Below are 280,683 nucleotides of genomic sequence, written 5' to 3'. Positions count from 1 at the left end.
ACGTTTCACCAGGCAACGCCTGTCAACTGCTGTTTGTGCATGAGAAATCGGTTGGAAACTTTTCTCATGTCAGCACGTTGTAAGTGACGCCACCGGTGCCAACCTTGTGTGAATGCTCTGAAAAGCTAATCATTTGCATATCACAGCATCTTGTTGCTGACGGTTAAATTTCGCGTCTGTAGCACGTCATCTTCGTGATGTAGCAATTTTAATGGCCAGTAGTGTATTAGGGTACTCCGAGTGATTGAAACTGGATAAACGAGCGAAATGTAGAAAGTACACGTACCGGTAATGCGGCAGTAAGCGTCGGTCGACTCGCTCCAGTTGCCGAACAGCATGCCGTTGTGCTCGTCGAGGTTGATGGCCCTGACGGCCACCTTGTAGCTGGCGTCGGGGTCGGCTTCGCAGAAGGGCACGTCCAGCACGTCGGTGAGGTTGTGCGGCGCGGCGGGCCGCAGCGGCAGCGTGCGGTTGCGGCCGGAGGCGGCGTGCAGCAGCAGCGCCTGGTAGAGGTGGCGGGGGCCGCCCGGCGGGACGGGCGCCGCCCACGCCAGCGCCAGCCGGCCCCCCGGCTGCGGGCGCGCCGCCACGCGGCCCACGGGCCCCGGCGCGCCGACGCGCGAGCGCAGCGCCAGCGGCCGCGGCGCCGGCGTGCAGCCCCTGTTGGTGCACGCCTCCACCAGCACGCTGTACTCGCGGTCGCCGTCCACGGGCAGCGCGGCGCGCGTGCCCTGCCCCGGCGCCACGTCGAGCGCGCGCCCGCCGTACCGCACCACGTAGCGCTGCAGCACGCCGTTCAGCGGCAGCGGCTCCAGCCAGCTCACCACCGCCCGCTCGCCCGTCACCTCCTCCAGCGTGACGTTGCGCGGCGGCGACGGCCGCGTCTCCATCGTCGTCACGTTCACCCACTTGCTGCGGTCGCCCACCGGCTTGCCGTCCTCGTCGGCGGGAATCACCGACAGCCGGTACGTCGTGTACGGCTGCAGGTCCGTCACGTTGACCAGCACTTCCGTGCTGTTCGTCGACACCGCCAGCGTCTCCACTGCACCCCTGCGCCAAACAGACGACTCACACATCTCCCCCACACATGCGTTTTACGTACTTTGTTAACAGTCAAAGCCGGCCGGAGTGCCCGAGCGGTTCTAGGCGCTTCAGTCTGCAACCGCGCGACCGCTACGGTCGCAGGTCCGAATCCTGCCTTGGGCATGGATGTGTGTGATGTCCTTAGGTTAGTTAGGTTTAACTAGTTCTAAGTTCTAGGGGACTGATGACCTCAGATGTTAAGTCCCTTAGTGCTCAGAGCCATTTGACAATGTTGACTGGCATACTCTCTTTCAAATTCTGAAGGTGGCAGCGGTAAAAAACAGGGAGCGAAAGGCTATTTACAATTTGTACAGAAACCAGATGGCAGTTATCAGACTCGACGGGCAAGAAAGGGAAGCAGCTGTTGGGAAGGGAGTGAGACAGGGTTGTAGCCTCTCCCAGATGTTATTCAATCTGTATATTGAGCGAGCAGTAAAGGAAACAAAAGAAAAATTCGGAGAATGTATCAAAATCCATGGAGGAGAAATAAAAACTTTGAGGTTCGCCGATGACATTATTATAGTTCTGTCAGAGACAGCAAAGGACTTGGAAGAGCAGTTGAACGGAATGGACAGTGTCTTGAAAGGAGGATATAAGATGAACATCAACAAAAGCAAAACGAGGATAATGGAATGTAGTGGAATTAAGTCGGGTGATGCTGAGAGAATTAGATTAGGAAATGTAGTAAAGGAATTTTGCTATTTGGGGAGCAAAATAGCTGATGATGGTCGAAGCAGAGAGGATATAAAATGTAGACTGGCAATGGCAAAAAAATGGTTCAAATGGCTCTGAGCACTATGGGACTTAACATCTATGGTCATCAGTCCCCTAGAACTTAGAACTACTTAAACCTAACTAAGCTAAGGACATCACACAACACCCAGCCATCACGACGCAGAGAAAATCCCTGACCCCACCGGGAATCGAACCCGGGAACCCGGGCGTGGGAAGCGAGAACGCTATCGCACGACCACGAGCTGCGGACTGGCAATGGCAAGGAAAGCGTTTCTGAAGAAGAGAAATTTGTTAACATCGAGTATAGATTTAAGTGTCAGGAAGTCGTTTCTGAAAGTATTTGTATGGGATGTAGCCATGTATGGAAGTGAAACGTGGACGATAAATAGTTTGGACTAGAAGAGAGTAAAAGCTTTCGAAATGTGGTGCTACAGAAGAATGCTGAAGATTAGATGGGTAGATCACATAACTAATGAGGAGGTATTGAATAGAATTGGAGAGAAGAGGAGTTTGTGGCACAACTTAACAAGAAGAAGGGACCAGTTGGTAGGTCATGTTCTGAGGCATCAAGGGATCACAAATTTAGCAACGTGGAGGGTAAAAATCGTAGAGGGAGACCGAGAGATGAATACACTAAGCAGATTCAGAAGGATGTAGGTTGCGGTAAGTACTGAGAGATGAAGAAGCTTGCGCAGGATAGAGTAGCATGGAGAGCTGCATCAACCCAGTCTCAGGGCTGAAGACAACAACAACAACCGTCAAAGCAATTTTGCCACCAGGGTCGTCGCCAGAAAGTTGATTCGTACATTTATGTTTCGACCCCTGTGGCGCCTCTTTTACAATCGTTAAATAATTTAAGAAGGATTCTCATTCTTCAATTCCTTTTACATTTACAGAGTCCCCCAGAAAAACGTACACACACTTTAAGGAACGGAATGTATTACTTATGTGTTTATTCTAAATTTAATAATTGATCTCACATGTTATACAACCTTCAGTTTAGCACATGGGTTACCTTAAATGTTCAAAACAGCAACTCTGAGGACGTCTGCACTGAGCCTCGTATACTCTGCGGCGGAGTACTGTGCACCAGTATGGCTAAACGGTAGTCATGTGAACAAAATCGATGTCCAACTTGACAACACCATGCGCATTATTTCAGGAACCGCTAGGTCTACCCCTAACATATGGCTACCTGTCCTGAGTCATATACTACCTCCAAAAATACGACGAGAAGCAGCCTTGGTCAGGGAATACAACAAGATCGAAGCAAACCCTGAACTACCGGTACACATCGATATACCTGATCTGAGTACCAAGAGGCTTCGTTCAAGACATCCTCCTCTTGAATGAGAGCACTTGCCCGCGAAAGGCAAAGGTCCCGAGTTCGAGTTTCGGTCCGGCACACAGTTTTAATCTGCCAGGAAAGTTTCGTATCAGCGCACACTCCGCTGCAGAGTGAAAATCTCATTCTGGAAACATCCCCTAGGCTGTGGCTAAGCCATGTCTCCGCAATATCCTTTCTTTCAGGAGTGCTAGTTCTGCAATGTTCGCAGGAGAGCTTCTGTAAAGTTTGGAAGGTAGGAGACGAGGTACTGGCAGAAGTAAGGCTGTGAGAACGGGGCGTGAGTCGTGCTTGGGTAGCTCAGTTGGTAGAGCACTTGCCCGCGGAAGGCAAAGGTCCCGAGTTCGAGTCCCGGTCCGGCACACAGTTTTAATCTGCCAGGAAGTTTCATCCTCCTCTTGCTCTCGACAGCCTCACTGGGTCTGACATCAACTCTTGGAGAAGAGAATGGCTCCAGAATACCCCAACAACTTGCCATCTAATGCCTTGTATTACCGAGGCAGTACCTGGTTTTGATCAACCCCGCAAGATCTGGTCAACTCTGAACCGATTAAGAACTGGGCATGTCTTCGCCAGCATGTGACTGTGGCGCGCCTAAGCAGACCATCCAACACATCAGAGAAGAATGGTGGTAGTGGTGGTGGTTAGTGTTTAACGTCCCGTCGACAACGAAGTCATTAGAGACGGAGCGCAAGCTTGGGTTCGTGCCCTTTCAAAGGAATCATCCCGGCATTTGCCTGAAACGATTTAGGGAAATCACGGAAAACCTAAATCAGGATGGCCGGAGACGGGATTGAACCGTCGTCCTCCCGAATGCGAGTCCAGTGTAGAGAAGAATGCAGTGCTAGAGCGATCAGTGGGGACTTTGAAGAATTCCCCGTGGATACAAGGACTAGATGTTTGTCTGTGAATATATGTAATCTTATGTAATGTAGAATAGCGTAATCCAATACTGACATGTACTTAAATGCCATACACTAAATAAAAAAATAAATGTCCAAAATGTTCACCGTTGGCGGATATGCACAACAGAACGACGAGCGGTCACCGCAACTACGTCAGTCAATGTTATAGTGGAGATCGCTGCACATGTTGCTGTAATCTCCAGGCGAAGTTCATGCAGCGTGCTGGCTTACGTCGATAGACGTTATCTTTCACAGTTCCCCATAAATAAAAGTCCATAGATGTTAGATCTCTTCGTCCAATGCAATGCCGCGGAAAATTGTTGTCCAGGAAAGCTCGTACGGCTAGGTGGTAGCATGGTCGCGCACCATCCTGTTGGCGCACGTATACCTGGCAAAACTGATATGCGTAACATTTCCAGGTACACTTCTCCAGCAACAGTAGCATCAAAGAAAAAGGGTCCTACTAATCCCCTAGATGATAGTCCACACCACACATGAACCTCTAGTAGATTGACCGCTTTACATAAACATGCGGATTTTCCGGTTCCCAGTACGCACTACTGCCGATTCACGTTTCCATTAAGTTCTCAAATTGCGCCTCGTCACTCCACACTACCTTCGTCAAAAATTGTCCGTCATCAGTTACCTTTTGCGATACCATTCGCAAAATTGTATCCGGTGATCAGGATCGTCATCACTAATCGCTTGTAGTAATCGTGGAATGTAAACTTTCCACTCTGCAGCTTTCAGAATTTTTCGTACGCTTGTACTGCTAACCCCCACTTCAAGCGCACATTGAGTAGCAGACTTCTGTGGAGAATTAACAAACGTATCCAACACGAGGGCCGACGAAGCAGGACTTGTAGCTGTACGCTATCTTCCTGATCTTCCTTTGTGAATATCACAAATCGTTCTATGCAAATCAAACTTGTCAATGATACGTTTATTTGTTAGGCGGGTTTGCGGGTTCTGTTTCAAACTCCCGGCTCCACTGACGTTGCTCTTCAACGGCATTATATAACTTGATAAACCACTTCACAATACATTTTCGTTGCTTGAATGTCAAGCGTGCTCCAGCCGTCTTGTTTTCTCAATACCCAGATGAAAGTACTAACATCTGTTGAGCCAAAGACCATACTACAGCACACCCGCAACACAAATCAAGCGACAGTATCGATATCTCGATAGAGCCTGACAAAGAGTGTATACATTTTTCTGGCGGCCTCTCTATACGTAAATACTTTAAATATTTTGAATATGGCTGCACTATAGCAACGGTTACAGAACAGAAGGTATAAAGACAGCCAAAATGTTGCATTAAATGGTGATTTTCAAATAACCTTTACCGTGGTTTCGACGGATTTAAACCCGTCTTCTTCAGAAGGACAAACAAATTTCACAATAGCAAGTCATTCAGTAAAAGTTGTCTGCACATGTATGTCAATGTGTAAAAATTAAGGCCCCTAGAATCAAGGGCTTGTCACATCAGTAAAAACAATCAATTAAAATAACAGACAATGTAAGTAGCTATACGCCGACTACAATATGTCCACATGCCGACTCCAATACGTCCACATATGGGCATACAGACCGTTACCGATACATGTCACGTGGAGACAATTTTTACTAAATGAATTGCTAATATGAAGTTTCTTTGTTCTTCTGAAGAAGATGGGTTTAAATCTGTCGTAACCACGGTAAAGGTTACTCGAAAACCACTGTTTATTGGTTGGCTGTCTTTTATACCTGCTGCTAAATAACTAAATAAATTATGTAAAGTGAAATGTATTCGCAGTCCCGTATAAGAAAAACCATCAGCTGTGTAACCGGATGACGACAACGAAGATTTGTGCCGGATCGAGAATCGAACCCGGATGGCCCGCCTATCGCGAGCGGTCGCTATACCATTAGGCCATCCCAGCACGTTTCACGGCCAGCCCTAAACTTCCATATGTCGTCAACCATGTGTCTACAACCTGTACTCGTAAATACATTGAGTACATTCTCGTACAAGGGAGACATTTTAATTGAACTTTGCATCGTACTTCTGAACATCTGGTTTATTTCGTGTTTTACTACATATGCTATTACGCGAAAATGAGTCGTTCATTATCATTGCATTATCTTTTATGGTCTGATCTTATACTGGTCAGTACGATTGCCGCCATTTTTCTGATAAGTTTAACTTATGACTGAAACAATAATTACTGTAAAGATTCAGCAAACGTTCTTTACGTCAGTTCCTATCCTTTACTATCCTGCAGTACTTAAAGTTAAATGTGGCCACTGTAATTGCACTAGCAGAAGCTGGTATGGTGTTGCTGAGCGATACTATAAATTATCTCTAGCCTTAATTGTCATTACTTGTATCTCCCGTTTAACAGAACGTGCACAGATCTTATTCGTTTACGAAGTCCGATATTTTATTAAGTTACGCGGTGTAGATCATTTATTCAGTAAAGATATTTTAAATGCAACCACAAAAACCGAAGGTACTCAGTAACTTTGGCTTGAGCAGAATTCCTTCTGACAGAAAGATAGTAAGACTTAGCTCTGTCGAATATGACACCTGTGGTCAATCAAGCCAGAAAACAACCTCAAGCTGACCTACAAAAGCAACCTAATTTACAGCGCATGCGCACCGCACGAGTTTTTTAATATCACGTCATCCACTTATACCACTGGCCTAGTCGTACACTTACAAATTGTAAAACTGGTGTATGCGTAAATTTTACCTCTCAACATTGTGAATTTTAACAGCGTAAAATTAACCATGAAAGCGTTCTGTTTATCTGACCTTCTTTCTATGCCTGTAAAGGTTAAGTTTAGATCGAATACGAAACGTAATTAGTTTTTGCATAAATTTTTCAAAATTATTTTCCTTTCACTACCCTCACAAAGTGTTGTAAGCCGGAAAAATGCCCAGTGGGCAGGACATTTATATTTGGGCATTTTCCCAAAGATGTTTTAAATGACCAAACTCTGCGCATTCATATAAAAAAGTACTTTATAAAGTTTTTAGTGCTATAACATGTAATTTACCAATTAAAATAAGGGATGGGACGATACTCCCGAATTAAAAGATAGTAAATGTTTCCACTTAAAACTACGTATTTCATTAACTAAGAATGGAAAGAAAGAAGAGAGAAGCATTGTTTTTGTCTTGCATTCCAACTTGCTGTATCAAGGAAGGGCATCTGTTGCTGACAGCTGCTTATCATTTATACTGTTCTTTTCCATTTTACCGGTTCTCCCTCCCTCCCTCTCTCTCTCTCTCTCTCTCTCTCTCTCTCACACACACACACACACACACACACACACACACACATTGTTCTTCGTAAATTACTTTGTAATATAACACACTTCATAGTCTGTATCAAATCTCTGTAGATTATTAAAGAATGGTTACTGATAACAAAATTATTACTGAATGTATTGAACAGCTGGCATGTGTTTCTTGATGACAAATGTTAAACTGTTTACAGTGAAAACAAAGTAGCTTTGTCAGATGTAATGATATTTGAACCAGACTATAGTTTTCTGTTCTGCCCCTTTTTTTATCTACTTTCGTACAACTGCAGTGCTTTGAAGATAAAATGAGAACACCAAAATAAAAATAAAAGATTTAATAACAAAAAATGGAAGCCCAAGACGCTGCATTGAAGCTAGTAAAGGATGAGTTCCCTCATATTGTTCCACATGGGTGCCTAGCGCAACTATTAAACTTGTTGTGCTCTGAAATATTTTCGGCTGTCAAACAATCAAAACTTTTAATGGAAAATGCAGAAAAAGTTGTCAATACCGTAAAAAACAACCACATTTTACAAGCAGTGTTCGATCAGATGAAAAAAAATTCCAAGATATGATTTCACTAAAGTTTTCAAGATGAACAAGATGGAGGAGCCATATCTTTTGTCTTGAAAGTTTGCAATCAAATACAGTTTTCTCGCGAACTTTAGCTGTAAACGAGAAGACGCAGTCATACCTGCAGCCAGAAATAAAGAAAAGGGGTCTGGATGATGTTTTCTGGACAAGAGTTGAGAAAATGATAGTACTCATGAACCGAATCGTTCATTTGATTACAGCTTTGGAGTTAAATGTGCCTCAAGTTCACAAAATAGCCACGAACTTCAATAAGTTGGTAGAAGTTCTCACTGAGAAACTACCATCCTCTCCACTGCAATCTGCAGAAGAAAAGTCAGTCTTATCTAAATTCCAAGCTACGAAGTAATTCGTTGCGTCTTCTATCCATCTTGCTACTAATCTTCTTGATCCAGCAGTACAAAGCTGTAATCTGAAGCCTACCGAGGTTCTTGATGCAACAGCATCAAGAACATTAATTTCCCCCTCCTCTGTTGTCTGTCACTTGTTTCCTTCTGTTACGTTGTCTAGGTCATACACTACCACTTTCACGAAACTGGATGAAGAGGTTGATAAATAACTGACGAGATGGTTGACGCCTATTGCGATATCTTGCCGCATACACCGTACAAGAAAGAATTGCATTCTTCCTACACTCTCCGTACAACACGAGCGTGTCGGCTTTTTCTATATGGTAAATCCTATCATCCACTCACGACTTACTGCTTGGATTGACACACATTAACTGACTAGACAGTCGCAATGCTTTCAAGGAAGACACAAGCAAAAAAATAACAATAATAAAAAAAATGTTCAAATGTGTGTGAAATCTTATGGGACTTAACTGCTAAGGTCATCAGTCCCTAAGCTTACACATTACTTAACCTAAATTATCCTAAGGACAAACACACACACCCATGCCCAAGGGAGGACTCGAACCTCCGTCGGGACCAGCCGCACAGCCCATGACTGCAGCGCGTAAGACCGCTCGGCTAACCCCTCGCGGCCACACAAAGACACTGTAAGGAAACCTAACAACATCGTACCTAGCAATTACGGAGGTCTAATGGCACAAATTTTCAAAACACGATATCTCGTAATGACTCTCACTAGAATCCTGAAAAAAAAACGCCACTGACGCTCTAATTATCTTAATTTACCCTCTTTTAGTTAATGCCAAGAGGCACTGTTCCATTTAAAAAGAGTATTTTTGCACAAAAAATAACTTTCTAATCATTATTACGATCTGTTTATTTGGCTAACAGTACGAGCCCCTCCCATCAACTGCACTTTCCATTTCTGCAATATCTTATCTGCAGTGCAAGTTTTAGGCGATTCACCCCGTACATGCTACTGATTACCTGCGTAAGATACAACGGCTTGCCCGTTATTGTAGCAGTTGCTACTGGTGGTCAGTACACAGATGTAATAACGAACTTCAGTCTGTCACTGCACGTCCGCTACACTTCTGATTATTGTTTACGTCTATTAAATTCGGATCTAGTCACGGGAAACGTGCAGATGTCCTCAGTGCGTCGCAGAGACGTAAATCTTTCATTTTTATCAGCTCAGGATTACTACTGTGATTCAGAAGCGTCTACAATCGCTACGCACTACTGCAGGCCGATGGTGGGCATCTAGTCGTCAGAAAGGGAAAGGAACTGAGCTGCGTCGTTCAGCTGGACAGGAATGCAGCTCAGTGTGCAGGAAGAATTGCGCCATTCTCCTGGAGGAACGTAGGGAAACCACCTAGAAGTCCGAGAAGAACTACTCCTGATAGCGGACATAGCAGTGACAGCACGCACAGCGCGGAAGGCCGCTTGTGGGCTGTTGCCTTGTCTACTTTATCGGCGGCCGCATTTACTTTTTGCTGTAACATTTCAGGAGATTTGTAAAAATGTCACTCTCGTCGAATCAAAAGGATTGTTGGGTTGGGTGTTTGGGGGAAGAGAACAAACAGCGAAGTCATCGGTCTCATCGGATTAGGGAAGGAAGTCGGCCCTGCCCTTTCAAAGGAACCATCCTGGCATTTACCTGGAGCGATTTAGGGAAATCACGGAAAACCTAAATCAGGATGGCTGGACGCGGGATTGAACCGTCATCCTCCCGAATGCGAGTCCATTGTGCTAACCACTGCGCCACCTCGATCGGTATGGAGTATGGATATTCGTAACAAAGAACTGTCAGCGCAGGTATCTAGATTGACATCAGCCGTGAAATGTGTTGAAATGGTACGAACAAGACCATCCCCTGGAGAACAACTTTGTCTTAAATCACAAATAATGAATGCTTTCAACATGCCTCTCCCTGCTACGCTATTTATTCATCGTGTTCTGAGTGCCTAAAACCACGACCTGACATACGGCGGTGGGTCAAAAACAACCGCGCGGTCTGGGGCATCTTGTCACGGTCCGCGCGGCTCTCCCGTCGGAGGTTCGAGTCCTCTCTTGGGCATGGGTGTACGTGATGTGCTTAGCGTAAGTTAGTTTAAGTTAGATTAAGTAGAGTGTAAACCTAGGGCAATTTAGTCCCATAAGATTTTACCACAAATTTCCAAAAATTTTTGGACAAAAACACGGAAACACGCGAAAAATGCTTGCTGGATCGTAAGTACTGATATTAGCCAAGCCTGCAGATTGATCACGAACGGTACCTGTGCAATGTCCTCAATACGCTGCAAGTGCCAGTCGTCGCCTAATAGCGTTTTATGCTTTACTTCTGGGCTAACTGGATTCGAAAGTGGACACATTGTTATTGCTTATATAGTGGGTGCTTCCCTAATCTAGGTAGCCGAGAAGTGTGTGGTGTTTCAAGAGGTACCGTGTCGCAGATTTATACCGCGTACAGGAAAAGCGTAAAAACTTCAACCGCTAGGTCACAATGCGGACGAAAGTGCATTTTGAGTGTTCGTGACAGGCGGTCATACAAGCAGATTGTGATGAAAAATAAGTGGACGAGTGGTGCGAAAGTCACTGCAGAACGAAATGTCACACTCGTAAGGCCGTTATCACCAAAACAACACGATCGAAGTTCAAAAAGCAAGGAATTGCAGGGAGAGCTGCTATTCCACAACAACTCATCAGTGATGCAAATGCCCATGAAGGTATACATTGTGCTGAAGCCATAAAATGGGGCAATGTATGAAAGTCATTTGGTCGGATGTGTCTTGTTTCACACTGTTTCCAACTTCTGGCCGAGTTTATTTCCAAATAGCGAAACATGGCGTGACTTCGGTGATGATTTGGAGAGCCATATCATGGTATAATTTCGGCCCAATAGTCACTTTGCAACGTGACATTACTGTCGGATTATGTGACCGTTTTGGCCGATCACGTCCGCCCCATGATACAATGTGCGTTCCCCAATGGTGTTGCTGTGTTGCAAGACGACAGGACCTTTGTTCACACAACCCTCATCGTCCAGTACTTGTTTGATGTGCACTGGGATGAATTGCTGTATCTCCGCTGGTCAACACAACCGCCAGATCTCAACATTGTTGAGCCTTTGTGATCTACTTTGGAACGAAGGGTGCAAGAACGCTATCCACCTCTATATTACCTGGACTTGCCACAATTTTGCAGGAACACTGATATAAGAATCCCTTCAAAACCATATTTATCCATTTGGAGACGATTGGAAACTGTTTTGAATGCCAACGGGTCTCCTACATCGTATTAGACGTTGTAATGTGTTTTGTTTTTGACGTTTCCGTGTCGAGCAAGCCATCGCTTCATGTAGACAAAAACTAATACGCTTTCGCATTTATTAGGCTTCAACACTTTTTTATCTGAGGTACATCCTCCCAGAATTAAACTAAAAATAGTTCTCATCCAAGGTTTCCGACAAACGTATTGGGGAGGTTTCCCTTGCTTGTAAGGCAAATGCCAGAAATGGAAATGCCCCCTCCCCCACCCCCCAAAAAAAGTCTCCAATTGGGAATCATCCTGTTGGCGGCCGACTGCTGGCAGTGAAAATTTTCCGCCACAGGATTCGAACCGGTGTACCTCCAATTCGGGCGCCGCGGCACAAGCTTGCGTTAGCGACCTCGGATAAAGAAGCGTGTACTACACGAAGACAACGGAAAGTAATAAAAGAAGTGGGCCTACATACTGTATTCTTGCCTTGTAATGAACAGGAGGTGAACAAACAAAACACACTGCCATGCTTAATACGATGTAGGAAACCCGTAAGCGTTCAAAACAGTTTTCGCTCGTCTCGTAGTGGATATATACGAGTCCTGTAAGGGTTTCAACGGAATCTTATATCATTCTTCCTGTACAGTAGTGGCAAGTCCAGGTGTATAGCGATCACGCAGCCTTCACTCCAAAGTAGACTACAAAGGCTCAATAACAATTAGATCTGACGACTGGGTGACTGTGGGGGACCCGACAATTCATCATCGTGTTCACGAAACCAATTCTGGACAATGCACGCTGTTTGAACGGGCACCCTGTCCTCTTGAAACACGTCATCATTGGGAAACAAACATTGTAACAGGTGGTGGACCCACCTGATCAGGCAAAATGTTCACATAACCCTTGGCAGTAATGCGACCTAGCAGAAGAACCGTGGGGCATATGGAATACAGCGATATGGCTGCCCAAATCGTCACCGAGCTCCTGCCACGTTTCGTTCTTGGGAAGTAAACTCGGCCAGAAGTCGGAAAAAATCGTGAAGCACGACTCATCTAACCAAATTACTTTCTTCTGTTGCTCCATAGTCCAGTATTTAGGCCATCGGCTCCACGTTTTCCCTGTTACGGACATTGGCGTCACTTATGAGTTATTTTGGAATTCCAACTAGCCCTGTAATTCCCTGCTTATGGAGCTCCCGGTAATTTCCAAGAATGATTGCCCATCGAAGTCGCGGGGTCCAAACGACACATATCGAAAGCGCGATTGTAAATCGATCATGCGAGTCTCGAGGCGCGCGCTATGATCAATTATTTGTGATCGACATTTTTTTCTGTTTTCCGTCGTTCATGTACTTGCTCTGTTCTCCGCGATTTATTTGTGACTTGCTTGGGAAACGTAGACGATTTCTGTGGATAGTGAATGTGATGTCTAGTGTTCCTGACGTTTCTTCGGCGGATTCTCTCACATGGAAAAATCTCATTCCACGCATATCCACCGTAGAAAATTGACTTTTTGCCGCAAAATGTGGAGTTCTACCGGATGACGAAAGGAGGGACTATGTTAACTGTGGTGCTGCGAAGTATGTAAAACTTCGTAAGTGTGTTTCGATGCTGACATACCGTTTCAATTCCATTGCGGACAGTGCGGAAAACGAACGAGTATCAGGAAGAATACGTGATTCGACCCTTCCAAGTTATCCATCCACACCAGCGTAATTGTTCTATCGTGCAGGATTCGAGACTACACGTTGCAAGCAACAGCATCGGAAACTGAGTTATCTGCAAATACCGTGTGAGACTATTTCGGGTTTTGCCGAGAAGTATTACGTGACAGTGACAGACGACAGTGTACCAATTGGTGGAGAAAACAAAGTTGTGGAAGTTGACGAATATCATATAGACAGACGTAAGAACCATAGAGGACGACCTTCAAAAAGTGAGATCGATCTCATTTGGGTATTCGGTGGAAAAGAAAGAGACTCGCGGAAGTATTTCGTTGTCAAGAGTATTGCCCAGAGACAAGGTCGACTTAGTGGGTCTGATAAAGCACTTCGTACTCACTGGTACTATAGTCATTACAGACGGACTTCAGTCGTACAAGACTCTGAAAGCTGAAAGATTCGATCACGAATTCGTGAACTATTCTGTGGGATTTGTATCTTCGGATGACCACAGTGTCCACACACATAATATTGAGCGGCTATGGAAATCTGTGAGGTCTTTCATTAAAAGAGAAGGGCGTCCAGGGCAAATTGCGTTTGCAGGGAAAAGTTAACGCATGTGACACACTGCCGATACTCTTGCGCGATATTGACAGAGTTTACCCAGGCTATGGGAAAAATGGAATTGTCCCTGTAGCGTACACATCACATGGATTTTCACATGACAACGCCGACGACGAATAAGGTAAGTCGTGTTTTTTTTGTAATTACAAGTATTTTTTTAACGCTTTTCTTTTGCCGTTGCTGTAGTGACCACCGTAAACATACTCCTAAAACCCACCACGAGACTCGCATGATCGATTTACAATTGCACGTTCGATATGTGTCGTTTGGACCCCACGACTTCGATAGGAAATTGGATTGGAAATTACCGAGTTGCCTTCCAGTTGCCTTGGTTTGACAGGGCTCGCAAGTGCAACATTAAGTTCTGCAGTGACTTTAGCAGCTGTCGTCCTCTTATTTTTCCATCATATTTATGTTCAATGACCAACCGTCACGATCACTTAACACACAGGTATTATGATAGCAGTTGAAGTTTGTCGTCTTTGCTCTGTCAATACGGTGCCTCATGAAATACCGAACACTTCGGCTTCTCGGTTACGGAAGCACCCACCATTAGAACAACAAAAATTTTTCCTCGCTCAAATTCACTTAGCTAAATGGTTCTGACAACTATGGGACTCAACATCTGTGGTCATCAGTCCCCTAGAACTTAGAACTACTCAAACCTAACTAACCTAAGGACATCACACACATCCATGCCCGAGGCAGGATTCGAACCTGCGACCGTAGCAGTCGCGCGATTCCGGACTGCGCGCCTAGAACCGCAAGACCACCGCGGCCGCCTTTACTTAGCTCCGACATAATGCACTCACAACTGCAGAGAACACTGTTCTGGCCACAACTGGCACTTGCGACGTACTGAGGTGGTGTTGATTGTCAAACCCGAAAGCGCTACCATCTGCGTTTATATTCAACCATACACTTCTAGCGGTGTTTCCATATATGCATAAAATTGTTGTTTGTCGGACGTGTAGTTACTGGATTTGGGTTTTAATCCTGAGTGTTATTTTACGCGCCTTCATTGCCATGCACCAGACCATCGTAGTCGTTGCAACTGGCCCGGGCTTCGGGCTTCAGCGTGCGGATTCCGGTCTACACGGGAGATGGATAACCTCTGTGGGCAGCCTTAGGGTGTTTGGGGGATATGCCCTAAATCCAGCTATCAACTTCTCATATTCTGATGGATTCCAGTGACGTCGTTATTTCGTTGCTATTAGCCGTACAAGGGGTTAAACAATGGGAATGTTGCTGACAAACGAGCCAAACCACATGTAATGTTATGTGTGCCTCTGCTTTTTTTCTTTAACTAATTTGTGCCTGATTTTATTCTGAGATGCTCAGTAATGTATGTAAATACCGTAAATGTAAATGTGATTCAAAAAGTACTTGAAGTGAAGTGAAGCGCAGCTGGACAGCAAGAAACTCTTTAGCGCGCAATACCCGCAACGATAGTATTAGAGAAATTTTGAGTATGGACTCTAAACAGAAATACAATTGATTTGATTTCAAAAAAGACGGCTAATCTGTATCTTGTGGAAAGAGGACGTGTTGCTATGCCGTCGCTCAGAACGTATTGTTACATTTAGTGATAAAACCGAGTAAAGTATGTGTAAGACTTGCCTAACATTTATGTATAGAAATTTTGTGGAGGTGAACAATACAAATATCTTGTTTTTGGAAAAGGAGGTGAACTTCATTTCCGTTGCCGTTTATCAATCGACAGAATTTATGGTGCTGAACTCCACTGACCAATTTTGATATAGCAGGACGTATAGTTTGAAGGGAGTTTGTGTGTCAAGCAATCTCGCAATCTCCTTTTCTCACGGAAAGCAGATTGCTGTTTGATCTTTCTTACCTACAACAGTGGTCCCTTAGGTATGAAAAGCTATGAAAACTTGGGCTCAAAGCTATCCGGAATACGGCCAAGTAACTAACAGAGTCGTATTTTAAACCATAAAGAACAATAACTTCCTCCAAATTGCAATACGTCAATAACTGGTGCAGAAGCTGATCATTCAAGGAGGCAGCAACCAAAATTAAGGTACCAGTTACGACTTAAAGTAAACATCTCAATCAAAAATCAATTAATCTCTCTCCAAACTCATATATAAATATTCATATTATAGAAAAAGTCATTTTACACACAGCGCTGCATACTATTATTATTTTTTTTAAATCTTCAGTCTTCTGACTGCTCTGATGCGGCCCGGCACGACTTCCTCTCCCGTGCCAACCTCGTCATCTCAGAGTAGCACTCGCAACCTACAGGGTGTTTCAAAAATGACCGGTATATTTGAAACGGCAATAAAACCTAAACGAGCAGCGATAGAAATACACCGTTTGTTGCAATATGCTTGGGACAACAGTACATTTTCAGGCAGACAAACTTTCGAAATTACAGTAGTTACAATTTTCAACAACAGATGGCGCTGCAAGTGATGTGAAAGATATAGAAGACAACGCAGTCTGTGGGTGCGCCATTCTGTACGTCGTCTTTCTGCTGTAAGGGTGTGCTGTTCACAACGTGCAAGTGTGCTGTAGACAACATGGTTTATTCCTTAGAACAGAGGATTTTTCTGGTGTTGGAATTCCACCGCCTAGAACACAGTGTTGTTGCAACAAGACGAAGTTTTCAACGGAGGTTTAATGTAACCAAAGGACCGAAAAGCGATACAATAAAGGATCTGTTTGAAAAATTTCAACGGACTGGGAACGTGACGGATGAATATGCTGGAAAGGTAGGGCGACCGCGTACGGCAACCACAGAGGGCAACGCGCAGCTAGTGCAGCAGGTGATCCAACAGCGGCCTCGGGTTTCCGTTCGCCGTGTTGCAGCTGCGGTCCAAATGACGCCAACGTCCACGTATCGTCTCATGCGCCAGAGTTTACACCTCTATTCATACAAAATTCAAACGCGGCAACCCCTCAGCGCCGCTACCATTGCTGCACGAGAGACATTCGCTAACGATATAGTGCACAGGATTGATGACGGCGATATGCATGTGGGCAGCATTTGGTTTACTGACGAAGCTTATTTTTACCTGGACGGCTTCGTCAATAAACAGAACTGGCGCATATGGGGAACCGAAAAGCCCCATGTTGCAGTCCCATCGTCCCTGCATTCTCAAAAAGTACTGGTCTGGGCCGCCATTTCTTCCAAAGGAATCATTGGTCCATTTTTCAGATCCGAAACGATTACTGCATCACGCTATCTGGACATTCTTCATGAATTTGTGGCGGTACAAACTGCCTTAGACGACACTGCGAACACCTCGTGGTTTATGCAAGATGGTGCCCGGCCACATCGCACGGCCGACGTCTTTAATTTCCTGAATGAATATTTCGATGATCGTGTGATTGCTTTGGGCTATCCGAAACATACAGGAGGCGGCGTGGATTGGCCTCCCTATTCGCCAGACATGAACCCCTGTGACTTCTTTCTGTGGGGACACTTGAAAGACCAGGTGTACCGCCAGAATCCAGAAACAATTGAACAGCTGAAGCAGTACATCTCATCTGCATGTGAAGCCATTCCGCCAGACACGTTGGCAAAGGTTTCGGGTAATTTCATTCAGAGACTACGCCATATTATTGCTACGCATTGTGGATATGTGGAAAATATCGTACTATAGAGTTTCCCAGACCGCAGCGCCATCTGTTGTTGAAAATTGTAACTACTGTAATTTCGAAAGTTTGTCTGCCTGAAAAGTACTGTTGTCCCAAGCATATTGCAACAAACGGTGTATTTCTATCGCCGCTCGTTTAGTTTTTATTGCCGTTTCAAATATACCGGTCATTTTTGAAACACCCTGTACATCTTCAATTATTTGCTGGATGTGTTCCAATCTCTGTCTTCTTCTACAGTTTTGACCTCTACAGCTCCCTCTAGTGCCATGGAAGTCATTCCCTGATGTCTTAACGTATGTCCTACTATCCTGTCCCTTCTACTTGTCAGTGTTTTGCACACATTCCTTTCCTCTCCGATTCTGCACTGAACCTCTTCATTCCTTACCTTATCAGCCCACCTATTTTTTTCAACATTCGTCTGCAGCACCACATCTCAAATGCTTCGATTCTCTTCTATTCCGGTTTTCCCACAGTCCCTGTTTCACTGTCTTACAATGCTGTGCACCAAACGTATATTCTCAGAAATTTCTTCTTCAAATTAAGGCCTATGTCTGATACTAGTAGAGTTCTCTTAGCCAGGAATGCCCTTTTTGCCAGTGCTAGTCTGCTTCTGATGTCCTCCTTATTCCGCCCATCATTGGTTATTTTGCTGCCAAGGTAGTAGAATTCCTTAGGTTCATCTGCTTCGCAACCATTCTGTGTTCACTAGACTATTCATTCCATCCAGCAGTTCACGTAATTCTACTTCACTTTCACTCAGAATAGCAACGTCATAAGCGAATTGTATCATTGATATCCTTTCACCTTGAATTTTAATCCCACTCCTGAAACTTTCTTTTATTTCCATCATTGCTTCTTCGATGTACAGATTGAACACTAGGGGCGAATGACTACATCCCTGTCTTACACCCTTTTTAATCAGAGAACTTCGTTCTTGGGCGTCTATTCTTATTATTCTCTCTTGGCTCCTGTACATATTGTATATTACCCGTCTATCCCTACAGTTTACTCCTTTTTTCTCAGATTTTCTTACGTCTTGCACCATTGTACTTTGTCTAGCGCTTTTTCCATGTCGTATATCCTAAGAACGTGTCTGCATTGGGCAAGGAACATAAAACATTTAACAACTTTCTGAATTTGTTGACTCACGTTACTATGAGCTCTTGACAACCAAAGTAACCACACACCGCAGCGAGACGAGCCGGAAGTAGGTGAGTCAGGTTGTGATAAGTCTCCTCGGTATCTGGAGCCGCGCTGTCTGCCTTGCTCCCCATAGGTGCGGCGAGTGCGTAGAGCAACACTTGGGACAGACAACCTGGCGATTTATTTTGTTTGCTTGCTGCTTCTCTTATATGTGAACTACAACCCAGAAGTAACTGAAGGCCGTGTTTCACAATTATTATATTTCTTTTTGCCCAGTTAAAGAGCCTGTTTCAACTTGTTAGCTATGTCTGATAGATTCCCTTCGGTCTTCTCTTTCTAAACTTTCTTCATGAATTTGCTACGTTGTTTCTTGCGTTCTTCTGTCCACTATTTTCCAGTGGTCTGTTTATCTTCCTCTGCGAACACATGATTTGCAACTAGGATTTCAAGGACTTTGCGTTCTCTGATGGTATCTTCTGTGACGGTCATTTCTCGTAATACCTGCTTAGTTTCTTGCATCATGTGATTGTTACCTTTTTGGAATTCAGTATATTGAGTACAGTAGCTTTTTCTTTGTCTAGTGTTGTCCATTCTGCAGATGGGATCATAGAACTTCAAGCGTCTTCTACTATTGCATTAGTGAATTTGTCTATTGCCCTGGCCTGTAATTTTTCTTTTAATCCATATGCGATTTATATTAATGGGACCATCAATTTTCCTGTGAATTTTTCGTCCCTCGTTTCCATTTACATCACTTTTTGACTGGCCTACTTGAGATGTAGCTTCTGAGACATATAACGCTTCACACAAAACAATTTTCTTTTAATGCAGAAGTTTCGCATAGTGGCATATCATCACTCGTTTATTGTAGTGATTCTGTGAGCTTTCTTGAGTTGGTTGGCTCTCTCCAAATTCACTTTACTGTCTAGTCCAGATGATACTATGATGTATTTGAGATATTTACAAGAAATATCACATATATCTCGTTCTCTGATTGGATCTTCGGATAATTTGATGTAAATTTTCCATAAAATTGGTATTGTATGACATATGGAGACGTGTCTTTGAAGCTATCTCGCGTAACTTCCTTGTGGCATAATAATAATAGTAATACGTAATACCAGAAGTTGAAAATACCGCTACAATTGTAAGGTTCTTTTTATTTAACACACGACCGGTTTCGAGCTCTTATACGCCCATCTTCAGGTGTCGTAACTTGGTGCTGTGATCCCGAGCGCCGTGGTGGACGTCTACAAGACGCGATGTGCTACCAATGAGCGCAGAGCAATGTCGGGGTCACAGTAGCACGTTACGACTCCCGAAGATGGGCGTATAAGAGCCCGAAACCGGTCGCGTGTTAAGTAAAAAGAACCTTACAATTGTAGCGGTATTTTCATCCTCTGGTACAATGCTTAATTGCGGATGTTCCTCCGACAGGATTGTTTGTAATACGAATTAAAATTCATGATGCTATAATAAAATAGTCCTCCTTTTTATAGTTATCAATACGGCATCCAAACTCAATATCACATTGCACTACTTAGCTACAGTATTTAAAAAGAAAGAAGAAAAAGAATTACTGAAAAGACTGCAAAGAAAGTGATGTAGAGAAGTAGATAAGAGAAGGGTAAGGAGAGAACGAGACTGAGAAACACAGAGTACTTTCTAATTACAAATGTTAATAATAATTAAAAGAAGTTATCAGCAATGGCAAAAAACTAAGGAAATTAGATAATGCTGTTTGTAAGTAGAAACTGATGACAGCGGTAGTCACACAGTTTTAGTCAATTTGGAGACAAGGCTTACTTTGCAGCCCTGATTACGATTTATCCAAGTAATAATTATTTCCTCTGTTTTTATGCTGCTCTCTGTGTCTTCTTATTCTTTTCAAATCTACATAACTGTGACGGCCAACACGCTCTACAAACTGTGGCGTATTGTAGCCTTTGTCTGCCCGTACAACTTTTTCCGCGGCTCATTCGACCATCAAGTTTGATTATTCCTGGAAGGAGCAGCAGATATCCCTCTAAACTGTCCTTTCTTCTCGTGCGTTTTGGGTTCTGCAATGACTTCTCGCCTATTCCTTTTAGCATGGCTTTCTATCACACCTAAATTGACTCCACTTAATTTGTATCATTCTAGGACAGCACTATATTTCAAAAATCTTCCTGCTTGTTTTTTCCTAGCTTTCCCACGGTCCGCGTTTCAGTCCCATACGATGCTGATATACAAATTTACACTTTCAGAAGTTTCCTCATTAATTTCATATTAATATCTAATACAGTATCAGTAGAGGCTCATGTACTGAAGAAAGCTCTTCTGCCCTGTTTTGGTTATACCTGTTCCATCCTTCGACAATCCTGCGTGTTATTACTCCCTCTAGAACAGAAAAGTTCTTCCAATTCTTCTACTTCTCTGCTGTTTCCCATTGCGTGCACGTTGCTATTCTACTTTTCATGACTAAATCTCAATTCGTCTTAGTTTTTCTTATCGTAAACTTACATACAATGACAAGTACTCTGGATTTTCCGTTGGTTGATTAGGCGTAGGGGACCAAACAGCAAGGATATGGGTCCCATCGGACGGAGAAGGAAGTCGGCCGTGCCCTTTCAAAGGAACCATCCCGATATTTGGATTTTCCGTACAACGGGGCACAATCCGATGACGTATGACTTCTCGCTCCGGCTGTAATCGCACGCCATATTGTAAATTAACAGAAAATATTATGTTAAAACGTAGATTATAACAGTATTTTCAAGGCCAGTGGTCGAATGGTCGTCCAATTTATAGAAGACATGTGAGAAAAACTTGTGTGTAAAAGATGAATACTATATGTCACAAACAGTTGATCTCAATTAGTATAAACAAAAATACCTTAGACTCCAAAGTATTTCTTCTACTTATTCGTAAGGGCAAGAAGCTACTATCGCGTGTGGTTGAAATGAAATCTAAATGTGAAATTGTTTTTGTGCACTGGCACACAAGAAGAGGCATTTATTTCTTCCTGTTTGCTAACGACTGACTCCGATTATCAGCTCAGAAAAAATCCTGTTCACTAGCATAAATATGTACGCCAAATACACGTACTATGACGGGGGATATTAATCGTATAGCCAGACTGAGAGTTTTACCCTTTCTGGTCTCTTGGCTGTCATACATCGTTCGACAGTCAAACTCTTACGAGTCTTCTGTTAAAGTTTACTGAAACGATAGTTTTCAGAGCTACGGGAATGAAATACGGTTAATCGGATAGCCAGACTGAGAGTTTTACCCTTTATGGTCTCTTGGCTGTTTAAATGGTTCAAATGGCTCTGGGCACTATGGGATTTAACCTCTGAGGTCATCAGTCCCCTAGAACTTAGAACTAATTTAAACCTAACTAACCTAGGGACATCACACATCCATGCCCGAGGCAGGATTCGAACCTGCGACCATAGCGGTCGCGCAGTTCCAGATTGTAGCGCCTGGAACCGCTCGGCCACCCCGGCCGGCTCTTGGCTGTCAAAATCTTACGAGGCTTCTGTCAAAGTTTACTGAAACTATAGTTTTCAGAGCTACGGGAATGAAATACGGCAGGCCTATGGACACAAACATCCGTCGGTTCTTCGACATCATTTATGTAGAAATGACCACGATGTTTAAGTAGCAACAATAATTAACAGAATCAGACTTCTGTCAGCGTGGAGAACGTGAAACTCAGTTAAAATGATTAACCCTTTAGGTGGCACTGGTAAATATATGTATACCACTGGGCTTAAATGCTGCTCATTACTTTATTTACTACGAAATGTCGACTTTATAGGTAGTAATTATACATATAGTCTCTCTGATAAGCATGAATACAATTTTTTTTATTTTTTTTAAGTCGATAGGATTGAGATATCTGCGAACAAAGGCACTGGTATGATTATTTACCGATGGTTTTAGAGCCAGTCGTCTTCAGAGCTGCCATTGTATTCAGCTACCATTTGTCACCTGTGGATTTAGTCATCTCAGTTCATTTCGCATTAGCAGTTCCTACATTATAGTTAGAGAGAAATGAAATACATGAACATTTCTTTTAGATCTACGAGAATGACCTGGTGGAGGTGGCATAGTTTCAAGGCAGATAAAGTTGAGGTTGATTGTGTAACGAACGACTGGGAAGAAATTGCAGAAGAGCACGCAGACGATTCAGAATTTGGAGGAGACTCTGAGGCAGATGATGTAACTGCTATTTTTGCAGTTTCAAACATTATTATAGTAGCTGATGGTTGTCTGGATAATACAGAGTCGAGTGGAGCAGTGGATGAAACGTGTGGCACAGATGCAGCAGAAAGGGTACACTGTTTGCCTATGCTTAAAGAACTATTTCATGAAATTCGTGAAACTCACTCTGTCACTGAAGTGGCTACAAATGTAGATTTATGCGCTTGGTCTAAAGTTGGTTGTCAACACCAGTCTTTTTGGAAACTTCATCCTCCTGAGGGAATATGTTTACTAACATAAGTTAACACTGCTAATTTTCTGCAGTTTTTTTTTTCTTCAAACTTTCTCGGCAGATTTTGTACTTCTAATTCACAGATATGGATATTTACCATCTCTTAACTGATGGGGACTTATAAATTCATAATAAATGGATGAGTTTTATTGATTGCTATTCCTGAAGAGTACATACTGACATGGGTTTCATTGTTATCCTGGATGAAACATTCTGTCACTTGAATGGTTAAACAAACAGGGTGATGGATAATATCAGTAAGTTGTTTACAAAAATGAGATTGTCGCGGAAGTCAAAAAAGGCGCAATGCATATAGTTTCTGACACAACGCATGCAAAGTTTATCTCAAGATGGTGGTATTGTGAAGCCAAATTGTTAAAAGCTACATCGAATGTTTTCTTGCAGATTCCACGTCCTAGATATTGCGTCGAAACCGAAAGCTGCAGGCTTCGTCATTGGATATATAAGCAATAATGTCCTATAGTACAAATTACAGTTAACTGACCCTCAGCCTGCTGCTGATGATGATGATAATACTAGCTTAGAAAAGGGCTGTGAGAGGCATCTGTGGTGTTAGAAGACTACGTGAAGGCCACTGCTCTAACTCTTCCGTCGCAGTACATTACCGCCCTCATGCGATTTATTCGAATGCAACGACATTACTTCCTTGTTGAAGACCACACACGAAAAAAAAATGGACTTGGATAACACATGCTTAGTCACTACACGGAAAAGGAATGCACTATTCTGCAGTTATCTCAGTTAAGAATCACCTGAAGAGCGTTATTTACCAGAATCATCAGACATAAAGAAATCCACACATACATGAAATTATTAAATTATCAGGGAAATAGAAGATCGACCACGAAAGATATACAGAAACACATGTCGTCATCGCCGTCGTCGTCATTGTTGCTGTTGTCTTCAGTCCGAAGAACCGTTTGACTCAGCTCCCCACGCTATTTTATCGTGTGCAAGTCGCATCTTATCTGAAAAACTGCTGTAACATATAAGCACTTTAACCTAATTACTGTAGTTCAGTCTTCGTCTGCCTCTTAAGTTTTACCTCACACTTCTCCATACAATATAAAACCACTATTCCATGATAGCTCAAGATTAAGTCTAATAACAGACTCCTTCTTTTTGTCAAGTTGTACCATAACTCCTTTTCTATCCAATTCGATTCAGTAACTTTTCGCTAGTTATCCGATCTGATTATCTAATCTTCAGTATTTTTTGTGTCGTCACATTTTAAAGGCCGTCATTCCCTACTTGTCTGTACTGTTTCCTACAACATCTACATCCATGCTCTCCGAATCACCGCAAAGTGCATGACAGAGGGTACATCCCATTGTACCAGTTATTAGGGTTTCTTCCCGTTCCATTCATATATGGAGCGCCGGAAGAAAAATTATGTGAATGCCTCTGTGCGAGCTATAATTATTCTCGACTTGTCCTCACGATCCCTATGGGACGATTTGTAGAGAGTTGTGGCATATTCCTAGAGTCATCATTTAAAGCCGGTTCGTGAAACTTTGTTAGTATTTCTCGGGATAGAGTATGTCTATCTTCAGGTGTCTCCTGTGACTCTCTCCCATAAGTCAAACAAACTTGTGACCATTCGTGCTGCCCTACTCTGTATACGTTCAATATACAGAGTTAGTCCTATCTGGTACATGTCCCATACACTTGAGCAGTATTCTGGAATGGGTCGTACGAGTGATTTGTAAGCAGTCTCCTTTGTAGATTGACTGCAACTCCCCAATATTCTGACTGATGACCATAGATGTTAAGTCCCATAGTGCTCAGAGCCATTTGAACCCAATGTTCTACCAACAAAACGAAGTCTACTACTTGCTTTACCCGCAACTGAGATATGTGATCATTCCAGTTCCTATCCCTACAAAGTGTTACCTCCAGGTATTTGTATGAGTTGGCCAATTCCGACTGCCGTTCGCTGATATTATGGTCATAGGATACTACGCTTTTTCTCATCCACATTTCGCAATTAAAAAAATAAATCTATTGTCCAGACAAATACTACACTGAAGAGCCAAAGAAACTGGTACACCTCCCTAACATCGTGTTGGGCCCCCGCGAGCACAGTACGGGAGGGCTGTCCATAAATTCGTAACAGTAAGAGGGGATTGGAGATCTCTTCTGAACAGCACGTTGCAAGGCATCCCAGATACGCTCAATAATGTTCATGTCTGGGGAGGTTGCTGGCCAGTGCAAGTGTTTAAATTCAGAAGAGAGTTCCTCGAACCACTCTGTAGCACTTGTGGATGTGTGGGGTGTCGCACTGTCCTGCTGGAATTGCCCACGTCCGTCGGAATGCACAATGGGCATGAATGGATGCAGGTGGTCAGACAGGATGCTTACGTACATCTCACCCGTCAGAGTCGTATCTAGACATATCAGGAGTCCCATATCACTCCAACTGCACACGCACCACACGATTACAGAGCCTCCAACACCTGGAACATTCCCCTGCTGACATGTATGGTCCATGGATGCATGAGATTGTCTCCATACCCGTACACGTCCATCCGGTCGATACAATTTGAACTGAGACTCGTCCGATCAGGCACCATGACGCATTGACGGGCCCAGGCGAGGCGTAAAGGTTAGACGAGTGGGCCTTCGTCTCCTAAACCCATATCGATGATGTTTCGTTCACGCGAAGACACTAGTTGACGGTCCAGCACTGAAATCCGCAGCAATTTGCGGAAGAGTTACACTTCTGTCACGTTTAACGATTCTTTTCAGTCGTCGTCGTTGGTCCCGTTCTTGTAGGATCTTTTTCCGGCCGCAGCGATGTCGGAGATTTGATGTTTTACCGGATTCTTGGCAGTCACGGTACAATCGTGAAATGGTCGTGCGAGAAAATACCCACTTCATCGCTACCTCAGAGATGCTGCGTCCCGTCGTTCGTACGCCGACCATAACACCACGTTCAAACTAACTTAAATCTTGGTAACTTGCCATTGTAGCAGCAGTAACCGATGTAATAGCAGCGCAAGACACTTGTCTTATATTGACGTGGCCGACCGCAGCGCCGTATTCTGCTTGTTTACATATCTCTGTATTTGAATACGAATACGCATGCCTAAACTACTTTCTCTGGCGCTTCAGTGTAGATTTACGTACGGAATGCAGTACTGACCGCTAGATGTCACAAGAGGAGGACCCACGAGTATAAAAGGAGGCTGGGAGTGTTGTCAGCAGAAAAGCACTAACAGCAGAAATGGGTCGGTGAGGATAGCTCAGTGACTTCGAATGTGGACAAGACACTGGATGACACCAGAGTCACAAATCCATCCGGCCAATTTCCAACCATCCTAAGACTGCCCGAGTAGACTTTTGGTGAGGTGACTGTCAAGTAGAAATGCGAAGGAACAGCCACAGCTAAAGCAAGACCAGGAAAACATCACGTACTGAAGGACAGAGGCCCGCCGCTGTGGCCGAGCGCTTCTAGGCGCTTCATTCCGGAACCGCGCTGCTGCTACGGTCGCAGGTTCGAATCCTGCCTCGGGCATGGATGTGTGTGATGTCCTTAGGTTAGTTACGTTTAAATAGTTCTAAGTTCTAGGGGACTGATGACCTCAGATGTTAAGTCCCATAGAGCTCAGAGCCATTTGAACCATTTTTGAACGGACAGAGGCCGTCGAGCATTGCGGTGGGTTGTTGTAAAAAAAATGGCATGAAGTAGGCGGAAGAAATCACTCGTGACATCCAGTGTGCTTCCAGCAGTCTATCTGGTTGTGGGTAGTGAGTTAAAAAGAATGGGGTACACAACGGCCGCGCAGCTTTTCATAGTCCACACATTTCTGCAGTCAGCGCCAACCGACGCTTGAGGTGGTGTTAAGAGGGCCGCCCCTGGACAGTGGATGACTGGAAACGAATGATTTAGGGCGACGAATAACGCCATACCTCTACGTGATTACTCTGATATTCACAATAAAGTGCCTGGCAGTGGGTTCAATGAACCACCTTCAAGCTCTCTACAGGTCCACTCCCGAACGGCGCGCGGGAAAAACGAGCACTTGCGGGGAGGTTTTCTATCTTTTGGTTCAAAAAATCGATTTTTTTTATTGCACTTTTGGATCCATAAAAGTGTTTAGAATGCAACCCTATAACGGTTTTTCCGAATACGGAACAGAAATGTTTGTTATTTGCGGTTGAACAAAAAAATGCACCTGCCTGAAATCGGCCTTTTTCACGCACCAGTTTTTTTTCTCTCGGAGGACGAGTTATTGTACCGGTGCTTGGGAGGAAACACAAAATTCAAATGAAAGTTTGAACGCGTGTGTTTGAAAGTTAGCTCCCAAGCATTTGCATTCTGGTGCGAATACTGTGGAGATTGCGAGTTTCCTGGCAGTGAGCAGCTCAAGGAAGGGTATTCAGCAATTCTGAAGACCATGACAAAGATAGACGTCACCCTGGGACTCTAATCGACGCAGTTCGCCAAGTATTCGGACGACCACCGGATTCGAGAGGCCGAAAACCGCTTGTCACCGGCCGTACGAGCGGCTGTGGGGCAGCGCAGAATGGGCCACATCGAGCAGAACGCCCTCTATGAGGAAGAGGAAGGACTGGTTTATGGACCCGTAATGGCAGACTGAACGTAAGTTGCGTAATATTGCACTTATATGTAGTCAAAACTTCAAACGCGTTTCTCTCGAAATGACTTTTTTTATGGCGCGGCATTGTAACTTCAAATCTACTGAACCGATTGGCATGATTCTTTGTTTCCGACGAAGCTAGCTAAATTGTCTAGGTTTTTTACTACTTTTATTCCGATAAAACTATACATATTTTTACTTGGCCTACGAAGTCAAATATCGATGAAAAAACCCTACCTTTTTCAAATGGCCGCCATTTTGTTTCCTATGGTCCAAATAACTTACGCGAGGTACAACTTCTAAAGAATCTTACGTACTTCGCTAACATCAACTCAATTTTGATTCCAGACGAGCCGGCTGATCTGTGATATACCGCGTGTGGAGGCCTACATCGAAATTTTGTTTCGTTCCGACGGCACTTCCGCCTTTGCTCTTCGACATTTCCGGTCGAAAAAATTCCAGTTTGTAGAGGAAATATCAGTAAACATTTGACCAAATTTGACATTCATATCTATAACACATTCCGAGAAAAAAATTCTCAAAGAACATGCTTTTTTCGGACCAAAGATAGTAAACCTCTCCTTAAATTTTTCTCTGCGAGCCCTGATTTCTCTTATTTTATCGTGATGATCATTTCTCCCTATGTAGGTCGGTGCCAACAGAATGTTTTCGCAATCGGAGGAGAAAACTGGTGATTGAAATTTCATGAAAAGATCCCGTCGCAACGAAAAACGCCTTTATTTTAATGATTGCCAGTCCAATTCACGTATCATGTGTGGCACTATCTCCTCTACTTCGCGATAATACAAAACTAGCTGCCCTTCTTTGTACTTTTTCGTATGTCTTTCGTCAATCCCATCTGATGCGGAACACACACCGCACAGCAATACTCCAGAACAGGGCGGACAACCGTGGTGTAAGCGGTCTGTGGCATACCTACATCTACATCCATACTCCGCAAGCCACCTGACGGTGTGTGGCGGAGGGTGCTTTGAGTACCTCTATCGGTTCTCCTTTCTATTCCAGTCTCGTATTGTTCGTGGAACGAAAGATTGTAGGTATGCCTCTGTGTGGGCTCTAATCTCCCTGATTTTATTCTCGTGGTCTCTTCGCGAGATATACATAGGAGGGAGCAATCCGATGGAAGGGTTTTGGTTTGTGAATACCTGCAGAACATTACCTGCCATCATATGTTGCACCAACAATGAAGTACAGGGGAGGTAGTTTGACGGTTTGGGATTGTTTTTCGTGAGTGGGGTGTCGCCCCCTTATTGCGCTTAATAAAACGCTGATTATGGAAGGATAGAACACATTTTCCAGATATGTCTACTGTGTATAGGAGAGAAATAGTTCGGAGACGATGCTTCTGTCAGCATAATAGTGCACCCTGTCATAAATCAATGGCTTGTGGAGAATAACATTGCTGAAATGAATTGCCCTGTCCGGACTCCCGATCTGAATCCTATGGAACACCTTGGGGATGAATTAGGATGTCGATTCTCTCAGACACCAGCGTACAACATCACAACCTTCTCTAGTTTCGGCTCTTGAGGAAGAATGGCAAGTCATTCCTCCACAGCATTCAGACGCTTCACTGAAAGTATTAGCAGTAGAGTTCAAGCCGTCATAAAGACGAAGGGTGGACACATCCCCTGTTAATGGCCACTAAAAGATACTTCTTCTCAGTTAGCGTACATGTATATTGCACGTTAACAAATACGTATTTTTCAGAAACGCTCGCGGAACCTACGTACTAACAGAGTATTTACGTTCGTAGACTGCTATTGTCAAATTAAAAGACGTATGTTGCCGCAGAGGCCGATGCAAAATAACAAATGAAATTGAAAGATGCCGCTTGTGCTACAGAGCAGTCCAAATTCAACACACATACTAATGATGTACTGTATCAGAATTATCAAAGATGCTATTCGCAAAATACCTGGCTATCGAGAACGAAATGTAATCGACCGACAAATTTCATCAGCAAACTGCACGGTGCCTGTTCAAATGGTTCAAATGGTCTGAGCACTATGGGACTTAACATCTTAGGTCATCAGTCTCCTAGAACTTAGAACTATTTAAACCTAACTAACCTAAGGACATCACACACATCCATGTCCGAGGCAGGATTCGAACCTGCGACCGTAGCAGTCCCGCGGTTCTGGACTGCAGCGCCTAGAACCGCACGGCCACCGCGGCCAGCAACGGTGCCTACAATTCCGATCGTGTGTTACGCGACTAAGATTTCGACTGCAACTTGAAGCTAATAATGGCGTTTGTAAACAACTGGCGTAAAATGGTGCCTGGTTTGTTCGGCGCACGGGTGTTCAAAAGCAAAACGGTGCACGTCGGACTACTGGAAGGGAAACGTTCCAAGCAACTTCTTCGTGAAAAGTTGATCACAATGTTTTACGCATGAGTTTTCTAAAGAAAACTAAACACACAATAAATGTAGATTATAAGGCCAAGAATACGTAGATCAAGCACGTGAAGAGACATATGAGTAGCTACTTCAATACGATACGCTTCACTATGTGTAAAGTACTTCACGTAAACAGCGCAATGATAAGTACTAACTCCTGATATCTTATAAACACAGATTTAGGTGCGAAGAAGGTAGGTAGAGTGCAAAGGCTTGCCTTTCATGGAACAAGTTTCTTGTTTTTGTCTTTTGCAAGAGATCTGCGAGGGTTCAATTGCACGTCTAACTTAACGTGAACAATGGTAATCAGTAATTCTAACTTGGGAGCTACACTAAAATCTACGTTTTCACCTAGTCTCGAGCCATTATTTCTTGCAATTCCCGCCGACAAACGTCTCATATTTACAATAAGATTTAAGAAACAGTGTGTTAGATAATCAGACCTATAACCAGATGATAAAGTTATTCACGTTCTAAATGCGGAGCCACCGTCAAAAAAGAAAGTTAGGTCCGCCATACCTCGAGGAAGGATGGCATGTTACGATTCACGCTATACGCAAACAAGATTAATCAGTCAGCGTTCGTAGTTCTCTATGGTAGTTCTGAGGCAACACAGTGTCACAAGTATTGACAGTTAACTGACATCTTCTCGGCCTGATAACTATTTATAAAATTCTGTTGTAATGTGTCTCTCCTGTTTGGACGCGGGACTTCGAATTGCTGGTCTCCGCGATGTTTCAGACCAGCATTCAGCTAAGGGGAGAAGATAGGGATCCCCATTGTCGAGAGCCTGGTTGTGCTTTGTTACGATAACAACAAAAAAAACTGAAATCAAAGCTTTGTTACTGAGCATGTAATTGATGCAACGAAAATTTTTCGTATGCTTCACGGGGAGGTTGGCGGCGTACATGGTCCGTATTACACGGATACTTGTGTTGCATCCAGCCAGAGAGTAATTTAACCATCTATTTTACAGACAATAAACTTTGATCTGAGAAGACTTATAATGAAAAATAAATGAGAGTTACGCTTCTTTTTTTTCGAGAATGTTAAATATTTCACATCCCTGTATCCGACATTAATAGAGCTACATCCTAAATAAACATAAAGGTGTTACTGAAAATAATAATCTCACATATCACCGAATTTAGTGCATATCATCACGGAATGATAACATCTCTGACCTAACAGCTAGAATATTGTTCTACAAGTGCAATTAATTAACACTATTATCTACTGAAAATTGTAAACAGAACTTGTATATTTATGAGAAGAGTGCGTCAAAGCTATGAGAAAGATAACATTTTTACGAATTTTAAAAAATGAAAAAGAAAGGTGTCACTGCCAATTAACACACCTAGATGAAACTTGGACCATACATAGAAAGAACTGCTACAGCACGTGAAAGAAGGTAACTGAAAAAAAATACGCAATGAGGCCAACAGAAATGACACTTTTATTCAAAGACAACAATTACTATGAATATATCACGAAGCGTTGTTAAAAATTCTGTCACAGGTGCAGTACATACGCTTGGCGACTAATTTCGAACCAACTGGTTCATTCTGAAGTCTGACCTACAGGGGCTGCACTGAAAGTGCCTGATCTTAATAACGAACATCACAATGGCAGTACATGCTTTACAAAGTAATCGTAGATGACAGTCACAGTCAACATGTGCCTACTTAGCAAGTCAGTTTGATTCTGACTTGCTGACTAGGCATATGTTGACTCTGAGAGTCATCTATGATACTTTTTGAAGCATGTATTGCCACAGTGATGTTCGTTACAAAGATCGTGCCCTTTCAATGCAGACTCTGTAGGTCAGGCTTGAGAATGAACCAGTTGGTTCGAAATTAGGCGCTAAACATGTGCACTGCACAGGTTTGTTAATAAACGCTTCATGAAATATTTAAAAGAAAGTTACTGGTCCTGAATAAACAAAATGTGGAAACAAAAATTATACTGAAGTCGACGCGTTAATGATGTACCCCTTGATATTACAAAGAGAGCGGCGTGGTTCTTAATAGGGTGTGTGATCACCACGGGTGTCTATCAGTTCAGGAGAAACACGGCGAACGGGTGTTAATCAGCAGAGGCCTGTAGCAAAGTACGCGTGCAAAGACTGGCAGCGACACATCACGTGGAAGTTACTTTCGCCCTTAAGTCCTTAAGATGTATAGTCTCTCACCGGGTTTTGTAGCACTCCGATATCTACACATGTATAAATGACGTAATCAGGCTTCAAGAGAATTTTTATCTGTTTCTGTTTCTTTAATAGATATATTGCGCATTTATTTTGGCGGATCTAGATGTTACGGTTGCTACTACGATCCATGGTCATTAATTCCTGTGGCCATCATTATCTTCCTATTTGCTGCGGATTACTCATATTTGTTGTTAATACATAAATCATGTTTTCGCAACCATTTACATTTCGAGTAGGCTCCTGAACTAATTGTTGCCGGCCGGTGTGGCCGTGCGGTTCTAGGCACTTGTCTGGAGCCGCGTGACCGCTACGGTCGCAGGTTCGAATCCTGCCTCGGGCATGATGGATGTGTGTGATGTCCTTAGGTTAGTTAGGTTTAAGTAGTTCTAAGTTCTAGGGGACTGATGACCACAGATGTTAAGTCCCATAGTGCTCAGAGGCATTTGAACCATTTTGAACTAATTGTCCAGAATAATTTGCTGAAAAAGCATTCAGTACGACTTCGGACGACCTTCTGAGCCTACCACCGACTTTAAACACGTATTTTCGCCAACATACCGAGGGGTCAACGTCAGTGTGGGCAGTAGCTGTAGTGGAATCGGTCTGGGAACACGTGGAACGTGCTGGACGTGCCTTGGACCCCTACTTCTGGAGCCTCCTTTCCCAACTTCCAGTGATGCCTATTGACAACAGCCTCAAGTAGCGTGATTGAAGTCAGCGCCGCCTGGAGCTGTGAATGAAGGGCTACCAACTCAACCCGCATCTGAACATAGCAATCACAGTCCTCACTAAACTCTGCGGAGCTACACACTAGACAGTTATTAACACGTGGAACTGTGCCTGATAACGACACAAACACACACAAAATTTAAGAATTTAAACTAGAAAGCGGACAGGTAAGTCACCGTAGCAGTCTCGCGGTTCCGGACTGAAGCAGCGTATAACACATTAAGCTTGTAATGTTTACATGATTTTGAAAAGCACTATTTGGCTACTGAAAGACTGCACCACAGATTATTTATAAAATCGTACACAAAAGCAGCACACATAATGTATTAAAATTATATGGTTCACCTGACACTGTTAGTGGAACACTGCGAAACGTACCGCGTGATTGTAAAATAACAATGATCGGTCTCAGATAACTGTGTACGTCAACTGATGTGCACCAGTGTCGCAACCACTGCTAGCGCAAGAAGTTCGTAAGTTAAATTTCTTAGGCTCGAGACAATACATTTGTATAACAAAAAATACCTTAAGGAGGAAAGCCTCCACAGCAACCAGCACTGTTTTCCTAAACATCTGCGCTTTTCAACACGCGTAGATCAAGAGGCACAAACGAAAGAAAGCAATTGGAATTGGTAATTATAGACTTTCGAAAAGTTTTAACTGAATGCCCCAACGACGAACACATGAGAAAATAAGTTCGAACGCGATCTGTAGAAATTTGCAAACAGATCGCGAACTCATTTACAGGCATAAAGCCTTGCTTTATCAGGACAGAAAAGAATTCTGAGTTTTTATACGCAAGTATGTTAGGTTAATATTAATTCGTGCTCTATGTTAATAACTTAATGGATTCCGTTAGTTGCAATCTCAGCATTTTCGCAGGTAACGCATTAGTATGCGATTATTTGATATCCTACACTGTCGCCTTTAATTGCGGAGCATAACGATCGGAAATAAACTACAGTCCGATGTGAAGACATAGCTCTACTTTTAAATAATGGAAACTTAATTTTGTGTATGACGTGAAAGAAAAAAATGCTGACATGAATGTGTATCGAACCCGCTTACATCAAATGCTATCTTTCACTTGCGACGTAGAGATGATGTGCCATTACACAGTGTGCAGAAAGAACAGAAAATTAACAGTGTTTATTCTGTTTCTGCTTGCGACACGCAGGTTTCGTTGAAAGACGAATCTTAAGCGTAGGCTGAGGTGTAAGTTACGCTGGAAGATGACAGCCCGCCTGTGAGTTGGCGAAGCCAACAAACGTGATGTAATGAGAATAGTTGTAGTTCTCGTAAAGGATCGCATTTTACGCATATTAGATTTTGATGAACAGTTTATATTTGCCGTTTTGATGTCGTCATGTATCAAAGCTGACAGTGTATATCGGTAGGTCCAGTCCACACCTACGGCCTATCCACGCAGATTTAATTCACTGTTAGGAAACTAGGAAGTTTTTGCATAAAACAGATTGCACAAAAATACTTGAGATGTCTAAATACTGTTCAGTGTGTGAGATCTAGCAACACCTGGATCTAGGGGGTTGCCAGAACAAGATAAGGATCATGTTCAAAGACACCCTCTCAAAAAACTAAGTATACAAACTCTAGTTTTACTATGGAAACTACAATATTCCAAAATGTCCTACACATGGCTTCTGTGAATCCGCTAGGTTAAAATTATACTAATAACAGCTCTTGCGGAGGCATATTAGCATTCTTCCACATAGCACCAGGAAACGGAACTGGAAGAAACCTACATGTATGAAACAATACAAAATGGGCGTAACCAATCATAAATAATACCTGTAAAAAAGATTTAAATTACTCCCATGACCCGTTTTTGGCCGTCATGTTCATCTTCAGGTGGCTACGTTTTTTTCATCACATCTGCAAGTATCGTCAGCAGCATGACTTCTGCTTCTGTAGCACATGAAAATATTTTTGTGGTTAGCGCCACTTACTGTGCGTTACGGACGGCTTTCATACTGGGTGAGTCAGGAGAAAAGGTACATGCTTCGAGATGTGAAAGTATTAGTGATTGTGAAAAAAAAAGTACACTTCATACAGATGCATGATCTATTCCGAATGGTTTCCGCGAGATAGAACACATTGAATATCACTTTTGTACGCTTTTCTTGGGTAACTGGAAAACCGCTCCTTCCAGTGAAAACCTGTCGCAGTACAAAATAAAACTACATTAAATTTCCTACAAAACGGGGCCTATTCATTTTCTCGCTAGGGACAATAATTTGCACGAAGAGAGAACGCATGGGCTATGGCTTAGGTAGTTTCTGTAGGCTAATTTGAGGTAGTTTCCCAACCTGATAAAACACAGATGTCCTGTATCAAATTGTCTCAACTTCCTGTACACTACTGTGGTTTTTGTAAACAATGGCAATGTTTGAATACAACAAAAAAATAAATATTAACGTATACTAAATGTTTTTACCTCGGAAACCCATTCGGAATAAGGCTTACGTCCAAATGAAATCTTTTTGTTCAGAAACACTCACATGCATATAACTTTCCTCCTGACTGACCCTGTATGCTAATGTGTGTGTCACTTAAACAAGGCACGTGACACAAATGTAAGTGTACAAAACTAATACACATTAGGTGATTTCAGTCGTATATACCATTAGCATATTTGTAGAAAACAATTCGATGCCGCGCCGATACACCGATGACGTCATTAACATGGAGGAATACTAACAAATACGGTGTCCCGAGAACCAAAGACGAAAATTTAAGCCAAACAAAAACCGACAAATCATCGGCACCTTCTCGGGAATAGGTGCCATTAATCATAAGTATAGAATGCGATATAAGTAACCTACAGTATATGCGAATGTCTTGACATATTCGTTGGCTTCGTAAACACATTATCAAACAGTTATCTTCCTACTTAAAATAGTTCTCGAAGTAGCTACTGTTCAGTCTGTCACTACAACCTCCATAAAAAGAAAGTGCCGACGGTGCCTTTAGTGGTCATAGCGGAAGAGCAGTGTCGCGATTTTAATACACTAATATCTAAGCCAGTATCCCTCCCTCAATGGCTTCCCTTCGCTACTCGCTCTGGCTTCATTCCATGAAAAGCAAGTGTGCCTAGCGACTGTATTTATTTAGAGTGGTAAATGGTATAGAGATCAGTCGCTCAGTCTGTGGTCATCTGTAATGTAAATTGCAGTCAATATAAGTTATGACATTAAAACCACTTATATTGCACAGAGTCCTAACCGGGCTACTGACGTCAAAGGCTTAATGTTTTAATTAACATGTATTGCACTGGAGATGGCCAGACAGTGACCGAAATCTGGATATGCAATATACATTATTTGCGACTGACTGTACCTTTTCCTACGTGGAATACAATCTAGGCCAATACCCTTAAGAAATGAAAGATTTATTGTAAGCAAAACGCACGTACACCTACAAATGATCATACAGCAAACGCAATCTACGTAACGTACGACATTACATTTGCAGTATTTACCCAAGGAGAGATTCACACAGCATACATCACCAAAAGTGGTGCAAATTACATAAATATCGTTACGCACTACAGATGCCATACTGCCATCAATACTGACCAGGCACTGAAATAAGTGTAGCCGTCTGAAGTTGGCCATAAGAACCCGAAGGTGATCAAAGCAATCAAATTTAGTTGCGGTCAATTACCTTAAATTGACAACGAAGGCGAAACAAAGATAATTGTAAGTCATTTTTTTTCTTCATGACACGATTCAATGGCTTCAAATAGAGGGACTAGTGTAGCAGGGGATACAACCCGTCGGCTTTGGACAATGACGTCACAAGTCGCCAAACGAGAAGCGATTCTTCTTAGTGTTGTAGCTCCCTTCAGTAGCTGATAAGTGTTTTTTGGCTTTTTTTAAAAAAAATCTCACGAGATAGAATAAACAGATCCACTTTATTAAGCAATCAGTTAAAAAACGAAACTGAAACATAACAGCAAAAGCGAAAATGATAAACTGCTCTCTGGCGACTTGTGACGTCATTGTCCAAAGCCGACGGGTTGTATCCCCTGCTACACTAGACCCCAAATAGATCAGTGGTCTACATGAGTATTTCGTTTACCGGATGTAGCCAGCTGCCTGCTTTATGCATCAGTTCGCTACTGTCACTAGCGTAACAAGACACTGAACTCATACGACATAAATGACAACATGGCTATTTACATGTCGTTCCAGTAAAAAGCACACTATAGGTCGTTGTAAAAACACGTTTAGCATACACAAACACAATTTTTTTTTGTTTTTTTCTGTGATATTCAATGACACAAAGGTGTACATGCAACACGCGGTGTGCTTTTTGCTGGAATATCTTCGAAATAGATAAGTCACTCAGCTACAGCAAAGAAAAGAAACACTCGCGTGTATCACTAATCCACCTGAATATAGACAGGCAACTTCCCTAACACGCATTGTGGAACAAATTAGAAGTACGACGTAAACAGTAGCGGTTTCGAAATAACAGACCGGCAGTGACGTAATATGGTTAATCTCTAATTGGTTAACAGCTACGGAGTTCAACAAGATTCGGAATGGATACAAAAAATACAATACAAAATAAGCTATGTCACGCGTTCAGCTGTGATTCATTATGCATACGTGTCGATAAAGATGAATGACAGCTCCTCACCTGCATTCTGGTTTCGTGGGCCCGTCTATGGCGCAGTACTGAACTTGATAGTGGGCGCTCTTCAGTCCATTGAGGCAGTCCACCTTGAAGCTGATCTCCAGAAAGGTGGCCGCCGTCTTGAGCACGATCGGCATGGAAACTCGACCGTACACGCTGTCCGGTCTCAAGGTGCAGGTGACCCACGTAATGCCGCTGCTGGCGTTGCCCGCGTTCACAGCCACGCCGAATTCGTACACCTTCCCGGGCCTCGTCTGGATGGTCGCTTCGGCCTTCTCGCTGCTCACCACCGCCGAGTTGAGCAATCCCGAGCAGTGCACACTGGTGAGCTGCTCATTCTGGCACCAAAACACTGTGAACGTCTCTGCCTTCTTCGTCCCCACTTCCGGAAAAGCCCTGTCCCAATTCAGTTGTACAACACCGTTCTCTTTGACGACCGTGACGATTCTCGAAGCCTGAGGCGGTGTCCGCACCTTCTCGGGTATCAGTATAACGGCCGGTTTTGAGCTGCCCTCTTTGTTCACCGCATACACGGAAACTTCATACGCGTTCAGCGAGAGGTTACTGAACCTGGCGTACGATGACTTGGGTTGGGGATCCTCGAGTTCTGGCTTCGCTGTGCCGACCTCTTTAGCCACAACCTTGTATCGGAAATCGTCTCCATTCTCCCGGCAGCGAGGCAGCCTCTTCCAGAAGATGAGAACGTCGCGCGTAGACTCCTTCCCGATGACCTGGAAGCTGCCCGGGGCGAGATCTGGTGGAGATGTGGGAGGCATCGGTTCCGTTCTGAAAGTAAACGTCGCCGGTTCGGACCACACGTCGTCCCCCTTCGCCTTGGCCGGAGCTATATACAGCCGCACGTCGTACAGAAAATTCGCGTACGGCAGGTCGGTGAGATTGAAAGACGACCTCTTCCAGTTGAAATCGGAGGTGTCCACTTGCTTCCACTCGTCTGTCGTGTCGCACTCTGACGTCTCCGACTTGTACAGGAGTTTGTACTTCAGCGGCAGCGGCTTCAGGTTCGGATCTATCTGCCAATGCAGGTACACGCTACTGGTCGTTTTCGATGAACCATTCAGAAACTCCGGCTTGTCCAACAGTGCGTGTGCCCACTGGTTAAATTCGATTTCCTCGAATGTGTGATTGCCGAGAACGTTTTCTGCAGATATTTTGAAATAGTAGGTCTCATCCTTCTCGCGGTACAACGGATCTGTTTTACCGTCCCAGTAGCAGTACCCAAAATTTGGACTGTTCTTATCTGGGCACTTGACGCCGTTGAGGTATCTCGTCTCTGGCAAACCGTACGTGTAGCTGATGCTGTAGGTGGTTTTTATCGGGTTCTCGGGAACCTGCCAAGTGCAGTTGAGATTTTTCAAGTGTCTAGAAACACACGTGAAATTCTCAATCTTCAGATCCCCCGGTGGGTACCCAACATCGACGCGGTTCATGCAGACGGTGGTTGGCTCTCGGCCGCTGGGTTTGAGCAAACAGTAATAGTAGGCGTTGCCTGCGGGTTCAGCATGTTCCATGTAAAGGCGTGCCGTGGTTGAATTCACCACCTGCACATTTTTCGAGGGGACGGGGGACCCGTTCCGCTCGAACGCGATGTCGCTGGCGTTGCTTCCTGCGGTGGCCTTGTGTTCGGCGTCCAACACACACAGTATCTCCAGGGGCTTGCCGTACTCCACTGAGATGTCTCCTGGTGGCACGGTATACCCTGGCTTGTCTTGCAGCTGCATACAATTGTCCGCACTCGCACATGCTGTCGCCACCAGTATCACTAGGACGGACGGCCACAGCATCGTAAGATGCCTCATATCCTCAGCAAACCAGACATAACAATACTTGAATGCAGTTGGCAGCACGTACGCGACGAGCTGCTCACTTCTATCGCTGTAAGGCTGCTCTTTCTAAATTGACCGAAGAGACACAGAATAAAAAATGAGTAGGGTACTGCTACAAGGCGGCAGGCACAAAACAGTCGGATTGCGCACGTCTACAGTAAACAATAAACACACACGCTGAAAACAAGAACGCGAACACGCGCGGAACGCAACTACGCGGCACACTTTCACGGTACACACGACCTCACCCGGAGGCGTCCACTCCGCAACTGTTGAGCTGCTCGACTGCGGAGCTGCTGCCGAATCCTGCCGAGCATTGACGAGGGAAGCCGAAAGCTCATCGGCGCATGCGTAGAGCGGACCGGAGCAACGCTTCTGCGATGCGCGTGGCCTTCCCCCTAGAGGCAAACAAAACCCGGGCCGTATTTTGACGCCAAAAACAACAAACGGTGCGCGCACTCCTTTCCTGGGAATTACAACGTCGCAGGCGGAGCTGCTTAGAAGTGATGTATGCCTGCGAATTCCATTCTTTTTCTCACCGTCACCGTACAAATACGGCACCTATTACATTTCTACCTGCAAACGAAGTCATAATCTTTCCTGTTGGAGTGACAATGCATCACTGCAAGGCTTTGCATGTCCGAAAAAAAAAATACGTTATGTATTTTATGGTATCCCTTTGTCTCCATGCCAACTTAAACAAAAACGCATTAATGGTTCACACATGCATCAAAACAAATAAAGGTATCAATAAATTTGTGACATTTTGGTATTTAATTGTTTAAAAAGAAAACAATGGGAAGTTCAGGGCCGGCCGGTGTGGCAGAGCGGTTCTAGGCACTTCAGTCTGGAACCGCGCGACCTCTACGGTCGCATGTTCGAATCCTGCCTCGGGCATGGATGTGTGTGATGTCCTTAGGTTAGGTTTACGTAGTTCTAAGTTCTAGGGGACTGGTGACCTCAGATATTAAGTCCCATAGTGCACAGAGCCATTTGAACCATTTGAAAATCCAGGATGGAACGTAAAAATATTGTGAAAAGGAACGTTGCTACTCACCATAGAGCGCAGATGCTGCGTCGCAGATAGGCACAACAAAAAGGTTGTCACTAATATAGCTTTCGGCTAGTAACGCCTTCGTCAGAATTAGATGACAAACACACACATTGTGGTATTCGCTATTTTTGGCTTCATTAAAACAGCAAGTAGTTAACACTTTCAGCCAGAAGGCAAATACTTGTTCATAAAGAATGATTATTGTATAATAAGACGTCGCATGGCGACGGTGGAATTTCCTAAATAATGTAATTCATCGTCTTTGGGCGGCAATATAAACAGAAGAATACGGATCGATATGCGATCCTTCACTATTTTGTTAGCTGGAGAACAAATGAAGCCCTGAGCGCTAAACACTTGTACCGTTTTTCTCAAGGAAGACAGACGCAGATTGTGGTGATCTGATCTAATTTTTACTACATGTATAAAAACGTGCTCCGTCTAAGTTTGAGAGGCGTGTAAAAAGAAGAACTGTTATAACTTATCGTGACGACGCACGGGCGACTCAAGAGGACAATGACTATATAAAAGAGCGCTAAATGGACATGAAACGGACATAAAAATCTACCGTCATTGTAGTACTAAGCATAAGGTACGATATATGTTTTAGTTATAATAAATATTTGTTCTGGAAATATTTAATCATTTAGCAGCGCTCATTCCTATCATCTCCTCAGTATTATTTTCGTTTTAATTATGCATCTTGCTAAGATTACAGAGAATTTCCCTTTTGTGTGAAGTTACAGTCGTTCTTGCGCCCTTAAGAACTTCCTGGTCCCTTAGGAAACTGTTTGTCATAACAATAACTTCACGACCGGGTATGATCGTATCTACGATCATGAAGTAATTAGACGATAATGCAATTTCTTCAAAAAATGGCTCTGAGCACTATGGGACTTAACAGCTATGGTCATCAGTCCCCTAGAACTTAGAACTACTTAAACCTAACTAACCTAAGGACAGCACACAACACCCAGCCATCACGAGGCAGAGAAAATCCCTGACCCCGCCGGGAATCGAACCCGGGAACCCGGGCGTGGGAAGCGAGAACGCTACCGCACGACCACGAGATGCGGGCAATGCAATTTCTTAATCAATAGCATGCTAGCTGTGACTACTTCAAGCCACGCGAAACTGCAAGTAAGGGCTATTCACATTTCATAATGCAATATTTTATGACAATGGTCAATCCATGATTCTTACGCCAATTGTGATTGATAAAACAGTAAGAAATCTCAAAATCCAACTTTTCCATTGAATAACAACATCACTTTTATTTTGTTACATCACAACATACACACTCACGCAAACGCAACTCACACACGCATGCCGCGCGGGATTAGCCGAGCGGTCTAGGGCGCTGCAGTCTTGGACTGTGCGGCTGGTCCCGGCGGAGATTCGAGTCTTCCCTCGGGCATGGGTGTGTATGTTTGTCCTTAGGATAATTTAGGTTAAGTAGTGTGTAAGCTTAGGGACTGATGACTTTAGCAGTTAAGTCCCATAAGATTTCACACACATTTGAACATTTGAACTCACACACGCATGATTGCTGTCTCAGGCAACTGAGGCCTCAGTTGCAGTCATGGGTGTGTGAGTTGCGTTTGCGTGAGTGTGTATGTGTGTGTTTGCCATCTAATCCTGACGAAGGCGTTACTGGCCGAAAGCTATATTTGTGACAACCTTTTTGTTGTGCCTATCTGCGACTCAGCATCTCCGCTCTATGGTGAATAGCAACTTTCCTTTTCACAATATTATTATTTAAAAATAGATACACTAAAAATTACATAGTACAATATTAAAAACAAAACGGAAGATGAAATAATGACAACAAAGCTGCTAGGTGCCAGAAACTATTCACAGTCACAGCAAGAAGATTACAATGTCGTCCGCAGAGTGACAGAAAACTATGGTAAAAGTAACAGCCGGAACTCCAGTGACGCAGAGTAACAAAACGGTTTTTCAGTTTCAGAATTTTGTTCAATGCGCCTAACGAATGGATGCAGTAACAACAAAAAACTTGCTCAGATAACTTTAGGGACAACCGTCGATATTTCGACAGGAGCACACGCTGCCATTTTCAACGCAAAACTGCAGCGTGTAAGCGCTGTGCAATTGGATTTTTTTTTTTTTTTTTTTTTTTTTACAGTTGAGAAAGCAGGATCGACGCAGAATTTAAACAAAAGCCGCTATCTCTATTTATAAGGTTACTTGCTAATTTAATTTCCACAACTTACTTAATAACACTATCTCAATAGCTGGAAGTGCATTCCCGGCGGGATCAGGGATTTTCACCTGCCTCGAGATGACTGGGTGTTTGTGTTGTCCTCATCATTTCATCACCGTTAATGATAGTGGCGAGATTGGACTGAGAAAAGGTTGGGAATTTGTACGGGCGTTGATAACCGCGCAGTTGAGCGCTCCACAGACCAAACATCGTCATCAACATCATCTGGAAGTGCATGCCAGAATCTCCGTGTTGTTATATTCCATAGGATGACCGGCGCCAAGACAAGGTTCTGCAGTGGCGAATTTGCTCGGCTGTTGTAAGCGTGTGTGACGCTTATGCTCAGTACAACGGTGTTCCACAGCTGTCCTCATAGTCCGGCCAATATGCGACATGCCACAACTGCAAGGAATACGGTAGACATCCGTCTTATCAAACCAAGCTCACCATTTACGGAACCTTATAGAACGCTGATCCTAGTTGTTGGTCGAGAAACACACTTCATATCATATTTCCGCAAAATACGACCATGCCTGTTCGAAATGCTCGCTGCGTAACGCAAAAAGGCCGTAGACGATGGTGCCATCTCGTAATTATCATCACTTCATTACTCACTCAGTGCACAGTTAGTCGATAGCGCAACGCACGTCTAATATGTCTTTCGCTATAAACATTTTGAAGAAGGATGACTTCGAGATGGCTCAGCTGACAAACTCTCAGGTCCGAGATGACATGGGCCCTGTGAACCAAGGTACGAACTACCCCTTCACGTTGAGCCGGATATTGACAACTACCAGCCAGCAGATACAAGTCAGTGTGAGTAGGCTTCCTGTAAATGGCATGTCCAAACTTGCCATCCACCTTCCTCCTAACCAACACATGAAGAAAGGGAAGACAGCCATTCTTTTCCATCTTCATCGTGAAACCACTATTCGGGTGAACTGAATTCAGGTGTTCTAAAAAGTCGTTCAAATTGTCACTGCCATGAGGCCAAATGGCTCAAATGGCTCTGAGCACTATGGGACTTAACATCTGAGGTCATCAGCCCCCTAGAACTTACAACTACTTAAACCTAACTAAACTAAGGATATCACAAACATCCATGCCCGAGGCTGGATTCGAACCTGCGACCGTAGCGGTCGCGCGGTTCCAGACTGTAGCGCCTAGAACCGCTCGGCCACTCCGGCCGGCCCTGAGCCCAAATAACAAAAGACGCTCTTAATGCAGAGGCTTACGATCTGTATCTTGAAATTACAAGATTGTGCCATGATTTGTTTAACGTCAATATCGATGTTGTATGGTCACAAATTAATGACTATTTAGAGAATTATAAACAAGGTGTTATGTACAGGCATGAAAAGAAAATCAGTAAGCTTTTCTGCCTTTTTCGAAAAATTAAAAAAAAGTGACCGTGTATTTTATCACAGAGTTTTAAATAAGACTAATATCAATTTTACAGAAGCAGAAACTAGTCGGTTAGAACAAGGGCTTAAGTATAATGTTAAACCAGATTTGACTAACAAGTAGGTCGTGCAGAATGTCCTTGTAGACCTGAAAACTGGTTTAGACTGCATAAAAATGGATAGTGCTGTGCAAACTAGGATTCCTTATGATGTAACAAATGTTTTTAGTAAATGTCAGGCTGCTTCCCATAATGCCTCATGTAATGACAAGGTCTTGATTAGAAATATTGATAAGAAACTTAAAGATAATGACGCTCTTATAACGAAAGCTGATAAGGGCTCTTCATTAGTAATTGCATGTAATGAAGAATATATTTCGAAAACCATATCTTTTTTAGAAGAAAATGGTATTTCTAGACTGCAAGTCGATCCTACTCCCTTCCTCCAGAAAGAAATCAGATCAGCTGTTAACAACGCCAATTTCTTGCTTAAGCCATTTCACAAAAAGTCACTTATTAATATGAATCCACAACCTCCCAAATTATGAGCGCAGTTTAAGATACATAAGCTTGACCATCCCATTCGTCCGATTTCGAACAGTCAGAACAGTGCTTATCATGAGCTTGCTAGATTTTTACATGATCGGCTGAAAAAGTCTTTTGTCTTCACTCACTGCTGTTCTGTCTTCAATAGTGCTGCTGTAGTTCGCAAAGTAGAGGATATAGACTGTGATCAGGCTACTTCATTGTTTCGTTAGACATAAAAAACCTTTACACCAATGTTCCCATGCAAGAAACTTAAGATTGTGGACGAAAATCTGCGTAGGTTTGAGAAAGATATCTGTGATGAAGAAATTACAGATTTTATGAATTTGATCACCGTTGTAGTTAAGTACAATTACTTTCAGTTTAATGGGCAACTGTTCCAACAAAATGACGGCCTAGCCATGGGGAACCCGCTAGCCGGAATTCTTGCCAATATTTTTATCAATTCGTTAGAGGTGAAATTCTTTACGTTGTTTTCAGCTACAGATCTGGGCATTTTGTGCTACTGTAGATACGTTGACGATCTATTTGTAGTCTACATAGGTCCTCCTGATGGGATCAACCACATTTTCAATCTGTTTAATGATCTTCATGATAATATTAAGTTCACTTGTGAACTAGAAAATGAAAATCGTCAATTAAATTTCCTCGATCTTACGTTGTCATTAATTGAAAACTGAATTTCCTTCAACATTTTCCGTAAAGAGACTCAAACTGATTAAATCGTTCCAGCTACTTCTACGCAGCCAGCCTCTCACAAAAATTCTTTCTTTTTCTCGGCTATTCACAAAGCACTTACATTCCCCTCTCGAAAGAAAACTTTAATAATGAGATTAATCTTACCAAAACCGTGGCGGGTAATAATGGTTACGAAGCTCGGTTGGTAGATGATATACTCAGAAAGAAGATTGGCAAGAATGGTACTACACTTGTTTCTCTCATCAGCGTCCCAGAAAAATCGGAGAAAAAAATTCTTCTCAATTCCATTTTTAGGTCCAGTGTCATACCTGATTCAAAGGTTGCTTCGGATTAAATACAAATGTAATATCGCCTTTTCTACAAATAACAACTTGAGAAAAAATGTCATCCATAATTTAAAGTCAACTACTAGCCCTCTACAGAATTTTGGTGTCTACAAGATTTCATGTGACACTTGCGGTGCCTATTATATTGGTCAAACAGGACGTGTCTTTTTCAATTCGCTGTAAAGAACATTTTCTGAGGAAAAACGGTTCGTGTGCCCCTAATTCATCTTTCGCAGATCACCTTTTTATCACAGGGCACTCTCCTAAAGGAGTTGAGAAGTTGAAAATTTTGCATATTGAAAAAAAGGCGTAAACTTGATATTTTGGAGGAGCTGGAAATTTTCGAGCATTTACTTTCGAATGACGGACTTTTTCTCAACGAGCGGGTGCAGTTGCGCGAAAGAAGTTATTTCAATGGTATAAAGCCGCTGCTTGACGAGATCTAACACTTTGATGTACCAACTACTTCTTGCAGATTCAGAGATACCTTTTCTTTCTACTTTTTACGGCTCATACACGTAAATTAAAAAAAACTTTTTTGGTTCTTATAACGTGTCTATTATAACAAGCAGTAATGTCATGTAATGGATTATTTCGTATATGTCTTCTTTATGCATTTATTCTGGAATTTTTGTACTACAGCCAGTCATTCATTAGTTGTATTTTATATTATGCAGCATCCCGCTACTGTAATTACTTCATGTACACCGTACAGGTGTTTGTTTATTTCCCTCTCTACAGGTACGAGAGATGTTTACAAAATACCTTGTTTTACCAATTAGCCACCAGATGGCGGTATTGTCTTGAAGTTGCCGTGGCGCACAAGTCATGTTTCAGTTTTGTGTTGACTGTAGCAGAGGACACATGACAGCCCCTAATGGCTTGCACCTCTGTTGCATTTTATTTTAATTCCGACTTTCTGACGCTGTCAGGTATGACCGCAGCTTTCGTATTTTTTTTGTACGTTATGCTGTAACATTTAGTTTTCATTTTGTCCAAAGAAGGTGTCCCTTGTGACACCGAAACCTCGGTTACAAATTGTGTTCGCGACTGAGGGCTGTGTTTTTCAAAGTTTTGTAATAGTATCGTCTACGTATCTGGGAAAAAAACACGCAGATTTCAAAACCGCCGATTTCAAGGCATGTTCCTCGAAATCTTCCACAAACAAATTGGCAATAATAGGTGACAACTGGCTTCCATTCGCTGTTCCATCTGTATGCTCGTAGAATAAAAAGTCACAGAATAAAAAATAAATCTAAGTCAACTTATGTCGAAATAGGTTTGTTAATTCAGCACCAAGCCTAACCTCAATCAACCGTACCGAGTCAGACAGGAGTGACGAGAGACATCACATCAAAAGCTTTCTTTTAGGATTGGCTGAACGGTACTTCATGGTCACAGTCGGACTGTGAATTTCATTCTGTAACTGCCCGACACTTGGCGAAGATTGAACGTTTCCGTGGCTCGGAGTCTAATACTACATCTCGACGTTCTGTGATAAATCTCACGGGGGGAGCATTTGACGACGCAGCTTTACCCATGCTAAGGGAAAGGCTTAATTTTGCACCGATCCCAAGCGTTTGCCAGTGGTTGATTTTATTAGTACTGTTGAACAGGGTGTTTCTAACCTACCTCCTGATGTTGCAGAGGCGGCTAGGAGGCAGGCGTGTCGTGTCTTGACTGGCACACGTCCACCCAATAGTAATATCACAAGAGCTGAAGGGCTACTTTATGTTAGAGTTGATCGGGATATTGTTATTTTACCTGCGGGCGAGGGCAATACTGCCGTTGCTTTGGACGAGCAGGGTTACGTTCAAAAGACGCAGTGTTTACTGTCTGATTCGGCGTATAATAGGAATGGCGCTGACCCGACAAAAAATGTTGAGTCTCCTGAAGGAAAGTTTCTTATCACAGGAGACTATCAGGGGTATTAATACTTATTGTGTTGCTCGGCCTTGGCTATACGCAACCATGCCCCCCCTCCCCTCCTAGATTCCACGAGACAGGAGTTCCTCTTTGTCAGATTGTGACTAACATTGGTGCTCCGACATGTCGTGTAGAAAAACTCCTCGGTACTCTGTTGAGCCCTACAGTAGGTCGGTTTGAGCACCACATTAAGAACTCGGCGGCTTTCTTACGTCCATTAGAGGGAATGCGTTTGAATGACTCCGATATGCTAGTAAGTTTTGATGTGCTCTCTCTCTTTACTCGTGTTCCTCCTCCTGATTCGTTACGTCTGACAGAGGTTAGGTTTGGTGCTGAATTAACGAACCTATTTCGACGCGTGTTGACTTCCACTCATTTTTTATTGAATGACTAGTCCTACGACCAGACAGAGTTACGAAAGGAAGCCGGTAGACACCTATTACTGCCAATTTGTTAATGGAACATTTCGAGAAACGTGCCTTGGAGTCGGCGGCTTTCAAACCTGTAGGTTGCACTCCCGTCGAAATATCGGCGGTTGCCGGTAACGTCATCCGGTTGCACTCCCGTATTTTTATCTGAACATTGTATACGCTGGAAGAAACTCGGGTCTCACAAATAAAAACTTGTTTTTAGCAAAGCTTTCCTGATCGAGTCCTCCCACTTTCCATCGTACAGAGTTGAAAATCTGTCGCCAACATTTTTCTTGCACGACAGTTAGTCTGTTAGTTAACTTATCGATCACGAGAACTATAAATTAGTCTTCAGCATCTTACGTAAAACAGCCAAAGAGTGATTAAATATAGTAAAACAAATTATTGCGTAATTGATGCTCACCGACACACGTAGAACGTGCGGTCACAGGCAACAGCAACCCCATAAGACAGCATCGATTTGCAGAATGCGCTACAGAGGACAGATGAATGGTGTAGGCTCTGGCAGTTGACCATGAACATATAGAAATGTAACATACTGCTCATAAATAGGAAAAGAAATGCAGTACTGTAAAACTACGCTGTTGGTGAGAAATTGTCGGAAACGGTATCTACCGTAGAGAGCGAGCCTAATCCTAGAACACTAAAGGGGGTAAAATGTCACATTGTTACTAAACCATCGAAAATTTTATTATTCCATGATTTATTCAAAGGAAGTCATAATTTATAGTGTATTCACTAGTTAATTAAAATTGTAAGGTCTCCAGTGGTATGCCACATGCAAAATAAGCACAAAATATCCGGTTTTAGACCCTACACTGACAACACCAGATTGGCGGAAACGGCGAAATTCGTACCAACAGCCACTGTAAATGCCGACCTTTTTCTTCTCCAGCGCCGGCCAGAGTAGCCGATCGGTTCTAGGCGCTACAGTCTGAAGCCGCGCGACCACTACGGTCGCAGGTTCGAATCCTGCCTCGGGCATGGATGTGTGTGATGTCCTTAGGTTAGTTAGGTTTAAGTAGTTCTAAGTTCTAGGGCACTGATGACCACAGTAGTTAAGTCCCATAGTACTCAGAGCCCTTTGAACCAACCACTGTAAATTTTACGAGGGTTTAGTAATCTAAGATTAGGCGGAGTAACCAAATAAAAGCAATAGTAGAAAAAGCAGAGGCCACGCTGAGATTCATAGAAAGAATAGTAAGCAAATGTAACTCGTCCACAAAGGAAGAGGCGTTCGAAGTGCTTATTCGGCCGATTCTTGAGTATTGTTCGTCAATCTGTGATTCTTGCGTGAAGAGACGGGTAACGTATCACCTCCCCCTATATACATCTTTCGAAATGACCAAGACTAGAAAATTTTGGGAAGTCAAAGCTAACACACAGGCTTACCGACAATCATTCTTCTCATGAGCCAATCGCGAGTGGGACGAGGACAGGGGAATCAGTTAGCAGTTATAGAAGTACCCTCCACCACACACTGTCACGTGGCTTGCGGAGTACTGATGTAGATAAAGAGGTAATTTTTTAATACTCATAAAATAGTGCCTAAATAGACAATGTGTCGAAATCGAAAGAACACATGTATATAGATAGCTAATCACTACGAAAACGGGCGAGACATAAACTCTACCGTTTTTTCGTCTTCAGCCCTAAGGTAAATTTGATATAAATTTCCTTTCCCGTCACTTGACAGTTATCCTCTTCGTTTCAGCGTAACTGCAGCACCCCACAGCGTCTACCGTCTGTAATCTATACTTTCGCTGAGATATTTTTCCAACCATCCATTTAACAAAACTTTTCAGCAACGTCTCGTGTCGTAATATGTGCTCAACAACTCTCTCTCTCTCTCTCTCTCTCTCTCTCTCTCTCTCTCTCTCCGATTCTTTGTTAGGTTTCTTTTCCCGACCTTGAGTTATTGTAAGATATATTTATTCCTTATTCGATTAATCCATCTCGTCTTCAACGATTTCAGGTAACACATGTTAAAAGTTGCTAACTTTTCTTTCCCACGCCCCAAGTTTCGCACATCAGCAGAGCTGTGCTCCATACGTAGCTTCTCATGAATCTTTTTCTAGTCTTATTGTTTATATTTTTGGAATTCAGTTGATTTTTTTTTTCAGAAGGATATTTTGTATCATACAATCCTCGCTACTACGTATTTTTTGCATGTTGTTTTACTATCCTGTCTGGCAGACTCTTCCATTCTTTTAAAAGTATGTTGCCCAAATTTAACATTTAATCGTCCAGAATTTATCTTCTCTTCTCTAACGCCCTTGTCTTCCTTGAATCTTCGAAATGCCTTACCCAGGCAGTTACGGTTGACCTACAGTTTAACGCGTAAGCCGTACCGCTGTGCAACTCAACATTTTTCACATACGCAAATCGCTGTCAAAAGTGAAAGGCGCGACTAGTCACAGAATGAAACCGTTGGGTCGACTGCGGCTAAACCTTAGTCTTTTGAGTTTGTAGCCGGATACTTGCCTATTGAACTAGCAACAGTAAACGCAGATACTAGCAGCGTAAATTTGTGTTCCAGAAGCAAGTGGTTCAAGTCGCCGGTGAAGCATTCTAGTTTATACACGGTCCAGTCACATCAATGTGGTCACTGCCTATGTTCGACGTCAACGTGCAGTAATAACTCAGAGACGCCAGGTGGCAGCAGTGGCGATGGAGGCTATACAAAGCGTGTCGGATGGTCACGGATAACTGTGGAGTCGTTGTTCTAATACGGAAATGGAGCGATTTATCTCATCCAAAAGGATATTATCATTTGTAAGTAGGCTGTTTATGTTTTCTTATTGGAAACGTTACGTAGCGCTCTGTATGAAAATCATTGGCTGTGCTGTGTGCAGTCTGTGGCTAGTTTGCATTGTTGTCTGCCATTGTAGTGTTGGGCAGCGGCAGCTGGATGTTAACAGCGCGTAGCGTTGCGCAGTTGGAGGTGAGCCGCCAGCAGTGATGGATGAGGTGAGAGAGATGGCGGAGTTTCGAAATTTGTAAGACTGTCATGAACTGCTATATATATTATGACTATTAAGGTAAATACAGTGTTTGTTCTGTATTAAATTCTTTCATTTGCTAACTATGCCTATCAGTAGTTAGTGCCTTCTGTAGTTTGAATCTTTTATTTAGCTGGCAGTAGTGGCGCTCGCTTTATTGCAGTAGCTCGAGTAACCAAGATTTTCGTGAGGTAAGTGATTTGTGAAACGTATAGGTTAATGTTAGTCAGGGCCCTTCTTTTGTAGGGATTTTTGAAAGTCAGATTGCGTTGCGCTAAAAATATTGTGTGTCAGTTTAAGCACAGTCTTGTATAATTGTTCAAAAGGGGACGTTTCACATTGGCTTTCGGGCCAAGGGTGCATGCATTTCCGAAACGGCTAACTCTGTGAACTATCTGCTTGCCTCCGTGGTTAAACTGAGGTGACAAAATAAAGGGATAGCGATATGAATATATGCATGTAGCGTTTTTATCGCGTACACTGGGCATAAAAGGGCAGTGGATTGGTGGAGCCGTCATTCGCACTCTGGTGATTGATATGAAAACGTTTCCGACGTGATTACCGCCGTACGAGGGGAATTAACAGACTTTGAACGCGGAATGGTAGTTGGAGCCAAACACAAGGGACATCCCATTTCGGAAATCGTTAGGGAATTCAGTATCCAGAGCGCCGAGGGCGTACCCGGAGTATCACATTTCAGGCTTTACGCCTCACCACGGGAAACGCAACAACGCACTGCCCGACGGCCTTCACTTGATGACGGAAAACAGCATCGTTTGCGTAGAGTTATTGCTAACACACAAGCAACACTGCATAAATCAATGTGCGGCGTACGACCAACGCATCCGTTCGGACAGTGCGGTGAAATTTACCGTTAATGGGCTATGGCGAAACAGACGACCGACGCGAGTACCTTTGCTAAGGGTTCAACATCGCCTGCAGCGCCTCTCCTGGGCTGGTGACCTTATCGGTTGGACTCTGTAAGACTGGAAAACCGTGGCCTGGTCATATGAGTCCCGATTTCAGTTGGTAAGAGCTGATGGTAGGGTTCGATGTGGCGCAGACTTCACGAAACCGTGGACGCAAGTTGCCGACAAGGCAACTGGAAAATATTTTGTCCGACTACGTGCAGACCATCTGCAGCCATTCACGGACCTCATGCCCCAAGCAACGATGGAGTTGTCACCGGGCGACAGCTGTTCGCTATTGGTTTGAAGAACATTGTGGACAATTTGAGTGAATCATTTGGCCAACGAGATCCCCAATACAAATGCCATCGAACATTTATGCGACATAATCGAGACGTCAGTTCGTCTACACACGAAGTAGATGTAGATCCCACAGACACAGAGGCAACTGTAGTGCATCACGGGTCGTAGGTGACAGGATTGGATTGGACTCGATTGTTTGGGGGAAGAGATCAAACAGCGATGTCTTCGGTCTCATCGGATTAGGGAAGGACGGGGAAGGAAGTCGGCTGTGCCCTTTCAAAGGAACCATCCCGGCATTGGCCTGAAGTGATTTAGGGAAATCATGGAAAATCTAAATCAGGATGGCCGGACGCGGAATTGAACTGTCGTCCTCCCGAATGCGAAGGTGACAGGAGTGAACGACAGATGCGGCGATGTGTACGATCAGATATGCAACTATCGCCCAGACGAACCAAGAGGTTACCAACAGTGTCTCCTCATCGACCGTTCAGCGAACGTCGCAACATATGTGCCTCAGCAACAGAAGCCTGATTCGTGCATCCATCCTGACTGATTTTCATCGGTGATTAAGGCTGTAATTTGCACACCAATACCGCAACTGGACACCCATGAGTGGCCGAAGATGGCCTTTTTAGATGAATCATGTTTTATGCTCCATCAGACAGGAAGCAAACACTCTGCAACAATCGTCAGGAGAGTCCAGGCCGGAGGAGGGAGGGTTACGGTCTGGGGATCTTTACGTGGGATTCCCTGGGTGATCTCGCCATCCTGGAAGGCACAGTGGAACAACACAAGAATAACAAGTATAACCCTACATGCAGTTTGTTTTCCCTCGGCAGTATGGCATCTACCAGCAGGACAATGCAACGTGTCACACAGCTCGTAACATACGTGCATAAGGATGAGTTTACAGTACTCACGGATTTGAACTGTCTGTGGGAGCACCTCGATCGGGTTGTTCATCTGGCCACGGCACTGGAGCCGTGGCTCCACATCCCTGTCGGTAGCTTCCAGAACCTCAATGACTCTCTCCTTGCACGTTTTCTAGCGGCCCGCGCTGCAAAAGCTGGTTATTCAGGCTTTTGACAGGTGGTCACGCTAATGTGACTGGACAGTGCTTTTGCCGTAGTTCATTTAAACGTTTAAGCTGGAACGGCTTCTTGACAAAGGGTATCTCGTGTCCATCATTGCCTAACTGAGTGAGTGTCACATCCATGACGAATTTTGTGTCTATGGTGAATGTCTGTAGATGGCAGCAAGATTTCTGACACGACTGGTGACTTTTTGTCTATGGTGGAACTGTTGTCACGCGCGTTTGCTTTTTACATCAGCAATCGAGTGTAAGCACTTTTTCCTAAGAGGAGGTTTACTATCTTTGGCCCGAAAAAAAACATGTTCTTTGAGAATTTTTTTCTCGGGGTGTGTTGTAGATATCAATGTCAAATTTGGTCAAAATGTTTATTGATATTTTCTCAACAAACTGCAACTTTTTCGACTGCAAATGTCGAAGAGCAAAGGCGGAAGTGCCGTCAGAACGAAACAAAATTTCGATGTAGACCTCCACGCGTGGTATGTCACAGGTCAGCCGGCTAGTCTGAAATCAAAACTGAATTGACGTTAGCGAAGTATACAGGGTGTTACAAAAAGGTACGGCCAAACTTTCAGGAAACATTCCTCACACACAAAGAAAGAAAATATGTTATGTGGACATGTGTCCGGAAACGCTTACTTTCCATGTTAGAGCTCATTTTATTACTTCTCTTCAAATCACATTAATCATGGAATGGAAACACACAGCAACAGAACGTACCAGCGTGACTTCAAACACTGTGTTACAGGAAATGTTCAAAATGCCCTCCGTTAGCGAGGATACATGCATCCACCCTCCGTCGCATGGAATCCCTGATGCGCTGATGCAGCCCTGGAGAATGGCGTATTGTATCACAGCCGTCCACAATACGAGCACGAAGAGTCTCTACATTTGGTACCGGGGTTACGTAGACAAGAGCTTTCAAATGCCCCCATAAATGAAAGTCAAGAGGGGTGAGGTTGGGAGAGCGTGGAGGACATGGAATTGGTCCGCCTCTACCAATCCATCGGTCACCGAATCTGTTGTTGAGAAGCGTACGAACAGTTCGACTGAAATGTGCAGGAGCTCCATCGTGCATGAACCACATGTTCAGTCGTACTTGTAAAGGCACATGTTCTAGCAGCACAGGTAGAGTATCCCGTATGAAATCATGATAACGTGCTCCATTGAGCGTAGGTGGAAGAAAAAAGGGGTCCCAATCAAGACACCACCAACAATGCCTGCACAAACGTTCACAGAAAATCTGTGTTGATGACGTGATTGCACAATTGCGTGCGTATTCTCGTCAGCCCACACATGTTGATTGTGAAAATTTACAGTTTGATCACGTTGGAATGACGAAACTAAAATGAGCTCTAACATGGAAATTAAGCGTTTCCGGACACACGTCCACATAACATCTTTGTTTATTTGTGTGTGAGGAATGTTTCCTGAAAGTTTGGCCGAACCTTTTTGTAGCACCCTGTATAAGATTCTTTAGGAGTTGTACCTCACTTAAGTTTTTTGGACCATAGGAAACCAAATGGCGGTCATTTGAAACAAATAGGGTTTTTTCATCGATTTTTCAACGTCGTCGGCCAAGTAAAAATATTTATAGTTGAAGGATCGGAATAAAAGTCGTACAACTCCTAGACAATTTAGTTAACTTCGTCGGAAACAAAGAATCATGCCAATCCGTTCAGTAGATTTGAAGTTACCATTCCGCGAGATAAAAAAAATCATTTCGAGAAAAACGCGTTTGAAGTTTTGACTACATGCAAATGCAATATTATGCAACTTATGTTCAATTTGCTATTCCGGGTCCATAAACTAGTCGTTCTTCTTCCTCATAGAGAGCGTTCTGCTCGATCTGGGCCATACTGCGCTGCTCCAGAGCCGTTCGTACGGCAGGTGACAAGCGGTTTTCGGCCGCTTGAACCCGGTGGTCATCCGAATGCTTCGCGAACTGCGTCGAATAGTGTCTCAGGGTGACGTCCATCATTGTCATGGTCTTCAGAATTGCTGAATACTCTTCGTTGTAACTGCTCACTGCCAGGAAAGCCGCAATCTCCGCAGTCTTCGCACCAGAATGCAAATGCTTGGGGGCTAACTTTCACACACACCCGATCAAACTTTCATTTGAATTTTGTGTATTTCCTCCCAAGTACCGGTACAATAACTCGTCCTCCGAAAGGGCCTCTTAGATCGGATGAATCACTTTTTTAACTTCTTTGGAGAGCGGCTAGTTGTGTTGATATTCGTCAAGACGTCCGATAGCCTCTGCAATGCGCCACTTGTACCAACTGGTTTTCCCAGCCGGACAATTTTGCTGTTGTGGGTGGTCATCCGCCGAACACTTGTGCAAATACGTTGCCCAAATTGCCTTCTTCATCTGATCCACCGAAGTGGAATGCCGTCGGGTTGCCAAGCCGTAGTACCTCGTAAGCTCTTTGATCACTTGATCCTTGGGCAAGCACAAAGAATAATTTTTCGTGGCTACAAAGACGAAATTCCCGAAAACAACTGGTGCTCGAAAAAGGCCGATTTCAGGCAGGTCCATTTTTTTGTTCAACCGCGAATAACAAACATTTCCGTTCCGTATTCGGAAAAACCGTCTCAGAGGTGGATTGTAAACACTTTTATGGATCCAAAAATGCAATTTAAAAAAAATCGATTTTTTAATCAAAAGATAGCAGACCTCCCCTTAAAAGAAGATAACGCTGCAGGAAAAGCATACTGTCCATCGCCACGACTTATAGTGGAAACTGTCGATTGTATCGAATGAGCATTCTACAGTATAAACAGTGTATATCATCGAGCAAATCAGAAACGGTCAAGCAAACATTTCGACATCATTTATTGATCCACAACTTACGTAATATTGTAATCGTCGTAACACTTTTGTTAACAGCCCTTTGGTTTTAACACAATAAAACGTGTAGCAGCACGTTTTAAAGTAACAGTAAACTGTATTTTTTAATACAACCTAAGTATTACTGGAGGTGAAAGTATGGCAGAATGATAATAGTGAACGGGGGTCCGGGCCCTTTAATTGCAGTGCCAAAACTCTCAGTTGCATGAACACTGTTGGTATCAGTTATGTGAATACACTTTCCTACAGTTACCGGAAAACTGCAGTGACTGCAACGCAGAAGGCATGTCCTGAAAGTAACTTTTCGGCAGCTACAGCTGCTGACGCCATAGTCACATTAACTTCAGAGACTAATTACAGACACACATCTGGAGCCGCCGCTCTCAAAGACAGGCACTATATATAAAGTTGCTGCTTCGTACCTCTTCATTAATCCTCAGGAATAAGATTGTATCTCAGTGTCGTCATAACAAGGCCTCCGCGTTGGAAGAGTTGGCACGCTGGACGGCTGACGTGCTGCCATCTGTTATAGTGGTAGCAGACTCATGATGCTGTGTTCCAGCACTGCATCTGAAAACAGCCCACAGAGCCGAAGTGGAGGTGGTTGATATACTAGTTAACTCCGTGTGCTCTTCCAGAGAAACCTTCAATTCTTCTCCTAAAAACAAAGTGTCGCACTTCTCTCTATCGTAGCACTGAACGACTAACCTGGGACTGGGTGAACCGGTTCCAGTTGCAAGTAAAACCCCGACATCGTGTTAAACTTAATGACCTATATGCACGTTCTTAGATTGTATTCATGATACATCGACATGTTGTGGAATGTGTCAGCTGACCTACAAAAATAGTTTTTTTTTTCGGCGAATCCTAGAGCACGTGCTCTTCATTTACACTCATTTTCAGAAAAAAAACAGGATGCTTTGAACGACTAGAGACAGAACGTTCATATTCACAGGAAATGTACATTACTATGTTTTGCAGAAATTATTAGCGTTTCAGTTGCCTCGGTTCAGCATGTGCCCTGTTGTCTAGTAGGTACAGGGTCCGCCATGGTCCCTCATAACTTGTTCCGTGCGTAATAGCATCAACGCGTATAAGGCGCGAATGGCATTCTACGAAATAGTCATTATGCTGCGTTCAGCTGCTTCCAAAGTTCATCTGTGGTGGTTGGCATTGGGTCACAGCGCTGCACCTGTCATTTCATCATATCCCACACATTTTCGATTAGCGACAAGTCTGGTGATCTGATCGGCCAGGGAAAAAGGCTGACATCCCATGATACCAAGAAGGCACGTGTTCGTACAGCACATGTGGTCGTGCATTGTCTTTTTGACAAATGGCTTCTGGGGTGTTGTGCAGAAAGGACGTGGCTACGTATCGCAAGATGTGATTCACGTACGTCACACTGTTCACAGCGTGCTGGACACGCACCAACTGCGATTTGTGGTAGTAAGCAATAGCACACCATACGGCCTTGAGCTGGCGCTGCGTGTCTCGTGAGAATGCAGTCACTGTGATGCCACTCCACCTGTCTGCGGCGAACCAAAATGCAGCTATCATTTTCAAACAAATAGAACGTGGATTCGTCCGAAAACATTATCTGACGCCATTCCTGTCTCCAGTGGCGTCGTTCCATACACAACTACCATCTAGCATGTTCCTGCACATTAGTCAAAGCCGGCCGCTGTGGAAGAGCGGTTCTAGGCGCTTCAGTGTCAGTTAGACCGTCAGCGAGAGCGCACCGCTAGTTCCTGCTACTAATAAGGCGAGTACACCGTTCGTTTGTTACATATTTTTACAAGCTTCGAACAGGAGCGACTGCAATAATGGATAGGAACTGTGATTGTTGTGTACAGATGCGAGCTGAGCTGGCGACCCTTCGCTCACAGCTTCAGGCTCCGTTAGCTTCCGTCACACACACACACACACACACACACACACACACACACACACAAAAGTGTGTGAAATCTTATGGGACTTAACTGCTAAGGTCATCAGTCCTTAAGCTTACACCCTACTTAACCTAAATTATCCTAAGGACGAACACACACACCCATGCCCGAGGGAGGACTCGAACCTCCGTCGGGACCAGCCTCACAGTCTACGACTGCAGCGCCTTAGACCTTTCCGTCACACAGCTTGAGGCTGCTGCCAGGGGGCGTCACTGTGGGGGATCGGACGCGGGGATGCGAGGGACGTCGAGCACGTCCCACGTGTCCTCCGATCGGTCCACTGCTGTGACCTCCCATTCTACTGCCTGCACTGAGGTTGACCCCTCACCCGTGGTCGAGTGGGAGATCATTCCAAAGTCTCGCAGGCAGAGAAAAACATTCCGAAGGGCCGATCGTAGGGCCTCCCCGGTTCGTTTGACGAACAGGTTTCGGGCGTTGTCTGTGGCTGACGATGTCTCTGAGGCGGATGCAGTCGTCCACCCTATTCCAGAGGAAGCTTCTCGGCCCGCAAGGTCTGGGCATTCACAGATGGTGGGTTTGCTGGTAGTTGGGAGTTCCAACGTTAGGCGCGTAATTGGGCCCCTTAGGAAAATGGCTGTCAAGGAGGGGAAGGAAGCCAGTGTGCATTCCGGGGGGAGTCATTCCGGATGTGGAGAGGGTGCTTCCGGATGCCACGAACAGTGCAGGGTGCAGCCAACTGCCGGTGGTTGTTCATGTCGGTACCAATGACGTGTGTCGCTTTGGATCGGAGCAGATTATGTCTGGTTTCGGGCGGCTAGAGGAAATGGTAAAACTGCCTGTCTTACTTCAGAGATTAAGGCGGAGCTCACCATCTGCAGCATCGTCCATAGAACTGACTGTGGTCCTCTGATGCAAAGCCGAGTGGAGGGTCTGAATCAGAGGCTCAGGCGGTTCTGTAACCGTGTAGGCTGCAGATTCCTTGACTTGCACCATCGGGTGGTGGGTTTCCGGGTTCCGCTTCATAGCTCGGGAGTCCTCTACACCCAGGAGGCTGCTACACGGGTAGCGGGGGCTGTGTGGAAGGGACTGGGAAGTTTTTTTGTGTTAGAGGGTCTCAGGGAACCACAGAAGGGGCGTCCGTCTAGTAGTGGGCAGGTAATACACAGTAAGGTAGTTGTAGAAACGAATGGTATTGTAAATTGTCGTAGCTGTGTTGGGAAAGAACCAGAGCTCCAAACCCTAATAGAAAGCACTGAAGCAAAAATAGTTGTAGGTACAGAGAGCTGGCTAAAGCCAGAAATAAGTTCAGCCGAATTGTTTTTCAAACAATATAACAGTGTTCAGAAAGGATAGATTAAATAAAGTTGGTGGTGGAGTATTTATTACTGTCAGAGGTAGTTTGCCTTGTAGCGAAATTGAAATAGATAGTTCATGTGAAATAGCATGGGTAGACTAAACTATTAATTGGATCGTTTTACCGACCCCCGACTCAGAAGACATAGTTGCTGAACAGTTCAACGAAAACTTCTCATTTCAAATAAGTACCCCTCTCATACAATTATAGTCGGTGGTGACTTCAATTTACCCTCGATATGCTGGAAAAGTTATATGTTTAAAGCCGGCGGCAGGCATAAAACATCATCCGAAATTGTACTGAATGTTTCTCAGAAAATAATTTTGAACAATTAGTTCATGAGCCCACTCGAAGCGTAAATGGTTGCGAAAGCATACTTGACCTTTTAGCAACAAATAATCCTGGACAAATAGTGAGTGTTGTGACGAATACAGGGATTAGCGACCACAAGGCGGTTGCTGCAGGCTGAATACCGTAACACCTACAACCATCAAAAAGTAACGCAAAGTATATCTATCTAAAAAATCTGATAAAAATACTCTTAACGCCTTTTTAAGAGACAGTCTTCACTCCTTCCGATCTTATCATGTAAGTGTAGAAAAGTTGTGGAATGTTTTCAAAGAGATAGTATCAACAGCAATTGAAAGATATATACCACATAAATTAATAAGTGATGGTACTGATCCCCCATGGTACACAAAATGAGTCAGATCGTTGTTGCAGAAGCAACGAAAAAAGCATGTCAAATTTAAAAGAACCAAAATCCCCAAGATTGGCAAAGTTTTACAGAAATTCGAAATATAGCGCGTACATCAATGCGAGATGCTTTTAATAATTTTCACAACGAAATTCTGTCTCGAAATCTGACAGGAAACCAAAAGAGATTCTGGCCATAAAGAAAGTACACCAGTGGCAAGACGCAATCAATACCTTCACTGCGCGATAACAACGGTGAAGTCACTGATGACAGTGCCACTAAAGCAGAGCTATTAAATGCGGTTTTCCGAAACTCCTTCACCAAAGAAGACGAAGTAAATATTCCTGAATTCCAATCAAGAACAACTGCCAAGATGAGAAACATAGAAGTAGATATCCTCGGTGTAACAAAGCAGATTAAATGACTTAACAAAGGCAAAGCCTCCGGTCGAGATTGTATACCAGTCAGGTTCCTCTCAGAGTATGCTGATAAAATACCTCTATATTTAGCAATTACATACAACCACTAGCTCACAGAAAGATCCTTACCTAAAGACCGGGAAATTGCTCAAGTCACACGAATATCCAAAAAGGGAAGTAGAAGTAATCCGCTGAATTACAGGCCTATATCAGTAACGTCGATTTGCAGTAGGGTTTTAGAACATATACTGTATTCGAACATTATGAAGTACCTCGAAGAAAACGATTTATTGACATATGGCCAGCACGGATTCAGAAAATATCGTTCTTGTGAAACAAGTACTATCGGCAGGGGATGTCAAATTGATTCTACATTTTTAGATTTCCAGAAGGCTTCAGACACCGTTACTCACAAGCGTCTTCTAACCAAACTGCGTGCCTACGGAGTATCGCCGCAGTTGTGCTACTGGATTCGTGATTTCCTGTCAGAAATGTCACAGTTCGCAGTAATATCCGGTGTTCTCCAGGGAAGTGTTATAGGCCCTCTATTGTTCCTGATCTACACTCCTGGAAATTGAAATAAGAACACCGTGAATTCATTGTCCCAGGAAGGGGAAACTTTATTGACACATTCCTGGGGTCAGATACATCACATGATCACACTGACAGAACCACAGGCACATAGACACAGGCAACAGAGCATGCACAATGTCGGCACTAGTACAGTGTATATCCACCTTTCGCAGCAATGTAGGCTGCTATTCTCCCATGGAGACGATTGTAGAGATGCTGGATGTAGTCCTGTGGAACGGCTTGCCATGCCATTTCCACCTGGCGCCTCAGTTGGACCAGCGTTCGTGCTGGACGTGCAGACCGCGTGAGACGACGCTTCATCAAGTCCCAAACATGCTCAATGGGGGACAGATCCGGAGATCTTGCTGGCCAGGGTAGTTGACTTACACCTTCTAGAGCACGTTGGGTGGCACGGGATACATGCGGACGTGCATTGTCCTGTTGGAACAGCAAGTTCCCTTGCCGGTCTAGGAATGGTAGAACGATGGGTTCGATGACGGTTTGGATGTACCGTGCACTATTCAGTGTCCCCTCGACGATCACCAGTGGTGTACGGCCATTGTAGGAGATCGCTCCCCACACCATGATGCCGAGTGTTGGCCCTGTGTGCCTCGGTCGTATGCAGTCCTGATTGTGGCGCTCACCTGCACGGCGCCAAACACGCATACGACCATCATTGGCACCAAGGCAGAAGCGACTCTCATCGCTGAAGACGACACGTCTCCATTCGTCCATCCATTCACGCCTGTCGCGACGCCAGTGGAGGCGGGCTGCACGATGTTGGGGCGTGAGCGGAAGACGGCCTAACGGTGTGCGGGACCGTAGCCCAGCTTCATGGAGACGGTTGCGAATGGTCCTCGCCGATACCCCAGGAGCAACAGTGTCCCTAATTTGCTGGGAAGTGGCGGTGCGGTCCCCCTACGGCACTGCGTAGGATCCTACGGTCTTGGCGTGCATCCGTGCGTCGCTGCGGTCCGGTCCCAGGTCGACGGGCACGTGCACCTTCCGCCGACCACTGGCGACAACATCGATGTACTGTGGAGACCTCACGCCCCACGTGTTGAGCAATTCGGCGGTACGTCCACCCGGCTTCCCGCATGCCCACTATACGCCCTCGCTCAAAGTCCGTCAACTGCACATACGGTTCACGTCCACGCTGTCGCGGCATGCTACCAGTGTTAAAGACTGCGATGGAGCTCCGTATGCCACGGCAAACTGGCTGACACTGACGGCGGCGGTGCACAAATGCTGCGCAGCTAGCGCCATTCGACGGCCAACACCGCGGTTCCTGGTGTGTCCGCTGTGCCGTGCGTGTGATCATTGCTTGTACAGCCCTCCCGCAGTGTCCGGAGCAAGTATGGTGAGTCTGACACCCCGGTGTCAATGTGTTCTTTTTTCCATTTCCAGGAGTGTATATTAACGACATTGGAGACAATCTGAATAGCCGTCTTAGATTGTTTGCAGATGATGCTTCCATTTACCGTCTTGTGAAGTCATCAGATGATCAAAACGACTTGCAAAATGATTTAGATAAGATATCTGTATGGTGCGAAAAGTGGCAACTGACCCTGAATAAAGAAGAGTGTGAAGTTATTCAGATGAGTACCAAAAGAAATCAGCTAATAGTCGCACAAATCTGAAGGCTGTAAATTCAGCTAAATACTTAGGGATTACAATTACAAATAACCTAAATTGGAACGATCACATACATAATATTTTGGGTAGAGCAAACCAAAGACTGCCATTCATTGGCAGAACACTTAGAAGGTGCAACAGGTCTACCAAAGAGACTGCTTACACTACGCTTCTCCACCCTGTTCTGGAGTGTTGCTGTACGGTGTAGGATCCGCATCAGGTGGGACTGACCCTGATGACATCGAGAAAGTACAAAGAAGGGCAGCTCGTTTTGTATTATCGCGAAATAGGGGAGATAGTGTCACAGAAATGATACGTGGAGTGGCAATCATTAAAACAAAGGCGTTTTTCGTAGCGACAGGATCTTCTCATGAAATTTCAATCACCAGTTTTCTCCTCCGAATGCGAAAACATTCTGTTGGCACCCACCTACATATGGAGAAATGATCATAACGATAAAATAAGAGAAATCAGGGCTCGCACAGAAAAATTTAAGTGCTCGTTTATCCCTCGCGCCGTTAGAGAGTGGAACGGTAGAGAGACAGCATGAAGGTGGTGCATTGAACCCTCTGCCAGGCACTTTATTGTTAATAGCAGAGTAATCACGTAGATGTAGATGTTCAGTCTGAAACCGCGCTGCCGCTACGGTCGCAGGTTCGAATCCTGCCTCGGGCATGGATGTGTGTGATGTCCTTAGGTTAGTTAGGTTTAAGTAGTTCTAAGCCTAGGGGACTGATGACTTCAGATGTTAAGTCCCATAGTGTTTAGAGCCATTTGAACATTCGTCAAAGGTAGATGCGCACGTAACCCATGCTACTAAATGGCAACTGACTGTCACCCCCCGATAGTGTACGATGTGTTCCACTGTTGAGTCACAGCCTAGGAGGATGCAGATCTGTGAACCTTTCTGCACATGCCCGTTGCACTGCCAAAACATTTCGTCCGAAACGAGCAGCAATTTCCCGGATGGATGCATCACATTCTTTCATGCCAATAATGGGTCCTCTTTTAAACTCACTGATTTGTCGGTACGTTTCGCGCATACTTCTGCGAGGCATCCTGCACATCTGCTCAAACCACACTGATCCGTTACCTTCGGTTTATAGCGACAACGAGAGCCGCACGCACATTTTGCCGGTAGGTTGCGCCGCGATATCGATGTTGATCTCGAACCCGCGGACCGACATGCTTCAAATGCTAATCAGTTCTGCAGAACAGAGTAATGTGCGTGTCCTGTGAGTATGAACGTCTTATCTCCAGCTGTTCACGGTGTCCTGTTTTTTCTGAACGTGAGTATACATGAATTTTACAGGGCAACATAAATTTGACTCTCACTATTTCATATAATTATTTACTGACTTCAAAATTTAAAATTTTGAGATAATCTGCTCATTAAAAGGTACAACCTTATCACATACAGTTGATCCTGAGACATATTGAGTCTCACCTTTATCTAATAATGATATAGGCTGAGGCAATGAATTAAAATTTTATGCAGAATGGAGGGGCAGGGAGGGGAGAGAGGAAGGGGGGGGGATGGAACTAATTATATCAGCTGCATTGGGACTTTGTGCGGAATCAGTGGCTGGACTGGGTCTCGAACGCGTGTGAGGTAACGGGCAAGTTGTGGCGCCCTGGAAATATTACCTGTTCGGAGTTGGGGGGGGGGGGGGGGGAGGGGGGAGCACTGGACGCTCAGCGGGTGCGGGCCGCCCGGCAGGCCGAACACGTGGTGCCGGACGTTTGGCTGGAGCAAGCGGGGTCCATCGACCGTGTGGCTGGGAATTCCGTGTTGACGCTGTGACGAGGACGGTGCTTTGTGTCGATGAAGGATATTTCTACGCCGGGAGTGCCAAAGATGGCGGACTTTGTGAAACCTTAATGGCAGACATTCCACAGTTCATATAGTAATTAATAGTAGCCATAGAAAGCATGATACCTCAAAAAGAAACATGTCCATTACCATTTCTGCACGACCATTCTGATGGTATATTCAGATTTTCGATATCTTTATTAAAGTTTAGTATCTGACTGTAAATTAGACAAGTAACACCCAGCAACGAATATCCAAAATGTAAACGCTTCATCCGATTTCGTCGATCGACGTGTATTTAGGAAGCTATTAGTGTAAACCTAAATTGGTATGAATTACAGGCATGTAACTTGAATAGTACATGGGTTATTGTATGTCAAAGGGGCTGATTTCTATCGATCGCGTCAGGCGGTAGCAGCATGCTTATAAATATACTTATTCATCCATGTCCTTGTTTATATCCGATATATACTATTCATGAAGAAATTGGTTAAATATTTACTGTGTTTTAGAAAGCACAGAGACATTAGGCTACTGGCCTACCTTTTGTTCTATTCCTTTGATACACGTTTATTTAATTTTTTTACATGTCTAATAATGTGTGTTATAGCGCGTTTATTGTCCAGCCGTAGAAATATTTATTTAATTAAAAGTTATTTAAATGCAACTCCAGTATTTCGTATGTTTCATTATGTTTACGAGTGGGCTTTGGCTTTGAAGACAGGGATGGAGCGCTCTAGCCAATCACAGCGATCGTCTCCTGGGAGGAGTTATGAGCAGTGCGGCAGTTCGGAGTACGACACAGGACACGGGAAGTGCTGGACGCGACAGTCGGCGGAAAGACTTGGACAGTTGAGCAGTTTGCGCGTGGTCGCGGAGGGTAGAAATATTTCGGCGTGCCGACCTGTGCTCTTGTGTAATTTCCGTGACTTCTGCAATGAAGACGTAGTGTGCGTTTAGAAGTGAATATCTCGCGAGCTATGTTGTTGTTCATAACTAATTGCGTGTAGGAGGAATCTATTGTTTCCCTCTTATTCAACTTATATTTTATTTAATTGCTGGATGATAGACACTAGGTTTTGGCTGTGTTCGTTGTCTAGGGGCTGGATACGTAGCTGCCGCATTACAGGCCAAATACTGCTGAGTCTACAGTATACGGTAAGAATCCACACATGAATCGAATGGTCAAAGGTTTCCATCACTCGTCAATTGCGAATTTTTTTGCAGAAATACACCGCATTCTCAAAAGTACTTCTACTATCGTACTCATCATTTAAAGTCGTTAAGATAGTACCTGCAGATTTTATTTAATTGCAATCTTTTATTTAAAAAATTTATATGTTACATTCATTGTTCGCAATTGCCGAGTAATAGAAACGTTCGACCATTCGATTCATGTGTGGATTCTTATCGTACACTAAAGACTCAGCAGTATTTGGCCTGTAATGCGGCAACTACGTATCCCAGCCCCTAGGCAGTGATACCAGACAAAACCTGTAATATTGCAACTCTGAGTCGGAGGGTACGTAGTTGAGGGCCAACACACCACCAGTTCACGTTTAGTGTGAAAGCCCGCACGCAGTATCTTCTACTTACTTTTTTTAAAATGTAAATGTGTGCCGCAACGGGCCCCGAACCCGGGACCTCATGCTTACTTTTTTCTTATTACTCCTTTTTTACAGTTGCCTTAACTACGTTTTTTTTTTTTTGCAGGCAAGTGCAGTACCGCGTTTTTCTATCTTTAACCAGGAACGATAGGAATAAAAAAAACTGCCTTTTTGTTGGAGTCTCGAAATGTACCAGGCAGTTGCGTTAAGACCTGTGCAACTCGCACACAGTGTTTATCGTCAATGCACTGACTATCTCTGGGCGCTCCCTGGCCGGCTGATTTGCCCACCCAGTGCCACCTATCCACTGCCCCTCTCCACAGGTCCGCACTCGAGATTATGGATTCGTTGCCCATCGAGGCGAACCTATCATGTGAATGTGTGGTGTCCGTCATTTCGGACATGTCCAAAAGAACAGAAACCATGCATTTCTATAATACAATTAAAATTTGTAACAACTAGTAAGCAGAAGACCCTGGTACGAATCCTGGCACTGGTACAAATTTTAATTCATTGCTTCAACCTTCTTCGTTATCGTCTATAACCTTATTTTTTAATGTTTAACACAGTAAGACATGTATTACAGTTAGAAACCGTGTACAAGTCTTAAGGCAATGAAAGTCAACAGCGCGCAAATTACACAGACTATATCGATCCAGTATTTGAAAACATAGCACTTACCGACATTCAAATCTTTACGTTTTTTCTCTCTGACAAATCTCTCCCCCTCCTCTCCCCCTGACAAAAAAAAAACAAAAAAAAAGACTGAAAGGAAGAAGTTTATCACTTACTAAGTTTCGCTACCCATGCAGTAAACTGCAGCATCAGGCACAACGTTTTGATTTATTATTCCTTTACTATTAACTCTGCTGGGAAAAATTTTACAGACAGTACCTATACGTACTACTGAATGTACCTGCAAAATTATATCATTGTGTGACACATAGTTCAGCAGATACGAGGTTAAATACACTGAGATTCATGAAAAACCAGCTTTTGCTTAAGATTTAGTGCAAATTACCCAACTATAGTTATGCAGCGCTTGGTAATGAGAGCATTTAGCGACTTCCAAAAAATTCATTTAAAAACCTTTTCTAAACTTTTTATCGCTTACATGCTTAGTGTGAAATGTTAATCACATTAACTCACTTGTACAGAAATCAGAAACTTGAGCTATTTCATACAAAGGACTCCAATTCTTTAAGGAATTTGGGGTTTACTAGTCTAGCGCCAATCCACAATCAGGGGTAGCATACCAACCTGGTGTGCTATAATCTCATTTATTTTACGTAAACCTTGTACCTGAGCGATGTTCATCGTACAGACGTTAAGATAATGCCTCATATTCATAGGGGTGCACTCCAAATTACGCGCAGTGCAAGATGTAAGCGTATTGTCATATCGCTGGCTTAGTTGTGGAGTATCTTTGCGGGCAGTCGCGTCTGTAGTGAGTCGAGTGCGGGACACGGTACTGTTAGGTTGTGTAGTGTGTGTAGCTCTGCATGTGAGAGGCTTTGTTAGTAGTCAGGTTGAAGTGTTGCTACAAGTGCTGTTACAGTAAAATGATGAAATATGGAAGTGATTCAGAGGAAAGTGCGTCAAGAAATAATTAAAAATGAGCAGTGCCGTCAATAAAGTGTTTGTTTCCTTTCGTTGCGTGTCGCACAGCATCGATCATCCGCGCCGTGTTCGGTCTCCCAGAATGAACCAATGTGAGTCAGTAAAAATTAGTTACCATAAACGCCGGCCGCGGTGGTCTAGCGGTTCTAGGCGCTCAGTCCGGAACCGCGCGACTGCTACCGCCGCAGGTTCGAATCCTGCCTCGGGCATGGATGTGTGTGATGTCCTTAGGTTAGTTAGGTTTAAGTAGTTCTAAGTTCTAGGGGACTGATGACCACAGATGTTAAGTCCCATAGTCCTCAGAGCCATTTGAACCATTTTTTAGTTACCATAAACGAGTGCAGTCAAGTGCCAGTGTCTTGTAGCGAGCGTGAGGATGTGCGTTGGATCATCGCGTTTCCGCATTATCAACAATCAGCCGCGCCGCGACGGTTACGCTCACGCTCGTACAACTGAGAACTGAAAAATTAACTTTACGAACAGTGTTATATCACTACTAGTGACAAGGACTATTACCAGATATCTGTATGTGTGACGAGCGTAAGAACTTTCGTTCGATCATTCGGCTTCCGCATCATCAAGAATCACCCGCGTCGTGTCGGTTACGCGTACGCTCGTCTAAATGATATTTTGTGGACTGTTAATCATAAAGATTGTTAATTCGGATAAACATTTACGATTTGGAGTGTAACAGTGCAACCCGTGGTTTCCATATCGTCTCAGAATATAGATGTTCATACCAGACATAGGAGAGTGTTGTGTTTTAAAGTTGAGTGGTTCCCCTAAACCCGCTTGCATATTTCGATAGATAATTTCAGGCAAGCCAACAGCAGTGTGGAGCAGAACAGTACGACCTCCGCGGGATTACCAGGTACGTGGTGTGGACAGGGCGCACGGTCAAGAAAAGAAACGGTCACGACAACCGAGAAGTCAGTTTATGGTACCCCACCCATTCGTACTCCCGGGCGTGTTACAAAGATTGTACCCTGGGTGGGGTGTGAATGACGAAATAGTTGTGAGATTTAACAACAGGTAAGTCTGGACACTCTTGCTACTAATCGGTATGTGTTACATGCTCTGACGTAACTCCAAACTCTTGCTGAACTGATGGGTCTGTCTGACGAGGTAGGGTGCGAGCTCAGCGCCCGAAAAAGCTTTACTAAGAGGTAGAGGTGAAGGGAGCTTCCTTCCCCTACCGCTCCTTGGGAAACCCCTCGCGCCCAGTGCTTCTATTTAGGTTATTTGGTACTTTCTTTCGGCAGCACACACTATCGCTGTGGAGCTGAGACGTTGTCCGCCTCTAAAGGCACTTCGCCAGCATCTTTGCTTGTTATTGTTCCATCATTTTTACTCTAGATAATTATATCGCCAAACGTTTTGCACAACGGACGCAAAGAGTTCCTACAAGGAGAGAACGGAAATTTTTGGAGGTGATTCTCCTGACGGTCCAGTTACATAAGTATTCCCCGATAAAATATTAGTTCCAAATATAGAGTTAGGAAAATATTAATTCCAAAGCATTGCTCCGAGGTAGGAGAAGGGTGACAAGTGGGGAAAATCCTTTTATTAACAATTTTGGGAAAAAAATTCTTTTTCACATGTAGGAATGTCCGAGCCGCCGGCTGTCCTCGCCTTCCTGGCCATTGCAATATACCGCGGAAAACATGTGCGGTGGAGGCGCCGAACAATGTTGGAAATGGCGCAGAATCACAACCCTCTGTTGTTTCTAGAAACAGCAACATCTGAGCACTGTATCAATCTGTTTTGCATTGTACTCCTTCCAAACTGATGTCTTCATAGCCGCGCGAGACTATGGCTGTCGCAGGCATTTACATAAATAAAAATGCCAATGTTCGTTTTTTCAAAGCCTTAAATCTCCCAAAATTCTTCACCGATTGCTTTGAAATTTTGACACAGTGTTGCATTCAAATATATGAGTATTTTTATGTACACTCTTTGACATAAAACTTGACCGGCGGCCGGCCGCTTCAGAGGCTAAGTCCGCGCCGATCGCGACATGGCACAATAAAACTGGCCACCTCGCTATTTCTCTAAGTCCGGTAAGCTGCACAATCTGGCAACACTGTAGACTGCGGCACTTCCTGGAGGAAAACTTGTCCTATGATGGAGAAACTATAGGCTGATTGCACCTGTGGTCTAGCGGTAGCGTGCGTTGTTTTTGTTCATAATGTCAGTGGATCGAGAGCAGCTGGCATAAAATATTTTTATAGCCTCTTCTGCCTGAATACTGAACACGTGAATGTAATAGTAGCGCAGATTCAATCTATTTCGCTTTCTGACACACCGACATCAAAATTTTGTCCAGTAACCATTTTGCGGCAGATTTCCTGCAGACTGTCCTCCTCTGGACGCCGTAATCGGCAAAGCTCCGGGATCCACTTGCTGGCTACCGGCAGTGGCCGTGGCGACAGCTGCGGCGTTGCACTCCCCCGTTCTTTATCGAAAGCGCCTGCTACCGCTCATCGCTTCTGATGATTTAAAACGCTTTATTATTAAATGTTGCTCCACAGATAATTTCTACGATTTCCATTCACACTCAAAAGAACGGAGACAGACGCCGTGATTAGTAAACGGGTATTATATTACATTAATCGGTGAGAGCGGAGTATGGCCCGAAATTAAGTTTATAGACTGGGACGAAATTAAACCACGTCATTACATTCGATCAATTAATAACTGCTTCATACCTCGTTTCTTTTCCTTTCAAAGTCAATTATTTGTGCAACTTTTGGCCAATATTCGGATGTTTTCGTCAAGCCAGAGTGAGCGTCTGTGGTGTAAAGTGTATTACAGTCTTGTTTCATTCCTTATGGTAAGTCTATGTGATAAATTGTGTGAATACCTTGCAACGCATGCTCTGTAGCAGTGCAGGAACACTGCACATTTGGTGTTCCATATATGGTTTCATGAACTATTTAACGTTGATCAGAAGTGATATATGACGAACAAAGCTCAAATTCGTATCGTTGACAGTCAATTTGAATCTTTTCAGGAACCATTTTACAGTGAAGCATCTTGGCATTCGGAAAGCAGACATCCATGATATTAACATAATTTACTAAGTTGAAATTGCACGAAGATTGATGTGTAAAGGCATTGTTCAGATTTCGTATAAGGAATTTTTACTAGCAGTTTGCAACTCCATTAATTAAAATTGAAAAGTTGTACTCAGCAGCTTTCATCGAGATTGGAACTGCAATCTCATATAGCCCAAGCATCGCAGCACACAAGGGAACCATTTTTTTTTTTTTTTTTTCCCACTGAGCTAACGACACACTGCCGGCAACAAGCCCACAATAGTCATTGCGATATTGCCTGAGCCTCAAAACGCAACCTTAAACCCACAAACAGGTGTTATGTATGTGAAGAACGCCGTTCTTGAAGTCCAGAAATTAAATACACTTTATAGGTGTCTCATCTTACAGTGAATTATATCGTATGAGTCTTCGATGTGGAAAACGAATGTCAAGTGAATTTAGCGAAGTAATGCCGGGCTACACCCGGAAGTAAATGCTCTATCACAGTGTTGACAAATACTTGCTACGACGGTGCCAATTCTCGCCTCTCTTACGAGGCAGCTCTTCAGCGAAATGCTTGCCGTGATTCTCCGATACGGTTCTTCAGAGGGGAGACGCGCGTGCACGTTCGGTTTTCCTGCGGCGTTCTCCCCTGACAGTTTCTGACGTCGCCTTGTGGGCTATGTATACATTTGAGGCTTTCAATCATCATTAATCCAGAATGATACACGTTTCACCCTCCGGCGTGGAAGAAGGCTGTTGACGCTGACATATCATTTCAACGTTGGGAAAGCAAAACGGATGGTTCAGTGTTCCTCATTCAGCGTAAAGCATGTGAGATAATTTTCCGTAACGTTCGTAATCACCTCAAAATTCAATCGAAGTAAAAATACATCGGAAGCGTATTTGAACGGAATATAATGTAAGATATTAAACGCTTTGCTCCTCGATGTCGAATGTATCCACGTGCAATCTTTTGCAGCAACGTATAGAATGTCATGATTACCACGACAATGAAGAAATATGTTGGTAGGGATGGAAGCAAGAAGAGACTCAGTCAACAAATATTCGATTCCTCATGGCATTCATTTCATTTGACACGTAAGAAGAGGTAAAACGGGATATTACTTTCGTTAACGCGAAAGATATACCAGACATATGGATAACGAGAAAGTATGCGTCTTCATACGTTTCCTCCTTGAAATCTGTATGCTCTATTATATACTAAGTAGCTTGATTATTGTTTCCGTAATGTTACGCTCTTGTTTGGCCCTTAAAGATGAACAGGTTCCAAATGCGTGTCTCTGCATGAAAGTAGTTGTTTGAACCCTTCCTGTATTGTTTGTGTTTTTTGCTTGGAATTCATGAAGCAGACCACTGTGCCTTCTCCCCTCGAGGGTTAGGTCTCAAAACTAAACCGTTTTTTATCCAATGGCATAATTTATTCAGACAACATCAGCACAAGACTATCAAACAAAGTCATCCATTTACAGTTGCAACACTCTAACCAGCAGCTGACCGAAGGGTAATCCACGGTCATGGTCCGAAATTAGCAGCTCTCTGCTACTGTGGCAAAGTCCGTACTACATTTTCGATTCCGCAGCACCTGTTTATCTGGTAACGCTGTGTTAAAACAACAGGAATAGTTGCAGAGTTGTGCCAGCATATCTGTCCTCCATTGTCAACTTTATGTATCTCTTTTCTCCTGTAGCGTTGATCACGAGAAGTAGAAGTAAATGAGTGTATTCTGCATAACGTAACATTCAGTATTCCCTTCTTTCATAGCCACTCTTCATGTGCATCGATAGCAAATAGGGATGTGAAAACTCTTGCGAGTGAGAGAATGACAATAATAATCGTAACAAGAACAAGCAAATGATGAATGAAGTTTATTGCAGTGCAGAACGAGAATGGCTGTGAAAATAAAAATCTATAAAAATAGGTTGATCATTGAGTTGGCACAATGCAAAATCTTCTTAGCATTTTGTTACTGCATTTAGTTCTGGATGTTTGCAGAAAAAAAAGGAAAAGTCGATACTTCTCGCTAGTGTAATATAATGTGAACCTTAGAACACGACTCAAGCAGGTCTCCAAGTAGCTACCAAGGCAGTGCTGCAGTCTGTTCCCTGACACTGCTCTGATGACGGTTAATGCAGATAGTTCCGATTATGAAATACAAAACGTATTGCAGGTTACTTGTTAGGATCGTAACATTAAATTTGCGATGTAGATGGCACATGAACGTGACGACTATCCAGATTACTTATCAATATAAAAAGACAATATTATTTGAATGGAGCAGGATTACTCAAGGTGCTAAACGTCGTCAAGAGTATACCAAGTCCCAATCGCACTAACAGTATGAAGCTCGCGGCTTTCACATTGCTATCTGCACCCTACTCCAGAGAGCCCTCGGAGGAGCTGCACTAAGTTGCCGATGTAATGGAAGACCTTCAAACCGATAACAGATCACATATTGAAAAATACAAGCGAATTCTCTTGCAGCTTAAGCTTATTGTAACTAATCTAAAATGATTGGAGAGCAACATTGTCCTATTCAAAAAAAGTAAAATGTTACACACTGTTGACGTCAAACGGACATTATATACGTCCCGTCTTGTGTCCTACTCATCTATAATATCCGGTGTACTATCAAAATGATTATATATAATGGATGCTAATGTAATGCATCGATACCAGATGGTGGGTTCACAACACTATTGATGCGAAAATAAAAAAGCAGTTCGCAAAAGCGCAGCTGTACTTTTTCGTACGTTTTCACCTCCAGATCTACCACAGATAATGTATACTGACAAACTTAGTCATTGTCCCTGTAGTTTTTTCCCTCTTGTTTCAGACCAAGTTGATTAAAAAAAGTACAAATTCGTGACTCTTACAGATGCTTCGAATCTGTTCAGTAATTTTGTCAGTAATTTTGATGTGACTTAAGATCAGTTAGGTCTACGATCATGGCAACCTCTGCGAACTTGTTAGGACACACTTACATGTGACAGGTATCACCTGATTTAAAATTTACTGAAAGGAATTGATACATCGTTTGCAGCAAACCTGGAACAGCTTTCGGAGGCAACTACCATTTTATAAAGTCACTACAACTACGCTGCCAAGGAATTCCAGCATAAACACTCTCATTGCCACAATCGCGGCTGCAGTATATAACTGATAAACTCGCAAAATGAAAGATGAGACAAGGGGTAGCTTCTGCATGAAATGACCTTGTATTCACAAAATATTCAGAATATTTCATAGAGAAGACAAGAAAACGTCAGGCGAATTTAGCAGAATAAATCTGTCCCACAGCTGCAAATCATTGTTATGCCTACAGGACTGCCAAGTGATGCCTACAACGTTGCAGTCAGGACCAAGCTGACAGCAAGAAGAACGTGTTTTCGTAGCCTGAATATTTCATGATAGGATCCAGACATCCAATCTGTCGCGAGAGATTCTGCTCTCCAAATTTTTGGCCATGTGCCTACAATTTAGTAATAACCCTCTGATGGCTATTCCCATTGATGTGATTCGGATGACGAGAAAGCCCTGCTATGGGTTATCTATATGTTTACTGAAAGCAAGCGACATTACATAATAGCAGGAAGCCTGTCATATACTTTCAGATAATGTTTCCTGAACCTCAGACATATATCATTTTAGCATCCTTACCCCATCAAAAAGGATTTCTTGTTATTGCATTTGACATACAAGTTACAACTGAAGGCCTCAGGTGTCTTGCTTCCCACATAGCAAACAATGGTTACCACTCTCACTGTCGCATGTCATACCCTAATTCCTTCAGCATCATCTGGTTTAGTTTCGACTACAGTTCGTTATCCTTAGAAATATGTCCATATTTCAAAAAGTATAAGTATCATCTCTATGTAATGTTCACTGCGGGGTTACTCAAGAAGCTTTTCGAATAGAAGCGAAAATCGTTTAGCGGATGAGAACTTTACTTCGTGGTACACCTCAGAACGAAAGAAACAAAATAACAGGAAGAGCAGCAGGCTCTTCATACTGAGCGTGGGCACTGTCAACGCAGCGCCCTTAATTTGGCCATATTCCTCCGAATTTACTTCCCGATAACCCAAAGGCGCTGTCACTACAAAAATATCAGCATATTCACACAGGAATTACTATCCACATGTAATTGCTAGAATACCTTGCTACGTCAGGTATCAGGTATGTGTTATCAGACGCTCGATCTGAGCTGTTAATTTTTATTGAATCAACCTGCTGTGTTAAGGAAATTGATCAGAGTAACTGAATGAGTTTATTATTTTGGTATAATGTATGAAAACCCACTTTTCCCACTTATCGTATCCTAAATATACGTCGACTGGGTTGAGAGGACGGCCGGCGAGGCCGTGCGGTTCTAGGCGCTTCAGTCTGGAACCGCGTGACCGCTACGGTCGCAGGTTCGAATCCTGCCTCGGGCATGGATGTGTGTGATGTCCTTAGGTTAGTTAGGTGTAAGTAGTTCTAGGTTCTAGGGGACTGGTGACCTGAGAAGTTACGTCCTATAGTGCTCAGAGCCATTTGAACCATTTGTGAGTGCTCGGAACCGTTAGTTTATAAGTAGGAATGTGTTGATTTACCATAATTTTTTAGTAATGGTCAATTTCAATTCATGATTTTGGTTAGTTTGTATCAAAATCTGATCTGGAAGTGCAGGAACATATTAACTCGTGGCTTCAACTAATCGAGCTGCTACGAGAAATTCATGGTAGAAAGTAATGTTCTTAATTTTGATCTGAAAAAATTAATTTTCAAAGAAGCCATTTGTAGCTTGCATGTGTTTCAATTTGTATTTTGACGGGTTTCTAAAATTCATGGATGAAGGAAAGGTTGCTAATTTAATATGAAAGAATAAGAAGTCACGTTTTGTGAAATGAGTCAGTAGAAATTTACGTGTGAGGCTGATTTTTAGAACAACAGGATTTGAAAGATACGTGGGAATCAGTGAGACCGGTTTCCTGAATTAAATAAAGGGGAACCAGCATAACAGTAATTCGTGTAGCCATGCTATGCAATCTATACACGAACTGTAAGTATTGTGAAAAGTTCTGTGTGTGTATTTATGTATCTTTTGGAAGGGAGGTTTTGGATGGTATATTATTTAATGGTCTCGAGATATTATTAGGAAATCAGTCTAAGTAACTTGTGGAGGTTTTTTTTCAGTTGGAATAACGTGCCGCGCACGAATATGAGCGGAACGTAAATTTCAGAATCGCGACCGCGCGAACTTTCCAACCACGCGAGACTTAGTTAACATCGAGGCACATCGATAAGTGAGAGGTGTTTTTGGGATGAGACAGTGATTGAAGAAGTTACAGAATTTTTCTAGAACTAGTCCGCGTTGAGATACGATCATTGCTTTGTCCAATGGTAATAAGAGTGATAGTGTGTGGCTGTGACATTATGAATCAAGCATTGTGGGCTATCCTTCGTTCCTTCCCGTAGGTGAGACAATGGTTATCTTCGTAAGAAACCATAGGAAGTAGAAATATCTTTATATGAGCTGTTACAAGATCATCTGTTAGGGAATTTAATCCTGTATGTTACTGGTAATACCGTTATTATGTTTTGAGAGATGAAAGTAAGACAGAATGAAACGAAATAGATTGTAGAACGGAGGAGGAGTTGTTATGCAGGTCCAGTTACGATTCCGGTTACTTACGCTTTTTCTTTAAACACTGTCAGGTGATTAACAGTGTACCAAATTTGGGGTTAATACTACAAAATCAAACATTTATCCGTTGTGCATACATTTGTTTATTTATTTCCTTGAGTAAAGAATTTAATTTGTAGTTGCTATGTGGAAGAATCACGCAGTGACACATTTAATGAGAATACACAGGGACCATTTAGCTTTAGTAGGTTTCCGGAACACTTTAGGACCACGCAACTGGTTTGACCTTTATTTTTCTTTCAGTACCCTACCCATCCTCCCTCGTTTTCTATAATTGCTCGAAGGCGTCTGGGAAGTGATAAGGCTAAATTCCTCGAGAGGTTGAGATGATCGTTGATCTCCCACCATGTATTCTCTATATTTTCCCACAGAGTTTCCGAATTCCTTGACCCAGGTGGTAACGACCTCGTAACCTCCGCCCACATATTTTCAATGGGGTTGAGGTCTGGTGATTTTGGCACGAAAGGAAGAAGTTTTATTCTCTGCTGATCTTGGAACCAGTTCTGGACTGCTAGGCTATTATGAATCGGGCTATGATCCTGTAAAGAAATGATCATCCATTAATTTCGAAATTCAGTACTTCTAATACTATGAATACTTAATTTCCATACTGTGAAAAAATTCGACAACTGCAATGGCTGTGTAGTCTAAGCTACAGGTCTATAAATCATTCGGAGGATTCCACAGTCCAAAATACTTTGCCGATAGCTGTTGACAAAAACCTATGCTGACAAGGGGAGGGTGCTGGGACGGAGATCAGGATACAGAGCGAATGGTAATACAGTTTAAGGCGCCAGTTATAACACACAGGTAGGCCTTCTTTCGGAATATGGTTCAAATGGCTCTGAGCACTATGGGACTTAATATCTGAGGTCATCAGTCCCCTAGAACTTAGAACTACTTAAACCTAACGAACCTAAGGACACCACACACATCCATGCCCGAGGCAGGATTCGAACCTGCGACCGTAGCAGTCGCGCGGTTCCAGACTGAAGCGCCTAGAACCGCGAGACCACTCCTATGCTTTGGTAATGATGAGGTCGAGTGTAGGTTGTTCAATACAGTGCAGCAGTCTGTTGAACTGTTAGACTCGTTGCATGGTTGTAAAGCTAATCTGCTTCGCTTATTCAAAACGATTGATTGCCTTCACTATAGAATTCTTTCTTCTGTACATCCACTGTCAAAGATATATAGAAGAAAAAAATCTGTTTTATAGTGAGATATTCTCTACGGACTTTACACGTGCTCGTTCGCTCAATGTGTTGCATTTACGGGAGGCGGCCGTGACCGCTGACGTCACCTGTTCACACCTCGTGCCAACGCGGCCCCGCGCTCGGAGTAAACGCCTGCAGTTGAGGTAAATGGCTGATTTCAGGAATGTTAATAAAATAATCTTCCCTTCATATTAGTGAGAACTAAATATCACTACGAGTACGTATCTTTATGTAATGCTCATTGCTCAAGAACAATTCGTGTATGCAACGTTGCTGTTATGACTAAGATCAAGAAATCTGCAAATCGTAACCCAATTCATATATTTGCATGCACCTACGGAATATTAAACATGAAAACAGTTTGTTTCTTTGTCATATAATTTTTAATCAAGGCAATGCGGGCAGTTGCCAGCTGATATCAAAACTGAATGCAAAGGATGAATAATGAAAAAAATATACAAGAAACAAATCTCGAACCCATGAACAACTGTGTACTATCCTGGAAACGTGCTGATCCGGCTATCACACAATTTCAAAGGATGAGAAAACCATCCTGTCCACTTTTCGGGGACGATATTTCCTGACAGAAAGCACACTAGGGTGAGCGGCTTTAGGTTGAGACACAAGGAACCTCAAACTACGTCACCAGTACGTTCACTCTCCGATTCCTAGCCCCGTCACCACGCACTTCCAATGTCAAAGTGGCTGGCAGAAACCAGCGCGAACGACCTGGGATTTGGTGATACAGGCCTCGTCTCTCCTGTTTGACAGATGTGTTATCATTCACCCATGCCAGGAGGTGAGGAAATGCACTTACGAAGACGTTGAACACATTTTAATGTTACATGTGGACTTTACTGCGCAGTTATATTCTAAGTTACGAGAAGTGACCTGGAGAAAAAGAGTGTATACCTTGGGGGAAATGTTATAGATCATGACTGTAATGTTAGTAAAGTACTGTAAAGTATATTTTATCTCATGCTTAACTTTAAGAGAAAAATCAGTCAAGGCAGTCAACAGTGAAAAGTACAGCATGCCTCCAAGAAACGTACGAATATCGTACTATTTTAATAAAAGGAAATATAGATCGGTTTATTGGGGCAGGCCAATTCGGGAACAAAGTAAGAACAACCAAATCAGTTACAGGTTCGTATGTGCTGCTAGTTAAAAGAGAAGAAACGAACCGATAAGGAAATAATGCCTTCGTTGATTTAGGAATGGTTCGAAATGGAAGGTATAATTTTACTATTATAAAAAACTGGCCTGGATTGAGTTGATTAGCTCAATAATCAATACAAATGGAATAAAATGGGAATATGACGTCTGGAAATGAGTAAGCGAGGACGTCCTTTGTCTACATATCTGCTTCGAATATAGGGTATTAAAAACAAGAAATCCATATTTCGAGAGCTGATAGGATGGACAGAAATAAGACAAACATATTCAGTAAACAAGAGCAATGAGTCTGAAATGATTATCTTAAGAGCAATGAGCACTTCCTCACCTTTACCACTGTGAAAAACATCTGTCTTTCTACTTAAAACACTTTTCTTGTACAGAAGAAGTGCGTGTAGCTCTTACGATATGCAGTTTGTCTTGTTTTAGTCCATACTACCGACTCGCAAAGTATGGAAAACCACTTTCCTTAACACCGTGTATATATATTACAGAAGCAATACAAACAACGGAACAGTTAACATTAAAAGTTAAATTCAATTGTGAAAAGATACGCTGCATCACATTTGTTAACAATTTCCTAATCATTCCAGATTTAGAAACAAAATGAACAACATTTTGCAGGTATTACCCGAAATTCGAGAAGATAATAACACTGGAATGTAAGAACAACCACCAATGGTAATGGCAATGAGAAAAAGTAATAAACATAGGAACACAGCAATAAAAACTGATGGCATTAAAAGTATAGCACTTCAGCCACGCCAGGACCAGAATGAGAGAGAAATAGATGCTTAACAAAAGTAAAGCGAATAAAAGTGCTAGCAAACCATTTATGTTTACGAATAATATTCTTTCAAGTAAACATACAAGTGATAGAAACATAGAAACACACTGCAAAATGGACGATGTGGAGTACTCTTTTCTTTGGAAGTGAAAGACTGAATCTGAAAAAATAAAGTATAATCCACCTACAGGTAACAGGATACTGAATGTTGTGGAAAATGACCAAAACAAGGTAGACGGAGATAGAAACGAATCGCAGAGTCGTGTAAGAAGTAACTGTGGAGAGAAGCCTAAGAAGAGAAAAGGTAAGTAGGAAAATTTATGTATATCAGTTTTTTATACACGGCGTCTTCCTTACACATACAGTTATCGAACGAGGCACTAAGAAAGAGACTAAGATGATGCCCGGGAAAGCTATATTTCACGGCCATCAATATCAAAGCAAGGTGGAGATATCAAAATTATACGTCGGACAAAGTAGATTAGTCGCTTCGATAAGAAGTAGAGCCTATCAAAGTAATGAATAAATCGTAGGAGAAACCGGAAATACTCCTAATTGTTCCACACGTCCACTGTTCACACCTGCAGAAGATATATTTCACCGTCTGGGTACAGCATTTCAGCACTCGGCTTCATAATGGCATTCAGTATGTTAATGTAGGCCTCTACGTTGAGAATTCCTTCTATTCTCCAGAGAGGACCTGCCCCATGAGCCGAAATATAGCCCCATACAGCTACAGAGAACCGTCCACTTCTTTGTCTTTCGTTAATATACATTGGCTGGAAGCGTTGTCCTCGTGGGCGGTATACCTAACGCAAAAAACATTTGCGTGTTAATGCAAATATTCACAAATTCAGGGGTTACAATTACTTATCAGATGAGGGATGAACTACTAAAATCATGATATAGGGAACTGTTTATATTTATTATTTTGTGCTTACTACAAATGTAATGTCACTAACAGCATAAACTAATAACTTTATAGAGAAAATTTCGTGTCTCACCTGAACAGGGGCGTCGCTACAGGAAGAAAATATTTTTTCATCCGAAAAGATGACTCTGCTCCAGTCAAAGTCGATATGTTGTGCGGCAAAAGCCATGCGGTCAATCCTCTGATAGTCGGTCAATGACTGCTTTACAGCAGCTCTCCGACAATATAATCCGGCGTCTTTCAGTCTCCTCGCAACAGTCTTTCCGCTGCCGGGAAACTGAGATAGCTCTTTCAGGCCACGGCAACAGAGGAATGGATTAGCACGTATATTCTCCAAAACACGATGATCATCTGCTGCAGTAGACACACGGCGCCGGCCACTTCCTCTTTTCCGCCCTATATAGCCCCTTTCCTGGTAGTCTTTCCACCAGCGTCTAGCTGTTCTTGCCGGTACTCCACACTTTTCTCCAGCTTCTGATGCCGAGTAGTTGCCATGCTCAATCAGTGCAACCACGCGCACCCTACTCTCTCGATTCCACTGCGACTGCATTGCGACTGTCGCCCTTGTGACGTTACCGTGCGTTTTATAGAGAGAACCATTTACAATTCAGTGGAGAAACAACGACTGACAAAATAAAAGAATATCTTTTTTCAGTTATCTGACACACAAAAATATAAACTTCGTTAAAATGCTTTGTCGTTTCTTTCTTAACAGTGATTCTTGACAATCATTAGGCAAAATATTAAACGATGCTGTTGTTCATTTAAGCCAGCCCACAAATAAGCAATGAAAGATAAATTAAGGTTTCTGTCCCACTTATAATATCCATGTAATCTATTTGATTTATTACTTGAGTAACATGTTGAAAAAACACTGCGCCCTCTTGACACTGCCACTCGCAGCATGTGACGTCATGAGCAGTGGGCCCAGACACGTGGTGTTTGTGTTGACGAAACAGGAACGCTGCTGCAGCCACCGTGGTGTGAAAATAGCAGTCGGTCTTGACCATGATCACATCACTCGACTACCCAGAAACTGACTCCCATTCTCAAATCCAACGAAACTAGTGAAATCTGCGTTACGCGACTTTTCATCATGACAAAAACACCCTTCCCATACGCTACCAGGCTCGAAAGCATTCAGTAAATGAATTTTTCGAAATGTATATAAATCACTTCTGTATCTTGTGACGTAAAACATGGGCATTGATACTGCCCACAGTGCTGCTGCCAGCAGGCCCTTCTTCAGAAGTGGTCTTTTGTATTTTCGAATCGCTGCTCAATTTGATGCTCTAAAGCAAGCCAGAGCTTTATGGGTGTCTAACTTACGGTGTGACTAACACACGATATAACGCTTTAGGAATTATCTGAGGCCGGAAACAATGAAAAAATGTGCGTCATCAAGGAATGGGCTGAAATTAAAATCAGTGATGGTCGCAAGCGAAACGTTACCTAACGTGACCAGGTATTCTATCAATTACACGTCGGAAGGAGCTCCCATATGAGTACACTGATGCTTTTGTATCAAGATCACATTTTGTTCTATCAGGAACTAAATTCGATTGAAACTGGTCCAACTTCACGGCACTACATCAAACCCTCCGGACGCTCGCTATGGTCAACTTGCTCCTCTTAATATTATTTTGTTTCACTCGGTCTGGAGTGTGCTGCAAATTGAAAGGCTCGTTCAGCGGTTCTGAGCACTTTTATAAGCACAATTTTTTGATTGCATCACGGTAAACATTGCATGTAGATGTTATTTCTCTTTCCTTGATGTATAGCCTTTAATAAAAGGGTAATGAGCAGCAGTAAAATTACGTAAGGCTATGCAGAATGTATTAGGTCAGGAAATGAGACGGTGGTAGTCGTAGGCGTGGTTTCCCATGTGGGCAGCAAAATAACTGCTGCGCAGAAGTAAGAAGGATATGAAATGTTGTCTGGAAATAGAAACAATAGCTTTATTGAAAAATAAAATCTGCTACATCCAAAAATGAATTCAAATATCAAGGCGTATACTCCGAAAGTATTTCTCTCCGTTTCTGCTGTTATTTGATGATGTAGGTAAGCACGAACAGTGGTAATACATGGGCTTTAACCATGATACGAGTCACAGACGTGGGAATATTACTCAAAGGGTTAACAATTAGGTTTTCTGCTCTTTTTAGACATGTAGGCATACCGCCATACCTGTCATTCGGACTGCAATGCATCCGCATCCGTTCGTGAAGAATTCCTGCTAAGGAAACGGAATCTTCTTGCCACTAACGTAGTCAAGGACTCACAACGTCGTACACCTTTGTTGGCAACTGTGTTAGTATGAGAATGATTTGCGGTTGTGGGGCTACATTGTGTCTGCTACATCCATTTAATATTTTCTTGTCATCTCGATCAAATATTGTCAATAATTATCACAGAAGGAGTGGTTTTGAGTTAGGAAACGTATTTCAGTTCAAAATGGTCGCTTCATGCGAAAGGTGGTCGTACTCTTCATGTTTCACGTTGGGAGCTGTATACGTCAGCTACGATTATGGTAAGGGCAGTATTTACTACTGTGCGAACTAGGCACTGCTGCAGTAAAGTGCTCAAATTGTGTAACCATAGCTGCTTTTTTTTTTTTTTTTTTTCATTAGTTCCAGTTGTTCTGCAGAAGCTTGATCTTATCAATTCCTTCCGCTAGTGCTCTTTTTCAAGTTCTAATGACTAAAGGACCAAACTGCTAGGGTCAACAGTCACTAGACGTAGAAACTACTTACACTAACTTTAACTTACTCGAAGGACAACACACACATTCATGCCCGGGGGAGGACCCGAACCTCCGGCAGAAGCGGCCGTGAAATCTGTGACACGTCGCACTCGACCGCGCGGCCACACCGCGCGGCAACTACTATTCTAAAGGTCCAAACTGAGAGACTATTCTTAGCCCTCCGTATCGTATGTGTTTCGAAAACCTCTCAGGATTTGCGACAGTAGTATTCTTCGCGAATGCCAATCTACAACAACAACCAAACAAGCCTAAGTCCCTGAAGAGACTAGAATTATCTGTCAGGGACCCGAATTTGTGTTGTTTACATCATCTCGGTGTCAAACAAGACGGTAACAGTCACTGAGTTATTATTGATGTGCCCGCAGCTCGTGGTCGTGCGGTAGCGTTCTCGCTACCTGCGCCCGGGTTCCCGGTTCGATTCCCGGCGGGGTCAGGGATTTTCTCTGCCTCGTGATGGCTGGGTGTTGTGTGATGTCCTTAGGTTAGTTAGGTTTAAGTAGTTCTAAGTTCTAGGGGACTGATGACCTTAGAAGTTAAGTCCCATAGTGCTCAGAGCCATTTGAACCATTTGAACTATTTAACACAAAATGACATTAAAAATTTAAGTTATTCACAAGCAGCTAGTTGAGAATATGTATTAACATTAAATGACACGACGAACCGTCTTGTATTAAAAATTTAAGTTATTCACAAGCAGCTAGTTGAGAATATGTATTAACATTAAATGACACGACGAACCGTCTTGTTCTGCATTTGGATTCAAGCCTAGCTCATGCAGACTAAGCAAAGATTTCGTGACTGACGGACACTAACAGTCATTCCTGATTAGGCATACAGAGAGTGATATACCTCGATTTTAGACAGTATCAGTTAGCAAATATCAACTTTAAATTGCATAACGCAAACATTTTTAACAGACGCGAATTCCTACCCAGCATCTATTGTCCCTGTTAACGAACGACGAGAGATGTTAAATATTGCTTCTTCACAAGTAACTTACTTGAAATGCCGTGAGGTAAAGCTGTGTGTTGGACACGGATTCGAACCCGGAACCTAATCGGATTGCTATCGAAGCACAGTCAAATGTGACATATCGGAATTTTGCGGCAGTAGCTAGATGTTTTAACTGAAATGACGAGACGAAACATTAATTTTTTCCTTCCCAGGACTCCAACCCGGCACCTATCGCTGTTATATTCTAGAGAAAACGAACGTTAAATATAGGTTTGTAGCACCAGCAGTGACATGTGAGCATGTTTGAATTGAAATAATATGACGAAGAGTTCAGCGCTCACTGGGAATAGAGCCCCACACATATCGTTGTTGACTACACACAAAGATAAGTCAGCTACCGAATTGTTCTCCACCAGCTGCTCAGAATAGCATCTTGAACGTACAGTCATCTCGCAAATAGTTCTGTGTCTCACTGGGAGTTAAAAACGTCAGATATCGTTAGTGTTGACAGCGAATGAAAATACATTAAAAATCAAAATTATTATCCACCAGCAGATAGGTGTTCTCATGATAGAGCTTGATAATACATAATTAAATCTTTAGTGCCGGCCAGGATTCGATCCCATTCACATGTAATATGTGAAGGTGTTGAGGAATCTGCAGTTTTGGACAAACAACAAATTGTAGCCGAGCTGTATTGCCACGAAGGGATCACATTCCGCGTTAAGGGCGGTCTGAGTTGCATTCCCAGTTCAGAACCAATTTTATCGACATACAGAAGCTCAAATAAAAGATGGAGTAAGTGTCCTGTGACCATACATAGCGTTTGTGTCGTCACTTGAAATAAATAACTAGTATAAGAAAGGTTACTGGTGATAGAGTTTCTACATGTCGCCACTCCAGACTTTATTGTGGTTCAACCTACCGTCTACTTGGTAAAGAAGGAATATCATCTTTAATGTGAATTTTCAGACCACGCAGCCATTATATCTCCTTCACTTGGTGTAGCCAGGAGAGAATGGAATCTGTCTCTCCCTATCTAAAATCATTGACAGAAGTGGGAATCGAACCCAGACCATAGGTATAACAACCTACCATCCGTCCAACAGACCACGAAATCCCCTTCTCTGCGAGTCATTTTTCTATCGTAACGCAGTTGCGCCACACTGGATGAGAATTCTGACACACAGGCTCCCTGTAGTAATTTGCAGCATGTTCAGTAAATTCATTTACCTGGTTGACCGAATCACCATGAACTAGCTGCCTCGGCTACCCAGTGCATACATTCGACTATTTTGTAATCACAGAAATAAAATCACGTAACTGGCACCTACACACAACTGCCAACAGTGTAGGATGCAGAAGTTTAAATAGGAAGCGTTCCTTTCCACTTGAGCTATTCTATTGCGCTATCTGTTACTAGAAAACGTGGCTCAGTCCAAAAGAAAAGCTGTAACTGTTTGTCTCTCAGAAGTCAAGACCTGGCCATATGCATAATCTCACAGTGCTGTGGAATCCAAAAGTTCTGGAGGAATAGTTGCCGAGCTCTGGAGCTGTTGTAGCTACGTGTCAGCTTGTAGCATAGATAAGATGTCGCGAGTTCGAATACATTCAGTGCCACATTTAATAAAACGCAATTCTGCTCTCTGCTGAAGTTATCAATCTAATGGAACGTTGAACTTAATTCCCTTCACTTCTCAACCCAAAGTAGTCGCATGTGGAAAAAGGACTAACTACTGTGACATTTTGTTCTGTTCAGGTTTAATAGACAGCAGGCAGCAGATGCATCTCGAAGATGTGTAGGGAGAGCGCATCGTGCCATAATATGTCAGAAAAGTATTTTCTACATTAGCTGTCGTGTGGTAGTGATATTTTATTCTTCTTCAAACTTTGACAGCTTTAACTCAGAACAAGTTTTCTACATGCATGTAATCAATAAACTGCATGTGCATTGTCAGACTGTCATAGGTAACATCAGAGAATTCGCATATATCGTTGATGATTAATTTCTCTCTCATGTTTACTATTGTTTCAACAACACTAAAGGAAACCTTACGAAAATTGTGCACTGTATTATAAGAAATGAAATAAAACTAACCATGATAACCTTACGACGAAAGTATCTGTACACAAGCATGCCTCTATCGACATGAATTAGTAAAATACTACTCACTTAGATTTTGATTGGGTCTGTGTTTAATTGGTATGCTGTGTCATACTCAAGAGGTATGCAAATGTGGCATTTCATAAATATAGTTACGTATTCCTAGAAACCCAAAATTCGCTTGTCAGCAGCGGAAAGAGGCGTTACCTGTTGTGCAGCATTGTAAGTTTTTCAACATTGCACTATGAGCTGAAAGCGTTTTCTTGCGATTTCCTTATTGATGTTTGATCTGACTGCTTGTAGCTCTTTCACAGAGGGGATAAAAACGTTACAGTCAGTGAGACTGGAACTGCGAACCGTAACAGACGCTGTTTCACAGGTCAGCACGTTACCACAGAGCTGGCGAGGAGGTACAGGTCTCAGCTTCCTATTTCGACGGCAATAGTAACTAGAACTCGTAAACCGCTATTTAAAGGTCGAGATCAGTTGCGATTTCCACCTTCAACGACTTTCCTGGGCTGAAAACCGCAAATTTTCAATCTTTTGTTACCCTTCAAGCGATAATAACTCAGATTATTCAATGGAAATGACAGGTAAAATCAAGTGAACTTTGAGGCTTAATTCCGTGCACACAAGGAAGTAACTCGTCGATCACAGAGTTGCCAAACATACGTTGCCTTGTTGCCAAATCTCAGTTACAGTACCAGCAGGAAGAAGACGAACCGATGTGATCCTACAGCGGTCTGGGAAGTGACCATAGCTGGTGTCTCCAAGTCGCGGCTGCTACGGCCTGGAATACGTAATGCGTCTGATTCGCTTTCTGTAACTAGGTTTAGGGCCTGGAGCGTAGTTACTAATAATACTCAGAACTGACTGCAAACTGAGCATCATAAATCAGTAACTCTCATTGTTGTTTTTATATTTCTTTCGTAAGTGTACTCAAAACTAAGAAAGTCATTCACAGGCGTTTTCGTGCCTCGCCGATAGTCGAGCACAACAAACAAATAAAAAAAAGAGAATGTGTGTGTGTGTGTGTGTGTGTGTGTGTGTGTGTGTGTGTGTGTGAGAGAGAGAGAGAGAGAGAGAGAGAGAGAGAGAGAGAGAGAGAGAGGGGGAAATAAAAAGCAATGAGAGAGAGTGTAAAAATTGTTGTAAAGAAATTGAATCATGGTATTTAAAGAAATTTTTCATTAAAATGACACATTCCACATCATTACGAAATGTCGTATTCATGATCTATTGAACAAGAGGTAATCTAATGTAATCTAATCTAATCACATCATATTGATGATTAGCCATGAAGAGTCATGAATTACCGAAAGTTTTGCCAATACCAGTAACCAAATCTAAACTTGAAAATAAAAGACGACAATTTTTGTAATAAACCGTGACTCCTATCAAGACCCTTTCGTCCCTGTTATCTAACCACGAAAGATGTCTGATATACCTCCATTCTGAAGTAACAAAGTGTGCATGCATTTAAAGATGAAGTGCATGATGTGAAGTTCTGTGACGGAGATACGAACCCAAAACGTAATCCGATTGTTAACTAAGAAAAATCAAATGTTACGTATCGGTTTTTCTTACGAGCCGCTAGGTGTCTGAATCTAAAATAAGGATACAAACTTTTGTGCCTAAGCGACAATCGAACTGCACACCTACCGTGCATCCACGAATATAGCATAAGTATCAGTTGCTTACTCATGAACAGTAAGATGTGTGCGTGTTTGACCAGAAATAACGACACCTGTTGCGATTGTTGGCAACACATGAACAGACATTGAAATTGCGCGTTAATTTTCACTAGCAGGTCGGTGTGCACTTGATAAAGCTAGAAATGAAATTATGAATATTTTTGTACTGGATCAGGTTTCAGACCCACATACTTACCTTTGGAGGAGACCTAGAGAAGATTGCAGTCTTGGGAAAAGGAACGAAATGACTGAACTATACTGTTCCGAGAGATTCAGATCCTCGAAAGAGGAGATACGAATTCGAATCACAGTCCAGCACCAAATTTTTAAACGTCTCTAGTTCAATCAAGTACAAGTAAAATAAGAGCCCTGTCCCTTTAAATGGCTATCGGTTCATCAAATAAAATAAAATTTGCTAATGTAAGTAAGCTTACTGGCGACTGTATTTCTGTTTACCATGATTTCCGCTGTGTCATTTCCCAACGTAAACCGGCTCTGCCCAGTCGGTAATGAAGGAACGTGATGTTTAAGGCGGATTCTGGATTATAACGTCTTTCTCTTGAGGTTACCAGAGGTAAAATAAATATGTTTGTGCCTCTTAAAAGTAAATGCCTGAACCCACGCATTGCACCTGTGATAGCTCGTTCCACCAGACCATTGTGGTCACATTACCCAGCCCCAGGAGTGTGCTGTAACGGATGATGTGCTTAGCTTACAAAATTAGTCACGGTGGAAAAAATTCGAGTCTATTAAATGGTCAAGTAGAAGCAAGCCTCTGACGCAGAGATTATGCTATTCTCATGTCAGCAAGATGTAAAGACTCTTCTAGGCATCATAGGCAGGATGTGAAGTCATTTTGATTTTTCACAAATTCAGCAAATTTCTTAGTTCGCGAAAATCCACTGTGAAGTGTGAAGTTGCCGGATAATTCGATTATTACTGTTATTATTAATATCATTTTAATTATACCGCTGCTGGAACTCAAGTGCTTGAACATCATTTAATGCCTTTTGGTCACTATAGAAGTAGTTTCCCATGAACAGTTTCTTTCCCTGTCTACGGAATCCTTTTCATGTTAATATCAAACACCAGCAATTAGTCGTAGATTACATTAAAACTAAAGTAATTGACGAAGACGTTACGTGGTAACAAAATCGCACTGCCTTTCTTCATTTACTTTCGCCTAGAAATGGCTATCGAGTACTGACAAACCAAAAGGCAAGTGATCTTACTGCCTTCCGATATACGTTGCTGTTAGTTCTTCCACATGATGTGGTCGACATGACCTGTTTCAAGTAGTGTATGACAGACAGTGTTTTAGAAAATCTATTGTTTCCTTTGCAATAAACAGAAGTATTTTCATTCTAAGCTGTCCAAGTACAAAATTTTCGCAATATTAGTTCAAATTTAATATTCGCTTCTATAATGTAGGAAAGTATTTCGCAGTCGCAAACTCGCATCCGAAACGTTGACCTTACACTTAGTCGCTGACCATAAAGTCTAGCTCAGAGTGACACCAGTTTAAATAACCTAATGTAGCGAAGACTGTTTGCCAGTGCTCTTTCTCACCGGAAAATACGCAATTCACTCATTTGGCTCCATAACTACACTGTAACAGTAATTTCTGTGTGAAATTTGTCAGTAAGCTTTCGCCTTCCAACCGGCAAAATACGGAAGAGTACGGCCGGTAAACAATTCACAAACCACGATTTAGTGCCAATAAGACGATTTCTTTAAACATTGTCGAAGCTGAGGGAATTTAGTTTCTGCTTAAATTGTCTTAAGCAGCAACGTTCACAGATATCTCAAATAGGAAAAAGCTGAATATCCAGGTACGAAAGTTGTAAAACAAACTTCCCACAGTTTGTGTCAGGTTGATCTTTTCGTCTGATAACACTGCTTAAGTATTCTGTCTAAGAGGTATCACAAGTAGTATCCCTGTAGCTGTGGGAATCATTGGTTGAAAACGAGTTTAACACCAATGGGTACAGGGCTGCTAAATTTTCAAAATTATTATCAACCTAAGTCTGAGTCCATCCACAAACTGAGGCGTATTTATAATATTGAAGCTAGACTGTGTATCCTTGTCTTTCTTGAGTGGTCATTGGAAGGCGTTTACACTGACGTATACAATACTATGAATACTTCGAACGGTATGGTTAACGTTGCTCTCTTAAAAAATACATTTTGTTTTAAATTCTTCTGGGTCTTAAGCGTACAATATGTGTTGTAGATACAGTCCCAGACCAAAAAATTGACCGCCGAGTCGTTCACGTAAGGTGGACAATACAGTCATGCTCCTCTCAGAATTCTATGTCTGGCAATATGCTCGATCTGGCAACATGTAGACTGCGGCACTTCCCAGAGGAAGTCTTGACTCCAGTCTTAGTACATTACTCTTGACTACGACCGTAGTCGTGAGGTAAAACGCGAGACCAGCTAATATGATATTGTAGATTCGCTTGTATTACACTCATAGCTTCAGCACCGAGAGGAAAGGGGCGATAAAAATTTTGTCGATATGTGCTTTCGGTCGCCAGACGTCATATTAGCTGGTCTCGCGTTTTACCTCAAGACTACGGTCGTGTTCCAGCAGCGGTATGAATAAAATGATATTAATAATAACAGTAATAATCGAATTATCCGGCAACTTCACACTTCACAGTGGATTTTCTAGAACCACGAAATTTGCTGAATTTGTGAAAAATCAAAATGGCTTCACATCCTGCCTATGATGCCTAGAAGAGTCTTTACATACTGCTGACATGAGAATAGAATAATCTCTGCGTCAGAAGCTTGCTTCTACTTGACCATTTAATAGACTCGCATTTTTTCCACCGTGACTAATTTTGTAAGCTAAGCACATCATCCGTTACAGCACACTCCTGGGGCTGGGTAATGTGACCACAATGGTCTGGTGGAACGAGCTATCACAGGTGCAATGCGTGGGTTCAGGCATTTACTTTTAAGAGGCACAAACATATTTATTTTACCTCTGGTAACCTCAAGAGAAAGACGTTATAATCCAGAATCCGCCTTAAACATCACGTTCCTTCATTACCGACTGGGCAGAGCCGGTTTACGTTGGGAAATGACACAGCGGAAATCATGGTAAACAGAAATACAGTCGCCAGTAAGCTTACTTACATTAGCAAATTTTATTTTATTTGATGAACCGATAGCCATTTAAAGGGACAGGGCTCTTATTTTACTTGTACTTGATTGAACTAGAGACGTTTAAAAATTTGGTGCTGGACTGTGATTCGAATTCGTATCTCCTCTTTCGAGGATCTGAATCTCTCGGAACAGTATAGTTCAGTCATTTCGTTCCTTTTCCCAAGACTGCAATCTTCTCTAGGTCTCCTCCAAAGGTAAGTATGTGGGTCTGAAACCTGATCCAGTACAAAAATATTCATAATTTCATTTCTAGCTTTATCAAGTGCACACCGACCTGCTAGTGAAAATTAACGCGCAATTTCAATGTCTGTTCATGTGTTGCCAACAATCGCAACAGGTGTCGTTATTTCTGGTCAAACACGCACACATCTTACTGTTCATGAGTAAGCAACTGATACTTATGCTATATTCGTGGATGCACGGTAGGTGTGCAGTTCGATTGTCGCTTAGGCACAAAAGTTTGTATCCTTATTTTAGATTCAGACACCTAGCGGCTCGTAAGAAAAACCGATACGTAACATTTGATTTTTCTTAGTTAACAATCGGATTACGTGTTGGGTTCGTATCTCCGTCACAGAACTTCACATCATGCACTTCATCTTTAAATGCATGCACACTTTGTTACTTCAGAATGGAGGTATATCAGACATCTTTCGTGGTTAGATAACAGGGACGAAAGGGTCTTGATAGGAGTCACGGTTTATTACAAAAATTGTCGTCTTTTATTTTCAAGTTTAGATTTGGTTACTGGTATTGGCAAAACTTTCGGTAATTCATGACTCTTCATGGCTAATCATCAATATGATGTGATTAGATTAGATTACATTAGATTACCTCTTGTTCAATAGATCATGAATACGACATTTCGTAATGATGTGGAATGTGTCATTTTAATGAAAAATTTCTTTAAATACCATGATTCAATTTCTTTACAACAATTTTTACACTCTCTCTCATTGCTTTTTATTTCCCCCCCCCCCCCCTCTCTCTCTCTCTCTCTCTCTCTCTCTCTCTCTCTCTCTCTCTCTCTCACACGCACACACACACACACACACACACACACACACACACACACACACACACATTCTCTTTTTTTTATTTGTTTGTTGTGCTCGACTATCGGCGAGGCACGAAAACGCCTGTGAATGACTTTCTTAGTTTTGAGTACACTTACGAAAGAAATATAAAAACAACAATGAGAGTTACTGATTTATGATGCTCAGTTTGCAGTCAGTTCTGAGTATTATTAGTAACTACGCTCCAGGCCCGAAACCTAGTTACAGAAAGCGAATCAGACGCATTACGTATTCCAGGCCGTAGCAGCCGCGACTTGGAGACACCAGCTATGGTCACTTCCCAGACCGCTGTAGGATCACATCGGTTCGTCTTCTTCCTGCTGGTACTGTAACTGAGATTTGGCAACAAGGCAACGTATGTTTGGCAACTCTGTGATCGACGAGTTACTTCCTTGTGTGCACGGAATTAAGCCTCAAAGTTCACTTGATTTTACCTGTCATTTCCATTGAATAATCTGAGTTATTATCGCTTGAAGGGTAACAAAAGATTGAAAATTTGCGGTTTTCAGCCCAGGAAAGTCGTTGAAGGTGGAAATCGCAACTGATCTCGACCTTTAAATAGCGGTTTACGAGTTCTAGTTACTATTGCCGTCGAAATAGGAAGCTGAGACCTGTACCTCCTCGCCAGCTCTGTGGTAACGTGCTGACCTGTGAAACAGCGTCTGTTACGGTTCGCAGTTCCAGTCTCACTGACTGTAACGTTTTTATCCCCTCTGTGAAAGAGCTACAAGCAGTCAGATCAAACATCAATAAGGAAATCGCAAGAAAACGCTTTCAGCTCATAGTGCAATGTTGAAAAACTTACAATGCTGCACAACAGGTAACGCCTCTTTCCGCTGCTGACAAGCGAATTTTGGGTTTCTAGGAATACGTAACTATATTTATGAAATGCCACATTTGCATACCTCTTGAGTATGACACAGCATACCAATTAAACACAGACCCAATCAAAATCTAAGTGAGTAGTATTTTACTAATTCGTGTCGATAGAGGCATGCTTGTGTACAGATACTTTCGTCGTAAGGTTATCATGGTTAGTTTTATTTCATTTCTTATAATACAGTGCACAATTTTCGTAAGGTTTCCTTTAGTGTTGTTGAAACAATAGTAAACATGAGAGAGAAATTAATCATCAACGATATATGCGAATTCTCTGATGTTACCTATGACAGTCTGACAATGCACATGCAGTTTATTGATTACATGCATGTAGAAAACTTGTTCTGAGTTAAAGCTGTCAAAGTTTGAAGAAGAATAAAATATCACTACCACACGACAGCTAATGTAGAAAATACTTTTCTGACATATTATGGCACGATGCGCTCTCCCTACACATCTTCGAGATGCATCTGCTGCCTGCTGTCTATTAAACCTGAACAGAACAAAATGTCACAGTAGTTAGTCCTTTTTCCACATGCGACTACTTTGGGTTGAGAAGTGAAGGGAATTAAGTTCAACGTTCCATTAGATTGATAACTTCAGCAGAGAGCAGAATTGCGTTTTATTAAATGTGGCACTGAATGTATTCGAACTCGCGACATCTTATCTATGCTACAAGCTGACACGTAGCTACAACAGCTCCAGAGCTCGGCAACTATTCCTCCAGAACTTTTGGATTCCACAGCACTGTGAGATTATGCATATGGCCAGGTCTTGACTTCTGAGAGACAAACAGTTACAGCTTTTCTTTTGGACTGAGCCACGTTTTCTAGTAACAGATAGCGCAATAGAATAGCTCAAGTGGAAAGGAACACTTCCTATTTAAACTTCTGCATCCTACACTGTTGGCAGTTGTGTGTAGGTGGCAGTTACGTGATTTTATTTCTGTGATTACAAAATAGTCGAATGTATGCACTGGGTTGCCAAGGCAGCTAGTTCATGGTGATTCGGTCAACCAGGTAAATGAATTTACTGAACATGCTGCAAATTACTACAGGGAGCCTGTGTGTCAGAATTCTCATCCAGTGTGGCGCAACTGCGTTACGATAGAAAAATGACTCGCAGAGAAGGGGATTTCGTGGTCTGTTGGACGGATGGTAGGTTGTTATACCTATGGTCTGGGTTCGATTCCCACTTCTGTCAATGATTTTAGATAGGGAGAGACAGATTCCATTCTCTCCTGGCTACACCAAGTGAAGGAGATATAATGGCTGCGTGGTCTGAAAATTCACATTAAAGATGATATTCCTTCTTTACCAAGTAGACGGTAGGTTGAACCACAATAAAGTCTGGAGTGGCGACATGTAGAAACTCTATCACCAGTAACCTTTCTTATACTAGTTATTTATTTCAAGTGACGACACAAACGCTATGTATGGTCACAGGACACTTACTCCATCTTTTATTTGAGCTTCTGTATGTCGATAAAATTGGTTCTGAACTGGGAATGCAACTCAGACCGCCCTTAACGCGGAATGTGATCCCTTCGTGGCAATACAGCTCGGCTACAATTTGTTGTTTGTCCAAAACTGCAGATTCCTCAACACCTTCACATATTACGCGTGAATGGGATCGAATCCTGGCCCGGCACTAAAGATTTAATTATGTATTATCAAGCTCTATCATGAGAACACCTGTCTGCTGGTGGATAATAATTTTGATTTTTAATGTATTTTCATTCGCTGTCAACACTAACGATATCTGACGTTTTTAACTCCCAGTGAGACACAGAACTATTTGCGAGATGACTGTAAGTTCAAGATGCTATTCTGAGCAGCTGGTGGAGAACAATTTGGTACCTGACTTCTCTTTGTGTGTAGTCAACAACGATATGTGTGGGGCTCTATTCCCAGTGAGCGCTGAACTCTTCGTCATATTATTTCAGTTCAAACATGCTCACATGTCACTACTGGTGCAACAAACCCATATTTAACGTTCGTTTTCTCTAGAATATAACAGCGATAGGTGCCGGGTTGGAGTCCTGGGAAGGAAAAAATTAATGTTTCGTCTCGTCATTTCAGTTAAAACATCTAGCTACTGCCGCAAAATTCCGATATGTCACAGTTGACTGTGCTTCGATAGCAATCCGATTAGGTTCCGGGTTCGAATCCGTGTCCAACACACAGCTTTACCTCACGGCATTTCAAGTAAGTTACTTGTGAAGAAGCAATATTTAACATCTCTCGTCGTTCGTTAACAGGGACAATAGATGCTGGGTAGGAATTCGTGTCTGTTAAAAATGTTTGCGTTATGCAATTTAAAGTTGATATTTGCTAAGGAAACGTATGAAGACGCAGACTTCCTCGTTATCAATATGTGCGGCATGTCTTTCTTGTTAACGAAAGTAAATTCCCGCTTTACCTCTTCTTACGTGTCAAATGAAATGTATGCCATGAGGAATAGAATATTTGTTGACTGCGTCCTTTCTTGCTTCCATCCTTACCAACATATTTCTTCATTCTCGTGGTAATCATGACATTCTATGTGTATGCTGCAAAAGATTGCAAGTGGACAAATTCGACATCGAGGTGCAAAGTGTTTGGTATCTTACATTATATTCAATTCGAATAAGCTTCCGGTGTATTTTTACTTCGTTTGTATTTTTAGATGATTATGAACGTTACGGAAATTTATCTCACATGCTTTATGTTGAATGAGAAACATTGAATGATCCTTTTTGCTTTCCCTACGTTGAAATGATATAATGTCGGCGTCAACAGCCTTCTTCCACGCCGGAAGCTGAAACTTGTATCATTCTGGATTAATGATAATTGAGTGTCTCATATGTATCCATAGCCCACAAGGCGACGTCAGAAACCATCAGGGGAGAACGCCGCATAAAAACCAAACGTGCGCGCGCGTCTCCACTCTGAAGAACCGTATCGGAGAATCACGGCAAGCATTTCGATGAAGAGCTGCCTCGTCAGAGAGCCGAGAAATGGCAGCATCGTAGCAAGTATTTGTCAACACTCTGATAGTGCATTTACTTCCGGGTGTAGGTCGGCGTTACCTCGCTAAATTCACTTGACATTCGTTTCCCACATCGAAGACTCGTACGATATAATCCACTGCAAGATGACACAATTAGAAAGTATATTTGATTTCTGGACTCCAAGAACGGCGTTCTTCACATAAGTAACACCTGTTTGTGTGTGCATTCGGGAGGACGACGGTGCAATCCCGCACCCGGCCATCCTGATTTAGGTTTTCAATGATTTCCCTAAATCGCTTCAGGCAAATGCCGGGATGGTTCCTTAGGAAGGGCACGGCCGATTTCCTTCCCCATCCTTCCCTAATCCGAGCTTGTGCTCCGTCTCTAATGACATCGTTGTCGACGGGACGTTAAAACAGTAATCTCCACCTCCTGTGTGTTTAAGGTTGCGTTTTGAGGCTCAGGCAACATCGCAGTGACTATAGTCCGCCTCTGGCCGCCAGTGTGTCGTTAGTTCCGAGGTTCCCTTGTGCTTTGCAGTGCTTGTACTATAAGACATAGCAGTTCGAATCACGGTAGAAGCCGCTGACTACAACCTTTTACTTTCCATTTTAATTAATGGAGTTGCAAACTGCTAGTAAAAATTTCTTATGCGAAATCTGAAGAATGCCTTTAAACATGAACCTTCGTCCGATTTCGACTTAGTAAATTAAGTTAATATCATGGACTTCTGCTTTGCAAATTCCAAGGTGCTTCACTGTAAAATAGGTCCTGAAAAGATTCAAACCGACTTTCAACGATATAAATTTGAGCTTTGTTCGTCATATAGGTCTAACATGTCAGAAGGTTGTTTATGAAGTGCACATGTTCATTAATATAGTTCCCTTCTTCTAAATTTTTGCAATAGCATTTAACTGTAGACGTTTTCTAACACCGGCGTTAGCAATTCCTTTCCGTTCTCTGAAACCTTCAAAACGACAAATTTTTCTGGTTTAAATCTGATGACCTTAACTATCACTTCCGATCAACAATAAATACTTCATGAACCCATACATGGAACTCCAAATGTGCAGTGTTCCTGCACTGCTACAGAGCATGCATTGCAAGGTATTCACACAGTTTATCGCATAGACTTACCATAAGAAATGAAACAAGAACTGTAATACACTTTACACCACAGACGCTCACTCTGGCTTGACGAAAACATCCAAACATTGACCAAAAGTTGCACAAATAATTGAGTTTGAAAGGAAAAGAAACGAGGTATGAAGCATTTATAAATTCATCGAATGTAGTGAGGTGGTTTAATTTCGTCCCAGTCTATAAAATTAATTTCGGGCCATACTCAGCTCTTGCCGATTAATGTAATATAATACCCGCCTACTAATCAGGGCGTCTGTCTCCGTTGCTTTTGAGCGTGAATGGAAATCGTAGAAATTTTCTGTGGAGCAACATTTAATAATAAAGCGTTTTAAATCATCAAAAGCGATGAGCGGTAGCAGGCGCTTTCGATAAAGAACGGGGGAGTGCAGCGCCGCTGCTGTCGCCACGGCCGCTGCCAGTAGCCAGCAAATGGATCCCGGAGCTTTGCCGATTACGGCGTCCAGAGGAGGACAGTCTGCAGGAAATCTGCCGCAAAATGGTTAGTGGACAAAATTTTGATATCGGTGTGTCAGAAAGCGAAATAGATTGAATCTGCGCTACTATTACATTCACGTGTTCAGTATTCAGGCAGAAGAGGCTATAAAAATATTTTATGCCAGCTGCTCTCGATCCACTGACATTATGAACAGAAACAACGCACGCTACCGCTAGACCACAGGTGCAATCAGCCTATAGTTTCTCCATCATGGGACAAGTTTTCCTCCAGGAAGTGAAGCAGTCTGCAGTATTGCCAGATTGTTCAGATGACCGGACTTAGAGAATTAGCGAGTTGGCCAGTTTTATTGTCCCATGTCGCGATCGGCGCGGACTTAGCCTCTGAAGCGGCCGGCCGCCGGTCAAGTTTTATGTCAAAGAGTGTACCTAATGGAGCGCAGTCTCATAGAACAGGGAAACGTTGTTACCAAAAATCTCGAATAGTATGTGGCCGATTTACTTCAGATTTTCAATCAACACTGTAATGAACATTCGGACGGATTTGGGCTAAATATTTTTGTAATATACAAAAACCAAAAGTTGTTAAGAATAATCTAAGTTCTTGCCTAATTTACTTCATATTATTACATAATACTCTAATTGACATTCGGACTGGCATAGCGTATGTGGTGTATAAATGTATGGGTAAACTTGGAAACGTTGAAAAAAAATCAGCGAACCAGTTGCAAATAACATTTTATTGAAACCTTTGACCTAGGCTTTGGTTATCATAAAATTAGCTTTTCAGAAGGTGTAATGGATCGTATTACATCGCATACTGATGAAGTAAAGTGAATAAAGCCGAATGGGTTTTCTTATGAGACATTGATCTCTTAAAAAATCGAAAGCTGTAACTTAGACTGTAGCACCATAGCACGTCAAGTGTGAGGATTAAATGACGCTTGTAGCAGCGCATTGGCCTACTTGTCATTGACCTACACTTCTCATTCAATCTTCACACCTGACATGCTACGTTGCTACAGTCTAAGTTTCAATTTTTTTTATTTTTAAGGAAAATGTCTCATATCACAATAGCCTTTTGGCTTCATTCAATATACTTTATGAGCATGTGATGTAACAATGTCCATTACAACTCCTGAAGAAGATAATTATTTTAACCTAGGTCAAGGATCTCAACAAGCTTTATTTGCAGCTGGCTGAGTGATGTTTTCAACCTCTCCGAATTCACTGCTAGTTAGTTATTGAATCACAGACATTGTCAACGTTATAAGTTATCTTTCAACATAAAAATGGGAAACAAATTCAGCATAAAATTCGATAAGTCTTGAACAATCTACAACCTTTAACTACACTTACATTAACATCGACAGACTCTGCTTTTTTTTAAACAGTAATATAGAACTTGTCTGTTGAAACCGACTGCGAGAAAAAAAAATGCATTGCTCTCCTCTTATGTGAATATGTGCGGTTTTGTTTTCTTTCTCGTTATCGGTTTTAGCTACAATAGTAAGGCATTTAAACTGTAAGAAAAATTGTTTCTCCCGTACACGGTTATCACAGAAAACAGAATAGTCATGTTTATGGTTTATCAGCTTGTGATTAGAATACTTCTACGGAAACTGGATTTGCAATAACAATAAACAATGCTCAAGATCAAAGAGAGAGAGAGAGAGAGAGAGAGAGAGAGAGAGAGAGAAAATAAAACTAACGTCCGCTACTCACGAAAAAATACGAGGGTCAGTCAAAAAGTAATGCCTCCTATTTTTTTTTCTACGTTTAATTGTCAGGAAATTTAAATGCAATTACATAGGTTGAAAACCACAACATTGAGGATCATTTTGTCATTTTTCAATGTAATCTCCGCCCATCTCTACAGTTTTGGTCCATCTTTGAACAAGGGCATGTATCCCAGCACGGTAAAAATCACAGCTCTGCTTCCTAAGCCATTGACGCACGGATGTTTTGACGGCCTCCTCATCTTCAAAATGAATCCCACGATGAGCTTCTTTTAGTGGCCCGAACAGATGGAAGTCTGATGGTGCCAGGTCAGGGCTGTATGGGGGATGAGGCAAAACTTCCCATCCAATTTTGACAATCTCGTCAGAGGTGTGACGACTGGTGTGTGGTCTTGCATTGTCATGCAAAAGAACAACATCTGCCATTGATTTTGTTGGGCGAACTCGCTGAAGACGTGCTTTAAGTTTGTTGAGGGTTGTGACGTATTGAACAGAATTTATTGTGCATCCCTGCTCCAAAAAATCAACCAGAATCACACCCTCTGTATCCCAGAAAACTGTTGCCATAACTTTCCCTGCCGATCGCACAGTTTTGAATTTTTTCTTCCTCGGCGAGCTTGTGTGACGCCACTCCATTGACTGCCTCTTTGATTCGGGTTCAAAAAAATGCACCCATGTTTCGTCCCCGGTCACAATTTTTTTCAGAAACTCATCTCCCTCCAAACGGAAGCGCTGCAAGTGTTGGGAGGCTATTGTTTTCCTTGCCTCTTTATTCTGATCGGTTAACATTCTTGGAACCCACCGTGCACAAACTTTTGAGTACCCCAATTGTTTAATAATCGTGATCACACTGCCTTTACTAAGAGAAATAATGCGACACACTTCATCTGCAGTCACCCGACGGTCACCACGAATGATGTCATCAACTTGCTGAATGTTGTGTGGAGTCACTGCACTCACCGGCCTGCCGCTCCGCTTTTCGTCAGTCAACGGTGTTTGCCCTTCAGCTTCCTTACAACGACGAACCCATCGTCTAACAGTGCTGACATCCACTGTCACAACACCATACACCTTCTTCAGTCTTTCATGAATGCGTATGGGCGTTTCACCTTCTGCATTCAAGAATTCAATCACACAACGCTGTCGGCCATCTTACAAACTTCTGCTGTGCTGCCACCTGTTGACACAGAAAGTTACTACTGCAGTGGATTGCAGAAGAAGGTTTGAGGAATGGCGCCAAATTCAAATTTTTCACTTAACTTAATTTCTTTAAGTAGAAAAAAAATGGGAGGCATTACTTTTTGACCGACCCTCGTATTAGTCCGTCATAAAAAATTACCGCACAATTTTTGGAGCCACAAAAATATTGGGCCCTAACATCAGTGAATTAAAATTGTTGGGCGCGCACGCGCTTGTGTGTGTGTGTGTGTGTGTGTGTGTGTGTGTGTGCGTGCGCGCGTTTGAAGTTGAAATATAGTGCGAATATATACCTAAAATTCATGTGAATGGACAGCACGCGACATTGGATTCAGTGAAAAAAAAAATTATTTTTGTAAGTCAGTTGACACATACCACATGATATTGACACATCACGAACGTGAACTACGAATATGTAAATAGCTCATTAATTTTACTTAGGTGCAACGGAAGTTCTCTTTTTATCATCCTTTTTTGCTGCAAAAGCTAGGCTATTCATTTGTTTATTGATTATTACTGTTGTTGTTTCTCCCAGCCGAAGAGGTAGGAGTAAATCTGCAACAGGTGCTTATCGAGTTTGAGCATCGGGAATAGCTGAGGAAGTCTCTGGCCGATATCGTTGCAAGGGCAGTGGAGCAACTTCACGGCAGCCTTCGGATAGTTTTATTCCGCGGCCGAACGGATCCGACATGCTAAGAGCTGTAATAAGGCCATTTCATGAGCTGTTAGAGCCACATTATGACCAGATCGCCCCGCTCCGGAACGAGCTTAATAATACAAGATTGGTAGCGGTTGTCTTACATGCTAGCCGACATTAGCATTTAGGTTTAAACGTTGTGTATGTGGAATTATGAACGACAGGAGGCCTAGACTACATTCATGGCGAGGTGATACAATGTAATATGACTTCTCTTCCGATCCCTCTGAATTATTCTAGCGGAACCGATTCCTGAGATTTTTACAAAAATAGGTGTTCATAATAGTATATTTTAGTATAAAGATGCAACTATCAACGGAACATGTACTTGTTGTTCATCTTAGAACGTAGATCATTTTATGTACTAGCAGACGCTCAAGAAATTACGTAATATATAATAGTTTTGCAGCAGCATCGACCATTACAAACACTTCTGTCCATTCAGTAACACAAATACACCACGCACAACATACATACGTGTTTCACCTACACCTACCTGGTTCGACCTCGGTTTTCCGGAGGTTCTCCTCGTTTGAGGCTAGTGCTGTAAATGATAGCTGCTCCGATTTATTCTGAAGTGTGATGCCCAGATGACCTTCTATTGGCTTGTAAAAGATACTGTAGAATGAGTTACCTTCAGTTTTCATCACATTACTCTCAACTGGTATGAACACCGACGTTTTCCTTCTGAAAAACTTCCTACCTACAAAATGAGAGTGCATAACAGCCAAACATCACTTCGTAATAAAAACTGGCACACTTTGTTGCTCTGGATGCTGGAAATAACGTAAAAGGCAATACTAGGAGAGCAGTGATATCAAGAAAAATAAAGAAAATAGAGGTTACAGGCTTCTGGTTAAGTAATGTATTTAGAGGGGCCTAACTTCGAAAGTAAAACCTACAAAGATTCATTACTACCTTATGATAGGATGCGTATACTATAGAACGAGTATTCTGTTGACGGGAACTTTGAATTCTAAACCTTCTTAGTTCCATACATGGAAAATATTGTTACACAGCTTCAAAAAGATTTGAAACTTTTGAAAATAGCTTTGCACGTCGGGAGCTTCCATCAAGTTGCTACTTCATCGATTTGCTACAAATGCAAACCAAAATCAAAGCTTAACGTGAAAAACAATTTAGCCTTCAGTATTTTAATGTGCTACTGTATTTTAGCCGATTATGATACCATAAGTGGGTACCACTGAAATTAACATTAATGATGTTGGAAAACAAAACAATAAACGCTTAAAACGAATAAAAGGAGCCAGCTTATCTAATTGCAAGCAATAACAAACTTCTCTTCTAAAAAGATCTGCATCGATTTGGGAAAACTTACTCATGTAGATTAATTTCTCTATTTCCCAACGGGATAAGAATTTCTAGACTGTAGTTTCAGACGAATAAATATTCTCCAACATTTCCGAGCGGCGTTTGACAATATTCCGTATGAAATAAAAATTTTAAAAATTCGAATGTACGTTAAACTATGATAAAAAAGATGGAAATTTAGGGTTTACTGTTCCATAGACGAATTGGCTGTTGGAGACAAAGCTCAAGGATAGGGGAAGAATCGTCCGTGTTCATTCCGAAAGAAGTACCCGGCCAGTTGCCTTTCTAATTTAGTAAATCAACAGACTACCTAGCATGGCCAGAGGGGTTTGAAGCCTGCATCTTCCACTTTATGGTGCCAAATCGCTTAGGAATCTACATGATATGGTGATGGATGACATAAAGAGTTAAGGTGTGTGAGATTGCTAGTGCTGTGGGTATTTCGAATCAACGGGTGCATAATATTTTGCATAAACATCCGCAAGATGGGTTCCGCGATACAGTCAAAATCACCTCTGCACCCTCCCCCCTGCCTCACACATCTCACCTTCGTTATATTAAACGTGAATAGTGGCGGGAAGACAGTTTTAAGTATACCTCCGTCTCCATTTGTCTTTATATAATTTTTTCTTCATTGGAATTAAATGGCGTAAAAAATGTATAACCATGAAGGCGGCTTGCAGCACAAATCAGATTTCAATCACTTGTCTTACGTGCTTGGATATTCAGCGCAAAATGCAGGTAGGAATAGATTACGTAGCGTCTTTCTCAGTCAGAAATTACATTCGAATTTATGTTGTAAGATGGAGATTCTTTTTTATTAGCAAATGTATGTCTAATGACAAATTACAGCATATCGTCTGGGCTGTAGTTAAAATATGATCAGAACATGTTATTTTGTATGTAAGATAATGCGATGGTCCATTTAGGGATATACACGGTGTCCCACTCAAACCTCCCTGATTTCAAGGACCCAGGAGAGAAAAACCACAGTAGATACGACAATTAAAAATGCATCACATTGTAGAGTATCTCAAAGAATTTATATTCCCACGTCGGAAGTGCCAACTATCGTCGCCAGAGTGCAGCATGGTCACATGAAGTGAAAATGGCCACTCCACAGCAGCTCGCACAAGCAGTAGTGTGGTTTGCAGAAACAATATCGCCGATTACTGTGCAAAGAAATTAGTCGTCTGTATTAAGGGATGGTATAGGAAGTTCCTGGCAATAGGAAGTGCTCTAAAACATTCTGGCAGTGCACGTTACGGAGTTTCAGAAGAGGCAGTGGAGGACATCAGACAAACATTTCTTAGTAGCCCACGTAAGTCAATTCGTCAAGCACCTGGGCAACTTGATGTACCTCGATCAACATTGCATCGTGTAGTTCACCATCGTCTTCGTATGTGTACTCACAAAGTGCAAATTCTGCAACATCTGACGCCGAACGACAAACCACGCCGACAACAATTTGCTTTGGTGCGGATATGCTGCAGCGTATTGATATGAATGCCAGTTTCCTGGAAAAATGTTTATTCTCAGATGAGGCAACCTTTGATCTATCAGGAAGGGTTAACAGGCATAGTGTTCGGGTTTGGGGTTCGCAAAATCCGCACGTTGTCAAGGAACATGTTCGTTATAGCTCTAAACTAAACGTCTGGTGCGGGGTAATGCACGACAAAATTGTTGGACTGCTTTTCTTTGCGGAACAAACAGTGAATGGATCAGCGTATTTGGACATGTTGGAGCAGTTTGTGTACCCTCATATACAAGACTTGCAACCCAACATCATTTTTCAACAAGATGGAGCTCCGTCGCATTGGTCAACGGCTGTTCGCAAGTTCCTGGATATGAAATTTCCCAGTCGTTGGATCGGACGCGGAGGACCCATTGCCTGGCCACCACGTGCACCCAAAATTACGCAGCTTGGTTTCTTCATGTGGGGACCGCGAGTATACGACCAAAGTGGACAATATTCCTACATTGCGATGTCGTGTCACTAATGTGATTGCAACAGTAATAGAGGAAATGTTACAAAGAATTTGGGAAGAAATTCTTCGTGCTGCAAATGGTTCACACGTAGAAGCGTACTGATGATAAATAAATAAATTTTTTGAAATTACAATGTGGTACATTTTTCATTGTCGTATGTAATGTGGTTTTTTCTTCCCGGGTCTTTGAAATCAGGGAGGTTTGGGTGGGACACCCTGTATTTTATCTACGTAAAAAGTTGTGAAGACTGAGGAGATTTTGTTGTTGAAACAAAACAATGTGGATTGTCGTGTCGAGAGGGGGCCACGTGAGTGTCTGCAGCTACGATATGTAGACGTTTTGATTGGATTATGAGAGATTTTGGTAACTAGTTTGAGCTTGGACTGTGAGCACTTTCGAAGTAGTTCCGCAGAGATCTTTTAGTTGTACTTGGCTACGTGAAACCAATGTGGAGACTGTGAAATAGTAATTTTGTACGCTACATTGTTATGCAGATGGTGGTTACTGCTGTATGAAACTATTAAGCTTCTTTTTGCTTGATATGAATATTATGGGAGGTGGAAGTTTAATAAATGAGAATTCGTGATACGGACTGTGAACTGTGTTGATACTGAAATGCATCGAATCGTGATTTTCTTCTTCTGTGCTATATCAAGGAGAGACTAATATTTTAAGAAATAGACATTTGTAAGCACAACAAAGTGAAGTTAAACAACCAGAAGCTGACCGACTGTATGGGCCTTTTATGTGGTGTGTATGTGAACTAAAATAAATGTGCACGCTCTGATGAAGTAAACTTGGAACGTGTGTGTGATGTTGACTGTATTAACTGCGTTTTGGCCTCAAATTCTTATCCTGGCTTCCTTCCGTGATTGTTGTGACTTTCAGTATGTCGTTAAATGTGGAATGGTGGGCTCCAAGCGCAGAACCTCAACGTACTGAATTTTAATTTGGTGTTAACTGACATTAAGCTTTGGAGGTTCACCATTAAAGAGTCGTCCATTCTGCCTTGTGGATGCTAACCATTACTGAGCTGTCCGTTTTGCCTTGGCGTAGAGGCAATCGCAGATTTTATTGCAGTATCAGCGAGACTACGTCATCCCAACGAATGTCTTCTTTCTTGTCTATGGCGAAAATCAGCGGTGACAAGAAAGATGGTGAACTTTATTGACAACACCGCGGCCGGTCGGAGTGGCCGTGCGGTTCTAGGCGCTACAGTCTGGAGCCGAGCGACCGCTACGGTCGCAGGTTCGAATCCTGCCTCGGGCATGGATGTGTGTGGTGTCCTTAGGTTATTTAGGTTCAATTAGTTCTAAGTTCTAGGCGACTGATGACCTCAGAAGTTAAGTCGCATAGTGCTCAGAGCCATTTTTTGACAACACCGCGTGTCTATGTTTATTTATGAGTATAAGCTTTACAACTACCAAAGCAGAGTCAGAACTGAAGCTAGTTAAAGGTAAAAGGGTGGTCCATTAATCGTGACCGGGCCAAAATCTCACGAAATAAGTGTCAAACGAAAACACTACAAAGAACGAAACTTTTCTAGCTTGAAGGGGAAACCAGATGGCACTATGGTTGGCCCGCTAGATGGCGCTGCCGTAGGTCAAACGGATATCAACTGCGTTTTTTTAAAATAGGAACCCCATTTTTTATTACATATTCGTGTAGTATGTAAAGAAATATGAATGTTTTAGTTGGATCACTTTTTTCGCTTTGTGATAGATGCCGCTGTAATAGTCACAAACTTATAGCTTACAATTTTAGACGAACAGTTGGTAACAGGTAGGTTTTTTAAATTAATACAGAACGTAGGTACGTTTGAACATTTTATTTCGATTGTTCCAATGTGATACATGTAGCTTTCTGAACTTATCATTTCTGAGAACGCATGCTGTTACAGCGTGATTACCTGTAAATACCACATTAATGCAATAAATGCTCAAAATGATGTCCGTCAACCTCAATGCATTTGGCAATACGTATAACGACATTTCTCTCAACAGCGAGTAGTTCGCCTCAGTAATGTTCGCACATGCATTGAAATGCGCTGAGGCATGTTGTCAGGGGTTGTCGGTGGATCACGATAGCAAATATCCTTCAACTTTCCCCACAGAAAGAAATCCGGGGAAATCAGATTCGGTGACGTGCGGGCCATGGTATGGTGCTTCGACGACCAATCCACCTGTCACGATATGTCCTATTCAATACCGCTTCAACCGCAAGCGATCTATGTGCCGGACATCGATCATGTTGGAAGTACATCGCCATTCTGTCATGCAGTGAAACATCTGGTACTAACATCGGTAGAACATTACGTAGGAAATCAGCATACATTGCACCATTTAGATTGCCATCGATAAAATGGGGTCAATTGCCCTTCCTCCCGTAAAGCCGCACCATACATTAATCCGCCAAGGTCGCTGATGTTCCACTTGTCGCAACCATCGTGGATTTTCCATTGTCCAATAGTGCATATTATGCCGGTTAATTTACACTGTTGGTGAATGACGCTTCGTCACTAAATAGAACGCGTGCAAGAAATCTGTCGTCGTCCCATAATTTCTCTTGTGCCCAGTGGCATAACGGTACACGACGTTCAAAGTCAAATATGGTATGGGTGCAAACGATGTTGATGTAGCATTCTCAACACCGTCGTTTTTGAGATTCCCGATTCTCGCGCAATTTGTCTGCTGCTAATGTGCGGATTAGCCGCGACAGCAGCTAAAACACCTACTTGGGCATCGTCATTTGTCGCAGGTCGTGGTTGATGTTTTACATGTGGCTGAACACTTCCTGTTTCCTTAAATAACGTAACTATCGGGTGAACGGTCCGCACACTTGGATGATGTCATCCAGGATACCGAGCAGCATACATAGCACGCGCCCGTTCGGCATTTTGATCAATATAGCCATACATCAATACGATATCGACCTTTTCCGCTATTGGTAAACGGTCCATTTAAACACTGATAATGTATCAAGAAGCAAATACCGTCAGCACTGGCGGAACGTTACGTGATACCACGTAATTATACGTTTGTGACTATTACAGCGCCATCTATCACAAAGCGAAAAAAGTGGTCCAACTAAAACATTCATATTTCTTTACGTACTACACGAATATGTAATAAAAATGGGGGTTCCTATTTTAAAAAAACTCAGTTGATATCCGTTGGACCTATGGCAGCGCCATCTAGCGGGCCAACCATAGCACCATCTGGTTTCCCCCTTCAAGTCAGACGAGTTTTGTTCTTCGTAGTTTTTTCGTTTGACGCTTATTTCGTGAGATATTTGGCCCGGTCACGATCAATGGACCACCCTGTACACACACACACACACACACACACACACACACACACACACACACATATTCCCAATATTTTAATGGAGCATGTTGCAAATAATTTTAAAAAAGAATGACCTTCCAAGTCAAGACTGAAGGAAAGCATAAAAGCTATGTTGGAAATTCTCTGAATGATTTGCAAAGTTCTCCAGGAAAGAAGTGTTCCGACAATAATTCGGTTAGACATACTCTACAACATTACTTCTAAGGTCCACTGAGTGCAAAATGCTTTCATCTTTGTTTCCGCTCGATGATTATGCTGTTAATATATTTGACAGAACAATCAAGAAACATTTCTGTCTCTCTATTGTGATACGTAATTTCCGTCCATATCGCTGTTACTTACGCATGCAGTGCATTCACCCAGTTGCTTCCTCCTTCGTATGTAATCTGTGTTCCTACTTAAGCTGTTAGTTACATATCCATTTGTAACGAAACTCTCTCATCTTCTAAGGACGCGATCAAATTACTTATTGCGGGTACTGTTGAACAGTAAGGAATACGGACGATAGTTTTGAGAAAAGTATGTTAAACGTATCTCTCAGATATAAAAATTAACTATGATGTTCGGTAGATTACTAGTCTCTATCAATTATTATTTCTTAGTCTGCTTTATTTTATTAGAGAAAAGTGGTTCCCCTCGTAGACTACTCTAGTATACGTGGTTTATTGAAATTGCCAGGTTAATCCGTTTCTCTGCAAATGACCAGATTTCTATAATTTAGTAGCTCATAGACATGAACTTCTGTCTCTGTAACAATCACTTTTATAACTGTGACATTGGGTATCGGTCAACTGGAGATGGTTGCTTAACGATTCATTTTATTGTCATCGGGTTTTAGCTAGGCGGTATTCTAAACAGCTGACAGAGTTTTTGCAGCGCGGCACATATAAACGGGAATATTTGAAGTTGTTGTTGGTCGCCCCGTAAATGTACAGTAAGTGGGAGAGGGGGGAGATGGGCGCCAGGCTGTCTGGTAGTAACGGGCATTTACACTGCTGGCCATTAAAATTGCTACACCAAGAAGAAATGCAGATGATAAACGGGTATTCATTGGACAAATATATTATACTAGAATTGACATGTGATTAAATTTTCACACAATTTGCGTGCATAGATCCTGAGGAATCAGTACCCAGAACAACCACCTCTGGCCGTAATAACGGCCTTGATACGCCTGGGCATTGAGTCAAACAGAGCTTGGATGGCGTGTACAGGTACAGCTGCCCATGCAGCTTCAACACGATACCACAGTTCATCCAGAGTAGTGACTGGCGTATTGTGACGAGCCAGTTGCTCGGCCACCATTGACCAGACGTTTTTAATTGGTGAGAGATCTGGAGAATGTGCTGGCCAGGGCAGCAATGCAACATTTTCTGTATCCAGAAAGGCCCGTACAGGACCTGGAACATGCGGTCGTGCATTATCCTGCTGAAATGTAGGGTTTCGTAGGGATCGAATGAAGGGCAGAGCCACGGGTCGTAACACATCTGAAATGTAACGTCCACTGTTCAAAGTGCCGTCAATGCGATTAAGAGGTGACCGAGACGTGTAACCAATGGCACCCCATACCATCACGCCAGGTGATAGGCCAGTATGACGACGACGAATACACGCTTCCAATGTGCGTTCACCGCGATGTCGCCAAACATGGATGCGACCATCATGATGCTGTAAACATACCCTGGATTCATCCGAAAAAATGACGTTTTGCCATTCGTGCACCCAGGTTCGTCGTTGAATACACCATCGCAGGCGCTCCTGTCTATGATGCAGCGTCAAGGGTAACCGCAGCTATGGTCTCCGAGCTGATAGTCCATGCTGCTGCAAACGTCGTCCAAATGTTCGTGCAGTTGGTTGTTGTCTTGCAAACGTCCCCATCTGTTGACTCAGGGATCGAGACGTGGCTGCACGATCCGTTACAGCCATGCGGATAAGATGCCTGTCATCTCGACTGCTAGTGATACGAGGCCGTTGGGATCCAGCACGACGTTTCGTATCAGCCTCCTGAAGCCACCGATTCCATATTCTGCTAAGTCATTGGATCTCGACCAGCGCGAGGAGCAATGTCGCGATACGATAAACTGCAATCGTGATAGGCTACAATCCGGCCTTTATCAAAGTCGGAAACGTGATGGTACGCATTTCTCCTCCTTATACGAGGCATCACAACAACGTTTCACCAGGCAACGCCGGTCAACTGCTGTTTGTGTATGAGAAATCGGTTGGAAACTTTCCTCATGTCAGCACGTTGTAGGTGTCGCCACCGGCGCCAACCTTGTGTGAATGCTCTGAAAAGCTAATCATTTGCATATCACAGCATCATCTGGCTGTCGGTGAAATTTCGCGTCTGTAGCACGTCATCGTCGTGGTGTAGCAATTTTAATGGCCTGTAGTGTAGTTGTAACGGGGCAGTGGAGCGTTGCTGATTGTGTGGTCGCCCTGAGTGCTAGACGTCCATTGAATGGCGACAAGCGGCCTTTTGTAGATGTAGTCACATCTTACGCTGCATCGGACAGATGGCCATAGGGGTGCATGGCGTGAAGCGTCTGAAAGCCAGCACCCTGCAACAATCGTCAGCGGGGTCGTGGCCGGTGGTCTGGAGAATGTTCTCGTGACTTTCGCTGGGTGATCTTGTCATACTGTGGATCATGTACACCCTCATGTTTAGTTTGTTTTTTGCTCGGCACGATGGCGTCTACTAGCAGGACAGTGAAAAGTGTCAGTCAGCTCACAATGTACGTCCGTGGTTCGAAGAGCGCCACGATGAGTTTACCGTACTCCTCGGATTTAAGCCCAATCGAGACTCTGTAGGACCACCTCGACTTGACTATACGCACCATGGGTCGTCAACCGAAATACCTAGGGCAGCTGTACTTGGCACTGGAGTCGGCATAGCTCCTCGTCCCTGTCGGTACTTTCCAGAACCTTACTGACTCTCTTCCTGCACGTCTCACAGTGATCCGCGCTGTAAAACGCGTTTATTCAAGTTTTTGGCAGGTAGTTACATGTGACTGGACTCTGTACGTACGTTAATACGTATATACAGTACACAGGCCTTTAGAACAGTCACAGCAGTAGCGATAGCAAATATTATTTGTTGTGCATATGCGAGGGGCGTTTGAAAAGACCGTGCAAAGTCCGAGAGATGGCACCATCGGAGCTTATCGAGGTCATGTTCAGTTAGTAACATCTTTGCAAAGAACGCACACCACGTTTCAGCCATATTCTTTGTGTTTGGCGTTCGTGTGAATCAAGGAAGTCGAGTGATTGTCAAAAAATGGACGAAAAAGGATTTCGTGTGGTTATTAAACATTACCTTATGACAGGCAAAACGCCCCAGGAGACTAAAGAGAAGCTTGACAAACATTACGGTGACTCTGCACCTTCGATTACAACAGTTTATAAGTGGTTTTAAAATTTTCGGGGTGGCCATATAGGCACAAGTGATGCTGAACGTTCTGGACGCCCTGTGGAAGTTATGACTCCAGAAATCGTTGATAAAAACCATGATGTAGTGATGGATGACAGAAGAGTTAAGGTGCGTGAGATTGCTAGTGCTGTGGGCATTTCGAATGAACAGGTACATAATATTTTGCATAAACATTTGGAAATGAGAAAGCTATCCGCAAGACGGGTTCCGCGATTGCTCACGCTTGACCAAAAACAGAATCGTGTGAAGTGTTGCAAGGATGGTTTTCAGCTGTTCAGAAAGAATCCGCAGGACTTTAACCGTCGTTTCGTTACTGTGGATGAGACATGGATACATTACTATACTCCTGAGACCAAACAACAATCTAAACAATTGGTTAGCAAGGGATAATCTGCACCAAGAAAGGCGAAGACCATTCCTTCGGCCGGAAATGTTGTGGCGACTGTCTTTTGGGATTCGCAAGGGATAATCGCCATCGACTATCTGGAAAATGGTAAAACTGTTACAGGTGCATATTATTCATCGTTTTTGGACCGTTTGAAAACCGAGCTGCAAGAAAAACGCTGGCGCGATTGGACCGCAAAAAAGTTCTCTTCCATCACGCCAATGCACCAGCACACACCTCAGCAGTTGTGGTGGCAAAATTAATGGAAATAGGATTCCAACTCGTTTCACATCCTCCCTATTCTCCAGACTTGGCTCCTTCGGACTACTATTTCTTCCCCAACTTGAAGAAATGGCTGGCGGGACAAAGATTTTAATCAAACGAGGAGATGATTGCAGCAACTAATAGCTAATTTGCAGACTTGGACAATTCTTATTATTCGGAAGGGATCAACAAATTAGAACAGCGTTGTACGAAGTGTATAAGTCTAAAAGGAGACTATGTCGAAAAATAATAAAAGGTTTCCACAAACACGTAAGTAGTTTTTAGTTTTGCACGGATTTTTCAAACGCACCTCGTACAGTGAACCAGGAGGAATGCCATTAAATTTATAGGTTACTTGGGAATGTACACTGAGGTGACGAAACCCATGGGAACGAGATATGCACACATGCAAAAAGTGGTAGTAACGCATACACAAGGTAAAAAGGGCAGTGCATTGACGGGGCTGCCATTTGTAATCAGGTGGTTCAGGTGAAAAGTTTTCCGACATGACTATGGCAGCAAGAAGGAAATTAATGCGGACTAATGGTTGTAGTTAGACGCATGAGACACTACACTTCGGAAATCGTTAGGAAATTCAATATTCCGAGATCCACAGTGTCAATAGTGTGGCAAGAATACCAAATTTCAGGCATTATCTTCACCACTGGCAACGCAATGGCCGACGGCTTTCACTTACCGACCGAAAGTAGTGGTGTTTGCGTGGAGTTGTCAGTGCTAGCAAACAAGTATTACTGCGATAAATAACAGCGGAAAAAAATCGGGCGAGACGTACGACGGACGTATCCGTTAGGACAGTGCACCAAAATTTAGTGTTAATAGGCTTTAGCAACAGACGACCTACGCGAGTGCCGTCGCTAAAAGCGCGACATCGTCTGCAGCGCCTCTCCTGCGCTATCGGTTGAAAACGACTGAAAGACTGTGGCTTGGTCAGATGCGTTCCGATTTCCGATCGTAAGGGCTGCTAATAGGGTTCGAGTGAAGCGCATACCGCGCGAAGTCATGGACCCAGGTTGTCAACAAGGCACTGTGCCAGCTGGTCGTGGCTCCATAATGGTGTGGGCTGTGTTTACGTGGAATGGACTGAATACTGTGATCCAATTGAACAGATCATTGACTGGAGATGGTTATGTTCGGCTACTCGGAGACCATTTGCAGCCATTCATGGACTTCATGTTCCCAGACAACAATGGAATTTTTACAGATGACAATGTGTCATGTCACCGGGCCACAATTGTTCGTGATTGGTTTGAAGATCATTCTGGATATTTTGAGCGAATTATTTGACCACAAAGATCGCCTGACATGAATTCTATAGAACATAATTGAGAGGTTAGTTCCTGCATTGGCACGTCTTTAATACACTATTGGCCATTTAAAATTGCTACACCAAGGAGAACTGCAGATGAAAAACGGGTAATCATTGGACAATTATATTATACTAGAACTGACATGTGATTGCATTTTCACGCAATTTGGGTGCATAGATCCTTAGAAATCAGTACCCAGAACAACCACCTCTGGCCGTAATAACGGCCTTGATACGCCTGGGCATTGAGTCAAACAGAGCTTGGATGGCGTGTACAGGTACAGCTGCCCATGCAGCTTCAATACGATACCACAGTTCATCCAGAGTAGTGACTGGCGTATTGTGACGAGCCAGTTGCTCGGCCGCCATTGACCAGACGTTTACAATTGGTGAGAGATCTGAAGAATGTGCTGGCCAGGGCAGCAGTCGAACATTTTCTGTATCCGGAAAGGCCCGTACAGGACCTGGAACATGCGGTCGTGCATTATCCTGCTGAAATGTAGGGTTTCGCAGGGATCGAATGAAGGTTAGAGCCACAGGTCGTAACACATCTGAAATATAACGTCCACTGTTCAAAGTGCCGTCAATGCGAACAAGAGGTGAACGAGACGTGTAACCAATAGCACCCCATGCCATCACGCCTGGTGATACGCCAGTATGACGATGACGAATACACGCTTCCAATGTGCGTTCACTGCGATGTCGCCAAACACGGATGCGACCATCATGATGCTGTAAACAGAACCTGGATTCATCCGCAAAAATGACGGTTTGGCATTCGTGCACCAGGTTCGTCGTTGAGTACACCATCGCAGGAGCTCCTGTCTGTGATGCAGCGTCAAGGGTAACTTCAGCCATGGTCTACGAGCTGATGGTCCATGCTGCTGCAAACGTCGTCGAACTGTTGGCGCAGATGGATGTTGTCTTGCAAACGTCCCCATCTGTTGACTGAGGGATCGAGACGTGGCTGCACGATCCGTTACAGCCATGCGGATAAGATGCCTGTCATCTCGACTGCTAGTGATACGAGGCCGTTGGGATCCAGCACGGCATTCCGTATTACACTCCTGAACCCACCGATTCCATATTCTGCTAACAGTCATTGGATCTCGACCAACGCGAGCAGCAATGTCGCGATACGATAAACCGCAATCGCGATAGGCTACAATCCGACCTTTATCAAAGTCGGAAACGTGATGGTACGCATTTCTCCTCCTCGCACGAGGCATCACAACAACGTTTCACCAGGCAACGCCGGTCAACTGCTGTTTGTGTATGAGAAATCGGTTGGAAACTTTCCTCATGTCAGCACGTTGTAGGTGTCGCCACCGGCGCCAGCCTTGTGTGAATGCTCTGAAAAGCTAATCATTTGCATATCACAGCATCTTCTTCCTGTCGGTTAAATTTCGCGTTTGTAGCACGTCATCTTCGTGGTGTAGCAATTTTAATGGCCAGTAGTGTACCTTAGTGTTGTAAGTTTAATGATTAGTAGTGCGTTTACCTGCCTATGACAACTATCCTATTAATTCGTAAATTAAAATTAGTTCATTTCGTAGCTGATATCTGAGAATCATGATGTATATGGAATGAACATTTAAGCTAAGTGTATCAGTTTTTGTGTAAAATATGTATTCGGGTATTGTGCCGTGTTGAATGTCTTAGTTGATTTCTCCGCTATCAAAGATCCCTTCGTGTCCAGTGTCGCGCTCGAGCCTGGACAAGGCAGACGACTGAGCGACGTGGCGCAGTGGTTATCACACTGGAATCGCATTCGAGAGGACGACGGTTCAATCCCGCGTCCGGCCATCCTGATTTAGGTTTTCCGTGATTTCCCTAAATCGCTTCAGGCACTTGCCGGGATGGTTCCTTTAAAAGGGCATGGCCGACTTCCTGCCCTATCCTACGCTAACCCGGTGAGACCGATGACCTCGCAGTTTGGTCTCCTCCCCCCCCCCATATCAACCCAACAAGGTAGACGGCGCAATAAGTGATGGACGCGAGCAGAGCTATGGCAGAACTGCGGACAGGCACCGGGGGGATTAGTCAGTCATCTGGAGTAATTGGAACTGGAAGCGTCTCCCGAGACCTTGTCGCCGTGATGGGAGCAGAGGAAGAGCCTGTAGCGCTTCGCATGAGGCAGGTGTGGGCGTGGCGGCTGAGGCGTCAGTGACGTGGGCTGAGCCTGAAGTTATAGAGGTTAGTCAGTTGATGTAGTGACGTTTAGGAGCAACTTCTGGGCAGAGGCAAGAACGAGGGCCTCAATAACCTGGTGTGTGCGGGAAAGTTGCCAAACAAGGCGACGTCAGCATGGGCGCGGCTGCTACGTGGACAACAACCGGTTTGAGAGGTCACTATCTTTTCCGGTCTGCAATGGAGGAGAAGGAACAGCATCTGCAACACTACAAAATATGCATGATATAAAGAGCACTACCTGAGAACTTTTACCGCTGATGGTGTCATCCTCGTGGCCTTGTGACTGAGACAGCGCACAGTGTTATGTGCAAACCGTACACTGACTGTAGCCACTTTCAAAACGCTTCCTTCACGGAAGTCTGTGGGTGCTGTGTAACTAGATGTTTGTTTTTTATGGACTTTGGTGTGTCCTGTGAGACAGAACAGGCGTAACTGAGACATCATATGCTTTGGGGTGATTAAGTGTATTAACCAGAATTTGATTTATTTATCGCTGTAAGTGTGCATCAGTTGTTTACGCCAGTGGTGTTAAGAGTTTAGTGTGCAGCAGATTTTATGTAACTGAGCCACTGGTTCTCTGTGTGGTGTCACCGCCAGACACCACACTTGCTAGGTGGTAGCTTAAATCGGCCGCGGCCCATTTAGTACATGTCGGACCCGCGTGTCGCCACTGTGTGATCGCAGACCTAGCGCCACCACAAGGCAGGTCTGGAGATACGGACGAGCACTCGCCCCAGTTGTACGGACGACATTGCTAGCGACAATACGGACGAAGCCTTCCTCTCATTTGCCGAGAGACAGTTAGAATAGCCTTCTGCTAAGTCCATGGCTACGACCTAGCAAGGCGCCAATTGTAACAGTGCATGTATCTTACGAGTCGCATTTGTATAGTCAAGAGAGATGTATCACAAGGAGTCATTAAAGTTAAGTATAAAGCAGCTACGTACTTTTCTTGCTACCATTCAATAGTTATCCTGCTCCAGACTTGACGCCAGTCGGCGTGTGTGTACGCGTGCCTTTCTTTCGGCTACTACCGTGTGGCGTAACAGTCTTGTTACGTCACTACACTCTGCTGTTGCATTTAGATCTCATTTTGTTATTTCTTTTATGTAATGAGCTGTCACATATGCTAGTGTATAACAATTTATTCAGACATGAGCGTAGGTAACTTGGTAGCACTGTGCGTAGTTGTTGTCTTGGTTGTCTGTTGATGATACTAATAGTAGATCAAGGTTTAGTTGAAGTTGTATTACTAGTGTCAGATAAATATAAGTATTCATTGGGTTCATAAGTGTTACAGCTACTGTTTCTGGCTATTGCCGAGTGTAAGACTCTGCAAATTGTTAATGTTGATAACGAATTATCAGTTGTAGGGCAGGAACTGTATTTGTTCTGTGTTTGGATTTGCTCTGTTATCACTATAAGGATAATTTTACTACTTACAGTTAGCTGCCGATATCTTGTCTCCATTTTATGTGCAAAAAAATGTAAACACCAGCTCAACTGAATACCTGAAATCTCGTTATTAATCAGTCACAATGAGAAAACTGGGAGATCAATTTTGTTATTGGTTATTTAGCCCCACTTAAAGTGGTTTTGGGCTACAGAAATATACGTATGTTGTTTGTGGATTACTATTCTATTCTTCAAAGTTATGAATAAAATATCTGTGAAATTGAGACCCACATTTGCAATACCCCCAGCCCGATATCCACTCCACCTAAATCCCACTCTACATTTTGTTAACAGAGTATGGTTGTATGTTGAGTTGGTGTAGACATGATCTCACAGCGTCCTCACAGCGTTTGGAAGGTAGGAGGCGAGGCACTGGCAGAAGTAAAGCTGTGAGGGCGGAGGGTGAGTCGTGCTTGTGTAGCTCTGTTGGTAGAGCACTTGCCCGCGAAAGACAAAGGTCCCCGAGTTCGAGTCTCGGTCCGGCACACAGTTTTAATCTGTCAGGAAGTTCAATGATTGGCTAGTTTACCTGTACTATTTACCGCTAGTGATCTTTCTCAGATAAGTTAGTGAGCGCAGGAGACGACTCTTTGGAGGGGTGTGAACGCCGGCCGCAGTGGCCGAGAGGTTCTACGCTCTTCAGTCCGGAACCGCGCTGCTGCTACGGTCGCAGGTTCGAATACCGCCTCGGGCGTGGATGTGTGTGATGTCCTTAGGTTTAAGTAGTTCTAAGTATAGGGGACTGATGATCTCAGATGTTAAGTCCCATAGTGCTTAGGGCCATTTGAGGGGTGTGAAGTACAGAGTCGTGCCTTGACTGTCAATGCGGTCATGCAATGAGTCTGGATTGGCTTGGCACGTGATAGCGTGTAGGTTGCACGGTGTGTGCTTTCAGCGGAAAGTAGTGGCCTGTATGAGGAAGTAAACACGCCCGACCTTGCTGGAGAGGAACGAGTACGCCGTACGCCGCTGCTTGTGGAGGTTTCAGTACGGGCTGTTGAGACGGTGCAATGTGCTAGTTGCATCCTGTAAGGAATTATGGAATGACGGCCTCGGTGTTTGTGTGAGACGCACAGGCGGGATTCGTTGGAGGCTATCCATTCCGGTTTTGCTAGATCAGCAATGAAATCAGCGACCTGCTGCTGCGGTGAGTATCATTCTTATTTGCTTCTCAAGAGTGTTACGAAAGTGTGTGCCACCTCCTCAAGATTCTTCCGCTATCGCTAGCCGTTCTAGTTAGTCGCTACGCAATTTGAATTGGATGACCGTACTTATTGCTCTGTTCTCTGTGTCGGTTCTCTCTGCCTCTCTCTATATTAAGATATTTTATGCTCTTTCTCTTTAACAACTTCACGGAGAGAGTGTTTGCGGTATTTCACGTGTGTTTGTTTAATTCGCGGATGGGCCCGCGAACTTGTATTTCAGTAACAAAATGTTTTCTTGCGCCGCCAACTTATTAGCGTTGGACCAGCATAATTCAGTTTAGGTTCTCACTTCCGTTATTGTTGTATTTAATTGTCTGTAACGGCTGGTAATTGAAGGTTTTAGTCTGTTATAGGCTTCCGGACAATACCACGCTACCGAGCGAGGTGGCGCAGTGGTTAGCACACTGGACTCGCATTCGGGAGGACGACGGTTCAATCCCGCGTCCGGCCTTCCTGATTTAGGTTTTCCGTGATTTCCCTAAATCACTCCAGGCAAATGCCGGGATGGTTCCTTTGAAAGGGCACGGCCGACTTCCTTCCCCGTCCTTCCCTAATTCGATGAGACCGATAACCTCGTTGTTTGGTCTCTTCCCCCCAAACAATCCAATCCAATCCAATCCAATACCACGCTAAACTGGTGGTTTGCGAGCCGGCTGTAGTGTACCGGCCAGGTCACGTATGACTGAAATGTGAAGCAGCTCGCACTAATTTAGAGTTGAGAACCAAATCCAGTTATTTTACCGCCGATTGTAATTATCATCTGTGGAAATTTTAAAGTCTACCTATTACTGTGATTCCTTTGTTAAGCCTTTTCCTTCTGTTTACGTGTCTTGTTAATTACTCAGTCAAATACCTTGTTGTCAAATGGCGTGTATTTAAGATAGCCCTTCTGGCCTGTTTCAAAATTAACTTATCAAGGACTAGTTAATTATTGAATTCTTAATTACGTTTCTTTAATTAACCTTCAGGCATCATTGGTTGTAGTTGCCATTTTTTTTTAAATCAGCCCTTCTGATAACTCATAAATTGTTAAAGATCACTAGCTTGTACTGTCAAGGCTAACGTAATGTGATATAAAGTCTGTGTTACCTACCCATCAACTTCGGTTATTTGGTCGCGTGGCACCGGATTGGATACCCATCCGCGTCTATCAGAATCATCACTGAAAGTTGTTCAAATAACTTGATTTTTTAAACGTGCGAAAATGAACATTTCTCGGTTCATAGTCGCACTCCACGGAAAAGCTTTTTTTCTGTTTACTTTCCTTCTTTCTTTCCGAGTATCGTTGTTTCTGTTCGTATCATGAATTTGGCCCTTCCATCGGCTACAATTCAGGGAGCTACCACGTTTTTCCCTCGAATAAGAGATCTAAGGCTATCTGTATTGCCAAAGCACGCAAGCCTCCCCACCAACGGCAAGGTTCAAATGGCTCTGAGCACTATGGGACTTAACATCTATGGTCATCAATCCCCTAGAACTTAGAACTACTTAAACCTAACTAACCTAAGGACATCACACACATCCATGCCCGAGGCAGGATTCGAACCTGCGACCGTAGCGGTCACGCGGTTCCAGACTGAAGCGCATAGAACCACACGGTCACAACGGCCGGCCCAATGGCAAGGACTATGGTTCGTGGGGTGAGGGTGGGGGTTAAACCACAACGGAGGAGTATCAGTTGAGAGGCCAGACAAACGGATGGTTCCTGAAGAAGGGCAACAGCCTTTTCAGTAGCTGCAGGGGAAGCCAGCGTCTGGATGATTGACTATTCTGGCCTTGTACCATTAACCAGACCGGCCTTGCTGCGCTGGTACTGCGAATGGCTGAAAGCAAGGGGAAACTACAGTCGTAATTTTTCCAGAATGCATGCAGCTCTATTGTATGCTTCAATGATGATGGCGTCTTCTTGGGTAAAATAATCCGGAGGTAAAATAGTCCCCCATTCGGATGTCCCCGAACTCTGGAGGACGCCGTTATCAAGAGAAACGAAATTGGTGTTCTACGGATCGGAGGGTGGAATGTCAGACCCCTTAACGGGTAAGGTAGGTTAGAAAATTTAAAAAGGGAAATAGATAGTCTGAAGTTAGGTGTAGGGGTAATTAGTGAAGTTCGGTGACAGGAAGAACACGGCCGGCTGTTTTGGCCGATCGGTTCTAGGCACTTCAGTCTGGAACCGCGCGACCACTACGGTCGCAGGTTCGATTCCTGCCTCGGGCATGGATGCGTGTGATGTCCTTAGGTTCGTTAGGTTTAAGTAGTTCTAAGTTCTAGGGGACTGATGACCTCAGATGTTAAGTCCCATAGTGCTCAGTGCCATTTGAACCAGTTTTTTGGAGAACACTACTTTTGATCAGCTAAAACAGGGTTATAAATACAAAATCTGATATGGGTAATGAAGGAGTAGGTTTAATGATGAATAAAATGCGGATTAGCTACTATGAACAGCATAGTGAATGCACTATTGTAGCCAAGATAGATACGAAGCCCACATCCTCCACAGCAGCGCAAGTTCATACGCCAAATAGCTCCGAAGTTGGTGAATAGATTGAAGAGATGCAATATGAGATAAAAGAAATTATTCAGGTAGTTAAGGGAGACGAAAATTTTATAGTCATGGGGGACTCAAATTTGATAGTCGTAAAAGGAAGAGAAGAAAAAACAGTAGGTGAATATGGATTGGGGGTAAGAAATGAAAGAGGAAGCCGCCTGATAGAATTTTGCACAGAGCATAACTTAATCATAGCTAACACTTGGTTCAAGAATCATGAATGAAGGTTGTATACATGGAAGAAGTCTGGAGATACTGGAAAGTTTCGGATAGATTATATAATGGTAAGACAGAGATTTAGGAACCAGGTTTTAAATAGTAAGACATTTCCAGGGGCTGATGTGGACTCTGACCACAATCTATTGGTTATGAAATGTATATTAAAACTGAAGAAACTGCAAAAAGGTGGGAATATAAGGAGATGGGACCTGGATAAACTGACAGAACCAGAGGTACTAGTGAGTTTCAGGGAAAGCGTCAGGGAGCGACTGACACAAACAGGGGAAAGGAATACAGTAGAGGAAGCATGGGTAACATTGAAAGATGAAATAGTGAAGGCAGCAGAGGATCAGGTAGATAAAATCCTTGGGAACCACAAGAGATACTGACTTTATCGACGAAAGCAGAAAATATAATAATGCAGCAAATGAAGCAGGCGAAAGGGAATACAAATGTCTACAAAATGAGACTGACAGGGAGAGCAAAATGACTAAGCAGGAATGGCTACAGGAAAAATGCAAGGATTTAGAAGCACATATCAATAGGGGAAATATAGATGCCACCTACAGGAAAATTAAAGAGATCTTTAGAGAAAAGAAACCCCAACTGTATGAATATCAAGAGCTCAGATGGAAAATCAGCCCTAAGCAAAGAAGGGAAACCAGGAAGGTGGAAGGAGTATATAAAGGGTCCATACGAGGGAGGTGTACTTGAAGGCAGTATTATGGAAATAGAAGAGGACGTAGATGAAGATGAGGTGGGAGATATGATACTGCGTGAAGAGTTTGACAGAGCAATGAAAGACCTAAGTCGAAACAAGGTCCCGGGAGGAGACAACATTCCATTAGAACTACTGAGGGCCTTGGGAGAGCCAGCCCTGACAAAACTCCAGCATGTGGTAAGCAAGATGTATGAGAGAGGCAAAATACCCTCAGACGTCAAGAAGAATATAATAATTCCTATCCCAAACAAAGCACATGTTGACAGATGTGAAAATTACCGAACTATCAGTTTAATAAGTCACAGCTGCAAAATACTGACACGAATTCTTTAGAGACGAATGGAAAAAGTGGTAGAAGCCGACCTCGGGGACGATCAGTTTGGATTCCATAGAAATGTTCGAATATGTGAGACAATACTAATCCTACGACTTATCTTAGAAGATAGATTAAGGAAAGACAGACCTACATTTCTAGCATTTGTAGACTTAGAGAAAGCTATTGACAACGTTGACCGGAATTTTTTCAAGCTCTAAAGGTACGAAAGAAATCAACGCAGAGTGCCCCAGACAGCATCACAGAATGCCCCAGAGAGCATCCCAGAGTGCCCCTGTGAGCTAAAACACCAAGAAGATCGCTTCTCGGCTTTTGGCAAGATCAATGTGTAGCAGAATGTAATAGATAAGAAAATAAACCCACCCACCTCCCCAGGAGTCGGAACTCCTGCAGAAATAATTAAAAATATGATCATAATGTTGCAATTTGCGCAGAAAACAGATGGTGGAGAGTCGAGCGGCATGAAAGGGAAGCAGTGGTTGGGAAGTGAGTGAGACAGGGTTGTAGCCTCTCCGCGATGTTATTCAATCTGGAAATTGAGCCTGCAGTAAAAGGAACAAAAGAAAAATTTGGAGTGACAATTAAAGTCCAAGGAGATAAAATAAAACTTTGAGGTTCGCCGATGCCATTGTAATTCTGAAAGCGGCACCAAAGAGCTCTGAAGAGCAGTTGAACGTAATGAACAGCATTCTTTAAGGAGGATATAAGATGAACATCAACAGAAGCAAAACAAGGATAATAGAATGTACTCGAATTAAATGAGGCCATGCTAAGGGAATTAAATTAGGAAATGAGACACTTAAAGTAGATGAGTTTTGCTATTTGGGCAGCAAAATAACTGATGTTGTTAGAGGTTGCGAAGATATAAAATGTAGACTGACAATGACAAGAAAAGCGTTCCTGAATAAAAAATTGCATCGAGCAAAGATTTAAATCACAGGAAGTATTTTCTGAAAGTATTTGTATGGAGTGTAGCCATGGCGGAAGGGAAACATGGTCGATAAACAGTTTAGACAAGAAGAGAATAGAAGCTATTGAAATGTGGTGCTGCAGAAGAATGCTGAAGGTTAGATGGGTAGAGCACGTAATTAATGAGGAGGTGCTGAACAGAATTGCGCAGAAAGAAATTCGTGGCGAAACTGACTAAAAGATGGGATCGGTTGGCAGGACACATTCTGAGACATCAAGAGATCACCAATTTAGTACTGGAGGGAAGTGTGGGGAATAAAAACTGTAGAGGGAGACCAATAGTTGAATATAGTAAACTGATTCAGAAGTATATATGTGTCAGTAGTTACTCGGAGATGAAGAGGCTTGCACAGGATAGAGTAACATGGAGAGCTGCATCAAACCAGTCTTCGGACTGAAGATCACAACAGCAACTACAATAACAACAACAAGAGATATACATTTTTTTAATACAAAGCTGGTGGTGTCAACGACTCGCTGTTTTCTAACAGCTAATGGCGGGAACATAATCATGTCAGTTTCAGTAATATGACCGATGACACGTGCGGAACAGAGGGAAGTGATAGCTATAGCGTGTCGAATTTCAGAAAGTCCTCAGAACAAAAGTAGTGGCGACAGAATGGAGGACGTTTACGTAAGGAAAGTCAGGGGAAGAACCGCTGATAACAGTGTGTTGATAATGACTTGACTGGTGTTACTGCCAAGTGTAAGACGCTGGGTACAATTCCACAGTGATAACGAAAACGAGCATGAGGATGGTTTGCATGTTAGGTGTGCAGGTAAATGGCTAGTGGTTGGCAAAAACCTCCGTGGAACTTACGTGAAAATGACAACTGACACTTACTAATTAGATTAAAATGTCTGAAATGGCTATTCAAAAATAATAGGGTGTTTTATTTTTTAATAAGTAGATATGTGATCTGTCAAAGAGGAAAGTACGACACGAGTAATGACGAATCTAAACTAGCACTCTTCAAAATTAGCTTCCTAATATTCATGTATGGATTCTACCTTGAAAATAGCTTATAAGATGAATATCAACAAAAAGCAAAATAAGAGTAATGGAATGTAGTTGAATTAATTCAGACAATGCTGAGGGGATTACATTAGGAAATGAGACAGTAAAAGCAGCAGATGAGTTTTGCTATATAGAAAATAAAGTAACTGATGATGGTCAAAATACGGAGGATATGAAATGCTTGCTAATTATGCCAAGGAAAGCATAGTGTTGCCACAAATTCTGGAAATCGGGGAATCTCAGCGAATTTCGAACATGTCAGAGAGATCAGGGAAGTGACATGAAAATTCGAAAAAAACACTGGAAAATCTCATTTTTGTATTATCTCACCTGGATAGTTCATAAATCGTTCAGTGTCAGAATTATCTCGTTAATAACAGCAGAAATCCTTAAACTAAAAATGTTTTTTGTTTACTTGACTTATCTATTCCCTTCATCAGGTCATAAATCCTATAAAGGAGACAATAACTTGCTATTCATTCAGAATTAGAGTTAAAAACATGTTTATAAATGCGGACGTCCTTACATTTTTTCAACTTACCTGTTTACTTACCCTTCAGATCTCAATATCTGTTAGGGAAAAATTCAAGATCTCTGTGTGGAAATCAGGTAATTTCAGTTTGGGAATCTTGCGGCACCTTGAAGCATTCCTGCAAAACAGGACTTTCTTAACCTCTAATATCAATTTAGGTGTTAGAAAGTCTTTGCTAAAGGTACAGGGTCCGGCATAAAAAACTCCCCGATTACAAAGTAACGTGCAGCGGACAGTAGAAGGAGCAGAGTGGTGGGGGGCGCGTCGTTAAGTAGCTGCCTACGTGCCGTTTTCAGTGTACGCAATGGCGTGGTCTGGTGAACATCGTGCCTTCGTAGTGGAAGATTTTATTCAAAATGGCGAATCGCCTATTGATGCTCAACGTGCTTTTCGCGTTCGCTTTGCGCTCGGACGACGGGACCCTGTTCTCGATAAGAAAACAATTTATTCTTGGGTTGCTAACTTTCGTGAGACAGGTTCCGCATTAAAAAGGAAACCACCTGGACGACCACGGACTGCAACAGGCCCCGGAAATGTTGATGCAGTTAGAGCTTCAGTTCAACAATCTCCTCGACGATCCGCTAAAAAGCATGCGGCAGCATTACGGATATCTGATCGAAGTGTGAGAAGAATCTTGCATCGAGATCTTAAAATGCATCCTTACAAAATTGTAACTACGCAGGAACTGAGTGAACGAGACTGTGGTGTCCGTGTAAGTTTGTGCCAAGACCTTCTTCGGAACATTCGTCCCAACGATATTGTGATTTTTTCTGATGAAGCACACTTTCACCTTGCCGGAACAGTGAACAGCCAAAATTGCAGGTACTGGTGTGAACACAATCCCCAAGAACTTCATCAACGACCACTTCATAGCCCTAAAGTAACAGTATGGTGTGCTGTTTACAATTCCGGAGTGATCGGTCCTTACTTTTTCGAAGAAAATGACAGGAATTTAACCGTCAACAGTGAACGCTATTGTGCCATGCTCCGCGACTTTCTCCAACCGCAACTAAGGGAGCTTTTTGGTGAAATAGAGAACGTGTGGTTCCAGCAAGATGGTGCTACTGCCCACACAGCGCGGCAGTCACTGGCATTGGTGAAGGAAATGTTTCCTGGACATGTGATCTCGTTGCGTGGAGACATTGGCTGGCCCCCACGATCGCCGGACTTAACGCCCTGTGATTTCTTTCTTTGGGGCTATTTAAAAGCAAAAGTTTATGAACAACGTCCACAATCTTTACGAGCCCTGAAAGAAGCAATTACACAAGAGGTTGAAGCTATTCCACCTGAAATGACTCAGAGTAATGAATAACTTCAGGGAAAGACTCAAACAGTGTGTCGACAGTGCAGGAAGCCATTTAAGGGATGTTTTATTTAAAAAGTAAGACCATAAGAGTATTTTCTAAAATGGCATAATATGTACTTTTATTTAGTATAAATAAAATTGTTCCACCTTATTTGGTTTTGTTTTTATTAGCTTTCCTTAAAGGGGAGGTTTTTCTGCCGGACCTTGTATTTGTCTGGAGTGTAGCCTTGTACGGAAGTGAACCATGGACGGTAAGTAGTTCATACAAGAAGAGAATAGAATCTTTTGAAATGTGGTGTTACGAGAGAACGCTGAAGATTAGATGGGTAGATGGTGCAATTAATGAGGAGTTATTGAATAGAATTGGGGAGAAATGAAATTTATGGCAGAACATGCCTTAAGGGAGGGATCGGTTGCTGGGACATATCCTGCTGCAACAAGGGATCTTCAGTTTGGTAATGGAATGAAATTTGCTTGGTAGGGCTGTTGATAAAATATCAGTATATCGATGCAGCGATGTTTTTCCAAAATTATATATATATATATATATATATATATATATATATATATATATATATGAATGATACTTCCACGATATATCGAAATGGTAATATCGAGCACCGATCTTTTATTTTAGTTTACATTTTTTTCGCAATTCGCGGTTGACAGGTTGGTCGATTTGTAGAAGGGGACCAAACAGCGAGGTCATCAGTGCCATCGGATTACAGTAGGATGGGGAAGGAACTTGGCCGTGCCCTGACAAAGGAATCATCCTGGCGTTTGCCTGAAGCGATTTAAGGAAATCACGGAAAACCTGAATCACGATGACAGGACGCGGGTTTGAACCGTCGTCCTCCCGAATGCGAGTCCAGCTTGCTAACCACCGCGCCACCTCGCTCAGTCAATTTTCGGTAAATATTTGAAACTGTAGTAGAACATAATTTTACTTTCACTGTGAGAAGGAGTTTGCTACTTTTTAACTTTCATCACGTCCGGTCTTTCTCTTTGACTGTGTGAAGTGTGAAGTACGTATAGGTGGCACAAAGAAGTAGTCCGATTGCACTTGGGGGGGGGGGGGGGGTGAATGGAATAAGATTCCCGAAGTGAATAAATAGCTCACCAGTTGCGTTAAAATAAATAAATAACGCATAATATAGTGCTATTTCTTCACAGCAGCGTTCTTCAAAAACAATTGCTGAAAATAATGAACAAAAATCAAGACAAGATTGGTCTTTACGGTGGGCGGGGACACGTGAGAGGAAATACTGATGTAATCGGCGCTCGCCGTTACCAACAGAAACTGCAGCGTTTAACTTCACCACGCAATTTTGACGCTACAGCTGCTAGTCGCTGGCGTTGGCAGAAATGAGAAAAACAGGGAAGTCGTCATGAAGTGTTCCGAACAAATGCGATATGTGACGAAACCGTACGACGAACACCTTTTATTGCGCCACGTACATGTAATGACTAATTTTACCGAAGTGGTTCTCGCAAGGTGTTACAAAAAGGTACGTCCAAACTTTCAGGAAACATTCCTCACACACAAAGAAAGAAAATATGTTATGTAGACATGTCTGGAAACGTTTACTTTCCATGTTAGAGCTCATTTTATCACTTCTCTTCAAATCACATTATTCATGGAATGGAAACACACAGCAACAGAACGTACCAGCGTGACTTCAAACACTTTGTTACAGGAAATGTTCAAAATGTCCTCCGTTAGCGACGATACATGCATCCACACTCCGTCTCATGGAATCCCTGATTCGCTGATGCAGCCCTGGAGAATGGCGTATTGTGTCACAGCCGTCCACAATACGAGCACGAAAAGTGTGTACCGCGGTTGCGTAGACAAGAACTTCCAAATGCCCCCATAAATGAAAGTCAAGAGGGTTGAGGTCAGGAGAGCGTGGAGGCCATGAAATTGGTCCGCCTCTACCAATCCATCGGTCACCGAATCTGTTGTTGAGAAGCGTACGAATACTTCGACCGAAATGTGCAGGAGCTCCATTGTGCATGAACCACATGTTGTATCGTACTTGTAAAGGCACATGTTCTAGCAGCACAGGTAGAGTATCCCGTATGAAATCATGATAACGTGCTCCATTGAGCGTAGGTGGAGGAACAAACTAAAATGAGCTTTAACATGGAAATTAAGCGTTTCCGGACACATGTCCACATAACATCTATTCTTTATTTGTGTGTGAGGAATGTCTCCTGAAAGTTTGGCCGTACCTGTGTGTGTGTGTGTGTGTGTACCTGTGTGTGTGTGTGTGTGTGTGTGTGTGTGTGTGTGTGTGTATGCAGTGGTTGTGTCTGTTACTCCGTTATATTGCATGTTTATCCAAATTACAAGCCAATTACATGTTGTTTTATGCAATTTGCTACCAAAAGGCGCGAGTTGTGTAGCGTCCGTAATCAGGCTAATTGGTTATGACCAAACAGGAATGAAACGGTACCATACTGTAGTGCCTGTGTTATTCTGAATTACGATGCAAAGTTGCTTTGGATATACATGCATGCATCGAATATGGAAACCACCTGATGTAGAACGGAATGACGAAAATGAAAATTTGTTGATAGAATGAAGGCTTTCACGACCGGATGACATTGCTGCTGGTAAATATTTCGGGGTATAAGGTCGTGGCCCATGAAACTCTTGTGTTTCTAATTTTTCGTCCAGAAATGGGCTGGACATCTTTAGGGGCGCTGCTCCTCCGCTGAGTCTTGCCGACAAGGAGTCGGATGTCTGAAAGTGAATTATATACTTTAGAAAGCAATGGGAACATGATCGGAGTTACATGTTAGGGACAAAGATAATCCTTGTCAAAGGTAAAACTTAACTATCGATTGCCGTCTTGTCAAAGATGAAAAACTCTTTGGCGGTTCTGTGGAGTCACTATTCATATGTCGCTAAGTTCATGGTCTCTTCTTTCCTGTTAAAATTGTCCCTGTTTTTATATATCTCAATGACTTCTCTACATAGCCATCGTAGAACTATTATCCACAGCTATGTAGAGAAGGCATTGAAATATATAAACATAGGGATAATTTTAATAGGAGAGAAGAGACCATGAAACTTAGCGAGATATGGACCATAACTCTACAGAATTGCTAAACAGTGTTTGATATTTGACAAGACGACATTCGATAAGTTTTATCTCTGATAAGGATTATTTATGCTTATTCCCCCCCCCCCTCTCCCCTGCCTTTTCTACAATACATATGTCGCTCTCAGACATCCGACTAAGGCTATGTTTGAACATGACTCGAACTGTAAGCGTAGGCTTCCGCGGCCGTTGTCTTCTTCAATAAAATTCTTCAGGGTATCAGACCGCATCGTCATAATTTAAAATGCGCCAACGTTTCGGCCAGCGTTGCAGCTAGCCTTCATCAGGGCCTTACGTTAACTGCTAAATGAACACACTTGGTTCCTTAAATAGCTGCACGAGAAAACCGTGTCGTTACTTGATTGGCTGTAAAAGGAGGAGGAGGAGGGGTGAAAGTTATGCTTTATTGGTGTTTCCTTTATTATCTGTAATTGGCTGAAATAGCTGTTTTCCATTGGTCTTTATATTAATCCACCCCATTGGAGGAGACGGACGAATAGCGAACAGGTGATGGCTGTGACGTCACACTGTTTCCATGCTGTCCAGAAGCCGGCTGCGGCGTGCCATTGCTTTGTGTGCTCGCGACCACTACTGCGGCTCTCCGCGTGTCTGCATGGGCCGCCACGGCTCTGCCGCCGCTCCGTAGCCCTGCTATTGCAGGCAGCCAAGACCTCGGAAGCTTGTACCCGTCCTCTCTATTCATGTTGGCGTGTCTTTTGGCTATTTCTATCGCCTCTCTAATCTTTCTTTTGAAAGTGAGAGGCTGTTTCGCCAGGACGCGGGCTTCTTGAAAAAATATTGGTTTCCCGCACTCGTCTCGGTGTTCCGCCACTGCTGACTTAGTGTGTTGTTTCAGGCAGATATATCTTTCATGTTCCGAGAGCCTTGTGCTAATCGGACGTCCCGTCTCACCTATGTAGACTAATCCACACGCACAACCAATTTCATACACGCCAGCTGTGTGTAGTTTGTCAACTGCATCCTTGGTAGAACCGAGCATGTCTGATATTTTGTTTCTGCTTCGGAAAATTGGTTTGATGTCGGCTTTTCGTAGAATTTTGCCAATACATTCGGTGACCCCTTGTACATATGGTAACACAGCAATGCTCTGTGCCTCCTTCTCCTCTTCCCTATTAGTCTTCTCCCTTGTCGACATGGTGCTGTCTATCATCTGCTTCCCATAGTCATTAGTTCCGAAGATGGACCTGAGGCGTTCAAGTTCTGTCTTCTGATGTTCTTCGTCGCTTATCCTGTACGCTCTCTTCGTTAGCGTGTGCAGGGCGGACTTCTTCTGCGTGGGGTGATGGTGGGAGGAGGCGTGAAGGTACCTGTCCGTATTGGTTGGTTTCCTGTACACTTTGTGGCCAAGTTTACCATCAGGTTTTCGATAAACTTCCACGTCTAGAAAAGGCAGCACCCCATTCTTCTCTGTTTCCATTGTAAACTGAATTTTCCTATGCTGTTGGTTAAGGTGCTTGTGGAGGTTCTGTAACTCCTCTTCTCCGTGGGGCCAGATGACGAAAGTATCATCGACATAGCGAAGCCAACAATTTGGACGTAATGGTGCGGACTGGAGGGCTGTTTCCTCAAATGCCTCCATGAAAATTTCTGCTGCGATAGGCGATAGGGGTGAGCCCATAGCTACACCGTCAGTTTGTTCATAAAATTGACCTCTCCACTTGAAATAGGTGGTCCTCAGACAGTGGCGCACAAGCTCACATATATCAGGTGTCACGCGTTCTTCTAGGATGTTCACAGTATCTGACACTGGGACATTCGTGAATAGGGATTTGACGTCGAAACTAACCATCAGATCTTGGTCCGTAATACGCATTTCCTTTAGGAGAGACACGAAGTGAGTGGCATCCTTAACGTAGGACTCGGTTTGATGCACTAGGTGTCGGAGCCTAGGTGCCAGTTCTTTCGCTAGGTAGTAGGTCGGCGAATTTATACTGTTTACTATGGGCCTTAAGGGGAAGTCGGTTTTGTGTACCTTCGGTACACCATATATCCTTGGTGCCTGTGTCACTTGCGGGATGAATCTTCTGGCCTTGTCGAACTTGATTCTAGAGTGCTTGAGCAGTGCCTGCGTCGTTTTGATTACCTTGGCCGTCGGATCTCCCTGAAGTTTCTTGTAGATAGGTTCTGCGAGAATATCTTCCATTCGTTTGTTGTAATCAACGCTGAGGAATACCATGCCATCAAGGGACTCAGGGACAACCCCCACTTAGTAGTGGTACGGGCAGATAAGGGCAACGCCATTGTAGTTATGGACACAACTGATTACAACAAACGAATGGAAGATATTCTCGCAGAACCTATCTACAAGAAACTTCAGGGAGATCCGACGGCCAAGGTAATCAAAACGACGCAGGCACTGCTCAAGCACTCTAGAATCAAGTTCGACAAGGCCAGAAGATTCATCCCGCAAGTGACACAGGCACCAAGGATATATGGTGTACCGAAGGTACACAAAACCGACTTCCCCTTAAGGCCCATAGTAAACAGTATAAATTCGCCGACCTACTACCTAGCGAAAGAACTGGCACCTAGGCTCCGACACCTAGTGCACCAAACCGAGTCCTACGTTAAGGATTCCACTCACTTCGTGTCTCTCCTAAAGGAAATGCGTGTTACGGACCAAGATCTGATGGTTAGTTTCGACGTCAAATCCCTATTCACGAATGTCCCAGTGTCAGATACTGTGAACATCCTAGAAGAACGCGTGACACCTGATATATGTGAGCTTGTGCGCCACTGTCTGACGACCACCTATTTCAAGTGGAGAGGTCAATTTTATGAACAAACTGACGGTGTAGCTATGGGCTCACCCCTATCGCCTATCGCAGCAGAAATTTTCATGGAGGCATTTGAGGAAACAGCCCTCCAGTCCGCACCATTACGTCCAAATTGTTGGCTTCGCTATGTCTATGATACTTTCGTCATCTGGCTCCACGGAGAAGAGGAGTTACAGAACTTCCACAAGCACCTTAACCAACAGCATAGGAAAATTCAGTTTACAATGGAAACAGAGAAGAATGGGGTGCTGCCTTTTCTCGACGTGGAAGTTTATCGAAAACCTGATGGTAAACTTGGCCACAAAGTGTACAGGAAACCAACCAATACGGACAGGTACCTTCACGCCTCCTTCCACCATCACCCCACGCAGAAGAAGTCCGCCCTGCACACGCTAACGAAGAGAGCGTACAGGATAAGCGACGATGAACATCAGAAGACAGAACTTGAACGCCTCAGGCCCATCTTCGCAACTAATGGCTATGGGAAGCAGATGATAGACAGCACCATGTCGACAAGGGAGAAGACTAATAGGGAAGAGGAGAGGGAGGCACAGAGCATTGCTGTGTTACCATATGTACAAGGGGTCACCGAACGTATTGGCAAAATTCTACGAAAAGCCGACATCAAACCAATTTTCCGAAGCAGAAACAAAATATCAGACATGCTCGGTTCTACCAAGGATGCAGTTGACAAACTACACACAGCTGGCGTGTATGAAATTGGTTGTGCGTGTGGATTAGCCTACATAGGTGAGACGGGACGTCCGATTAGCACAAGGCTCTCGGAACATGAAAGATATATCTGCCTGAAACAACACACTAAGTCAGCAGTGGCGGAACACCGAGACGAGTGCGGGAAACCAATATTTTTTCAAGAAGCCCGCGTCCTGGCGAAACAGCCTCTCACTTTCAAAAGAAAGATTAGAGAGGCGATAGAAATAGCCAAAAGACACGCCAACATGAATAGAGAGGACGGGTACAAGCTTCCGAGGTCTTGGCTGCCGGCAATAGCAGGGCTACGGAGCGGCGGCAGAGCCGTGGCGGCCCATGCAGACACGCGGAGAGCCGCAGTAGTGGTCGCGAGCACACAAAGCAATGGCACGCTGCAGCCGGCTTCTGGACAGCATGGAAACAGTGTGACGTCACAGCCATCACCTGTTCGCTATTCGTCCGTCTCCTCCAATGGGGTGGATTAATATAAAGTCCAATAGAAAACAGCTATTTCAGCCAATTACAGATAATAAAAGAAACACCAATAAAGCATACCTTTCCCCCCTCCTCCTCCTCCTTCTTTTACAGCCAATCAAGTAACGACACGGTTTTCTCGTGCAGCTATTTAAGGAACCAAGTGTGTTCATTTAGCAGTTAACGTAAGGCCCTGATGAAGGCTAGCTGCAACGCTGGCCGAAACGTTGGCGCATTTTAAATTATGACGATGCGGTCTGATACCCTGAAGAATTTTATTGAAGATGACTCGAACTGTTCGAACAATTTACTTCACAGTTCCGGAAATATCTGGTTCTAATCGATCATTTGATCGACCTGCGATCTAATGACGTTTGTTGGTACTATCGCTAAGACAGGTCGTTGTGATAGTATCGACAAAAGTCACTAGATCGACCTGTCTTAGCGTTTTTAATGCAATGTGGATTTTAACAATAAAAATAATTGTTAAACACGTACTGAAATATCTTCTAGGGTTCAGGTCACACATAACGGTAACTAATAAATAAATAAAAGATTGCAATCACAATTACGGGTAACTCTCCAGTTTTCCCTCGCGTCGCAATCTAGTGTGGCCGGACGGTACTATTTCCAAGACTGGTCATTTCGTTGTAATTTATTCTCACGGTAACGCCGGCCGCGGAGGCCGAGCGGTTCTAGGCGCTTTAGTCAGGAACCACGCAGCTGCTACGGTCGCATTTTCGAATCCTGCCTCGGGCATGGATGTTTGTGATGTCCTTAGGTTAGTTAGGTTTAAGTAGTTCTAAGTTCTAGGGCACTGATGACCTCAGATGTTAAGTCCCATAGTGCTTAGAGCCATTTGAACCATTCTCACGATAATTACAGTCATTTTATTGTGATACATTTTGTTTGTTCGGCATTTAATTTTTGATTATCTTGATTTTTTTCGATTGAATGTTGCCGTCTTGTTTTCAAACTGATTAAAATCTGGTAAAGCTACTGTTTATGTTCTAATATGTGAACAGGGGTCGATTTGTTCATTTGAAACCTACTTGGTTAATAATTACCACCTCTCATAATGAAATAAAACTTATGCTGGGTTCATTCAAGCAGTATTTTTTGTAGAGTTAAATTTTCGGCTTTGTTACCTTTACTTAAAAATCAGCATAAATGTTTACACATACATGCATACTGTATGAGTGCTTGTATTGTAAAGTTGTTTAAATACAATGGAAGTTTGTGCAATGGTAGTATCGCGCGAGTTAATTGTCACGTGGTAGTTTGAACAAGCTCGATACTATATCAGACGATCAGGAAATCTCGATCCCGTTACAACACTAATATCGTTTGCCCAGCCTTACGTCTGACCCGTAAGTCGGCAAGACTCAACGGAAGAGCAACGCCTATGAAGATGACCAGCGCAGTTCTGGACGAAACGTTAGGAACAGAAGAGTTTCGTGGACCACGACCTTATACCCTGAAAGGCTTATCAGCAGCAATGTCATCTGGCAGTGAAAGGCTTCATTCTATCATCAGAATACTCCACGGGCAGAATTTCTCAAAATCAGTCACACATCTGGAACTTTTAAGTATGAAGAGAGTACATTTAATTTGTACTTTAACCTTCTTGTTGCGCTGTAGAGACTCGTCTTGCGAACCTAATTACGTAAGGCTGAAGAGGTTTTCCCGGACAGCCCGGGTACATCCGATTTATAACTATACAGAAGCAGCACTATTTCGAGAAAGGATATATTATATAAGACGAGAGATGGATTTTGTTGACTGCAAATTACTGCAACCGTATTTATTTCTTGCTAGTAAGGTATAGATAGATCTATGGAACAAAATAGATTACCATACATTTAGATTATGGAAACTATGATAGGGACGACTACTAGTAGACATAAGAAGAAACTCGGAAAGTTAGAAACTTACATGTTGTTGTTGTGGTCTTCAATCCTGAGACTGGTTTGAAGCAACTCTCCATGCTACTCTATCCTGTGCAAGCTTCTTCATCTCCCAGTACCTACTGCAGCCTACACCCTTCTGAATCTGCTTAGTGTATTCATCTCTTGGTCTCCCTCTACGATTTTTACCCTCCACGCTGCCTCCAATACTAAATTGGTGATCCCTCGATGTCTCAGAACATGTGCTACCAACCGATCCCTTCCTCTAGTCAAGTTGTGCCACAAGCTCCTCTTCTCCCCAATTCTATTCAATACCTCCTCATTAGTTATGTGATCTACCCATCTAATCTTCAGCATTCTTCTGTAGCACCACATTTCGGAAGCTTCTATTCTCTTCTTGTCTAAACTATTTATCGTCCACGTTTCACTTCCATACATGGCTACACTCCATACAGATACTTGCAGAAACGACTTCCCGACATTTAAATCTATACTCGATGTTAAGAAATTTTTCTTCTTCAGAAACGCTTTCCTTGCCATTGCCATTCAACGTTTTATATCCTCTCTACTTCGACCATTATCACTTATTTTGCTCCCCAAATAGCAAAACTCCTTTACTACCTTAAGTGTCTCATTTCCTAATCTAATTCCCTCAGCAGCATCCGACTTAATTCGACTACATTCCATTATCCTCGTTTTGCTTTTGTTGAAGTTCATCTTGTACCCTCCTTTCAAGACACTGTCCATTCCATTCAACTGCTCTTCCAAGTCCTTTGCTGTCTCTGACAGAATTACAATGTCATCGGCGAACCTCCAAGTTTTTATTTCTTCTCCATGGATTTTAATACCTACTCCGAACTTTTCTTTTGTTTCCTTTATTGCTTGCTCAATATACAGATTGAATAACATCGGGGATAGGCTACAACCCTGTCTCACTCCTTTCCCAACCACTGCTTCCCTTTCATACCCCTCGACTCTTATAACTGCCATCTGGTTTCTGTACAAATTGTAAATAGCCTTTCGCTCCCTGTATTTTACCCCTGCCACCTTCAGAATTTGAAAGAGAGTATTCCACTCAACATTGTCAAAAGCTTTCTCTAAGTCTACAAATGCTAGATACGTAGGTTTGCCTTTCCTTAATCTTTCTTCAAAGATAAGTCGTAGGGTTAGTATTGCCTCACGTGTTCCAACATTTCTATGGAATCCAAACTGATCTTCCCCGAGGTCGGCTTCTATCAGTTTTTCCATTTGTCTGCAAAGAATTCGCGTTGGTATTTTGCAGCTGTGACTTATTAAACTGATGGTTCGGTAATTTTCACATCTGTCAACACCTGCTTTCTTTGGGATTGGAATTATTATATTCTTCTTGAAGTCTGATGGTATTTCGCCTGTCTCATACATCTTGCTCACCAGATGGTACAGTTTTGTCAGGACTGGCTCTTCCAAGGCTATCAGTAGTTCTAATGGAATGTTGTCTACTCCGGGGGCCTTGTTTCGACTCAGGTGTTTCAGTGCTCTGTCAAACTCTGCACGCAGTATCATATCTCCCATTTCATCATCATCATCATAATCATCGTTTAAGACTGATTATGCCTTTCAGCGTTCAGTCTGGAGCATAGTCCCCCTTATAAAATTCCTCCATGATCCCCTATTCAGTGCTAACATTGGTGCCTCTTCTGATGTTAAGCCTATTACTTCAAAATCGTTCTTAACCGAATCCAGGTACCTTCTCCTTGGTCTACCCCGACTCCTCCTACCCTCTACTGCTGAACCCATGAGTCTCTTGGGTAACCTTGCTTCTCCCATGCGTGTGACATGACCCCACCATCTAAACCTGTTCGCCCTGACTGCTACATCTTTTTTTTTTTTTGTTATGAATTTGGCCAGCTATGGACCGCATACAACTTAAGACTTATGGTGTTTCTTTTTCTTTCGTTCTTCCCAGTACCTCTTCATTTTCTCTTCCAACTGCTCGTCTCTGCTCATCTGTCCACACTCTCTTGGGTCGAGGTTTTGGCGCATCTTCTTCATAGTTTGCGTTTTCTATAAGTAGCCTAAAGTTATTCCTGTCACGTATTATTTCTTCTGTAACACCTATTTTGTTGGCGTCTTTCTTTACTGCTTCTATCCATCCTACAGTGTTTTTCAGCTTACTAACGTAATTAAAAATTTTCTTTGTAATCCGTGTTTCTACCATTCTTTCTAAATCTCCATAAAATTTTAGCCGTCTCTTCCTCATTGTATCTGTGATCTTTTCTGTATTTTTGTATAGGTCTTCATTTCTCCTTTTAATCCACCTATTTTCCTTGTTTTTCTCAGGACCTAGAATTTTTCTTAATATTTTTCTCTCTCTCTTTTCTAGGTCTCTTAATTCGCCTTTCTTATTCAATGTTAGGCACTCTGATCCATATGTTGCTTGTGTCCTAATAACTGAATTATAATGTTTAATCTTTGCTTATATGGATATTGATTTCTTATTGTAGTAGTTTTGTGTTAATTTATATGCAAATTCCAACTTTTTTATTCTTTCTTTATTTGTTGTGTTATCCAGTCCATTGGCTTGGATCCACTCCCCCAGGTATTTGAATCTATCAACTCTTTTAATTTTTCCATACTTTGTTTTCATAAACTTTTCTGTATTATGTTTGTGTTCTATATACTCGGTTTTTTCGTAGGATAATTTTAGCCCCATCTTTTCAGCAATCTCGTGTAACATATCAAGCATAAATGTTGCGTCTGTTCGGTTTTCAGTTATCAATGCCATATCATCCGCAAAGGCTAAACATTTTACTTCAAATTTGTTCTTTCCTTGGCCCATGCTTATACCCTTTGTGCCTCTGTTTTTTAATGTGTTTTCCCATGTTTTTACTACTTTATCTAAAACCAAGTTAAAGATAATTGGGGACAGTCCGTCACCTTGTCGAACTCCTGTTTTGATTTTGAAAGGTTCAGAAATTTCGCATTGAAACTTAATTCTTGATGTTGTATCTGTGAGCGTTTGTTCAACAAGTCTTCTGGTGTTTTCATCTATCCCTGATTCATAAAGTATGTGGAATAGTGTTTGTCTGTCAACAGAGTCGTAGGCCTTCTTGAAGTCTACGAAAGTGACTACTGTATTTTTATTTTGTATAGCTCTCACTCTCAAAATTGTTTTTAAATTAAGAATCTGTTCTGCACATGATCTACCTTTTCTAAATCCTGCTTGATAATCTCCTATATTAGGTCCTGCTTGTTCCTCTATTCTGTTTGAAAGTGCTTTAGAAAGTATTTTGTATGTCACTGGTGACAAGGATATGCCCCTGTAGTTGTTGGTGTCTGTTTTATCTCCTTTTTTATGGAGAGGGTGGTTCAGTGCTTGTTTCCAGTCACTGGGTATGATTCCTTTTGTCCAAATGTCTTTAATTACTTTGTGAATTTTCTGACATGCGGATAAGCCCCCTAGTTTCCACATTCCACATTTCTGCCACTATCCCATCCTCACCTGGTGCTTTGTTATTCTTCAATGCTTTGATAATCTTTTCTATTTCTTCTACTGTAGGTGGTTCCGACGGTGGATTTTCATGTTGTGGTTTTTGAAATTGTAACCTGTCATTAGGCTCCTCACAATTTAATAGATTTTCAAAGTATTCAGCTAAGATTTGGCAGTTCTCTTTATTGCTTAGAACCATTTTTCCATTTTTATCTTTAAAATGTAAACTTGGTGACTGGAATCCTGTTAAAACTTCTCTGAAAGTCTTATAGAAGTCTCTAGTGTTGTTCCTTTTGAAATCAGAATCCATTTCTTCTAATCTGTCTTTGTCATATTTTCTTTTCACTGATCTGATGATTTTTGCTGTCTTTTTCGTTTCTTCTTTAAACTCTTCCCAGTATTCGTGTTTCTTATTGCTGTTCCATTTTTTCCATGCCTTTAGTCGATTGTCAATTGCTTCATCACACAGCTCATTCCACCATCTGTGTTTTGGTATTCTTCATGGCTGTCCCATTTCTTTAACTGACTCTATCATTGTTTCCTTAATTTCTTCCCAATTATCCATTTTTCTTGTGTTTAGTATATGACAGAATTTGTCCTGCTTTTGCAGGAGAAATTTAGTGTTTACTCTTGGAAATCTTCTTGGTTTTGGTTTAGGTTTGTTTGGTTGGAACATGGTCTTTATTTCTGTCAGATAATGATCTGAGTCTATGTTTAGGCCCTTCCTCACTCTGACATCCAAGATTTCCTTGTAGTTGCGAGTCATTATTGCCACATGGTCCAACTGATATTCACCTTGATTTGGATTAGGTGATACCCCCTTTTTTTGTTTTTTTTTTCTTTCTTGCAAGTTTCCTGAAACATGTCGACATTAATTTTAGATTAAACTGTCTACAAAAATCTATGAGTCTTTCCCCATTTCTGTTGGTTCTTGCATGTGCTGGATAATCTCCAACTACTGATTTAAATTTTATTTCTTTGCCAACTTCTGCGTTAAAGTCTCCCACTAAAATTTTTATATGTTCTTTTGGTAATATGGATGTTTCGTGTTCAAGCATTTCCCAAAAATCTTCCACTTTGTCAACATTTGTTCTGTTATGTTGGTTAATAGGTGCATGTGCATTTATAATAGTGTAGCGTTTATTGCCTGACTTGAACGTCAGAAATGAAATTCGTTCTGATGGGGAGCTAAAATTAGTTATTGATTCCGTAAGTTGCTGTTTGACCATAAATGCGGTCCCTAATATAGTCGTATTATTGGAATTTTTAATGGCTGGTTTTCCTTTGTAGATCCTGTATCCACCTGATTCAAATGCATTTTCATCCAGATACCTTGTTTCTTGAAGAGCTAATATAAGTATGTTGCCTTGATTGAGAGTGTCCGTTAGGTGTTTTATTTTTCCAACTTTCATAAGTGTGTTGATATTCAGTCCCCAGTAGATGTTTTTTCTTGGGTCTTATCTTTGAAGAAGTACTAGGAAGCTCCGACTCTTCCTTACATGATGTTCTAGGCTCTCCAGAATCTAAAGGCCTAGTTGCACCGCCATGAATAGCGATGGAAGATTGGTTACTTCCTGGAGTAGTTTCCATTTTGAAATTTACCATCATGTCTTAGGTTAATGTTTGGTTTGGGGAAAGGTAGTTGAACCTTTCGATTATAGAAATTCAAGCATTTAGCTTAGAATTATAAGTGAGGCCACCACTAACATGTGGGACAGACGCCTTTTGCAGCCGCCCACTGTGGGAACAGACGCTACAGTCTGGTGCTTTTATATAAAAGCCTGCCTCTTCCGCCAGTTCCGCCGTTCTGATGATCTTCATCGCCGCCTTCACTGCCGTTGAGGTCTTCACCGTTTCCCTGGCTAGGGACCCTCAGGAGGTACTATCACCCAGGCCAGGTGAACCAAGGTTTTTTAACGAGGTGTTACTCCTCCCCCTCCTCCTTTTTCAACCGGGCTTGGGACCGGCTTGGCGGAGTTACTGCTACATCTATATAGTTCATTCCCAGTTTTTCTTTGATTTCCTCATTGTGCACACCCTCTTGCCATTGTTCCCATCTACTAGTACCTGCAATCATCCCAGCTACTTTCATATCCGTAACCTCAACCTTATTGATAAGGTATCCTGAATCCACCCAGCTTTCGCTCCCATACAACAAAGTTGGTCGAAAGATTGAACGGTGCACAGGTAACTTAGTCTTGGTACTGACTTCCTTCTTGCAGAAGAGAGTAGATCGTAGCTGAGCGCTCACTGCATTAGCTTTGCTACACCTCGCTTCCAGTTCTTTCACTATGTTGCCATCCTGTGAGAATATGCATCCTAAGTACTTGAAACCGTCCACCTGTTCTAACTTTGTTCCTCCTATTTGGCACTCAATCCGTTTATATCTCTTTCCCTTTGACATTACTTTGCAAACTTTCAATAGAATCTGCCATCACAACTAAGTCATCCGCATATGCGAGACTGCTTATTTTGTGTTCACCTATCTTAATCTCACCCAGCCAGTCTATTGTTTTCAACATATGATCCATAAATAATATGAACAACAGTGGAAACAGGTTGCAGCCTTGTCTTACCCCTGAAACTACTCTGAACCATGAACTCAATTTACCATCAACTCTAACTGCTGCCTGACTATCTATGTTAAGACCTTTAATTGCTTGCAAAAGGTTGCCTCCTATTCCATAATCACGTAGAACAGACAATAACTTCCTCCTAGGAACCCGGTCATATGCCTTTTCTAGGTCTATAAAACATAGATACAATTCCCTGTTCCACTCGTAACACTTCTCCATTATTTGCCGTAAGCTAAAGATCTGGTCCTGACAACCTCTAAGAGGCCTAAACCCACAGTGATTTTCATCCACTTTGTCCTCAACTAATACTCGCACTTTCCTTTCAACAATGCCTGAGAAGATTTTATCCACAACGCTGATCAAAGAGATACCTTTGTAGTTGTTACAATCTTTTCTGTTTCCATGTTCAAAGATTGGTGTGACTACTGCTTTCGTCCAGTCTGATGGAACCTGTCCCGACTCCCACGTCATTTCAATTATCCTGTGTAGCCATTTAAGACCTGACATTCCACTGTATTTGATGAGTTCCGACTTAATTTCATCCATCCCAGCTGCTTTATTGCACTGCAATCTGTTGATCATTTTCTCAACTTCCTCAAATGTGATCCCACTTCCATCATCATTCCTATCCCATTCTACCTCGAAATCTGAAACATTACTGATCGTATTTTCACCTACATTGAGCAACTCTTCAAAATATTCCCTCCATCTGCCCAAGGCATCAACAGGATTCACCAGCAGTTTTCCTGACCTGTTCAAAATACTTGTCATTTCGTTCTTACCTCCCTTTCGAAGACTGCTAATTACACCCCAGAATGGTTTTCCAGCAGCTTGTCCCAAGGTCTCCAACCTGTTCCCAAAGTATTCCCAAGATTTCTTCTTGGATGCTGTAATTATCTGTTTGGCTTTGTTTCTTTCTTCAGCATAACTTTCTCTGTCTACCTGAGTTCTAGTATGTAGCCATTTTTGATATGCCTTCTTTTTCCTTTTACAGGCTGCCTTGACGGTGTCATTCCACCAAGCTGTTTGCTTCATCCTACCTTTACACACTACTGTTCCACGACATTCTTTGGCCACTTCTAGTACTGTGTCCCTGTACCTTGTCCACTCCTTTTCCAGTGACTGCAATTGACTACATTCAACTAACTGGTACCTTTCTGAGATCACTGTTGTGTACTTGTCTGATTTCCTTATCCTGAAGTTTCTCCACTCTTATCCTCCTACACATGGACCTGACCTCCTGCACTTTCGGCCTCACAATACCAATTTCACTGCAGATTAAATAGTGGTCAGTGTCATCAAAGAATCCCCTGAATACACGTGTCTCCCTCACAGCCTTCCTGGATTCCTGATCTGTTATTATATAGTCAATGACAGATCTGGTTCCCCCGTCTTCCCAAGTATACCGGTGAATGTTCTTATGTTTAAAAAAGGAGTTTGTGATTACTAAGCCCATACTGGCACAGAAATCCAAGAGCTGTTTCCCGTTCCTGTTGGCCTCCATATCCTCTCCAAATTTACCCATAACCTTTTCATACCCTTCCGTTCGATTTCCAATCCTGGCATTAAAATCACCCATGAGCAGAACACTGTCCTTGTCCTTTACTCTAACAACTACAACACTGAGTGCGTCATAAATCATCTACATCCTCTTCCATTTCCATAAGTTTGTCCTCAAGTACATCGCCCTTGTATAGACCCTCTATATACTCCTTCCACCTTTCTGCTTTCCCTTCTTTGCTTAGAACTAGGTTTCCATCAAAGCTCTTGATATTCATGCAAGTGGTTCTCCTTTCTCCAAAGGTCTCTTTAATTTTCCTGTAGGCAGTATCTATCTTACCCCTAGTGACATAAGCCTCTACATCAGTACATTTGTCCTCTAGCCATCCCTGCTTAACCATTTTGCACTTCCTGTCGATCTCATTTTTGAGACGTTTGTATTCCTTTTTGCCTGCTTCATTTACTGCATTTTTATATTTTCTCCTTTCATCAATCAAATTCAATATTTCTTCTGTTACCCAAGGAGATCTACTAGCTGTTGTCTTTTTACCTACTTTATCCTCTGCTGCCTTCACTACTTCATCCCTCAAAGGTACCCATTCTTCTTCTACTGTATTTATTTCCCCCATTCTTGTCAATCGTTCCATTATGCTCTCCCTGAAACTCTGTACAACCTCTGTTTTAGTCAGATTATCCAGGTCCCATCTCCTTAAATTCCCACCTTTTTGCAGTTTCTTCAGTTTTAATCTACAGTTCATAACCAATAGATTGTGGTCAGAGTTCACATCTGCCCCTGGAAATATCTTACAATTTAAAACCTGGTTCCTAAATCTCTGTCTTACCATTGCATAATCTATCTGAAACCTGTCAGTATGTCCAGGCTTCTTCCATGTATACAGCCATCTTTTATGATTCTTGAACCAAGTGTTAGCTATGATTATGTTGTGCTCTGTGCAAAATTCTACCAGGCGGCTTTCTCTTTCATTTCTTCGCCCCAATCCATATTCAGCTACTACGTTTTCTTCTCTCCTTATTCCTACTACCGAATTCCAGTCACCCATCACTGTTAAATTTTCGTCTCCGTTCACTATCTGAATATTTTCTTTGATTTCATCATACATTTCTTCAATTTCTTCATCGTCTGCGGAGCTAGTTGGCATATAAACTTGTACTACTGTAGTAGGCGTGGGCTTCGTGTCTATCTTGGCCACAATAATGCGTTCACTATGCTGTTTGTAGTAGCTTACCCGCACTCCTATTTTTTTATTCATTATTAAATCTACTCCTGCATTACCCCTACTCGATTTTGCATTTATAACCCTGTATTCACCTGACCAAAAGTCTTGTTCCTCCTGCCATCGGACTTCACTAATTCCCATTATATCTAGCTTTAAGCTATCCATTTCCCTTTTTAAATTTTCTAACCTACCTGCCCGATTAAGGGATCTGACATTCCACGCTCCGATGCGTAGAACGCCAGTTTTCTTTCTCCTGATAACGACGTCCTCTTGAGTAGTCCCCGCCCGGAGATCCGAATGGGGGACTATTTTACCTCCGGAATATTTTACCCAAGAGGACGCCATCATCATTTAATCATACGGTAAAGCTGCATGCCCGCGGGAAAAATTACGGCTGTTGTTTCCCCTTGCTTTCAGCCGTTCGCAGTACCAGAACAGCAAGGCCATTTTGGTTAGTGTTACAAGGCCAGATCAGTCAATCATCCAGACTGTTGCCCCAGCAACTACTGAAAAGGCTGCTGCCCCTCTTCAGGAACTACACGTTTGTCTGGCCTCTCAACAGATACCCCGTCGTTGTGGTTGCACCTACGGTACTTACATAGAAAGTAGTAATAACACTGGTATTAACAAGTCAGGCAGAATATTGTCTCGAGACGAGATTTCCGTCCTTGCAAAAGGAGGAAACTATACTAGAACACTTACGATAGTACCAGTTGAGGGTGAGACTTCTGTCCTTTCAAAAGGAGGAAATTACGCTATAACACCTATGAAAGTACCAGGTGAGGATATTATCGTGACTGTAGAAGCCGGGATACATGATCTCCCCAAACAAACTGCAAAAGCAGTCCGGATTGAAACCACCAGCGTATTGTGTCGTAGTAAACCTTTGAAAAGTAATTTAACAAAAGGTGAAAGAAAGGCTCTCAGAGATTTAAATGCATATGAATAGATAGTGATTCTTCCCACTGGTAAGGGGAATGCTACTGTTCTTATTCATAAAGAGGATTATCGAAGCAAAATTTTGAATCTTTTACCGTCAGAACAGTACAAAAAACTTAAGAAAGTTCCTACAGCAGGCATGCTGAGAAAAACAATCTGATAAAGTCGTCTAACTCTATTCAAAAAGAAGAAAAAAAGCTTTACTGAAGGCTGAAGCTTTGTGTCCTAGACTTTATAGCCTACCCAAAATTCATAAAATTTATCTTCCTCTGAGACCCATTGTTAGCGCTATCGTGTTCCCATGTATGAGATAGGAAGATATCTGGCAATGTATTTACAGCTATATACTGGGAAAACTTACTCATATGTAAAAGTCTCGCATCAGATTATACAGAAAATTGAAGGACTAATTCTCGCTCCTGAAATAGCCTCGTAAGTTTCGACGGTGTATCTTTATTCACTATTATCCCAATCAACGAAGTTATGATTTTTGTGACGGTTAATATTCCAGAAGATTTGTCTGCTCTTTTCAGATAATGCCTTACTTCCAGACCCAAAGGGATGATGAATTTTACTAACAACTTGATGATGTAGCATCTCGTAACCCATTAGATCCTGCTATAGCTAATTTTCATATGGAGAAATTCCAGCAGTCAGCTTCAGAAAAAGCTAATAAGACACTAACTATCTCGTTGGTATCAGTGGATGACACGTTTGTTGTGTGCCCAGATGGGAAAGAGGCTTTGAACGAATTCTTTGGTTTTCTATATAATATGAATCCAGAAATACAGTTCACCATGGAAATAGAAAATGACAACAAAACACTTTCCTTGGACATTTTATTTATGAGACACACCGACGGGAGTTTTTAACGTAAGGTTTTTCGAAATGTAGCGCACATGCACAGATATTTACACAAGAAATCTAATCTCCATCCACAACAAAAGAGTGGCGTCATTAAAAGTCTTTTCCGGCAGAGTCAAAAAGATCTGCACGCCAAAATACTTGAACGCCGAATTAACACATCTAAAGAAGGCTTTAGAAGAAAATGGCTACTCAAGGAAAGAAGTACACACAATCTTACGACCAAATAACGGAAGGCCGAAGGACAAGCATGAAAAACAACAATGCAAGAATACAGTTAGTCTCCCCTTTATTAAAAAAGTAATAGATCGGATCGGAAATATTTTACAGAAACACGACTATAGACCGGTTTTTAGGAGCACAGAGAAAATAGGTAAAGCACTCTGATCTGTGAAGGATAAACACCCTCCTCTGTCAGCGAGTGGCGTGTATAAAATTCCGTGTACGTGTGTTAAAGTTTATATTGTAACAACCAAGAGAAGCGTGAACACACGGTAAAGGAACACGAAAGTCTTTGCCGACTAGGGAAAATAGACAATTTGGCAATAGCAGAGTATGCTCTTCAGCCAGAACGTCACGAAGTGAAGTTTTCTGAAACAAAAATTTCACCTACGACGACGAACTATTATCCACAGCTATGTACATAAGCCATTGAAATGTGTAAACATAAGGATAATTTTAATAGGACTGAAGAGACCATGAAACTTAGCGACATACGGACAGTAGATCTACAGGATCGCTATATAGATTTTCATCTTTGACAAGACAACAAGTTTTATCTTTGAGAAGGATCATCTCCACTTGTCACGTCTAACTCCGGCCACGTCCCCTTCTACAATATATACACCGAAGCGCCAAAGAAAATGGTATAGGCACGCGTATTCAAATACAGAGATGTGTAAACAGTCAGAACACGGCACTGCGGTCGGCAACGCCTATGTCAGACAAGTGTCTGGCGCAGTTGTTAGATCGGTTACTGCTGCTACAGTCGAAGGTTATAGAGATTTAAGTGAGTTTGAACGTGGTGTTGCAGTCGGCGCACAGACACAGGATCTCCGAGGTAGCGATGAACTGCGGATTTTCCCGTATGATACTTCACAAGTGTACCGTGAATATCAGGAATCCGGTAAAACATCAAATTTCCGACATCGCTGCGGCCGGAAAAAGATCCTGCAAGAACGAGACCAACGACGACTGAAGAGAATCGTTCACCGTGACAGAAGTGCAAGCCTTCCGCAAATTGCATCAACAAGTGTCAGCGTGCGAACCATTCAAATAAACATCATCGATATGGATTTTCGGAGCCGAAGGCCCACTCGTATGCGCTTGATGACTGGACGCCACAAAGTTTTATGCCTCACCTGGGCCCGTCAAAACCGACACTGGACTGTTGGTGACTGGAAACATGTTGCCGGTCGGGCGAGCCTCGTTTCAAATTGTATCGAGCGGATGGACGTGTACGGGTATGGAGCCAACCTCATGAGTCCATGGACCCTGCATGTCAGCAGGGGACTGTTCAAGCTGGTAGAGGCTCTGTAATGATGTGGGGCGTGTGTAGGTGGAGTGCTGTGGGACACCTCATACGTTTAGACACGACACTGTTAGGTGACACGAACATTAAGCATCCTGTCTGCTCACCTGCATCCGTTCATGTCCATTCTGCATTCCAACGGACTTCGGCGATTCCAGTAGGACAATGGACACCCCACACGTCCGGAGTTGCTACAGAGTGGCTTCAGGCACACTCTTCTGAGTTTTAACACTTCCGCTGTGACCACCAAACCCCCCACACATGAACATTATTGAGCATATCTGGGATGCTTTGCTATGTGCTGTTCAGAAGATATCTTCACCTCCACGTACTCTTACGGATTTACGGACAGCCGAGCCGTGCTGGATTCATTGTGTCAATTCCCGCAGCACTACCTCAGACATTAGTCGAGTCCATACTACGTCGTGTTGCGGCACTTCTGTATGCTCACAATAGCCCCTACACGATATTAGGCAGGTGTACCAGTTCCTTTGGCTCTGCAGTGTAATGTCAGAAATGTTTGGGATCGAACTTGGATCTACATGAAATGTATTCTTATTTGCGAATATGGACAACCATCACTCTTAGAATGGAATGACAATGAAAATTTGCGCCGCACCAGAACTCGAACCGGATTTCCCGTTTATTGCCAGCAGTCTCCTCACTTTTGGCTATCTGTGCAAGATTCATGGCTGGATGCAAATTTCCATATGTCGTCAACCATGTGTCTACAACCTGTACTCATACTGGGTGATCAAAAAGTCAGTATATATTTGAAAACTTAATAAACCACGGAGTAATGTAGATAGAAAGGTAAAAATTGACACACATGCTTGGGATGACATGGGGTTTTATAAGAACCAAAAAAAACAAAGTTGAGAAAATGCCCGCCAGATGGCGCTGGACAGGAAAACATCAGTGACTAAGCGTGACAATCGTGTATAAAAGGAGCTGTAATAAAAGAGAGAATCAGATGCGCCAGCAGTCGCAGCATGTTGACGTTACCTGAAAAGGCGCTTTTAGTGAAGCTGTATTATCAGAATGGGGAATGTGCTAGTTCAGCGTTACAATCCTATCGCTATAGGAAGGAGATTCGAACGGGTAAAGGTCCGTTGACAAATGCAGCTGTGGCGAGAATAATTTCGAAGTTCGAAGCCACGGGTTATTTAGACGATAGATCCCGTAGCGGCCGACCGAGCACAATGCGTAATGCTGCTGAGACAGTTCAGGAAGAAATGGAGACTGTAGCGGGTTCGTCTATGCACGTGCAAGTCAGCGCTCGTGCAGTCGCAAGTCGCACTGGCATTCCATACACTACTGTTTGGTTGGCACTGAGGCGTACCCTCCGATGCTATCCGTACAAAATACATCGGCATCATGAACTATTACCTGGCGATTTGGTGAAGCGGAGGGCATTTGCGGTGTGGGCGTTTCAAAACATAGCGGAAGATGACGATTGGTTGAGTAACGTGTTGTGGACCGACGAAGCTCATGTCACGCTCCGAGGGTCAGTCAACGCCCACAACTGCAGAATGTAGTCTACCGAAAAAAATAATCCTAGAACTGTCGTGAAAACTCCATTGCACGACGCGAAAGTCACGGTATGGGTTGGATTTACCACACCTACCATTATCGGGCCTTTTTTTTTTTTTTTTTTTTTTTAGGAAATGCGTGATTCTGGTTTTGTAACTGCTACCGTGACGGGTGAGAGGTACGCGGATGTGTTACAGAATCACATCATCCACAGCCTGGCTGATAAACACCTGCTGGAACGTACGATGTTTATGCAGGATGGCGCTCCACCCCATGTTGCTAGACGCGTGAAAGACCTCTTGCGCGCGTCGTTTGGTGATGATCGTGTGCTCAGCCGCCACTTTCGTCATGCTTGGCCTCCCAGGTCCCTAGACCTCAGTCCGTGCGATTATTGGCTTTGGGGTTACCTGAAGTCGCAAGTGTATCGTGATCGACCGACATCTCTAGGCATGCTGAAAGACAACATCCGACGCCAATGCCTCACCATAACTCCGGACATGCTTTACAGTGTTGTTCACAACACTATTCCTCGACTACAGCTATTGTTGAGGAATGATGGTGGACATATTGAGCATTTCCTGTAAAGATCATCATCTTTGCTTTGTCTTACTTTGTTATGCTAATTACTGCTATTCTGTCTGTCGGACATTTTTTGAACTTTTGTTACGTCATTCCAAGCATGTGTGTCAATTTGTACCTCTCTATCTACATTATTCCGTGATTTATTCAATTTTCACATGTACACAGACTTTTTGATCACCCGGTACATCCATTGAGGATAATCCCACACGGTGAGGCATTTTACTTGAAAGTCGCTTGCCCGGGGTCGCCGGATAAATACGGTATTCCAGTGCCTGTGTTCTTACGAATTATGATGCAATGTTCCCTCGTACGTGCATGCATGTGTCCCCTGAACGGGAATACACGTAATGCATGTACGAGTACAGTTGTAGACACATGGTTGTCGACTTATGGAAGTATGGATCTGGCGATGAGTCGTTCTAAGATAGGCAAATAGTAAGGCGACCGCTCGCGATAAGCAGGAAATCAGGTTCGAGTCCCGGTCCGGCACAAGTTTTCACTGTCGTCATTCCGTTACGCAGCTGATGGTTACGCATATTCGCAACTGCGAATACATTTCATGTATTTCACACCGGTTGTAGTAGCCGCATGCCCTAAGGAACATTGCATCGTAATTCGGAATGACACATGCACAACAATATCGTACTTAGAACCGGCCGAGGAAAACGCTGTGCTTGTCCTTGACACATATTCCCAGAAGAAATCGAATGTGAAATGAATTTGAGAAGGACTAAATGGAATTAAACGCAAAAACTGGCTATATTTTAACCTACAAGAAATAAATATTATGAGGGTGAGTCAAATGAAAACCTTAAATATTTTTTTAATATTATTTATTGTGCAGAAGTGGTACAAAGCTATATCACTGTTCAAGATAATCTCCCCCGCGCTCAATGCAAGTCCTCCAGCGCTTACAAAGAGCATAAATTCCTTTAGAAAAAACTTCTTTTGGTAGTCCACACAACCACTCATGCACCGTGTGGCGTACCTCTTCATCAGAACGGAACTTCTTTCCTCCCATTGCATCTTTGAGTGGTCCAAACATATGGAAATCACTTGGGGCAGGCTCTGGTGAGTATGGTGGGTGAGGAAGACACTCAAAATGCAGGTCTGTGATTGTTGCAACTGTTGTACGGGCAGTATGGGGCCTTGCATTGTCATGTTGCAAAAGGACAACTGCTGACAGCAATCCACGTTGCTTTGGTTGCAGGCCGCAGATGATTTTTTAGGAGGAGGAGGATATTAGTGTTTAACGTCCCGTCGACAACGAGGTCATTAGAGACGGAGCGCAAGCTCGGGTGAGGGAAGGATGGGGAAGGAAATCGGCCGTGCCCTTTCAAAGGAACCAACCCGGCATTTGCCTGAAGCGATTTAGGGAAATCACGGAAAACCTAAATCAGGATGGCCGGAGACGGGATTGAACCGTCGTCCTCCCGAATGCGAGTCCAGTGTGCTAACCACTGGATTTTTTAGGAGATCTGTGTATGATGCACTGGTGACAGTGGTTCCTCTAGGCATGTAATGCTCCAAAATGACGCCTTTTTCGTCCCAAAGGAGAGTCAGCATAACCTTCCCTGCTGATGGTTCTGTTCGAAACTTCTTTGGTTTTGTTGATGAGGAATGGCGCCATTCCTTGCTCGCTCTCTTCGTTTGCGGTTGGTGGAAGTGAACCCAGGTTTCGTCCCCAGTAACGATTCTTGCAAGGATGCCATCCCCTTCTCGTTCAAAGCACCGAAGAAGTTCTTCACAAGCATCAACACATCGTTCTCTCGTTTCAGGAGTCAGCTGCCGTGGCACCCATCTACAGTCACTTTGTGAAACTGGAGCACATCATGCACAATGTTGTGTGCTGACCCATGACTAATCTGTAAACATGCTGCAATGTCATTCAGTGTCACTTGGCGGTTACCTTCACTATGGCTTCAACTGCTGGAATGTTCTGTGGAGTCACAACTCGTTGTGCCTGACCTGGACGAGGAGCATCTTCACTGAAGTTACACCATTTGCAAACTTCCTACTCCATTCGTAGACTTGCTGCCGTGACAAACATGCATTACCGTGGCAAATCTTCATTTGTCGATGATTTTCAATAGGTTTCACACCTTCACTACGCAAAAACCGAATAATAGAACGCTGTTCTTCCCTGGTGCAAGTCGCAAGTGGGGCGGCCATCATTGTACTGATACTGCGACGGTATGTGTGCATCTGCACTATGCTGCCACCTACAGCCCATTCTGCACGCTGTTTGTAACACGCTTACCAACTTAGAGGATAACGGCGCGAAATTTCGATTTGTTATTACAAATTTAAGGTTTACATTTGACTCACCCTCGTACATGATATGCTGGTCGTCGACAATTTTAGAATTTAAGCGATCATAGAACTGTACCATGCAGAATAAAAATAGACTGAAAGATGGAATGAAACATATTCATCTTTCTACAAGTCATATATGTCATATATGTAGACTATGAGAATTAACTTAATCTTCTGTACTTCATTATTATTAAATTAAGTCACCTCAGGCATTAGTATTGCTGTGTACTGTAACACAGATCACAATTTTATTGGTTACGCGTGGTAATGAACCAGTGAATTTTTCTACAACAACGAAATGCCGTCCGACACTCGTTATTCTTCATTCAGGCAAGCAGTCCTACTGTTGTAAAGATGTTAAATCCCTTACCATACGCTTGTATCTTTGTTGGCTAGGCTACAGTTTCGGTGGCAGTTGCAGTTTTTATGGATTCCACTGCAATAGTTTCCACACTCTTTGCCTCACTGCCCGTGTCGAAGCCGGAACCGCTTTCGATGTCGGCAGGTTCAGAAGGAACATTCTTGCAATTTGTTGGCCTTTTTTTGTTGCCATGCGGACGACTCGAATTGAATTCCAGACAATTCCAGGGATTTTTGCCTTGGTAAGTGGGACGGAACTGGTTACGCTTATCCCCGTGAGGTCAGTTGAGATGTTTGAAGGACAAGTATTGGTTCGTAAGGTCGGAAAGCTGACGACGACGACTACGAAAGCGGCACGCTAACCGAATGGTTTCGTTACCCGCCGACGACACAGCTCCTCCTGGTCAACATCATTATGATGATGCTTTTCATCGACTGACTGCGGAGTTAACTGGAATTACATTTACGAAATTTATCTCAGTTTTTTTTAACTGTGACCAACAAAGAGCTCTATACAAGAAGTCAGAGTATGGACGCTACATATTTTGCTCACTACACGTTTCTAAACAGTACATGTTGTTCCCGCCGCCAGTCTTTTGCCTTTACGTTCCGTAATTCAAGAAAATATTATCTAGATTAGAGACGATCAATCTGCAGAATATCACCTAGAAAGTGAACGATTTTCTCTAAATGGCTTATTTTTGCCTCTCTGTAAGATCGAAACAGTGTTCGGGTGCACGCTGCATGCTGTGAGGATGTCTCTGAAAAGCTGGGCGCTCGCTCAACGAGAAACGCAGCGTGAGGTTTGCCCCACAACCGAACCCAGCGATGATGGAACGCGGTAGCAGATGAAATGTTACTGCACCGACATCTGGCCTTACTCCTCACCCACATGACTCTGAATAACTTTATTGTTCAGTCGAGCATACCAGCTGTTTTAACCTTTCAGTTGAAATATTCCAACAGCCAGCTTCGTTAGTTCTTAAACTTTTCAACGCAACACTTAACGGCCATGCAGAATTTTCAGCCGAACTCCAGCCTTCTTCCAGTTGGTTACGGAATGATAAAAAAGGCATCCAAAAATCGACTTTTTGCAGTTCGCTTAATATTTCTGTTGAGAGATGTATGTTTTGTTTTTAAGTAGTGTTATTAATTTTATCACATTTTTGTACCAGAATTTTTGAAGCTAATTCCTTTTTAGCCATCAGAAAGTGGCAGATCTTTCTTTAAAACAGAGACATTTCTCCTAATTTCAACGCGTATCATTTACGCTTAAGGGAATGATTTCCGTGAGTTTCACTACATAGAAATTATTTTCCTGGCCATTAAAATTGCTACACCACGAAGATGACGTGCTACAAACGCGAAATTCAACCGACAGGAAGAAGATGCTGTGATATGCAAATGATTAGTTTTTCAGAGCATTCACACAAGGTTGGCGCCGGTGGCGACACCTACAACATGCTGACATGAGGAAAGTTTCCAACCGATTTCTCATACACAAACAGCAGCTGACCGGCATTGCCTGGTGAAACGTTGTTGTGATGCCTCGTGTAAGGAGGAGAAATGCGTACCATCACCTTCCCAACATTGATAAAGGTCGGATTGTAGCCTATAGCGATTGCGGTTTATCGTATCGCGACACTGCTGCTCGCGTTGGTCGAGATCCAATGACTGATAGCAGAATATGGAACCGGTGGGTTCAGGAGGATAATTCGGAACACCGTGCTGGATCCCAAAGGCCTCGTATCACTAGCAGTCGAGATGACAGGCATCTTATCCGCATGGCTGTAACGGATCGTGCAGCCTCGTCTCGATCCCTGAGTCAACAGATGGGGACGTTTGCAAGACAACAACCATCTGCACGAACAGTACGACGACGTTTGCAGCAGCATGGACTGTCAGCTCGGAGACCATGGCTGCGGTTACCCTTGAAGCTGCGTTACAGACAGGAGTGCCTGCGATGGTGTACTCAACGATGAACCTGGGTGCATGAATGGCAAAACGTCATTTGTTTCGGATGAATCCAGGTTCTGTTTACAGCATCATGATGGTCGCATCCGTGTTTGGCGACATCGCGGTGAACGCACATTGGAAGCGTGTATTCGTCGTCACCATATTCGCGCATCACCCGGGGTGATGGTATGGGGTGCCATTGGTTACACGTGGACGTTATATTTCAGATATGTTACGACCCGTGGCTCTACCCATCATACGATCCCTGCAAAACCCTACATTTCAGCAGGATAATGCACGACCGCATGTTGCAGGTCCTGTACGGGCCTTTCTGGATACAGAAAATGTTAGACCGCTGCCCTGGCCAGCACATTCTCCAGATCTCTCACCAATTAAAAACGTCTGGTCAATGGTGGCCGAGCAACTGGCTCGTCGCAATACGCCAGTCAATACTCTTAATGAACTGTGGTATCATGTTGAAGCTGCATGTGCAGCTGTGCCTGTATGCGCCATCCAAGCTCTGTTTGACTCAATGCCAAGGCGTATAAAGGCCATTATTACGGCCAGAGGTGGTTGTTCTGGGTACTGATTTCTCAGGATCTATGCACCCAAACTGCGTGGAAATGTTACCACATGTCAGTTCTAGTATAATATATTTGTCCAATGAATACCCGTTTATCATCTGCATTTCTTCTTGAAGTAGCAATTTTAATGGCCAGTAGTGTATTATTTACAAAGAAAGTAGAAATCAAGGTACACATAATGATACTATCAACATCTACTACTAAAATCAACATTCAGTGCAGTCACCGACAAATGGAGACAGTAATGCATTGGCATACTCTTGGCGTGGTTAGTGCAATAGACGTTAAATATAATAAAAGCGTCTCTTTTCAGTGCCTTCCATGTCACAAAAAATCTTTTATACCTTTATGTAACCGGTACACTCAGATGAAGAAAGTCGTGTGATACCTCCTAATATCATGTCGGATCTCCACCCGGCGTAGAGTGGCAACTCGATGTGGTATGGATTCAACAAATCGTTGGAAGTCCCCTGCAGAAATACTGAGCCATGCTGCCCCTATAACCCCCCATAATATCTAAAGTGTTGCAAGAACTGCCCTCTCGATTTTGTCCCGCAACTGTTCGATGCGATTCGTGTCAGGGCTAAATCATTCGCTCGAAACATCCAGAATGTTCTTCAAACCAATCAAGAACAATTGTGGTCCGGTAACATGGTTATCGTTGTTTGGGAACATGAAGTCCATGAAATTGTGCAAATGGTCTCCATGTAGCCAAACTTAATCATTTCCAATCAATGATGGGTTCAGATGGACCAGAGGATACCGTCCATTCCACGTAAATACTATTATGGAGCCACTGTGCCTTGTTGATAACTTGGGTCCACGGCTTTGTGAGGTCTGCCCCACACCCGTACCTTACTTCAGCTTTTTCCAATTGTAACTGGAACGCATCTGACCAGGCCACGTTTTTTCCAGTAGTCTGGGGTTCAACCGCTACGGTCACGAGCCTAGGACACGCTTTGCAGGCAATGTCGTGCTGTTAGCAAAGACACTTGCGTCAGTCGTCTGCTGCCATAGCTCATTAACGCCAAATTTCGCCGCATTGTCCTAACGGATACGTTCGTCGTACGTATCATATTGATGTATCCGTTTGTAAAGTTGATATATTAAGTTGTTCTGAAAGCGGTGCTGATATTCAAGATAATAAAAGCGGGTTAAAAGCTGTGAGCTGTCTGGGCAAGTTATCCTTGCATTACTGAGCAACTGTTTCACCAGGTATCCAGTCTAGTTTACCAAATTGCCAACCAGACTATCATTAATTATAATCTTTTAATAGTCATCTTACAACAACCAGTGATTTTTTATATATATATATATATATATTTAAATAAAAAGAAATAAATCAGTTTATATTTGGACATTTATTTTAACATTGATCATTGTTCCGTTAAAATTTCAGCATATTAAACTTGATTCATAACTAAACTGGTGCCTTATTTAGGATTGTGAAAATGTGAGTTTGTAATCCTACGGAACACATCAAATATGGAGCCAAGATTGGGAGACTGCATACAGCACTGCATTCATAAAATAACACACGAAGAACGTTGAAACATATGCAAGAGGAAATTAACCACAACCAACCGATTCACTTTTCACCCAAAGAAGTTATGGTCGTAGCACTATTCTGTCCATCATGAAATTAACACACACTGGTATAGTAAATTCATACTAATTGTCTGTGGAAATCTTCTCAAAAAGAATAGCTGAGGGCTACTTTGCTGATTACACCACATGCTTCACATGGTCAACTTGGTTTACACAAAGAGTGTAACTCCACAATAGTTCTGACAATTAAAATAAATTACATCGAAACACAATTTACAAAAGGAAAACCTTGAACTGGTTACTATTGTCTTACTATTAACCTGACGGATCAAACAATTATATATGCACGTGGTACTGGTCTCACAAAGTACACCCCACGTGGGTTGAACATAAAGAAAAGTTGCTATATTGAAAAATATTGTCAAGACGAGACGTTATAATCTCACGCACATTCGATTTTCGATTGATGATCTTAGAGTTACGGATCATCAACACGTGGTTCCACTTTGCTCACAAAGTAGTGACAAAGCAACTACTGGAAGATATTCGTAACTTCAGACTCGACTTACACTGCATTTCAATTTAAGATAATGTAAGATATTTTAGATCTAAACCTGAAACAAAGGTGATTAAATTTTCAGTTAGGCTGAACTTAAGAAATCCATTGTCCTATGGACTTAGCAGAGACGCGCTTAGCTGGAGATCTTGTGGTGTCACCGCCAGACACCACACTTGCTAGGTGGTAGCTTAAATCGGCCGCGGTCCATGTAGTACATGTCGGACCCGCGTGTCGCCACTGTGATCGCAGACCTAGCGCCACCACCTAGGCAGGTCTCGTGATACGAGAGTGGACTCGACCCCAGTTGTACGAGAACCTAGCTACCGCCCAGTTGTACGCGAACCTAGCTATCGCCCAGTTGTACGAAGCCTTTCTCTCTCATTAGCCGAGAGACAGAATAGCCATCTAAGTTAATGGCTACGAACTAGCAAGGAGCCATTTGTATCAGTGCCTATAGCTTCGAGTATTCAAGAGAGATGTATTCCAAGGAATAAATAAAAGTTAAGTAAAAAGCATCTACATACTTTTCTTCGTATTCATTTATAAGTTCTCATGTTCCAGACTTCACGCCCGTCTGCATTAGTCTAGCGTGCCTTTCTTTTGGCTACTACCGTGTGGCGTAACAGTCTTGTTACGTCACTACAGATTGGCGACGAGGATGGGATAAATGTGTGTTTTTTGCTCGTGACTTACCATACCTGGGACATGTCATTAATGCCCAAGGCATACATCCGAGTCCAGAGCACCTCCGTGCCATACAAGACTTGCCGTCCCCTAAAAATCTGAAACAGCTACAGAGTGTGTTGGGTAAAATTAATTATTACCATAAATATGTGCGCAATGCCTCTTCCATTTCAGCTCCGCTTCATCGCTTACGCCGTAAAGGTGTTCCGTTCGTCTGGACGCCGGAATGTGAACGCGCCTTTCGCCAGTTGAAATCGGCGTTGCTTTCTAATACTTGCCTTACGCCATTCGATCCCCAGAAACCCCTTTTGTTGATGGTAGATGCATCAGATTTCGGGATCGGTGCTGTGCTTGCGCACAAAGTTGGCTCCCATGATCGCCCTATTGCCTTTGCGTCCAAATTGCTCTCGTCTGCGCAAAGAAATTATTCACAGATAGAGAAAGAAGCTTTGGCTCTCGTGTTTGGTGTTACTAAGTTCCATGATTTCTTGTATGGTCGTCACTTTACCATCATCACAGACCACAAACCTTTGACATCGCTTTTTCATCCGACCAAACCTGTACCTCCACGTACAGCGCAGAAATTCATTCGCTGGTCTATTTTCCTCTCGCAGTACCGCTACGATATCTTGTATCGGTCCACTGCTAAGCACGGAAACGCCGATGCGTTGTCCCGTTTGCCTGTTGCTGAGGATAAAGCATTCGATTCTTCCGAACTTGCTTGCATGTTCATTGATTCGGAAACCGATGCAGTGGTCGAATCGTTTCCGATTGATTTTCGTCGTGTCGCTACAGCCACAGCTGCTGACCCTGTCCTTGCTACTGTTTTACGTTTTGTTGCTACGCAATGGCCTTTGTCAAAGTCTCGGATCGAGGATCCGTTGGTTCGCCGATTTTTTGCTCACAAGGAGAGACTTTTTGTTCGACGTGGTGTTTTGTTGTTGCGTTCTGATAATGATCAGTCCAGAGTCGTGGTCCCACGTTCCTTACAGTCCTCTGTTTTACGGCTTCTTCACCAAGGACATTGGGGTATAGTGCGAACGAAACAACTTGCTCGTCAGCACTGTACTTGGTTCGGAATCGATGCTGCGATTACGAATATGTGTTCTTCGTGCCCGGCGTGTGCCGAACAACAGTCCGCACCGCCGCGGAAAGTCTTTGCGTGGCCAAAAGCCACTTCCCCTTGGCAACGCTTGCACATTGATTTTGCTGGTCCATTCTGGAATGCTCGATGGTTGGTTCTGGTCGACGCCTTCAGTAATTTTCCTTTTGTTGTCCGGATGTCTTCCACGACGTCCTCCGCCACCATCCAAGCGTTGTCTGCTATCTTTTGCATTGAAGGTCTTCCGCAGACTATTGTTTCCGACAATGGCCCACAATTCATGTCCGCAGAATTCCAGTCTTTCTGCCAGGCCAATGGTATTCAACATCTGACATCCGCGCCGTTTTCGCCTCAGTCCAACGGTGCCGCTGAACGATTGGTCCGGACTTTCAAGTCACAGATGTTGAAATTGAAAGAGTCGCATTCTCGGGAGGACGCATTGTTGCTCTTTTTATCTTCGTATCGCTCTCAGCCCCGAGATGGTCGCTCGCCGGCTGAGTTGCTCCACGGTCGTCCTCATCGCACCTTGATGTCTTTGCTGCATCCGCCGCATCAGGTTCCTGCGCAGCGGCAGACTCCTGCTTTTGCTCCAGGCGACGTTGTATTTTATCGCAACTATCGAGGTTCACGGCGTTGGCTCGCAGGGCGCATTCTTCGCTGCCTCGGCCGCGCGATGTATTTGGTTTTGGGGGCCTCTGGTGAGGTGCGTCGGCATCTCAATCAGCTGCGCCTCTGTCGTCGCTCGGGTTCTGCCGCTCCCCGTCTGCTTTCAGCGACGGTGCCGTCCGGTCAGCGCCCTGGGGACCCATCTACTGGCTCGCCTCATCCCCAGGTGTTACCGACGATGCCTTCCATTTTGCCTCATGGCGACGCGCCGCCGCCGCCGCCGCCGCAGCAGCAGCAGCAGCAGCAGCAGCAGCCGCCGCCGCCGCCGCCGCCGACCGCATTCGACGCTTCGTTGCAGCCGCCAAGCGCCTCCCAGGGTCACGCGCCGCCGATCGCTTCCCGTGACCAGCTGTCCTCCGCCATGGAACGCCCGCCCGCTCCGGACCACATGACGTCATCGCGCGTCGGCTACCCCGACGCAATGGAGGTCGACACTTTGGCCCCTCATGTTTCTTTACGGGCGCATACACCGCATGTTGACGTGCACCCTGGACTAGTTTTGCAGGCGTTTCCTAGCTCCCCTCGGACCGGATGGCCGGGTGCGGGTGGCACAGCCTCGCCTGTTGTTAGGCTTCCCACCTCATCGCATACGTCAACATGTGGTCCTCCCCACGGCGGGCGGAAGCCTTATCTCACGACCGTTCGCCGATTTGCGGGGGAGGAATGTGGTGTCACCGCCAGACACCACACTTGCTAGGTGGTAGCTTAAATCGGCCGCGGTCCATGTAGTACATGTCGGACCCGCGTGTCGCCACTGTGATCGCAGACCTAGCGCCACCACCTAGGCAGGTCTCGTGATACGAGAGTGGACTCGACCCCAGTTGTACGAGAACCTAGCTACCGCCCAGTTGTACGCGAACCTAGCTATCGCCCAGTTGTACGAAGCCTTTCTCTCTCATTAGCCGAGAGACAGAATAGCCATCTAAGTTAATGGCTACGAACTAGCAAGGAGCCATTTGTATCAGTGCCTATAGCTTCGAGTATTCAAGAGAGATGTATTCCAAGGAATAAATAAAAGTTAAGTAAAAAGCATCTACATACTTTTCTTCGTATTCATTTATAAGTTCTCATGTTCCAGACTTCACGCCCGTCTGCATTAGTCTAGCGTGCCTTTCTTTTGGCTACTACCGTGTGGCGTAACAGTCTTGTTACGTCACTACAGATCTTACCACTTCAGACGCTCGCTGCGGACAGACTGGCATGGGCCCCTACTGGGGGTGCCTCACAGATACAAATGGAAGTGACCAGAGAGGCAGCTTCCTGTACCAATATGACAAAGGACAGACAGGACCATACCAAGAATAGAAACCTTTTTGCTTTTAGAAAGCGTAGCTACCTGTTCCGACGTTGGTCCTACTGTTCTCTAGCAGACAGGCTTGTCTGCTACCATCCAGCATGCAACTAGAAATACATTTGCTCATTCATCCTTTCACACAGAAGGGAAGGGGGATGACAGTATTTTATCATATACACTATATAAAAGAAAGCGGATGTAGGTTCTATATGAGACTGTGTGACATGAATTACCTGTAAACTGTGTTTTAAAGTGTAGTAGTGTGACAGATCATTCTTATTTATGTGTAAAAGTAACACGTTCCACTGCTCAGTCTCCTCCCAGATAGTCAGAAACACCACAGTAAATTTAGAAGTGGAATGTATGCCATAAATGATAACAGATTGAAGAAATTAACACGAAAGGAATCGAACAGAGACCTTTCACGTTTATTTCACGTGGTCTTGCTTGTCTATTAGCACTGACAATTTCACGTAAACGCCGATGCTCTCGGTCGTTAAATGAAGGCCGTGGGCCACGGTGATGTCCATATTGAGAGCTAATGCCTGAAATTTGGTATTCCCGCCACACTCTTGACTCTGTGGATCTCGGAATATTGAATTCCCTAACGATTCCCAAAATGGAATGTGCCTAGTTCCAATTGCCACTCCACGTTCAGAGTCTGTCAATTCCCGTCTTGGGCCCATGTTTTCGTAACTCGTTTCACATGAATCCCCTGAGTACAAATGACAGCTCCGCCAATGCACATTACTATCTCCATTTCTCAGCAACTGCACTGAATGTTGATTTTAGTAGTGGATACTGATACCATCAGTGCATGTACCTCAATTTCTCCTTCTATACCTTGTGTACGTAATACTACCGCCGTCTGTATATGTGCATATCGCTATCCCATGACTCTTGTCACCTGTGTCTAACTACCAATCATATTCGCTTTTAATCATTGACGGCTAACCGTCATAGCTGACATTAGGCCGTTTCATATCTGTGTAAAACGAATAGCCATTGAAACATGTCCGCTGACCCGTGATACGCTAGCTCCCCATTACGCGAATTTACGATTCTGGACGCGTTCCAGTGTTTTATAGCGTCGTGGCAGCGGCAGACGCTGTGGCGCTCGCATCTGGGGGCGAGCGGCAGTAAACCAGCGGGCATTCCGGAATGAGGGCGACGTAAATTTCTGGAGATATTGGCTATAAAGTGCGTACTGCCCCCATTACTGAAAGCGTAAATAAGAGTAACGGTCGGGCCGTTTGCGAGAGACGATTGTGTAATGGGATTACTTTATGACTACAGAGAAAATTTTGGGGCATAATTTTTCGTATTTCAAGTCTCACGGAGCATCCAGCGAAGCAATTAGTGGCTTCCACAGCTTCCCTGATGTAGTGTGCTATCTGCAGGCTGTCTCTTGAAGCTCTCGCGTCCCGTTTGCTATCGTTTCGCTGAAACATTTATAGGCGACTGTATGTGGATTTTTAGGCAGTTGTATATTGATTTTATTATAGAACAGTACGCTGTCCCAAGCAGCTTTGTCTAGTGCTGAGTTGTTCTCCATATCGACGTGGTCAATAGGATCAGAAGGCGAAACTGCCTTTGATAAGTTATTTCTAATTTCAAATGACTTTCACGAAATAGATGTGAATCTCAAAATGTATGTCAGTTGTAAGGAGACATCACATTGGGAATGCGAGAGACCCTGATTTCGGACGTAAACACGCGTCCGCGAGCGCCTAGACGGTGGTTGAGTTCGAGGCGCGCGTACTTTGACAGCTAAGATTAGAGTGACAGGAGCACGTTTGGGGAGGGGGGTGGGGGAGGAAGACAGGTCACATTTCTCTTTACAGTTGTGGTGGCGGTACCTTTGAAACACGAAAAACCCAAGCAGAAAGATGTGCTTGTTCTCGACGGTAATAACCCCGGCAGTTGATGGCGGACAGTGGAAATCTTCTCATGGCCACATTTGCGAGACTATGTGAAAAATAAACTTATTCAGAAACAGAAAACTACCGATCCACATGTGTCACTGAGGAGTTAGTAGGCTCACCTTAAGCTGAGAAAAAGAGACGATTACGCAGGTGAAGACGAGCTTTCGATATCTGCATTAGTTTGTAAGTTATTGAAAATTAAATATTGTATATATTTTCTGAACCATAAAAACAAGTATCTCGGCAGTGCACTGTGCAATTACAGCAGACAAGGTGTCTACGGATACGTCTCGCAGAGCTGTATTCAGAGTTTCGGGCAGTACTGCGAGCTAGAAATAAGTAGGAAATTATTAGAGTGTACAGCTTAAATTATTTATTACTACTTCTTCCTAAAAACCTGAAAAACTAAGGATAGTCACAGAAAAAGTTACCTGTAAAGAAATTATGCCGAATAGAAAAAAAACCAAGGGCAGCATGAGATTTCTCGGAAAATTTCCATGTAAATCAATGTACGTTATCTAAACATTCTGCGTGGTGTCTGTTTATTCTATATCGTGTCTCCCTACCACTTTCGCGCAACGACGCTCTGAGCGTGTTTTTTAGGGAATTGAGTAGTTTGAACCTGGCACCTGTTGCTGGTAAGGAGGCGCCAGACCACACATGACATGTAGAATTCAGAAGAGTTCAGTGAGACTAGCGATGATATAACCAAGTACTTAAAGATTTCAGCGTCAGATCCACTGCACTCCCTGTAAAAGAATCTTAATACTAACTAAATTTAGTGGAAGGGGTTCAAGGCTTTCCTATTTTTAGTTAGCTGGTAAAGAACGTCGAAAAAGCAGTTAAGTTTACCGTTGGAAATTTTATTCTACTCCCAAAACATTGTTTATAAATTGTACTATTGATAAAAGGAAATGTTTTAATACAGGATGGTAAAAACCGACTGTGTTCAACAAAAATGTGAAAGAATATTCCCTGAATGGGTTTCCAAGTTCTACATTGTATCGAAGGATGACCTATGCCATATCACATCTATAATCTAGGTTTAAATTAAGTTTCACAAGAGAGAAAACTATCAAAATGGTCTACAGTGACCCTCAATTATCTTTAATTACTTATCTAACTTGTCGTAAATTACAGTGGCTGATGTAGCTTCTCAATAACTATATAACAGAAAAATCATCGCGTTTCAGATTTTTACTTCAAGCGGCAAATGTGAACACCATGAGCTTTAATTGACGATCGACACTAGCATTACGCAAAAAGGGGATGTAACAGATGAGACTGCTGCAGTTCTGAGTGAAGCTTTATGCGCTGTTATGCGGCATCGCGTGCGTTCATTACCTTGTCGGTGTTCATCAGGGGGCGGCGGCCGGCGCAGCTCCGTCCAGCTCGCCCTCTCGGAAGCAACTCTCTCCTAACTTCTACTTACTTCAATTTACCGAAGTTGGTTTAAAAAAAAAACTATCTGGCTGTGTTTTCATCTGACCAATCAGGGTCTCAAGGTTAACCTAAAGCTCCGCCTACAAAAATTCTGTCTATCCAATGAGAAACGTTATACTTTTCGTGGTGGGGCAATGTTTTTAAAGTTTGCAACGTAAGAGACGCGAAAAAGTCTCAGGCTAAAACTTGCAGCTGGTGTCGTCCTTTTAGCGTTATCGTAAGATCTATACTGTTCTTCTGGAGGGCTCTATCTTTTAACATGGGCTGGGGGTGGTCCTGATGTAACAGAGACGCGAAAAAGTCTCACGTTAAAAACTTGCGGGTGGTGTGGCCCTAGCGGTTAGCTGGCGACGTGGGTGTCCGTCCGTCCCTTATCGTAGGGCCTTCTCGCTTAACACGGCTCTGCTCTCGGCTTCTGTTCTCGTTTCTCCCCTCGGAACTGCGTCTGTCTCACGGTGGGAAGGTATGACATGCATTTAGGCATTCTTGTGTTAGTATGTGGTATTCCATTTGCTCACTCGTTACTCGTATTACTTTGGTTAATTTAATGTCACGATTTATTCGGAGCTATGTGACATACTACTGGATTTGCTTAGCATGTCAGGGTTTTCATGGAAGGTGTTGGATTTGCCTGACACCTTACAGTTACATGTTTAAATTAAGAAATTTCAGCAACTATCTTGCTAAGTTGTTGATCTGACATCAGCGGTCGTAAATCTAGTGTTTATGATGGCGGCGGCCATCTTTAAACGGGAAGGGCTCGGTATATATATATCATGTGATCGAAAGTATTCGGAAACCTGGCTGAAAATGACTTACAAGTTTGAGGAGCCCTCCATCGGTAATGCTGGAATTCAATTTGGTGTTGGCCGACCCTTAGCCTTGATGACAGCTTCCACTCTGGCAGCCATACGTTCAATCAGGTGCTGGAAGGTTTCTTGGCGAATGGCAGCCCATTCTTCACCGAGTGCTGCACCGAGGAGAGGTATCGATGTTGGTCGATGAGGCCTAGCAAGATGTCGGCGTTCCAAAACATCCTAAAGGTGTTCTGTAGGATTCAGGTCAGGACTCTGTGCAGGCCAGTCCATTACAGGGATGTTATTGTCGTGTAACCACTCCGCCACAGGCCGTGCATTATAAACAGGTGCTCGTTCGTGTTGAAAGATGCAATCACCATCCCCGAATTGCTCTTCAACAGTGGGAAGCAACAAGGTGCTTAAAACATCAGTGTAGGCCTGCGCTGTGATAGTGCCACGCAAAACAACAATGGGTGCAAGCCCCCCCCCCCCATGAAAAACACGACCACACCATAACACCACCGCCTCCGAATATTGCTTTTGGCACTACACATGCTGGCAGATGACGGTCACCGGGCATTCGCCATACCCACACCCTCTCATCGGATCGCCACATTGTGTATCGTGATAAGTCACTCCACACAACGTTTTTCCACTGTTCAATCGTCCAATGTTTAGGCTCCTTATGCCAAGCGAGGCGTTGCTTGGCATTTACCGGCATGATGTGTGGTTTATGAGCAGCCACTCGACCATGAAATCCAAGTTTTCTCACCTCCCGCCTAACTGTCATAATATTTGTAGTGGCTCCTGATGCAGTTTGGAATTCCTGTCTGATGGTCTGGATAGAAGTCTGTCTATTACACATTACGACCCTCTTCAACTGTCGGCGGTCTGTTAGTCAACAGACGAGGTCGGCCTGTACGCTTTTGTGCTGTATGTGTTCCTTTACGTTTCCACTTCACTATCACATTGCAAACAGTGGACCTAGGGATGTTTAGAAGTGTAGAATTGTCACGTACAGACTTAAGACACAAGTGACACCCAATCACCTGACTATATTGGAAGTCTGTGAGTTCCATGGAGCGTCCCATTCTGCTCTCTCGTGATGTCTAATGACTACTGAGGTCGTTGATATGGTGTACCGGGTAGTAGGTGTCAGGATAATGCACTTAATATGAAAACGTATGTTTTTGGGGGTGTTCGGATAGTTTTGATCGCATAGTGTAGATGTGTCTTGGGGGCAGTGTCCGTGAGTCATTGTGTTTTGTGAGCGGCAACATAGTTGCGGGGCGTGAGCACTGAATTATTTTAATTTCCCAACTCTGTACTTAGTGAATTTCGTGGCGGGTCGTTTGTAGTAACTTGTGATATTTTTTGTGTTTGCGTGTACGGAATTATTCTAAGTGCCCAGTCTGTGCTTAGAGAGCTCCGTGGTGTGTCGATTGCGATTAGGACAAGGTAGTGGGGACTTTATCAATTTTAGGCTGTTGCAACCAGCTGCAAGTTGGACTTGGAGTAATTTTAGTGGAAAGCCAGTTTGGAACTTGTAGTTTGAAAAGTACTGTGGAACTTAAACGATTTTCTTGAGAAAAGCTCATGGGATTTATCGTGAATTAGGTAATGATCTCCACAGGTATCTAAACCCTCAATCGGACTACGAATTATATGTCATTTTTTCGTGTTTATGGGAGAAGCAATGAACTTCAGTTACAAACAATTTTAATGCAGTGTATGCCTGATTTCTAGTATAGCAATTTCTGTGTGCATTTATTTAAAAAATACTTTTGGGCGCATTACGGCACTTGTGAGATGGCGCCCTTAGACATAAAACGCGGCTACATTATTAAGTATAACTGCATCCTACGCAGTCCCATGGAACTATACTGTGCTGGGTTGTGTTCATTAGTACTTGGCTGCTCCGAGCTGATTTATAGAGGAAAGGTGAACTAACTGACTCTAATTTCTGCAAGGGTTACAAAACATTTATTATCCATCCATCACAGCTTTAGCAAAATTTCATGGTATCGTCGCAGACTATGATGATCAAATGGAACAATAAATCCTCATCAGTCGGGTTTAGTTAAGAAATGAAAGTACAGTTCCGCAGAATCATAAATGCTGACTCAGACATACACAGACATTCCAGTGAAAGAGAAGAGAATGGAGGACTAACATCTGGGATCAATGTATCTCGTGCTGGGAAGGAACAATATTATTTAATGCAGAGGAATAGTTCTAACGAAGACGTAAAGGTGTCCTACAAGCAGTACCGCTAAATTCCTCACGCACTACTCGGAAAATTTTAAAAATTTCAGGAACAAAATAAAGGAAGTTTGGAATATTTAACATGACACGATTAATCTCTCTAAGGGAAATGATTAGTGACTCCCGTATGACAGCAACTATGAGCAGATGATGTCAGATTAAAATCTTTAGCCAATAAATCAATGAATTGCTCTTGTCAGTAGCTGAAAATATAGGGAGGAAAAATGATCCATCAAAAGAAGTTCTATTCGAAGGTATCCGAAGACATTAGCTTTATCTTATGAAGAAAACGGTTCCTGGACATTTACTATGACCGTGAGTTTGTAATCAGAAAATGTTTAAAGAAAAATTACATGACGTAAATTAATATTCTATAAACCCCAAGAACCCGTTTTACTCCTGGAAACTTCAAAAGCAAACCTCTATATGAGAAGGTTCCCAATCCTGTTAACATTCTGACAATAAAATCCTTTGATAGGGGAAAACAGTAAAACACTCTTTAGCTAATTTGATAAATAATGACACAGTATATTGTAATTTTGCTGACCAGTAACAGTTACACCCAGATAAATTTGCATCTAAACGTGAATGAATGGAAATATGACGTTAAGTGGCGTTTAAACAAAGATCACGTACTTTGATAGCTGTCAAATTCAATGTTACCTCTAATACATTAACTTGAACCAATGGCGAATAAGCTACTTCTTTGTAATTGGTCGTTGTAAATAACTTCAATGACGAATACCTCAACTTACACGTCTGGCCACATTTCACAGTAAAACACATTAATTCTCCTGCCGAAACTACTGTACATGCACATCAAAGCACACCCTTCCATAGGACACATACAACGCAAGCAACGACTAATACAAATACACTGAAAAGGGAGAACAAATAAATGATTGCAGTAACTACTGTTAGTGGTGGGGTTAACAATCACTGAAGGTGAACAGTCTTTACAATACACGACTTTTGTTTACGGAGAGAAACATTAAGAAATAGTCTATTACAAAGCAAAAAGAAATTAAATTGTTTACATTTGTGAGTTTCGCGAAGAGAGGACTGGGTCAAAATGGTCCTGAGCACTATGGGACTTAGCTGCTGAGGTCATCAGTCCCCTAGAACTTAGAACTACTTAAACCTAACTAACCTAAGGACATCACACACATCCATGTTCGAGGCAGGATTCGAACCTGCGACCGTAGCAGCAGAGCGGTTCCAGACTGAAGCGCCTAGAACCGCTCGGCCACAACGGCCGGCCTTACGTAGCAACACAGTTCACAGTTTGCACATTGGCGGTGAGTATTTTAGCATACGTCATATTTCGTTGTCAAGAAAAATGAGCAATATTAAATTCACAGTTTATGTACTGCAGTTCAGTTCTAAACCGACGACAATTCTGTCTGTTCGTGAGTGGATTCTCACTGCTAGAAGCAACATTCTGCAAAAACCAACAGCGTTTGCGTAATACAACGTCCGTTTAGAATATCCATCATAAGGGCAAATTTCAAACCGGTCCCACACACGAAAGTCCGGTATTAATATAGCGTAAAACGCTCACCAATACTACACTCAGTACTTGCTCCGTACCGCCACGGTCATGCACCATCTGCGACTGACTGCCACACTGACCTACCCGACAACTATCAATACCTCTCTCACTGCACAGTTCTTACAACACTTCTGCCTATTGTATTCCATTTCTCACAATAAATTTAATAAAACTAATTGAAAGGTAATCAGAAAAAATCTAAGTCTTTACATAAGGAACTCGTATAGAAAAGAGCAAAGTAAACATAGTCACACCTTATATTCTACTCTATATAACCAACTGAAAAATATTCTACGTTATCATAAATATATCTATGAAGTACAAGGTAGTAAAAGAAATAAAAAAATTTATCTCGTTATTAGTCATGACAACACAACCTAAGCATTTGAAATGAGTCACTGGCAACAGGTGAAAATTTGTGCCGGACAAGCCCGCCGGAGGTTCGAGTCCTCGCGCGGCCACGGGTGTATGTGTTGTTCTTAGCATAAGTTAGAGTTAGTAGTGTGTAAGTCTAGGGACCGATGACCTCAGCGGTTTGCTCCCTTAGGAATTCACACACACTTGAACATTCGAACGGGCTATACGAGCTGAGCCGAATAAACACAAACGGATGAACGTCAATCGCTGTTCGCTTATGTGGTCGATTTGGTGTGCGAATGATAAGCGTTGTTATAATTACTAGCTAAATCCATAGATTCAGACTACCAGAGCTGCAGTAAGTGACTAACAGGAATAACAGGTAAGAGAGATCACATATTGTCGTAGATTCAGGGCTGGGACCAGAACTCGAACCCAGATCTCCCACTTAACGCGAGTGGTTACCTTAATCGACTCGGCCATCCGAGCACGCTTCCCGTCTGACACAGATTCCCAGCCTGTTGCTCACTACTAGCGTAGTGTCATCTAACCATAAACTCCTCACTCGCACCATTCTACCTTCCGGCATGAAGAATGACGCACCCTGAAGTATATCCAGTTGCTGTTGTACCTACTGGCATTCTCTGAAGACACGACCCTGTAGTTGATTGGCGTGGCGTAGATCAATTCCTTCAAGTGCCCCCATAATCAAATGTCTAGGGGATTGAGGTCTGGGGAGCGAGCAGAGCAAGGTGTCCACACCCCACCCCACCCCCCACCCACTGACCAATCCAGTGGTCCTGAAATGTTTGCGTCCGATGTTTAAGCACATAGTGACGAAAATGTGCTGGTGCACCGTCACGCTTGACCCACATTTGTATTCGTAAAAGAGCATTTTACGTACCCAGGGTTGGCAGTACTGTATGTACAATCAGTCACGCAAATACGACGAAAACAACCGTAACCTACAACACGATTCGAACCATCCAACTGTCCGCAGACCACCTAATGTTACACATCACAATACCCTGTCGACACATTTGGCGGAGGTCCAATAAACATGTGTTTATCGTGGAATGTATGTTCAGGTTCCTTGTTTATTGGACTTATTTTTCTTGCTTCGATGAGTACTAACACTTCTCAAAGTATTTGACACTTTTTTGAACACTCTGTGTGTGTGTGTGTGTGTGTGTGTGTGTGTGTGTGTGTGTGTGGCGTCTGTTCTTCCCGACATATCCAAAGGCCAGTAGAAAGTTTTCATTAGTGAAAATGAAATCTTTCTAACAATTAAAGCCATGGATGTCATAGCAAAGGACAAAATTGCCAAAGACACAGTAGAAAACGAACTACAAGGAGGAATGTAGGCTGTATCTGAATCAGGACAGAGAATACTCCAAAAATGCGGTTCAAGTATTCACTAAACCGTGATCTTGAGTTTGTAGAGGCGGATTTTAACAACTCAATATTCCCCCCCCCCCCCCCAATCAATGCTTCTTCTGCAGCCTTTGCATCAAGATTAGATTGAAATAAAATTTGTGAAGAGGAAAATCCTTAAAGAGATAAAGCACTATATAGCTCTATTTCATTGTTGAGTTCTGTAACAATATATCCTATTCCCAGACAGCAGTAAGAAGAGGAAGTGGAGAGTGAAGAGGACATAGTCAAAGAATGGAATGAAAAAGACTGAGAAATGCGCAACACAGTGGTACAGCGTCACGAGTGTTGCCCTTGGAAGGGCGTTCTTCAAGCCATATCACAGAATGAAGAGATTCTGATACTGTAGACACTAACTGTGAGGGGACTACAGAATGTGACTATGAATAATCTCTCGTACATGCGGAAGAACCACACCAATATATTTTTGTCTTCATTGCTGTTTACCTATTGATTTTCATCTTGTTATATTAATTTTGATGTAATTTTCCACATATCCTTGTTTTACAAGAAGCACGTGTATCATGTAAAGAAAATATTTTTTCACTTGTATCGGTTTCACTCTAAAAAGATTTAAGACGCAAGTAGTATCGCATATACAAAGCATTAAAGGGCAGTGCATTGACGAAGTTGTCATTTCCACTGGGACTTTGAGCGCGGAGGGCAGTTGGAGCTAAGCGCAAGGAGCATTCCATTTCGGAAATCGATAAGGACTTCAATATTTCGAGATCCACAGTGTCAATAATGTGCCAAGAATACCAAATTTCAGGCATTACCTCTCACCACGGACAACGCAGTGGCTGACGGCCTTCACTTAACGACCAAGAACAGAGACGTTCGTGTAGGTTGGGCGTTGGATCCAGGTTGTCAACAAGGCACTGTGCAAGCTGATGACGGTTCTGTAACGGTATGGACTGTGTTTACATACAATGGACTGGGTCCTCTAGTCCAAGTTAATCGATCATTGACAGAAAATGGATGTTGTTGTTGTGGCCTTCAGTCCGGAGACTGGTTTGATGCAGCTCTCCATGCTACTCTATCCTGTGCAAGCTTCTTCATCTCCCAGTACCTACTGCAACCTACATCCTTCTGAATCTGCTTAGTGTATTCATCTCTTGGTCTCCCTCTACTGCGGGCCGGGATGCCCGAGCGGTTCTAGGCGCTACAGTGAGCAACCGCGCGACCGCTACGGTCGCAGGTTCGAATCCTGCCTCGGGCATTGGATGTTTGTGATGTCCTTAGGTTAGTTAGGTTTAAGTAGTCTAAGTTCCTAGGGGACTGATGACCTCAGCAGTTAAGTCCCATAGTGCGCAGAGCCATTTGATTTTTTTTCTCCCTCTACAATTTTTACCCTCCATGCTGCCCTCCAATACTAAATTTGTGATCCCTTGATGCACCAGAACATGTCCTACCAACCGTCAAGTCAACTTGTGCCACAAACTCCTCTTCTTCCCAATTTTATTCAATAACTCCTCATTAGTTATGTGATCTACCCATCTCATCTTCAGCATTCTTCTGTGGCACCACGTTTCGAAAGCTTCTATTCTCTTCTTGTCCAAAATATTTATCGTCCATGTTTCACTTCCATACATGGCTACACTCCATACAAATACTTTTAGAAACGACTTCCTGACACTTAAATCTATACTCCATGTTAACAAATTCCTCTTCTTCAGAAGCGCTTTCCTTGCCATTGCCAGTCTACATTTTATATCCTCTCTACTTCGACCATTATCAGTTATTTTGCTCCCCAAATAGCAAAACTCCTTTACTACTTTAAGTGTCTCATTTCCTAATCTAATTCTCTCAGCATCACCCGGCTTAATTCGACTAGATTCCATTATCCTCGTTTTGCTTTTGTTGATGTTCATCTTATATCCTCCTTTCAAGACACTGTCCATTCCATTCAACTGCTCTTCCAAGTCCTTTGCTGTCTCTGACAGAATTACAATGTCATCGGCGAACCTCAAAGTTTTTGTTTCTTCTCCATGGATTTTAATACCCACTCCGAATTTTTCTTTTGTTTCCTTCACTGCTTGCTCAATATACAGATTGAATAACATTGGGAAGAGGCTGTAACCCTGTCTCACTCCCTTCCCAACCACTGCTTCCCTTTCATGTCCCTCGACTCTTACAACTGCCATCTGGTTTCTGTACAAATTGTAAATAGCCGTTCGCTCCCTGTATTGTACCCCTGCCACCTTCAGAATTTGAAAGAGAGAATTCCAGTCAACATTGTCAAAAGCTTTCTCTAAGTCTACAAATGCAAGAAACGTAGGTTTGCCTTTCCTTAACCTGTTTTCTAAGATAAGTCGTAGGGTCAGTATTGCCTCACGTGTTCCAATATTTCTACGGAATCCAAACTGATCTTCGCCGAGGTCGGCTTCTACCAGTTTTTCCATTCGTCTGTAAAGAATTTGCGTTAGTATTTTGCAGCAGTGACTTATTAAACTGATAGTTCGGCAATTTTCACATCTTTCAACACCTGCTTTCTTTGGGAATGGAAGTATCATATTCTTCTTGAAGTCTGAGGGTATTTCGCCTGTCTCATACATCTTGCTCACCAGATGGTAGAGTTTTGTCAGGACTGGCTTTCCCAAGGCTGTCAGTAGTTCTAATGGAATGTTGTCTACTCCTGGGGCCTTGTTTCGACTCAGGTCTTTCAGTGCTCTGTCAAACTCTTCAAACTCTTCACGCAGTATCATATCTCCCATTTCATATTCATCTACATCCTTTTCCATTTCCATAATATTGTCCTCAAGTATATCGCCCTTGTATAGGCCCTCATGAAGTGGTTGGGTTCGGCTATTTGAAGACCATTTGCAGCCTTTCATGGACATTATGTTTTCAAACAACGAGGGAATTTTTGTAGATAACAATGCGCCATGTCACAGGGCCACAGTTGTCCAGAATGTTCTTAAAATGAATCGCGAACAACTCGAGTGAATGATTTGGCCACGATATTAGAAGATAACCCATGACGTCTGTCAAATTCAGTCTCAGTATCGAATAGTAAATAGCACTGTTTCTTCAGGTGTTGTAATTATGCACATCAACGTTCCTTTTGAACTGTTGTGGGTCACTTAAAACCGTGTGAAACAACAGTAGAAGTGCTGAACGTCTCAAAGAGGTGTCTAAAAGAACGTCGTGGGTAACCAACACGTAACATGCGACTTATTTCACTTCCAGTAACAATATTTCACGGAACTGGTATATGACTGTAAAAGAGTCTAATTCTCTGAAAACGAAGTGTACATCGCATTTCCTAGTAACGTATCATGTAGCTAGGCAGACCTTCTGAAGGCCCAAGTGGAGGTACATTGAATGCTAGAAACATGCCCTAACTGCAACAGCCAAGTATGTTGGCTTTCTCCTTGCAATGATGGAGTACAACCATAAAATGAGATACGATATAACCAGTACCGTGGTACAGTTCCAAGTTTATAGGCAGAATTTATAATGAATCAATCGATATAAGGATTTCAGTAAACGTAATACAAAGAGCTCCAACTTAAGTGAGAATTAGTATCCGAACTCAGTTTACGCAAATCTATCTGAAACACAAAACAAACAACGAAATATAGTACAGACGCTAGAAAATAAGTACATGTTCTTAAGTACCCCCAAAGTTTCAGAATGTGATTTTGCGAAAACTAGAAAGCACACGAAAAAGAGACAGATGTCAGTGGATGGAGCATCTCTCCAAGATCTCACATTATATGTGCTCAACTGGGCACCGTTTCTGAAGTGTCAAACGTCAATATGATGATGTGCACCAATATAATGACATAGACATTAAGATGTGAATAGACATTTCCCTTATCTGCATTATTGTCTTTACTGTGCTATTTCTTCTGCTTGTGGGTTTGTTATGTTTAAATATAAATTATTGCATTTGCTGCTGCTGTTTACCAGGCATGGTGCTACTGAATTTCACTTTGTATTACTCTGTTAAGCCAGTTTTGCTACTGATTTATTTTTCTTGTTGCTCCACATTGGCTCATGTTAGTTGTAATGTTGCCTTTGCTCTGCTAATTTAGATTTACTGCTGCTTGCTTTGCCAATTTGCATTTTTTTGTCATTGCTGTTTGTGTTAATTGTTTTGTGCTGCTGCATTGCCTTGTCCCTTCGTTTATGCATCTGAGCTCTGAACTCAGTAAATTTAAGTTAGCTTAAGATGGGGTAGGCTGTATAAGAGAACGAGTTGTGATGAACTGGAAGAAATGCATTGAGAAGCTATAAGAAAATGGTTTGGCCAAAAAGTTGTGTACAGTGGAGAATAATTATTTTGAAAGAGGATATGAACAAAAAAGTAGGGTTTAGGGACACCAGGTTTAGGTAGGATTTTCTTGGAAGTAAATGATGAGGTAAGATAATGGAAAATAAATAATGAGGTAAGAAATATGTGAACATGTAAATACAGAAAGCATGCTTGGATAGGATTTTTTTGTGGGAACAAATGTAGAAATAAGAGGAACGATCTATGGAATGAAGTTTTAGGTTGGACTGTGGTACCAAATGTTACACTGTCCTTTCCTTTTGTGTCATTCCTCTATGTGTTTGTGTACCATTGTATATTTGTGTTCTACCTCTCTCTGTGTACTGTTTCATAGAATTTTTTTCTCTTCTAATACTAAGATACATTCACTATGATGAGGAATACTGTTATCCTCAAATATAATTTGCATTAATAATATGTTACTTACTTTGTAAAGATGTTTAGACATTATTTATTCTGTTCTGCTTTAATGCTCATGTGTGAAATTGTTTAGAAAAGTATTCTCATTATTTTATTTATTTACTTGTCTCATAATTCCTGAAAAACTTATGTACATGTTTATTTCTATTCTTTTGTAAAGCATGTATTACTACAAATGTTATCTGTATTATTATGATTTTTAATGCTGTATTTTGTACCTTTTTAATTGTATTCTTATGTTGTAAATTTATAATTGTATAAGTGCCAGTTCTTCAAATTAAGTTTCATTTCACTGCACACGTTTCTGTTGGTCATAGTATATGAGTAATATGTGAGAATTTGGGACTGTTAATGTTTGCACGAATGTTAATAATTCAGCAAGGGACTTGTTAACAGCATTGCTGGTTCTAAGGACAATTCCAAAAACTTTGTGAGTGCACAAGTGGTGGTTTATGGACTTGCTGTATTGTCCGCAAGACTCTTCGATGGTGATTGTGCACCTGCACAGTCGCAACAGATGGCTGCTGGCCGTCTCTACAAGGACTGCAGCGGGTCTTCACCTTTGATAGCCTACCAATAACATACTCTCTACCAGGACTACAGTGTGTCTGCTCTGTGATGACCTGCCTACCAATGTTCTTCAAAACTTCGACTGACTCTGTTGTGGATTTGCTCTGTTGTGGCCCGTTACCTGTCTGCATGTCAAGAGACAGCACTGTCTTTCCGTTGGGAGGACAACACTACTTCTTTAAGACTGCATGGAAATCCACTACTTCTGTGTGCAATTTCTTTTATTGCTCAGACTTTGAGGAAAAAACAGAACTGTAATTACTATTATGATGAATGATCAGGACTGTCTTTATGAGAACAATTTTTGCTTTTGACCAACATTGCATCAATAAGTGTGTGCATTTGATATCTTTGTTATTGTAATTATGAAAAATTTTATCAGATCATTATTGGCCACTGCCCAAAACAATTTGTAAAATTTTTTTTGGGGTGCTTGGGGGCTATGTAAGTAGGCTGTTTAGGTTTTCCTGTTGGTAACGCCACGTAGCACTCTGTATGAAAATCACTGACTGTGCTGTGTGCAGTCTGTGGCTGGTTAGCATTGCTGGTATATTCGCAATTGTAGTGTTGGGCAGTTGGATGTGAACAGCGCGTAGCGTTGCGCAGTTGGAGGTGAGCCGCCAGCAGCGGTGGATGTGGGAAGAGAGATGGCAGAATTTTGAGAGCGGACAATCTGGACGTGTTTCCGTCAGAAAGAGTAAATTTGTAATACTGGATATCATGAACTGATATATATATTACGAGTTTTGAACATTATTAAGGTAAATACGTTGTTTGTTCTCTATCACAATCTTTCATTTGCTGACTATGCCTATCAGTAGTTAGTGCCTTCAGTAGTTAGAATCTTTTATTTAGCTGGCAGTAGTGGCACTCGCTGCATTGCAGTAGTTGGAGTAACGAAGATTTTTTTGGGGTAAGTGATTCATGAAAGGTATAGGTTATTGTTAGTCAGCGCCATTCTTTTGTAGGGATTTTTGAAAGTCAGATTGCGTTGCGCTAAAAATATTGTGTGTAAGTTTAGTGTTGATCAGAATAAGTAAAGAGAGTAATGGCTGAGTACGTTCAGTTTTGCTCAGCTGTTTGAAAATCAAATAACGTAGAGGTTTATCTGCACAGTAATTCATTAATTTTTCAAAGGGGATGTTTCAATTGCAGTTTTTAAGATTACACTTTATCTTAAATGTATTGGAGTGGAAGGGTCTTACTTAAATGCTGAACATGAACGTACTTGACTGAGTATTGATCATGCAATCTTCGAAAAAATGTTCCAAGTCTCAACAACCAAGATGAAAACTGTAGCAGCTCATTAAACAGAATGTTTTCGATCAACTGAAAATACCAGTTACTGTAACCAGTCGCTTTTGTTATACTGTGCACTACTGTTTCAGAGGAATATACATCCATCATCAGGAGGAGTTATGTCAATTTGTATTATATTCCTCCTCACCTTTAAATTGGTGAGGAAGTTTGTGTACCTCAATTGTCCACAGAACTACACTGGCGGGAGCTATGCTCCTGGTAGGGTCACCTACGTGAGAGACCAGGCAGAGTGTAGTCCCCCTAAGGGGCCCTCTTCTTCAGAGCATGTGGGCGGCAACCACGTGGTCCTTAGCTAAGTCTGATACTGCTTCCACTTACTTGTGCCAGACTTCTTCTGTTTCCTTTTTTATCGGCCTCCATTGGCCATGTCTACTTTTTTTCATCCGAGATGGTATTACGTTACGAGGCCAAAGAATGTTTTTCATTTCCCTCTTTATCCTCTATTTCCCCAGGTTTTACTGGAAAAGACTAAAGTAGGGAGCTGAAGGGAACTCCGAAAATATCCCGAGAAGAGGACGCCCTTAAGCTAAGTAATGCACTATCTAAGAGCAGGAGGCATCGGTAGAAATCTCCCTGGCCCTCCACGTTACTGATTGTGCGTCTAGCTTGGTGTCCCGTCCACATAAAAAGAATTTCACTCATAAACCTCAAGTAATAAGAAACCCAGACAGGATTAACGGTTACGACTTCGGCAAGATTTGGAATAGCAAACATACCCAATTCAGCAGCCTAGAACTACACGAGAAAAGCTGAGTTACAGAACAAATTACAAAAGAAAACCATAAATCTAGCAGCTTTAAATGAAACAAAAAAGCAATTACTAGGAACAGTAGATCTACAAGAATATACAGCGGAGGGGAACAAAATATAAGTAAACAGGGAGGACTTACCATAATATTAGACCTGAAATGGAAAAATAGAAAACAGCTGACACCTTATGTAAAGAGAGATATGTCAGTTGGTTGCAAAATACCTAGAGGGAATATGACGTTAGCAGGGATTTATACTCGAGAAGAAGGCAGGAAAGAAGACATGGAGAAATTCTACGGGAAATTACAATCTGTCATCAAAGATATTAATAAAACGGATTTACTATTCCTCTGTTGAGACTGCAGTGCCCGAGATCGAAACATCCCTATCAATCACATTGTACGGAAGTTCAGATAACCAGAATTAACAGTAACGGTGAGACTATGCAAGAATGTTGCACTTACGAGGCCTTGAAGGTAACTAATACATTCCGTAGGAAAACGGATATTCATAAGTACAGCTGGAGTAACAGAGATTCTAGGTTAGTCGTAGACTATGTGGCAGCTAATAGAAAAGGAGCATCCCAAATGAATGATGTAGCAGTGTATAGAGTATGTGCTGTGTAGAGCTTCATTAATCTGTTGATGATCATAATACTTCTAAGAACTAGATGGGCAAAAACTAAGAAATTAATTAGTACTAGAATAGAAAATGAAGAAAATTATAGAATTACACTGATGAAAGAAAAATCAATGGCAGCTCTCTATCAGCAAAGATTAAACAGATATTGGGCAGAAAATGAAACAAAGTAGGCTATTAATTAAGAATGGCAGCGGATAAAGAACGGTATGAAAAGAGCAGAGGATGATATACTGGTCAAACAAACAACCTGGAAAAGAAAGAAATGTTTGAGACTATGGAATAACAAAGTAGAAAAGGTCCTCGGAGATAAGCAAAATCTAAAAGCAGAGCAATCTAGATAATGTTATATAGCGGCTAGAGGGATCTAACAAGAAGAGCACGTAGAGACAGCTGGGAAAAATTCATGAGTGATGATGATATTTATACTTTGCGTATAAATAATTAAAGAATTTAAATAAACCAGAAAGAGACAGCCCACGAATAGACGTGGTAACACATGCAGAATGGATTGAACATAATAAAAGTATTTGGTTTAACACTGAGGCAGACACTTGTACTAATCCTGAAAATAGGAGCGGAGTATTAGTAAAAAATATTGACATACTGCCTGAGAGAGGCAGTAATAAGAAACCAAACGAATAAAAAAATCACCAGAATCAGGGGGCCTAAATGTAGAACTCATAAAAAACAGAAGACTTACGCAAACTCCGCCTTTCTCATCTTTTAAACACATGCTGACTTACAATGAGGACCCTGATAGATGATTAACAGCAACTGTTTCTTATACAATTAAGGAATGGGGAGAAATGAACCTAGAAACTACCTAGGTATAAGTATATTAAATTTAACATATAAATTATACACTGGTTTATTAAATAACCGATTAAAGCCGATAGCAGACTCACTTTTGCAAGAAGAACAGAATGGTTTTCGAAACGGCAGAGCCTGTGTTGACGATATACACTCCTGGAAATGGAAAAAAGAACACATTGACACCGGTGTGTCAGACCCACCATACTTGCTCCGGACACTGCGAGAGGGCTGTACAAGCAATGATCACACGCACGGCACAGCGGACACAGCAGGAACCGCGGTGTTGGCCGTCGAATGGCGCTAGCTGCGCAGCATTTGTGCACCGCCGCCGTCAGTGTCAGCCAGTTTGCCGTGGCATACGGAGCTCCATCGCAGTCTTTAACACTGGTAGCATGCCGCGACAGCGTGGACGTGAACCGTATGTGCAGTTGACGGACTTTGAGCGAGGGCGTATAGTGGGCATGCGGGAGGCCGGGTGGACGTACCGCCGAATTGCTCAACACGTGGGGCGTGAGGTCTCCACAGTACATCGATGTTGTCGCCAGTGGTCGGCGGAAGGTGCACGTGCCCGTCGACCTGGGACCGGACCGCAGCGACGCACGGATGCACGCCAAGACCGTAGGATCCTACGCAGTGCCGTAGGGGACCGCACCGCCACTTCCCAGCAAATTAGGGACACTGTTGCTCCTGGGGTATCGGCGAGGACCATTCGCAACCGTCTCCATGAAGCTGGGCTACGGTCCCGCACACCGTTAGGCCGTCTTCCGCTCACGCCCCAACATCGTGCAGCCCGCCTCCACTGGTGTCGCGACAGGCGTGAATGGAGGGACGAATGGAGACGTGTCGTCTTCAGCGATGAGAGTCACTTCTGCCTTGGTGCCAATGATGGTCGTATGCATGTTTGGCGCCGTGCAGGTGAGCGCCACAATCAGGACTGCATACGACCGAGGCACACAGGGCCAACACCCGGCATCATGGTGTGGGGAGCGATCTCCTACACTGGCCGCACACCACTGGTGATCGTCGAGGGGACACTGAATAGTGCACGGTACATCCAAACCGTCATCGAACCCATCGTTCTACCATTCCTAGACCGGCAAGGGAACTTGCTGTTCCAACAGGACAATGCACGTCCGCATGTATCCCGTGCCACCCAACGTGCTCTAGAAGGTGTATGTCAACTACCCTGGCCAGCAAGATCTCCGGATCTGTCCCCCATTGAGCATGTTTGGGACTGGATGAAGCGTCGTCTCACGCGGTCTGCACGTCCAGCACGAACGCTGGTCCAACTGAGGCGCCAGGTGGAAATGGCATGGTAAGCCGTTCCACAGGACTACATCCAGCATCTCTACGATCGTCTCCATGGGAGAATAGCAGCCTGCATTGCTGCGAAAGGTGGATATACACTGTACTAGTGCCGACATTGTGCATGCTCTGTTGCCTGTCTCTATGTGCCTGTGGTTCTGTCAGTGTGATCATGTGATGTATCTGACCCCGGGAATGTGTCAATGAAGTTTCCCCTTCCTGTGACAATGAATTCACGGTGTTCTTATTTCAATTTTCAGGAGTGTATTTACTATGAATTAGCTAATAGAGAAAATAATAGAATACAATTTGCTCTTTTATAAGGCGTTTGAAGACTTAGAGAAGGCCTTCGATGAGGTAGACACGCACGAAGTGTGGAATATAATAGCTAAATGGGGCTGTCCTCAGCACATAATAATGTGGGTAAAAAATTCATGAGCCATGTGCTCCTCGCGTTCGTGCCATTCATAACTTGATGTCGTGTAATAGCGGTAGTGGTGTATCGATTCCTTCTTGTGTTAATGGTGCCACTGAGTTGCTAGTATTATTTGTCTGCGAGTGGCAGCAGCAGCGGTTATCGATAGCCAGTACTGTGGTACTATCTATGGTGCCACGGCTAGTATTCCGGGTCATCGTGTGTGCCAAGCAGTTCAACTTCAGACGGAGCAGCAAGGAGGTCCGCAGCGCGGGGCCAGGCTGGGAGCGCTGGCGGCGTGCAGGCACTGTCGGACCGAGGGCTTGTAGCCGATGACTGAACCCAGGACGTTTGAAGTTGAGTGAACCGTGTCCAGTACTGAAACCTCCACTGTTTCAGATCTCGCTGTTGTTTGCGTGTTGCTGCTCCCAGGGTCGATGAGACCAACAGCAACAAGCAGAGTCTGTCAGGTTGGCGGAAGCTATTAGCCGCCTTCTACTCCTTGATGTTAGTTTGGATTTAGCATTATTCTTATTAGTGAAGTGCAACCAGCGGTATTTTCTGCCTTGTGGCCGCTGACGCCGCAGTTACCTGCCCTGGAAGTTAGCGTACTTTTCCGGCAGTGTACCTTTCCTCGTCGTGTTGATGCTGTCCGAGTCGGTGTGTTGTTCGACACCCTCTTGAATTGTACTGTGCATATGTTTTTGGGAAGACTACCTTGGTTCTAGTGTTTCCTTCGGCCTTGGGTGTGTTTCTGAAGATGTGGTGCTGTCCGTCTCTTTGCCCTTGCCTAAAAATATTTAATTGTTGTACCGATGATCGGACGTTAGGCGGTCGGCGCTTAAGCTACCCCTAGTGTGAGTTGCCATCCTGTTCCATGAGTACAACTCTTGGCTGCCTGTCTCACCGCTTACACTGCTGTCGTTACCTTCCTCAGGTCGATCCAGGGAGCACTGTCTGTGAATCACTCCACCTTATTGGACAAGTTGTCTTAGTTGTTTAAAATTTACCTTAATGTTTCGACATGTTATTGCCTTCCCCACTTGTAATTCTGGCCTCCAGCCATTAATTGTTTGTAACACCGTTTGTGGCCTTCAGCCAACAAATTATTTTCAATTTTCTCTTAATAAGGCCTGCAGCTGTCAGTATAGTCTGTTACAGTTCGTTAAGACTGTTTTATAAAGGTTTTGTATTTTAACATGCAACTGCCTCCCTTATTTGTAATTCAGGCCTTCAGCCGTTGAGTATTCTGAAAATTGCTTGTGGCCTTCAGCTCCCAATAATTTTGAATCCTTTCTTAATCAGACCTTCAGTCGTTAATTGTTTGTAACATTGCTTGTGGCCTTCAGCGGCAAATAGTTTTCAATCCTGTTTTACTGAGGCCCTCAGTCGTCACTATAGCTTGTTACCAGTTATTAAGATGATTAGAAAGGGTTTTAGTATTTTTTAAAGTGCAATTGTCCACCTTATTTGTAATTTAGGCCTTCAGCCCTTGTGTATTCTGAAATTGCTTGTGGCCTTCAGTCCACAAATAATTTTCAACCTTCTTAACCAGGCCTTCAGCCATTGATTGTGTGTAACATTGTTTGTGACCTTCAGCTGACCAACAATTTGCAATTTTTTCTCCATAGGGCCTTCAGCCATTACTATAGCTTGTTACCGTTTTGATTGCTAAGAAGAAAATATCTTAGTATTTGTTAATGTGTAACTGCCTTCCTCACTTGTAATTCAGGCCTTCAGACGTTGTGTATTCTGAAACTGCTGCTGGCCTTCAGCTGTTAATTGTTTGTAACATTGTTTGTGGCCTTCAGCCGACAATAACTTCGTAAAATATTTAAAAATGATTGTATATGTTTTCTGTGCAACCAAAGGTAACTCATTAGGCCCTGTCCACACCTTTCCTGCTTTCCCTAAGTTCCATGTCTCAGTTTATATAATGGTAGCTTCCGGCCGCGGTGGCCGTGCGGTTCTGGCGCTGCAGTCCGGAACCGCGGGACTGCTACCGTCGCAGGTTCGAATCCTGCCTCGGGCATGGGTGTGTGTGATGTCCTTAGGTTAGTTAGGTTTAAGTAGTTCTAAGTTCTAGGGGACTTATGACCTAAGATGTTGAGTCCCATAATGCTCAGAGCAATTTATAATGGTAACTGTTTCAGACTCAATATACGTAATCACAGTGGGGGGATATATAGTTATAAATCAGGGAGTAAGGCGAGGGTGTGTATTATCATCCACGCTTTTTAAGATTTACATTGACGGTATCCTACGTATGTACAACGATCAGGCAGTATTTGGAACTGAACAAGGAGACCCACTTCAAATGTGCTAGCATATGCTTATGACTTAGTGATTGTGTAAAACAGTGAAGATAATCTTCAAACAGCTATTTATTTACTACACATGATTTGTAAAGAATATTACTTTAAAATTTCTGCCTCAAAACCAGTAACCAAGGCATTTCAGGGCAAACGCCGAATAAGAGCAAAGATTATTTTGGATGACAGAATTACAACATTTAAATTATTTAAGCTGTGATATTTCGTATCATTATGATGGAGCTACAAGGATAAACTAAGAAGAACACCTAAAACAGCACAGTCCAAAACACAGCTTAAGCTACACAAGATGATATTGAGTATATGGCAGTGAATCACGGACATTAAGACAAAAATACCACGGCCGTATACAAGCTGTAGAAATTAAACTCATTAGGGCGCTACTGGAACACACACTCCCTGATAAAATAAGAAACTGGGGTACACGGCCAACAGCTTCGGATGGATGAGCCAACAATAGAACGGCACTCTTTTGCCCTGGAGTCAGGGAACTGGCTCCGAACGCGGATGAACTGCAGAAAGTGGTCAACGGCATAAGGATGAGGAAGCAGACTGCACACTCACCTCATTATAGATTATAGATCCAGAATGGATGCGTCCTAGTAATCACTATGGCTATGCTTGCAGCTAAATTAGCATCCGGAGTAAGCCCGTCAATTGGATCTCCGGAAGGGGCAGTTACAAGCGCAGAAATAGTAAGATTAAAATATCAAAATCAAAATTGGAACATGGGACGTCAGGACGAGGAGCCAGGAAGGAAAGATTCACAGTGCAATAAAGGAGATGACAAGAATGAAAATAGATATATTGGGAATAAGCAAAATGCGATGGCCAGGGCTGGAATCATCAAGATAGATGATCACGGAGTTTACTACTCAGGTACAGATAATGGAATGCATCATCTTGGAGTTAGAATCATACTGAACAAAAGAATCGCAAATTTACAATGTTATCCTAGTCTCAGAAAGTGTTATGTTAGTTCAAATCAAAGTTAGACCAGTTAACTTGAACATTATTCAAGTCTATGCACTTACAGCAGACAAATCAGATTAGGAGGTCGAAAATTTTTACAATAGCATTAACCATATTCTGAACAAGCTAAAAAGAGAAGACCTAAGTATAGTCATGGGTGACTTTAACGCAAAACTTGGATTAGGAAAAACATCAAGGTCCGTTAGACCCTTTGGTCTATGGGATACACACACCCGAGGAGATGACTTTGAAGTATTTGCAGAAACAAATCAACTATTGGTGATGAATACATGGTTTAAACTTCCACCACCGCAAGCTATACACATGGAAATCGCCCTTGGACAAACAGGACAAACTCTGAGGAATCAGACTGATTTCATGCTAGTGAACAAGAGATACAGAAATAGTTGTACAGATGTCAGAACGCATCTGGGAGCAGACACACAACAGATCATATCCACCTCGTAGGAAATTTCAAAATCAGAATGAAACATGTTGTCTCCAAAAGATCAGGAAAACACGACCTGAGAAAGTTGAAAGATGCTACCTTACAGCAGACAGTCAAGACAGCCCTAAACAACAAATGGAGAGACAGTGGGGATGATACAGACGCTACCTTACAGCAGACAGTCAAGACAGCCCAAAACAACAAATAGAGAGACAGTGGGGATGACACCAATGAAAAATTCACACACTTTCAAGAAACGGTATAAGGAGTCAAAGAAGAGTATTTGAGACCGGACGTTAGAAAGAAGAAAAAAGGATGACAAGTGAGATTCTAGACCTCGCGGAAGAACGGAGGAAGCAAACAGGTAATTTGGTGGAATACAACGCGATACAGAATACAATCAGAAAGAAAATCAGAAGCCAAAGAGAAAGAAAAAACTGAATTATGTGCATGAATTGAGCTTTATCAGAGTAGGAATGATGATTTTAATGTGCATCGGAAGGTCAGAGAGGCAACAGGAAAATATCGCAAATCAAACAGTGGGAAGCTAGTAGATTACAGTGGCAACCTCATAATCAACAAGGAAGAAAAAAAGAGGGTGGGAGAAATATCTAGAACAGTTATTCAGAGATGGCCAAAGGAGCCAAAACCAGAGATATTAGGCACAGAGGGACTAGATATCCTAGTAAGTGAAATGGAAGCGGCCATACATCAAATGGAGGAAGGGAAAGCAGCTGGGCCAGATGGCATACGAGAAGAATTCCTCAATTCCTCAAACTACTCAATAAAGAAAAAGCAAAAATGATCACAAAAATATTTAACCACATTTACTCATCGGGCAAAATCCCTCAAAATGGCTTACATCAGAGTTCATTACTCTACCTAAGAAACCGAATGCCAAATTATGTGGGGTCTACCGTACCATCAGTTTAATGAACCAACTGCTAAAACTGTTTCTCAAAGTGATCCACAAGCAGATATACAATATTTGTGAAGACCAAATAGCGCCCAACCAGTTCGGGTTTCTACATGCAGTTGGCATAAGAGAAGCAGTATTTAGTTTACAAGCATTGTTCCAAAGATGTAGGGACATCAATTGTGATGTATTTTCTTGCCTCATTGATTATCAGAAGGCATTTGATCGAGTGAAGCATGAACAAATGATAGAAGTACTAAAGGAAACAGGGACTAATAGGAAAGATCTAAGAATAACAGCCAATTTATACTGGAACCAATCTGCAGTCATGAGAATACAAGACCAACCAGAACAAGTGAGAATATGACGTGGCGTCAGGTAGGGCTGTATAATATCACCTATACTCTTTAACTTCTCTTCAGAACATATATTCAAAGAAGCCTTACTTGACGTGGAAGAAGGAATCTCAGTGAATGGGGTTTGCTTAAGGGTTTGCTTAAGGGTTTGCTTAAGCTGACACTTAAGTTGAGTTGTCAGACCCATAAACAGCTGAGTATGCTATGAGCTCAAGACGATATTCTATTACGTGGTACCTTAGTTTGTTACAGGTTAGAAGTATTTTACGTGTTAGTAATATTCTGCTGTTTGCTTTGTCTAAAGAGGAGCTAGTTCTGTGAAGTAGTCGTTCATATTTTATTAGTGTGTTACGCGTTGTGCCTTTTCATGTTAATTGTTTTTTTTAAGAAGTTACAAATGACTCTGTGCATGTTGCAGGTAGCTGAAACTGACCTGTTCACGGGTGTCGCGTCCTGACGGGGTTGATAGTAGCCCGTTTTGCTACGGCACATCCGGCTTTCCTTCAGTACATTTGTCTCGCTTATAGCGTTACTACGTCTGTCGAGTGGAATTAGGGCTTACTGTAATCACCTTACATGTTGAAGTTAAGTAATTCCCTTGCCAGGGCGCGAACCTTCGTGGATATAGTCGTATTATCACCTGTAAAGATTGATAGTGTTATCCATTTATTCTCGGCACATGTATACTTATTTATCTTGTTATATTTAATGCCAGTAAAATGTGTTATCGAGGACCGAATAGGGACGTTGTATTCTCCTCTTGTGGAAACAAATTTAAGCGATTTTATTCCTTTTCTTAAGTAGCTTTTAGATGAGTACATTTTACCTCCATGTTTGGTGTGTTTAGGGCTTCCACGTTAATTAAAATTACACTACTGGCCATTAACATTGCTACACCAAGAAGAAACGCAGATGATAAACGGGTATTCATTGGACAAATATATTATACTAGAACTGACATGTGATTACATTTTCACGCAATTTGGGTGCATAGATCCTGAGAAATAAGTACCCATAACAGCCACCTTTGGCCTTACTAACGGCCTTGATACGCCTGGGCATTGAGTTAAACAGAGCATGGTTGGCGTGTACAGGTACAGCTGCCCATGCAGCTTCAACACGATACCACAGTTCATCATGAGTAGTGACTGGCGTATTGTGACGAGCCAATTGCTCGGCCACCATTGACCAGACGTTTTCAATTGGTGAGAGATCTGGAGAATGTGCTGGCCAGAGCAGCAGTCGAACATTTTCTGTACCCAGAAAGGCTCGTACAGGACCCGCAATATGCGGTCGTACATTATCCTGCTGAAATGTAGGGTTTCGCAGGGATCGAATGATGGGTACAGCCACGGGTCGTAACACATCTGAAATGTAACGTCCACTGTTCAAAGTGCCGTCAATGCGAACAAGAGGTGACCGAGACGTGTAACCAATGCCACCTCATACCATCACGCCGGGTGATACGCCAGTATGGCGATGACGAATACAAGCTTCCAATGTGCGTTCACTGCGATGTCGCCAAACATGGATGCGACCATCAAGATGCTGTAAACAGAACCTGGATTCATCCGAAAAAATGACGTTTTGCCATTCGTGCACCCAGGTTCGTCGTTGAGTACACCATCGCAGGCGTTCCTGTCTGTGATGCAGCTTCAAGGGTAACCGCAGCCATGGTCTCCGAGCTGATAGTCCATGCTGCTGCAAACGTCGTCAAACGGTTCGTGCAGATGGTTGTTGTCTTTCAAACGTCCCCATCTGTTGACTGAGGAATCGAGACGTGGCTGCACCATCCGTTACAGCCATGCGGATAAGATACCTGTCATCTCGACTGCTAGTGATACGAGGCCGTTGGGATCCAGCACGGCGTTCCGTATTACCCTCCTGAACCCACCGATTCTATATTCTGCTAACAGTCATAGGATCTCGACCAACGCGAGGAGCAATGTCGCGATGCGATAAACCGCAATCGTGATCAAAGTCGGAAACGTGATGATACGCATTTCTCCTCCTTACACGAGGCATCACAAGAACGTTTCACCAGGCAACACTGGTTAACTGCTGTTTGTGTATGAGAAATCGGTCGGAAACTTTCCTCATGTCAGCATGTTGTAGGTGTCGCCACCGGCGCCAATCTTGTGTGAATGCTCTGAAAAGCTAATCATTTGCATATCACAGCATCTTCTTCCTGTTCGTTAAATTTCGCTTCTGTAGCACGTCAACTTCGTGGTGTAGCAGTTTTAATCGCCAGTAGTGTACAAGAAAGGTAAATTTGCCAAGTGCAGTAACCCTACCAGACTGGATGAAGGTCAAAGAAAATCGGGATCCCCACGGCGGTAGCCACCACTGCTTACCAGGGATGTGGCCAGCGCGTCAGATGGGTCACAGTTTCACCCAGTGTGGGTTGCCCCGTTCTGCTATCTCGGTAGTGACCTGTGGCGCCACGCAACGCCAGAAGGGCGAACATCGAACTCTTCTTCGATACAGTATTCTCGCTGCCCTTCAAGCTGAGCGGGCTGGACGGAGGAAGAGCAGGCAGCGGCGCCGTACTGCCGGCCACGCTCAGTCGGCCACGTGTGTCGCGCCACGCACCAGGAGCGCTGGGCTCCCACTGAGGGCGACCACCCGGCTGTTCTGGACAGCACGGCCTCGGTTGGCTTCCTGCAGGGCTCCTTTCGCTGGTCCTTCTACCTCGCCTGCATACTGCTTGCTTACTTCCGTCTCGCTATGAGCTGCACTTACTCTGACCACCTCGTCCATTGTTTTATCATCAGACGCCATCTTTTCTCTTTTCACGCTGTTGTCGAAAACAGACATTACGCAACAAGCGAGGTGGCGCAGTGCTTAGCACACTGGACTCGCATTCGGGAGGACGACGGTTCATACCCGCGTCCGGCCATCCTGATTTAGGTTTCCTGTGATTTCCCTAAATCGCTTCAGGCAAATACCGGGATGGTTCCTTTGGAAGGGCATGGCCAATTTCCTTCCTCATCCTTCCGTAATCCAATGGGACCGATGATCTCACTGTTTGGTACTTTAAAAAATAAAAATAAAATAAAATAATAATAATAATATAATAATAATAATGATAATGATAATGATTATCATATGATGATGATGATGATGATGATGATAGTTCCCGTGGAGGCCCGGGAAAAGAATAGGCCTCTGGTATGTTCTGCCAGTCGTAAAAGGCGACGAAAAGAACAAACCACTAATAGGGCTAACCCCCCTTTTAATGTGATTACTTGGTTCAGGACAGAACTAAAGAAGCCTCGGACAAGCGCCGTCATGGTCGGGGACGACGCTTGAACCCTATGCCCGCCCACAATGGTAACGACACTGCTATCCACCTGGAAAATGATTCAAATCCAAATAGAGGTGTTTTGCAGGATATGCTTCCTGCAACCACCCTAGAAGGAAAACAAAGACAGAGGATGAGATGGTCAGATGAAGTTAATCGACACCTTATGTTCTGTTATTACCAAGCAACAAACCTAGGAACCAACACAACTGGATACAGATCACAAGTATACACAACATTTATTACCAGCTACCCAGAATTAAAATTTTTAACAGTACAACGACTAGCTGATCAGATCTGTGTAATAATCAAAGATAACAGGATACCCCAGTCAGAATTAAAAAACATCAAACAAGTACAACAAATACTGGAACGAAACAATGTGCAATCAGAAGAAGAAGAAAATTCAGTAATGGACTCAAACATCCCAGAGCAAACAAACAATGAACAACACGCATCAATTAAACAGTCAGAGGAAAACGAAATCTTAAGACAGCCACCAGAACAAGCACAAATAGAACACGAAGTGACACACACGTTAGATATAGAAGAAAAATTTCAGCTGACATACATAGAATACAAAGACACAAATACAGACATTAGACCATTCTTGCATAGACCGCCAAATAACCCACAAGTCGAAACAACAATAAAAACTATCAAAACAATCTTACACAACAAAATAAATGAAAACACAACTATGGAAGAGTTACAACTACTGGTTTATATAGGAGCACTCACTACACTAAATATACACACTAGGCAGAGATCAGAACCAACCAACACACGGAAGAAACCCACAAAACCAGCATGGAAACACAGGCTACAGATCAGAATAGAAAAACTGAGAAAAGACATCAGACAGCTAACACAATTTATAAGAAATGAAATGTCAGAAAAAAAAACGAAAAAGGTTAGGTAAAATTTCACAACAAGAAGTGATAGAGCAATTAGATGAAAAGAAGCAGAAATTACAAGCATTGGCCAAACGACTTAGAAGATACAAAAAAAGTGAAAATAGAAGGGAACAAAACCAAACGAGATTTTACCAGACAATAGACAACACACACATTAAAATAGACAATCCACCAAACATAACAGACATGGAACACTTCTGGAGCAACATATGGTCAAACCCGGTACAACATAACAGGCATGCACGGTGGATAAAAGCAGAAACAGATACATACAAGATGATACCACAAATGCCTGAAGTGATAATTTTGCAACATGAAGTCACCCGAGCAATTAATTCTACGCACAATTGGAAAGCCCCTGGAAATGATAAAATAGCAAATTTCTGGCTAAAGAAATTCATATCTAACTAAATTATTTAACAGGTACATTACAGACCCATACACATCCCCTGATACACTTACACATGGAATAACTTATCTGAAACCTAAAGATCAAGCAGACACAGCAAACCCAGCTAAATATCGCCCCATAACATGCCTACCAACAATGTACAAAATATTAAATTCAGTCATTGCACAGAAATTAATGACACATACAACACAGAACAAAATTATAAATGAAGAACAAAAAGGCTGTTGCAAAGGAGCACGAGGATGTAAATAGCAACTGATAATAGATGCAGAGGTGACATATCAAGCTAAAACTAAACAAAGGTCGCTACACTATGCATACATTGATTACCAAAAAGCTTTTGATAGTGTACCCCAATCATGGTTACTACAAATATTGGAAATATACAAAGTAGATCCTAAATTGATACAGTTCCCAAACGTAGTAATGAAAAATTGGATAAACACACTTAATATCCAAACAAATTCAAATAATATCACATCACAGCCAATACAGATTAAGCGTGGAATATACCAAGGAGACTCATTAAGTCCTTTCTGGTTCTGCCTTGCTCTGAACCCACTATCCAACATGCTAAATAATACAAATTATGGATACAATATTACTGGAACATACCCACACAAAATCACACATCTGCTATACATGGATGATCTAAAACTACTGGCAGCAACAAATCGACAACGCAACCAATTACTAAAGATAACAGAAGTATTCAGCAATGATATAAATATGGCTTTTGGAACAGACAAATGTAAGAAAAAGTCAAGGGAAAACACACTAAACAAGAAGATTACATATTGGATAACCACAGCGACTGCATAGAAGCGATGGAAAAAACAGATGCCTATAAATATCTAGGATACAGACAAAAATAGGAATAGATAATACAAATATTAAAGGAGAACTAGAAGAAAAATATAGACAAAGACTAACAAAAATACTGAAAACAGAATTGACAGCAAGAAACAAGACAAAAGCTATAAATACTTATGCTATACCAATATTGACCTACTCATTTGGAGTAGTGAATGGAGTAACACAGACCTAGAAGCACTCAATACACTTACACGATCACAATGCCACAAATATAGAATACATCACATACATTCAGCAACAGAAAGATTCACATTAAGCAGAAAGGAAGGAGGAATGGGATTTATCGACATAAAAACCTACATTATGGACAGGTAGACAATTTAAGAAAATTCTTTCTAGAACGAGCAGAAACTAGCAAAATACACAAAGCAATCACTCATATAAATATATCGGCTACACCACTGCAATTTCATAACCACTTCTACACCCCTTTAGATCACATAACATCAACAGATACGAAGAAAGTAAATTGGAAAAAGAAAACACTACATGGCAAGCACCCGTATCATCTAACACAGCCACACATCGATCAAGACGCATCCAACACATGGCTAAGAAAAGGCAATATATGCAGTGAGACAGAAGCATTCATGATTGCAATACAGGATCAAACAATAAACACCAGATATTGGTCGCAGGTTCGAATCCTGCCTCGGGCATGGATGTTTGTGATGTCCTTAGGTTAGTTAGGTTTAACTAGTTCTAAGTTCTAGGGGACTAATGACCTCAGCAGTTGAGTCCCATAGTGCTCAGAGCCATTTGAACCATTTGAACACCAGATATTACAGCAAGCATATTATTAAAGATCCCAATACCACAACAGATAAATGCAGACTTTGCAAACAACAAATAGAAACAGTAGATCACATCACAACCGGATGTACAATACTAGCAAATACAGAATACCCCAGAAGACATGACAATGTAGCAAAAATAATACATCAACAGCTTGTCTTACAACATAAACTTATAAAACAACATGTTCCCACATGCAAGTATGCACCACAAAATGTACTAGAGAACGATGAATACAAATTATACTGGAACAGATCCATTATAACAGATAAAACAACACCACATAACAAACCTGACATCATAGTCACCAATAAAAAGAAGAAATGAACACAACTAATCGAAATATCCATACCCAATACAACAAATATACAAAAGAAAACAGGAGAAAAAATTGAAAAATACATCCAACTGGCTGAGGAAGTCAAAGACATGTGGCATCAGGATAAAGTTGACATCATACCAATTATACTATCAACTACAGGAGTCATACCACACAATATCTACCAGTACATCAATGCAATACAGCTACATCCAAACTTATATATACAACTACAGAAATCTGTAATTATTGACACTTGTTCAATTACCTGAAAGTTCCTAAATGCAATGTAACATACCATACAGTTAAAAGGAAGTGATGCTTGATCAAGGTCCACGTCACCTTCCATTTTTAACCAGACATAACGTCTGAGACAAGAAAGAAATAATAATAGTAATAATAATAATAATAATAATAATTGTTTGGATAAGTAATTGAGAGATTAAAGTTTGTTTCGCCTTTAAGATTGGAATTGAATTTCTTAATGTTTCATAAAATCTTACGTAGCATTGTTCATTGAGGTCACACAATAAAGTAAATGCAGTTTACGCCGTGAATTTGTCGAGCTTCGCACGTCTGAAGATGTACGGAACGTAGCCAGGGCTCATTATATAGTTTTTGTAGACAAAGTCTGATATCCGACCTCAGCTTCAATCATGACAGTGGGGTGACTAAAACCACTAAAACAGAGAAAAGCATACGATTAAATAAAACATGTATTCATTTCAGCATATACATTACGATAAGAATGACACTTACGTAAAATTCTAGGTAAATAATTGCAAATAATTCACAAATGAGAGCGACTTATTAATTCTGCGCCTCTTTTCGGCAAATAAGTATCAATATGGCTAACAGTGGAGCCACACAAAATATTACGTCCTTCTAGGACAACGAATGACATAAGAGTGTTGATGTCTACTGGCTGCGACAAGAGAGCTGTGTTAATTCCTTTGTTTTGCTTTCTCTTGTCTTAAAAAATCGATACATATAATCTAAGTTTAGTAAATTAAATATCGTCTGTGCTCGAGCGCAAATGGTTCCTTAAAGTACCCTTCCCCAAATCAACCAACCAACAGACATTATGAGGACCGTAACTGTAGTATAATTAGAAGGTTTGTAATTTGGAACGGAAAACAGCCACAAGTAGGCCCTATAGTTTAAAAAGTTTGTTTAAATCAAACCACTACCAGTTTTGGATTTCTTGCAAATCCGCTTTCAGACTGCTCTTACATGCCTTATCGTTTTTCCGTTGTGGCTTCGTTTTGCAGTCTTATTGATTTTTTGAAATAAGATAAACAAAAAAATTCCATTCAGAATTTGGTACTCTTACGAGAGAATGTACTTTGAGTTTAGAAACAGTTCTGGCACTTTCTGACTTCCTATAACGGAAAGATAGTCCAAATTTTTACTTACAAGATCTGTATACGTTGCTCCAGTAGCTAAAACGAAATACAGTAATTATGAAACAGATTCAATGCTGTAAGCTTGCTCAACAATATTCACTGTTTTCTTGTGAATTTATTTATTGCTTCTTGTCATGGTGCGTTTCGGAATCATCCCATCATCAGATGACCTAATAAATAAGCAAAATTTCTTTTTTACTTATGGCAAATGATACAACAGTCTTAAAATTGTCATTACAATAAAACAAGGGTCAATAATAATAAAATGTGAAACTCCGGTATATACCACAGAGTGCATATGTACAATACGACTTTTTACATACCAGTCATGTTTCGTCAATTGGAGCTTAACCTTCACCAATTAAAAACTGAATGCCGGCAGGAAACCTAACAGGCATCAAGTTAGAACTGTAGAGTCAAACCGAACTGTCTGCGCTGCAGAAGAAGACATGGCGTCTGCTAGAGGACGTTGGAACACAGATATGTGTGCCCGGCGCCCCGACTTCGCGTGGCTTGCGTGGAAGGCCTAGTAAAGTAAAAAACTTACCATACACGTATACAAAAACTGAAATTACGCAATGGTTGACAATCGGGATCATTGGTAATTTTTACAAGGAATTTACTGAGTAACATTACAGAATAAAATGCTCTGTATTCGTTACAAATAATCATAAAAGTAAAGGTTGTACAAGTCCTTTATAAAAACATCTTCACTTCGGGTCATAACTTGTTCATCTAATTTACAAATATATATTATAAGATAATACCAAAGTGCATATTAAGCTCATACATAAAATGTCACGGATTGGTTATTCTACGAAGTGGAGTACGTCGCTCAGGTCTGGTCGCTGTAATTTGTTTATTATTTGATGAAGACATTTCAGGGATAACAATAAGGGGCTTTGATTTAAGAATTTTAAAACCAGTTTAGAAAATCCCATACACAGAAATATGTATATATTTCAGGCCACTGATGATGGCTTTCCACACAAATCCTTTACAGAAGAATGGAAAAACTGGTAGAAGCCGACTCCAGAGAAATGTAGGAACATGCGAAGCAATACAGCCCCTAGACTTCTTATAGAAGGTAGGATAAGGAAAGGCAAACTTATGTTTAAAGCATTTGTAGACTTAGGGAAAGCTTTTGACAATGTAGACTGGACTGCTCTCTTTCAAATTCTGAAGCTGGCAGGAAGCGAAAGGCTATTAACAGTTTGTACAGAAACCAGATGGCAGTTATAAGAGTCGAGGGGCACGAAAGGGAAACAGCCATTGAGAAGGGAGTGAGACATGGTTGTGGCCTATCCCCGATGTTATTCAATCTGTATATTGAGCAAGCAGCAAAGGAAACAAAAGAAAAATATGGAGTAGGAAATGAAGTCCAGGAAGAAGAAATGAAAACCTTGAGGTTTGCCGATGAAATTGTAATTCTTGTAATTCTGTCAGAGACAGCAAGGGACTTGGAAGAGAAGTTGAACGGAATGGACAATATCTTCAAATGGGGATATAAGATGAACATCAACAAAAGCAAAACGAGGATAATGGTATGTAGTCGAATTAAACCAGGTGATGCTGAGAGAATTAGATTTGGAAATGAGACACTTAAAGCAGTAGGTGAGTTTTGCTACTTGGGAAGCAAAATAACTGATGATGGTCGAAGTAGGGAGGATATAAGATGTAGACTGGCAGTTGCAAGAAAAGAATGGCAGAAGAGAAATTTGTTAACATCGAGTATAGATTCAAGTGTTAGGAAGTCCTTTCTGAAAGTATTTGCGTGGAGTGTAGCCGTATATGAAAGTGAAACATGAACGATAAACAGTTTAGACAAGAAGAGAATAGGAGCTTTTGAAACGTAGTGCTATAGAAGAAGGCTGAAGATTAGATGGGTAGACCACGTAACTAATGAGGAGGCACTGAATAGAATTGGGAAGAAGAGAAATTTGTAGTACTACCTGACTAAAAGGAGAGATCGGTTGGTAGGACACATTGTGAGGCATCAAGGGATCACCAATTTAGTACTGGAGGGAAGCGTGGGGAATAAAAATTGTAGAAGGAGATCAAGAGACGAATACAGTAAGCAAATTCAGAAGGATGTAGGCTGTAGTGGTTACTCGGAGATGAAGGGACTTGCACAGGATAGAGTAACTGCATCGAACCAGTCTTTGTACTGAAGACCGCAACAACAGCAGTGAAACATTCGTGAAAAATCTTAAGGTTAATAAAAAAAATTAAATATTTTCGGTGCGCTGTTTCGATATGTAATCTTTGCCTGTAGCTAAGCAACGGTGTGCTTCGCATCTCGCCGAAGTGCATGCGCTTCTCCGCCGCACCGATTTAACAACGGTCTGCATCAGCTCACTCTCAGCCATTTACCACCGATAGCTGGAGGATGACCATCTAAGGGCAAGTGCTGGCAGTCATGTGGGTCATGGACGCAATGAGCAGTTGCTGGAACTGATTATTATTTCGAGCGAGTGAGTGACGCTATTCCATCAACGTATAACGCTCGTAAAGTACGTCGCTCCGATTTGGTGGATGACGGACCCGGAACTTAATCTGCCATTTGTGGCTACAGAATGCTCGGTCAGAGAGGAATTATTGAATCACAGTCATCGGCTGGCTGGCTCCGAACATCCGCTGTATAGTAGGGATTATGTGTTTTAGGTTTGAGGTAAGTTGACCAGTGACTAATCTGCACTGTTGGGACACAGCACAGTCATTCTTGTGTAGCAGGTTTGAGCCTGGTCTTTAATTTATCGGTATTTGTGCTGCCTCTGTGTCATTTAATTTGGTGTTCAAGATTAATGTAATTGCTGTTGTTTCAGTGGGAACCTTATGGTAGTGGTTGTTTAAATTTCATTTTTACATTATTTTATGCATTCAGTCTTAGTCATCTGTTTTTTATCAAAGAGTTCAAATACTTTTTCGATTTAGCTTAATGCTATATGTTATGGTTGTATATTTGTTGTTTCATATGCTGTGCTTACAGGTGTCAGTTTTGTTGACTATTAATGCATTTTTCCTTGTAACATATGTTAATTGAAAATTTTCTGTGTTCTAGTAATGGTTGTATTTTTAGATTGAGTCTGGTTGAAATTATTTTGACAGAAGGCCGACGCAACGATACGCTTTCAAACCAGTATTAATGATTCATTGATAGTTTTCTTCCATTTACTTGAATTTGTTCAGTTTCACATATGAAGAACAAATTCACACGAACTTTGCAGAAAACTGTTACTAAATAATCTTTTCTTGATAAAGTGTTATGTTTTTGTGGCCTGGAACCTTGCAACTCCCAGCTCATGGCCAGCTACAGTCAAAATAATCGTGTCGACAAGTTACGTATTACATAATCCTGTGTGACGTACCTTGAAAGTTTCTTATTTCTTTTTTAGACATGTGTTTGTAAGTGTGAAGTCGGTATCTCATTTGACTCGCATTCGGGGGGATGATGGTTCAGATCCGCGTCCGGCCATCCTGACTTGGGTTTTCCGTGATTTCCCTTCGAAAGGGCACGGCCGACTTCCTTCCCCATCGTTCCCTAATCCGATGGGACCGATGACCTCGGTGTTTGCTCCCCTCCCCGAATCAACCGAGCAACCAAACAGCAAACTTCAACCACACGCAATGTCCTAAAAATAAACAGTTACACAGTTACAAATATAAAAAACTGGATTACCTTAAAAGTTTGCTTTTACCATTCTTCCAATATTATAATCTCCTTTGTTCAATATCTTTCATAGAAACAAAATTTCTCGTTAAATAATGCTGCCTCCACTACACCAGCTTCCCTTCTTCTCAAACCAAGCACATTGCCAGACTGTCCAACACGCACTGCTCCCACAGGAACAATTACATCGGAATGGAGATGAGGACTTCGATGTATGGTGCGTACGACACTGTATGAACTGCAACAGATAACTGGATATCAAGCGCCATCTTCACTTCAGTGATGGCACATATCTGAATAGAATTCCAGCTGACGGAAGGGATAAACTTTTTAAAATTCGTCCCTTGATGGTCTTCGCGAGTAAGAACTTCATGGAATTTCAAGACTTTTCTCATTGTCTCAACACTGATGAGCAAAAATGGTACGATGTTACGGACACCATTATCTAAAACAATTCATTCGTAACAAACCAGTGAGATTCGGATTCAAACAATGGGCGATGTGCTGTTCCCGAAGCGGTTGTTGTTGTCGTACGTCAGTCTGTAAAGAAAGCTCGAAGGACTCGGGAGATGTATCAGTTTTGAGACTTGGCGGATGCGTTGCACTGAATATGATTTCTGTTCTGCAATCTCTTAAACTCCACAAAATATATTTTGGTAAGTTTTTCACGAGTCGCCTTGCAATGAAAGAGCAGTCAGAAATGAGAGTAAGGGCGACTGAAACCGTCCGAATGAACCGAATGAATAACTGTTCCATAGGAAGTGAGAAAAACATTAAAAAGAAACAAAAAGAAACGTATGACAATAGATTTGACAAGGACATGGAGATGATGGCACTAATGTGGAAAGACAACGATTGTGTAAAATCCTTGGTAAAGCACGGGACACTGCAACCAGTAAGCCAAGTGAAGAATTGGGGGAAAGATGGAGATCAAGAAGTGCAAGTTTCATAGCTAACAATGATAAAACAAGCATATGGGAGGCGTGGACGAATTGGATTGGAATGTGCTGGCGTACCGTGTTAGAATCAGAGGTAAGAAATGATACCAAGTCTCTTTATCAATCAGGCAACCCAGAAATACATGTTGATAGAAGAAGAAGAATTGGCAGTTGATGGGTTAATATTATTAGTAACATATAGATGTCAGTTGCTTCTACTAAGAAATTCGCCAGTGGAGAAGACGTTGGTCATCAATAACTTCCTCAGGTTCCTTTTAAACTGAACTTTATTAGTGGTTATCCCTTTAAAGGTTGCTGGCAAGTTACTGAAAATGTGTATTCCTGAATACTGGACACCTTTCTGGACTAAAATAACTGACTTTAAATCTCTGTGAAGATTGTTCTTATTTCTGATTCCATGAACTGAGTTGTTGGTTTGAAAAACAGGAATATTTTTAAATGTCAAATTTCATTGAGGAGTATCCCTAGTTCCATATATAGGCCACTGCATGAGTTTCTTACGTTTACACCACAAATGCACAGTATAATTTTAATCTGCGACACTAGTCCTCTTTTGCAGGGAATCTTGGTGGTATTACTCCATCATACCCACTTCGCGCAGTTTTGCTCAAAAACCAATGATTTGCGAATCTAGACCAGTTGTCACACTTCAGTCCAATTTGGTTTTTGTTACATTCCGCCTTCATGGCGTTGCTCTTTTAACCGCCAGCAGTGTAGCAGAACGGAATGCTACCTTTGATTGGCGTTTCTCTTCTCTTCCTCGAGATTCTAATGAGAATCTACCTTTCTTGCATAAATTCCGCCATCACCTATTAAATCTAAAATTTCCCTCGCATCCCAATGTGGACTGTAAATTTGTTCTTCTCTGCAGCGACGGTTTTCTGGTGTAAATCAGTTGGTTTCCTTTTTCAGCATGAACTACTAAAGAGAAGCCTATTTAATATAGTACGATGCATCTAATCCTGGAGAACCACAACCACAATAAAATAATTCTCCATCAACACTTCAAAGCGGCAGGCCTTTGCCTGTTGCTATATCCCTCTTTTCCTGTGTTTTCCTCGATTTTTTCTCCCTTTAGGTTTGTATCTTATGATTTTGAGACGTAATCTCTGGCAATTCACCTTGCCAGAAGCCGAGAATGTTGTGAACACAACCTCTTGGTTATCAGTTGCTCCATAAGTATGCAGATTAGGCTGATACAGAATCTATCACTCAAGATCATTTCAAACGATAAACTGGTCCGGATAATATACTACTTGAAAAATCAACTCCCGCGTACATCGGAAAACGTTATATGATAATTTCGTCAGGGGTGTCGCCTATTGCTTATGGTTGGAGGGCCCGGGCATTTCAGTTGGATAATTTACTTTAATGCTTGCTGAATGATAGCATTTGCTCTGGTAAAATAATATTTATTCAAACTGTGTTTAAAAATTTCTCATGACACATAACTGTCGGGGTTATAAAGCAGTTTGAGAATGAATTTACATAATTAAAGTAGAACAATGATAAGAAAATGAATGGTTGCATGATTCTGGACAATTATGGTTGATATGGTGCCAAGATATATAAAGGACACGAATTATGCTTTCAACCGTGACGGCAAGTCTTTAAAATTACACAAAAAACATATTAATTTGAATAGAGCATGCAACAGATCAATGAATCAAAGAAAAACCAGAAAGAAACTTCAGTGGGCGGGTGAGCCCCAATCAGTAAACTCGACAGCGAAACAACATGAGTGGTTATGAGAAAATTCCTTTTGAAGCAAGAACTGGATTGCACAAAAACTTGCATACCGGTGCGTGAAGTTAGGAAGATTGAAAAGAGTAACCAGGAATGAACTCCTCTTTCCTTAATATACTGCCACTCCCGAGGTCGAGAGAGAGCATTGCAAATGCGATCTTACCGTGACTGCCATTGAGGTGGTTGCCGACAAGCCGGGGTGCGCCGAACTGCGATCGCCGCTAACGGTTGCTGGGCTGAGCCTATGGGATGTGATTGCCGATCGCTGACCTCATCATCCTCCTTAATACGGATGCACGTAAGTTCAAAGTGATACTTCGAAGACTTGGCAGAAAAACACGTCAAGCGCAGAGTTCACAGTAAAAGTATAAGTTCGAATCGGAAAACCCATAACAATCCAAATACGACTACGAATGCTGGTTGGCTCTGAGCACTATGGGACTCAACTGCTGTGGTCATCAGTCCCCTAGAACTTAGAACTACTTGAACCTAACTAACATAAGGACATCACACACACCCATGCCCGAAACAGGATTCGAACCTGCGACCGTAGCACCAGCGCGGCTCCGGACTGGAGCGCCTAGAACCGCACAGCCACCGCGGCCGGCCGACTACGAATGCGTCCACCATTTTTTTGATAGCCTTGCTTCACACTCGGAAAGGGACCCCGCACTATCTTTTATAGCCAATCCTACAAAGGTCCTAAGTGCTCTTCCAATCAGGGATCTGGAAGTTCATTCCCTAGCTCCCACCATAAACTTAAAGATGTATCCACGAACGGGAAACGTGATAAGGAAACGGGAAACGACTGTCGCCCCGTTGCCACGTCCAGACTTATTTGTCGGAAATTCTGGAAATTTTGTTGGGCTTCGCACACCTTTCCCACAGGAAGGCCAAAGTTTGGGAATTTGCAGACACACAAGTGGCTTTTTATTTTGGTTGAGGAAACATACCTGGAGGCCATACACAGCAGGATAACGGACAGCTGAGGATTCCAGCCAAAGGTTACTAACAAGCCAAGTTCTCACCTCTTCCACAAGGAGTTTCTTGTTCTGCTATAGAGTAGGATAATCCCTGAAAGTCTCGCCTGACTGTCTGTGCGGTCTGCTAGCGTAGGAGCTGTCTTATGAGTGACCGGGAGCTCTTCCAAAGCCTGTGAAATTTCCTCATGTTTTCAACCGAGCGAAAAGGGGTTCCCTAGTTCAAGACCAGATACATTTAAAGGGAAAAAACTACTACAAGAATGAAATCTTGGGTTAGGAACAGAGAGGTGGGTACCCCACGCTGCTACAAGCTACCCCTAGCCACTCATGTAATCTGCGCGCAATACCGGTGAAAAGTTGACAAGTAAGAACTGAATCCGAAAGTAAATGAAGCAAGGGAGTTCGTATACAGATTCAATTTGGAAATAGGATAAAATGTGAGGAGAAAGGCCTAAAACAGGACGCCGCCTCGCAGCCTTGTTAATGTGGTTATCACCTTATGTTCCGTTTACATGGATTTTATTTACTAATTTACAGATGTACAGTTCATTTCTATTGTAATCATTCTTAATTCTGTCTAATTTACTACATCCCTCTACTGCTCTGAGATAGATTTCTGCAGCTTGAATTCTACTCTGTTAGTGATTAAATGTGATGACTTATCGGCGAAACAAAAACAACTGGTGCAAGAAAATGGTGCACCATTCCACATTGAAAAGGAAGTTGTGACTGAAAGCTTACTAGGTTAGCCTGTAAAGTTTCCAACCTACCAAGAAATAAGACAATTTTTCCTCAGATTCTTTCTTATTTTTAAGCATAATCTCTTTCTACGTCTATACACTTCCCCCAACAATGTTCCCATTTCCTTAACACGTCCAAATAATATGGATTTTCTTTGCAAAATACTAGTTTATGAAAGTGATAGCCTCTTCATTTGACGAAACATTCTGTCCTCCGAGCTCAACTTTTAGTAGCCAAAGGAACGAAAAAAAAAATTCAGTTGGGGCTATTCTGGTGAGTAAGGAGAGTGGTCAAGTAGCTGAAACCGGAATTCGTGGATTTTCGCGTCGGCAACCGCTGAGGTTCAAAATGGTTCAAATGGCTCTGAGCACTATGGGACTTAACTTCTGAGGTCAATAGTCCCCTAGAACTTAGAACTACTTAAACCTAACTAACCTAAGGATATCACATACGTCCATGCCCGAGGCAGGATTCGAACCTGCAACCATAGTGGTCGCGCGGTTCCAGACTGTAGTGCCTAGAACCGTTCGGCCATCACTACCGGCAACCGCTGAGATGTGATATGGCGCAGAGTGAGCTATCATGGAACCCAGCGTGCGGTCGGCTTTCTCATCCCTAAATTTTCAGTCAGTGCGTGACAAATACGTTCTTTAGATGCGCTCGTAGCCTCTACTGTCTCCCTCACTTAGTTCGACGATTCTCTAGCACAATTTGGAAAATCTGAGCAATGTTTTCTTCAGTGGTTGTAGTTTCTGGCCGTCCCGAACGTTCATCGTCACTCAGGCTAGTACGGCCACGTTTAAATTCAGCTACCCAAAATTATCTGGTGGTAAACGATGATGCAGAGTACGTGTTCACAGCGGCGAACTCGTGTTTAATCTGCGTTTGCGTATTTCTGGTCAGATGAGTGTAGAGTAACATCAACAGCAGCAGAAAATGGTATAACGGAAGTAGGATTTGTTATGAATAGAAAGGTAGGGCAAATAGTATGTTACAGTGAACAGTTCAGTAATGGGGTTGTTCTTATCGCAATCGACTGCGAACCAACACCAACAACGATTGCTCAGGTATACATGCCGACATCGCAAGCTGAAGATGAAGAGATAGAGAAAGCATGTGAGGATATTGAAAGGCTAATACAGTGCATAAAGAGATATTAAATTCTAATAGTCATGGGGGACTGAAGTGCCGTTGTAGGACAAGGAGTTGAAGAAAAGGTTACAGGAGAATACGGGCTTGGGACAAGGAATGGGAGAGGGGAAAGACTAATTGAGTTCTGCATAAAATTTCAGCTAGTAATAGCGAATACTCTGTTCAAGAATCACAAGAGAAGAGGGTATATTTGGAAAAGACCAAGTGATACGGAAATATTTCAGCTAGATTACATCATGGTCAGACAGAGATTCCGAAATAAGATATTAGATTGTAAGGCGTACCCCAGAGCAGATACAGACTCACATCACAATGTAGTAATGATGAAGACTGGGCTGAAGTTTAATGCATTAGTCAGGAAGAATCATAATGCAAAGAAGTGGGATACGGAAGTACTAAGGAACAACGATATAGTTCTCTAAGACTACAGATACAGAATAAGGAACGACGATATAGTTCTCTCAGACTATAGGTACAGAAATAAGGAATTGCTCAGCAGGCAGTACAGTTGAAGAGGAATGGACATCTCTAAAAAAAGGCCATCACAAAAGTTGAAAAGATAAACATAGATACAAAGAAGGTAACTGAGAAGAAATCGTGGGTAACAGAAGAAATACATCAGTTCATCTATGAAAGGAGGAAATACAAAAATGTTCAGAGAAACTCAGGAGTACAGAAACACAAGTCGCTGAGGAATGAAATGAATAGGAAGTGCAGGGAAGCTAAGACGGAATGGTTGCAAGACAAATATGAAAAAAATCGGAAAAGAAATGATTGTCGGAAGGACAGACTCAGCATACAACAAAGTCAAAACAAACTTCGGTGACATTAAAAGCATGGGTGGTAGCAAAAAGATTGCAACGGGAATTCCACTGTTAAATGCAGAGGAGAGGAAGGATAGGTGGAAAGAGTTCATTGAAGGCCTCTGTGAGGGGGAAGATTTGTCTGATGTGACAGAAGAAAAAAGAAGAGTCGAAATAGAAGAGATAGGGGATCCAGTATTAGAATCAGAATTTAAGAGAGCTTTGGGGGACTTAATATCAAATAAGGCAGAAAGGATAGATAACATTCCATTAGAATTTCTAAAATCGTTGGGGGAACTGGCAACAAAACGACTATTCACGTTGGTGTGTAAAATGTATAAGTCTGGCGATATACCATCTGACTTTCGGAAAAATATCATCCACACAATTCCGAAAGAGCTGAAAAGTGCGAAAATTATCGCACAATCAGCTTAACAGCTCATGCAGCGAAGTTGGCAAGAGAGATAATATACAAGAATGGAAAAGAAACTTGAGGATGTGCTAAATGACGATCAGTTTGGCTTCAGAAAAGGTAAAGGCAGTCGAGATGCAATTCTGACGTTGCGGCTGATAAGGGAAGCAAGACTAAAGAAAAATCAAGACACGTTCATTGGATTTGTCGACCTGGAAAAAGCGTTCGACAATGTGAAATGGTGCAAAATGTTCGAATTTCTAAGAAAAATAGAGGTAAGCTATAGGGACAGACGGGCAATATACAATATGTACAAAAGCCAAGAGGGAAGACCAAGAACGAAGCGCTCGGATTAAAAAGGGAGTGTAAGACAAGGATGTAGTCTTGTACATCGAAGAAGCACTGATGGAAATAAAAAAAGGTTCAGGTGTGAAATTAAAGTTCAAGGTGAAAGGAGATCTACGATACGATTCGCTGATGATATTGCTATCCTGAGTGAAAGTAAAGAAGAATTACATGATGGGCTGAATGGAATGAACAATCTAATGAGAATATGGACTGAGAGTAAATCGAAGAAAGACGAAAGTTATGAGAACTAGCAAAAATGAGAACACCGAGAAACTTAACATCAGGGTTGAGGGTCACAAAGTTGGTGATGTTAAGGAATTCTTTTACCTAAGCAGCAAAATAACTAATGACGGACGGAGCAAGGAGGACATCAAAAGCAGACTATCATTGGCAAGAAGGGCATTCCTGGGCAAGAAGAATGTCCGTCTGGAGCACAGCATTGCATGGTAGTGAAACGTGGACTGAGGGAAAACCAAGACAATCGAAGCATTTGAGATGTGTTGTTACATGCGAATGTTGAAAATTAGGTGGACTGATAAGGTTCTGCGCAGAATCGGACAGGAAAGGGATATATGGAAAACACTGACAAGGACAAGGGACAGGATGACAGGACATCTGTTAAGACATCAGGGAATGACTTCCATGGTACTAGAGGGAGCTGTAGAGGGCAACAACTGTAGAGGAAACAGAGATTGGAACACATGCAGCAAATAATTGAGGACGTAGTTGCAAGTGTTACTCTGAGATGAAGAGGTTAGCACAGGAGAGGGAATTTGTGGCTGTCAGCATCAAACCAGTAAAAAGACTGACGATCGAAAAAATTTTTTTTTAAATGCTTGTAGACTTTCAAAAACAAAAATCGAATGACAGTTGAATACTCAGTTTTGTCCATTTTCACAAAAAACCTGCGCATTGACTCACTAATACAACTGTCAAATAACAACACGTGTGCAAATGGCTGAAATTTTTGGTGAGCGCTTTACTACACATGGGCAGGAAAATTCCCCAAATTTTGTTGACAAGTGCTCGTAGATGGGAGCCAACCCCATCATCAGTCATGCTTGCTCTGGGTTAGTAAATCATTGAGTGCCACTAACTGCTTTCAAAATTGCCGCTAATAATGGACAACACAATGAGCGACGGACTTCACTTAACGACCGAGAGGAGAGGCGTTTTGGTAGAGTTGTCAGTGCTAACAGACAATCAAAAGTTCGTGAAGCAACAGCAGAAATCGATGTGGGACATGCGAAGAACTTATCCGTTAGGACAGCGAGGTGAAATTTGGCGTCAGTGAGCTATGGCAGCAGACGGCCGATGCGAGTGCCTTTGCTAACAGCACGACATAGCCTGCAGCGACTCTCCTGGGCTCATGACTACACCGGTTGGAGCCTAGGCGACTGGAAAACAGCCTGGTCAGATGAGTCCCGATTTCAGTTGGTAAGAGCTGATGGTAGTGTTCGAGTGTGACGCTGACCCCACGAAGCCACGGACCCAAGCTGTCAACAAGGTACTGTGCAAGCTGATGGTGGCTCCACAGTGTTTCGGGCAGTGTTTACACACCTCTGGTCCAACTGAACCGATCATTGACTACAACTGGTTATATTCGGCTAACTGGAGACCGTTTGTAGCAATTCATAGACTTCCCAAATAACGATGGAAATTTTATGGATGACAATACGGCACGTCATCAGGCCACAGTTGTTCGCGATTGGTTTTATGAATATTCTGGACATTTCGCACTACATGAATCCCATCTGACATTCATGGTCTCTAATCAAGAGGTCAGTTCGTGCAGAAAATCGTGCACCGACAACACGTTCGTAGTTATGTGCGGCTATAGAGGCAGCATGGTTCAGTATTTCTGCAGGGGACTCCCAACGACATGAGTCCATGCCGAGTTGCTGCACTACTCCGGCAAATAGAGGTCTGACACGATATTAGGAGGTATCCCATGACTTTTGTCACCTCAGTGTAAACCGGGGAAGCACTGAGAGTGCAGTCGTTCTGTACTTTAGAACCTAATTATTTCTCACAACGAGGATCAAATAACTACTCTTCTGCCACTCGCGCAGTCTCCCTGAATGAAGGCGCTGTCTTTGTCTCGCTGCATAGTTTCACCCACACACACACACACACACACACACACACACACACAGAGAGAGAGAGAGAGAGAGAGAGAAAGGCTTTCAGGAAGGCGAGGAGAGCGGCTCGTGGTGCGGAGTCAGCTTCCGCGGAAGCAGCAGCATTGAAGCCTGGCGGCGTCGGGCAGACAAGGCACGGCTGACCCTCCTCGGCACAGAAATAGGCCTCTCCCTGCAAGCACTCGGAAGCGGCCTGCGTCACGGCTTAAGAGGCACTGAGGGGGCCTACGTCTGAGGACAAAATGTCACTCCCTCGACGATCACAGCGCAATACTGTGGTGGCAGCGAGGCCCATACGATAGTTTGTAGGGGGGACGGGGAGGATGTATAAATAAGTTCCCCTTCCGACATGCTTAATACAGACTTTGATAATAAAGAAGACAGCTGACTACACTATATATTTCCCTTTGCCTGAGAGCTGGAAGAGCGGGGTGGGGAGGAGACGGGGTGGACTCCCTTGCCCACTTGTCCCCGGATATGAGCCCCCTTGTGTGGAGGGCTGTAGTGATCTTAGCACTGTATCGGTTAATTAGCTGTTCTTAGCGAGTTGACATGCACTGTTGCACATCACTAGCAAAAACTTGACATCGGTCTATCATAAGTCGCGAGTCACGAGTAAAGGAGACGTTGTTATTGTTATGTTGTGGTCTTCAGTTCCAAGACTGGTTTCATTAGCTCTCCAAGCTAGTTCATCCTTTGCAAGTATCTTCATTTTTGCGTTAACTACTGCACTCTACATCCATTTATCCTGCTGGCTGTAGTCAAGCCTTTGTGTCCCCTCATATTTTTGTGACGACCACCGTCCCCTATATACCTACTTCCAACCCTACCCCGCATTACTAAACTGACCATCCTTTGGTACCTCAGCATGTGTTGTATCAACTTATCCTTCTTTTAGTAAAGTTGGCCGGCCCCTGTGGCCGAGCGGTTCTAGGCGCTTCAGTCTGGAACCGCGCTGCTGCTATGGTCGCAGGTTCGAATACTGCCTCGGGCATGGATGTGTATGATGCCCTTAGGTTAGTTAGGTTTAAGTAGTTCTAAGTCTAGGGGACTGATGACCTCAGATGTTAAGTCCCCTAGTGCTTAGAGCCATTTGAACCATTTTTTAGTAAAGTTGTGCCACGTAATTCTTTTCTCACCAAGTCGAGTAAGTACCTCTTCACCACTTACACAATCTACTGTTTTATAGCACCACATTTCATTTGGTTATATTCTTTTCTTAACTGTTTATCATCTACATTTCACTTCAGTACAAGGCTACACTCCAGACTGTACCTTCTGAAAAGAATTCCCAGCACTTATTTGTATTCAGTCTCAACAAATTTCTCTTTTTCGGAAACGCTTTTCTTGCTTTTCCTAGTCTACATTTTATATCCTTTTTGCTTCAGTAATCGTAAGTTAGTTTGCTGTCGAATAGCAAAACTATCCTACAACATGACTTTTGAGAACATTTCTCATGAACAGCTGTCTGGCTAAAAGTACCTTGAAAATGGGCACATGCAGTCTGGACCACAAAAGCATTTATTTTGATGGTAACCGCTTCCGGTCACTTTTTGACCATCCTCAGACCCTCCTACCATGATGGTGGGCGGTCGAGGTGAAAGAAGTGAGTGTTGTAACTCCACGTACGTCAACTGGTAGATACCCTAATATAATTATCCTGGCATCACCTTGTTTAATTCGACTACTTTCGTTGATATTCATCTTATAAACTCTTTTGAAAACACTATTGCCTCCTTTCAACTGCTCTTTCACGTCCTTTGCCGTCTCTGGCGGGATTCCAATGTCACTGGAAAATCTTAATGTTTTCATTTCTTCTCGATGAACTTTAATTCCGTTTCGAAATTTCTCCAAGGTTTTCTTCACTGCTTGCTCAGTGCACTTCTTCAGTAACACCGGGGATAAGCCAGAACCTTGTCTCATTTTTTCAACTAGTGCTTCGCTTCGCCCAACATCTGGGCACACTCGTTTCATAAGATGAAAGAGCAACGCTGCAGTTGTTTCAGAAAGAGTAGCACCGTATGTGTAAAAGGAATTTACATATCTGCAAGCAAATGGTATGCTTATCCTCCTCCTCTTATGTCATTAAGAAATACACTCCTGGAAATGGAAAAAAGAACACATTGACACCGGTGTGTCAGACCCACCATACTTGCTCCGGACACTGCGAGAGGGCTGTACAAGCAATGATCACACGCACGGCACAGCGGACACACCAGGAACCGCGGTGTTGGCCGTCGAATGGCGCTAGCTGCGCAGCATTTGTGCACCGCCGCCGTCAGTGTCAGCCAGTTTGCCGTGGCATACGGAGCTCCATCGCAGTCTTTAACACTGATAGCATGCCGCGACAGCGTGGACGTGAACCGTATGTGCAGTTGACGGACTTTGAGCGAGGGCGTATAGTGGGCATGCGGGAGGCCGGGTGGACGTACCGCCGAATTGCTCAACACGTGGGGCGTGAGGTCTCCACAGTACATCGATGTTGTCGCCAGTGGTCGGCGGAAGGTGCACGTGCCCGTCGACCTGGGACCGGACCGCAGCGACGCACGGATGCACGCCAAGACCGTAGGATCGTACGCAGTGCCGTAGGGGACCGCACCGCCACTTCCCAGCAAATTAGGGACACTGTTGCTCCTGGGGTATCGGCGAGGACCATTCGCAACCGTCTCCATGAAGCTGGGCTACGGTCCCGCACACCGTTAGGCCGTCTTCCGCTCACGCCCCAACATCGTGCAGCCCGCCTCCAGTGGTGTCGCGACAGGCGTGAATGGAGGGACGAATGGAGACGTGTCGTCTTCAGCGATGAGAGTCGCTTCTGCCTTGGTGCCAATGATGGTCGTATGCGTGTTTGGCGCCGTGCAGGTGAGTGCCAAAATCAGGACTGCATACGACCGAGGCACACAGGGCCAACACCCGGCATCATGGTGTGGGGAGCGATCTCCTACACTGGCCGTACACCACTGGTGATCGTCGAGGGGACACTGAATAGTGTACGGTACATCCAAACCGTCATCGAACCCATCGTTCTACCATTCCTAGACCGGCAAGGGAACTAGCTGTTCCAACAGGACAATGCACGTCCGCATGTATCCTGTGCCACCCAACGTGCTCTAGAAGGTGTAAGTCAACTACCCTGGCCAGCAAGATCTCCGGATCTGTCCCCCATTGAGCATGTTTGGGACTGAATGAAGCGTCGTCTCACGCGGTCTGCACGTCCAGCACGAACGCTGGTCCAACTGAGGCGCCAGGTGGAAATGGCATGGCAAGCCGTTCCACAGGACTACATCCAGCATCTCTACGATCGTCTCCATTGGAGAATAGCAGCCTGCATTGCTGCGAAAGGTGGATATACACTGTACTAGTGCCGACATTGTGCATGCTCTGTTGCCTGTGTCTATGTGCCTGTGGTTCTGTCAGTGTGATCATGTGATGTATCTGACCCCAGGAATGTGTCAATAAAGTTTCCCCTTCCTGGGACAATGAATTCACGGTGTTCTTATTTCAATTTCCAGGAGTGTAGAACTTGAATATCAATCAGTTAACAGCATTCAAAATCCCGGCACTTCGCCCTGGGCTTTAAAAACGGGAAGTATTTGGTTCGGTTGGTGGGTAGATTGTTGGCCAGAGAAACCAAAACTTTTCAGTTGAATAGCAGAGGGTGCTAGGGCTCACATCACTCAGAGTAACCGGTGGGAGTTTTGGCGCGTTGCTGGTGCGTGACCGCCGAAAGGTAAGAAAAAACAGACGCTCTTTCTTTGAGGTCCCGTCAGAGGCTGACGGACTTGGGTAAGTTTCTACAGAGCTGTGAATGTCCACTAGTATTCAGAGTGTCCGAATGTGAGGAGGTCGTGATTAACAACTACCTAATTTCTTTCGCACTAAATTTGTTCGAACAGTATTTTACATTAATTTTTTTCATTGCGCGATTCTATATTGTTTAATTATATGGTGAAACAATGTGATCGTGAGCACGTGATCCCTGGCGAATCTTTGTGGTGTTCTGTACTTTCAGACAGACTCGTACAGTGTTCTCTTCTTAGTTAAATTGATTTAAACCTCAATATAAATGGTTCACCGATGTTATTCAAGGGTTACGTGGCTTGTGTACAGAGCTTTAATGGGCTCGGTTCATTTTAAAGTTATTTCTACGGTGCTATTATGTAGTTCGCGATCGGTCGCGATTAAAATTGACGTGATTCTCGTGGCGTCCCTTTTGTGTGGCCACCCACATGAGGGTGTGTTTGCAGGCTGCTGGTCGAATTGTTGCCTGCAGTGTATAATTATGTCTCTTGCAGTCCTCCACCATCCATTCATTGCGATCAGAAGATTCATTTCTCTATAACGCTTAAATGATTGAGTACTGCAACGACGCTTCTATAGTCCATGATACCTGAGCCCCACAGGTGTGAATATTTCGTTGAAGCTTTGTGATGAGCATGAAGTTTCCCTTTGAAGCAAATACAGAGTTTAGAAACTGTAATCCTGTTAACAAGGTCAGTGGTTGTGTCATTCATTTGAATAAATGTTGAATTGCCTGGACCTCCATTCTTTTGTTGAGACATCGAAAACACCTATCCCACCCTCTTTGATAAATACCAATTAATAAATTGAAAGTCGTATCGCCAGGGCCCATAATTTAGAGAGAAATATCTCCCGTAGTAGCGCAGTTGAGTAATGACGAAGTGGGCAGCTTTTCATGCGACCGGCACCTTTTACCTCCCATGTTCTTCGACTTTTACAGGTGCAGTCTGGTTGTATAAGTTGTAGACTACCTTTGGCTCATTGAATTTTGAGAATTTCAAACGGTGTATTCCAGTCATCATTGTCTAAAGCTTTCTGTAAATCTAAAAATGCTGGGAGCGTAGGTTTTACCTTTATTCAGTCTGTCTTGCAAGATGCAGTATATCTTCGCGTATTTCTGTTCTCTAGAACCCAGCCCGAGGCCAGTTTCTACCAAATTTTTCCATTCTTCTGTCAATAGTTCGTATACATTGTAACCATAAAGGCTACAGTGAACAATAACATTTTCATGAATAAAACGTTCTCGGTTTTCCAACCGCGTCAGTTATAATAAAATGCTCGAGCTTTCGATGGCCATAAAGGAAGCGGCCGAGATTCGCTTGGACAACAACAATTTCAACAGAGACCAGGGATACACACTCAGCAGGGCATGGGGACGGGCGTTGGACATCGAAAGAAAGCGGAGATAGACGCGGGAGCGGCAGTTTCAAACGTGGCGCCTGCCCCTGGCGCCACCTGACGTCACCGGTGCTGCCACGGGCAGTAGCTCCGCTAGCTGCCCGGCTCGACTTACGCGCACGCGCCACATCGGATCGATCTGATTGGCTGCTGATGATGTCATCATACACAGCCGGGAGACCGTAACAGCACCGGAAGCCGTCAGTGTTGGTGCGCCGTGCCGACAGTTTTTCGTGTGTTTCTCGTCGAGTGTTTTTTGTATTCTGTGTCTACTGTTTTGCCCACCATTTTGTTCAGTCTATGTGTCTTCTTCATATTTTTCATTGTCAATACTGAGGCTGAAGAGCAGCGTAGGATGCTGCTGCCAGCCCGCCTGATGTGCAGGTGTTTAAAATAACAATAAAGGACAAAAAAAAACAGCCCCGGCAGTCAGTGAACTCCTGACGACGATGGCGGAGATGGCCATCGAAAGCTCGAGGATTTTATTAGAATTGACGCGACTGGAAAACCGAGAACGTTTTATTCATGTACGCTGTCGCGAAAGACTCCCAGGACAGTAACATTTTCAGCCATGAAAATTTATTTTTTAACCAGCGGAGTACAGCGCGCTGCCTGGGTATGTATTTATTCCATTCTTCTGTTAGTCCATCTCCTTCCCCCTCTCTCTGTCTTCTATCTCTTCCTTCACCCCTTCTCTGTCCATCTCTTCCATCCCCTCTCCCTGTTCATCTCCTCCATTTCCCTGTCTCTATCCATCTCTTCCTCTTCCCTTTCTGTCAGTTTCCCCCTCTCCGTTCATTCAACTCCTCCTCCCTTCTCTCCCTCACCCTGTCGCTTCCTCCCCCGTCTCTGTTCGTCTCCTCGTCTTTCCTTCCTCTGTCTATCCCATCCTCCCCTATCTTTGTGCATCTCCACCTTCCCCTTAACAGTCCTTCTCCTCTCTCTACGCTATCCGCAAACTGTAATACACTACTGGCCATTAAAATTCCTACACCAAGAAGATGACGTGCTACAGACGCGAAATTTAACCGACAGGAAGAAGATGCTGTGATATGCAAATGATTAGCTTTTCAGAGCATTCACACAAGGTTGGCGTCACCTACAACGTGCTGACATGAGGAAAGTTTCGAACTGATTTATCATACACAAACACCAGTTGGCCGGCGTTGCCTGGTGAAACGTTGTTGTGATGCCTTGTGTAAGGAGGAGAAATGCGTATCATCACGTTTCCGAATTTGATAAAGGTCGGATTGTAGCCTATCACGATTGTGGTTTATCGTATCGCGACATTGCTGCTCGCGTTGGTCGAGATCCTATGACTGTTAGCAGAATATAGAATCGGTGGGTTCAGGAGGGTAATACGGAACGCCGTGCTAGATCCCAACGGCCTCCTATCACTAGCAGTTGAGATGACAGGCATCTTATCCGCATGGCTATAACGGATCGTGCAGTCACGTCTCCATCCCTGAGTCAACAGATGGGGACGTTTGCAAGATAACAACCATCTGCACGAACAGTACGACGACGTTTGCAGCAGCATGGACTGTCAGCTCGGAGACCATGGCTGCGGTTACCCTTGACGTTGCATCACAGACAGGAGCTCCTGCGATGGTGTACTCAACGACGAACCTGGGTGCACGAATGGCAAAACGTCATTTTTTCGGATGAATCGAGGTTCTGTTTACAGCATCATGATGGTCGCATCCGTGTTTGGCGACATCGCGGTGAACGCACATTGGAAGCGTGTATGCCTCATCGCCATACTGGCGTATCACCCGGCGTGATGGTATGGGGTGCCATTGGTTACGCGTCTCAGTCACCTCTTGTTCGCATTGACGGCACTTTGAACAGTGGACGTTACATTTCAGATGTGTTACGACCCGTGGCTCTACCCTTCATTCGATTCCTGCGAAACCCCACATTTCAGCAGGATTATGCACGACCGCATGTTGCAGGTCCTGTACGGGCCTTTCTGGATACAGAAAATGTTCGACTGCTGCCCTGGCCAGCACATTCTCCAGATCTCTCACCAATTGAAAAAGTCTGGTCAATGGTGGCCGAGAACTGGCTCGTCACAATACGCCAGTCACTACTCTTGATGAACTGTGGTATCGTGTTGAAGCTGCATGGGCAGCTGTATCTATACACGCCATCCAAGCTGTTTGACTCAATGCCCAGGCTTATCAAGGCCGTTATTACGGTCAGAGGTGGTTGTTCTGGGTACTGATTTCTCAGGATCTATGCACCCAAATTGCGTCAAAATGTAATCACATGTCAGTTCTAGTATAATATATTTGTCCAATGAATACCCGTTTATCACCTGCATTTCTTCTTGGTGTAGCAATTTTAATGGCCAGTAGTGTAAGTTGTTCTTACCTCCACACTATTTCTTTCCAAATTGCAACTAATATGTGTACTAAACGTTGCAGAAATCGTTCCAGAGCTTTAGGATGAGCTTTTACCCGTGGCGTTGCCCGCATACGCACATGTCAAATATGTTCCAGATATATTTAACGTTTTTCATATGTATTTTATCATATTATATTTCACCTGTACCTCTAGCGAATTGTGTCCTGCAGTTTCATTTCCACACAGCTCAATGTTTATAATGTCGTCTTCCCTGAACTGTGTGCTGTACAATAATATAATTGTGCGAGTACAACCAGTGATATACATGGCTATTGTCTGCGAAATCTGTTGTGAATAGAGTTACTATTAAAGAAGTAATATGTGAAAGCGTCATGCATGATGCGGCAGTTTTTCACGCATCTCAGTATTTGACGTAAAATCTCCTGAACTATGTGTTGTACGACGACATATGTTTGTTGGTAGATTCAACAGCATATGCAGATACAGTCTGCGAAAAGCGTTGCCAATGAAATTAGTAGAAATGAAGTAATTTAAAACGCCTTGGATGATGCTGTAGTTTCTCACGAATCTTACTCTTTATGACATCGAATCTCCTGAACTATGTGTCATGCAGTGATATAATTTTGCGCTTACATTCTGTGGTATATGTGGACGCTGTCTGTGAAATGTTTTGCGAGTACAATTAGTAATAAAGCTTCATGCTATAGTCTTATTGCATGAACAGCGAAAATGTAAGAAGTGTCAAATTTTTATTCGTTTTATCATTTTGTGAGAGGCGACAGCGAGAAAAAGTTGCGGAAGAGTTTGAAATTATGTGCACCAAGTTTGGTTGAAATTGGTCCAGTGGTTTTTGGAGGATATGTGGAAAACACACACACACACACACACACACACACACACACACACACACACACATACATACAATCATACATACATACAGGCTTCCGTAGGAACAATGCATTTATCCACTTCACTTAATCGTAACTACTGCATGCTTCATTACTGATAGTCTGCGAAAACATACCAGGTGATCAAAAAGTCAGTATAAATTTGAAAACTGAATAAATCACGGAATAATGTAGATAGAGAGGTACAAATTGACACACATGCTTGCAATGACATGGGGTTTTATTAGAACCAAAAAAATACAAACGTTCAAAAATTGTCAGACAGTTGGCTCTTCATCTGATCACAATAGCAATAATTAGCATAACAAAGTAAGACAAAGTAAAGATGATGTTCTTTACAGGAAATGCTCAATATGTCCACCATCATTCCTCAACAATAGCTGTAGTCGAGGAATAATGTGAACAGCACAGTAAAGCATGTCCGGAGTTATGGTGAGGCATTGGAGTCGGATGTTGCCTTTCAGCATCCCTAGAGATTTATAATTACTATTAAAAACAGTCTTGATCACGATTTATTTAACAAGGTGACCGGTTTCGACCACTACTGTGGTCATCTTCAGACCTATAAGTTGTATACAAAGCTCTAATTAGAGGGCTACATACATTAAACAGAATACATAAAGTTATAAAGCTATAAAACGTTGAATTACCATTGAGTAGGAACCTCTTTCTGTTGGAGAATCACTACTGGAGAAACCAGTGCACGTCTTACTATATATAATGGAGCCTCCACCCACTTCTGACTGCATGCTGTCATTATTAACCAATGAGTTATAAGTCGAATTACAATTTAAAATTTCTTAGTTAAAAGAACATTGTCAAGAATTAGAAATAAATACACACTAAACTTAGCTTATTAAACAGCTATTGTCAATAAAGAAGCGTTAAAAATATTTAAATATGTAGGAAAATGAACTTCGGTTTGGCAGTACATGGGTTGCCCTCTCAAGGCCTGTCAGTGAACCATTTGGAACCACTGGTTGCTATGGTGAAGTTAGACGCCGTTGCAAAGATGAGGCAGCAGGCTTCTTTCACTGAAGTTGTTGTAAAGTCGATAGTCGAACTAGTGGTTGCCATGGTGAGGACAAACACCAGTGCAAAGATGTGGCACATCTTTGCACTGGTGTTTGTCCTCACCATGGCAACCACTAGTTCGACTATCGACTTTACAACAACTTCAGTGAAAGAAGCCTGCTGCCTCATCTTTGCAACGGCGTCTAACTTCACCATAGCAACCAGTGGTTCCAAATGGTTCACTGACAGGCCTTGGGAGGGCAACCCATGTACTGCCAAACCGAAGTTCATTTTCCTACATATTTAAATATTTTTAACGCTTCTTAATTGACAATAGCTGTTTAATAAGCTAAGTTTAGTGTGTATTTATTTCTAATTCTTGACAATGTTCTTTTAACTAAGAAATTTTAAATTGTAATTCGACTTATAACTCATTGGTTAATAATGACATCATGCAGTCAGAAGTGGGTGGAGCCTCATTATATATAGTAAGACGTGCACTGGTTTCTCCAGTAGTGATTCTCCAACAGAAAGAGGTTCCTACTCAATGGTAATTCAACGTTTTATAGCTTTATAACTTTATGTATTCTGTTTAATGTATGTAGTCCTCTAATTAGAGCTTTGTATACAACTTATAGGTCTGAAGATGACCACAGTAGTGGTCGAAACCGGTCACCTTGTTAAATAAATCGTGATCAAGACTATTTTTAATAGTAATTATTTACAAGACATTGATCACTGCTGTTCCCATAATGCATTCAAAAGTAATCGCTAGAGATGTCGGTCGATCACGATACACTTGCGACTTCACGTAACTCCAAAGCCAATAATCGCACGGACTGAGGTCTAGGGACCTGGGAGTCCAAGCATGACGAAAGTGGCGGCTGAGCACACGATCATCACCAAACGACGCGCGCAAGAGGTCTTTCACGCGTCTAGCAACATGGAGTGGAGCGCCATCCTGCATAAACATCGTACGTTCCAGCAGGTGTTTATCAGCCAAGTTGTGGATGATGCGATTCTGTAACATATCGGCGTACCTCTAACCCGTCACGGTAGCAGTTACAAAACCAGAATCACGCATTTCCTCGAAGAAAAAAGGCCCGATAACGGTAGATGTGGTAAATCCAACCCATAACGTGACTTTCTCGTCGTGCAATGGAGTTTCCACGACAGTTCTAGGATTTTCGGTAGCCCAAATTCTGCAGTTGTGGGCGTTGACAGACCCTCAGAGCGTGAAATGAGCTTCGTCGGTCCACAACACGTTACTCAACCAATCGTCATCTTCCGCCATCTTTTGAAACGTCCACACCGCAAATGCCCTCCGCTTCACTAAATCGCCAGGTAACAGTTCATGATGCCGATGGATTTTGTACGGATAGCATCGGAAGTTACGCCTAAGTGCCAACCAAACAATAGTGTAATGAATTCCGGTGCGACGTGCGACTGCACGAGCGCTGACTTCCCTGTGCATAGACGAACCAGCTACAGTCTCCATTTCTTCCTTAACTGTCTCAACAGCATTACGCCTTGTGCTCGGTCGGCCACTACGGGGTCTATCGTTGAAACAACCCGTGGCTTCAAACTTCGAAATCATTCTCGCCACACCTGCATTTGTCAACGGACCTTTACCCGTTCGAATCCCTTTCTATGGCAATAGGATCGTAACGCTGAACAAGCACATTCCCCATTCTGATAATACAGCTTCACTAAAAGCACCTTTTCAGGTAACGTCAACATGCTGCGACTGCTGGCGCATCTAATTCTCTCTCTCATTACAGCTTCTTTTATACACGATTGTCATTTCAGTCACTGACGTTTTGCTGTCCAGCCCCATCTGTCGTGCATTTTGTGAACTTTTTTTGTTCTAATAAAACCACATGTCATTCCAAGCATGTGTGTCAATTTTTACCTCTGTAACTACATTATTCCATGGTTTATTAAGTTTTCAAATTTATACTGACTTTTTGATCACCCGGTATATCTGAGCCTGCCTTTGTCACTGTTCCTTTCCATCATGCCCACAACTTCTGTTCCCTGGAACGACTCATGTCACAAAACATATCCATTCAATTTCTTACTTGAATTGTGCCATGAATTAGCACTTTTCACAGCTGAGTTGTATACCCGCCTACAGTCTGGAACTGCGCGTCCGCTACGATCGCAGGTTCGAATCCTGCCTCGGGCTTGGATGTGTGTGATGTCCTTAGGTTAGTTAGGTTTAAGTAGTTCTACGTTCTAGGGCCTGATGACCTCAGAAGTTAAGTCCCATAGTGCTCAGAGCCATTTGAACCATTTGAATACCCGCCAGTCATGTGCTCCTGCCGAACGCAGCATCATGCCCGGGCCAGGTGTGCCCGCGTGTGGCAGCAGAGGGAGAGTTGCGACTGAGTGAAGGAAGCGGCATGTACATGGAACTGTGGACGGTGAGGACGGTGTCGGGTAAGACTTCACGTAATGTGCTGGGCCATGCACGGCGTGCCGGCCGGACTGTTACTTCCCTGCGTGGCTGGCACAGTGAGTTGGCCGGTGACAGCGGCCTTGTCTAGATGGAGGAGGGGGTGGCCGCTGTCACCATCTGGGGGCGCTACTGCGGAGACAGGGGCAGCACCAAGAAAGCCAGCCAGAAGGCAACGCAGATAGCGACGTCCTAGGAAAGTAACCAGCTGGGTGAGGCGAGGCAGAAAGTGCGTGTACCAAAACAGCACAGCAGCCTGATGGGCTCTGCGGTCTGGGCTGGTGGTGACTTGTTGCAACACAGGGAGTTACTTTTGGTCTGGACCAGTGAAGAGTGATGCTTGCTTCCGTGCTTCCGGAGAATGTGACGCTGCCAGAATACGAGTCGTTATTAGCTGCAGTATACGTTTGGCTCCTGTGGTTAAAGGAGATTGTGCTGGTTGTGTTCAGTGCACATCTTTGTAGTGCAGACGACTGTGTCTGGCTTGGTTAGTTTGAATTGTGCAAGGGATCACATTGCAGCTATGGCGAGCCCGGGTAAGACCTAATACAGGGCGAGTCAAAAGTCCTTGGCCACCTTCATAAGTTGGAAGATTAAAGGGAAAATTGAAATGTGATGATGGGAACATAGGTTTGATGTGGGGCTGTAACTTTTGGAGTGAATGGCATTCATGGCCGCCATCTTGAAATCCGCCATTCTGGATTCATTTATTTTTAATGGGAAGGGGAGTGTATGACACATCAAATAACACTCGCTTGAGCTCTGGAATTTAGTGGTGTCATTTTGTTTTTGTCTATCTTGTACAGTTTAGAGGTTATTAATGTTCAAAGTTGGGAAATTACCTTCATACCGACTGCTACAACACATGTTCTACGTGTTGTCCATCCCACGCAATGCACAGCTGTAGTCGCTGCAACCACTCTGACTGCACACGGAGGAAAGTGTCTCCTGCAATTTGGTCGCAGGCGTGTTGTATGCGTCCCTCCAGGCGTCTCAAATCACGGATGCTCCCCATAGATAAAAAGCAAGTGGCGTTAAGTCAGGGGATCTGGGAGGCCACTTCACGGGACCACGGTGACCACTCCACTTCCCTGGCAGTTGTTCCTCCAGCCATTCACAGATACTAATGCCATAGTGTGGAGGGGCACCATCGTGCTGAAAATAAGATGGGAAAATGCTGTCAGCGTTCAGTGTGGAACACAAGGTCCTGCAGCAGCATCAGATACTGCGGTGCAGTTGAGGTGTTGTAAATGAAAAATGGCCCAATGATGCGGGTGTCCCATAGGCCACAACACACCATCACCTTCGCTGGACTATGTTCTCGAATTGGGGAAACCCAGTTTGGATTTGCGTCACTCCAGTATCGAAAATTATGTCGATTGATCTCCCCGTTCAAAGTGAAATACGCCTCGTCGCTGACCAGTATGCCCGTGGCAAACGAAGGATCCAGTTCGTGTTGTTCAGTAGCCCACAGGTAGAACTCCAACCGGCGATCAGGGTCATGCTCGTTAAGTCAATGTTGCATCTGCAGCTCGTAAGGATCCCACATATTGGTGTGCAAAATCTGGACAACGGAGGTTTGGCTTATTCCACATGCTAGGGCCACACGACAGGTACTTCGTTTAGGACTTTTCACAAGCGACGCAACAACCGCAGTTGCAGTTTCCTCATTGGTGGCAGTCCTTGGTCGCCCACTATGTGCCCTATCGTGAACAGAGCCCGTCTCCCGGAATTTAGTGATCACGTGAGCCACCGTGCTGTGGGATACTGGTTCTCTGTCTGGGTGCCTGCCGTCTCTTGTAGTCAGCTGCTGTTGTACGGTAGCTGCGTCCCCCTGATATAAGGATGATTTCGATCTTCTGTTCACGTGTCAGACCCATTTTAGATCACATGGAACAAAGAGAGACATGAGTCGGTATCAAGGTAACTTTGAACATTAAAAACTTCTAAACTGTACAAGATAGACAAAAACAACTTACACCACTAAATTCCAGATCTCAAGTGAGTGTTATCTGATGTATCATACACGCCCTTCCCATTTAAAAAAAAAATGACTTGAATCCAAAATGGCGGATTTCAAGATTGCGGCCATGAATGACATTCACTCTAAAAGTTGCGGCCCCACGTCAAACCTATGTTCCCATCTTCACATTTCAATTTTCCCTTTAGTCTTCCAACTTATGAAGGTGTCCAAGGACTTTTGACTCGCCCCTGTATTTAAAATCGTTACGAACTACTTTATCGTTTATTGTATTCAGTAATTTTTTTGTCTGTTCTTAATGCTGACGTCCATTGATTTGATGTTCTGATTTACTGTGGCCGCAATCAGCAGCGGATAGTCTCGCTTGATACCTTCTGTTATTAATATTCTGTTCTCCTGTTAACTGATTTGTAGCAGTAGGTTAACCTGTCAGCACTAGCATTTGACCATTTTGTGTCTTTCTTGTCATCATTTTTCTGTTTAAGTGTTATTTGTGGTATATTGTTTTGCGCCCCCTCACTGTAAATTTGAAGAAATTATAATGATAGATAATTTTGAAAAGTGCTCTGCTGCGTTAGAGATTAAGTTTCACATTTTGGTATTTGACCACATCACTTAACGTTCGCCTTGTGCATACTCAAAGTTGATTAATTTGATTAATGGAATGTAAAAAATGGTTAATGGTTTATGCCCATACTGCACCCAGTCACTTACCACTCCCAACGTTTCCCTGAGCCACATAATCATCTTCTTCATTAGGCAGTATTTTTCGGTGACTCGTTTTAAAACATCTTGATTCTTTGCTCGATCATCTAATATTCAGTGGTCTGTTCCAACACCACATTTCACATCGCTTAATTTCTGCCTTCTCCACTGTCCATGTGTCAGAGCTGCAGGGACAGGCGGCCAAAACACATCTTTTTACGAACCTATTTCAAGAGCAAAAATTTATGTTTTTGGATATTGGTCGCTGCTTCTTCTCATAGAGTGCCCGTTCACCTTGCGCAATCCTGTCCCTTTCTTGAATTTTCCTCCTTTATCTATTATATACCAGCACTAGCATAATTCTTCCAACTCTTCAGGGGTCCCTTTGGCGTAATGGTGACACCGCAGCAAGCAGACAGTATTTCATCTGCATTCGTAAGGCTGGGATCGGACCTGCTGATCTAGCGTTAAAGCACGTCACTAGAAACCGAGAGGTTGCGGTGTCGAATCTCGGCTGGACCACGGAAATTTGCAGTCTGCCTTTAATCTATATTTCCCTTTCAACGACGTGAGGAGGCACCAGGAACGACACGTGATTCGGTTTTCACGTTAAACTGTACATCCTCTTCCCCGTTTGGATAACTGGAATAGAAATAGGGAAACCCAAGTCACCAAAGTGACGCCCGGTTGAAAGACTTACTGCTGACATAGAGCCAAACGCAATTATTATTGCATTGTTGGATCCATGATAGTATTCAAGATAGATAAAATCGTGTCGTTTTTGCGTTGTTAGCATGCGAACTTCACATTCAGGATACTGGTCCTTGTTCTCGTATTAAGTTGCTCAAGAACACATGGTAATCGGAATCCACCTCTCTGCTAAGAATCTGTAAATTCAAGTGACTTACAAACTGCTTCTTTCAATCAGGATTACATTTTCAGGCGATTTGTAACGTTATTTCCTTTGTAATCCTAAGATATGTTGTTCAGAAGAGATGGTAGATACTCCGATTAGATGCTTGTTCACAGCTACCATGGGTTAACTATCCATGTAACCTGCCTGTAAATACATTGCGTTTCTGTTTCATTCCGAATTTGTGAATTCATTATTTTATCCCTTTTTCCTGGAGCTATCAGTTTCACCACACGTACTTGCTTCCAGTTTTGACTCTTTTAAACTTGGTTTCACAGGGAAAACTTCTCTTACACTTATAGTATATTTGATCAGGTGCTACATTGGGCTTGTGTGACCTACTAGTATTTGTGTGTTGTAAGAAATTTTCAGCACTCCATATAAGTTGGCGCTGATGCAGTTCTCCGATATATCTTGCGACTCGGCAACATAATTTAAATTGTCGCATTCACCGCACAAGCTCAAGTTTTCAGTTTCTTAGCCAATGTAAGAAACAGATGACGAAAACCTATACCACACTCATATCGGACATACAAGGTGCGATTTATTGTATTGTGAAGCATGTGGTTTGTGGTCGATGCACATGTTCAATATTGAATCGTTACTTCCGATACCTTCTCCTCATTTCGTTGCGCTTATTTAAGCTTTCCCATCTCCCGTTGCTATTCAGAACATCTGATCGCGTTTTCAGTCAGTCATATTCACTGCCTGCTGGTGTATTTCAGGGCATAAACTGTTTCCGTAATCTTGTTTGAACAGTCACGTGTTTTCAAAAGGAATGGCAGATTACATCCTCCCTCACTGCATGGTCAACAAACAAATTAAAGATCAGCCTTGACGATGAGCGACACTGCCTATCAGCTTTCCAGGGTTTGGCCTCTAGTATCATTCTTCCACCACTGACTGCATTAATGTGTTCTCACATACGGATACCGGATTATACACCGACCCCTGTAGATGGTACCACACTGCCTAAAAATGAATAAAAATTGGTTCCATTCCCCATTATCAAAGTCATTCTCCAAATCTAAGAATGCAGTGTCTGTTTCAATGTTTTTCTTAAACCCCCTCTCTGCTATCAGCTGCAGAGGTAAAATTGCTTTTTCAAGTCTCCCTGCTTCTCCTATAACAACCGTAGTCCTTTCCTAATCTACTTACAATTTTCTCTTCTGCTCTCTGGTAGGATACTCATGACAGTATTTTTATTATATCCAGCACTAGATTTACTGTGCTGTATCATTCACATCTAAAAGTGTCCCCTCCTGTTTTCTTCAAAAGAAAATCTGGTGGAATTTCCTCGGTTGCATAACTATCATTCATGAGATTGTGTACCTTCAGCTCCGCCTATTGCTCTGGTGCCCATATAAGTTCTGAACCACGCGCATGCGATATCAAAAGCAGGAACGCCTTTGCCCGGTTGCTGGGCAACCGCTGGATACACTTTCATAACAAGGCAGCAATGTGACAGCGAGCGGCGATATGTGGACGTGCAGGCGTACGTTGGGACAGTTTTCTTACGATAGACACAGTCTGCTGTTTGAGATTCGCTGTTGCTGCAGGCATGTTTACCTTCCCAGTGGACTGATCATTGGGAAAAAAGAGGCAAAAAATGTGTGTGAAATGTTATGGGACTTAACTGCTAAGATCATCAGTCCCTAAGCTTACACACTACCTAACCTAAATTATCCTAAGGACAAACATACACACACCCATGCCTGAGGGAGGACTCGAACCTCCGCCGAGACCAGCCGCACAGTCCATGACTGCAGCGCCCTAGACCGCTCGGCTAATCCCGCGCGGCTGACAAAAGTGGCAGTCAGGCATCAGGACTTTTGGCGCTGAGTCCCCTAACTAATTTGAGCCATTAGCAACGCAACCATTTGATGAATGGGAAACTGGTCAGGAATTTTTTCTTGTCTGAAAACAGTTGGAATCTTTATGATGAACATCTGCTTCCATCATTGAGCAACGATTTGGTCTTAAGCAGGTATCCTGAATGTATGAATGCAGAGTCTCGCGGCGATAACATTGAATAATATGTTCTCGGGTTTCCAACCGCGTCAATTGCTTAAAACTACACGAACTTTCGGCCAAACACTCCTTTGCCATTGTCAAGTGGTATGACTGCCAGTGGGCTGTTGGTGCGCCCTTATATACGCTAGCTGCCGGCTGTGACGTCACTGATGCCCGTGACATTGCCATATATGGGCATGTTTTGAGTCGGCGTCCATTGTGCCCTCTTCAACCGCGCGATCGCTGGATCCCACGCAGCGCTGAGCTGCAAGCCACCGTCTCTATTCAGGATGTTTGCGGTAATTTTTATTTCAATAACTTCCTTTATTAAACTGTCCCAGAAGCCGTTAGTGCGAGCCACGACAGAGGTATCGTCAAATTTTATGTGGTGACCGTTTTCTAACGCATGGTCAGCTAACGCAGATTTCTCTGGATGGTGTAGGCGATAATACCTCTCATGTTCTTTCCTGCGTTGTTCCACAGTGCGCACTGTTTGTCCGATGTACTTCTGGCCACACTCACCAGGAATTTCGTAGACTCCAGGTGTTCTGGAACCTACTGCGTCTTTAACTGGTAATTGACGGATTTTCGTTGGAGGCCAGCAGATTGATTTGATCTTGTGTCTTTTCAACAGGCGGCTTATCTTGCCCGGCACAGAGCCACAGAATGGCAGCAAAGCAAGTTTCTTTTCCTGCTGTTCGTCGGTGGTCTTATTCTGATATTTCCCAGAAATTACTTCTTTCACTTGATGGGCGCTGTAGCCGTTATTCCTGAAAACCTTGCGTAGGTGGCTCAGTTCATGGTGCAGGATATCGTCGTCTGATATTACTCTTGCACGATGCACCAATGTTTGTAATACTGTGCGCTTCTGTGCTGGATGATGATCGCTGGTGGCGTGTAGGTACAGGTCTGTGTGGGTGGGTTTTCTGTAGACACTGTGGCCAAGGGCACCCATTTCGTTTACGGTGGACATGGACGTCGAGGAAGTGCAATGCATTATCTTTTTCTACCTCCATGGTGAACTAGATATTACTGTTGATGCCATTGAGGTGTTCCAAAAACTCATCTAGACTAGTTTTTGGAAGGGGGCCTCACTGTATAGTCCTACGTGCCTAGGCGCTTCAGTCGGCAAGTAGTTCAAAACAAAGAGCCGCCTTGGCAGACTACTTAATTTCTGAATGTAGTGGCCAACATCTGTATCTGTCTCCTGTTATTACAGCAGCTGGCCAGCTAGTTAAATCTGGGTGCCTATACTGTAATTTCTGAACACCTGAGCCACATCTTGGGTGAGCTGGACCCTATGTGATACTACCACCATTTTCTATTGTTATCTATTGTTCTGTCTTCCTCTGCTGTCCCAGTGAACCAGAGTTAATGTAAGGATTTTCTGTTTACTATTTCTGGCAATTCAACGGCGTTAACCTTTAATAATTTTTAAACTGATTATCAAGACTTCCTGTTTATTGACTTGCTTGTTGCCGCAAGGGGCTTTATCTGAATTATTAATTTGGTACCGGAATTCGTTGTATTTAAATATCTAGGTTGTAAGATCCTGTTAGCGGCAATTATTTGCTACACAGTTTCGCTTATTATTGCTCTAAGGCTTTTGTTCTAAGCCTAATTGTATGTGGCCATCGATAGGTGTACCCATTGGTTTAAATAAACTAAAATAAATCTTTCCGAGCACAATTGTCAGACACTTTTCAGTCTCTTAACTTGTAACTGGCCCTTGCTGGCGAATCCTGACTTAAAATTATTTTCCTCATCTTTAGTGGGCCTAGGCTATATTCCATTCTGGCATTCTGTGTATGCCAAGTATAATTTTAAGTAGCTCCACTAACTGTAGTATTGTAATTGGCCATTGGCCCAAAATGTTTTCCTTTAATTATTATTTCTTCATTTGCCAGAAGGCCTTGATCACTTTTTTTTAAATTTTGGGAATTCCATGATTCTTTAATATTGCCGTGAGGCGTTCAAGTTGTCATTAAGCTTGTATTTGTCCTTGATACAAAAAGAACAGTAACCAACGTCTTTCTAAATTACTTTCTCCGCGGAGGATTCTAATATTTATTTACTCAGTCTTGCAGGGTGGGTTTTCGAGAACCATAAGGCATACTAAATGTTTACTATTTGTTTATTTGGTGACTTAATGCGAATAAATTATTATTAAAATTTAATGTTTTTACCGGTTCACCACTTTCCCACTTACCCTACCAGCTACCACCGCTTCAAATGCACTGCTTACTAGCTAGATTGCCATATCAGCATCAGCTTGTTATCTTGGCTAGGCAATAAAATCAATGTATAATAACAAAACAACATTAAGATGTCATTTTGCTAAGTTTCTGCTGTATGATGTTTAAGATCTTGAGAAAACGTTACCACAAGGAACCTGATAACAGTACCGAAAATGATTAATAATAAGTGGCCAAATGTTACAGTAAACGTTAGTACAGTTACAGTAAATGTCAGTAAACGTTAAAAACTATGTGGGCTTGGCAAAGAAGAAAATGTACTTGTTTCTTTCATCTCGGTCATGTTATGACTGAACTAGTTGTGACTAATGAAATGTTTAAAAAAAGTGTAAGTCGAAATTCTGTCTTCTGAGTATTTTTGATGATGATTTTTAAACCGTTGTCTGACTCGCTGAAATGGGTACAGAGTATTATTGGCATACAAACGCATATTTAATTGGTTAATCAACCAGATTGTAGAGATAATTGTGTATGTATTCGTATATCTTTCTGTTGCATGGTCCGGTCTGCGCAACAAATAACCAACAGTAAAACAGCCAACTTACACTGCTGGCCACCGTAAATGCAACACCAAGAAAGACAAGAGGTAGCACAACAAAATTTATTTTGTAGATAACATGTTGACCAAGTATCAAATGATTACGTTTACAGACGTCTGTGACATGTGGTTCCTGCCAGAATCAGTAGCCAGAGTAGCCGCCATTGTTGGAGATCACCGCTGCCACACGTCTCGGCATTGAGTCAAAGAGACGTTGGATGTGTTCCTGGGGTACAGCAGCCCAAGCAGCTTCCACACGTTGCCAAAGATCATCTGGTGTGGCAGCTGGGGATGTAATCTGGGTCACTCGTTGAGCAACCATGGACCACATGTCTTCTATCGGCGAAAGATCCGGAGAGCGAGCCGGCCAGGGAAGCAATTCAATCTGGTTATTGACGAAGAACCTTTGGACAATGCGTGCCACGTGTGGTCGCGCATTATCCTGTTGAAATATGGCTGTGGCCGAGCCCTGAAGGTAAGGAAGGACAACTGGCTCCAGCACCTCGGATATGTAGCGCCGGCTATTTAAAGTACCGGCAATGCGTACTAGAGGCGTGCGAGAGTAATATCCAATACCGCCCCATACCATAATACCCGGTGCAAGACCAGTGTGGCGGTGCATAATGCAGCTGTCCAGCATCCTCTCTCCACGGTGTCTCCACACTCGAATCCGACCATCGTGGTGCTGCAGACAGAAGCGTGCCTCGTCAGTAAAGACAACGTCATTCCATTCTGCCGTCCACATCCGTCTGTCATCACACCATTGGCGACGGAGACGTCTGTGGTTCTGCGTCAATGGTAGACGAAGCAATGGACGTCTTGCGGACAGACCACTCTGCTGTAAACGGCGTCGAATGGTACGCGCAGACACTGGATGATGCGTTACAGACGCAATGTGCTGTGCTATGGTTCGGGATGTCACTGAGCGCTCCGTCACTGCCATGCGCACAATTTGCCTATCAGCACGAGCAGTGGTGCACCGAGGTGAATGCGATCGACCACGTCGGTCCGTCGTACCCTCCTGCATCCAACGGTCACATATCCGCATTACAGTTGTTTGGTTTCGTCCAACACGACTAGCGATTTCTCTGTACGATAATCCACAATCTCCGTAAGCCACTATTCTTCCTCTGTCGAACTCGGATACTTGAACAAAAGATGTTCGCTGTTGTCTACGAGGCATAACTGATCGTCTTGTGGAACAACCACAAGGTAAACACACGTGCCGAACGTACACTCGTCGAAATCGCCAAGCCTTAAATGGCGCTATGAGGTGGCGCCACAGGCGCGCGTGATGTGCGTCTGCGCTGAAATTCTAATCAGTTGCATATCTCATCGCTGCAAACTCATGGTGTAAATTTCACTTGATTCGGATGCTTCCTTCAGGGTGTTGCATTTACCGTGGCCAGCAGTGTAGAATTATCTTATGATACGAGTAAACACACTTTCTTGACTACACTTCGCAACCTCGTATTCTACACGGATTAGATTTCCTTCTTCCAGCATTACTGCTTCAAATACGATATTTGTTTTTTTGGGGTGCACTATGAAACAAATAATCTAAAGAAATTAAGTCGCATTTGAAATACATCATAGTCTTACAATGAATCGAAATATTTTTGGTGTAATTTCTAAAAGACGGCAGGTTACACCAGGAATCCTCAGTATAGTCAGAATAATGCAAAGCTGTTTTGTTCATTTATTCGCCAGATGTATTATAATTAAGGAGTAGGCCAAATGCCGTTATATTTAAACAGCAATCTCCATACTTTCGGACAGGAATTAGCTAAACATAGGTCAACGAGTCGGTGCTTCAAGTATAGCAATACACGAAGTGTATTGTAATGTAAAATAGATTTTGCTGACCAGCGCTATTACAATCTACAAGAGTGAATTTTTGCTACCTTCTACGCATACTCATGCACCACCACACTAACAATCTCACTCATGCCCATTATACACCGTCTGCACCTTAAGTTAGCTCCAAATCTTGCTGCAGTCAGACTACAAGCATTAGTCTAAACTAGCCAGCAGACGGAGTTTCGGAGAGCAGACGAGACAGGAATACCCCAAAAAGGCGCGAGCCAAGCTCGGGATTCAGGTGGCCAGCTGAGGACATTTACGGCCGCCACTAAAATCGCCAGTACAAAAGTTAACAGTGCCATTCGATGGACGCTGGAGACTGTTGAGAATTCAGACCGGCTAGGTAACGGGTGAGCTGTAAGTGGAATCCGTAACTTGCTAACTTGCAAGAGTACGTGACCTGGTGGCAAATTGAGCTAACATAAACAAAAGAGACTTTGGTTCGCCGCAGCTGAAGCAGGTAGAACAACCGAAGGAAGAAAGAGCAGCAATGAGTCACGCTAAGAGGGCGAAGACAATGTGTGTGCCCTAAAGAGCATCAACGATAGGAGGGGAAAAGAACGTCAGTTCCCAACCAGTTTCAAAGAAACGGCATAGAAGTACTGTTCAGACAACTTGAGCGAGCGCCGCTGCGGTTTTATGTGGGTTAAACACATTGAAACCGAGCGAGGTGGAGCTCTGGTAAGCACAGTGGATTCACATTCGGGAGAACGACGGTTCAAACCTGCGTCCGGCCATCCTGTTTTAGATTTTCCGTGATTTTCCTAGATCGCTTCAGGCAAATGCCGGGGTGGTTCCTTTGAATGGACAGGGCTGACTTCCTTCCCCGTATTTCCGTATCTGATAGGACCGATGGCCTCGCTGTTTGGTCCCCTCCCCCAAATCAGCCAACCAACGAACACGTTGAAGACGGCCTATTCTGTTGTAGAGATATTCTGCAGCTGTCTCAGATTGCCTGCAATTTGTGATTGTCACCGGTGCGGCCAAATGGAACCATAGAGCGTCGTCTGCGCCACTATTCACACCACGTCAGTGGTAAGATGAATTTGTGTACCACACACGTGGAGCACCAGCTTTACTTCTGATATGTTTTCAAAGAACATCCTTCGTAGCCTAGCGTCCTGAAATCATAATCTCCACATTTTTAATGATTTTGAATGTAATTGTTTGTGCGCAGTTGTGCCTCCAAATTCAATTGAGTCTCAACATCCAGTCTTGTTGTTTTTCTAACTTTTTAATGATTGTGAATGTAATTGTTTGTGTATAGTTGGGCCTGTCCACAATAAATTCGAACGAAGAACTACAGAGTAACTCAGCATTCTATTTTGGTTAATTTCAACCATCACTAAAACTGAGTTGTTTAATATGTTTCTTCCACATTTTAACTGACAGCAATCGAAAGTGCAGATTAGTATACTTGTGTATCCTACACCAAAATTTAAAAGCATTTACTTACCATTAGCCGCATTCGTGAACACTTCACAAGGAACATCTTACAGAAATTTCATTGCTGCTATTAGGCAATTTTGGTTGGACAAACTTCTTCACAGTTAGTTTAAAGTCAAATTCATTGGAGACAGCTGTAATATACCATTCTCATTGTAAAATTTTATTCTTGACAGCAAGTCAGAACTTTAATTTCAGTTATTGCCGATTAAAATTTTTTACTGACTTTAACATTATGATCCATTGACACTGCCTCTGCCATTATTCTAGAAAGACAAAATCCCCGCTGTAACAAGTGCACTCAGAAAGACAATCAGGGTTGTGACCATCTGAAGAATGTGACCTGTTAAAGTCGATGCGCAGAACAAGTCAGTGTCATAGACTAGTGTGGTTTCAGGGTCTCCGGACGTTTGTATGCCTTTTTGGCATGGCCCTGTCTTGGACAACGGATCCAGATTACTGCTCTTCCGTCGTGAGTTGAAATATTTGGAGATGACCAGGAAAACTTGTCTTGTGTATATTTGTCAAATACACAATCTTGAACATGGCTGTTAGCAGTAACTGTGAGTAAGTGTCCAGTTAATAAAGAACATACCAATCGGTTGCGTTTTTTTTTTGTTTTTTTGTTTTTGTTTTAGACGTGCACAGGTATCGATAATCGATACCGCTAAGGGTATCTCTTCAGAAGAACAAGGAGTTACCTTTTTTTTTTTTTTTTTTAACAAAAAGTGATACCTTGCTCCTAATTATGAATATAAAGTGATTACAGTTCCTAAATGGAAAATAAAAACTGCTGTTTACTTGGATTACATTACGTGAAACGTGTTACATCCATCACGAGCTGAGGCGCTCAAGTCACATGCAGGCAATACGATTAATTGACTACAAACGTCAAACGAAGCAACTAGCTGCAGCGCTTAAGTAATTTAGCGTAGAGCGCGCCACATATTGTACGCTGATGCCGTAATATACGCTCAGTTATATAATATTCAACTTTTCCTGTAGCGGCGTACCGTCGGAACACACAACGTAGTAAACTAAGTTGCTATCAAACTGAAATAGTAGAACAGCAATAGAGTGAAAGTACTGTTGTTGTTGGCCTTCAGCCAGAAGACTGCTTTGATGCAGCTCTCCATGCTACTCTACCCTCTGGGACCCTCATCATCTCCTAACAACCACTGCTACTTCTGTTGTTTTACCCCCCCCCCCCCCCCTTCCCACGTAGACTTCCCTACAATACCAAATCGGTGATCCATTGATGTCTCAGAATGTGACCTACCAACTGATCCCTTCTTTTGTTCGTTACCCCACAAATTTCTTGTTGCCACAATTCTATTCAGTACTTCTAGTTACATGATCTACCGGTCTCATCTTAACATTCCGTAGTACCACATTTTGAAAACCTCTGTTCTCTTTTTGTCTAAACTGTTTATTGTCCATGTTTCACTTCCATACAGGGCCACGCTCCACGACTACACTCCATTATCTTCGGTTTGCTTTTGTTGATTTCATCTTATTACCCCCTTTCAATACGATGCCCATTCCGTTTAACTGTTCTTCGAAATCCTTTGCTGTCTGTGACAGAATTACATTATATAACTGCTTGTTCAATGTATGGATCGAATAACATCTGGGATAGGCTACAACCCTGTCTCACCCCCTTCTCAGCCGCTGCTTACCTTTCATGCCCCACGCCTCTTACAGCTGCCGACTGGTTTCTGTACAAGTTATAAATAGCCTTTTGCTTACTGTAATTTACCCCTGCTATCTTGAGAATTTAAAAGGGAACGTTCCAGTCGATATTGTCAAAAGTTTTCTCTAAGACTACAAATCCTGTAACATTCTTTGCTTAGGACTGTTTTTCCATCTGAGCTGTTGATATTCATACAGCTGCTTCTGTTTTCCTCAAAAGGTCTCTTTAATTTTCCTGTAGGTGATATGTGCAAGGATCACATGCAATTTTGGAGACATATGAACTGCATAATGGATCGTTTGTGGTTTTTAAAGTTTTTCCGTATGCTGTTGTCAGTAGCGGATGCTACTTTGCAGCCATATTTATTAAGCAGTAAACGTGTAATCCTGTATGAGGTATTGCCTATGAAAGGTATTGAAATTTACTTTTACTTTCATATTTGCCGTTTTTACAGACGCCTTAAGGTAGTAACTCTATTTCTAGATTTTTTTCCAAGAAAAAATTTCTCCTATAGATGGGCCGTACCTGTCCATAGTTTTAGTTAAATTCATCGCTTTCTCTATTTTTTCCGGAGAGAATGGTGTTACTATTGCACGATTTATGGCTAAGTGAAAAAGCCCGTATTGTGGGACTTGGAGATGTATTTACTGAAGGGCTTTCAGTGTCAGATTTAAAGAATATCTGTTGGGTAAAAAAGTTACCAGAACCCATAATTTTATGTTCACAGAACACTCAATAACGCTACAGGTCACAATCTGAAGAGAATAGAAGAAATCGAAATTCTGCTTAAAGAATGGAGGTTGAATATATTGGAGGAATTAGATATTTTTTGACACGCTAGAAGGAATGATGGCGTAATCTTAAACTAACAGATGAAATGGAGAAATCAAGACGTGTTTAACGGCTTCGGGCCATTGATAGCGACCATATTATAGCCTGCCGCGGTACCTCGACATCACCCTCTCTTCGGAAGTGTTGTTTTCTTCACGTACATATCGTAATACTTTCCTTCGTTTTCAAGAGATTGCATTGCTACTTTTTGAAGCTAGTTTATCACAAGAGGGCACTGTTAATTACACCAGATACTTTATTTTAATCAGCAGAATCGAGAATAATAATATTGTCGATGCTATTGCTTGGACAGTAAAATATTTAATTGATGATTCATTTATTATTATGCTTTTATTTCTTGTTAAAATCCTGTAACGTCGTTTTTTATTTTTCAACATCTTTTACTAGGGAAACAGGCTACTTATGCCTTATGTTAATATAGTTTTTTCCCTCACTGTCTTGTACTGTTAAAAAAGTGGGAGCTCGTCCAATTTAATATTATGTAGTACTTTTTATCCTTTTTATTTTACTGGTTTCACTCTATTGCTATTATACTATTTCGTTTTCGCAGCAAATTACTTTACTGTTTTGCATGTTACAACGGTATGTCGTCACAGGAAAGGTAAATATTTTATAACTGAGCAACCCGCAATATGTGATCTGTACTGATCTATGTAAGCGCTACAGCTAGTTGCTATACGCGTAGTTAGACGTTTGCCTTTTGAGCAGCCATATCTTCTTTTAATCTTATAATTTTAATGTATTTGAATCATATTGTTTCTATTTGACTTGAGCATATTAGCTTGTGATGAATGGAATAGGTTTTACATAATGTAATCCAAGTAAGAAATAGTTTTTACTTTCCATTTATAAATTTTAATCAGTTTGTATTCATAATTGGAGTAAGATGTCACTTGTTGCTGTTTGAAAAAGAACAGGTAATTCCTTGTTATTCTGAAGAAGATACTTTTAGCGTTATCAAAACCTAAAAGTAAACGAATATCGGCAGCTGATTGGCTGTGTTGCTTATTAATTGTCGAATACAAGTTGTTTACAAGCCTCTTTTAGTCTGTTCTTTTATGAGACGATCCGAATAGACTGAGCTATAGAGGTGTCGGTCGTGAGTCGTGCCTGCACAATCCGATCTGGTATGTATGCAGGGTTATCAGAAACAGTCTGAAAACCTTGTGAGGGTGTTGCATAGTAGGATGTGCTCAGAAAAACTGTTGCGAAAGTAATTCCGTATACAGCGCCATTTCCGAATTCATTTGCAGTAAGTTAGCCAATCAGGCCACTGTGTACGCAAACGCAAGCAGCCCGCCAGATACAGTTAGTGTCAGCTGTTCTCTTAGTGCAGATAATAGCACACGAGATTGTTCAGCCTTTGTATGTTCATCAATATAGTAAATGTTTACAAGGACTTTGACTGTTCAATATGAAATGAAAATTAAACCACTTGCAGCCTTCACTTTTGCATTTAATTTGTTTGCAGAACCAGTTTCATTGTTCCATTACACCATCTTCAGGCCAATTGACCAACGAAAATTGGAGGAATCCAGTCTTGGGTGAAGTCATAACAGGAGCTGATATTAAATAATATTACATAACCAGTGCCCATAGATCACTAGTTTACATTACTCCATCACTTCGTTCATCAGCATACGAGCCTTTGTCTTGTGTTCGATCCTTACTACCATTCAATGTCCATTTTTTGTATCACTCTCTTGTTCGGTTTTAGAAAACCACATGAACAACAAGTTTGACGTCACCGTCTCTTCCAGGCCACTTGAATTTGCATATGCCTGATTGGCTAACTTCAGTGGGAATTAACCCGGAAAGGGCGCAACTTACCAAATTTTTTTCTTAACAATTATTTCTCAGCGTAACCTACCCAGAAATACCCTTATCAGATTTTTAGACTGTTTTGAGCACCCTGCATGCAGGATGTCCCATGAGGAATGGTCAGTATTCAGGGATGTGACAGGAATAATTATTTGGAGCAAAAAAGTCCAGTAAACGTGGGCTTCACTGTATATTGTTAAGTGGTAGTTTTCTCTTAAACTGTCCCGTAACCTGTGTGAGAGCAGCTGAACGGAATGGACAGTGTCTTGAAAAGAGGATATAAGATGAACATCAACAAAAGCAAAACGGGGATAATGGAATGTAGTCGAATTAAATTGGGTGATGCTTAAAGTAGTAAATGAGTTTTGTGTTGTGTCTAGGCAAGACAGCCTAGACACAATGCGAGGAAGCCGAAAGGCACGCGCTTAAACTCACGCATTATGGCGTGAGGTCTAAAACAGGATACGTAATGAATGCTATAAAGAAAAGTACGTAGCTTCTGGAATACTTAACTTTAATCCATCATTTGTATATCGCTCTTGACAATATAAGTGAGACCCCATAGATACATGCAATGTTACTAATGGCGCCTTACTAGGTCGTAGCCATTGACTTAGCTGAAGGCTATTCTAACTATCTGCTCTGCAAATGAGCGAGGCTTCGTCAGTGTGCATCGCTAGCTACGTCGTCCGTACAACTGGGGCAAGTGCTAGTACGTCTCTCTAGACCTGCCGTGTGGTGGCGCTCGGTCTGCTATCACTGAAAGTGGCGACACGCGGGTCCGACATGTACTAATGGACCGCGGCCGATTTAAAGCTACCACCTAGCAAGTGTGGTGTCTGGCGGTGACACCACATTTTGCTATTTGGGGAGCAAAATAACTGATGATGGTCGAAGTAGAGAGGATATAAAATGTAGAATGGCAATGGCAAGGAAAGCGTTTCTGAAGAAGAGAAATTTATTAACATCGCGTATAGATTTTAGTGTCAGAAAGTCGTTTCTGAAAGTAATTGTATGGAGTGTGGCCATGTATGGAAGTGAAACGTGGACGATAAATAGTTTAGACAAGAAGAGAATAGAAGCTTTCGAAATGTGGTGCTACAGAAGAATGCTGAAGATTAGATTGGTAGATCACATAACTAATGAGGAGGTATTGAATAGGATGGGGGAGAAGAGAAGTTTGTGGCACAACTTGACTAGAAGAAGGGATCGGTTGGTAGGACATGTTCTGAGGCATCAAGGAATCACCAATTTAGTATTGGAGGTCAGCGTGGAGGGTAAAAATCGTAGAGGGAGACCAAGAGATGAATACACTAGGCAGATTCAGAAGGATGTAGGTTGCAGTAGGTACTGGGAGATGAAGAAGCTTGCACAGGATAGAGTAGCATGGAGAGCTGCATCAAACCAGTCTCTGGACTGAAGACCGTAACAACAACAACCTGTTTGACAACCTAACACGCAAATGTGTCTAGTAAGTCAAACCAAATCGCTAATACTTCGCGAAATCTGGAAGCAATAATAAAAAATGCCAATATTTGCAATCCTAATTAAGTCTATCTCTTTTCCTTTTGGTATAGTCAAGGCGACAAGGAGTCATGTAATGTATTGCAGTCAGGGGTTTTTAGCTGGCTGCCAAAAGGCAAGAACCACTAGAGGAACTGCCTGGTTCATAAAAATGTTTTTTGCTCAAAGCAAAAGTCTCATGCAGTAGCCGCGCGGGGTAGCCGCGTGGAAAGGGGCGACTTGTCACGGTACGCACGGGTCCCCCCGTCGGAGGTTCGAATCCTCCCTCGGGCGTGTGTGTGTGTGTGTGTGTGTGTGTGTGTGTGTGTGTGTGTGTGTCGTCCTTAGCGTAAGTTAGTTTAAGTTAGATTAAGCAGTGTGTAAGCTTAGGGACCGATGACCTCAACAGTTTGGTCCCGTAAGACCTTACCGCATATTTCTAAAAATTTCTCATGCAGGTAAACGCTGGGAACACAGCAGCAGCGACTAGCGAGAGTGGCCAGCCCCTTACAGGGATTCATTGTTCATAAAGTGAAAGGAATCCCTTTAGCAAAGATATGGTCTGGAGGACAGGAGAAAATATGGCACTTCTAGCATGGAACCAGTTGTTAGCCTGAAGGAGCAGTTGAAATTTTTTTTCACTATTTGGTAAGGGGATCCCTGGTTGGCTCCTAGCAATTATTTTGATAACAGGGGAGAATTCTCGCATGTGTGTACATGCTCACCTTTTCATTGGCCGTGGGTAGAAATCACTGACATCGTGTGGGAGATTGTCTGCATTCTACCCCACTCCAAGACAGAAATATACTTCATTGATTAACCATGACAGAAGGGAATTTGTTAGCATTATTTTCACATTATCATTGATTAGAACTCACAAGTTCTGTTGCGACTGGTCAGCAAAATTTTGATGCTGTCAGTTCCAGCTAAGTTTTGTAGAGGAAGGTAATAAAGAATTTGCTCTAGGGACATCGTAGGGAATACTCCTCCTCATGGTACGATGTGGTACTCTTCATCCTAGAGCTGCAGCGAAAATACTTCCAACTTGGAGCAGAACTCAGATGCTGCGCTGAACTTAGAGTTCTCAGCCATTAGTGCAGCCATCTCCTGCTCTCACACACAATTTGGGCTGTACTTGCTTTCACTGAGACGAGGCGAGTGAGAAGTCATTTATCTTGCATCAGGGTTTCACGACCAGCTGTCTGCACCGACTATGCACTTAGGCGAGGATAGTTGCGTTTTTTCATGCTTTTCCGGGACTTCTTTTCAACTCATTAACTCATTCCACAATCAGTGGCCTTATTCACAAACATAGTTTTATATAGTTGCTATCATGTGATTACCCACATGTTCCAAGGGTATTGTACTTGTTTTCAATCTACGCTTCATAACTGATTGTTTCACAGCAAGGAAGATGAACAAGTGCTCACAACTCTTAAGGTATGCATTTAAGAGCCCATGTTTACTAGACAGTTTTCTCCTTCTTTTGGTCCATACGGTCATCTCTCAAAATATGGAAAAGCAGAGAGCTTGCGGTAGAGCAGATTTGTTTGATAGTATCGAAGTGCTCAAAGCTCTTAAGATAAGCATTTGAGAACCCACTTGTACGTGCATCAGCATTGTGATCTTTCGCCACAGATATCAAAGATCACCATTTGTCCCATTTGTCCAGAACGGACAAGCCTCCGAACCCCACGTTCTGTGAAGAGTTCTAGACGTCCAACCACACAGCGCCTAATGAAAGTTTCACCGTCCTTATACCTCTTTCCACAGATGCTCACGACTATAGCGCGTGAACATTCGACCAGCTACGCCGTTTTCGAGATACTCGTTCACAGGCTCTGCCTAATAATAATCTGCCCTTTGTCAAAGTCTCTTGTCTCAATGGATTTTCCCATTTGCAGCTAACATCTTCGCTAAGGTGATTCGTGTCTGCTCCGCTTACATACTTTGACGCCCGCAACGTCGCGGTCGGCTGTGGTCATAATGTTTCGGCTGATTAGTATACGTAGATACTCCGCAAGCCACCGAACGCTGCATGGCGAACGGCACCTTATACCACTACTAGTCATATGCTTTCCTGTTCCACTAGCAAGAAGGGTGAAGGAAAAACGACTGTCTATATACCTCCATATGAGCCCTAATTTCTCGTATCTCCGCTGTCCTTACGGTCAGTGTAATCCCTGGAGAGAGAACGATGTTCTTTTCGAGGAACACTATCAAGAAAATTTAGAGAACCGGAATTTGAAGCTGACTGATGAACGATTCTACTGCCGCTTATGGTGTTTCGTAGGACCAGAATGTTGTTGGATTCTCTCTCTCGGCCCGAAATTTTTTTTTAAAAAAAGGTCAAGTAATTAATGGACGTACACTTAGGAGTTGATGCCTTGTATGCTTTAAGTTGTCTTAATTGTTTTCCAGTACCAGGAATTACATTATTGATATCTTTCATGTGTGAGGCTATGTGGCGGTCGAAGGTTGATATGGTAGAATTCACTTGTAGGAATACATCACCACAGTGATCCTGGAGAGATCGAAGATTTGAGTGTTGCAAGTGGAAGGACGGTGTGCATATGTGTTGAAGTAACACTACTGGCCATTAAAATTGCTACACCAAGAGGAAATGCAGATGATAAACGGGTATTCACTGGACAAATATATTATACTAGAACTGACATGTGATTACATTTTCACGCAATTTCGGTGCATAGATCCTGAGAAATCAGTACCCAGAACAACCACCTCTGGCCGTAATAACGGCCTTGATACGCGTGGGCATTGAGTCAAACAGAGCTTGGATGGCGTGTACAGGTACAGCTCCCCATGCAGCTTCAACACTATACCACACTTCATCAAGAGGAGTGACTGGCGTATTGTGACGAGCCAGTTGCTCGGCCACCATTGACCAGACGTTCCCAATTGGTGAGAGATCTGGAGAATGTGCTGGCCAGGGCAGCAGTCGAACATTTTCTGTATCCAGAAAGCCCCGTACAGGACCTGCAACATGCGGTCGTGCGTTATCCTGCTGAAATGTAGGGTTTCGCAGGGATCGAATGAAGGGTAGAGCTACGGGTCGTAACACATCTGAAATGTAACGTCCTCTGTTCAAAGTGCCGCCACTGCGATCAAAAGGTGACCGAGACGTGTAACCAATGGCACCCCATACCATCACGCCGGGTGATAAGCCAGTATGGCGATGAAGAATATACGCTTCCAATGTGCGTTCACTGCGATGTCGCCAAACGCGGATGCGACCATCATGATGCTGGAAACAGAACCTGGATTCATCCGAAAAAATGACGTTTTACCATTCGTGCACCCAGGTTCGTCGTTGAGTACACCAACGCAGGCGCTGCTGTCTGTGATGCAGCGTCAAGGGTAACCGCAGCCATGGTCTCCGAGCTGATAGTCCATGCTGCTGCAAACGTCGTCGAACTGTTCGTGCACATGGTTGTTGTCTTGCAAACGTCCCCATCTGTTGACTCAGGGATAGAGACGTGGCTGCACGATCCTTTACAGCCATGCGGATAAGATGCCTGTCATCTATACTGCTACTGATACGAGGCCATTGGGATCCAGCACGGCGTTCCGTATTACACTCCTGAACCCACCGATTTCATGTTGTGCTACCAGTCATTGGATCTCGACGAACGCGAGCAGCAATGTCGCGATACGATAAACCGCAATCGCGATAGGCTACAATCCGACCTTTATCAAAGTCGGAAGCGTGATGGTACGCATTTCTCCTCCTTACACGAGGCATCACAACAACGTTTCACCAGGCAACGCCGGTCAACTGCTGTTGTGTATGAGAAATCGGTTGCAAAATTGCCTCATGTTAGCATGTCGTGGGTGTCGCCACCGGCGCCAACCTTGTGTGAATGCTCTGAAAAGCTAGTCATTTGCATATCACAACATCTTCTTCCTGTCGGTTAAATTTCGCGTCATCTTCGTGGTGTAGCAATTTTAATGGCCAGTAGTGTACAAAGAAGGGCGGGTTACGCCGCAGCACTGATTTGCGAACTCCCCTGGTGTGTGTGTGTGTGTGTGTGTGTGTGTGTGTGTGTGTGTGTGTGTGCGTGTGTGTGTGTGTGTGTGCGTGCGTGCGGCGTGCGTGCGTGTGTGTGTCGCAGGATGTGCACCTGCCTCAGCGCTGGCACACCTGCCAGCTACTGCACACGCAGGCGGCTCCTGGTTGCACGCAGCGGCTGCAGCTGCCTCCCAGATAAGAACGCGCGCCCATCCACACCCACACACACACACAAACACACACACTTACTTCCGAGCGGACGGCCCTGCTTACAGACTCCTCGCTCAGCGCTTCCGCTCCGGCGATGACGAGAAGTGTTTGATCGAGGAGGGCCGGAAGGTAAACTGAAGGGCTACAAAGAATTAGCCGGCAAAGCGCGGGGCACACGAGTCAAGTCTTCCTTTCAAAGACTACGTCTACGTCTACGTCCATACTGAGAAGCGCTTGGCAGATGGTGCGTGCCATCGCACCACTGTAGGCGCGTACCAACTAGGCGAACCAAGGGCAACGAACGACAACCAACCGCTTCATTGAGCGAGATTTGCGTAGTGTGTACGGGCGGCAAATCGGAGCCAACAAAGCGGTTGGTGTTCGGTGTACCGGTGGTAACATGAAAGCGTTGGCGATTGGTTGGCGCTGGCACACCCCTCGGTGTGCGGACTCCGGATCGATTGTTCTTTGGCAGTAGCGATTTGTTGTGTCTCTAGAACGGGCGTGTATTCTTTTTTTTTCTTTTTTTAGGATTTATTGAGCGACTTCGCTGCTTAATTTAACAAGAATATCATCAGAAACTCTGGAATTTACAATTTAAAATACGGTAGTTCACTGTTAAGTTAAGGAGCGAAACCAGTCGATAAAACATACTGAGTGCGACTGGTGGCTGCCCTGTAAAACTTAATTTCAACAGCCGCTGTTTCACTTCCGGCAATGCATGCTCTCACTAAGGGTGTGTATTTAGAGTGTTTAAAAATATTAAGAGTATGGACTGGAGTATGGAGAGAACATTACAGATAGTTCTGTCGTGAACGGGGATGCTTATTGACCCCTACGAACAGCGAAGTCTTGACGCTTGGAGGGACATAACTCAGCTATTGGAAAGTGATATGCGCGATGTGAAACAGAAAATGGTATCTTTATTGACATCTTTTCGCCGTGAAAGACAAAGAGAAACAACACTGGAAGTGACTATTAAGTTACTGTTGCAGGTACAGCTCTCCTAAAAGACATATTATCTTCCAAAATTTTATGGCCTACACAGTTCAATAACGATTCCAAATCTGTAGCTCTCATTCGGAAAAAAAGTTATGAAACAGCCAATATCGCAATTCAGCTTTAAGGTCACACATTAATTTTGTCCCCGCATAGAGAGTCTTTCTTTTTAGAAGAGATGTTGTCCGCCAGTGTCGTTTCTTCTTCTTCTTCTTCTTCTTCTTCTTCTTATTATTATACTGATGACCAGCTTCTTGTAGTGAAATAAAAGCTGCACATACGACAATTACTAAATCTTCTTCTTCCCTCGCCATATCGGCCGGTGAATTTGTGATTAAAACGCTACTTTATAACAATAACAAAACTCGAGCAACGTCTGAAAGTTATGAGAGCCAACTGCGATTCCACGTGGCCGAATCCCTTGCCCAAAGCCCTTTCGTTTAGTGTGGATAAGTAGCCGACCGCCAGCGCACTGGCGACAAGCGTGTGGGAGAATCCAGTCTCTGTCACTCCTTGGCCACGTGTGTACGCACATTATTAGGATTTGTGTTAAATTCTCTTGTTCAGCGCATAGAGTAAATATCTCTGGAGTGAGCATTCACATGCGCAGAACAGATTTTGTGTTATCAACATACATTGCCAGCCTGGTCATGTGATCTCGGGACGTCGTATGTTTGTTCGTATAGCGCCCTGTATATTTAGAATGTCACTACATCCCTAGTACAGACGGATTCTTTTCGTACGTGTCGTGGATTATTTATATATGTTGCGCAGACATTTTAACAGTATCAATTTGATACCGGGAATAAACCAGCTACGTAACTTTTAAGGGCAAGTGATATTACATCCTGCTTCTTTGCGATAGGTGTCACAGTTCAGATGCACTCGATATTTGGTAGTTTTCGGTATGATACGACACTTTATAGTATTACAGAGCCTGATGTACATTTTTGCAGTGATAGTCTTGCAAAACGACTTGACAGTACGCTAGTACTTTTGCAAATGTTCGAAAAACACCGAATTTGCCACACATTAGCGATTGTATCCCTGCTAATTCGTCCTTTTTTCTGCTATTTCTGCGTATTTATTTTCTCGTTTTTTGCGACCTAAAGCACAATTATTCTTACTGGTGACACTTTGAAGTATTTATTTAACGCGTTTCACGTACTTTCTCCCAGTTTATTAAATAAATAGTAGACTGAGTAATCTACATACATAATCGACAAGTCACTGATAAATGCATGGAGGATAGTATTTGCAGAAACAACTAACCATTCCCTTTTCCTGTTCCACTAGCAAATTTACGAGAGGAAGCGATTGTTTGTAAGCTTTTGTAAGAGCCATAATATCTATTATATAGTCATAAAATCGTAGAAAAATAGGTCTACAGAATCAAGCCTTAATTATAATGCGTCTCGAAATTTTTAAACATATACAGGGTCTCTTACTAATATGATAACTATTATTAGAGCTACATGGTATGTACCCATGAAAAGTTACTATCCCTCCATTCACATATTTTTCTTTGCATCCGTAGCAACAACACAATCGCTATTACATTATCAAAAAATGGTGAAACACAACAAAAACTCTTGATATTATAAACTTCAAACGCTGCAGAAAGCACACACGCACAGCGAAGTCCCGAAAACACGTGACAGTCCTGGTTTAATGTTGACAACATGCGCAGAACACAATGCTCACTCCAGAGATATTTACTCTATGGTTCAGCGCAGCGAGAATGCCTGCTTATAAATGCCTCTCTAGCGTGATCTTTGCGGCCCCAACGGAAGCGATACGTAGAGGTCAGTAGTATATTGCCAGATTCCTCACTCATTACTGGTTTTGAAACGTTGTATGTAGGCTTTTGTGGGATAGCTGGTGTCTGCCAGCTCAGGTTTTTCAGCATTTGTGCGATATTCTCCAGTGGACCCGACAAAGCTGTCAACGTTCGTGCTGCCCTTCTTTCTGTGCGTCCAGTATGCCCCGTTAGACCTATTCGGTACGGTTCCCACCCACGTTTATAACATGGCCTGACTTCGTTTCTACAGATTTATTCCAAAAACCCGAATTAACCTACGCCGTCATTTTATTTTTTGTCCCCATAAATTTTTAAACAGATATTTTTAATGAAATTACAATGAAATGAATACCCCTAGCTGCATACAGGAGTTGATGTAAGTCAGTGGGGACAGTTGAATATGTGTGCCCCGACCGTGACTCGAACACGGGATCTCCTGCTACGTGGCAGACGCTCTATCTGTGCCATTGAGGACACAGAGGATAGTGTGACTGCAGGGACTTATCTCTGGCACGCCTCCCGTGAGACCCAAATTTCCAACTTATTGTCCCGCACCATATTCATAGTGCCCTTGCCCATTGTACTCATTACTCGTGGCTTTTTGTCGATTCCCGTAAGAGTTCGGGCACTGTTTGTGCATCCTCACAGAAGAAAATGGTCAAATGGGTGGTGAGCCTTAACTATATATATGAAGATGGTACCTGTGCTTTCGGACATGTCCGAAAAAACTGATATATATATATATATATATATATATATATATATATATATATATATATATATATCGGCGTCTTCGGAGACTACGTTTTTTTCGTTTCTGAAGTTCAAAGCTTTACTTTTGTGAACACTTACAGCAAGCTGCCAAAGTTTGCACCACTTTTATATCTTATCAAGGTCTTCCTATACATTTGCGTACTTTTTTTCAGATTGTATTTCATTATGGATAACTGCAGCATCTGATAAAAATCTTAGGTTACTCTTAATATTGTTCGCGAACATACTCCCTTGAGCCACGCCTGAAGTTAGTTCTACATATCTATATGATTATCGAAAATACGTTGATTCCACCTCTCTATCAATAAATCCTTAATTAAGTCACAAACTTCGTTCCATGCCCAAAACTATTGTATTTTCTGTAATAAGCGTTGATGTAGTACTTACTCGAATTGTTTTCGCAACGTGTGTAGATGCAAATTTTTTGAGGGGGATTTATTCTCTGCCATTTTCTTCTTCTTCAACTCCCGTTTTATCCTACTTACAGCCTGTTGTAGCTGTCGTCTTTCTTCAGTCCTATAGGACTTAGTTTTCTTCTTGTTTTGTATTTCCCTGTTTTTATGAACCTTTCTCTGCAAGTGACACCTTCTTTTACCAGCTCTAACACTTTGTAGACACTTTATTTCCGTACTCTGGAGGTAAATTTCTTTCTTCTTGTTTACTTTTTAAGGTTCATTGCCATAACATACCATTGATTCATCAACAGTACTACTATAGTTTACTAGTATGAATTCAATGGACCAAATTCGACCTCTGACCTGACCTCCCACCCCTCCATTTACACCTGCGCACTGCTCACTCCCCAAAGAATGAACATTGTACCGTAGGTTCATTTTGGAGAGCGCAGGGCTAGTCACAGCTTTGTACGCAACGAGGGGGGGGGGGGGGGTGAGATTTAATGGATTTAGCACTATGACATTGAAAATGTATCTTACTGGTTACAGATGTATTATGAAAATGTAATACACATGTTGTAGGTGATTATCACAATGTAACGTTCCATAATGTTTTGGCCTACATGTCTCAACGTTTCTCTTGTGATCTATACCTGTCATGTCTGCTTGAACCTGAGTGACACACAGCCAAGCGAACCATATATCAGTTACGACCTGTAAGAAGGAGAATTACGCAACTGTCATCATCACAGGAAAACGATAACATCTCTTCCCATAAATTCTTGTTTTATGAAGCTGAGTGATTAATTGTTTCGTTTTTATGACAGTGAAATACTGAGCTGTTATTGGCACAGTTAAATATACGTAACACTGTTGGTTATGAAGCTCTTTGGCTGCACTGTTTCTAAGAAAGGGACGCGCCTTAAGAAGGAGCTGAGAAATGTGATTCGGTAGTAAAATTCAGAACTGTTATTGGAAGATCTAAATATATCTAACACAATTCGCTTAGCTCTCTGATTGGTCTATTTCCAAGAAGGGTTGGTTGGTTTGTAGATTAAAGGAACTTAACTCCAAGGTTATCAGACTTCCAAGAAAGGAGTGTGGCTTTGGAAGGAATTTAGAAATGTCGTTGGTTGTTTCATTCTTATGGTAGAAAATAGTGAGCTGCTGTTAGAACTAAATACCAGGTGTAGAAGTATGAAACCGGAATTTGGTTGCAATAATTACAAGTCTGTTGTTTGAAAGTGATAAACAATATTTTATTCAAAATAATCTCCACTGCTATTTATACATTTCTCCCACCTCTCCGGCAGACTAGGAATGCCACGCCAAAAAGCAGTTCTTCTTTTGAAGGGAACCAGTCAGCGAGCCATTTTCGTACATTTTCATACGAATTGAAGCGTTGTTCAATGACAGCGTGTCTCAGTGATGCAAATATATGATAATCGGACGGAGGCAAATCTGGAGGATAAGCAACATGGCCTAGAATTTCCCAACTGAACGCCTCGATCGTTTCCCTGACCCATTCTGCTGTGTGTGACGGGGCGCTATCATGTAGCAATATGACTTTGTCTTTTTCCATATTCAGGTCGTTTTTCACGTAATGCTCGATTTAATTAGATCTTTTGTTGTTGGTAGCGATCAGTGTTAACGGTTTCACCACGTTTTAGCAGCTCATAATGGATGAGACCCTTCTGATTCCACCAAACACAGAGCATTGTCTTCTTTCCAAAGCGATTTGATCTTTCAGTGGATGTTGATGGTTTGCCTGGATTCACCCATGATTTATGACGCTTAGAATTCCCAAAATATATCCATTTTTTCATCAGCTATCACTATTCGATGGAGAAACGACTTTCTTTTGTATCTGGCGAGCAGCATTTCACAAGTGGTCTTTCGATTTGCTTGCTGTCTTTCATTCAGTTCACGCGGAACCCTTTTTCCATATTTCTGCACCTTTCCCATAGTTTTTCAAGCGAAGAGAAACGGCTTTCTGCGCCATATTCAATTGTTCCGCGAGTTCCTGTTGAGTTTTAGTATCATCTTCATCCAATAAAGCCTGCAAATCGTTCTCGTCGAACTTTTTCGTTGATTTCCCGCACTCGTCGTTTGTCACGTCTAAATCACCACTTTTGAATATTTTGAAGCACTCGGAACACTATGTTTTCCCGACAGTATGTTCGCCGAAAGCTTCGACAAGCATTCGACGCGATTCTGTAGCATTTTCTTCAAATGATAACTGAAAAGCAATGCTATCCGCAAATCGTAGTTCGTAGGCACAAAACTCGACATGTTTATGGGTTTGAAACAGATACCGATGTATGGAACTTGGATTACTGTCTGTTGACATCTGTATTCAGCCGTTACAGGAAGCAGATGGCGCTGCAGACGCGGTCTCACAGGCCCTACACTGACGGTTAGTACCATCTAAAGGGAAATTTCGGTTTCATACTTCTACACCCATGTGTAACCCATTTGGCTTATAAGCTCTCTGATTGGCCTGTTTCCAAACAAAGGGCGTAGCTTAAGAAAGAATTGAGAAATGTGATAGGACAGTAAAATACTGCGCTTTAATTGTGCTAGTTAAATAGGTAAAATATTGAGCTGTTATTGGGGTGAGATAAATGTGTATGTTAGATTAGAAGCTCTCTGATTGGCCCATTTCCGAGAAAAGAGGCGGGGCTTGGGAAGGGAAGGTATGGGAAAGGATGTTTCTTAGTAATGAGGGAGGGGAAGAGGAGAGTGAGTGAAGGAGAAGGGGGCAGCGTCCTCTCAGATGCAAGTTATGTGTATTTGGTCCAAAGCGTACTTTGTTCTCCTACTGACAACTGGAAGAGATTTCTCCAAGGCTCAATAAGGAAAGTAGTCTCTGCAACAACACCTTTATCTAACGCTGTCCATTTCCTGTATCAGTTAAAACAAGTGCAGTGACTCACTTGTGTTGAAAGTGATTTCAGTTGAACTTGGACTATGCTGCTGTGTGTTGACGTAAATGATAGTTACTGAGTTAAAATAAATGTGTGTACCTTACTAATAGCGTTTGTGAATAATGTATTTTGCCTGCTTGGATCTCGCGTATTTTGACTAGTTAGATCACGCAGAGGCAAAGACGGGAAGAGACTGTAATTTCTCATGAAACATCTCGACAAACTGAAACGGCTTGTCGGAGCAAGACACGGGCTCGAAACTTCGTCCTTTGGTGGGTGAGTGCTTTGCCTACCGAGTCATTCAAACACGACTCACGACCCGCCCTCACGGCCTTACTTCCGCCACACTATCCTCAAAATGATCAAATGTGTGTGAATTACTAAGGGATCAAACTGCTGAGGTCATCGGTCCCTAGACTTACACACTACTTAAACTAACTTATGCTTAGAACAACACACACACCCATGCCCGAGGGAGGACTCGAACCTCCGACGGGAGGGGCCGCGCAATCCGTGGCATGGTGCCTCAAAGCTGGCGGCCACCACACTATCCTCAAAAATTTATACATGCATATTCAGATTAGGTAATTCACAACTCACGACCCGCCCTCAAGGCTTTACTCTCTCAACATTATCATGAAAAAATTATATATGCATATTCACATGACGGAATTCAGAAATCAGTTCCCTCCGGTCACAGTGACTGTCCCAAATAATCTCGTTATATGTGATAACTCAAAAGATGACCATTTGTATTGGGAAATGTAGTGGCTCCTAAGATAAGAAGGAAACAGAGTTGCAATGTATAACCGTTCTCTTGAACTTTTAACTCGAGGAAGCAATGAAGGAAATGCAAAAAATAATACGAATAGAAATAAGAATTGAATGGAAAGGACGATCTATTTAGCATATAAAGTGGGCGAACGTGGTGATTAGTATAATAAAGAAGAATAGACACTAGTGAACATGCGTAAACGGAATGAGAGAATTATGTTATCTAAGGTTCCATCAAACATCAACGGCACTCGACACATCTGTAGCAGACTGGCGCTGGCGAAGAATGATTTCTTCACCAAACCAGCCCTGCACGTATCAAAGAAGTAGCTGCAAAGGAGACAAAAAGAATCAATAAAATATTAAAATGCAGAGCCACCGACGATGTTGGACATTGGGTTTCGAAAGGATAAACTTATCAGGAGCTTGAAAACAAAGGACAATGGAATGAGACGCAGGCAGGGTGTTCGATAAAGGTGTAGCTTTCTTCCCTCGCTGTTCGGTACTTACAGTGAAGAAGTGTGCCCTGATAAATTAGTCATCGTCTCACCGCGAAGCGAGGTACAGGAACTTACTGTTTGATAAAGTTCACCCTCTTGTTCGTCTATACTTTCAACGAGAAAATGTCTCATACCGTCACTCCAGTACCAAACTGGAATAGTCTGAGCAACAGTGGTCATCGAAGCTAAAGTGTATGCTAAGCGCTACTAGGCAAATGTCTTTAATCCATCGCTCATAAAAATACTCTCGAAAAGGCGCGAATAAGAATCCATTAGAAATATAAAACATGAAAATAAACGCGAAGGAATCTCTTATCTTTGGGAAAAGGACAGTCCGCTACCACCAATGGAAGGCCGATCTTTGACAATGCAAGCCACCCATACTGGCGAAACGACACAAAACCGCTAGACGGCTGTCGCCCGAAGATCCAGAGACGAAAGTCAAGAGGCAAGACCTCAAGAAGTGACCATGAAACCTCAACAATATTATAACGTCACAATAACTGGAAAAACAAATGCGAATGCAAATCGTTCGAAGCAAATGGACAGCAGAATAACTGAGATTACTTACGTAGAACAACATTACGAACATTAAATATGAACGTTCGTACGTAGTTTTGCCCTTCATCACTACGAGACATTGATAGCAAAGACTCCAGTACAGTCGTTTGAAACTTACTCTAACAGCCGATTTCTAATTCATTAATTCGAGCTGGCACCCATATATCAATAATATAAAAATATATACTCAGTATATACTAGTGAACTATGCTTACCTTTCAGGATGAAAAATCTACTACTTTCTTGAAACATTATGCTAAATATTCAATTAAAATTTTGAAAGATGTTTATTCTGTTTTTCAGACAGTTTTCAGGCGTGATTCCCTGATAACACAATCTGTCTCGGTATTTTTAAAGTCGATGGTAGTGCTTTCGCATGCGCAACGTTGCATCAATGAACAGATGTATAATGAGCCTCAGTTTGTAGACTAATCTCGCGCAAGACCATGTATTCACCATCTGTACGATATGAAACTAAGCATCCAGGACAAGAACGTTCGAATCCTATCAAACTGTGACGAAATTTATGCTGAAGAGACTGAGCTGACGACGTCGCTGCTCCGAAATGTGTGCATCAGCAAACTGCATCACGTCGACTTACCTGGTAGCTGTAGCTGTTACGTAAGATAACAGAAGAGTATCTGGCGAAGTAAAACTAACTGAAGCTAAACAGGCAAAAGGACCAGTTATCTTGAGAAACTCAGTGCTGGTGCAAAATAGTGGCTGTAAATCAAACGAAGGAAAACTGATAACGTAATGAAAAGACAAAACGCAAATTGTGTAGAAAGACAATATAATGTTCCAAAAGATTATTGACAGGCTAGACATTCCCAAGGCGGCGATTGCAATTGGTCTCAAATACCGCTCAATAATGTAGTTATTTAACAGGACAAAACATTCTCCGATAAAACTGTTATTTCTACACTTAATTGAGAGAGAGAGAGAGAGAGAGAGAGAGAGAGAGAGAGATTTAGAATGCCATCGTTGTTTGCAATTGTGTAAATAATAACTAGATATCGCTATGTGCTTCTGCACATATGCCGAAATGATTACGAACGAACGCTGATTTCCACTATAATTTGAACAAATACGCTACGTGAAAACTGACTCTGTGTAAACATAAGCAGAAAAGAGCGAAAGTGATACGCATATAATGCCAGATACATCCAAGGGCATGTAGCAGCCTCAGCCAAATACACTATGTGATTAAAAGTATCCGAACACTTGGCTGAAAATGACTTACAAGTTCGTGGCTCCCTGGAATTGAATATGTTGTTGGCCCAACCTTAGCCTTGATGACAGCTTGCACTCTCGCAATCAGGTGCTGGAAGGTTTCTTCACGGAGTCCTGCCACTGAGGAGAGGTATCGATGTCGGTCGATGAGGCCTGGCATGAAGTCGGCGTTCCAAAACATCCCAAAGGCGTTCTACTGGATTCAGGTCAGGACTCTGTACTGGCCAGTCCATTACAGGGATGTTATTGTCATGTAACCACTTCGCCACAGGCCGTGCCTTATAAAGAGGTGCTCGATCTTGTTGCAAAATGCAGTAGCCATCCCCGAATTGCTCTTCAACAGTGGGAAGCAAGAAGGTGCTTAAAACATCAATGTAGGCCTGTGCTGTGATAGTGCCACGCAAAACAACAAGGGCTGCAAGCCCCCTCCATGAAAAACACGACCACACCGTAACACCACCGCCTCCGAATTTTACTGTTGGCACTACACACGCTGGCAGATGACGTTCACCGGGCATTCGCCATACCCACACCCTGCCATCGGATCGCCACATTGTGAACCGTGATTCGTCACTCCACACAACGTTCTTCCACTGTTCAATCGTCTAATGTTTACGCTCGTTACACCAAGCGAGGCGTCTTTTGGCATTTACCGGCGTGATGTGTGGCTTATGAGCAGCCGCTCGCCCATGAAATCCTAGTTTTCTCACTTCCCGCCTAACTGTCATAGTACTTGCAGTGGATCCTACTGTAGTTTGGATTTCCTGTGTGATGGTCTGGATAGATGTCTGCCTATTGCACATTAAGACGTTCTTCAACTATCGGCGGTCTCTATCAGTCAACAGACGAGGTCGGCCTGTACGCTTTTGTGCCGTACGTGTCCCTTCACGTTTCCACTTCACTATCTCTTCGAAAACAGTGGACATAGGGATGTTTAGGAGTGTGGAAATCTCGCGTACAGACGTATGACACAAGTGACACCCAATATCCGGACCACGTTCGAAGTCTGTGAGTTCCGCGGAGCGCCCCACCCTGCTCTCTCATGATGTGTAATGACTACTGAGGTCACTGATATGGAGTACCTGGTATTAGGTGGCAGCACAGTGCTCCAAATATGAAAAACGTATGTTTTTGGGGTGTCCGGATACTTTTGATCACATAGTGTATATTAAACAGAGTGTTGAAACCGAAGATCTGCATCATCTGTCCCAAAAGTAGTACCAGACTGTCACCATAACACAACATTCGAGCCCAGAGTGTCTTCCTGCTGCGACCACGTTGCCCCAGACTGAAATTTTCGCAGCGAGCACTCTGGCTACGGCAGTCCAAAGTCGCTGGCCTCTGCGAGACAACCCACGTGCAGCTACGCAGAGATAAAAGCGGCCTTCACACGTTCAATAATGTGATAATATTATCAAACCATCAATACATTCGCCATCTGAGAGCTCTTATTGACCTAATGTCAATATTAGAAATATTTCGAGCAGTGTTGACGGACCCAAAAAATTTTCTGTATTGTCAATACACACTCACGCGTCAGTGAAGAGTTGATGGTTTGACAAATTCGCCATTCAGATGTTGAGCTTCATGAACCAGCCACACAGCGCAAGTGCGCGTTTTTGCACGTTATCAGTTCGTCTTTGAGTACAACATCTCTCAGATTCAATTTTTAAAGTAGCCTTTTAACACAAAACGTTTTTAAAGCGCTATGCAATGAAAGTTGTATTTACCGGTTTAGGATAGTCAGTGGAGGTATCACTGAAGAATTAATTTCATTATTAATTTGGAAACACAGTAGGCCTCGCAATAAATATGACATGAATACGAAATACATGTGAATGTCACCACGTAGAAGTAATATCCGGCGTTCCCCAATGAAGTGTTATAGGCCCTCTGTTGTTCCTGATCTATATTAACGACATAGGAGACGATCTTAGTAGCCCTCTTAGATTGTTTGCAGATGATGCTGTCATTTACCGTCTTATAAAGTCATCAGATGACCAAAACGAATTGCAAAATGATTTAGATAAGATATCTGTATGGTGCGAAAGGTGGAAATTGACCCTGAATAAAGAAAAGTGTGAAGTTATTCACATGAGTACTAAAAGAAATCAGTTAAATTTCGATTACGCGGTAAGTCACACAAATCTGAAGGCTGTAAATTCAGCTAAATACTTAGGGATTACAACTACAAATAACCTAAATTGGAACGATCACATAGATAATATTGTGGGTAGAGCAAACCAAAGACTGCGATTCATTGGCAGAACACTTAGAAGGTGCAACAAGTCTACTAAAGAGACTGCTTACACCACACTTGTCCGCCCTATTCTGGAGTATTGCTATGCGGTGTGGGATCCGCATGAGTTGGGACTGACGGATGACATCGATAAAGTACAAAGAAAGGCAGCTCGTTATATATTATCGCGAAATAGGGGAGATAGTGCCACAGACATGATACGTGAATTGGAATGACAATCATTAAAACAAAGGCGTTTTTCGTTGCGACGGGGTCTTGTCATGAAATTTCAATCACCAGTTTTCTCCTCCGATTGCGAAAACATGCTGTTGGCACCCACCTTCATAGGGAGAAATTTTCATCACGATAAAATATGAAAAATCAGGGCTCGCACAGAAAAATTTAAGTGCTCGTTTTTCCCGCGCGCCGTTCCAGAGTGGAACGGTAGAGAGACAGCTTGAAGGTGGTTCATTGAACCCTCTGCCAGGCACTTTATTGTGAATAGCAGAGTAATCACGTAGACGTAAACGTTACCGCAAAACGTAAAAAAATATTTTGCGTTCATTACCTGAGTATATCATTGCAGGACAGATATAATTACTTTGCAAGTTGCAGTAACAATTTTGTTAGCTATTTTTGCTGATAAGTACATCACTGAGCTACAAGAATCTGAATGACCAGCCTGTCGCCGGAAATCTCAGAGTTTTACCTAATGCCTCGTCGAATGCGACACTCTCTCCCATTAATGTTTTATGAGTTTATGTTTTATGTCGCTTCAACAATGTTAATTTGTCGTAAGCCGTTGTTTATGAAATCCTTCCGTTTCATGGTTATTATTTCAGTCAATAAATTAATATGCTGCAAGTCGCTTCTTTCCTCAGCCAGCCTCTGACCCATTTCATCGTTTTGTTGTTCACGTACTGTAGCTAAAATAACTGCAGCGCACGTTTTCTCTTGGGTGTTCGATATCTTATCTAGTAAAATTACTTTACTAACAAAATTTTGAAAAACACAGCCCTCAGTCGCGAACATAATTAATTTGTAACCTTGGTTTCGGTGTCACAAGGGACACCTTCTTCGGACAAAATTATAACTAAATGTTACAGCATAACGTACCAAAAAATACGAAAGCTGCGGTCATACCTGACACCGTTAGATAGTCAGAATTAAAATAAAATGCAAGAGAGGTGCAAGCCAGTAGGGGCTGCCATGTGTCCTCTGCTACAGTATTGACCGTAGCAGAGGACACATGGCAGCCCCTACTGGCTTGCATCTCTGTTGCATTTTATTTTAATTCTATCTGAAGTTGTCAGGTATGACCGCAGCTTTCGTATTATACAACAGTCGCTGATCGACAGCCACGTTGAAAACCTTACTTTATGGTTCAAATGGCTCTGAGCACTATGAGACTCAACATCTTAGGTCATAAGTCCCCTAGAACTTAGAACTACTTAAACCTAACTAACGTAAGGACATCACACACACCCATGCCCGAGGCAGGATTTGAACCTGCGACCGTAGCAGCCCCGCGGTTCCGGACTGCAGCGCCAGAACCGCACGTCCACCGCGGCCGGCCAAACCTTATTTTACTAACAGACAATATTGACAGTATTATTAATGGTATGAGGGTCGTTTCGGTGTAGTGTAGGATTGAAAAACTAGTATAGTCAACAAATACTGAATGTCTGTAGACACCTGAATGCCGGGCACACCCACGCAATGCAGCCTGTCAGAACTGTAGTGCTTTGGAAGGAAAAAGAAGACGAGCGAGCGAGCGAGCTGATGAAAGTCGGCTCAGATAGTCGATGCTTTTCAAGGTATCAAAATAATTTACTTTCAAAAATACACTTTAAGATACAAAAAACAACGCAACACGAAGTTATTGTCCGAATTGAACGAATGTCGGTAGATGTGATGTACATGTACAGACAAACAAATGATTACAGTTTCAGAAAAATTGGACGATTTATTCAAGAGAAAGAGTTTCACGAACTGAGACAGTTGAGCCGCGCGGGATTAGCCGAGCGGTCAAGGACGCTGTAGTCATGGACTGTGCGGCTGGTTCCAGCGGAGGTTCGAGTCCTCCCTCGGGCATGGGTGTGTGTGTTTGTCCTTAGGATAATTTAGGTTAAGTAGTGTGTAAGCTTAGGGACTGATGACCTTAGCAGTTAACTCCCATAAGATTTCACACACATTTGAACATTTTTTTCTTTTTTTGGTCCACCTCTGGCCCTTATGTAAGCAGTTATTGGGGTTGACATTGACTGATGGAGTTCTTCCAAGTCCTCCTGAGGGATATCGTGCGAAATTCTGTACGATTGGCGAGTTAGATAAAATCCGAGGTGCTTGGAGGGCCCTGTCATAATGCTCCAACTGGGGAGAGATACGGCGACCTTGTTGGACAAGATAGGGTTTGTCAAGCACGAAGACAAGCAGTGGGATCTCTCGGCGTCTGCGGGCTGGCATTATCTTGCTGAAATGTAAGCCCAAGATGGCTTGCCATGAAGGACAACAAAACGGGGCGTAAGGTACCTTCGACATACCGCTTTGCTATAAGGGTTCCGCAGTTGACACCCAAAGGGGTCCTGCTATGAAATGAATGACACTCGAGACCATCACTCCCAGCTGTCGAACCCCGTGGCGGGCGAGAGTCAGGTTGGTAACACACCGCTGTCTGGAGAGTGAGAAGTCCGCAGACACGTCTTTGCTGATCATTGGGGCTTTAATCGAAGCGGGACTCATCACAGAAGGCGGTTCTACTCCAGTCAATGACACTGTCTGGAGACACCCCAAACAGAGGTGGCATACCATCTTGAATCTTGCTCCCATGCTGTCTTACACTGAGTGGATAAATTATCAGTCAGTTAAGATACAGCAAGTTTAGTGTACTTCTTGTACTTAACTTGCATTTATCGCGAATGTCTTGCCCAACGTAAAGTCCCGAGCGACTGGAAAAAAAGCGCAGGTGACGGTTGTATATAAGAAGGGTAGAAGGACGGATCCTCAAAATTACAGACCAATATCCTTAACATCGGTTTGTTGCGGGATTCTCGAACATATTCTCAGTTCGAATATAATGAATTTGCTTGAGACGGAGAAGTTGCTGTCCATGCATCAGCACGGCTTTAGAAAGCATCGCTCTTGCGAAAAGCAACTCGCCCTTTTTTCACATGATTTTTCACATGGATGAAGGGTATCAGACGGATGCCATATTCCTTGACTTCCGGAAAGCGTTTGACTCCGTGCCCCACTGCAGACTCCTAACCAAGGTACGAGCATATGGGATTGGTTTCCAAGTATGTGAGTGGTTCGAAGGCTTCTTAAATAATAGAACCCAGTACGTTGTCCTTGATGGTGAGTGTTCATCGGAGGTGAGGGTATCATCTGAAGTGCCCCAGGGAAGTGTGGTAGGCCCGTTGTTGTTTTCTATCTACATAAATGATCTTTTGGATAGGGTGGATGGCAATGTGCGGCTGTTTGCTGATGATGCTGTGGTGTACGGGAAGGTGTCGTCGTTGAGTGACTGTAGGAGGATACAAGATGACTTGGACAGGATTTGTGATTGGTGTAAAGAATGGCAGCTAACTCTAAACATAAATAAATGTAAATTGATGCAGGTGAATAGGAAAAAGAATCCCGTAATGTTTAAATACTGCATTAGTAGTGTACCTATTGACACAGTCACGTCGATTAAATATTTGGGCGTAACATTGCAGAGCGATATGAAGTGGGACAAGCATGTAATGGCAGTTGTGGGGAAGGCGGATAGTCGTCTTCGGTTCATTGGTAGAATTTTGGGAAAATGTGGTTCATCTGTAAAGAAGACCGCTTATAAAACACTAATACGACCTATTCTCGAGTACTGCTCGAGCGTTTGGGATCAAAAAAAATGGTTCAAATGGCTCTGAGCACTATGGGACTCAACTGCTGAGGTCATTAGCCCCTAGAACTTAGAACTAGTTAAACCTAACTAACCTAAGGACATCACAAACATCCATGCCCGAGGCAGGATTCGAACCTGCGACCGTAGCGGTCTTGCGGTTCCAGACTGCAGCGCCTTTAACCGCACGGCCACTTCGGCCGGCGTTTGGGATCCCTATCAGGTCGGATTGAGGGAGGACATAGAAGCAATTCAGAGGTGGGCTGCTAGATTTGTTACTGGTAGGTTTGATCATCACGTGAGTGTTACGGAAATGCTTCAGGAACTCGGGTGGGAGTCTCTGGAGGAAAGGAGGCTTTCTTTTCGTGAATCGCTACTGAAGAAATTTAAAGAACCAGCATTTGAGGCTGACTGCAGTACAATTTTACTGCCGCCAACTTATATTTCGCGGAAAGACCACAAAGATAAGTTAAGAGAGATTAGGGCTCGTTCAGAGGCATATAGGCAGTCATTTTTCCCTCGTTCTATTTGGGAGTGGAACAGGGAGAGAAGATGCTAGTTGTGGTACGAGGTACCCTCCGCCACGGACCGTATGGTGCATTGTGGAGTATGTATGTAGATGTAGATTAAGTTCTCGGAGCACGATGTTTCTTGAAATTCGCCGAATCTGTTACACTGAAGATGACAATTTTAGCGCCTTTCCTCCACTGGGATAAATTTCTGCGGATGCGCGTGGGTGGGACACAGGGACACGCACGCTCGCGTCGGCACAGACGGGAGACGTTAGTACGGGCTGGTGGACAGCCAGCAGGCGCCGCCGCGTCTGCGCCTGCGTGGCCCCTGTGCTGTGCTGACCTGTCAGCTCCCGTATCAACATGTCAGCTCCCGTATCAGCGTGTCAGCACGCGAAACCGACGCGCCTCTTGTCACGTCCCAGCGCCGTCCTCCATCTGATAGCCCGCCGGCGCAGTGCAGCATCCCAAGGCCGTCCGCCGCACCTCGGATCTGTACAAGACAGAGCTGCGCTGCAGCACAACTGATAAACAGAAAAGCCGGTTTCAGTACTTCAATCTGTGAAGGCCGTATAATGCGAGGCCACCTCGTCCAACTTGTTACTTAACATACAGCTACGAAGTTAAAATACGCTATACTCATTTCCAAGAATCAGGAAATGAAGAAAGAACAGTAACACCTTATTTACAGAAGAATGGAAAAACTGGTAGAAGTCGACCTCGGGGAAGGGCAGTCCGGGTTTCGGAGAAATGTAGGAAGAAGCGAGGCAATGCTGACCCTACGACTTAGAATGAAGAAAGGCAAATCTACATTTACAGCATCTGTAAATTTAGAGAAAGATTTTGAAAATGTTGACTGAACACTTCTTCTTTCGCTTGGACTTTACCCCAGTCTTCAAGGGGTCGTCATCTTAATCCGGATTTGTCGATGTTAGTGATATAAAGTATTTGAATACCCTACCTATCGACACTGGTACCCCTGAGACGCAATTTGTGTGCGTCTAATGTTGCCCTGTGTGAAAGTGTAAGAACCTGTTCGATAAGTTTGTGAGTCGTAGAACTGAGGCAGGAAGTGGGTATCAGCCCAGTATTCACCTAGTCTGATGTGGGAAACCGCTTAAAAACAACATCCTGGCTAGCATGGACCACTGAACTCGTTAATTCGTTGGGTGGATTCGATCCAGGCCGGTGCGCCAGCACGAATTCCCGAAGCGGCGTGCTAACTAACGCACCTATCCTTTTTTTTTATGAAAGGAACCTTCCCGGCACCCAGAGGGAGGGGTGGAGGCAAACTGGGCACGGGTCGCAACCCGAGGCCTGGCTGTCATGTCCTGTTCCCACCCTCCAGGAACCAAGGAAAGGGTAGGGAAGTGGAGTTGGGGTACAACGAATATCGTTTATTTATTTACTTTCCTTTTCGTACTTATTTATTTTTTTTTTTTTTGTGATTAATACCACGGAGAGTATCGGGAAACCGGCGTCACTCGATGAGAAGGGCCCTGCAAGACGTCAGATTAATTGAGACTATCAACATATAGTTTTTCAGAGAAGAATATTTCGATGACCAGTGAATACATCGGTTCTAAGTGTAGAAGAGGCGGAAATCAACTCTTCATGACAGAAACACCCCAGCGCTGGGGTGGGTTAAAGAAACTGGAGAAAAATTGTATTTTGGATTGCGGACAACTGCACAATACCGTTCATTAAGGAACTGCCAAAACACAGGGATACTTTACTCGCCATTCCCAAACAAGTGCTGGCCGCTGTAGCCGAGCGGTTCTGGGTGTTTCAGGCTGGAAACGCGCGACCGATACGGTCGCAGGTTCGAATCCTACCTCGGGCATGGATGTGTGTGATGTCCTTATGTTAGTTAGGTTTAAGTAGTTCTAAGTTCTAGGGGACTGAAGACCTCAGATGTCAACTATCATAGTGCTCAGAGCCATTTGAACCATTTGAATCCAAACAAGTAATGTGCTGCGTGTCCACAAACCCACTTCACAGAGCTCGTAGCCGTCCGCTGTGGCCGAACGGTTCTAGGCACTTCATTCCTGTTGGTTGGTTGGTTTGGGGAAGGAGACCAGACAGCGTGGTCATCGGTCTCATTGGAATAGGGAAGGATGGGGAAGGAAGTCGGCCGTGCCCTTTCAGAGGAACCATCCCGGCATTTGCCTGGTGTGATGTAGGGAAATCACGGAAAACCTAAATCAGGATGGCCGGACGCGGGATTGAACCGTCGTCCTTCCGAATGCGAGTCCAGTGTCTAACCACTGCGCCATCTCGCTCGGTCTTCATTCCGGAACCGCGCTGCTACTACGGTCGCAGGTTCGAATCCTACCTCGGGCATGGATGTGTGTGCTGTCCTTAGGTTAGTTAGAATTAAGTAGTTCTAAGTTTAGGGGCCTCCAGTAATAGGCTGGTAAGGCACGTAGGACTACGGCGCCACAACGTCATGTGAGAGGCAGTGAAAAGAGCTACCGCTCTGTCAGCCACATATACAGCCCTAGACCATTCCTGCAACGCGGAAGGGTGAGGGTCTCGTACATTATCTTGAACAGCAGGCCGTGGCAAACAAACGAACCAATGCCGCTAGCAAGCGGCTGGCCATGCATGGCGGAATAGGAAGTGTCTGTGCCAAGTGGGGGATACGTGACGCCAAATACACATTTATGTATTGTGTGCGTTACAGAAGATAGAGTGCTCGTAAACGGTGATCTAACAACCCAGCTCGCAGTTGGGAAAGTAAACGTCGGCAGTTGAGGGCAGTTATCCGCCGCAGTTCGCACCAGTGTTTAAGAAGGGTAGTAGGAGTAATCAATCGAACTACGATCTATTGATACGTAATCAGCATGGTTTCAGAAAACATCGTTCTTGTGCGACGCAGCTAGCTCTTTCTTCGCACGAAGTAATGGCCGCTATCGACAGGGGATCTCAAGTTGATTCCGTATTTCCAGATTTCCGGAAAGCTTTTGACACCGTTCCTCACAAGCGACTTCTAATCAAGCTGCGGGCCTATGGGGTATCGTCCCAGTTGTGCGACTGGATTCGTGATTTCCTGTCAGGAAGGTCGCAGTTCGTAGTAATAGACGGCAAATCATCGAGTAAAGCTGAAGTGATATCAGGTGTTCCCCAGGGAAGCGTCCTGGGACCTCTGCTGTTCCTGATCTATATAAATGACCTGGGTGACAATCTGAGCAGTTCTCTTAGGTTGTTCGCAGATGATGCTGTAATTTACCGTCTAGTAAGGTCATCCGAAGACCAGTATCAGTTGCAAAGCGATTTAGAAAAGATTGCTGTATGGTGTGGCAGGTGGCAGTTGACGCTAAATAACGAAAAGTGTGAGGTGATCCACAGGAGTTCCAAAAGAAATCCGTTGGAATTCGATTACTCGATAAATAGTACAATTCTCAAGGCTGTCATTTCAACTAAGTACCTGGGTGTTAAAATTACGAACAACTTCAGTTGGAAAGACCACATAGATTATATTGTGGGGAAGGCGAGCCAAAGGTTGCGTTTCATTGGCAGGACACTTAGAAGATGCAACAAGTCCACTAAAGAGACAGCTTACACTACACTCGTTCGTCCTCTGTTAGAATATTGCTGCGCGTTGTGGGATCCTTACCAGGTGGGATTGACGGAGGACATCGAAAGGGTGCAAAAAAGGGCAGCTCGTTTTGTATTATCACCTAATAGGGGAGAGAATGTGGCAGATATGATACGCGAGTTAGGATGGAAGTCATTAAAGCAAAGACGTTTTTCGTCGCGGAGAGATCTATTTACGAAATTTCAGTCACCAACTTTCTCTTCCGAATGCGAAAATATTTTGTTGAGCCCAACCTACATAGGTAGGAATGATCATCAAAATAAAATAAGAGAAATCAGAGCTCGAACAGAAAGGTTTAGGTGTTCGTTTTTCCCGCGCGCAGTTCGGGATTGGAATGGTAGAGAGATAGTATGATTTTGGTTCGATGAACCCTCTGTCAAGCACTTAAATGTGAATTGCAGAGTAATCATGTAGATGTAGATGTAGATCACTTGCGAAATCGAGTCCTAAGCATCGGAGAGTGTCAACTATCCGTAAAGGAGCACCACTGTTCGCAGGAAGTCCAGCACTTATAGACATGGCACTCGATTTACGGACGTTAACCAAAGCTTCGCCTTAGGTGGTAATCCATACCAGTGACTCCCTGATGTCAGCATCCCTACAAAGAACGATGACGAGATCGTCTGCATAAGCAGTGCAGCTGAATACATGGTCACCGGGAGGCATCACAGGGAGGCGTTGACGGAGGCCGCGTAGCAGCGGTTCTATGGCGAATGTATACAACAGTACAGAGAGCGGGGAGCCTTGACGCACTGATCTACGACCGAGATGGGAGGAGTAAGACGGCCACTGTAGACTACACGAGACGTGGCTCTACTTAGGAGACGCATTACGACGTGGACGGTAGTATCACGGTAGCCCATAATGCGGAGCTCCTCTTCCAGGTAGACGTGATAGACACGATCGAACAACTGGCTGAAGTCAAGAGCTGCTAAAATTCCAGGCATACGACGAGCGTGAGCAAGAACGATAATGTCTCGATTGCGACAGAGGGCAGTGCGGATGTCATTTGAACCTCCCAAAGAAGTTTGATCGGGGGAAACCACGTACCGAGCCGTCCGTTTAAGCCGCGCAGTCAACAGCCGGGTAAAGATCTTTGTACCGCTTTTAAGTAACGTCAAGAGGAGGTAATCGCATATCCATACGGTACCCCGAAGCTTATGGATGGGAGTGAGAAAACCATCGAGGAAACTGTCTGGAATCTGCACGAAAGGAGACATAAGGTCCTGACAAATTTCCGGCCACACTGGCGCCACAAGGGGACGAAATGCCCTATAAAACTCCAATGGAAGGCCGTCAGGGTCAGGATACCTGTTCGTAGAGTCCGCCTGGATAGCGTTATGGACTTCATCCTCCGTGACAGCAATCAGATCCATCGTCGCATCCATGGGAACCGAGCCAAAGGAGACTCTGGAGACCGCTGTAATGCTGGCAGGGTGGTGACGTTATTCAGAGTTCAGCGTAACATAACGTGCGTGGAGGGCACACCCGATATCCTGTTGGGTTCCGATGGTTCAAATAGCTCTGAGCACTATGGGACTTAACATCTGAGGTCAGCAGTCCCCCTAGAACTTAGTACTTAAACCTAACTAACCTAAGGACAGCACACACATCCAAGCCCGAGGCAGGATTCGAACCTGTGACCGTAGCAGTCGCGCGGTTCCAGGCTGAAGCGCCTAGAACCACTCGGCCACAGCGGCCGGCTCCCGTTGGGTATCAGAAGCGCTGCCCATCATCAGTCGTAAGAACATTAATCAAATTTCTCCGATGGTGGCGTCGTTTCACTATGACACGACACAAAGATGAATGCCTTGCACTAACCCATCGAGTGCGCGCGCCCTGACCATAGCTCCTCCAAGGTGGCGGCGAGAGAGGGATGAGAGCTGTGCCTTAGCAAGATTCGCCTTCGCCTGCGCTCTGGTGAATATCGTATCATAGTACATTCCCGGAGAATGGTGAAATAGAATTCCTGAGTCCGTCGTCGCTACGTCACAACATCCCTCCTGTAACCATTCAAGGCCTTGCGGAGGACATGCTTTGCACAGAGCGCCCACCAAGAAAGGGTAGACTGATAGGCATCACGGCGTCGACGACAAGCTGCACACGTGGTCTCCATGAGCTGCCGTCATTCGGGTGAAGTAGGATGGATCGTGTTCAGTTTCCATGGTCTACGGCTGCGCCACACCCTTAAGCGGCAGAGATTGATGGCGCAGATATATGTGTCATGGTCATGGAACGCAATGGGCCAGACTTCAGCAGCCTGCACCCCACTGACAATATCGCGGGAAATGTAAACACGATCGAGTTGGCTGGAAGAATGGTTGGTAAAATGCACCAACTCCGGACGATCGCGGTGAACATGCTCCCAAGAACCTATAAGGTGAAGTGTTGGAGAGCTGTCGCTAACGCCGCGCACAGAGAGTGACGTGGTAGTTGGTCTTTGGTTGCCTGGATACACTTGAAATCGCCTGCCATGATCAATGCATCCTGCCGACCCGGGGAGAGAGGCTTAACTGTCTCGGATAAGTTGGAAAGTTCACGGCGGCGACCCGAACCAGATGGCGCGTATACGTTGACGATCCTGACGCCACTAAACGTGAGAGACATACCTTTGGTATCAGGGTGACAGGCAACTGCATCAGCGAGAATACCATCACGCAAGCGGATCGCCACCCCATTACCAGCAGGGGAAGCATGAGAGACATGTGTTGTAAAACCATGGGGAGCACAGTAAGTTGCAACATGCATCTCCTGAAGGAGAGCTACGTCAGCGTCCGTGGCATACAACATGTCTACATCTACACTAAAGTAGTAGCTGAGTTTCGCTATTTGGGCAACAAAATACGCTGCTGGAAAAAATTAGAACACCCTTTTTAGATCTTTCCAGTTCACTTAAGGTTTATTGTTGCAACAGTGCATATGGAGTACATGAAATGATTACATTTACAGATCAATAGCACGAGTGGTTCTACATCTACATCAACATCTACATTTATACTCCGCAAGCCACCCAACGGTGTGTGGCGGAGGGCACTTTACGTGCCACTGTCATTACCTCCCTTTCCTGCTCCACTCGCGTATGGTTCGCGGGAAGAACGACTGCCGGAGAGCCTCCGTGGGCGCTCGAATCTCTCTAATTTTACATTCGTGGTCTCCTCGGAAGGTATAAGTAGGGGGAAGCAACATATTCGGTACCTCATCCAGAAACGCACCCTCTCGAAACCTGGACAGCAAGCTACACCGCGATGCAGAGCGCCTCTCTTGCAGACTCTGCCACTTGAGTTTGCTAAACATCTCCGTAACGCTATCACCCTTACCAAATAACCCTTTGACGAAACACGCCGCTCTTCTATGGATCTTCTCTATCTCCTCTGTCAACCCGACCTGGTACGGATCTTACACTGACGAGCAATACTCAAGTATAGGCCGAACGAGTGTTTTGTAAGCCACCTCCTTTGTTGATGGACTACATTTTCTAAGGACTCTCCCAATGTATCTCAACCTGGCACCCGCCTTACCAACAATTACTTTTATATGATTAATCCACTTCAAATCGTTCCGCACGCATACTCCCAGATATTTTACAGAGGTAACTGCTACCAGTGTTTATTCCGCTATGATATAATCAGACAATAAAGGATCCTTCTTCCTATGTATTCGCAATACATTACATTTGTCTATGTTAAGGGTCATTTGCCACACCCTGCACCAAGTGCCTCTCCGCTGCAGATCTTCCTGCATTTCGCTACAATTTTCTAATGCTGCAACTTCTCTGTATACTACAGCATCATCCGCGAAAAGTGAAGTCAGTTTGTGGCTTATGCGAATGGTGTTGACATTGATCGGGCTATGCGATAAGTCTGGAAAGCTGTCAAGAGGATGGGCGATTCAAACACGGGGGAAGCACAGGGAACTCGCTGTTAGGTCCTCATGGAAGGGCACATCACTGTGACGGGGAGGGAGCCCACCGCGCCAAATGGGGTCCGTCGTTCTGTACACCTCCAGGATGTCCATCCTCAGCTTCGACGTCATCGGACCAGTTCAGTGGAACATTTTCAGAGGTGCGCCGGGAGGTAGCGTCGGACACAGAAACGGAGGTAACCTCTTCAAATGCAGGCTGGGGAAGGTCGGTGCGTGGCGGTGGTCGCTGACTGGAGATGGAGGTGGGGAAGAACGTCGCGTCGTCTGGTGTCAGGGCGTCAGAGGGCAGCGCACCATCAGTAGCAGGGTCGTCATCCTGGGCAGACTTCCGATGGACGCAGTCTTCAGAAGGGGTACGGCATTGTCTTTTTCGTTTCCTCAGCGACTGTTGCTTCCCAACATGCTGTTCCGCGTCGGGTGGCTATCGTCCGACATGTGGCCAGATGGCAGAAAGGCGGACGTAGGTACAGCTCCATGATCAACAAGCATGGGGTCGGGGCAGACAGCTTGTGCCTGCTGACGGTCGTCGTTCAATTGTACGAGGTGCATTCAAATTCTAAGGCATCCGATTTTTTTTCTAATTAACTACTCACCCGAAATCGATGAAACTGGCGTTACTTCTCGACGTAATCGCCCTGCAGGCGTACACATTTTTCACAATGCTCACGCCATGATTCCATGGCAGCGGCGAAGGCTTCTTTAGGAGTCTGTTTTGACCACTGGAAAATCGCTGAGGCAATAGCAGCACGGCTGGTGAATGTGCGGCCACGGAGAGTGTCTTTCATTGTTGGAAAAAGCCAAAAGTCACTAGGAGCCAGGTCAGGTGAGTAGGGAGCATGAGGAATCACTTCAAAGTTGTTGTCACGAAGAAACTGTTGCGTAACGTTAGCTCGATGTGCGGGTGTGTTGTCTTGGTGAAACAGCACACGCGCAGCCCTTCCCGGACGTTTTTGTTGCAGTGCAGGAAGGAATTTGCTCTTCAAAACATTTTCGTAGGATGCACCTGTTACCGTAGTGCCATTTGGAACGCAATGGGTAAGGATTACGCCCTCGCTGTCCCAGAAAACGGACACCATCATTTTTTCAGCACTGGCGGTTACCCGAATTCTTTTGGTGGCGGTGAATCTGTGTGCTTCCATTGAGCTGACTGGCGCTTTGTTTCTGGATTGAAAAATGGCATCCACGTCTCATCCATTGTCACAACCGAAGAAAAGAAAGTCCCATTCATGCTGTCGTTGCGCGTCAACATTGCTCGGCAACATGCCACACGGGCAGCCATGTGGTCGTCCGTCAGCATTCGTGGCACCCACCTGGATGACACTTTTCGCATTTTCAGGTCGTCATGCAGGACTGTGTGCACAGGACCCACAGAAATGCGAACTCTGGAGGCGATCTGTTCAACAGTCATTCGGCGATCCCCCAAAACAATTCTCTCCACTTTCTCGATCATGTCGTCAGACCGGCTTGTGCGAGGCCGAGGTTGTTTTGGTTTGTTGTCACACGATGTTCTGCCTTCATTAAACTGTCGCACGCACGAACACACTTTCGACACATCCATAACTCCATCACCACATGTCTCCTTCAACTGTCGATGAATTTCAATTGGTTTCACACCAGGAAAATTCAGAAAACATGTCTCCTTCAACTGTCGATGAATTTCAATTGGTTTCACACCAGGAAAATTCAGAAAACGAATGATTGCACACTGTTCAAGTAAGGAAAACGTCGCCATTTTAAGTATTGAAAACAGTTCTCATTCTCGCCGCTGGCGGTAACATTCCATCTGCCGTACGGTGCTGCCATCTCTGGGACGTATTGACAATGAACGCGGCCTCATTTTAAGACAATGCGCACGTTTCTATCTCTTTCCAGTCCGGAGAAAAAAAAATCGGAGGCCTTAGAACTTGAATGCACCTCGTATTGCCTCCGGGCAGGGGTGTAGGAGAGACAGGCGATGCGTCCATCCTGTTGTCGAGAGGATTTGACACGGGTACCGACTGATTCAGAGGGGGCGTAGCAGGCAGCACCGTCACAGACGCCTAAGTCAGAGGTAACACAGTGGGCGCCGCAGGAGGAGCGACGTCGCCGATCGGCGTCTGAACCAGTCTACGTCGGAGACATTCAGAACGGACACGGCCTTCCTGGCCACAACCTGAACAGGTGCGAGGCTGGACACCGTACTCGCACATGACGATAGCTATGCACCCGGCAATAACCAAGTAGGAAGGCACATGTTTCCGTAGTTCAATTTTTATCTGACGGACACCACTGACGGCACGGTATGCTTCGAACGTATTCCACGTTTGAGCCACTTGATTGATGAAGTTGCGGTAAGGTTTAAAAGCGGCCCCACAGCTTCCGACGGTACTTCAAACGGGAGTTCAAAAACCCGCAACATTCGGAGGCCAAAACCAACGTGATCGACCACTACAGTCCCTGTACGTCCGTCAGAGCGTCGGAACGTGAGGTCGTTAGCGTGGCACCGCGGCGCACTGCTCGTTATTCGCCAGCTTTATGTACATGGTAAGGGAACCTCCCCATCGCACCCCCCTCAGATTTACTTATAAGTTGGCACAGTGGATAGGCCTTGAAAAACTGAACACAGATCAATCGAGAAAACAGGAAGAAATTGTGTGGAACTATGAGAAAAATAAGCAAAATATACGAACTGAGTAGTCAATGTGGAAGACAGGCTATATCAAGGAGTCTGTGAGCTCAGGAGCGCCGTGGTCCCGTGGTTAGCGTGAGCAGCTGCGGAGCGGGAGACCCTTCGTTCAAATCTACCCTCGAGTGAAAAGTTTAATTGCTTATTTTCAGACAGTTATTATCTGTCCGTCCGTCCGTCCGATGCGAGGTAACTACGCCGCAGTATGGGGACGCTACACCTAAACAAACATCGAAACACACGACGTCTGTCGACTACAGCGACAGAGCACAGGGAAAACTGTGAAACTGTTGTATTCATTTGTTGCAGTTTATGTGACAAACTCTTATGTTTTCATCACTTTTTTGGGAGTGATTATCACATCCACAAGAAAACCTAAATCGGGCAGGGCGGAAGAATCTTTATACCCATTCGCCAAGTGTACAAGTTAGGTGGGTCGACAACATATTCCTGTCATGTGACGCACATATAGAATATATCAGACGTGTTTTCCTGTGGAGGAATCGGTTAACCTATAACCTTGCGATCAAATGTTTTCGGTTCCCATTGGAGAGGCACGTCCTTTCGTTTACTAATCGCACGGTTTTGCGGTGCGGTCGCAAAACACAGACACTAAACTTATTACAGTGAACAGAGACGTCAATGAATGAACGGACAGATCATAACTTTGCGAAAATAAAGAAATAAAACTTTTCACTCGAGGGAAGACTTGAACCAAAAACCTCTCGATCCGTAGTTGCTCACGCTAACCACGGGACCACGGCGCTCGTTGGCACGGAGGTTCCTAGATTGTTGCCTATGTTGCACATGCACTGCTCATTTTGTATATTTTGCTTATTTTTTTCATAGTTCTACACAACTTCTTCTTGTTTCCTCGATTGATCTGTGTTCAGTTTTTCAAGGCCTATCCACTGTGCCAACTTATAACTAAATCTGAGGGGGTTGCGATGGGGAGGTTCCCTTGTGAGGTTCGAAAAATGTATTCCGATAACTTCTTGTAGCGGGAGATGCATTTCATGCCGTATAAAACCTTTAACTTCATACGCATTCGGTCCTTCGTGATCTACTGGAAAAGTTAACTTAATTGTGGATTGGCGGTAAGAAAACGCCATGATAGTCAATGAAGTCGGGCTCTGGGACAAGCCGCTACGCGGAAGTAAATAAACTCGCGCTCGCTCGCTCGCTTGCAGCACAACAAGCGAGACGCAAACAAGGCGTGCACACCTCACCACAGCCAAAGGACGACTGATCTTGGCGTGTTGGTACTCAGTGAAACACATTCTTTGAAATTCTGAAAGTAGCAGGGATAAAAACCAGGCGGCAGTCGAAGGACGCGAAAGGAAACAATAGTTGAGAAGATAATGAGACATGATTGTTGACTATCCCAGATGTTCGATTTGTACATTGCGCAAGCAGTAAAAGAAACTAAGGAGACTTTATAAACGGAATTGGTTGCAATGGCTCTGAGCACGGTGGGACTTAACTTCTGAGGTCATCAGTCCCCTAGAACTTAGAACTACTTAAACCTAACTAACCTAAGTACATCACAAACATCCATGCCCGAAGCAGGATTCGAACCTGCCACCGTAGCGGTCGCGCGGTTCCAGACTGTAGCGCCTAGAACCGCTCAGCCACCCCGGCTGGCTGAAACGGAATTAAAGTTCAGGGAAAATAATTGAGAATCCCGAGGTTTGCTGGTGACATTGTAACTCTGTCAAATATGGTAAAGTACTTGGAAGATCATTTGAACGGAATGGGTAATGTCTTGAAAAGGGGTTATAAGATGTACACCAACAACAGTGAAACAGGGTAACTCTTTGTAGTTGAATTAAATCATGCAATACTGAGGGAATTAGATTAGAAAATAACGCACTAAAAGTAATCGATAAGGCATGCAATTTGGGTAGCAAAACAACTAACGGTTTCTGAAGTAGAGAGGCTGTAAAAGCCGTACTGGTTATGGCGAGCAAATCGTTTCAGAAAGAAGACTTTGTTAACATCTAATATAATACAAGCGTCAGAAAGTCTTTTCATAAATATGTGGAGTGTAACCTTGTGATAACTGAACAGTAAACACTCCAGACAAAAAGAGTATAAAGTCCTTTACAATGCTGTGCTGCAGAAGAATTCAAAAAATTTGACCTGTAGGTCGAATAACTAAAGAGGTTGTACAGCTTCGAACTGAGAAGAAAGTACTATTGATTACCTTTAACTTCGCTAAAAGAACGGCTCGGTTGAAAGAACACACATTGCGGGCCATCTGTTTGAATCGTCAATTTAGCATTGGAGGAAATGTGTGTGTGTGTGTGTGTGTGTGTGTGTGTGTGTGTGTGTGTGTGTGTGCGCGGGCGGGCGCGGGGAAGGGGGCGGGGAGAGAGGCCAGGGGGGTTGTAGGTTTCTAAGCGTGGATTCTTCCAACTGAAGAACAAAACTACAACCACAAATGTAAAACAACTGATACACAAATCATCATTTTTTTAATCATCGTTTCATTTTGAAGCGTAGCAGCCTTTGTGTTTGTAGATTAAATAAAAGAAATTTAGGTGTATTTAGTATGAAAAAAAACTATTCTTCTTAATGGAGAAGCATGATCCATCAACTTTATGCCGACATCAATGGATACTTTTACATGTATCTTAATCGTTACAGTGGTACGTTCTGCAAGCTCTCCTTTATACTGTTATGTAGCTTGCCATAGTTATTTTCATTTCACCTGTCTTTATTTGCATCTGGAGTAGAAATACTTGCAGGAACAGGGTACATGTTTTTACTGGACCACACACGCAATTTGAAACTTCTAACTTCACAAAACACAATGTCGAGTCAACAAATAGTTCTACGTATTACTACAACCATCAATTCGTCATATATTTCCAACCTATTAAAATGACCTAGTTACGATTTCGTCATCAACAAGTTGCTAAAATAATGTCTTAAGCTTAACTGAGTAAAACCTGTAGTATCGGTTAAACGGTATTTGTATTATGGGAAGACAAATGGCGTGGATGTATAATGTTATATGACACAAGGGATTAATTGTATTTTGAACCACATAAAACAGCTGTGTTGTTATTCGCTACTGCTATTTGTACATAGTAGAAAAAGTGTGTTTCAGAGTGGGAGGAGGGCAGTTGGTGCTATCTGAGAAGTCAACTGGGATTGTTTTACTGGCAGATGGTGTAAAGACTGTGTTTAACGGACGGACTGTGTGCTAGGACCTTTTTCTGATTGCGGTCACGTCGAGATCACACTAAGGTGCCCGGGTTGTTTAATGTCCGTTCTTTTGTTGTATGCAAGCAGTGAAAACCTGAAAATCATTTGTAACAAGAGCCAAGAATAGCTGAGAACTGTGATGCGCGGCGGTGACTGGAATTTGTTTGTATGTACTAGGAGTAGAAACTCGATGCCATCCCAACGTTGGAACATGCTTGATGGATTCTTCGAAAAGGTGGTCCGTCGTGTGTCGAGCGTTAACCGTTTCGTGAACGTGATTGCTTTTGTTGACAACTCATGACGGGTAAACACGTAGATCGACAAATGCACGACTTTCAGATCGTTATCTTGTCTAGAGCTGAAGGCGCATGGCTGTGGATTTTGAATGCCAACGAGAAAAAAAGGTAAACACAACGTACTCTGAGAGTTTGTATATTTATCACTCTAATACAAAACAGACGCAGGCACTAGCATGTTCTGCCGGAGTTAGTGTTTTCAACATGAAATCTCCATTAAATAACCACCTTGGCTGCTACACACTTAACACTTAATGACCCATATCGTATCACTGTCTTTGACACGTACCCAGTCTTTGATGAGGCAGCTTATTTTAATCTAGTGGCCCCTAACGCCATATTAGCCGTGTTGTGCGTCATGGTGACGACTTGACTCTTAATACGGTAATATTAGTGTCAACGTAGCTGCGGTGGGGTAATGGTAAGCATATCTATCTAGGAAGTAAGAAGATCCGGGTTCGAGTCCCGGCCGCAGTGCAAATTTTAATTCACTTCTTCAGCTTCCAACGTTATCGTGGATAAACCAGAGGCTTAAATCTCTCAGGGAAAATTTAATTTAAGATCTATACGATCGGCCGGCCGGGGTGGCCGAGCGGTTATAGGCGCTACAGTCTGGAACCGCGCAGTCGCTACGGTCGGAGATTCGAATCCTGCCTCGGGCATAGATGTGTGTGATGTCCTTAGGTTAGTTATATTTAAGTAGTTCTAAGTTCTAGGGGACCGATGAACTCAGAAGTTAAGTCCCATAGTGCTCACAGCCATTTGCACCATTTCTGTACGATCACATGTGGTACAGCACTTCCCCATTAAGTCCAATGCCGTGGTGCTATTCCAATGTCGGAGAGCCCTGGTAATAGTGACAATATAAGGGGATATGTGAATTGGAGTTTGTATTGGAGAGGGTATTTGACTCGGGTAGTTCGTACAGCTCTGTTGACCATAATGCTGCGGTGGTGTAATGGTCAGCATATCTACCTAGTAAGCAAGAGGACCGGGAATGAAATTTTCACTCTACAGCGGAGTGTGCGCCGATATGAAACTTCCTGGCAGATTAATACTGTGTGCCGGACCGAGATTCGAACTCGGGACTTTTTCCTTTCGCGGGCAAGTGCTCTACCAACTGAGCTACTCAAGCACGACTCACGCCCCGTCCTCACAGCTTCAATTCCGCCAGTACCTCGCCTCCTACCTTCCAAACATCACACCCCCAGGCCGTGGCTAAGCCATGTCTCCGCAGTATCCTTTCTTCCAGGAGTGCTAGTTCAGCAAGGTTCGCAGGAGAGCTTCTGTGAAGTCTGGAAGGTAGGAGGCAAGGTACTGGCGGAATTGAAGCTGTGAGGACGGAGCGTGAGTCGTGCTTGGGTAGCTCAGTTGGTAGAGCACTTGCCCGAGAAAGGCAAAGGTCCCAAGTTCGAGTATCGGTCCGGCACACAGTTTTAATCTGCCAGGAAGTTTCATAAGAGGACCGGGGTTCGAGTGCCGGCTGCAGCACAAATCTTAATTCAGTTCTTCAGCTTCCAACGTTAACGTATACAATTAAAAAGTAAAGCTTTGATTAGCCGGAAGGTTGACTTTAACACTACAGAATTACTGGTTATACATTGTCTGAGAAAATCGAAACACCAAGGAAGTGTTGAGCGATATAAACGAAAGTTGGTAGGTGTGTTTCTACATATGAAAGATGATACCTATTCAAATTTCGCGCTACAATGAGGATACGCGTTGGATCGGTCGTAAGCGTTAGTTATCTTTTAGACTGGACATTGTGAGTTGATGTTTGTCAAGAATGCCTTTAAGGTGACAAAGATGCCATTATCAACACTTCACTGAGTCTGAACGAGATCGTGTAATAACGTTACGAGAAGCTGGATGTCTCTTTTGCGATACTGCAGAAATACTTGGCAGGATTGCAGCCACTGTATAAGATTGCTGGCAACGGTGATCAGGGTAATGGACGGTCATTTGACATTACCGAAAGGGAAGACCGCCGGGCGCAGTGGCTGAGCGGTTCTAGGCGCTTCAGTCTGGACCCGCGTGACCTCTACGGTCGCAGGTTCGAATCCTGCCTCGGGCATGGATGTGTGTGATGTCCTTAGGTTAGTTAGGTTTAAGTAGTTCCAAGTTCTAGGGGACTGATGACCTCAGATGTTAAGTCCCATAGTGCTCAGAGCCATTTTTTGAAACGGAAGACCATTGTGCTCGGCGTATGGCTCTGGTAAGTCGTACTGCATCTGCGGCGGCAATTTGGACAGCAGTTGGCACCATAGTGACACAACGAACTGTTACAAATAGATTACTTCAAGGACAGCTCCGAGTAAGACGCCCTGTAGCGTGCATTCCAATGACACCACACCACCACAATTTGCGACTTCATTGGTGTCAAGCGAGAGGCATTGGAGAGCCGGGTGGAGGTCTGTTGTGTTTTCTGATGAAAGGTGGTTCTGCCTGGTTGCCAGTGACGGCCATGCGTTGGTTAGAAGGAGCCAGTTGACGCCCTGCAACCAGTCTGTCTGGGAGCTAAACACACTAGATCTACTTCTGAAATTATGGACTGGAGTGTGATTTCGTATAACACCAGAAGCACTCTCGTGTTTATCCCACGTATCCTGGCTGCAAGACGTACGTCAGTCTGATGATTCGATCTGTTGCGCTCCAACTCATGAACAGCGCTCCAGCACGCACAGGACATCATCAGACGACAACTCCAGCGTCATCCACAAGCAGCATAAACAGTCCCTGTATTGCGATCAAGTGCAACAAGCACGAAACTCCATCCCACAAGCTGACATCCGGTACCTGTACGACACAACTTGTGTACGTCTGCATACTTGAGTTCAAAGTTCTGGCCGTTACGCCGGTTAATAATGTACCAGCACTTCACGTTTGCAATTCCTTATCTCCCGCTTCATTAACCTGTGATCTTGCAGTATGTTACTTAGACAAATGTATTCGCGAAATATCAGTACCGTACATTAATTATTTTTCGGTGTTGCGATTTTTTTTCCGCCACACGGTAGCACTTAGTATCTACGGCCCGACGACTTGTTTGGTGTAGCGGGAATAAATTGTATACAAAACTGTCTCCATGAATCAGTCCATCTATATATCAAAACCGTATAAAAATCCCTACTATAGCTCCATCCATTACTCTTCAAGTCCAGGCAGAAAAACGCGGCAGAAGACTTTAATTTACAATATGCTGTGCTTGATAAAAAAGCGGTGTCCAGAAGACATCGTTGGATGTCAGCGTAGCTTCCAACGACTATACGCCATCAGCGAGTATCTAAGTAATTAGAGTTGCAATTCTCTGTGACATCTACAACAACCAGCCGAGTGCTTTGGTGTTGTTCGTGTTTAGTGATGTTACCAGGCGTGAGAGGTTATACACTGAAGAGCCGAAGAAGCTGGTTCACCTGCTTAATATTGTGCCCCCGAAGCACGCAGAAGTGCCGCAATACGACGTGGCATAGATTCAACTAATGTCTGAAGTAGTGCTGCAGGGAACTAACACACTGAATCCTGCAGGGATGTTCATAAATGCGTAAGAGTACGAGAGGGTGGAGATCTCTTATGAGCAGCACGTTGCAAGGATTTCCAGATATGCTCAATAATGTTCATGTCTGGGGAGTTTGCTGGGCAGCGGAAGTGCTTAAACTCCGAAGGGTCTTCCTGGAGCCACTCTGTAGCGATTCCTGACGTGTGGGGTGTCGCATTGTCCTGCTGGAATTGCCCAAGTCGGTCGGAATGCACAATGGGCATGAATGAATGCAGGTGATTAGACAGGATGCTTACGTACATGTCACCCGTCAGAGTCGTATCTAGACGAATCAGGGGTCCCATACTACTCCAACTGCACACACCCCACGCCATGCAGATCTTGAACAGTCCTCTGCTGACATGCAGGGTCCATGGATTCATGAGGTTGTCTTCATACCCTTACACGTCCATCCGCTCGATACAATTTGAAACGAGACTCGTTCTAACAGGCAACATGTTTCCAATCATCAACAGTCCAATGTCGGAGTTGACGGGCCTAGGCGAGGCGTGAACCTTTGTGTCGCGCAGTCATGAAGGGTACACGAGTGGGTCTTCGGTTCCGAAAGCCCATATAGATTATGTTTTGTTGAATGGTTCGCACGCTGATACTTGTTACTTGTTGATGGTCCAGCACTGAAATGTGCATCATTTTGCGGGAGAATTGCAATTCTGTCACGGTGAAGGATTCTCTTCAGTCGTCGTTAGTCCCGTTCTTGCAGGAACTTTTTCTGGCCACAGAGATGTCGAAGATTTGATTATCGGATTCTTGATATTCACGGTACTCTAGTGAAATGGTCGTATGGGAAAATCCCTACTTCGTCATTACCTCGGAGATTCTGTGTCCCATCGCTCGTGAGCCGACTACAACACCACGTTCAAAGCCACTTAAATCTTCATAACTTGCCGTTGTAGCAGCAGTAACCGACCTAACAGCTGCGCCAGACACTTGTTGTCTTATATACACTACTGGCCCTTAATATTGCTACACCAACAAGACATGCAGATGATGAACGGGTATTCATTGGACAAATATATTTTTCTAGAACTGACATGTGATTACATTTTCACGCAATTTGGGTGCATAGATCCTGAGAAATCAGTACCCAGAACAACCAACTCTGGCCGTAATAACGGCCTTGATACGCCTGGGCAATGAGTCAAACAGAGCTTGGATGGCGTGTACAGGTACAGCTGAGCATGCAGCTTCAACACGATACCACAGTTCATCAAGAGTAGTGACTGGAGTATTGTGACGAACTAGTTGCTCGGCCACCATTGACCAGACGTTTTCAGTTGGTGAGAGATCTGGAGAATGTGCTGGCCAGGGCAGCAGTCGAACATTTTCTGTATCCAGAAAGGCCCGTGCAGGACCTGCAACATGCGGTCGTGCATTATCCTGCTGAAATGTAGGGTTTCGCAGGGATCGAATGAAGGGTAGGGCCACGGGTCGTAACACATCTGAAATGCAACGTTCACTGTTCAAAGTGCCGTCAATGCGAACAAGAGGTGACCGAGACGTGTAACCAATGGCACACAATACCATCACGCTGGGTGATACGCCAGTATGGTGATGACGAATACACGCTTCCAATATGTGTTCACCGCGATTTCGCCAAACACGGATGCGACCATCATGATGCTGTAAACAGAACCTGGATACATCCGGAAAAAAAAGTGGCGTTTTGCCATTCGTGCACCCAGGTTCGTCGTTGAGTACACCATCGCAGCCGCTCCTGTCTGTGATGCAGCATCAACGGTAACCGCAGCCATGGTCTCCGAGCTGATAGTCCATGCTGCTGCAATCGTCGTCGAACTGTTCGTGCAGATGGTTGTTATCTTGCAAACGTCCCCATCTCTTGACTCAGGGATCGAGGCGTGACTGCACGATGCGTTACAGCCATGCGGATAAGATGCCTGTCATCTCGACTGCTAGTGATATGAGGCCGTTGGGATCCATCACGGCGTTTCGTATTACCCTCCTGAACCCACCGATTCCATATTCTGCTAACAGTCTTAGGATATCGACCAACCCGAGCAGCAATGTCGCGATACGATAAACCGCAATCGCGATAGGCTACAATCCGACCTTTATCAAAGTCGGAAACGTGATTGTACGCCTTTCTCCTCCTTACACGAGGCATCACAACAACGTTTCACCAGGCAACGCCGGTCAACTGCTGTTTGTGTATGAGAAATCGTTGGAAACTTTCCTCATGTCAGCACGTTGTCGGTGTCGCGTCTGTAGCACGCCATCTTCGTGGTGTAGCAATTTTAATGGCCAGCAGTGTATGTGTTGACCACCACAGTACCGTTTACATATCTCTGTATTTGAGTACGCGTGCGTATTTTCTTTGGCACTTTACTGTACAAGGAGCGGGAACAGCATCAGATGTTGAGTGATTACTGTGAAGGCTATGGAGACGCTGCGCACTCTTTTGAGGCAGCGTTATCCACAACTTACAGACTTAGAAAGGGGACTCATTGTGGGTCCCCATTTGGCTGGCTGATCGAACCATGCGATATCCAGATTTGTGGGCATTCGGATGTGACAGTACCCCTTGTTTGACTGCATGGGAACGTGAGGGTAGGCATAATCATCGCGAAGTTTTAGGTCCACCATGCCTGACCAACGCAAGGGAGGATTGCTATGTTGTGGTATCGTGCATCAAGCACATTGTAACCCCTACACGTCCATGCCCGTCCGAGAACAAGTAATGGACTCCCTGTAACACTCCATGTCACCATGCCCAATTGCTCGGAGCCTAGCAGCGCCCTGTGCGGTAGGCTGCAGTTAACATCACTACTCAAATGATGACTCTGGAGAGGTGCCGTGACTGGGATGGTGATGGATAATGTTGCGTTATTATGTGGTCCCATACTATCCTGGATGACCATAGTCAGCGAGTGTCACTGCGACCTGAAGGGAAGTGCCGTTATTCCAATATGTTGTAGAGGGAACACAGTTGTTACTCTAGATGTCATGGTGTGGGCAGCCATCGGATATAACTTGAGGCCATGGTTGATAGTGACTGAGGGAATTGTGGCTGGACAACAGTATCCACCACATCCTACATTCTTACGTGTTACCTCTCTTGCCACAGTTTCATGGTGCCAGTTTTCAACAGTACAACGCTCGTCCGCACGTGACCTGTTTCTCTGTGACTGTCTGCATGATGTTGAGATTGTCCCGTGGTTACCAAGATCCCAAACTCTGTCCCCAATAGTACATGTGTGGGACCAGCTTGGACGCCAGTTCTGTCCCAGTCCCAGTGTCAGAGATATCAAAGACCAGTTACAGCAGTACTTGAATAGTGATAACAAAACCAGCAGCTGTATTGAAATCCAGCGTCGTTTATTCTTTTTAATACCGGGTGGTTATAACTAAATTTTCCCTATTTAACAGGTTATAACACGGAAACTAATTAATACGTACGAGTACCAAACTAGGTAGCATTAATGTTCAGAGTATGAGGTGCATGATTTCAATGCGTCACGGCGCCACTGTGCAGTTCCAACTACGGCCACCAGGTGCCGTGATCAGACGGAAGGGTCCTCATTCTCCACCTGCTGTGCGGAGCACGATGAAGAAGGTTCGAATCAATTAGAGAACTGGGCGTCGCTCCGAGAACAGGCCGACGACCCGTTGCACCACAGGTGGTTCATGAAATCGCTGTTGTTGTGGCTGACAACGCTGCGCGCAATTCCCGATCGTCAGGCAGTGCACATGCTGCGTCACGACAGTTGAACATCCCGTGGTCCACTATACGGAAGGTGCTTCGAACCATTCTCAAATGATGTCGGTACAAAATCCATATCGTACAGCAGCTTGCACCACAGGGCGTACGACGACATGTTGACTTCGCTGTCCACTTTCTTGCAAGGACTGAAGTTGACGAGGGCTGGCCCTGGACCATTCTATGGACAGGCGAAGCTAATTTTTCTCTGACGGGTGAGGTGAACACACAGAATTGCCGAGTGTGGGGATCTTCACCTCCAGTCACTGTGCATGAAGTTCCTCTGTATGGTGAACGTGTCACCGTATGGTGCGGCTTCACGGTTACGTTCACCATTGGCCCATTCTTTTTTGAGCAGGCTGGCGCTCAAGGACCGAAGACGTGCAGTCTCTCTGGCAAGCGTTACTTCGATATGTTTCCCACTCTGCAGGACAGAGACACGTTGAACTCAACAGTTTCCATGCAAGACAGGGCCCCACCGCAGATCGCTCGTGAAGTTCACCTGCTTCTCCGAAACACATTTGGAAGCAATCGTATTATCAGCCGATCATTTCCAAATGCTTGGCTGGCACGATCACCTGATCTCTCTGCCTGTGATTTCTACCTGAAGGACAGGGTTTACCAGGGAACGTTCACTGTGCATGAAGTTCCTCTGTATGGTGTTGATCTGAAGCGCAGCATATCAGGTGAGGGAGCCAGCATAGCTACGGACGTGCTTTGTTCTGCTGTGCAGAATGCAATCCTGCGATTTCAGACTCTTCTGGACGCTGATGAGCGCTATATTGAACTCCTTTTTTAGCAGTAATGGTACCGGTATGTAGTGGTATGAGATACCGTAGCAGCACATTAAGAATGTTTCAATTGAATTGATTCTGCATTATTTCTCTTCCCCATATCCTAGACAGTAATGCCATGAAGTCTGGTCGTCGTACGGAAACTAGTTTCCGTGCTATAACGTGTTAAATAGGGAAAGTTTAATTACAACCATCCGGTACATGCTACCAACAAGCATGCAAGTCAGCTTGGCAACTGTCCCTATTGCGGTTGTGGAGGCAGGTTACGCTTGGGGCCTGAAGATGACCCCGTTTGGTGTGGAAACTGGTAGCGCGTATTAAAAAGAATAAGCGACGTTGTATTCCAGTACATCTGCTGGCTATGTTATCGTTATTCAAGTACTTCGTGTCCGACTGCCGCCCCACTTTCCTTGATGGATTACCAGAGACCAAAAGAAGCAGTGCACGTTTCTAAGCTAGAGTGGGTGCAATGTCATACTGGTAAGTGGGCTAATACTGCCAGTTTCGTTGTAAATTTGGGTCAATTTTTTAATCACTGAAATAACAACACAAACCCTCTCGACTCGTGAAGTTTCATTTCGTTTCCTCTTCCCCCCCTCGCTGTTTCACGGTTTTCCTCACGCAACGTATAGAGATCAGTTGAGTACATAGAAAATTTGCCTTCAATTTAAACCGTTAGTTCACATGTTGTTAATTTCACCCAGTATCTCCCTATAAGCACCGAAGCTAGCTACAATATACTGACTGAACAGATAACGTTTAATGGATATCAGACGGTAGCATTTGGTTGGAAACGGGAATCTGATATCACATTTTATTTATGTATCATGCCTGGAAAGTAATCTGTGTTTCCAAATTGATGTATTAATCAGTGCTTTTTTTCTAAATAAAAGTTTGAGGGTACTCCGACATGGAATATAATGCAGCGAAAATTAGTTATAACCGAAGCATGGGATACCACCCGTCTGCTTTTAGCCATGACGTATGGTATCGGACTCTTCAGTTGACTTTACAGCTCAAATGAAGCAGGCGATACCGAGAAACAAACATACAAGAGAAAGTGGTATCGAGCACTTCAGTTTACATCTCCTCAAATGAAGCATGCGATTTGAGCGTACGCATATCCGTTTACCACTACCATCGCCCACTATTAGTGGGCGAAGGCACTACATGGTTGTCGAACTGGCTGCCAGCGATTCAGTTGTCGAGAACGGTTGCCGCAGCTTCGAAATGCTTGAAACAGTAAATAAACATCGATTTTCCCACCAAAAAGTGCACTGGTATCGTTCGTATTGCAATTACCAACACGAAAATACGAAATAAAAAATTTACGTCCGTGAAATAAATCTTTGGCACTCTCCCGAGTTCTCAACGTAGTAAAAGAATTACTTTGTCGACGAAAAAGTTTAGGGGTACGCATCCCCCAGTGTGCCCCCAGAAAAACGGCACTGGTATTAATTATTAAAATATGTGCGAGAAACTAGCTGTCTTAGTCACATATGTTGACCTCCTGCTTCGATTGAAATAGTTCAATAAGTTTAACAGGCTATTTATAAACACTGTCTAAACCTAAGTGGTACTTAGAGCGAATTTTCACACTGCAGCGGAGTGTGTGCTGATTTCAAACTTCCTGGCAGACTAAAACTGTGTGTCGGATCGGGACTCGAACCTGGAACCTTT

The 280,683-nt window shown here is 43.3% G+C and overlaps 1 protein-coding gene across 1 annotated transcript; it reads right to left on the bottom strand.

Moving 5' to 3' along the window:
• Positions 1-37,744: 37,744 nt before the first annotated feature.
• LOC124795645 (cytokine receptor-like) lies at positions 37,745-188,672 on the bottom strand. Its single transcript, XM_047259717.1, has 2 exons — positions 188,484-188,672; positions 37,745-39,655 (listed from the first exon to the last, which is right to left on the bottom strand). The coding sequence occupies exons 1-2, from the start codon at positions 188,670-188,672 to the stop codon at positions 37,745-37,747; spliced, it is 2,100 nt and encodes a 699-aa protein (XP_047115673.1).
• Positions 188,673-280,683: the final 92,011 nt, after the last annotated feature.

Source organism: Schistocerca piceifrons, chromosome 4 (assembly GCF_021461385.2).
Source record: "Schistocerca piceifrons isolate TAMUIC-IGC-003096 chromosome 4, iqSchPice1.1, whole genome shotgun sequence".
NCBI classification, from domain to species: domain Eukaryota; kingdom Metazoa; phylum Arthropoda; class Insecta; order Orthoptera; family Acrididae; genus Schistocerca; species Schistocerca piceifrons.
The sequence above is the reverse complement of the archived record's forward strand: the minus strand, read 5'-3'. Positions and strand labels throughout refer to the sequence as shown.

Excerpts from the sequence above, each read along its gene's own strand:
- LOC124795645 (XM_047259717.1), bottom strand. The coding sequence starts at position 188,672 with ATGGCGTCTGATGATAAAACAATGGACGAGGTGGTCAGAGTAAGTGCA. Across the intron at positions 39,656-188,483 it reads GTGGGAGCCCAGCGCTCCTG|AAAGAGCAGCCTTACAGCGA; the intron begins GTGCGTGGCGCG and ends CGGTCAATTTAG.